Here is a 288358-nt window from a genome sequence, read left to right as displayed (position 1 = left end):
TGAAATGAAAACACACTAGAAGGAATCAATAGCAGAATAACTGAGGCAGAAGAACGGATAAGTGACCTGGAAGACAGAATGGTGGAAATCACTGCCGTGGAACAGAATAAAGAAAAAAAAAAATGAAAAGAAATGAAGACAGCTTAAGAGACTTCTGTGACAACATTGAACACACCAACATTTGCATTATAGTGGTCCCAGGAGGACAGGAGAGAGAGAAAGGACCCCAGAAAATATTTGAAGAGATTATGGTCAAAAGCTTCCCAAACATGGGAAAGGAAATAGCCACCCAAGTCCAGGAAGCACAGAGAGTCCCAGGCAGGATAAACTCAATGAGAAACACGATGTAACACATAACAATCAAATTGACAAAAATTAAAGACAAAGAAAAATTATTAAAAGCAACAAGGGAAAAACGACCAATAACATACAAGGGAATGCCCATAAGGTTAACAGCTGATTTCTCAGCAGGAACTCTACAAGCCAGAAGGGAGTGGCACGATATATTTAAAGTGGTGAAAGGGAAGAACTTACAACCAAGATTACTCTACCCGGCAAGGATCTCATTCAGATTCAACAGAGAAATCAAAAACTTTACAGGTAAGCAAAAGCTAAGAGAATTCAGCACCACGAAACCAGCCCTAAAACAAATGCTAAAGGAACTTATCTAAGTGGAAAACACAGGAGAAGAAAAGGACCTACAGAAACAAACCCAAAAAATTGAGAAAAAGGTACTAGGAACATACATATTGATAATTACCTTAAATGTGAATGGATTAAATGTTCCAACTATAAAATACAGGCTCACTGAATGGATACAAAAACAAGACTCATATATATGCTGTCTAAACTATAACCACTTCAGACCTAGGGACACATACAGACTGAGAGTGAGGAGATGGCAAAAGATATTCTATGCAAATGGAAATCAAAAGAAGCTGGAATAGCAATACTCATATCAGATAAAATAGACTTAAAAATAAAGAATGTAACAAGACACAAGGAAGGACACTACATAAGGATCAAGGGATCAATCCAAGGAGAAGATACAACAATTATAAATATATATGCACCCCACATAGGAACACCTCAGTACATAAGACAAATGCTAACAGCTATAAAAGAGGAAATCGACAGTAACACAATAATAGTGGGGGATTTTAACACCTCACTTACTCCAATGGACAGATCATCCAGACATAAAAGGAATAAGGAAACACAAGCTTTAAATGACACAATAGACCAGATGGATTTAACTGATATTTATAGGACATTCCATCTGAAAACCACAGATTATATTTTCTTCTCAAGTGAATGCAGAACATTCTCCAGGATAGATCACATCTTGGGTCACAGATCACGCCTCAGTAAATTTAAGAGAATTGAAATCATATCAAGCATCTTTTCTGACCACAACACTGTGATATTAGAAATAAATTACAGGGGAAAAAATGTGAAAAACACAAACACATGGAGGCTAAACAACATGTTACTAAATAACCAAGACATCACTGAAGAAATCCAAAACTACCTAGAGACAAATGACAATGAAAACACGACCATCCAAAACCCATGGGATGTAGCAAAAGCAGTTCTAAGAGGGAACTTTATAGCAATACAATCCTACCTCACGAAACAAGAAAAATCTCAAATAAACAGTCTAACCTTACACCTAAAGGAACTAGAGAAAGAAAAACAAACAATACCTAAATTTAGTAGAAGGAAAGAAATCATAAAGATCAGAGAAGAAATAAATGAAATAGAAACAGAGAAAACAATAGGAAATTTCAATAAAACTAAAAGTTGGCTCTTTGAGAAGATAAACAAAATTGACTAACCTTTATACAGACTCATCAAGCAAAAGAGGGAGAGGACTCAAATCAATAAAATTAGAAATGAAAAAGAAGTTACAACAGACACCACAGAAATACAAAGCATCATGAGAGACTACTACAAGCACCTATATTCCAATAAAATGGACAGCTTGGAAGAAATGGTCAAATTCTTAGAAAAGTATAACCTTCCAAGACTGAACAAGGAAGAAATAGAAAATATGAACAGACCAATCAGAAGTCACGGAATTGAAACTGTGATAAAAATCTTCCGACAAACAGAAGTCCAGGACCAGGTGGCTTCACAGGTGAATTCTATAAAATATTTAGAGAAGAGCTCACACTCAAAACTCATTCTGTGAAGCTGCCATCACCCTGACACCAAAACTAGAAAAAAATACTACAAAAACAGAAAATTACAGGCCAATATCACTGATGAATATATGCAAAAGTCCTCAACAAAATACTATCAAACAGAATACAACAACATATTAGAAGGATCCTAAACCATGATCAAGTGGGATTTATCCCAGGGATGCAAGGATTCTTCAATATACGCAAATCAATCAATGTGATACACCATATTAACAAATTGAAGAATAAAAATCATATGATCATCTCAATAGATGCAGAAAAAGCTTTTGACAAAATTCAACACTAATTTATGATAAAAACTCTCTAGAAACTTGGGAAAGAGGGAACCTACCTCAACATAATATAGGTCACATACAACAAAAGCACAGCAAACATCATTCTCAACGGTGAAAAACTGAAAGTATTTCCTCTAAATCAGGAAGAAGACAAGGTTGCCCACTCTAACCACTATTATTCAACATAGTTCTAGAAGTCCTAGCCACAGCAATCAGAGAAGAAAAAGCAATAAAAGTAATACAAATTGGACAAGAAGAAGTAAAACTGTCACAGTTTGCAGATGACATGATACTATACGTAGATAATCCAAAAATGCTACCAGAAAACTACTAGAGCTAATCAAAGAATTTGGTAAAGTTGCAGGATACAAAATTAATGCACAGAAATCTCTCGCATTCCTATACACTAACAATGAAAGATCAGAAAAAGAAATGACGAAAACAATCCCATTCCCCATTGCAACATAAAGAATGAACCACCTAGGAACAAACCTACCTAAGGAGGTAAAAGACCTGTCCTCAGAAAATTATAAGACACTGATTAAAGAAATCAAATATGACACAAACAGATGGAGAGATACACCATGTTCTTGGATTGGAAGAATCAGTACTGTGAAAATGACTATACTACCCAAAGCATTTCACATATTCAATGCAATCCCTATCAAATTACCAATGGCATTTTTTCACAGAACTAGAACAGAAAAATATTAAAATTTGTATAGAGACACAAAAGACCCTGAATAGCCAAAGCAATCTTGAGAAAAAAAAAAGTAGAGCTGGCGGAATCAGGCTCCCTGAATTCGGACTATACTGCAAAGCTACAGTAATCAAGACAATATGGTACTGGCACAAAAACAGAAATATAGATCAATGGAATGGGATAGAAAGCCCAGAGATAAACCCACATGCCTGTGATCAACTAATCTATGAAAATGCAGGCAAAGATAAATAATGGAGAAAAGACTGTCTCTTCAATAAGTGGTGCTGAGAAAGCTGGACAGGTACATTTAAAAGAATGAAATTAGAACACTTCCTAACACCATACACAAAAATAAACTCAAAATGGATTGAAGACCTAAATATAAGACCAGACACTATAACACTCTTAGAGGAAAACATAGGAAGAACATCCTTTGACATAAATCACAGCAAGATCTTTTTTGACCCACTTCCTAGAGAAATGGAGATTAAAAAAAACCAAAACAGTGGTACCTAATGAAACTTAAAAGCCTTTGCACAGCAAAGGAAACCATAAACAAGACGAAAAGACAACCCTCTGAATGGGAGAAAATGTTTGCAAACGAAGCAACTGACAAAGGACTAATCTCCAAAATATACAAGCAGCTCATGCAGCTCAATATCAAAAAAACAAACAACCCAATCCAAAAATGGGAAGATGATCTAAATAGACATTTCTCCAAAGAAGATATACACATTGCCAACAAATGCATGAAAGGATGCTCAGCATCACTAATCATCAGAGAAATGCAAATCAAAGCTACATTGACATATCACCTCACACTGGTCAGAATGCCCATCATCAAAAATTCTACAAACAGTAAATGCTGGAGAAGGTGTGGAGAAAAGGGAACCCTCTTGCACTGTTGGTGGGAATGTAAATTGATACAGCCACTCTGGAGAACAGTATGGAGGTTCCTTAAAAAACTAAAAATAGAACTACCATATGACCCAGCAATCCCACTACTGGGCATATACCCTGAGAAAACCATAATTGAAAAAGAGTCATGTACCACAATGTTCATTGCAGCTCTATTTACAATAGCCAGGACATGGAAGCAACCTAAGTGTCCATCGACAGATGAATGGATAAAGAAGATGTGGCCCATATATACAATGGAATCTTACTCAGACATAAAAAAGCATGAAATAATTCCATTTACAGCAAAATGGATGGATCAATCGGTGATCATACTGGTTAAAGTAAGTCAGACAGAGAAAGACAAATATAATATGATATCTCTTATATGTGGAATCTAAAAGAAGTTTACAAATGAACTTATTTGAAAAACTGAGACAGATTCACAGACTTCAAAAACAAACTTATTGGACTTCCGTGGTGGAGCAGAGTTAAGTATCCACCTGCCAATGCTGGGGACACGGGTTTGAGCCCTGGTCTGGGAAGATCCCTCATGCTGCAGAGCAAAAACCCGTGCGCCATAACTACTGATCCTGCACTCTAGAGCCCTCGAGCCATAGCTACTGAGCCCACATGCCACAACTACTGAAGTCCACACACCTAGAGCCCATGCTCCACAACAAGAGAAGCCACCATAATGAGAAGCATATCCACTGCTATGAACAGTAGCTTCCGCTCACCGCAAATAGAGAAAGCCGGTGCACAGCAATGAAGACCTGACATAGCCAAAAATAAAGAAAGAAAGAAAGAAAAGTTAAAAATTAAAAAAAAAAAAAAAAACTTATGGTTACCAAAGGGTAAAGGTGGGGCGAGGGATAAATTAGGAGTTTGGGATTAAGGTATACACACTAATATGTATAAAATAGATAATCAACAAGGACTTACTGTATAGCACAGGGAACTCTTCTCAATACTGTGTAATATATTGGTGAAGAATCAGAAAAAGAATGTGTATATATATATATATATATATATATATATATATATATATATAAATCAATCACTTTGCTGTACACCTGAAACTAACAGAACATTGTAAATCAATTATACTCCAACATAAAATAAAATTTTTAAAAAAAGAAATAAAAGAAATAATGGCCAAAAAACTTCCCCAATTTGATGAATTACATGAATCTACAAATCCAACAAACTATGTAACTACATTTTGTGTAAACCCAGAGACCCACACTGAGACACATTATAATCAAACTATCTAAATCCAAGGAGAAAGAGAGCATCTTGGAGGCAGCAAGAGAAAAATGACTCATCAGAGAGAAGGTAACTGCAGTAAAATTATTAGCAAATTTCTAAGCAGAAATTTTGGAGGCCAAAAGGTGGTGGAGTATATTTAAACTGCCAAATAAAGAAACCTGTGAACCAGAAATTCTAAGTCTGGCAAAACTGTCCTGCAAAAGTGAAGGAGAAATTACAACATTTGCAGATAGACAAAAGCTGAGGATGTTCATTACTATCAAACCCACCCTACAAGAAATCCTACAGGGAGTTTTTCAGGTTGAAATGAAAGGCTGATAGTAACTCAGAGCCATATGAAGACTTAAAGACCTTCAGCAAAGGTAAACCCACGGGAAAATGTAAAAGCCAGTATTTTTGTAATTTTTATTCGTAACTCCACTTTTTATTTTCTATGGAATTTAAAATATGCAATTTTTGGCATCAATAATATGAGAGGAAAGGTGATGTACAGAGTAATTTTTGTATGCAATTGAACTCACATTGGTTTCAATGTATGATAGATTGTTATAAGATGTTATATGCTGCTTCATGGTAACCACCAAGAAAATACATGTATAGAATATAAACAAAATGAAATAAGGGAACCAAAATGTTTTATTACCAAAAAATCAACTAAATACAAAAGAAGAGAGTGATGGAGGAAGTGAGGGACAGGAAAGCTATAAAACATATGAAAAATAAATAGCAAATGACAGAAATAAGTCATTAGCAATTACTTTAAATGTAGAGAGATTTAACTCTCCAAGGCAGAGATCAGCAGAATAGATCTTTAAAAAACAGGATCTCTGTTTTTCTTGCAGGGAACTCTATGTTCCCTGCAAGAAACTCCCTTTAGGTCTACAGATACACATAGCTTGAAAGTGAAAGAATGGAAAAATATATTCCTGGCAAACAGTAACCAAAGGAGAGCAGATGTGGTATATTTATGTCAGACAACATAAACTTTAAGTCAAAAAAGTTACAAGAGAAAAGGAAGGACCTATATACAGATAACATGGTCAATTTACCAAGAAGTTATAGCAATTATAAACATATAAGAACCAAATATCATTCCCAAAATGTATGAAGCAAATACTGACACAAGTGAAGGTAGAAATAGATGGATCTGCAATAATAGTTGGAAACTTGAATATCTCACTCTCAATAATGTATACAACTAGATTTAAGATCAATAAGGAAATAGAGGACCATAAATCAACTGGAACAGACATATACAGAACATTCCACCCAACAACAGAAGAATACACATTCTTCTCGAGTGCACATGGAACATTCTCTACTATAGACTATATGTTAGGCCATAAAACAAGTCTAATTAAATTTTAAAAGTATGAAATCATACAAACAATCTTTTAAAATCACAGTGGAATGAAGCTAGAGTTAGAAATTTTTATAGAAGTTGGAAAATCCACAGATATGTGGAAATTAAGCAACATTTTCTTAACACACATAAAGATTAAGATTGTAAATTTAATGTTATTATATTTTATTACAATTTTAAATAGTAATTTTTTAAATTGGAGAGGTAGAACATTGAGGGAATTATGCTAAGTGAAATAAGTCAGACAGAGAAAGACAAATACCATATGATCTTATTTATATGTGGAACTTAAAACAACATCAACAAACCAAGCTCATAGATACAGAGAACAGATTGGTGCTTTCCAGAGCTGGGGTGGGTAGGGGGTGGGAGAAATGGTTGAAGGGAGTCAAAAGATACAACTTTCAGTTATAAAATAATTTAAGTCATTGGGATATAATGTACAGTATGGTAACTATGTTTAATAATACTGTATTCCATATTTTAAAGGTGCTAGAAGAGTAGATTCTAAAATTTATCACAAGAAAAAATGTTGTAACTATGTTTGGTGATGGATGTTAACTAGACTTACTGCAGGGATTATTTCACAATATGTACAAATATTAAGTCTTTGTGTTGTATACCTGGAAACTCATATAAAGTTATATATCAATTATACCTCGATTTAAAAATGAAGAGACAGAGAATCACAGCTTACTGGATCAGAAACCTCCATGAGAACCAGTACTGGTGTAGGAAAATCTTAACTGTAATTGACAAAGTCCTGGAGGCTCAGTGTGGACAAGTTTGAGAGCTAAAAACTCCACAATGGCCCGGACATAGAGGGAACTCATACTTTTGTGAGTTTGGGCTCCAGGGGAGCAACCAAGTTCTCACAATGAAGATCAGGGGAAAAAATATCCCTTCTTGCTTCCAGTAGGGAGAGGGTAAAAGTAAGCATTTTGAAATATGCCCAGAGCTTTCCTTAACAAGTTGTACCCTCAAGGTACCAGAGCATAACTAATCGGTGTTTTACCAGACCCTATTCAACCTATGGAGAGGGAAATGCTCTATTCTAACCCTCCCTGGTCTTCCTGTCTCACAGAAAGGGAAAAAAACAAAACAAAACAAAACAAAACTAGAGGCACTTGAGAAGGTCACAGCCCAGGGGCACAGATTCAGTAGAATATTGAGATTGAATCATAGGACCATAGAATTCTTCCCCTCTCCCCACAGTTAACAAATGACATCAATAGATCTCCTCCGTAATAACAGGGGAGTATTACTGTAAAAACTGCATGTCTCAGATATTATTTAAGAAGTCTCTAAGGAAACAAAAAGAGACACAAACAAGGACAGAGGAAATTTAAGCCTCTGATATAGCTACAGGTACAGCAAACAATAAACATAACCTAACATCTAGCCAGATAAACATAAAACCTGACACTAAAGGCCTATTTCCCTCAGCTTTTTTTTTTTACCCAGTACATATTGTCCATATTTCAACAAAAAGTTGCAAGGCATACTAAAAGATCAAAAACACAGTTGGAAGGGACAGAACAAGCATCAAAATCAGACTCAGATACAGCAGAGATGTTAGTATAATCAGACCAGGAATTTAAAACAACTATGATTAATATACCTAGGGCTCTAATGAAAAAGGTGGACAACATACAGGAACAGATGGTAAGGTAAGAAGAGAAATGGAAACTTAAATAAATAATTAAAGTCAAATGTGAGCAATCAATAACACTGTAACAGCAAAGAATGCCTTTCATGGGCTCATCAATAGACTGGAAATAGCTGAGGAAAGAATAAGTGAGCTTGAGAAACAGAGGGATAGAGAAAAGATAAACTATGCTAAAACTAATAAAAAGAAATGTGATGTAGCTATGTTAATTTCAGACAAAATAGACTGCCAAGTAGGGAAAATTATCAAGGATAAAAAAGAATATTAAATAATGATTAAGGGGCAAATTCTCTAAAAACACATAAAAGGTTTTTTTTAATCTGTACATGCCTAATAACAGATACCTCAAATATATGAGGTAAAACTGAATTGCAAGGAGAAATAGATAAATCCACTATTATAGTTGGAGACTTCAATTTTCCACTATGAGTAATTGACAGATCCAGCAGGCAGAAAGTCAGTAAGACATAGTTGAATTGACCAGCATCATCATTAATTGGATCTAATTGACATGTATATAATACTTTACCCAACAACAGCAGAATACACGTTATTCTCAAACTCACACGGAACATTCACCAAGAATTCTGGGCCTTACAGCATACTTTAAGAAATTTAAAAGGATAGAAATCATACAGTGAATGCACTGAGACCACAATGGAATTAGTCTACAAATCAGGAAGAGAAGGACAGTAAGAAAATCCTCAAATACTTGGAGATTAAATAACACGTGTATCAAAGCAGTCTAAATAGAAACTTTAAAATATTTTGAGCTAAATTAAAATGAAAATACAACTTATCAAATTTGTGGGATGCAGCAAAGACAGGACTTAGAGGGATATTTGTACCAGTAAATGCATATATTAAAAAAGAAAGATCTAAAATAAATAATCTAAGCTTTCACCTTAAGAAACCAGAAAAAGAAGAACAAATTAAATCCAAAGTAAGTAGAAGAAAAGAAATTTTAAAATTAGAGCAGAAATCTATGAAACTGAAAACAGGAAATCAATAGAGAAAATCAACAAAACCAAAAGTTGGATCTTTGAAAACATCAATAAAATATATAAAACTCCAGCTAGGTTAACTATGAAAAAAGGAGGTAAGATCCAAATTATTAATACCAATAATGAGCAAAGGGTCATCACAACTGATTTCATGGACATTAATACTATAATAAAGGAATATTATGAAAAACTGTATGCCCACAAATCTGATACCCCAGATGAAACAGACTAATTCTTTGAGAGACATAATCTACCAAAACTCACACAAGAAGAGATAGATAATCTGAATATATATGTATATGTTTATATACATATATATATACATTAGTATGTTATACATATAACATACTTGCACATATACATATATGTATATAATATAAAATACTTTTAAAATATATGTAATTAAATCAATAATCTTCAAAACAGAAAGCATCAGACTCAAATGCTTTCACTGGTAAATGCTACCAAATTTTCAAGAAAAATTTGTAACAATTCTTGACAATGTCATCCAAAAAATAGAAGTGCAGGAAATACTACCTAACTTATTCCATGGAGCCAGGATTACCCTAATATCAAAATCAGACAAAGACACTACAAGAAAGGAAAATTACAGACCAATATTTATCATAATGTAAAAATCCTAAACAAAATATTAGCAAATCAAATCCAACAATGCATAAAAAGAATAATATACCATGACCAAGTGGGATTTATTAAAAGCATGCAAGGCTAGTTCAAAATTAGAAAATCAATTAATGTCCCCTATCATCATATCAATAGGGTAAGGAAGAAAAATCATTTACTATCAATAAATGCATAAAATGCATTTGACAAAATCATTTTAATCTAAAAATAGTGACAGGGATAGAAATAGAAGTGACAGGGATTGAAATAGAAGTAGATTAGAGATAGAGATAGAGATAGAAAGAGATTTATTATAATTGTCTCATGTGATTATGGAGTCTGAGAACCCCCATGACCTGCTGTCTGTGGCCCAGAGACACACAAAAGCCAGTGGTGTGGTTCAATGCCTGAGAACCTGAGAGTCAATGGTGTAGATTCCAATCTGAGTCTGAAGGTCTAAGAACCAGGAGCATGGAGGGCAGGAGAAGATTGATGTCCCAGCCATGCAGTCAGGCAGAGAGGGAGTGAATCTTCCCTTGCACCACCTTTTTGTTATATTAAGGCCCTTAACAGATGGCATGATCCTCACCCACACTGGGGAGGGCAATCCACTACACTCAGTCTACTGATTCAAATGTTAATTTCTTCCAGAAACATCCTCATTGAAGCACACAGAAATAATGTTTAACCAAATATATGGGCATCCCTTGATCCAGTCAAGTTGACACATAAAATTAATTACCACAATACTTAATGGTGAGAAACTAGATGCTTTCCTAGGATTAGGAACAAGGCAAAGATATCTACTCACACAACTTCTGTTCAACATTGTACTGGATGTTCTAGCTAAAGCAATAAGAAAAGAAGTAAAGGTAAATAGATTGGGAAGGAAGAAATAAAAATGTCTTCTTTTATATTACCTGATGGTCTATGTAGAAAATCCTAAAGGAGCAACCAAAAAAACTCTTAGAACTAATAAGAAATCACAGGAAGATTGTAAGAGACAAGGTTGACATACAAATGTCAATTGCTTTCCTATAAACCAGAAGTGAACAATCAGAATTTCAAAATAAAAACACAATGACATTTATATTAGCACAAAAACAACAAAATAATTAAATATAAAATGAATAAAACATACACAAGTTCTATATGAGGAAAACTAAAAAAATCTGATAAAAGCAATCAAATAAGATTCAGTGGAAAGATATTCCATGTACATGGTTATGAAGACTCAATATTGTTAAAATGTTAGTTCTTCCCAACCTGTGATGATAGATTCAACACAATCCAAATCAAAATTCCACCAGGTTATTTTGTGGATATAGGCAAACCAATTTTAATGTATATATGTAGGGACCTCCCTGGTGGCCCAGCGGTTAAGCCTCCACACTCCCAATGCAGGTGGCCTGGGTTCAATCCCTGGTCAGGGAACTAGATCCCACATGCCACAACTAAGAGCCTGCATGCTGCAACTAAAAGATCCCACATGCTGCAACTAAAGATTCCACATGCCACAACTAAAGATTCCACATGCCACAACCAAAGATCCCTCATGCTACAACAAAGATCCTGCATGCTGCAACGAAGATCCCTCATGCTGCAACTAAAAACCTGGCACAGCCAAATAAATAAATAAATAAAGCTTTAAAAATATAAAAAATAAATGAAAAATAAAGTACATATGCAAAAGCAAGACCCAGAATAGCCAATATATTCTTTTTTCCAAATTTTATACATATACTATATATATTATATATTGTTTATATTTAATATACATTATATATACTTATAGATTTTACATTTATGAATTTTATATATATATAGTTGTCAATTTTAATACATTGCTTTTATTTATTTTTTTAACATCTCTATTGGAGTATAATTGTTTTACAATTTTGTGTTAGTTTCTGCTGTATAACAAAGTGAATCAGCTATATGTATACATATATCCCCATGTCCCCTCCCTCTTGCATCTCCCTCCCACCCTCCCTATCCCACCCCTCTAGGTGGTCACAAAGCACCAAGCTGATCTCCCTGTGCAATGCAGCTGCTTCCCACTAGCTATCTATTTTACATTTGGTAGTGTATATATGTCAATGCTACTCTCTCACTTTGTCCCAGCTTACCCTTCCCCCTCCCCGTGTCTTCGAGTCCATTCTCTACATCTGCATCTTTATTCCTGTCCTGCCCCTAGGTTCATCAGAACCATTTATTTTAGATTCCCTATATATGTGTTAGCATACGGTATCTGTTTTTCTCTTTCTGACTTACTTCACTCTGTATGACAGACTCTAAGTCCATCCACCTCACTACAAATAACTCAATTTCGTTTCTTTTTATGGCTGAGTAATATTCCATTGTGTATATGTGCCACATCTTCTTCATCCATTCATCTGTCAATGGACACTTAGGTTGCTTCCATGTCCTGGCTCAGAATAGCCAATATATTCTATTTTTTTCATTTTGCAATATATACATATATCAAATCATTATGTTGTACACCTTAAACATATACAGTGTTATATGTCAGTTATGTCTCAATAAAACTGGTGGGGCAGGTGGGTAGGAAAGGCCACCACTGTGTCCTCTGGACTCACTGGACACACCCTCTGTGTCCGTCTTCAGGCGACGCCGGTGTGAGCAAGAAGGGTGGGAAGAAGAAGGGCTCCTCTTTCCAGACCTGTCCGCTGTGTTCAGGGTTTGTTTTTTGGCAACTTCCACATTCGGTTGTATTTCTGCCCAGTGCAACAGCGTTTGTTAAGGTAAATGTGCTTCTTCTGGTTTGTGTCCCAGGAAAATTTAAACAAATTGATGGCCAATTTAAGGAGCACTCATCCTCACTTTGTGCGATGTCTGATTCCCAATGAGACCAAGACTCCTGGTGAGTAAGAATCCATCAGAACAGGACTCCTTCATGGGGTTACTGGGAGGCCCCCAGAGGACAAGAAACTTGCTCAAGGTCACGTGGATAGTGGGTGACAAAGGCCAGCTGCAAATCCTGGCCTGACTCCAAAGCTGTACGTTTAGAAGAGGGCCAGGCTGGGGTCGGGGAACATCATCACCTCAGGAAAGATCCTGCTGCCCGCAAGGGTGCCCTGTTTCCTTGGAACACCACAGGGGAAGAGGAAGCCCTGCAGGTGTGGGCAGTGCGGGGAAGGGCCCCAAGGGTGGGACCAGCCTCCTCAGATGGGCAGAGCCAGAGGAGGACAGGGTGGCAGAGGTGTCTGTGAGTCTCTCCCCATCTGGGCCCAGTTGCACCTGTAGTTACTTTCCCGCCTCATCCTTGCTTCCTGCACGTGAACTCCATCAGAATCAGTCTGCATGGGCTGGGGGGGTGGCAGGAACATACCTCTGCATGTGACTTCCAAGGAAAGGCTTCCTCAGAAAGCAACTTGTACTCCTGAATTCAAGAGCTACTCTCATTCCTGGGTGCTCGGAGCTGCACTTGAGTGGCTCAGCTGGGCTGGAAAAAGCAGTGACCCCAGATGAGGGGCCGTGGACCTCCTGCAGAAGGTTGCCCCAAAGGTCGGGGCGTCAGGTAGGCAACAGCTCTCCTGCATCCCTTGGATCAGACCCGGCAGAAGCAGCGGGGGACAGGGTCTGGGGCCCTGGCACCAACGCTGTGTTGGCAGGCCAAAGAGGACCGCAAGAACATATTCAGGCTCCAGGACCTGGTGGACAAGCTGCAGGCCAAAGTGAAGGCTTCCAAGAAGCAGGCGGAGGAGGCCATGAGTAGGGGGTCCCAAGGGGGCACCCTGACCCCGAGCAGGAGTCCGTCCCTGTTTCACAGCACTCATGGCAGCTGAGGCCTGAGTTTTCATTTGCAGTCTATAAACACAAGCTCAGGACGCCTGCCCTTTCCCTCCCCAGTCTGCATTATACAAACTTAGCCAATATATTCTTAAAGAGCAAAGTTGAAGGACTGACACTACCTGACTTCAAGACTTAACATAAAGCACTAGTAATCAAGGCAGTGTGGTATTGCTGAAAGAGAAAAACAAATCAGTGGATCAAAACACATCAATGATACAAATTAGCCCAGAAACAGACCTACATACATATAGTCAACTAATACTTGAAAAAGGAGCAAAGGCAATTCAATGGAGAAATGGTAATCATTTTGTTACCAGAACAACTGGACATCCACATGCAAAAAATAAATTTAGACACAGATCTTATACTTTCTCAAAAATTTTTCAAAATAGATCATAGACCTAAATGTAAAAGGCAAAACAATAAAATTCCTATGAGATAAAATAAGAAAAAATATATGTAACCCTGAGTTTGGTGATGACATTTTAGATACAACACCAAAAGCACAATCCATGAAAGCAAAAACTGATAAACTGGATTTCATTAAAATTTAAATATTCTGCTCTATGAAGACACAGTTAAAAGAATGAAAAAATAAAGGACAGACTGGGAGAAAATATTTGCAAAACACGCATTTAATAAAAGACTGTTATCCAAAATATGCAAAGAACTCAAAACTCAGCAATAAGAAAACAAAAAACTCAACTAAAAAATGGGCAGGGCTTCCCTGGTGGCGCAGTGGTTGAGAGTCCGCCTGCCGATGCAGAGGACACGGGTTCGTGCCCCGGTCCAGGAAGATTGCACATGCCATGGAGCGGCTAGGCCTGTGGGCCATGGCCGCTGAGCCTGCACGTCCGGAGCCTGTGCTCCACAACGGGAGAGGCCACAACAGTGAGAGGCCTGCATACCGCAAAAAAAATAAATAAATAAAGGGCAAACATCTGAACAGACACCTCACCAGAGAAGATATACAAATGGCAAATAAGCATGCAAATTAAAACAAGATACAACTACACACCTTTTAGAATGACTAAGATCCCGAGCACAAAAAAACAAATGGTGGCTAAGATGTAGAGCAACAAGAACCTGTATTCATTGCTGGTGTGAATGTAAAATGTTACAGCCACTTTGGAAGACATTTTGGCAGTTTCTTAGAAAGCTATACATACTCTTACCACACTAGCCAGCAATCACACACCTTGGTATTTACCCAAATGAGTTAAAAACTTATGTCCACACAAAAACCTGCACATGAGTGTTTACAGAACCTTCATTCACATAAAATCATATAATCATCTCAGCAGATGCAGAATAAGCATGTGACAAAATTTTATATGCTTCCATGGTAAAAACTCTCAACAAATTAGGTATAAAAGTATGTATCTCAACATAATAAAGGCCATATTATTATTCAGCCATAAAAAGAAGGAAATCCTGACATTTGCAACAACATGAATGAAACTTGAGGGCATTATGCTAAGTGACATAAGTAAAGCAGAGGCAGACAAATACCACATGATTTCACTTATATGTGGAATCTAAAAATTCTGAACTTATAGAAACAGAGAGCAGATTGGTATTTGCCTTGGGTGGGGGGGTATGGGGGAAAATGGGTGAGGTGGTCAAAGGGTACAAACTTAAAGTTATAAACATGAATAAGTTATGGGGATATAATGTACAGCATAGTGAGTACAGTTAACAATATTTTATTGTATATTCAAAAATTGCTAAGAGAAAAATCTTAAAAATTCTCACTACAAAAAAGTAACTCTGTGTGAGGTGATGTATACCTTAACTACCTTACTCTGGTAATCACTTTGCAATATATACATATATCAAATCATTATGTTGTACACCTTAAACTTACACAATGTTATATGTCAATTATATCTCAAAGCCAGAAAAAATTAAATTTAACTTACATAAAATGAAAAATAGAGAGTCCAGAAATAAACCAATGCATATATGGCCAACTAATCTTCCAAACAGGTGCCAAGAATACAAAATGGGAAAAGGACAGTCTCTTCTATCTGGAAATGGTGGTAGAAAAGCTAGATATCCACATGCGAAAGAATGAAATTAGACCTATATCTTATACTATACACAAAAATCAACTCAAAATGGATTAGACACTTAAACATAACACCTAAAACTACAAAACTCCTAGAAGAAAATATAGGGGGAAAGCTCCTTGACATTGGTCTTGACAATGATTTTTATGGATATGACACCAAGAGCATACACAACAAAGCCATAAATAAACAAGTGGAACTACATCAAACTAAAAAATTTTTGCAGAGCAAAAGTAACAATCAACAAAATGAAAAGACAACTTACAGAATGGGAGAAAATATTTGCAAGCCATGTATACAATAAGGGGTTAATATCTGAAATATATAAATAACTCATACAACTCAATAGCAAAAAAAAAAGCTAATTTTAAAATATGGGCAAAAGACCTGAACAGACATTTTTCCATATAAGACATACAAACAGCCAACAGGTATATGAAAAATTACTCAATATTAGTAATCATCAGAGATATACAAATCAAAATCACAAGGAGATACCACCTCCTACCTGTTAGGATGGTTATTATCAAAATGTCAAAAGAACAACAAAAGACCCAGAATTGGCAGGGGCAATCCTGAGGAAAAAGAACAAAGCTAGAGGCATAACCCTTCCAGAATTTGGACTATACTACAAAGCTACAGTAATCAAAAAAGTGTGATATTGGCACAAAAACATATAGATCAATGGAACAGAATAGAAAGCCCAGAAATAAACCCACACACCTACAGTCAACTAATCTATGACAAAGAAGGCAAGAATATACAATGGAGAAAAGAGTCTTTTCAGCAAGTGGTGTTGGGAAAGCTGGACAATTACATGTAAATCAATAAAATTAGAACACTCCCTCACACCATATACAAAAATAAACTCAAAATGGTTTAAAGACCTAAATATAAGACATGACACCATAAAACTCCTAGAAGAGAATTTAGACAAAACATTCTTGGACATAAATCATAGCAATATTTTCTTAGATTAGTCTCCAAAGGCAAAAGAAATAAAAGCAAAAATAAACAAATTGGGCCTAATCAAACTTAAAAGCTTTTGCACAGCAAAGGAAATCATCAACAGAATGAGAAGACAACCTATGGAATGGGAGAAAGTATTTGCAAATGATGTGGCCGACAAGGGGTTAAGATCCAAAATACACAAACAGCTCATACAACTCAATATTGAAAAAACAAAACAACCCAATCAAAAAATGCACGGCAAACCTAAAGAGGCATTTTTCCAAAGAAGGCACACAGATGGCCAACAGGAACATGAAAAGATGCTCAACATCACTAATTATTAGAGAAATGCAAATCAAAACCACAATGATGTATCACCTCACACTGGTCAGAATGGCTATCATCAAAATGTCTACAAATAATAAATGCCAGAAAGGATGTGGAGAAAAGGGACCCCTGGTACACAGTTGGTGGGAATGTAAATTGGTGCAGCCACTATGGAAAATAGTATGGGTGCTCCTTAAAAAACTAAAAACAGAGTTATCATATGATCCAGCAATCCCACTCTTGGGTATATATCTGGAAAAAACAAAAAACCTAATTCGAAAAGATACATGTACCCGAATGTTAATAGCAGCACTATTTACAATAACCAAGACACAGAAACAATTAATGTGCCCATCAACAGACAATTGGCTTGAGAAAATCTGTTTTATATATATGTATAATGGAATATTACTCAGTCATAAAAGGAATGAAATATTGCCATTTTCAGCAACATGGGTGGGCCTAGAGAATACTATACTTAGTTTAGTAAGTCAGACAGAGAAAGATAAATACTATATGATATCATTTATATGTGGAATCTAAAAAATAATACAAATGAATCTATATACAAAACAGAAACAGACTCACAGATATAGAAAACAAACTTGTGGTTACCAAAGGGGAGAGACAAATTAGGAGTATGGGATTAACAGATAGAAACTACTATATATAAAATAGGGCTTCCCTGGTGGTGCAGTGGTTAAGAGTCCGCCTGCCGATGCAGGGGACACGGGTTTGTGCCCAGGTCCGGGAAGATTCCCACATGCCGCGGAGCGGCTGGGCCCGTGAGCCATGGTTGCTGAGCCTGCATGTCCGGAGCCTGTGTTCCGCAACGGGAGAGGCCACAACAGTGAGAGGCCTGCGTACCGCAAAAAAAAAAAAAAAAAAAAAAAGATAAGCAACAAGAATTTACTGTATAGCACAGGGAACTACATTCAATATCATATAATAAGCCATAATGGAATATAATCAGAAAAAATAACTGAATCACTATGCTGTACACCTGAAACTAACACAATATTGCAAATCAACTATACATATATATGTAAATTGAAAAAAATAAAAAAAGATCAGTATTGTTGAGAATGTGAAGAAAAGAAAATCCTTTCTTGTACACTATTGGTGAGAATGTAAACTGGTTCAGCCATTATGGAAAACAGTATGGAGGTTTATCAAAATTTAAAAAATGGAACTATCATATGATCCAGCCATCCCACTTCTGGGTATATAGCCAAAGGAATGAAAATCAATATCTCAAAGAAATATCTGCACTCTCATGTTCATTGCAGCATTATTCACAGTAGCCAAGATATAGAGACAACCGAAGTGTCTGTCAATGGATGAATGGATAAAGAAAATGTGATATGTATGCACACAATGGAATATTATTCAACTTCAAAAAGGAAAAGGAAATCCTGCCATTTGTGACAACACGGATGTAATTTTTCCTCTCTCCCCTCTACATCCTGGGTTATTCCCTCTGTTTATGCCCCCAGGCCTTAATCTCTTGTCCTTTTTATATTAGCTATTCTAACAGTTGTGAGGTGATGTATCTCATTGTGGTTTTGATTTGCATTTCCCTGCTGGTTAAGTGATTTCGAGTACCTTTTCGTATACCTGCTGGCCATTTGTATGTCTTTTGAGAATTGTCTATTCAGGTCCTTACCCCATTTTCTAATCAGGTTATTTGTGGTGTTTCTTTCACTAATGAGTTGTTGAGTTCCTTGTATATTTTGGATATGAAACTCTTATCAGATATATGGCTTGCAAATATTTTCTCCCATTCTGTAGGTAGCAGAGAGTAGAATGGTGGTTGCAGGGCTGAGGGTTGGATGGGAAAATGAGGAGAAGTTAAAGGGTACAAAGGTTCATTTATGAAGGATGAACAAGTTCTGGAGATCTAAGGTACAGTATGGTGACTACAGTTAATAATACTGTATTGCATACTTGAAATTTGCTAAGGTAATTGACTAAGTATTTTTACCACAAAAAAATCGTAACTATATGAGGTGATGGATATGTTAAATAGCTTGACTGTGGTAACCATTCCACAATGTATATTTATATCAGAATATCACATTGTACACCTTAAATATATACAATTTTTATTTGTCAAGTATACCTCAATAAAGCTGGGAAAAAAAGAAAAGAAAAAGAAAGAGTACCAAGATATCCTGTGTACTCTTTACCCAGTTTACTCCAGTGGCTACATCTTGCAAAACTATAGTGCAATATCAAGTCCAGGATATTGACATTGATGCAATCAGATACAGAACATTTCCTTTACCATAGCCACATCCACTTCCCACCTGCCCCCAACCTCCTCCCTAACCCCTGGCAACTACTAATCTGTTCTCCATTTCCATAATTTTGTCATTTCAGAGATGTTTTATAAATGGAATAATACATTGTGTAGCCTTTTAGGACTGGCTTATTTCACTCAACATAATCCTCTGGAGATTCATCCAGGTTGCTGTGCATGTAAATAGCTTCTTTTTATTTCATGGTAGGGACATATCATGGTTTGTCTAGCCATTTACCTTTTGAAGGACATCTGGATTGTTTCCAGTTTGGGGCTATGACATATAAAGCTGCCCTAAACATTCATGCATGGGTTTTTGTGTGAACATAACTTTTCATTTTTCTAAGATAAATTTCCAAGACTATAGTTATGGGGTCGCATGATAGTTACATGTTTAGTTTGTAAGAAATTGTCAACCTGTTTCCCAAAATCACTGCACTATTTTCCATTCCCAACAGCAATGTATGAGTGATCCAATTTCTTCCCATCCTTGCTAGCATTTGGTGTTGTCACAGCTTTTTAAAATATTAGCTATTATGATAGATGTGTAGTAATATCCCATTCCCTTTAATTTGTGGTTCCCAAATGGCTAATGATGTTGAACATCTTTTCATACCATTATTTGCCATTTGTATGTCTTCCTCAGTGAAATATCTCTAGTTGGATTGTTTGGTTTTTTACTATTGAGTTTTGAGAATTCTTTATATAGTCTAGATACTACTCCTTTCTGAGATATTTGGTTTACAGATACTTTTTCACAGCTTGTAGCTTGTCTTATCATGCTCTTCATGGGATCTCTTGCAGAACAAAAGTTTTTAATGTTCATAAGGTCCAGTTTATCATTTTTTTCCCTTTATAGATTGTGCTATTGCTGTCACTGTTTTCAAGTAACATTATCTTTCATTTTCAGAAGTTTGAGTATAATGTGTCTTGGTGTGGATTTCTTTAGTTTTATCCTGTTTGGGATTCACTCAGTTTCTTGAATTTGTAGGTTTATGTTTTTCCAGATTTGGAAAGTTTTCAGCCATTGCTTCTTTGAATACTTTCCAGTCCCACCCTCTTTTTTCTCTCCTGGGACTCTGATGACATGAATATTAGATCTTTTGCAATACTATCATAAGTCCTAAGGCCCTGATCATTTTTTTCCAGTCTAGTTAATCTGTGTTTTATCAAATTGGTTAATTCTATTGTTCTATATTCCAGTTCACTGATTCTTTCCCCTGTCCCTTCTGTTCTGCTGTTGATCCCATCCATTAAGATTTTAATTTTTGTATTTTTGCTTATTGTATTTTTCAGCTCTAAAATTTGGCCTTGGTTCTCCTTTATATCTTCTATTTCTTTCCTAAGACTTTCTATTTTTCATATATTTCAACAGTGTCATTGTTGAAATATTTTTATCATGTCTGCTTTAAAATCTTTGTCAAATAATCCTAATATCTTTGTCATCTCAGTGTTGGCATCTATTAATTGTCTTTTTTCATTTAGTTTGAGATCTTCCTGGTTCTTGGTATTATGAGTTATTTTTATTCAAAATCTGTATATTTGGGTTATTATATTATGAGACTCTGGATATATTTAAACTTATTATTTTAGCTGGGTTCCAGCAAGGGAAGGGGGGTGGTGATAGTTTGTTAATTTCAGGTGTGAGTAGAAGTCCAAGTTTCTGACATGGTCTCTATTGACAGCTATGCAGGTGGGGATGGGAGTTATAGCTCCCCACTAGGCCTTACCTGATACATCCCAGACTGGGAGACACAAGTGTGCCTTATTAATGCATAGCATCTATTAACCATGGCATCTATTAACACCCTATGGGGTGGTAGGGAGGAGAGGGTAGGATGATTCATTAGCACTGGGCTATGGTGGAAGTCCTGATCCTCCACTAGTCCTTTGACACCACCTTAGAGGGGAGGGGAAGAAGTAAAGATACCTGTTACTGCCAGTTGGAAGTGCAAGTCCAGGCTCTCACAGGGCCTACACTGACACTATAGGGGGCAGGCTGTGTTACTGCTTAGCAAGGATGAAAGTCTTGGCTCCTCAATAGTATTCTCCAATACAGACCTTTCAGGGAATAGGAGGGGTGCCGCATTATGGAAGAGCACAGTCATAAGTCCAGACTCTACACATTGTTTCCACTGACACCACAGTGTGGGGGAGGGATATTACTCAATACCACTTGGCTGGAATGAAAGTCCTGGTTCCCTACTTTGCCTTCTCTGACATCACTCTGGCAAAGAAGTTGGGGTACTTCATTACAGCTTGGTGAGGGTGGAAGTCTAGGCTTTCCACTGGTCTTTTCTGGCATTGATTGGAGTGAGGCCACAGTTTTTTTTCAATGGTGTTTGGCTGGAGTAGGGTGGTTATTGTCTAAAAGTTTTTCTGTCTTGCTAGCCTGCCCTTTCCCTGGTCCTTTGGCTAAAGAGTGAAGGCTTTTGTGGGGCTTTTTTTGGGGGGGTGGTTGGGGCCATTGGTATTTCCAGGTTGCTTCTTTAGTTCTAAATGTGGATATATGAGGCAAAGAAACACAGGTAAATCACCACCAGTTTGTGGGGGCAGGAGGAGTTCAACATCTATAGCCACTCTGACTTCTTCTCTCTACCTTTCAGTCTTCTTATGTTTGTTTGATGCATCATGTGTAGGGGCTTTTTGCGTTGTGCTTAGCAGGAGGAATAGGGAAGAGAATGGGCACTCCAACTTCCCAGAAGCAGAAGTCTTTTATATACATTTTTAACTCTGTAAACACTCCTCACATGTATGACTGCCTGCATTTTACCAAATAAAGTAAAAATAAAACCCTCAAGGGCTTCCCTGGTGGCACAGTAGTTGAGAGTCTGCCTGCCGATGCAGGGGACACGGGTTCGTGCCCCAGTCTGGGACGATCCCACATGCCGCGGAGCGGCTAGGCCCATGAGCCATGGCCGCTGAGCCTGTGTGTCCGGAGCCTGTGCTCCACAACGGGAGAGGCCACAACAGTGAGAGGCCCACATACCGCAAAAAACAAAACAAAACAAAACAAAAACAAAAACCCCCTCAAGTTATCACCTCCAACTTGAAATAATTTCACTCACATTTTTGTCATTCCAATCTGTGCTGAAATCTAAGCATTTCTATCACCTCCTAGATCACAAAGCAGTTTACTAATTCCTATGTTCTCACTGTAAGTTGATGAGTGAAATTCTCTCTCTATTCTGTAAATTATGGTTACCGGGACATGTTTGTACCTGTTTCACCTTGAACTTTAGAGCCCTGGAAGTTGGATATCTTCCCTCAGTTCCCACTCTTTCTCTTTCTTCCATGGGTCTCCCTCTGTTAATCGCCCCAGTTCATACTCAAAACCAAAATCTTACCTCCTCTTGAACCACTTCACAACCAAACCACAGTCGGATTCCATAAATGTCACCATAGTTAACATCCTCCAACAACAGCAACTCAGGCTTAACTGGATACCTGCCTGATTCTATCCCTCCCTCTAATCTGTCTGGGCATAAACTAGAACTCATCAATGAACTCATCACTCCTGCACTGTCCTGATCAGGGTAACAGAAAGTCAGAAATAAATTGTATCTAATAAACAGAGGCAGATCAGCTTAAATTAACATTCTATATGTACTTTAGTGAACTGTAACACATCTTTCAGAATACTCTGTGCTCCAGTCCCCTCATATGCCTGGCTATTTCATTAATATAGGCACTACAACTGTGAGGACCACACCTTTCTCCGTGCTATCACTTCCACTTGTAATGAGCTTCCACAGCAGGGCCCACAGAACTCTGCAACAACATGAAACACTCCCTAAAACATTCACTTCATGGTAACTCGTGTTAAATGGCATTATACCAACTAGTGGAATAACAGACTATAAAAATGAATGAGATTATTCCAAAAGAATTTCAAAAAGTGAAGATACCTCATGGGACATTTGGAGCAATGTCAAGCAGAATAACATTTTCATTATGGGGGCCCCAGAAGGAGAAGATAGAGAGAAATGACCAGAAAAATTATTTGAAGAAATAGTGCCTGAAAACATCCCTAACTGGGGGAAGGAAACAGACATCCAAGTCCAGGAACCCCAGAGATTCCAAATAAAATGAACCCAAAGAGATACACATCAAGACATAATTAAAATGGTAAAAGTTAAGGATAAAGAGAGAATCCTAAAAGCAGCAAGAGAAAAACAACTTGTTCCTTACAAGGGAAACCCCATAAGGCTATCAGTAGATTATTGAGTAGAAACTTTATAGGCCAAAAGGGATTGACATGATATATTCAAAGATGAAAGAAAAAGACTTCCAATCAAGAATTCTCTACCAAGCAAGGTTATCATTCAGTATTGAAGGAGAGATCAAGAGTTGCCATATAAGCAAAAGCTAAAGTAGTTCATCATCACTGAAATGGCCCTACAAGAAATATTAAAGAGACTTTTTTAAGCTGAATAGAAATGGTACTAATTAATAAGAAGAAAAATACAAAACTAAAAATCTCACTGGAAAACGTGAACATATAATAAAGGTAGTGGATTGATCACATATAAAGCAAGAATGAAGGTTAGAAGACAAAAGTAGTAAAATTAACTAAAACTATAACAGATTGTGAAGGGATGCATAAAGTAAAAAGATGCATCATCAAAAGTATAAAATGGGGGGAGGGAAGTAAAACAAATACAGCTTTGGAATGTGTTCAAATTTAAGTTGGCACCAACGTAAAACAGGCTATCCCATTCATAATATGTTATATGTGAACCTCATGGTAACAACAAAGAAAAAACTTATACTAAATATACAAAAGAAAATGAAAAAAGAATCTAAACATGACACTAAAGAAAACCACAAAATATAAGAGAAGAGGAAAAAGGGAAAAAGAAAGTAACAGAGAGAAACTTAAAAACAACCAGAAAACAATAAACAAATTGGCAATAAGTACATACTGACCAATAATTACTTTAAATATAAATGGACTAAATTCATCATTCTCCCTTATAGGGTGTAATGGAGTATCATGCACTTGCCTGACATACTCAGTGTATGTCCATGGTGGGAGTAATATCTCATGATTGAGAATTAATGGTCATTCCTAGAGGAAAAAAGGTAGTCCCGGGGACTAAGACATCCAGTCATTTAATATAACAGAGGTGGTGCTTTGCATACTACTCAGGACTGGATCCTGACTTGCTATATTATTTCTGCTTTCACATCTTCACAGGGATTCAGCAGGAAGGAAACAACCTGGCCTGGGGAATAGCAAGGAGAGGCAGCTCATGAACTCAGTAATTCCTGCCATGACCAACCATAACAAGTGACCCTCAAAACTTCTTAAGGTGTTATTCTTAGTCATTGACATTATAGATATGGTAGAACTTGAGGCAGTTTCTTAAGAGTGGATAATAGGTTTTTTTAAATTTTATTTATTTATTTTTATACAGCAGGTTCTTGTTAGTTATCCATTTTATACATATTAGTGTATATATGTCAATCCCAATCTCCCAATTCATCACACCACCACCCCGCCCCCCCCCGACAGTTTCCCCCCTTGGTGTCGATATGTTTGTTCTCTATAACTGTGTCTCTATTTCTTGCTAGCAAACTGGTTCATCTGTACCATTTTTCTAGGTTCCACATATATGCATTAATATACGATATTTGTTTTTCTCTTTCTGACTTACTTCACTCTGTATGACTGTCTCTAGATCCATAGTATTTTTATACGTAAGATTTACATGAATTGTTCTCACAAGGAAAAATAGAAACCAGGTCCACCATTATTCATAGCCTCTCTCACTAAGTGAATTTTACCAACGTATTGTTGAGTACATCTGGTCACCTATATCTCCTTGGTAAAGAAGAAGAAACTGAGTAATGTTATCTTTGCAGTTGATCTATACCATTTTCAGTCCTGGTCAAGTAATCTTCATGACATTAGAGGACAATATTGCCATGTAGACACTAGAGGCACTGTTGCCTCATAAGTATAGGCCTTGGAAGACCAGCCCTAGAGAAAATTTCTGGAACTCTTTTTGTGAGAAGGAATGCAGTGTTCATTTATAATATAAATTAAAGAAATGAGAGAGTATTTTTCCTTCCACTTGTTTTTGTACTAGGTTCCTCTCCACCCTCTTTTTTGCTCTGAATGGAGACCTCACTCCCCAAAATACACGTGTATAGACACACACACACACACACACACACTCTCTCTCTCTCTCTCTCTCTCTCTCTCTCTCTCTCTCTCTCTCTCGCACGTGCACTCTCTTGCTCTCTCTCTTCAGCCAAATTCTGGAGAAACTATTTCTACTGGCATATTGAAAAGCTGATCCCTTTTATCTATTTGCACTAAGCCCTCCCTAGTTCTTTTTACCCTGTTTTGATAACTTCCTCTCTGGTTCCTGCAACTAGCTTCTTCCTCTCAGTACTTCCAAATGTCTCTAACTAAAATATAGATTTAGCATTTCCATGCATAGAGACCTCCAATCATGCAAGATGGGTCATCTCATATATCAGGGGTCAACAAATATTTCCTGTAAAGGGTAAACAGATTTTAGGCTTTGTGAGCTATATGATATCGATTGAAACTACTCAATTTTGCTGTCCCACAAAAGCAGTCATAAACAACACATAAATGAACGGGCATGGCTGTGTCCCAATAAATTTTTATTTACAAAAGCAGGTAACAGCTGTTTTTAACCTGCTGGCTACAGTTTTCTGGACTCACTATTAACATGCATCAGAAATGAAAAAGGAGAAGTTACAGTGGACACCACAGAAATACAAAGGATCATAATAGATTACTGCAAGCAAGTTTATGCCAATAAAATGGATAACCTAAACGAAATGTACAAATTCTTAGAAAGACACAACCTTCCAAGACTGAACTAGAAAGAAACAGAAAATATGAACAGACCAATCACAAGTAATAAAAGTGAAACTGTGATTAAAAATCTTCCAACAAACAAAACTTCAGGACCAGACGGCTTCACAGGTGAATTCTAACAAATATTTAGAGAAGAGTTAACAGCTAACATTCTGAAATTCTTCTAAAAAATTGCAGGGGAAGGAACACTCCTGAGCTCATTCTATGAGACCACCAACATGCTGATACCAAAACCAGACAAAGATATCACAAAAAAGAAAATTACAGGCCAATATCACTGATGAACAAAGATGCAAAAATCCTCAACAAACTACTAGCAAATGGAGCCCAACAACACATTAAAAGGATCATACACCATGAGGAAGTGGGATTTATCCCAGGGGTGCAAGGATTCTTCAATATCTGCAAATCAATCAGTGTGATACACCACATCAATGAATTGAAGAATAAAAACTATATGATCATCTCAATACATGCTGAAAGAGCTTTGGAAAAAATTCAACACCCATTTATGAGGGAACCTACCTCAACTAATAAAGGCCATATAAGATAAGCCCACAGCAAACATCATTCTGAATGGTGAAAAACTGAAAGCATTTCCTCTAAGATCAGGAACAAGACAAGGATGTCCACTCTCGCCATACTTATTCTACATAGTTTTGGAAGTCCTAGACAAGGCTATCAGAGAAGAAAAAGAAATAAAAGGAATCCACATTGGAAAAGAAGAAGTAAAACTGTCACTGTTTGCAGATGACATGATGCTATACATAGAAAATCCTAAAGATCCTACCAGAAAACTACTAGAGCTCATCAATGAATTTGGTAAACTTGCAGGATACAAAATTAATACACAGAAATCTCTTGCATTCCTATACACTTACAATGAAAGATCAGAAAGGGAGATTATGGAAACAATCCCATTTACCATCACATCAAAAAGAATAAAATACCTAGGAATAAACCTACCTAAGGAGACTAAAAACCTGTACTCAGAAAACTTTAAGATACTGATGAAAGAAATAAAAAAGATGACAGAAACAGATGCAGAGATATACCATGTTTTTGGATTGAAAGACTCAATATTGTGAAAATTACTATACTATCCAAAGCAATCTACAGATTCAATGCAATCCCTATCAAATTACCAAGGGCATTTTTCAAAGAATTAGAACAAAAAATTTTACACTTTGTATGGAAACACAAAAGACCCCGAATAGCCAAAGCAATCTTGTGAAAGAAGAGTGGAGCTGGAGGAACAAGGCTCCCTGATTCAGACTATGCTACAAAGCTACAGTAATCAAAACAGTATGGTACTGGCACAAAAACAGAAATATAGATAAATGGAACAGGATAGAAAGTCGAGAGATAAACCCATTAGGTGGCACCTATGGCCACCTAATCTATGAAAAAGGAGGCAAGAATATATAATGGAGAAAAGAGAGTCTCTTCAATAAGTAGTGCTGGGAAAACTGTAAACCTACATGTAAAGGAATGAAATTAGAACTCTCCCTAACACCAAACACAGAAATAAACTCATAATGGATTAAAGCCCTAAATATAAGGCTGGATACTCTAAAACTCTTAGAGGAAAACATAGGCAGAACACTCTCTGATATAAATCAAAACAAGTTCTTTTTTATCCACCTCCTAGAGTAATGAAAATAAAAATGAAAAGGGAACACTCTTGCACTGTTGGTGGGAATATAAATTGATGCAGCCATTATGGAGAACAGTATGGAGGTTCCTTAAAAAACTAAAAATAGAACTACCATATGACCCAGCAATCCCACTACTGGGCATATACCCTGAGAAAAGCCTAATTCAAAAAGAGGCATGTACCACAATATTCATTGCAGCTCTATTTACAATAGCCAGGACATGGAAGCAACCTGTGTCCATCGACAGATGAAAGAATAAAGCAGATGTGAAAAAAAACAAAAACAAACAAACAAACAAAAAAAGAAGATGTGGCACATATATACAATAGAATGTTACTCAGCCATAAAAGGAAACAAAATTGAGTTATTGTAGTAAGGTTGATGGACCTAGAGACTGTCATACAGAGTGAAGTAAGTCAGAAAGAGAAAAACAAATACCATATGTTAACACATATATATGGAATCTAAAAAAAAAAAAAAAGAAAAAAATGGTTCTGTAGAACCTAGGAGCAGGAAAGGAATAAAGATGCAGATGAAGAGAATGGACTTGAGGACATGGGAAGTGGGAAGGGTAAGCTGGGACGAAGTGAGAGAGTGGCATGGACATGTATACACTACCAAATGTAAAATAGATAGCTGTGGGAAGCAGCCACATAGCACAGGGAGATCAGCTTGGTGCTCTGTGACCACCTAGAGGGGTGGGATAAGGAGGTTGGGAGGGAGATGCAAGAGGGAGGAGGTATGGAGATATATGTATATGTATGGCTGATTCACTTTGTTATACAGCAGAAACTAGCACACCATTGTAAAGCAATTATACTCCGATAAATATGTTTAAAAAACCCAAAAATAAATAAATGGGACCTAATTAAACTTAAAAGCTTTTACACAGCAAAGGAAACCATAAAGAAAATGAAAAGACAACCCTCAGAATGGGAGAAAATATTTGCAAATGAAGCAACCGACAAGGGATTAATCTCCAAAATATATAAACAACTCATGCAGCTCAATATCAAAAAAACAAAAGACCCAATAAAAATGGGTGGAAGACCTAAATAGACATTTCTCCAAAGAAGACATACAGATGGCCAACAAACACATGAAAAGATGCTCAATGTCACTAATAATTGGAGAAATGAAAGACGCAGACCTATTAGAGAATGGACTTGAGGACACAGGGAGGGGGAAGGGTAAGCTGGGACAAAGTGAGAGAGTGGTAGTGTATATATGGATATATATACACTACCAAATGTAAAATAGATCGCTAGTGGGCAGCAGTCACATAGCACAGGGAGATCAGCTCGGTGCTTTGTGACCAGCTAGAAGGGTGGGATAGGGAGGGTGGGAGGCAGGCAGATGCAAAAGGGAAGAGATATGGGGATATATGTATATATATGTATATGTATATATATGTATATGTATAACTCATTCACTTTGTTATAAAGCAGAAGCTAACACACCATTGTAAAGCAATTATACTCCAATAAAAATGTTAAAAAAAAACTGCAGTGAGGTATCACCTCACACTGGTCAGAATGGCCGTCATCAAAAAGTGTACGAACAATAAATACTAGAGAGGGTGTGGAGAAAAGGGAACCCTCCTACACTGTTGGTGGGAATGTAAACTGGTACAGCCACTATGGAGAACAGTATGGACCTTCCTTAAAAAACTAAAAACAGAGTTACCATATGACCCAGCAATCCCACTCCTATGCATATATCCAGAGAAAACCATAATTCGAAATGATGCATGCACTCCAGTGTTCACTGCAGCACTATTTACAATAGCTAAGACATGAAAACAACCTAAATGTCCATCAACAGTGGAATGGATAAAGATGTGGTACATATATACAATGGAATATTACTCAGCCCTCAAAAGGAATGAAATAGTGCCATTTGCAGAGACGTGGATGGACCTAGAGAATGTCGTACAGAGTGAAGTAAGTCAGAAAGAGAAAAACAAATATCGTATAATATTGCTTATATGTGGAATCTAGAAAAATTATAGAGATGACCTTATTTGCAAAGCAGAAAGAGTCACAGATGTAAAGAGCAAACTTACAGTTACCAAGAGGGGAAGGGGAGGTGAGATGAATAGGGAGATTGTGACTGACAGATGCACTACTATGTATAAAATAGATAACTAATGAGAACCTACTGTATAGCACAGGGAATTCTATTCAATCCTCTGTGGTGACCTAAATGAGAAGGAACTCTAAAAAGAGTGGACATATGTATATGTATGATTGATTTGCCTTGCTGTACAGCAAGAAACTAACACAACATTGTAAAGCAACTATAATAAATACTAAAAAATGCAAAAATAGAACAAAATAATGCCATTTGCAGCAACACATGAACCTAGGGATTGTCATACTAAGTGAAGTAAGTCAGACAGAGAAAGACAAATATCATATGATATCACTTATATGTGGAATCTAAAAAAATGGCTACAAATTAACTTATCTACACAACAGAAATATAATTATAGATGTAGAAAATAAACTCATGGTCACCAGGGTGTAAGGCGGGGGGAGGGATAAATTGGAAAATCAAGATTGACATATACACAGTACTACATGTAAAATAGATAATTAAAAAGGACCTAGTGTATAGCACAGGGAACTCTACTCAGTACTCTATAATGGCCTATATGGGAAAAGAATCTAAAAAAGAGTATATATATATATATATATATATATATATATATATATATATATAAAACAGATTCACTTTGCTGTACACCTGAACTAACACAACATTGTAAATCAAGTATACCTTAATAAAATTTAAGAAAGGAGAAAAAAAGAAACTGGGTCTTACAGTTAGGCTGTCTAAGTTGTCAATATTGGGTCAATCACTTACTTTCTGTGTGAATTTTACGCAAGTCTGTGCCATAGTTTCTGCATCTCAAAACAAGGAAGGACAATAGTACCATCTCTAAGAGTTTTTGACATGATTAAAAAAACAGTGCATATAAAGCACTTAATATGGGGCCTAGCATATTGTAAGCAGTCAATAACTGTTAAGTATCATTATTATGGGAAACTGGGGACAGAGCCAGCATTCACAGAACTGTTGGTAGTGATGAGTCTGTCAGGTAGTGACTTCATCTACCAAATAGACCTGAAGGCCTGCTGCTATATACATAATTTTATGAAACTGGGCTCTTATCCACAGCAGAGGAAGGAAGGATACTTTCAAATAATGAATTCGGTAACAAAGTGTTTTCTTCTGCCAATCAAATTAGTGGCTAATTCCTTCTGATTTTATCATAATGTCTAATAAATCTAGCCCCTAGCCAAACTTTTTCTGTTCTTATTCTCCTTGTCCCACATTTAGGTATTAATCTCTTACCTAGAGTATCTCCTACTTTCTATCTTACTCCTTTCAATATACCCTCCAGTCTTTTCAGAGTGGTCTTTGTACAAATTAGATCCCAATATACTTTTCACTGCCACACTTAAAAACTTTGATTTCCTCTATTTGATGGATAAATCCCAAATTCCTCTGTTGGGCATTCAGTGTCCTTTACATTCTAGGTCCATTCCACTATATTTTAAGTGAATTAGGTCCATACTTCATTAACTTTGCTATGTTTAGTATTTTTATGTTGAATTTATACTTAGTTTATTATTTTAATGACATCTGTTGTTTTCTAATTATACAAGCAATACATATACATTGCAGACAAGCAGAAATATATAAAAGCATAAAGTTAAAAATAACAATCACCCATAATCCCTACCCCCACCCAGAGATAACCACCATTAGGAGTTTGACACATTTCCACCCAGTATCTACATATTTTTATTTATTTATTTATTTATTTTTTTGTGGTACACGGGTCTCTCCCTGTTTTGGCCTCCCCTGCCGCGGAGCACAGGCTCCGGACACGTAGGCCTAGTGGCCATGGCTCACAAGCCCAGCCGCTGCGCGGCATGTGGGATCCTCGCGGACCGGGGCACAAACCCATGTCCCCTGCATCGGCAGGCGAGCTCTCAACCACTGCGCCACCAGGGAAGCCCTACATATTTTTTTAAATCGAAATTTAATTGACCCACAACACTGTTAGTTCCAGTTGCATAACATAGTGATTTGAAATATAGTGTATATTTCTATACACTATAAAATGATCAGCTTGATAAGTCTAGTTACCATCTGTTACCATACAAAGATATTACAACATAATTGACTATATTCCCCATCATGTACATTTCATCCCTGAGACTCATTTATTTTGTAATTAGAAATTTGTACCTCTTAATCTCCCTCACCTATTACAATCATCCCCCAACATCTCCCCTCTGGCAACCACCTGTTTTTTCTCTATATCTATGACTCTTTTTCACTTGGTTATGTTCGTTCAGTTCTTTTGTTTTTTGGATTCTACATATAAGTGAAATCATATGGTATTGATCTTTCTTTTTCTGACTTAATTCACATAGCATAATACCCTCTAAGTCCAACCCATTGTAGCAAATTGCAAGACTCTTCTCCATGGCTAACTAATATTCCATTGTGTAAATATATACCACATCTTCTTTATCCATTTATCTATTGATGGATACTTAGGTGCTTCCATATCTTGGCTATTATGAATAATGCTACAATGAACATGGGGGAAGTGCACATATCTTTTTGAATTCGTGTTTTTGTTTTCTTTAGAAAAATACCCAGAAGTGGAATTTCTGGAATGTATGGTAGTGCTATTTTTAACTACTCAGGAAACTCCATATTAGCTGCACCAATTTACATTCCCACCAACAGTGCATGAGGGTTCCCTTTTCTCCACATCCTCACCAACACTTGTTATTTGCTGCCTTCTTGATACTAACCATTCTGACAGGTGTGAGGTGATAGTTCATTGTGATTTTGATTTGCATTTCTCTAATAATTAGTGATGTTGAGTATCTTTTCTGTGTCTGTTGGCCATCTATCTGCATGTCTTCTTTGGAAACATGTCTATTCAGGTCCTCTGCCCAGTTTTTAATTGGGTTTTTTTTTTATGTTGAGTTGAATGAGTCTTTTGCATATTTTGGATATTAACCCCCTATCATATATATTGTTTGCAAATATCTTCTACCATTGAGTAAGCCACCTTTCTGTTTTGTTCATAGTTTCCTTCGCTGTGCAAAAATTTTTAGTTTGATGTAATCCCATTTGTTTACTTTTGCTTTTGTTGCCCTTCCTTGAGGAGGCATATCCAAAACAATTGCTAAGGCCAATGTCAAAGAGTGCACTGCCAATGTTTACTTTTAGGAATTTTATGGTTTTAGGGCTTAGATTAAAATCTTTAATCAATTTTCAGTTTATTTTTGTATATGGTGATTCTTTTGCATGTAGCTGTCCAATTTTCCCAACACCATTTATTAAAGAGGCTTTCTTTCCTCCACTGTATATTCTTGTCTCCTTTGTTGTTGACTAATTGCCCAGGTAAGTGTGGGTTCATTTCTGGGCTCTCTATTCTGTTCCACTGATCTGTGTGTCTGTTTTTGTGCCAGTACCATAATGTTTTGATGACTGAAGCTTTGTAGTATAGTTTGAAATCAGGGAGTGTGACACCCTCAAATTTTTTCTTCTTTCTCAAGATTGTTTTGACTATTCAGGGTCTTTTGTGTTTACCTACATATATCTTTCCAGTTGTTGGTGTTATCTTCAATTTCTTTCATCAATGCATATAGTTTTCAGAGTACAGATCTTTTAGTTCCTTGGTTAGATTTATTCCTAGATATTTTATTCCTTTTGATGTAATTGTTAATGGTATTATTTTCTTAATTTCTCTTTCTAATAGTCCATTGCTAGTGTATAGAAACACAACATACATCTGGATATTAACTGTGTATCCTGAAACTTTACTGAATTCATTATGAGTTCTAACAGTTTTTGGTGATGTCTTTAGGATTTTCTATGTATAGTATCATATCATCTGCAAACAGTGACAGTTTTATTTCTTCCTTTCCAATTTGGATTCCTTTTATTTCTTTTTCTTACTTGATTGCTGTGGCTAGGACTTCTAATGCTGTGTTGGATTCAGTAAGTCTGGGGTGAGGGTAGAGAATATACATTCCTAACATGTTCCCAGATCTGGGGCCTGGGGACCACAGTACAAGAAACACCACTCTAGTAATCCTCTGATTTTGTATGGAAGGAGGAGTAGCCAAGATGGCAGAGTAAGATGCTGAGCTCACCTCCTCCCAAGGACAAACCAAAATTACAACGATTTACAGAGAAACTACTGATAAGATCGACCTGAAGACTAGCATAAAAGATCTTCCACAACTAAAAATATAAAGAAGGAACCAAAAGAAGAAGGGTAAGAGAGGAGGCAACATGGCATAGTCAAGACCAACATCCCCAGCTAGATGACCTACAAATGGGAGGATAATCACAATTGCAGTGATTCCCCCCAAGAAATGAGAGGTCTGATCCCCACATTGAGCTCCCCAGCCCAGGGTTCCTGCACTGGGAAGATAAGCCCACAGAATGTCTGGCTTTGAAGGCCAGTGGTGTTTGCATTCCAGAGAGCTGGAGGGCAATAGGAAACAGACTCTGCCCTTAACTATACATTAAAGGTAGTAGGTCAACCATTTATAAAGCTAGTAGGAAGGTTAAAAGATAATAGTAGTAAAATCATCTATATCTACAATAAGTAGTTAAGGGATACACAAAACAAAAAGATGTAAAATATGATGTCAAAAACATTACATGTGGTGGGGGTGGGCAGCAAAAATGCAGGGTTGTTAGAATGTGTTTGAACTTAAAAGATCATCAACTTAAAATATTCATGTATATATAGGTTCCTGTATATAAACACTATGCTAACCACAAACCAAAAATCCATAATAGATATACACACAAAAAAGAGAAAGGAATCCAAACATAGCACTTTAGATAGTCATCAAACCACAAGAGGAGAGGGCAAAAAAAGAAGAAAAGAATAAAAAAGAACTACAAAGACAGCCCCCAAACAATTAACAAAATGGCAACAAGTGCATACCTATCAACAATTGCTTTAAATGTAAATGATTTAAATGCTCAAGTCAAAAGACATAGAGTGGCTGGATGGTTAAAAAAACCAAGACCCATCTATATGCTGCCTACAAGAGGCTCACCTCAGATTTAAAGACACACACAGATTGAAAGTAAGGAGATGGAAAAACGTATTCCATGCAAATAGATACAAAAAGAACACTAGAGTAGCAATATTTATATCAGACAAAATAAACTTTAAAACAAAGACTGTAAGAAGAGTCAAAGAAGGACATTACATAATGATCAAGGGATCAATCCAAGAAGATATAACAATTGTAAATACATAAGCACCCAGCACAGCAGCACCTAAATACATAAAGCAAATATTAACAAACACAAAGGGAGAAATTGACAGCAACACAATAATAGTAGGGGACTTTAACACCCCACTTACATCAATGGATAGATTATCAAGGCAGAAAATCAATAAGGAAACACTGGCCTTAAGTGACACAGTAGGCCAGACAAACTTAGAAGATATATAGAGAACATTCCATTCAAAAGCAGTAGAATACACATTTTTTTCAAATGCACATGGAACATTCTCCAGGATAGATCACATGCTAGGCCACAAAACAAATCTCAATAAAGTTAAGATTGAAACCATATCAAGCATCTTTTCTGACCACAAATTTTCTTGTAGAAATCAACCACAAGAAAAAACTGTAAAAAAACAGAAACATACAGAGGCTAAATAATAGGTTACCAAACCACCAATTGCATCACTTAAGAAATCAAAGAGAAAACTGAAAAATATTTGCAGACAAATGGGAACGAAAACACAATGATCCAAACAGTGGGATTCAACAAAAGTAGTTCTAAGAGGAAAGTTTATAGCAATACAAACCTATCTCAAGAAACAAGAAAAATTTCAAATAAACTACCTAACCATACACTTAAATGAACTATAAAAGGAAGAACAAACAAAGCCCGAAGTTAGTAGAAGGGAAGAAATAATAACAATCAAAATAGAAATAAATTAAATAGAGATTAAAAAATAGTAGAAAAGATCAGTGCAATCAACAGCTGGTTCTCTGAAAAGATAAGCCAAAGTGATAAACCTTTAGTCAGACTCATCAAGAAAAAAAGAGAGAGGGTCCAAATAGATAAAATCAGAAATGAAAAAGAAGTTAAAACTGACACCAAGGAAATACAAAAGATCATAATAAATTACTACAATTATATGCCCATAAATTGGACAACCTAGAAGAAATGGACAAATTCATTGAAATGTGCTATCTCTCAAGACTGAACAGAAAGAAATAGAAAATATGAACAGGCCACTTACCAGTAATGAAATTGAATATAGTATAGTCAATATACAGTACTGTACAAAATACTGTAAAATACAGTGATTAAAAAAACTCCCAATCTCCCAACAAACAACAGTCAAGAACCAGACAGATTCACAGATGAATTCTACCAAACATTTAAAGAACAGTTAACACCTATCCTTCTCAAACTACTCCAAAAAAATTGCAGAGAAAGGAACACTTCCAATCACATTCTAAGAGGCCACCATCACACTGATACCAAAAGAAAAAAAATTTAGTTTATTTAAAAACTTAAAACAAAGCAAAAATGATTTTTGCCATACAGTTCTATGAATTTTAACACAGGTATAAGCACTACCACAATCATAACAAAGAACACGTGCATCACCAAAAAAATTCCTTGTGCTGTCTTTTTCTACTCACACCCTACCACCACCCATTATCCCTGGGAACCACTGATTTGTTCTCTGACACTTTGATTTTGTCTTTTCAAGAACACATAAATAGAACTGTACTCTAAGTGACATTTTGAGACTGGATTTTTTCCACTCAACATAATGATTTTCAAATCATCCAACTTGTTGTGTGTTTTGATAATTCATTCCTGTTTGTTGTTTAGTATATTCCATGGTATGAATATACCACAGTTTAACTACCTGTTGAAGGACAACTGGGTTCTTTTTAGCTATTATGAATAAAACCACGTGATCACTGATGTACAAATTTTTGTGTGAACATAAGTTTACATTTCTCTGGGATAAATGCCCAACAATGTAATTGATGTATCATATGCTAATTACATTTTTAATTTTTAAAGTAACTTCCAATTTGTCAAGGAGAAGGCAGCTGAAGAAGCCAAGAACCAGCTTTAAAAAAAGATACAGCAGATTCAGTCCAAAAAGGAGAATAGTAAGGATGTTGGACTAGGTTCTGACAGTGGCACAGATAAGACTGAAACAAACAAAAAAGATTTATAGCTTTTTTCTTAAGCTGATCTACAGCCCAGGAAACAGAACATTGGACCTCCTTCACTGCCCTCCTGCATAAGCTGACAGCCAAGGCAAAGAAGCCTTGATACCCCAGAAAGTGATTTCACCTTGATTTATTAGTAGTATGTGTGTGTAGGGAGGGTGGCCAGAAAGATTGCAACAAAGAGATATTAGGTTCTTCACATTGTAGGGCTAGGACTACAGAAAAAATAAATAGCTGAAAGTCTTGGAATCAAAGACTTCTCCAAACCACCCAGAATAGGCTATCAAGCTGTTCTACCTGCCTCCATTCCCCAGGACTGGTGGAGCTTCAGGGGAACACAGTTGTGAAACGTGGTCCTAGATAGTGGGTTTTAAGGGCTTATACTACATTTAAATTATTCTATGGCAAGTATTTGAGCCACTTCCAATTATAGAGGTTGGAAAAATAGGGTTTAAGTGGATAAAGTGCCAGAGCAGAGCAGCAGTAGAGTATAATGGCAAAGAGTGTGGGCACTGACAGACAAGGGCTGATATACCTAACCTATTTACAAAGAGATGTTAAGAATTAAGTGAACAAGATCACACATACATACCCTGCCCCCACAAAAAAAACGAAAACTCAATTTAAAAAATGGGGAAAATATAAATAGACAATTCATCAAAAAAGATGTAAAAATGATCCTTAAACATATGGAAAATGTTTAAGCTCACTCAAAATTAGAGAAATATGAAGTGAAAATACAGAGACACTATTTTTCACCTATCAGACTGGCAAAAATATGACAACACATTCTGTTGGTGAGACTATGAGGAAATAGGCACTCCCACACATAGACTGTAGGAAGGCGAACTGCTACAATTCTTCTGGTGATAAATCTAACAAATCTACTTAGTCCTTACTTTACTTTTAAAAAATTTTATTTATTTTTTGGCTGCATTGGGTCTTCATTGCTGTGCATGGGCTTTCTCTAGTTGCGGCGAGTGCGGGCTACTCTTTGTTGTGGTGCGCGGGCTTCTGATTGCGGTGACTTCTCTTGTTGCGGAGCATGGGCTCTAGGCAGGTGGGCTTCAGTAGTTGCAGCATGCAGGCTCAGTAGTTGCGGCATGCAGGCTCTAGAGTGCATGGGCTTCAGTAGTTGTGGTGCATGGGCTCATTGGTTGTGGTGCACAGGCTCAGTAGTTGTGGCGCATGGGCTTAGTTGCTCCACGGTATGTGGGATCTTCCCGGACCAGGGATTGAACCTGTGCCCCCTGCACTGACAGGTGGATTGTTAACCACTGCACCACCAGCGAAGTCCCTATGTCCTTACTTTAAAAAACAGCTTTATTGAGATATAATTCACATACCATACATTTCATCCATTTTAAATGTACAATTTAATGTTTTTTAGAAAATTCACAACATTTTCATCACTCCCCAAAGAAACTCCATACACATTAGCAGTCACTCATTTCTGTAATAACCTATATGGGAAAAGAACTTGAAAAAGAATAGATGCATGTATATGTATAACTGAGTCACTTTGCTGTACACCTGAAACTAATACAACATTGTTAATCAACTATATTTCAATATAAAATAAAAATTTTAAAAATTAAAAAAATTCACAATGGTGTGTAACCATCATCAAAATCAATTTTAGAACATTTTCGTCACCACAAAAATAAACTCCATACACATTAACAGTCACTCATTTCACCTCATGCCCCTCCCTCCAACCCCAGCCCTAGGCAATCACTAATATCTACTTTATGTCTTTAAACAGCAAAGAGGCATATATGAGGATATAAGATTGAACATTCACAGAAATCATGGGGAGAATGCTGGACTTGTCCAGGTAGTGAAATTGAGGATTCAAGATACATTCACCAAATTCCCAAGGAAAAGGAAGCTCTAAGTGACATCTGTGTTAAAAATGAATAACATCCTTGATTTTAGACCAGGTATAGCACTACCATCTCTAGGTCAAACTTGCTCTTAAAATCCTAAAAGAGAAATTCTTGAACTATGTTGAGCTGAGGGTTCCACATAATTCTAGAGAAAATTTCAGAAGTTCTATACTGAGGAGCTCTCCACATAATTGAGAAAGTTCAGCAGTTCCTGGGATTACTGGATATTATTGATAGTTTCTTAACATTCTTTCATAATGACCACTCCATTAATTGACTTGTCCAGTAAAGGAAGTTATACTGAACAGCCACATTTCAGGAGCTGAAAACTACTTCTTCCATAATATTTGCCTAACCACATCCATCCAATTATCCATTTACCTTGGCAAACTCCTACTCTGCCTCTAATTCTCAAAAAACAAACAAACAAACAAAAAACAAAAACTGGTCATGGCTAAAAGCAGCTACCCAAAGTGAGAAAAAGAAGTTGATGATCAAGGCCACCATCAAGACATGGAGAACATTACCTTGAAGGATCTCAAAATTTCGTGGAAGGCTAAGCTAATCATTACAATTCAGGGCAGCAGATGCCAGAAAACCTCAGTCTATGCCAAGTAGGTAGACTTTATTTTACAAATATTTTAACTTTTCCTTTTCCTATGATCCTAGAGTCAAAACAGCACACAAATATCAGAGGGGTGGTAGAGGAATCCTATCCTGAAAGACGATCTGACCTGAGAATATTCTGGTCATCTATATCAGCTGTAACACAGCAGATGGGCACTGTGCAGAAAAGAGTTAATGTACCAGACCTGAGACTGCTATCCTTAGAAGAACCTGCTTATAAGTTTGGCCCTTGGCTGGCATCTGGGAACTTGGCTTTTGGAGTATTTCCAGTCAACAGTTAACTGACTCGGGGGGGTGGGTCACTGTGCCTAGACTCTTTGTGTAAGCAATCTGGTTCCATGATGAACATCTGCCTTCCTTCTGGGAGTCAGGAATTTGGGTATGTGCTAGGAAGAGTGCTTATGTCATTAGTCTCCCCACAGAAATCTTGGGCACTGAGTCTAATGGGCCACCATAGTAGACAACATTTCATTTATTTTGCTGTAGTTCTGTTGCTGGGGAAAGAGTATACTCTGTGTGACCCCTTATGGGTGGAAGAAAGCATAAGGAAGCCTGCAAAGGGATTCCTCCAGACTCCACCTGTGTCTTTTTCCCTTACCATCTGTGTGTCCTTACTGCATCGCTACAATAAATCTTAACCACAAGTAAGACTATATACTGAGTCCTATGACCCTCTCTGGCAAATCATTGAACCTAGTGATAGTTTTGGGAACCTCTGACATAAGATGCTTATTCACCTAGCCACTTACAGATAACCCCAATGGTCAAAGAGTGTTCTATGTCCTGGTGGGAGTAGCCTCTACTTCGGGTATGTAGTTCTTCCACACTACACTGAAGGGACACTACAGCCTATTCAAAATGCTGAACATGGCTAGTAAGTGAAAACTTCATTCACTCATGCAATGAATATTTACTAAGCACCCACCGTATGCCAGGCACTGTGGTCTCAGACTGAAGACGGACCTGGAAGGCCCAAAGTATTACTCTACGCTATCCTGACCACCAAATTCTCCATGAAATAGCATTTTATTGGACTTCAATGTGGATCTTTCTCCTTCTTAACGTATAATTCCATATTGAAAATGGTAGACATCCTCACTAACATGGGATGTTTTATCCCCTTTCCTGGACTCCCATTCACAACTACTACTGTCACATTCTTTATCAAAGAAGTATTCCATCTCCATGAACTTCATAACAATATAAAATTTGCCCAAGACCCTCATTTAATATCCTGATCTGAAAAGCACTGTTCAGAGTCCTCCACGTGCAGATCCACCTCTATATCAGCCAATACCTGTAGAACAACAGGTAAAGCAATAGGCATGCTTTATCCAAGTTCTGGAAGTGCACCTGCACTGATATACCCCCTCAAACAATATGACTATTTCTACTCTACCACACTGACTTTGTTTATAACAATTCATTACACTATTTACCCAAACACTGATCCACAACTGTGGCTTTCACCTCCACAGATTCCCCATACCATTGAGCAAATACCACAACCCTGGCAGTCCCCATGATACCCAGAAGAGGTAAAAACCACTCAAAAAGATCTACAAGACAGTATGCTGAATAGCTCCAGGGGAGATATAAAAGTGTGACATGCTATCTTGCTCTCTTTAAGACACATCAGCATCGCCCAACCCTGCCAATAACATCTGTGGCTATTGAAGACCATGCTAGCCTTTCAATTTCCAATGCTTCCCATACAAATGGTTTCAATATCTTTTCCCCCACTCCCTGCTAGATCCTACCCATAAAAGCCATCCCATGTCTCTCCATATGGAGTCTGGGAAACTCCATATGGGGAGCCAGAATACATGGTAAAACAAGTAATAGACTCCCATTGATACTAATCAGTTCCAATACTTGGTGTAGTTTGATGCATATCAGCTAGAAGAGCATTTCTTATCACCAAAAAACACTCCAGAATATGTCATAATTTTCTTTCAGGAAAATCTAGGAACAGTGTGCCCTGACCCAAGAAAGGGTAGCATCTGTTCTGGCATTGCTCCTTTAATCTAACTGACCCACCAAAGTATCACACCTCAGTCAACTCATAAAACCAAGCTACAAACACTAATAGGCATTCTAGCAATCGTCTCAGACCTCCCTCACTACCTCTCAAAGTACACTTTCATTCTGACATTCATTCTCACTACTCCAATGACACACTTACTCCACTCACTACTGCTATTGATCCTAACTCATTTGCATTTGTTCTTTTTTTTCTTTTTGAGAGAGAGACCATGGTTATAATTCAAGCTTTTCAAATACATTAAACAGAGTTACATATATTTGTTTCTTACATATGTCTTTGTAGCTTTATTTTATATAATTAACATACAACAAGCTTCACATATTTAAAGTGTACACTTTGATAACCTTGATATTTGTATACACCCAGGAAACCATCAACAAAATCAAGGCAGTGAACATAGATGTCACCCAAAAGATCTTCTTGTACACATTTTTAATCCCTCCCATGTGCCCCTCCCAACTCCCAAATCTTGTCTAGAGGCATCCACTGATCTGCTTTCTGTCACTAGATTAGTTGGAATTTTCGACAACATTATTTGCATTTGTTCTTGCTCTCATATTTTAATTTCCTTGGCTCTGGGTGTTTGGTTCTGTGTCTCAGCTTCAAATTCCTGCCTCTAGCACTCTTTAACTTGGAATACCTCCAGTCAATCCCCCCTACTTCTGACTCCTCATCTTTCTACGTTGTTTACAGCTTACCTTGTTCTCTGGTTTGGGCATCCCAAGATGCCTTGGATGAAAACTCCCCTTTCTCATGTTGGGCCCCAGGGTGAGACCCCCCACCTCCACCTTGGCCAATATCCACTTCTTTCCTTACAGAGCCTGGATGAGATTTTGATCCTCTAGTCGATGTCTGTAGTTGGAATCTGGTGTTAGAATCTTATCTTTCTCTTAGACCATGGGATGGCAGACTTTTTCCAAAAAGAGCCAGATAGTAAAAATTTTAGGCTTTGAATGACATATGGTTTCTATCATGACTACTCAACTGTGCTGCTATAGAGCAAAAGCAGCGATAAACTATAAGTAAACAAACGGACATAAATATGTTTTGATAACACTTTATAAAACAGTCTCTGTGACTCTTATCCCTTCATACTGCTCTGGATATGAGCTATCCCTATCATAAGCCCCCTGCCCCAGTCTATTTGATTGATATCTAGACTACCATGTGAGAGGAGGACTTAGACAAAATTCATCATGTCTAAAAATTAAAGTTATCATCTTCCCCCACCAAAGCCACTCTTCTCACCATAGCCCTTACCATGGTGACTTACAACACTGTTCATCTAGCAATGAAGTTAGAAATACGGTTGTTAGCTTTGACTTATCCCACTCCTCACCTGGTCAACAAGTTCTGTTGATTCTTTCCTCAAAACACTCTTACATTTGCCCTATCTTCTTCCTCCCCACTGTCTCTGTCTCCTCTTGATTAGACTATCATAATATCTTCCAGAAAGATCAGATTACTTGCAGTCTTCCAAATATGCTGTGATGTTTCACAAATGCACTACATATTTCTATTTTCCTGGAATCTCCTTCCCTTTAACTCCTACTCCCACCTTTTATCTTCTTGTTCAACTCCTATTCACTATTCAAAACCCATATCAGACCTTCCCTTTCACATTTAATCATTGCCTCTTCAAGGATACTTTGTTTAAATAGTATACCCTTGACATTCTCAAGAGATATGTTCCAACAGCCCAAAATTCATGAATAATGGCAAACTTAGAGCAAGACGGTGGACAACAGCCCAAAATTCATGAATAATGGCAAATTTAGAGTAAGACGGTAGAATAGGAAGACCTCAGCACATACCCCCCCACAGCAACAATAATTTGGCAGCAATCCATGAACAAAAGTGCCTTTGGGAGCGCTTTGGGATCTAGGTAGGAGATTATGAAATCCCAATAGAGCCCAACACCAAGGAGGGTCATTTTGAGAAGGCAGGCATGCACCCAGATAGTGGTGGTAGGCTTACCAACTGTGATCAGGGCTACAGACACAAGAACAGACCTTGTCCCCTGACTCAGCTATAGCCCCACTTGGCCTTGGTCCTGCCATCAGCACCCTCTGCTGAGAGAACCAGAAGCAGACACACCCACCCATGCCTTGAGTGACATACTCACAACTTTGGTCCGACTATAGATCCTGAAGCAGCCCTGTGATTTAGCTCTAGCTCCTCTCAGCCATGGTGAGAGTCGTCCTGTGCATCTAGAGATCTGGCAGGATACATACTTATCCGTACCCCAGAGGCAGGCCTAAAAACTTCCAGTGTTGCTATGGATGATGAAGCAGCCCTGTGACTTGGTTCCAGTCCTTCTCAGACACAGTCTGGAGCTATTCCTGCTCACCCAGTGACCAGCAGGAGTTACACTTGTCCATACACCTGATGACAGGCCCACCATCTGCAGACCCTGAAGTAGAATGTTTTCTCAATGCTAGTCCTACAACCAAGGTTCTGGAGGCAGTGTTATCTATCTGGAAGATAGATAACAGAAATGACCCAATCTGGAAGATAGATAACAGAAATGACCCAATTAGAACAGCAAAAAGAAAAGCAAATTTAAAAAATGGGACATATTAAAGGACCTCTGAGACAACATCAAGTGGTACCAACATTCATATTATATGGGTCACAGAGGGTGGTCATTATATGAAGCACGAAGTGTACCAAAAATGATGAACCCAAGCAGATCCAACATCAAGACATATAATTAAAATGGCAAAAGTTAAAGATAAAAAGAGTATTCTAAAGGCAGCAACAGAAAAAAATGAGTCACATACAGGGGAACCCCCATAAGGTTATCAGTGGATTTTTCTGTAAATCTTTGCAGCACGGAAGGGAGTGGCATGATATATTTAATATATTTAAAGTGCTGAAAGAGAAGAACCTACAACCTAGGATATTCTACCAAGCAAGACTACCACTCAGAATTATAAAAGAGATAAAGAACTTCTCAGACAAGTAAAAACTAAGAGTTCATGGATACTACACTGACCCTAAAAGAAATGTTAAAGAGTTTTCTCTAAGTTGAAAAGAAAAGGGTACAAGGGGCTTCCTTGGTGGTGCAGTGGTTGAGAGTCCGCCTGCTGATGCAGGGGACACGGGTTCGTGCCCCGGTCCGGGAAGATCCCACATGCTGCAGAGCGGCTGGGCCCGTGAGCCATGGCTGCTGAGCCTGTGCATCTGGAGCCTGTGCTCCGCAATGGGAGAGGCCACAACAGTGACAGGCCCACATACTGCAAAAAAAAAAAAAAAAGAAAAGAAAAGAAAAGAAAAGGGTACAAGAAGTAAGAATCTGTAGGAAAGTAAAAATCCTCATAGGAAAGGAAATATATAGTAAAGGCTATGGATCAACCACTTAAATAAGCCAGTAAAAAGATTAAAAGACAAAAAACTTGTAAAATCAACTGTAACTACAATAAACAGTAAAGGGATAAACATGAAGATGTAAAATATGACATCAAAAACACCAAGTGTGGGAGAGGGGAGTAAAAAAATGTAGATCTTTTAGAATGTGTTTGTATAGCCAAATATACAACTCTGTAATAGCTATAAATGGAAAGTAATCTTTAAAAACTATATAACAAATTAATTTTTTTAAAAAAAGAACAGAAGGAATAAAATTAAAAATTGTACAACACGAAGAATATAGCCAATATTTTGAAATGACTGTAAATGAAAAGTAGCCTTTACAATTGTATAAAAAATTTTCTTAAAAAGAATAGAATGTGTCTGAATTTAAATGATGATCAATTTAAAACAAGTAGATATAGTTTTAGGTAAACATATATAAACCCTATGGTAACCACAAATCAAAAACCTAAAATAGATATATAAAATACTAGAAAGAAAGAACACAAGCATACGACTAAAGAAAATCAAAACCACAAAGGAAAAGAAACTCTCTCTCCAAGATTCAATTCAGTACTGGTGTACAGAGGCCAAATTTCAGCTACAAATTTGGGGTCTCACCTGGGATCTGACTCGGAGGCAAGCAACCCCACAAGGTTCCCCTGGCTTGGACACTCTGAGGTCTTCCTCCATGCCAGCTTCCTTCAGGAGAGCAGAGGATTGGAGGATTCCTTAGGAGACCAGATTGCCTGGGACTCCTAAAAGGGCTGAGCCCCAGTCATACCCAGCCCACCATCCTGGCAGTCAAAACTCCAAGGTGGGAGTGGAGGACAGAAGAGGGGCCACCACAACAGCTGCCAAGGCCACCTTTGCCTTAAAAACATTCCTCTCTTCCTCCTGCCTGCACCGACCTGTGCTTCCTCCTATGAGGAATTATTTTGGGGAAGGAGAAAAGTAGCTTCTGGGAGGTCACAGCACATCCTCAAGTGTCTGCTTCTGGAGGTCAGAAGTCTAAAATCAAGGTATGGGCTGGACTGTCTTCCTTCTGGAGTCTTCAGGTGAAGAAAGAAGCCTGACTGGTGTCATACTTGGCAGTCTTCACCATACACCAAGGCAGGGGGAGGAGACAAGATAGTGGAGTAGAAGGACCTGAGCTCACCTCCTCTCACAAAAACAGAAAAATAACAACTAACTGCTGAACAATCATCAACAAAAAAAGACTGGAAACTACTGAAAAAGATATTCTACATCCAAAGACAAAGAAGTTACAATGAGATAGTAGGAGGGGCACTTTTTGTGATATAATCAAATCCCATACCCACTGGGTAGGCAACCCACAAATTGGAAAATAATTATATCACAGAGTTTCTCCCACAGGAGTGAGATCTGCACCCCATGTCAGGCTACCCAGCCTGGGGGTCTGGCATCAGGAGGAGAAGCCCCCAGAGAATATGGCTTTGAAGGCCAGCAGTGCTTGAGTACAGGAGATCCACAGGACTGGGGGAAACAAAGACTTCACTTTTGGAGGGTGCACACAAGGTTTCACATGCACTGGGACCCAGGGCTAAGCAGTGACTCCATAGGAGACTGGGCCAGACCTACCTGTGGGTCTTGGAGGGTCTCCTGGGGAGGCAGGGGTCAGCTGTGGCCCACTGTGGGGGCAAGGAAACTGATGCCAGAGGCCCCAGAGAATACTCACTGGAGTGAGCTCTCCCAGAAGTCACCACTTTGGCACTGAGAGCTGGCCCCACTCAGCAGTGTGCAGCCTCCAATGCTGGGACGCTGCAGGCCCAACAACCAACAGGGTGGGAATACAGCCACACCCACCAGCAGACAGGCTGCCTAAAGTCATCCTGGGCCCACAGCCACCTTTAAACACACACCTTGACACAGCCTGGGTCACAAGAGGGACAAGACCCAGCTCCACCTACCAGTGAGCAGGCACCAGTCCCTCCTAACAGGAAGCCTGCACAAGCCACTGGGCCAACCTCACCCACGAAAGGGAAGACACCAGAAACAAGAAGAACTATAATCTGGCAGCTCGCAGAATGGAGACCACAAACACAGAAAGTCAGAGAAAATGAGATGACAGAGAAATATATTCCAAAAGAAGGAACAAGGTAAAACCACAGAAGAGCAATTAGTTGAAGTGGAGATAGACGAACAGCCTGAAAAAAATTCAGAGTAAAGATAGTGAAGATGATCCAAGGTCTCACAAAAAGAACTGAGGCATAGACCAAGAAGATACAAGAAATGTTTAACAAAGACCTAGAAGAACTAAAGAACAAACAGTGATGAACAACAAAATAACTGAAATGAAAAATACAGTAGAAGGAATCAATAGCAGAATAACCAAGGCAGAAGAATGAATAAGTGAGCTGGAAGAGAGATTGGTAGAAATCACCACCACAGAACAGAGTAAAGAACAAAATGAAAAGAAAGGAGGACAGTTTAAGAGACCCCTGGGATGACATTAAATGCACCAGCATTCACATTATAGGGGTCCCAGAAGGAGAAGAGAGAGAGAAAGGGCGTGAGAAAATATTTGAAGAGATAACACCAAAAAAATTCCCTAACATGGGAAAGGAAACACTCACTCAAACCAGGAAGCACAGAGTCCCATATAGGATAAGCCCTAGGAGGAGCACGCTGAGACACATATTACTCAAATTGACAAAAATTAAAGACAAAGAGAAACTATTAAAAGCAACAAGTGAAAAGCAAAAAATAACATACAAGGGAATCCCCTACGGTTATCAGCGGATTTTTCAGCAGAAACTCTGCAGGCCAGAAGGGAGTGACAGGATATATTTAAAGTGATGAAAAGGAAAAACCTACAACCAAGAATACTCTACCCAGCAAGGTGCTCATTCAGACATGATGGAGAAATCAAAAGCTTTACAGATGAGCAAAAGCTAAGAGAATTCAGCACCACCAAAGCAGCTTTACAACAAATGCTGAAGGAACTTCTCTATGCAGAAAAGAAAAGGCCACAAATAAAAACAAGAAAATTAGTAAGGGGAAAGCTCACCGGTAATGGCAAACATACAGGAATGGTAGGAAATCATCCACACAAATATGTCACACAAATATGACATCAAAACCAGCAATCACGAGGAGAGTACAAATGCAAGATATCGGAAATGCATTTGAAATTAAGAGACCAGCAATTTAAGAAAATCTTGTATAGATATAGACTTCAATATCAAAACCACATGGGAACTGCAAACCAAAAATCTACAATAGATACACACACACATAAAGAAAAAGGAATCCAAACACATCATTAAAGTTAGTCATCAAATCACAAGAGAAGAGTACAAAAGAGGAAGGGAAGAAAAAAGACCTATGGAAAAAAACCCCAAACAATTAACGAAATGGCAATAAGAACATACATATCAATAATTACCTTAAATGTAAATGGATTAAATGCTCCAACTAAAAGACATAGATTGGCTCAATGGATACAAGAACAAGACCCATATATATTCTGTCTACAAGAGACCCACTTCAGATCCAAGGACACATACAGACTGAAAGAGAGGGGATGGAAAAATTTATTCCATGAAAATGGAAATCAAAAGAAAGCTGGAGGAGCAATACTCATATCAGATAAAATAGACTTTAAAAGAAAGACTGTTACAAGAGATAAGGAAGGACACTACACAATGATCAAGGAATCAAGCCAAGAAGAAGATATAAAAATTATAAATATTTATGCAACAAACATAGGAGCACCTCAATACATAAGGCAAATGCTAACAGCCATAAAAGGGGAAATCGACAGTAACACAATAATAGCGGGGGAAATAAACACCCCAGTTACATCAATGGACAGGTCATCCAGATAGAAAATCAATAACGAAACACAGGCCTTAAATGACACATTAGTCCAAATGGACTTAATGGATATTTATAGAACATTCCATCCAAAAGCAGCAGAATACACTTTCTTCTCAAGTGCACATGGAACAATCTCCAGGACAGATCACATGCTGGGATATAAAGCAAGCCTCAGTAAATTTAAGAAAACTGAAATCATATCAAGCTTCCTTTCTGACCACAACACTATGAGATTAGAAATAAACTACAAGAAAAAAAACTGTAAAAAAAACACAAACACGTGGAGACTGAACAATATGATACTAAACAACCAATGGATCACTGAAGAAATCAAAGAAGGCATCAAAAAATGCCTAGAGACAATTGAAAATGAAAACACAATGATCCAAAACCTATGGGATGCAGCAAAAGCAGCTCTAAAAGGGAAGTTTATAGCAATAAAATCTAAACTCAGGAAACAAGAAAAATCACAAATAAACAACCTAGCCCTACACCTAAAGCAATTAGAGAAAGAAGAACAAACAAAACCCAAAGTTAGTAGAAGGAAAGAAATCATAAATATCAGAGCAGAAATAAATAAAATAGAGACGAAGAAAATAATAGCAAAGATCAATGAAACTAAAAGCTGGTTCTTTGAAAAGATAAACAAAATTGATAAACCTTTAGCCAGACTCAACAAGAAAAAAAAAAGGGGGGGCTCAAATCAGTAAAATTAGAAATGAAAAAGGAGAAGTTACAATGGACACCACAGAAATACAAAGGATCATAAGAAACTATTACAAGCAACCATACACCGATAAAATGGACAACTGGGAAGAAATGGTTAAATTCTTAGAAAGGTACAACTCTCCAAGACTGAACCAGGCAAAAATAGAAACTATGAACAGACCAATGACAAGTATTGAAAATGAAACTGTGATTAAAAATTTCCAACAAAAAAAGTCTGGGAACAGATGGCCTCACAGGCAAATTCTACCAAACATTTAGAGAAGAGTTAGCACCCATCCTTCTGAAACTATTCCAAAAAGTTGCAGAGGAAGGAACACTCCAAAATGCATTCTAGGAGACCACCATCACTCTGATACCAAAACCAGACAAAGATACCACAAACAAAGAAAATTACAGACCAATAGTACTGATGAACATAGATGCAAAAATCCTCAACAAAATACTAGCAAACAGAATCCAACAATACATTAAAATGATCATGCACCATGATCAAGTGGGATTATCCCAGGGATGCAAGGATTTTTCAATATCTGTAAATCAATGTGTGATACAACACATTAACAAATTGAAGAATAAAAACTGGATGATAATCTCAGTAGATGTAGAAGAAGCTTTTGACAAAATTCAACACCCATTTATGTTAAAAAATTTCTGGAAAGTGGGCAAAGAGGGAACCTACCTCAATATAATAAAGACCATATATGACAAACCCACAGCTAACATCATACACAATGGTGAAAGCTGAAAGCATTTCCTCTAAGATCAGGAACAAGACAAGGATGTCCACTCTCATCACTTTTATTCAACATAGTTTTGGAAGTCTTACCCACGCCAATCAGAGAAGAAAAAGAAATAAAAGGAAACCAAACCAGAAAAGAAGAAGTAAAACTGTCACTGTTTGGAGATGACATGATACTATACATAGAAAATCCTAAATATGCCACCAGAAAACTACTAGAGCTCATCAATGAATCTGGTAAAGTTGTAGGATACAAAATTAATACACAGAAATGTGTTGCATTTCTATACATTTACAATGAAAGATCAGAAAGAGAAATTAAAGAAAGAATCCCATTTACCATCACATCAAAAAGAATAAAATACCTAGGAATAAACCTACCTAAGGAGTCAAATATCCATACTCTGAAAACTCTAAGACACCGAAGAAAGAAACTGAGGATGACACAAACAGATGGAAAGATCTGCCATGTTTTGGATTGGAAGAATCAATTTTGTCAAAATGAGTATACTACCCAAGGCAATCTACAGATTCAATGCAATCCCTATCAAATTACCAATGTCATTTTTCACAGGACTAGAACAAAATAATTTGAAATTTGTATGGAAACACAGAAGACCCCAAATAGCCAAAGCAATCATGTGAAAGAAAAACGGAGCTGGAGGAATCAGACTTACTGGCTTCAGACTATACTACAAAGCTACATTAATCAAGGCAGTATGGTACTGGCAAATAAAACAGAAATATGGATCAGTGGAATAGGAGAGAAAGCCCCAAAATAAATCCATGCACCTATGGTCAATTAATCTATGAGAAAGGAGGTTAGAATACACAACAGAGAAATGACAGCCTCTTCAATAAGTGGTGTTGGGAAAACTGGACAGCTACATGTAAAAGAATGAAATTAGAACATTCACTAACACCATACACAAAAATAAACTCAAAATGGATTAAAGACCTAAATGGAAGACCGAACACTATAAAACTCCTAGAGGAAAACATAGACAGAACACTCCTTGACATAAATTGCTGCAATATCTTTTTGGTTGCACCTCCTAGTCCCACATGCCGTGGAGCAGCTGGGCCTGTGAGCCATGGCCACTGAGCCTGTGCATCTGGACCCTGTGCTCCACAACGGGAAAGGCCACAACAGTGAGAGGCCCGCATACTGAAAAAAAAAAAAGCCCACAGAATGGAAGAATATATTTGCAAATGAAGCGACTGACAAGGGATTAATCTCCAAAATATGCAAACAGACTATGCAGCTCAATAAGAAAAAACAAACAACACAATCAAAAAATGGGCAGAAGATCTAAATATACATTTCTGTAAAGAAGACATATAAATGGCCGAAAAGCACCTGAAATGATGCTCAACATCGCTAATTATTAGAGAAAAGTAAATCAAAATTACAATGAGGTGTCACCTCACACTGGTCAGAATGGACATCCTCAGAAAGCCTACAAACAATGAATGCTAGGGAGGGTGTGGAGAAAAAGAAACCCTCTTACACTGTTGGCGGGAATGTAAATTGGTACAACCACTATGAAGAACAGTGTGGAGGTTCCTTACAAAGCTAAAAATAGAACTACCATATGATCCAGGAATCCCACTCCTGGGCATATATATGGAGAAAACTAGAAATGAAAATGAACATGCACCCTAATGTCTATAGCAGCACTATTTACAATAGCCAAGACGTGGAAACAACCTAAATGTCCATCGACAGAGGAATGGATAAAGAAGATGTGGTACATATATACAGTGGAATATTATTCAGCCATAAAAACGAATGAAATAATGCCATTTGCAGCAACATGGATGGACCTAGAGACGATCATACTAAGTGAAGTAAGTTAGAGAAAGACAAATATCATATGATATCACTTATATGTAGAATCTAAAAACAATAATAGAAATAATTGACAGATGAATGGATGAAGAAGATGTGGCACATATATACAATGGAATATTACTCAGCCATAAAAAGAAACGAAATTATTTGTAGTGAGGTGGATGGACCTAGAGTCTGTCATACAGAGTGAAGTAAGTCAGAAAGAGAAAAACAAATACCGTATGCTAACATATATATGGAATCTAAAAAAAAATATGGTTCTGATGAACCTAGGGGCAGGACAGGAATAAAGACGCAGACATAGAGAATGGACTTGAGGACACAGGGAGGCAGAAGTGTAAGCTGGCACGAAGTGAGACAGTGGCATTGACATATATACACTACCAAATGTAAAACAGATAGCTAGTGGGAAGCAGCCGCATCACACGGGGAGATCAGCTCGGTGCTCTGTGACTACCTAGAGGGGTGGGATAGGGAGGGTGGGAGGGAGAAAGTTCTAATTTCATTATTTTACATGTATCTGTCCAGTTTTCCCAGCACCACTTATTGAGGAGTCTGTCATTTTTCCACTGTATATTCTTGTCTCCTTTGTTGTAGGTTATTTGTCCATAAGTGTATGGGTTTATTTCTGGGCTCTCTCTTCTGTTACATTGATTCATGTGTTTGTTTTTGTGCCAGTACCATACTGTTTTGATTACTGTAGCTTTGTAGTATAGTTTGAAGTCAGGAAGTCTGATTCCTCTAGTTCTGTTCTTCTTTCCCAAGATTGTTTTGGCTATTTGGGGGTCTTTTGTATTTCCAAACAAACTTTTAAATTATTTGTACTAGTGTTATGAAAAATGCCATTGTATAGGGATTGATAGGGATTGCATTGAATCTGTATTGCTTTGGGTAGTATGGTCATTTTAACAATATTAATTCTTCCAATCCAAGAACACAATATTCTTTCCATCTGTTTTTGTCATCTTTAATTTCTTTCATCAGTGTCTTATAGTTTTCAGAGTATGGACATTTTACCTCCTTAGATAGGTTTATGCCTAGGTACCTTTTTTTTTTTTTGATGTGATGGTAAAAATAGAACTACCATATGACCCAGCAATTCCACTACTGGATACATATCTGAAGAAAACAAAAACACTAATTCAAAAAGATACATGCAACCCAGTGTTCATAACAGCATTATTTACAATTACCAAGATACGTAAGCAACCTAAGTGTCCATACAGAAATGAATGGATAAAGAAGATGTGGTACATATATACAATGGAATTTTACTCAGCCATAAAAAAAAAAAACAAAATAATGCCATTTTCAGCAACATGGATCCACCTAGAGATTGTCATACTGAGTGAAGTAAGTCAAATATCATATGGTATTGCTTATATGTGAATTTTTAAAAAGGGTACAAGTGAACTTATCTACAAAACAGAAATAGATTTACAGATGTAGAAACCAAACTTAAGGTTATCAGGGGGTAAGGTGGAGAGGAATAAATTGGGAGATTGGGATTGACATATACATACTACTGTATGTAAAATAGATAACTAATGAGGACCTACTGTACAGCACAGGAAACACTACTCAATATTCTGTAATGGCCTATATGGGAAAAGAATCTAAAGAAGAGTGGATATATGTATATGTATAACTGATTCACTTTGCTGTACACACGAAACTAACACAACATTGTAAATCAACTATACTCCAATAAATTTTTTTTAAAAGATGTGGTATATGTGTATATGTGGTATATGTGTGTGTGTGTGTGTGTGTGTGTGTGTACACAATGGAATACTGCTCAGCCATAAAAAGAATGGAATTTTGCCATTTGCAACAACATGGATGGACTTGGAGTGTGTTATGCTAAATGAATTATTCCAACAAAGACAAATACTGTATGTTATAACTTGTATGTGTAATCTAAACAATAAGTGAATAAATATAACCAAAAAGAAACCAGCTCACAGGTATAAGGAACAAACTAGCAGTTACCAGAGGGGGAAGGAAGGGGTGGGGCAAGATATACGTAGGGGATTAAGAGGTACAAACTACTACGTATAAAGTAAATAAACTACAAGGATATATTGCATTGCACAGGGAATATAGACAATATTTTATTTAAAAAATTAAAAAATAAATGAACCAAACAGAAATCCTGAATCTGAAGAATACAATGACAAAACCTAGAAAATTCAATACACAGCTTCAACAACAGACTCAATTATGCAGAAGTATTGGGTTGGCCAAAAAGTTCATTAGGGTTTTTCCATAACATCTTATGGAAAAACCCTAACGAACTTTTTGGCCAACGAATAATAACCAGAAAACTTGAAGGCAAGTCATTTGAAATAAGGCAATTAGAGGAAGAATTAGAATAAAGACTGAAAAAGAATAAAAAAATCACACAGGACCTATGTGACACCATCAAGCATGCAAATATATACATTATGGGAGTCAAAGAAGGAGAAGAGAAAGAGAAAGGGATAGAAAGCTTAGTCAAGGAAATAATGGCTGAATATTTCCCAAATCTTGGGATGGATATGGACATCTGGACTCATGAAACCAAATATCCCCAAGCAAGATCAAACAAAAGAAGATTTCCCCAAGTCACATGATAATCAAATTGTAAGAAGTCTAAGACAAAGAGAATTTTGAAGCAGCAAGAGAAATGCAATGTGTGATATACAGGGCAACCCCCCTAAGGCTTTCAGTGGATTTCTCTGCAGAAACCTTGCAGGACAGGAAGGAGTCAGATGATATGTTCAAACTGCTCAAAGAAAAACATGCCAACTAGGAATACTGTTCCAAGAAAAGCTGTCATTCAGAAATGAAGGAAAGATAATTGCATTCCCAGAAAAACTAGAGCTGAGGAAGATAATCACTATTAGATCTGACTCATGAGAAATGCTAAAGGGAGTTCTTCAACTTGGAAGGAAGCTAAGAAACAGCATGAAAACATATGAAAATATAAAACTCAGTGGTAAAGGCAAATATATAGTCAAATTCAGAACACTCTAATACTGTAATGGTGGTATGTAAATCACTGAACTCTAGAATAAAATTTAAAATATAAAAGTATTAAAAATAAATGCAGCTATAATAATTTGTTAATGGATACACAATATAAAAAAGATGTGAAAAGTCATAACAGTAGCATAAAATGTGGGGAAATGTAAAAGTATTTTTTCAAATGACTGAAGTTAAGTTCTTATTAGCTTAAAACAGAATGTTATAATTATGTATTTTGTAAGCTTCACAGTAACCTCACATGCAAAAAAAAAAAACCTCTAGTGCACACACAAATGATAAAGATAAATGAATCAATGCATACCACTGGAATAATTAACAAATCAAAAGGTACATAGCAAGAGAGGAAACAGGAACAAATAAACTAAAGAAATTGTCAGAAAATAATGAACAAATTGGCAACAATAAGTACTTATCTGTCAATAATTACTTTAAAAATAAATGGATTAAGTTCTCTTATCAAAAGTCACAGAGTGGCTGAATGGATTAAAAAAAAAAGATCCAACAATGTGCTGCCTACAAGAGATTCACTTAAGCTTTAAGGACAAGTGAAGGGATAGAAAGATATTCCATGCAAATAGTAATGAAAAGAGAGTAGAAGTGGCTATACTTAAATTAAACAAAATAGACTTTCATTCAAAATCTGCCACAGTAGACAAAAGTCACTATATAACGATAATGTGGTCAATTCATCAAGAGGATATAACACACAGTCAACACTGGAGCACTTAAATATATAAAGGAACTATTAATCGAACTGAATGGAGAAATAGACAGCACTATAATGATAGCAGGGGACTTCAATAATCCACCTTAGGGAACTAGAACAAACTAAGATCAAGTTAGCAGAAGGCAGAAATTAATGAAAATTAGAACAGAAATAAATTAAGTAGAGACTGGAAAGACAATAGAAAAGATCATAGAAACTAAGAGTTGGTTCTTTGAAAAGACAAAGAAAATTGAAAAATTTTAGCTATACTGACTAAGAAAAAAGATAAATAAAATTTTAAGTGAAAGAGAAGACATATTAACCGATACCAAGAAATAAAAAGGATAATAAGAGACTTTAACGAACAATTATATACCAACAAATAGAATGACCTAGAAGAAATGGATAAGTTCCTAGAAATACATAACCTACCAAGACTGAATCATGAAGAAATAGAAAATCTGAACCGACCAATAATAAGAATTTTGAATCAGTAATCAAAAATTTCCCAACAAATAAAAGCCCAGGGCCAGGTGGTTTCACTGGTGAATTCCAACAAACATCTAAAAAAGAATTAATGCTAAACCTTCTCAAACTCGTCCCAAAAAATTAAACAGGAAGAAACACTTCCAACTCATTTTACGAAGCCAGCATTACTCTGAAACCAAAGCCAAACAAGGACGCTAAAATAAGGAAAACCACAGGACCATGTCCCTGATGAACAAAAGTCTTCAACAATATACCAGCAAACCAAATTCAGTAGCACATGAAAAGGATCATATACCATGATCAAATCAGATTTATCCCTGGGATGCAAGAATGGCTCAACATATGCAATTAATAAATGTGACACATCATATTAACAGAATGAAGAATAAAAATCATAAGACCATCTCAATAAAAACAGGAAAAGCATTTGACAAAATTCAACATCCTTTCATGATTAAAAACTCTCAATAAATTAAGTACAGAAAAAATGTCCCTCAACTTAATAAAGGTAATATATGACAAGCCCACACCTAACATCATACTCAGTGGTGAAAATCTGAAAGCTTTTCCTTTAAGATAAGAAACAAGACACGGATGCCCACTCTCACCACTTCTTCTCAACATAGACTGAAGTCCTAGCTAGACAGAGTAGGCAAGAAAAAGAAATAACAGGCATCCAAACCAGAAGGGAAGAAGTAAAATTATCTTTGTTAGCAGATGACATGATCTTATATGTAGAAAACCCTAAAGACTCCACCAAAAGCCTGCCAGATCTAATAAATGAATTTAGTGAAACTGCAGGATACAAACTCAACAAAAATCAGTTACATCTTTATATGGTTATAGCAAACTATCTGAAAGGGAAATTAAGAAAACAATCCCTTTTACAATAGCATGAAAAAGAAAAACTACTTAGAAATAAATTTAACTGAGGAGATGAAAAAATCTGTACACTGAAAACTTTAGGACATTGGTAAAAGAAATTGAAGAAGATACAAATAAATAGAAAGATATCCTATGGTCATGGACTGGAAAAATTAATATTATTAAAATGTCCATACTACGCAAAGTGATCTACAGATTCAATGCAATCTCTGTCAAAATTTGAGTGGTATTTTTCATAAAAATAGAAAAAACTATTGCAAAATATATATGGAATCACAAAAGACTGAATAGCCAAAGCAATCTTGAGCAAGAACAAAACTGGAGGCATCACACTTCCTGATTTTAAATTCTATTACAAAACTATTGTCATCAAAACAGTATGGTACTGGCATAAAAACAGGCACATAGTCCAGTGGAACAGAGTAGAATCTAGAAATAAACCCACACATAGGCAGTCTACTAATTTTTGACAAGAGTGAATACACAATGAATACACAATGGGAAAATGATAGTCTCTTTAATAAATGGTTCTGGGAAATATGGATATCCACATGCAAAAGAATGAAATTGGACACTTGTCTTACATCATACACAAAAATCAACTCAAAATGGATTAAAGACTTAAACGTATAACCTGAAACTGTAAAACTCCTAGAAGAAAATATGGGGAAAACACTCTTTGACATTAGTCTTGGCAATGATTTTCAGGATATGACACCAAAAGCAAATGCAACAAAAGCAAAAAAAACATGTGGAATTACATCAAACTAAAAAGCTTTTGCACAGCACAAATCAACAAAATGAAACAGCAAACCATAGAATGGGAAAAAATATTTGCAAACCATATTTCTGATAAGGGGTTAATCTCCAGAATATATAAGGAACTTATATAATTAATTAAATAGCAAGACAAACCCTGATTTTAAAATGGACAGAGAACCTGAATAGTCATTTTTCCAAGGAAGACATACAGATTGCCAACAGGTATGTGAAAAGGTGCTCAACATCACTAATTATCAGGGAAATGAAAATCAAAACCACAATGATATATCACCTCACACCTGTTAAATGGTTATCATCAAAAAGATGAGATAACACATGTTGGTGAGAGTGTGGAGAGAAAAGGAGCCCTTGTGCATTGTTGGTGGAAATGTAAACTTGTTCATCCACTATGGAGAACAGTATGGAGGTTCCTCAAAAAATTAAACATAGAACAACCATATGTTTCAGCAATCCCACTTCTGGGTATATATCCAAAGGAAATAAAAAAGGTTACTGAGGAAACATGTTCTCCCATGTTTATTGCAGCATTATTCACAATAGCTAATGTACATATAAAATGCTATTCAGCTGTGAGAAAAAAGGAAATTCTGCCATTTGCAACAACATGGATGGATCTTGAGGACATTATGTTAAGTGAGATAAGTCAGACAGAGAAAGACAAATACTGTATGATATCTCTTACATGTGGAATCTAAAAAGAAAAAAAAAACAGATATTGTTACCAGAAGCTGCAGTGGGGGGGGGGGCGGAATAAGAGGGAAGTTATTTAAGTGCACATATTTGCATTATGTGATGCGACGGAGGTGTTAGCTAAGGCTACAATGGCAATCATACTGCCACAATGGCAATCATACTGCCAAGCAATATGTTGTACACATTAAATTTACACAATGTTGTATGTCAAATATACCTCAATAAAAAACAATTGTCGAGGGATTCTCTGGTGGCGCAGTGGTTGAGAATCTGCCTGCCAATGCAGGGGACACGGGTTCAAGCCCTGATCTGGGAAGATCCCACATGCCGCGGAGCAACTAGGCCCGTGAGCCACAACTATTGAGCCTGCGCGTCTGGAGCTTGTGCTCCGCAACAAGAGAGGCTGCGACAGTGAGAGGCCCGCGCACCGTGATGAAGAGTGGCCCCCACTCACCACAACTAGAGAAAGCCCACGCACAGAAACGAAGACCCAACACAGCCAAAAAAAAAAAATTGTCGAAAAATGGTACCTATGTGAGGTGATGGATGTGTTAATTAGCTTGATTGTGGTAATCATTTCACAATGTATATGTATATCAAGTCATCAAATATATATACTTTTATTTGTCAACTATATCTCAGAAAGGTGGAAAAATATCTAAGTATCCATGTCAGAACCTTAGGGTACAAATCATTAATAAGGCTATTAAAATAAATATTGTAACTGAAATGAGTCTGCATTTCATTACAACATTAATTTAGTAATATCAACCATGAATGTAACTTAATCTGAAAGAAACAACAAAGTTCTTATATCAGTTCAGAAATTTACTCCATACATAACCATGAAAAAGAATAGAGAGCAACATGGGTCTCAGCAAAATCACAAATTTCTTCATGTCATAGACCTTTGTAAATCTTTGAACAGTAGCTATCAAATCCATGTCAAAAGTTTACTATACTTCTATCATTGTACTTATGTCATTGAACACCTATTGCTCTGATGAGAACATGAACTTCCTGGAGACAGGCCCCCTCTTTTCATTCTTTTTATACCAAAGTTGACTTAACACAATGCAACCACTCCAAGAACATTTGCTGAATTAAATTGCCTCCTAATTTGTGTCTGTGTTTCCAGGCCATCCTCCTCTACAAAATCCTGCCAGTTCTTTTACAAAAATACAATTCTGATAATGTCACTTTTATTGTCCCCAAATCTTTAGTGGCTGTTCCTAATCTGCTTTACAAGATTATGTCCACATACCCTGGCAGGGCATTCTGTGCCCACAGCCTGTATTCCCAGTCTCATTCCCAGCCTCTCCTCTTCATATACCGACACTCTCCTCAAGCCATGCTAACTGTTCCTTGAACACTTTTAGATTTTCATTACTCTATGCCTTTGCAAATGCTGTTTCCTCTGTCTGAAAGTTCCTTCCACCTCCATCTGCCCAGCAAACTCATTTATTATTAAAGCTCAGCTTAAATATCACTACCTTGTAGCTTTCCCTGACCCCTCACAGAATTAGTATCTCCCCCATTTGCTTTTTTTGTACCAATATGTTTATTTATTCTTAAAATGGACTAAGCTGACTCAGGGGAAAGGGAAGAAGAGAAGGAAGGAGGGAGCGCCCTGCCAATGGACTTACCCAACCAGCGACTGCGGCACTACGTATTAAGCATATTGTTCAAGCAGCAGTCAGAGGATGGGGCTGTATGACCTTTAAGTCATTAGATGCTACGGTTCGCATCTTTCACATTGCGTGTCTGTGTGCTCGTGTGTGTGTGGGGGGGGGGTTGGGAGGGAGGGGACAAAGAGAGAGAAACAGAGACAGAGATCAGAGACGAGATGAGGCTGGACGCAGTGCGGTTAAGAACAGATGGGCGGACCCAAATTTCTTCCGCTTTACAGTTTTGCAGAGGTCCAGCCCTGCATCCAGTGCTGTGGCAAGGGGGTGGGAGAGGAGGAAAGAGGAGGGACTGCACTCCCTCTGAGCGTGTCCAGCCTCGACTGCCTGACGGATCACTTTCCGCACCAACACCGCCAGTTCCTTCTCGCCGTGACTCATGCCTGTTGTGCCAGGCAGGGCGCACTCTGCACTGCAGCCCCACAGGTGGTATCGACTAGGGGAGACTGTTCCCGCCAGGCTAGGCAGTGGAGCGCCGCACAGCGCGCCTTCCCGCCTCTCAACTGCTGCCCCAGCAGTTCCGACCCAGCGCCAGCAGGCCTGCTCGGTCGATCTTCGAGCCGAAGATGCGGCGGGGCTGGAAGATGGCTCTGTCTGGGGGGCTACGGTGCTGCCGCCGTGTACTTTCCTGGGTGCCTGTGCTTGTTATCGTCCTCGTCGTGCTCTGGTCCTACTATGCCTACGTCTTTGAACTCTGCTTGGGTAAGTGGAGCTAGCACCTAAGATGGGGAAAATATGCTCCCCCTATGTTCTTAGCCCTCACACTGCGGTTTTCCTTTAGCTCCCTGGAGAGCTCCTGGTCTCCAACCTCTGGCTTCCCACAGTATTTCTTGCGGCCTGCCGCGAGGGTCCCGCCATGTCACCATCGCTTCCTACCCAAGGTTTCTTACATTATTTCCTGGCCCTACCCACAAGAATTTACTGGCTTTTTCCACTGGGGCCCCCTTTTGTCATACAGGACAACCACTTGTGCCTTGTGCTCTGGTTCTGGGGGCTCCCATCCTACAGAGTTGAGGAAACAACATACCCTGTATACTTAAACTGTCCGCTTACGCTATGAATCCCACCAATTCACCCAACTAGAAGCCCCACATTTTCCCATTCCTTCCTACTAGGAATCCCAAAATATTTCCTGTACTCTTAATAGCTCGCCTTTATCCAACACTAGGATTCCTCCTTTTCCCGTGATCCTCTCAAGCCAGCTGATTCACATTTTTCTGCCACTTGGGACCCCACAGTACACCTTGTTCTATCCCACTGTGGTCTCCCCTTTTCACAAAGTAATAAGCCCTCCATTCCTCTTTCCCTGTGGCTTCAACATTTTCTCATCTTCTCCAGCAGAATACGAGTCCTACAATACATCCTGTCCTGTCTCCTCATGTAAGAGGCCCTGATTTTGTTACACTGGAGCTCCCTGTAGTCTCCTGCCTGGCTGCTTTGAGGTGTTTTCACTCCTTCCCATTTGGGGCCCCACATTATTTTGTGAACCTCATACTAGTCACCCTGCTTTTATCACACTATGGTCCTGCTTTGTCCACTGTCTTCTCACACTAGAGTATCCTCATTACCCTCCCACAAGAGTTCCCACAGTATCCCCCACACCCCTTCCAAGGGTCATTACTTTTCTAATGATGATCTCCCCTTGCTATATTTTTTGAAACCACTCTCTACCTCCTGCAATACGCTTCCACTGTTAGCCACACATTTTGCCATCCTCTTCCTCTGGGTTATTATTATTATCTTCACTTATTTTCCTCTAGGATTGCACTTGTCCCTTGTCTTCTCGAACTAGGGAAACACCATCCTTTCCTACAGGGGTTTCTAGTATTTCCTGCCCCTTCCAATGGGAGCCTCATTTCTTGTTCCCTCTCCTAGACCACCCTTTTATAAATCCAGGGTCTCCTCTTTGTACCCTGTCCTGTAACACCAGGGAGCATTTCATCCCCTCCATATCTATAAAATGGTTCCCACAGTGTATCTTCTGCTTTCAAACTCAGAATTCCACAGTATTTCCGGACACAAATCTCAAGACCCTATCCCACTTGGATTACCCCCAGCCCCCTATCTTTATCACTAATGGCTTTATAGTGTTCTAATCACTATAAATCAATTCACAGTGTAGTCTTCATGGTATATCCTGTCTCCTCAAGAGCCTCTGCTTTTCTCATAGTGAGATCTCCCCTTGCCTCTCACATTGAAGAATCCCTGTCTCTTCTCAAAGGAGATTCCACTAATAGTTATTGTGACTTCAGTGCTAGAATCCCACTTCTAATACCCTTAAAACTGTGTTCTACAATGTTCCCTATTCATTCAGTGTGAGGTCCCAGTATATTTCCAGTCCCCTCACATTAAGACTCCTATTTGTCCTGTTGGACATCACCTCACAGAACACTGGCCTGCACAGTGTTTTCTTAACATTTTACATCAGATTCCATTATTTAAAAACCAGGAGGGTAAGGTAGCCTTGATTTCCAATTCTGGTTCCACCAGTCCATCCTGTCATCTTCACTTGACAATCTTTAACAAATGAGTGGTCTTGGTTTCAGAAAGGTTAGATCAAATTTTCCTAAACTCACATATTTAGTAAATAATATAGAATCGGATATCAAAGCTGCCTGATAACCAAAGCAACACAACCAAAACAACAGATTTGAGTTTCAGTATGACTCAAAAAGTAATATTAAGGACCTCACTTCTTTCTAAAAACAGAACCTGATGTCTTTCTCCCTAATATCAGGTTAGAGCTGAAGTCAAAAATGGTATTTTTGTCTTATAAATCTTAGAGTTTGGATTCTGCCACTTACTAATTAGGATACCTGATGCAACTTACCTAATCTCTCTCAACTTCAGTTGCCTCACATGCACTTTGCTTATATAGTTGTTCATTCATACCACAAATACTTCCTTGTCACCTACTATATGCCATTATAGCATTGTTATGAGATTTAAATAATATGGTGCATGAAAAGCACACATCACAGTTGACAGCACATTGTAAGAGCTCATTAAATAATAACTTGTTATTACTATTATTAATGAGGATATAAGATTCTGCTTGACTCAAGAAAATAAGCTTAGACTTTAAACAGGGAGAAAAGTAACAGGATCCATTTTTTAAGGTACAATTCACATAACATAAAATTAACTATTTTAAAGCATTCAATTTAGTGACAGTACATTCACAATGTTATACAGTCATCACTAATATCTAGTTCCAAAACACTTTCATCACCCCAGAAGAAAACCTCATAGGCATTAGACAGTCACTCCCCATTCGCTCCTTCCCCTAGTCTCTACCAACCACTAATCTGTGTTCTATCTCTATGGATTCTGGATGTTTCACATAAGTGGTATCATACAGTATATCTCCTTTTGTGCCTGGCTTCTTTCAATTGGTGTACTGTTTTTGAGGTTTATTCACATTGTAGTATGTAACAGTACTTCATTTCTTTTTATGGCTGAATAATATCCCATTGTATACCACACTTTATCCATCTTATCCATTCATCCCTTGATGGTTGATGGACATTTGGGTTGTTTCCACTTTTTGTCTATTCTGAATAGTGCTGCTATAAACATTGATGTACAAGTATTTGTTTAAATACTTGTTTTCAACTCTTTTGTGTAAATACCAGGGAGAGGGGTGGTAAAGCTGGGCTGTATGTTAATTCTATGTTTAACTTTTTGAGGAACCTCCAAACTATTTTCTACAATGGCTGCACAATCTACATTTCTATCAGTAATGTTGGAGAGTTCCAATTTCTCCACATTCTCACCAAAACTTGTTATTTTCCTTTTTTTAATTATAGCCATCATAGTGGGTATGATGTGGTATCTCACTGTGATTTTGATTTGCATTGCCCTGTTGACTAGTGATACTGAGCATCTTTTCATGTGTTTGTTGCCCATTTGTATATCTTCTTTAAAGAAATGTCTATTCAAGTCCTTTGCACGTTTTTAATTGGGTTATTTATCTTTTTGTTGTTGAATTATAAGATTTCCTTATGTATTTTGGATACTCAACCCTTGTCAGATAAATAATTCACAGATACTTTCTCCCATTCCGTGAATTGTCTTTTCACTTCCTTGATAGCATCATTTGATACACAAAGTTTTTAATTTTGATAAAGTTCAATTTATCTATATTTTTTACTTGGGGCCTATGCTTTTGGTATCATATCTAAGAACCCATTGCCAAATGCAAGATCATAAAGATTTACCCCTGTGTTTTCTTCTAAGAGTTTTATAGTTTTATCTCTTACATTTAAGTCTTTGATCCATTTTGAGTTCATTTTTGTATATGGTGTGAGGGAGGAGTGCAGGTTCATTCTTTGCATATGGCTATGCAGTTGTGCTAGCATCATTTATAGAAGAGACTATTCTTACCCCATTGAATAGCCTTGACATGATTGTCAAAAACCAATTGACCATAGAGCTCTGGATTTATTTCTGTACTCTTAATTCTGTACCATTGATTCGTTTGTCTGTTCTTCTGCCAGTACCACACTTGTTTTGATTACCATACCTTTGTTTTAAATTTTGAAGTCTAGATGTGTGAATCCTCCAACTTTATTTTTCTTTTATAAGACTGTTTTGGCTAGGGTCTCTTGCAATTCCATATGAGTTTTAGGATCAGCTTTTCCACTTCTGCAAAATGTTCATTGGAATTTTGATAAGGGTTGTACTGAATTGTGTATTGTTTTGAAGAGAATGCCATCTTAAAATCAAGTTTTCCAATCCATGCACATGGGATGTCTCTTCATTTATTTAGGTCTTCAGTCACTTTCAGCACTGTTTTGGAATTTTAAGTGTATAAGTCCTGAGCCTCCTTGGTTAAATTTATTCCCGAGTATTTCTTTTTTGATGCTATTATAAATGGAATAGATTTCTTAATTTCCTTCTCTGATTGTTCACTGCTAGTGTATTTAGAAATAAAACTGATATGGAGTGTTGATCTTGTGTTCTGCAACTTTGCTTGAATTTGTTCATTGGTTCTAAGAGGGTTTTTTGGTGGATTCTTTAGAATTATTTATACATAGAATCATATCATATGCAAATAAAAATAATTTTATTTCCTTTTTCCAATTTGGATGCTTTTTTCTTTTTCTTGCCTAGTTGCACTGGCTAGAACTGTCAGTATAATGTTGAATAGAATTGATGAAAATCAACATTGTGACCTTATTTCTTAGCTGAGGGAGAAGATTTCAACCTTTCACCATTGAGTATACTGTTAGGTGTGGGTTTTCCGTAAATGCCCCTTATCAAGTTGAGGAACTTTTCTTCTATTTCTAGTTTCTTGAGCATCTTTTTTCATGAAAGTGTGTGGAATATTGTCAAATGTTTTTCTAGCATCAATTGAGATGAATGTGTGGATTTTTTTCCTTCATTCTGTTAATGTACTGTATTACATTATTGATTTTCATGTGTTGAATCACCCCTTACATTTCTTGGGTGCATGTCACTTGATCATGATGTGTAATCCTCTAATATGCTGTTGAATTTGGTTTGCTAGTAATTACTTGAGTAGTTTTGCATCTATATTCATAAAATATGTATGTAGTTTTCTTTCCTTGTGATGTCTTTATCTGGCATGGGTGTCAGGACAATGCTGGCCTCATAGAATGAGTTAGGAAGTGTTCTCTTCAATATTTTTTTTAACTTTTTGAAAATAATCTTTAATGAGAAACTTGAGCTTGCTTTCACAAACTTACTTTTTAATATCGGGTTTTATATTTGAAATGGCTGTACATAAATCGTAATCAAGATTTTAATAGTTAGCATTGGAACACATATGTTGTAGCAAATAGCAGAATAATGTCTTTTATTCCTCAGCTGGCAGAAACTTCCCCCTCACCACTAGCCAGAATTTATATAATTTGATCTATTTAAGTTGTTATTTAAGGGTAAGATGATTCTTTACTTAAATCCAGCAGCTTTTTTTTTCTTTCATTGACAAATATAATATCTTATGATAATGTGAATGGATTTAGAATGAAATCAAATTTGATCATATTAGTTTTTTCTAAATAATAATGAAGCTTTTCCTTAAGCCTACACAAATGTTCTGCTATTGGTTTTTAATCATTTTTAAGATTCATGTATTAGTCTTGATTATTATCACCAGTAAATCACATTAACCCCACTTATCCAAAGAACTGCATGAAAACATATAAATGTGGATGGACAAAGTTTATGAATTCTCTTCAATTTTTTGTAAGAGTTTGAAAAGGATTGGTGTTAATTCTTTAAATATTTGGTACAGTTTGCCAGTGAAGCCATCTGGTCTTGGCTTTTTTCTTTGTTGGGAGGTTTTGATTACTGATTCAATCTTTTACTTGTTAAAAATATGCTCAGATTTTCTTTCTTCTTTTGTCAGTTTTGGTAGTTTCTGTGTTTCTAGGAATTTATCCATTTCATCTAGGTTATCCAGTTTGTTAGCATAAAATTGTTCCTACTATTCTATTATAATCCTTTCCATTTATGAATGTTCTCTATTAATATCTCCACTTTCATTTATGATATTAGTAATTTGAGTCTTCCCTTCTTTTTTCTTGTCCATTCTAGTTAAAGATTTGTAAATTTTGTTTTCTTTTCAAGGTCCCAACTTTCAGTTTCCGGAGTTCTGCAAAAGTTGATTCTGACAGTTTCTGCCACTTCATGCATGGCTTTTAGGGAAGGACAAAAGCCTGGAATTCCCTACTCTGCCATTTTTGGTGATTAACAGTATCCATTTTGAGATTAAAATTAAAAGGTCCAGGAAATAATTCTACTGAGAAGCTAGAATTTCTTCAAAGAGAGTCAGAAGAAATGAAAACTGATAAGGCAAAAAACCAGAAGGAACAGTTTCTAGAAACCAAATTTCTATATAAGTAAAAGCTATCCATTTAAGCCTATATGAATCATGGTATTCTTATATCTAAAATAGTTTTATAACTCATCCATATATGAAACAGTCAAAAGCATCACACCTGAGTAGTTAAGTATCATATGAAACATCTAAAATAATTCCAATGATTTTTAAACCTGGCTGATAATTATAATCACCTGCTGAGTTTTTTGTAATACACATTCCTACACCTCCACCCAGAGATGTGTTATATGAAGGGGGCCCTAGAATCTATATTTTTATCAGTTCCCTAGGTGGGTATTAAAATCATCTAGATTTGGGAATGGATGCTGAAAAAGTAAATGAATGGCTAGTATGAGTAACTTTTTCAGAGGAGTAAATGAAGACTGGCATGATTAGTTTGCTTTCAACAAGCAGAACATAATGAGAAATGTATCTAGGTTCTGCATTTCAAATTCTATTCTCTCTCCTAACCTAAAGTATAAGAAACATCTATTGGAAAAAGTGAGTATCAAATATATTCATTTTGACATTGAATACATTATTTTAAAACCATCCTATTTAACTTTGGGATCAATATCATAAATAATTTTAAAAATAAGACTTGTTTTGTCCCAAACTATTGTAAAACCTAACCTCACTGAACAGTTTACCTTTTTCAGAAAAATAATAAATAGCTAATAATAATGAACTACCTATTATGTATCAGGCACCCAAGTACTTTACATGTATTTTATAATTTAGTTCCTATAACAACCTTATAACATAAATTAATTTATCCTCAGTTTACAGATTAAAAAAACTGAGGCACAAAGAGATTAAATAATTAATTACAGAACAAGTAAGTGACAGAGCCAGAATATGAATACATACCATATTCATCAGTGATGATTGCTAAACATCACTGCAATAAACTCCCTTCCCAAATGAGTCATCAATTAAAAGAGAACTTCATGCTGTAACTAAGCACTCATCTCACTAGACTCATATTTTTAGCCTTCCCACTCTCCTTCCACAAGTCCTTTTGAGCTTCACTAATTTGGTAGCCATTAGCCATATGTGGCTAGTAAACACGTGAAATATGGCACCTGAATTGAGACGTGCTGGAAAACTTAAAATATGCACCAGATTTCAAAAATTTAATGCAAAAAAGAAGTATGCAAAATATATAGTTAATAATCTGTGTAGATAACATGTTGAAATGATATTTTTGATATATTGGATTAAATAAAATATATTATTAAAGTTAACTCCACTTTTTTATTATTATTTTTAATTTTAAAAAATGTTCCTACTAGAACATTTAAATTACATGGTTTGTATTATATTTCTCTTGGACAGCACCGTTGTAGACTTTCTTCCATGTCCTTGGACTAACATTGTTGACCATCTGCATATAGTCCCAAATTAGGTTTATTCTACCAATACCCTTCTGTGAATTCTAAAATGTGTCTATTTAAAGGAAGTCATGATATATGCTTTTGTTTGAAACTAGTTGTCTTTGATGAAAAGCCCTTGCATATTTTCTACCCTTCCATACCTTTTCCCCATACTTGGTTGCAAAGAATCAGTAAACAGGTAAAAGAAAAGAGGAGAGAGTAAAAAAAGCTATTTGATGATAACCCCAGTCACTTAACTTGCCGGGTAGTGAGCTAAAATTTGAAGGAACAGAGCAGGTGTGTAATTACACATATCACCACATCACTCTATAATCATGCATGACAAATTACCCATAGTATGACTAAGTGTACATTTCCCCAAGAGATTCATGATAAAGGATTCATTTTGGAAAAGTTTAGTCATTTTCATTTTAAATATGACTGAAGTATCTTAGTCTTTTCCTTTAATAACGCAAAAGGCAATATTAGAAAAATAAAGGAAAGGCAGAACTACCAAGATAAGTGCCACAATGTTTTAGAATAAAGACCACCTTTTTTTTTTCTCAGAAGTATGTAACTTCTAACAGGGAATTTTACAAGAAAATATTTTTCCCTTAGACTTATTGACTCCGTACAGATTTTAGGAGTGAAAAGACTTTAAAAGTCAAGTCCAATACCTAACTAATGTCTAAATGTCCTACAGGACATTTCCAAGTGTTTATAATGGGAAACTTACTCCTTCCCAATGCTGCCAGTCTGGCTGCTCATTGTTATTATCATCATCATCATCTTCTCTTTTATTGAACTGAAATGTGTTGACCTGCAGCTTTTACTCATTGATTCTATTTCTGCCCTCTGTTCTTGGATCATATAAACCAATCCCACTTGCACATGATGGTCCTAAAATTACTTAAAAACAGCTATCCCCCACCTAGAGACTTCACAGGTCCCCACTCATTTTTCTGTATATACATTGTCTCATTCCAATATCTGCAAGGCACCGGATGTTCTCCTTCCCTCACCCACAAATGCTGTAGCAAGTAGCCAATCAAATGAGAGTTAGGATCTCCACATTTTGTTTCGCAGTAATTGTTCATTGATAGAGGTAGAAGGAGATATACCAAACAGCAATTTGTCAGCTACTCTTTATTAATATTGTTCTCCAAGCAACTGTGCTCTCTCTAGTCCCATTTTAAAGAGATGTTATTAACCCAATTCAGGGCCTAGTGGGACTGATGTAGTCACACAACATGTATGTGCAAAATCATGAAGTCCCAGGTTGACCCATCAAGACTTCTTGTTTCCACTTCCATTTGTCAAAGTAGAGGATGTGCTTCTGTCAATCATTCTTAACCAGGATTCTCTAACTGAAAAGAAAAAACAAAGAAATTGGTATCAATCTCCAGGCCAGTGTATTAGAAAAAAGAGGACATCATCTGGTCAGATTTTTAGCACAGACAAAATGGAACAGTTTTAACAAAGTCCATTCAAAAGATCCTTACAAGGAGCATTTTTAAAAGACTCAACAAAAATAGACCTGCAAATAAAGAGGAGAAGTTATGACTAATGAAGAACCTGAGAAAATAACCCCTAGAGTATAGTCTCATTCTCTGTTTGGATTTTTCCCCTTTTCTGATCCTTAAAAGTTTAACAATGTGTATGAAAACCACTTTAATTTAATAGCTTCTCAAGATTGAGATCTATGCCTTATAATTTCACTTTACCTTAGCACCTAGTACAGATGCACACAGATGTTGGTGGTGAGTAAAGACAGGTAGGCCCCATTTTGTACAAATGACGTTCTGAACAGAAGTTACATATATATCACAGTAAGCCAACAAGTAATGATTGGAGAAGGTAGACATAATACATGGAAGAAGTCCTGGAGACTGGAATATAGTCCCAACTCCACCACTAACTTGTTCTGTGACCTTGGGCAAATCATATGATACTACTCTAGTCCATTTTTCCCATCTGTAAATGAGACAGATAAACCAGATAATCGCTAAAGTCCCTTCCAGTTCTAATATTTTATGAAATCTTCATTCAAATATAATAATTAATATTCATTAAGTACTTGCCTTGTGCTAGATACTATGCTAGACAGCATTTACATACATTAACTCATCTAATTCTCAAGTAACCTTGTGAGGTAGGCAATGTTATGGAAGTTAAGGAACTTACCCAGGGTCACAAAATAGTGCAACTGGGCTTCTAACCCAGAAAATCTGACATCAGAGCTGGCATGCAACCTCTACACTATATTGCCTCTAAATATACAAGAGAAACTTGGTTTTTAAAGATGTTCTACAGTGAATACTTTGGGAAAATGAATAGTCATCTCCTAATTTATCATCTTTTAAGTTCTTATTGCCATGTTATATAGCTTGAGTGTTTCCCATTTGTTGGCTTTTTAAAAGTCAGATTATCCTTGTATTTGTTGAATGAGTAGAAATTCTTACGCAAGGTTTAAAATGAAGGAAGGTAGCAAAAGATAGAATTTAATCATCCTTGCCTTCTGTTATGTTAGCAGGCTGGTGGTTTCCTAAAGTATCATTGAATAAATTACTAAAAATGATGCTATGGAAAAATGCATTAGAAAAATAATGTTTCTAAGTATCACTAATCTTGACCTTTCTTTCTCTTTTCACAGTGACTGTTTTGAGCCCAGCAGAAAAAGGTAAGCGGGTATTATAAATTGTTTTGGTCAGGACTGTATCCCTCTTTCTGTCTAAAAGTGAATTACATTAAAGCCTATAAATTGAGCAACTTTCCCAGGAATACACTGAGGTTAGTGGAAAGTTTAGGATAATGGTTTTTAGGAAGCTTACCCAGAGATAGAGCAGAACATATTTTAAGTAGCTCCTCTGGCTGTAGGACAGGAATTTGAAGTTACCAGGATTTATGATAGAAAAGGGCACAGGTAGCCACTCTGTTTGTTTGCCATACTAACCCTAGGCTTTCTCTTGGTTCATCACTATTGTCCTAGGTACCTTGCCTTTCTGCCCAGTTCATTCCCTCTTCAAGGCATGGAGTAAGGGTCCCACAGTGGGGCTTTTAAAGGCTAAGTCCTTCATAGTTCCAATATATTTACTATACTACTCTTCACTCCTCACCCCCATCTTGGCTTGATCTGCAATTTATACTACCATTCTAAACAGACTGAGGCATTCTTCATTAAAAAATGTGTAAGCTAAACATGTGTCTTAACAAACCTTTAGTTTCACATTATTTTATCAGGTATAACCATAAGTATTCATATAGCCACTTTTAATTCTCACTTCATGGGAATTGTTGTAATTCATTAACTACATAACTTTCATATTATGCTGTTTTAAAGCTGAAGTTTGCTATTACTCATTTAACAGAGGTGTTGGCTGTAGAGGCAATAGAGCAGAGTAGTGGGAAGATAGTAGAGCACTGTAGTTAAAAGTATGAGAACTGTCTAAATTCAAATCCTGGCTCCACTACCTCATAGTAAATTATTTGACCTCCTTGTGCTCACTTTATTCATATGTAGAATAGAAATAATAATAATACCTATTTCATAGAGTTATTATGAAAATTTAATGAGGTATGCATGTAAAGCCCTTAGAACAGTGGTGAATAAAGCACATACTGATGACTTAATAAATATTTGCTACTTTTGCTACAGCCTTAGAGCAAGTTTTTTTTTTTTTTTTTTTAGAGCAAGTCTTGAGTTGCCTCTTATTGTTATGGATGGTTCTTAAAGTCAGAGATCATTTTCTGTATACATATATAAATATTTATAAATAAATGTCATTTTCCACAATAACCTTTCAAGATAAGTTGGGTGGGGGCTTAGATGATGCTCCACCATAATAGGAATAATGACAATAATATTGTTATTATTATTGGAAACTACAACTTATTGTGCTAAGTATTGTGTGTGTGTGTGTGTGTGTGTGTGTGTGTGTATAATCTTTCAATATTTACGTCAACACAATGATGTAGACATTCTTATATCCATTTTATTGAGAAGGAAACTGAAGTTTAGAGAGGTTAAGTAACTTATCCCAGGTCATCTAGCTAGTAAATGGTAGGATGCAAACCCAGAACTACCTGACTTCAAAGTCCATGCTGTTAAGCAAACCTATACTTGTTCTTTTTACTTTTTAGTCTACAACTCCCTCATTTCATTTGCTTAGTTGACCTCCTTACTCAGAAAATTGATGCTCAAATGATCATTTTTCTAGTGTCCAAAGTAGTATATTTTCATTTCTTGTGTGTTGTCAATGAACTCAACCACACCAGTGTAGAGTGTCATTTGTAAGCCAAACTCAGTTCAAAGCCTTTCTAATAGCATCAATCCAGTTACCAGAATTTGATCTCTTTAGGAAACTGTTACCACAATGTACAATTTTAAGGTCCCTCTGACTCTAGAATTCTGTAATTCCAAAGCACTTCTCTCCTGATAGCTCTTAAATTTATCATAACACTAAAAAAATAAGATTAGACTTTGCTTCTTTATTCTGAAGTGGGGTATAATGGGGCAAAGCACAGGATTTAGGGACAGAAGATGTGGGTTGGAGTTCCAGCTCTATCATTTACTAGCTCTATGACCTTTGGTAAGTAACTCAACTTCTCTGAACTTCAATTTCTGTAAAATAAGGCTAGTTTAATAACATCTTACAGATTTACTGTAAGCTAGCAGGAGTAAAAGTATATAGGAGTAAAATATGCAGCATTAAATTGCTTTGTAAATGTTAAGTATTAACAATCTCATTGTAACATTTTATGTCAGGATTCTCAAGACAGTAGAATCCATAAACTAAAATTAGATTCAACTGTAGCCAGAAGTTTGAAAGTTAGACTTGAAAAGAGCTTCTGAACACTAGGGCAGGTTACTAGCAGATGCCATGAAAAATATTCAGAAAGTATCAGGCACCCAACTATCTGGCATGAATCAGTGAGCCTTGCCTAGAAGCAGACCAACAGGCCTAATGAGTATCTAACCATGTGAATAACCACAGTTCTAACCATGTGAATCTGTGACTTGTTTCAAATTATACTACACTACTAACTTAGAATACAGTACAACATGACTGCCAGTAGGAACATTATTTGGCATAGCAAAGAAAATATAAGGGACAAAGACATGAAAGCCTCAATTCACGTAACCTTTTATTCATTATTCACAGCTTAGGAAAACCATAGTCAAACATACTGCAAAAGTTTTTCCATTTCTTGTCTGCTTAATGGTTCCTCTACTGGGTTGAAGAGTGTCCCTCCAAAATTCATGTCCACCCAAAACCTGTGAATGTGAATTTATTTAAAAATAGGATCTTTGCAGATGCAATCAAGTTAAGATGAGGTCACATTGGATTAGGGTGGGCCTTATGGCTGGTGTCCTTATAAGAAGAGGGAAATTTGGATACACAGATACACACAGAGAGAAGATAGCCATGTGAAGACAGAAGCAGAGATAAGAGTTTTGTTGCCACAAAGGAATACCAAGGATTGCCAGAAATGGCCAGAAGCTAGGAAGAGACAAGGAAGCATCCTCCCCTGGAGCCTTCAGAGAGGACATGGCCTTGCCTATACTTTAATTTCAGACTTCTTGCCTCCAAAACTGTAAGAGAATAAATTTATGTTGTTTTAAGCCACCCAGTTTGTGATAATTTTTTATGACAGCCCTAGGAAACTAATGCAGTTCCTGATAAATTTCAATCTCTAATGCACTGTTAAGTAGCAAATTAGCAGACTTTGGTGTTAGATGTACCAGGGATCAAATATTGACTTTGCCACTTACTATATATATGACCTTGGGGAACTTAAGCTAAGTTTCACTTTCTTCCTCTGTAAAATTGGAATAACAATACCTACCTTTCATGGTTTAAAGCACTAAATGAAATGATGTATGTAAGTCTCTTGGCATAGTGCATGGCATATGATAAGTACAAAATAAGTAGTAATAGATACTATTGTTATTAACATTGGAAAGGACCTAAAATATCTTTCTTCTAAGAAGGATAACATATTTCAGGACTATAATTCCAACTACTACCCTCGTAAATATATTGTCAAAATCCTTGCACTCATATTTTGTAAGTAGAACAACTGAGACCCAAAGAAGTAAAATATTTTGACCTAGTCATGCTGATTCTAGTGCACAGAAAGGACTAAAGCTCAGATCATCTGAACCACAGTCCAGAATATTATATATTATGTCATCCTTGATTATACAGGACTCAGAAATTCTTTAAGACATGAGTCCATCTGTTCTTCCATAGACCATACTAGAAAACACAATATTTGCTTTCATAAGAGTGTTTTGCATGGATGATCTCATTCAGCATCTTACTGTCTGTATTTTGAAGATCTTGAGTAGAAGGTCTTCCCTCCTCTACTCCTAAAGTGAGGCTATGGGATAAACTAGAGGTTAAGAATTTGGTAGAGTCCAAGGATTGGTAAGGCTAAGGGATGAATTTAGAAATGAGATTAGGCACAATCTGTCAGGCAATCCATATATAATCAAGAGTAATGTATTGACCACAGTTGTTCATCTTCAAAAAGGACCATCAATCATTTTAAGCAAACATTTAACTCATTATCTGAGAATTCATTTGTATTTTGAATGGTTTGCATACTAAATTCTCTAGTTTCCCATTTAAAGTTAAAAATGATTGTAATTATTTACCATTTTAGAAATAGGTGCAATTCCTAAATAATAGAACTGTTATGGGCTGAATTGTGTCCCCTCAAAATTCATATGTTGAAATCCTAACCTCCAGTGACTTAGGATGTGACCATATTTGGAGGTAGGGTCTTTAAAGAGGTAATTAAATGAAAATGAGGTCACTAGGGTGGGCCCTAATCAATATGACTGGTGTCCTTATAAGAAGAGGAGATTAGGAAAAAGACACACACAGAGAGAAGACCATGTGAAGAGACAGGGAGAAGATCACCATCTACAAACCAAGAGGAGAGGCCTCAGAAGAAACAACCTTGTCGACACCTTGATCTTGGACTTCCAACCTCCAAAATTGTGAGAAAGAAAATTTCTGTTGTTTAAGCCACTTAGTCTGTAGTACTTTTCATGGCAGCCCTAGCAAACTAATAAAAGAACTTATTCAGGTTTCCACTTGAAAACTCTGCTTTGTGTCAGTTTTTTTTATTATACTAACCTTAATTTATTGGTGGTATATTAGACACCATCAGGGTGAGAGGGCATTGGGAGGAAAACTTTGGGCCACAATATGATCTTTTATATTCACCTCCATACTGTATAGGGAATCTTCAATTTATTTTGTTGTTGTTGTTCTTATTTTCCTTTTTTTTAAATTACAGTATAGTTGATTTACAATATTATATTAGTGTCAGGTGTACAACAGAGTGATTCAAAATTTTTATAGATTATGCTCAGTTTATAGTTCAGTTATTCTCTGTGCTAGCTATACAATATATCCTTGTTGCTTATTTATTTTATACATAGTAGTTTGTGCCGCTTTATCCTCTACCCCTATCTTGCCCCTTCCCCCTTCCCTCTCCCCACTGGTAACCACTAGATTGTTCTCTATACCTGTGAGTCTGTTTCTTTTTTGCTATATTCACTAGTTTGTTTTATTTTTTAGATTCCACATATAAGTGATAACATACAGTATCTGTTTTTCTCTGTCTGACTTATTTCACTAAGCATAATACCCTCCAGGTCCATCCATGTTGTTTCAAATGGCAAAATTTCATTCTTTTTTATGGCTGAGTAGTATTCCATTGTGTGTGTGTGTGTGTGTGTGTGTGTGTGTGTGTGTATATACCACATCTATATCTGTTTGTCTGTTGATGGATACTTAGGTTGCTTCCATATCTTGACTATTGTAAATAATGCTGCTATGAATATTGGGGTGCCTGTATCTTTTTGAATTAGTGTTTCTGTTTTCTTTGGATATATACCCAGGAGTGGAATTGCCGAATCATATGGTAGTTCTATTTTTAGTTTTCTGAGAAACCTCCATACTGTTTTCCACAGTGGATGCACCAATTTACATTCCCACCAACAGTGTATGAGGGTTCCCTTTTCTCCACATCTTCACCAACATTTGTTATTTGTGTTCGTTTTGATGATAGCCATTCCGACAGTTGTGAGGTGACATTATGGTTTTGATTTGAATTTCTCTGATGATTAACAATGTTGAACATCTTTTCATGTGCCTGTTGGCGTCTGTATGTCTTCTTTAGGAAAATGAATATTCAGGTCTTCTGCCTATTTTTTAATTGTTTGTTTGATATTGAGTTGTATGAGCTGTTTATGTATTTTGGATATTAACCCCTTATCATTTGCAAATATTTTCTCCCATTCAGTAGGCTGTCTTTTCATTTTGTTGATGGTTTCATTTGCTGTGCAAAGCTTATAATTTAAATTAGGTCCCATTTGTTTATTTTTGCTTTTGTTTCCTTTGCCTTAGGAGACAGATCCAAAAAAATATTACTATGATTTATGTCAGAGTGTTCTGCCTACATTCTCTTCTAGGAGTTTTATGGTTGCCAGTCACATTTAGGTGAGTTTATTCACCTAATTCATTTTGAGTTTATTTTTGTATATGGTGTGAGAAAATGTTCTAATTTCATTCTTTCACATGTAGCCGTCCAGCTGTCCTAGGCCCACTTATTGAAGAGACTGTCTTTTCTCCATTTTATATTCTTTTTTTATTGAAATATAGTTGGTTTACAATGTTATGTCAGTTTCAAGTGTACAGCAAAGAGATTCAGTTATACACACACACACACACACACACACACATATATGTATATATACTTTTTTTTACATTCTCTTCCATTATAAGTTATTACAAGATATTTAGTATCGTTCCCTGTGCTATACAGTAGGTCCTTGTTGGTTACCTATTTTATATATAGTAGTGTGTATATTTGAATCCCAAACTCCTAATTTATCCCTTCCACCCTTTCCCCTTTGGTAACCATAAGTTTGTTTTCTATGTCTGTGAGTCTATTTCTGTCTTGTAAATAAGTTCAAGTGTATCAATTTTTGTAGATTCCACATATAAGCAATATCATATGATATTTGTCTGGCTTACTTCACTTAGTATGATAATCTCTAGGTCCATTCATGTTGCTGCAAATGGCATTATTTCATTCTTTTTTATGGCTGAGTATTCCATTGTGTATATATACCACATCTTCTTTATCCATTCATCTGTCGATGGACACTTAGGTTGCTTCCATGTCTTGGCTATTGTAAATAGTGCTGCTATGAATATTGGGGTGCATGTATCTTTTCAAATTAGAGTTTTCTCTGGATATATGCCCAGGAGTGGGATTGCAGGATCATATGGTATCTCTAATTTTAGTTTTTTAAGGAACCTCCATACTGTTCTCCATAGTGGCTGTACCAATTTACATTCCCACCAACAATGCAGGAGGGTTCCTTTTTCTCCACACCCTCTCTAACATTTATTTTTGTAAACTTTTCGATGATGGCCATTCTGACTGGTGTGTGATACCTCATTGTAGTTTTTTTTTTTGTAATTTATTTATTTATTTATGGCTGTGTTGGCTCTTCATTTCTGTGCGAGGCTTTCTCCAGTTGCGGCAAGTGGGGGCCACTCCTCATCGCGGTGCACAGGCCGCTCACTATCGCGGCCTCTCTTGTTGCGGAGCACAGGCTCCAGACGCGCAGGCTCAGTAATTATGGCTCACGGGCCTAGTTGCTCCACGGTATGTGGGATCTTCCCAGACCAGGGCTCGAACCCGTGTCCCCTGCATTGGCAGGCAGATTCTCAACCACTGCGCCACCAGGGAAGCCCTCATTGTAGTTTTGATTTGCATTTCTCTAATTAGTGACGTTGAACATCTTTTCATGTGCCTTTTGGCCATCTATATGACTTCTTTGGAGAAATATCTATTTAGATCTTCTGCCCGTCTTTTGATTTTTTTTTTTTTATATTGAGCTTTATGAGCTGTGTCTATGCTTTGGAGATTAATCTCTTGTTGGTCGCATTATTTGCAAATATCTTCTCCATTCTGTAAGTTAACTTCTTGTTTTGTTTATGGTTTCCTTTGCTGTCCAAAAGCTTTTAAGTTTAATTAGGTCCGTTTATTTTTGATTTTATTTCCATTACTCTAGGAGACGGATCCAAAAAGATATTGCTGCGATTATGTCAGAGAGTGCTTTGCCTTTTTTTTTTTTGCTCTAGGAGTTTTATGGTATCCAGTTTTACATTTAGGTCTTTAATCCATTTTGAGTTTATTTTTGTGTATGCTGTTAGAGAATGTTCTAATTTCATTCTTTTACATATTCTGGCCTCCTTTGTTGTAGATTAATTGACCATAAGTGCATGGGTATAATACACTATTTTATATTTATTATTGTAAAATTACTTTGTAATGAGGATTTGGGAACCAGACAAAAGCTCTCTTTATGGGCTAACCCACTTCTAGAAGAATACTATGTTGATGTTAATATTAGTGTAATTATAATAATTATATATAATTATAATAATTAGTATCAATTTGCTGATTTATATCAATATAATTTTGTTACAAAAATAACGCTTATTGAAAATTCAAACGAAACAAAAATATGTAAGATTAAAAAATAATGTCCTCCTCACACTCTCCCCTCCCCTATCAATGTCTATTCACAGATAACTAGTATATTTGGTTTGATTTGTATTCTTCTAGATCTTTCTCTCTGTATTTACATATAAACATATGATTATGGATTTGTATAATTTGTTTAGGATTGGTTGTTTTTTAATCTGGATGACACTGGGCATATTTTCCTATGATTTACTTTTTTCACTTAATAATATATCATAGATGTCTTTCCATATTAGTATATACAAACATATTTCATTTTTTTAATGACCTCAAATTATTCCATGGTATGGATATATTGATACTATGATTTATTTAACCATTCCTCAATGATGAACTTAGAAAACAAAACTTTATTGTTTTTCTTGATGATAAAGGTAATAGAACCTCATAAAATGCAAACAGTATAGAAGTGGATAAAATAGAAAGTGTAAGTCCTTTGTAGTCACTGCAGAGGTTAAGGATGAAGCAAGATTCAGTGGTGTGTATAGTACACACCGCTTGATAAATGTTTTAAAAAGTGATTTTCCTCCCTTACATTTTGACAAGTCTCTTTTGCTATAGCTACATCTAGACGTACCATTTCAAAGATACGACTCTCCCAAGCTTCAATTTGCTCCTCCCCAGTTGGCTGGGCTGGAACTTCCATGCTCCTGTGCCCTTCCCAATATGTCTCCTGCAGCCCCCACTTGTATCTGGCTACCATTTGGTGCAGGCATGTATGGAGCCAAAATGGTGAGGTCTATGTGTGTGAGGAAAGATCATCCAGAGTTCAGCCAATGCTAGGTTTCAGAGACATGATTTTGCTTCCTACCCTAGCTGTGTACCTGTCAACACTGTTTTCAGTCATACAGCCTATAACTTCTAACACATTTAAATGTGGCTATGAGGAAAATAAGAATATTACACTGGAAGTAAGAATAAATAGCTAACTTTTAGAAAATCTATGATGAAAAGACATCAAAGGAAAAGGCCCATGTAATCTCTTATTTATTTATTTTCTTATTTACTTATTTATTTTCTTTGGGTGTTAAACTAAATATTTTGATTATTATCAGTTAACAGGCGAAGGGACTGGAGGCTAAAGATAACTAAGGTCACTTAACTATTAAAGAGTCATAATAAATACTACTTCAAGTGCACTTAATGTGTGCCAGCTACTGCTCTAATGTGCCTTAGGTATATTGATTCATTTAATTCTCATTTACAGCCCTATAAAGTAAGTATTATCATATGCCCATTTACAGATGAGAAAACTGAGTATAGTGAGTATATTAGTTTGCTAGGGCTGCCATTACTAATTACTATAAGCATAGTGACATAAACCAACAGAAATTTATACTTTCATGGACCTGGAGGGCAAAAGTCTGAAATCAAGGCATCGGCAGGCCATGCTCCCTCCAGAGGCTCAAGAGGAGATTCCGAATCTTATCTTTTCCAGCTTCCAGTGACTGCCTTTGTTCCTTGGCTTGTGGCTGCATCACTTTACCTTGGAAAAGGCCCATTTTAAAATCTCTTTGTTTTTTGTTTTTGTCAGGTTTATTGAGATATGATTTACATACAATAAGAATCACACCTTATTAGTGTACAGGTTGTTGAGTTTTGACAAATGTATACAATGATGTAAACACCACTACCATCAAGATATAGAATATTTACATTACCCTCAAAATATCGCCTTTCCCCAGAGTTCTCTGACTTTCCACCCTGGCAACCAATAATCAGTTTTCTGTCCCTATAGTTTTACCTTTTTCAGAATGTCATATAAATTGAATATTACAATGCATAGCTTTTTGTATCTGGCTTCTTTATTTAGCAGTATGCATTTAAGATTCATCCTTGTCAGTGCATGTATGAGTAGTTTGTTCCTTTTTATTGCTGAGTAGTGTTCTGTATAATAAATGTACTACAGTTTGCTTATTCATTCATCAGCTGATGAGCATTTGGGTTGTTTTCAGTTTTTGGCTATTATAAATAAAATTGATAAGAATATACATGTACAGGCCTTTGTGGAAATGTGTGTTTTTATTTCTTTTGGGTAAATACCTAGGAGTAGGATTGCTGGGTTCTGTGGTAATTTTATGTTTATCTTTATAAGAAACTGCCAAACTGTTTTCCAAAGCAGTCCTACCATTTTATATCTCCATCAGTGATATGAGAAGTCCAGTGGCTCTGTATCTTCACTGTCACTTAGTGTTGTCAGGTTTTTTGTGTATGAAGTGGTATCTCCTATGGTTTTAATTTACCCTCTGTAATGACTAATGATAACCATCTTTTCATGTGCTCGTTTGCCATCTGTATATCTTCTTTTATGAAGTGTCCAAGTCTTCTGCCAAATTTTTTTGAATTGTTTGTCTTATTATTGAGTTGTAAGAGATCTTTAAATGTCTAGATACAAGTCTATGTTTTTAAGAAAATATGATTCCTCTCCATGGGAAAAAAATTAGGATCAACAGGAGGGCATTACCAGGAAGCATATTTCTGTTTAATATGACAAAGATATGTCTAACAATCAGAGTTATCCAGCGATAGAATGGACTGCCCGAGAGTTGATAAGTTTCCCGTGACTTCAGGTGTTCAAATGAAAGTTGGGTGACCAATTGTTAGGGATAATGCAAAGCAGATTTATTCATCATGGAGACTGCTGGACCAAATGACATCCAAGGGCTCTTTCTAATCTAAAATTTTATAATACTAAGATAAATCAAGTCAACATCATATTAATGAGGTAGAGCTCTTATTGGTTGTATAAACAAAAGGAAATAGATTCTGAGGGAACCAAGCTGGGATTTTGACAAACTCTACCACTTCCCCAGCCAGTGAAAAATTGGCTCACAAATCCCTAGCCACCATAAAGACAGTAAAGTGTCTCTGTTCTGCTTCAGTGTCCTCTGTGAATATCCCTGACAACATGGGGGCTTTGGGCTATACTTAATCCATATGATACATACAGAATGATGACATCTCAACTATCCATTTTAAACCAGGAAAGTAGACAAAGATAATTCCCCAATGAATGTTGCTCTGTGTACTTCTTTATCCCCAAGATGAATGAATCAATGAAATGTTAAGTAGATATTATCAAGAAGAGGACTGGAAACAAACCACTTTTCTCTTTTTGAACAAAACCATGGTGTGTCTGTCCCTGAAGTCTGTGTAATTTTTACCACCATATGTCAGAAAACAGATCACTAAGATTTAAGAGGAAGGATGGGAGAGGAAGAAAGCTGATGTTAATTAAGTCCTTAGAGTATGTGAGATACTTCCGTATTTAAGTCAATTAGTTCTCACAACCTGACAAGGTGGTTGTTGTTTGTGTGTGTGTGTGTGTGTGTGTGTGTGTGTGTGTGTATGTATGTGTATATATATATATATATATATATATATATGTATATATATACATATATATATATCCAAAGCGGACCAAAAAGAGAGGCCTCTTCAGCATGGAAAAACAAAAACTGAAAGGGGCTATAATCCAAGATTGTAAACATACGAAGGCTATATATCTTGTTAGCTTTGTGTTGTTTACCAAACTCCAATACACAGGACTAGAAAACTCTTTGAAAGTGAAAAATAGTTTAAGGCAACTAAAATGAAGCCCTGCTTTTGCACAGTGGCTGACAAACTTATGAGACTTACCACCCCCCAGAATTGGTATAGACTGAAGACATAATCAGCTTCATAAAAGTTTATATAAATTGATGAGTGGTAGATATCTGATGGGTAGCTAGGGGAAATTAGTATACTTGGAGACAACCCTAACTTTTGAAGTTGGTATCAATAAGGAAAACCATGCTCTTTCAAAACATGATGCCATGTTTTGGCTCTAGAATTTGATTTCACCATCAGAGAGACTCCTGGGGGTAGCTGGCTAAACCTTAGAAACAACTATTTAGAAAATCTTGTATTCTCCTAGGGGTGACTAAATCATAGAAACAACTCTTGAGCCAATCTTATATTCTTGTGAATTGTCCCTAGCTCCTTGATTACAACCTATGGGCCTCTAACCCCATTGTCTCCAAACATTCCTTCAAATAGCTGAGAGACAAGGTTCAGCTCTTTGTTAGAGCTTTTAAGGCAGTGAAAGTAAAGTAAGGCAGTGAAAGTAAAGTAAAGCAGTGAAGTCAAATATTAGAGTCAAGACCTCTTTACTAGGTATCCCATTCAAAGGGAGAAGTGACTATCTAGTTGACAATTTTCCCCTGATCATAATCTGGGGTTTTCTATATTGAGCCAAAATGGGAATTTTAGTGAGGACTCTTTCAATTGCTAAAGCTACAGCTGATATTTCTATTTGAATTATAGTATGTAATTGAAAGGTGCACCCATCTCCCCATCACCCCCTTCTACCAACTAAAATGCTTTTCAATTGATATAAAAGATATTACAGAAAATAGTGTCTTTAAACTAAACATAGTTTCCAACAATAGCTTTTTAAAGAAAAAAGGTATGCTAGATAATTGCCACAGCAACAGCCTTAGCATTTATGTGTCTGAGTATATATAGTAAAGCATTATTATTTTCCTATTTTCCCCATTTTGGTGCTGATCTTGCTGCATTCAAAACAGTCTATCTGCTGCATTCATTTTTATTCACACAAGAATGTATACGCATGTATACACATGCACACACATACACACAAAATCATTCACTTCTCATTAGTCCCTGGGAGCAATACCTAGAAAGGCATCCTGCTGACCAAAGATGTTGCTAATAACAACTTTATGCTGCTTCCACCATGTGGTTTCGATTCCATAATTTTTATCAAGAAGTTTATGAGTCATTATTTCAGGGAAAAAGCTCAAGTAGTCATTCTCGTTTCAGAAGCTATTCCCACAATGGGATATTGACATTGCAGTATAGTGACAAAATTCAGAACAACTGCATGCTGAGGTGGATTTTTCTTTGACAGTTGGTCATTTCCTTATGGCTGATTTCTCCTTCTCCTGAAAACCTTTGTACATTATGGAAGGAAAAAAAGAACACTTGAAAGGCTTTTGGCTTTCATGTGGTAAACAGCTTCAGCGGCTTCAGATGCCCCATGACTGTGATCACTACCAAATAAGCGAAGGGCTCTACTTTGCCTGTTTGCTTAAAAAAGATGTTTTCCAATTTCATTCCAATGTCAATGAGTAGTGGCAGTTCAGGGATACAGTTCATAAGCTGCTTGATTTCTCTAGTTATCTGAAATCTCACTAGAGCATCACACTTAAAAAGAAAGACTCAGTGTCCTTGCAGTTTATAGGGATGATTATTCTAGGTACAAAATTAGTAATTATAGAGAAATATGTTGCTCATTTTTAAGACAGTAAAAGAATGGACTTCTATACATTTGGGACCATAGCTTAGGAAGACTATATATATATATATGGAGAAACATAAAATTGAGACTCACGAAGCCTATCCATAATAACTCACTGCAGGATGAAATGTGACAGAGATATGGTAATTGCCTGTCAAGGATTTTGGAGAGGAGCTTCCTCCTTGGGATGGTAAGCTGAACAACCCAATAACCTCTAAGGCCCTATTTCTCATGGTTCTTCTGCCTCAGAATTACCTGGGGAAGTTGGCAGACTCTTGGACTCCATCACAGACTACTGATTCAGAATATTTTGGTGTAGAATTTGGGAATCTGCATTCTAATAATCTCCCAAAGTGATTTTGATGCACACTAAAATTTGAGAACCACTCCTCTAGGGAAAAGAGCTCTGGACTGGGGATGAGGAAACCTGGATTCTGGTCCCAGTGTTTCTGTAACTTTGCTGGGTAACCCTGATCAAGTCACTTACCCTCTCTAGGCCTCAGTTACCTGTCTATAAAATGAGGATTTTGAACTAGATGATCTCTATGTTCTCATCCAACTCTAGATTTTTATGAAATCTATAGTATAGTCCCTATTCTGCCAATCTACTGAATGACTTTGACTTAATCATTTGACCTCATGAGTCCTCATTTTCCATCCATCTATAAAGTATTCATAACTTCTATGAAACCATGGAATGCAGAAATGGGAGCCAGCTATTTCTAGTTCTATGATTAAGCCAGGTATAGATTTGTACTATGACCTAGAACAAGTTAAAATCCTACACTTCCCATCTCAATCACTGGAACTAAAGCAAAGTAAATATGCTTAAAATACTACCAAGTGTAAGAGTTTAGTTCTCATCATTCAAGTGATCCAAATTGCTGAACTTTATTGTCTTTGAAGTGCACAGTGAGAACGTAAACATAAAATTATTTTCTCCTAATTTCTTTGCAGCCAAAAGTTCCATACTCCCATTCCATGCTGAAGGAACAGAGGTTACTATATGTCCCATGTAACTTAGATAGTCATGGAATCTTCCCTGTATAAACCTCATAAAATCAAAGAAACAAAAACATAGCAAAGGATAACACAGAAAGAAACAATTTAAAAGTCTTGCCAAAGATAAAAAATTCTAATAACGTTTCACAAGGACTATGCTATGGAAGAAGAGTTACTCTCATTTATTGGTGAGGAGAATGTAAAGTAAATAAAACTTTTAAAATGGCAATTTGGCAGTATCTATCAAAAGGCCTGTGTTTGTATCTAGCAGTCCCACTTCAGGGAATTGATCCTATACATATTTTTAGTACATGTGCCAGTGACATGTATACAAAGCTTTTCATTACAACATTATTTGTATTAGCAAGAGAAGGGGAAAAACTAAGTTTCCATCAGAGACAATTTGGTTAAATAAATTATGGTACCTTCATGCAATGGAATCCCATGCCACTTTTTAAAAGGAGAATGAGGAAGCTCCCCCTCTCCAAGTTATATTACGTGGAATGATCTCCAACTTATAGCAGGTGAAAAAGAAATGGGTTGCAGAACAGTGTGTACAGAATACTGCTATTTGTGTGAAAAAGCACACTGTTTTGGTGCTTTTATATGTATAAAATCTGATAGGATACAGAATAAACTCATGACACTGTGACAATTGTGGCTTCCAGGGAGGGGAACTGGGTGGCTGAGGGACAGCGATGGAAGGGAGACTTTTCACTCTGTACTATTTTGAACCTTGTGAGTGTATTACCTTTCAAAAATACAATGAAAAAAATTTAATATAACAAAAATTCCATATGTGTACTGTGTTTATATACTTATATAAACATATACAAATAGAGGATCTGGAATGATACACATCAAACACAAAATAGGTATTATGCCTTAGGAGGAAGAGGGGGGAGGTTAGATATATGTGTGTGGTCGACATTTACTTTTACTTTCTATTGCTTGAATTTCAAAATGAGATTTCATAATTACTCAAAACAAGCACATTAAAAAGGTCTTATACCACAGGGCTGGGAGCACTGGGCCAGCTTTTTTCGATTCCGTCATAAATATGTGAGAGACTCAGCCTTATTAACTTGGTCTTGAGTCTCATCGTTCCCTTGAGTCTTCCTGATGGATTGAAGTAATCACACCTTACTATGCAAGGACTCACAATGAAACAGTAAAATGACCTTCAGTCTTACAATGACCTCTTTGAAGAATACTGAAATTTCCCATATCAGAAGAGCGATCTAGGAGGCAAAGAATATAAAAACAAAAGTGGTCGGGAGCCACAAATGTCTCAAAGGTACAACTCACATTTCAAAAGTGTGTAGTCTTGGGGACTTCCCTGACGGTCCAGTGGTTAAGACTTTGCTTTCCAATGCAGGCGGTGTGGGTTCGGTCCCTGGACAGGGAGCTAAGATCCCACATGCCTCGGAGCCAAAAAACCATAATATAAAAACAGAAGTAATATTGTAACAAATTCAATAAAGACTTTAAAAATGGTCCACATAAAAAATATTTTTAAAAAAGTGTGTAGTCTTTGGGGCTACTGAAACAAAAACTTGTGATTTAGAGTCAGAAGTCCTGTGTTTAAGACCTGGCTATGTTATATAGTAGCTGTGTGACTTCGGATAATCAACTACCCCTGATAGTTAATCAACTGTCCTTATCCTGTTACCTATCTCACAAACTTGTTGAAAAAATAAAATTGGATAATATTATGAAATCACATTGTAAACTCTATAGCACTGTGCAAATACTATCATTATTATCTTTCAGTACCCACAGTGGCAGAGAGAATGACAATTGGCAACAGTAGCTTCCCCCACATTGTCATAAAGGACATTTCCCCTTTACTCCCAGAATCACATGGCAACTTTTAAAATACGCGACTTCCAGAAAGTCTCTGGTTCCAAATTTGGCATTATAAATTGTTTCTGTCACTGCATGGGAAAAAGGTAAGAATTAACCTTTCATAATAATACTAGAAAATACTTGGTAATAGGAAAACAAAATAGAGATTTGTTGAGATTTACATCTTACTGAACTCTTAGAAATGGATGAAAATATAAACACTGATTTTTTTCTTAAATTTCAGTTACCTACCTCATATTCTACCATGCCATCTTTGTGTTCTTTACCTGGACCTACTGGAAGTCTATTTTTACACTCCCACAACAGCCAAACCAGAAGGTAAGAATACTGGTTACTTCACAAAGGCTAAAAACAGAGGAAAGTAGAAATGTCAATAAGGCAAGAATAGGGCAAAAAGAGGAGCAAATAACCTTCCATTACAAAAGAGAGATTCAGGGTGATCTTTAAAAAGGACTTGTAGTGATAAATGTAAATTAAGAATAAGATAGTCTATTGAAGGAGTTTGTGAAATCACCAGCCATGGATATCTTTAAGACTAGGAAACCACTATCTGTATTGGTGATAGATTGAGAGAAACAAGAAAACACTTGGATTCTGAGGACTCATCTATTTCAATTCTATGAAACTATAATAATTTAGGACTCAGTGAGAATCTAGGAGACAACTAGAAAAAATTACAATAGTTAAATTGATCATTTTCAAATTGTGTTCCCTTGAATGAAAGTGTTTCATGCAATATTTGGGAGGGTGCATAAAAAATTCTAATCATATCAGGCATTTATAATATGTGACTACTGTGAAACAGATTAGTTTCCAAAGTAGGAAAAAAAAAAACAATGGAAGAAGTTTCAACAGCCTCCAAACATTAGGGAAAGTACTGGTTTTAATTTTCCCATTTATGGGATCAAAATAGTACACATACAAAATAAAATTAAACACAGAGAAAGACAAATATCATGTGATATCTCTCATATGTGGATTCTAATTTTAAAAAAGATGCAAATGAACTTATTTACAAAACAGAGACAGACTCACAGATATTGGAAACAAACTTATGGTTACTGAAGGGAAGACATGGTGGAGAGGGATAAATCAGGAGCTTGGGATGAACATACACACACTACTACATATAAGATAACCAACAAGGACCTACTGTATAGCACAGGGAACTCTACTCAATATTCTGTGATAACCTATATGAGAAAAGAAAGAATGAATATAGGTACATGTATAACTGAATCACTTTGCTGTACACCTGAAACTAACACAACATTGTAAATCAATTATACTCAAATAAAATGTTTAAAAAACACAAAGGAAGGTAGTAATGCAAGAATTGAGGAACATGAGATATAGGTTATATAGAAAATGGCAGAAGTTCTTCCTTATGAGTAATTATTTGAAATATAAATGGATTAAACTATCCAATTAAAAGGCAGACGTTGGCATAATGGATAAACATTATCATCTATCTTTATGCTGTCTACAAATGACTCATTTTAGAGCCAAAGACATAAATAGGTTGAAAGTGAAAGGATGGAAAAAGTTATTCCAAGCAAATAGTAATCAAAAGAGAGCAAGGGTAGACATACTAATATCACACAAAGAGGTTTTAAGCCAAAAACAGTTACAAGACACAAAGAAGAAAAAGACCTACTGAATGATGTCAGAAAGATGGCAGAGTAGGAGATACCAGCCTCTATCCCCGCCCCCCCACAAAAAACAACAGACAGCTATACAGAAATGAAAATATCCCTGGGGGGGCTCAAGTATCTAATTAAGAGCCTGCAACAACACAATGGGGAAAAAATGGAGAATAACCACACAGAAAGGATTGCTGGGGAAATCAGCATGGCAGAGACATCTGAAGAGGGCTAAGAACAAAGAAACAGGGCAGAGGCTATCAGTATCAGCCCTGCGGCAGATGCCCATGCAGTCCCCACTGGTCTCCTCTGTGGAGGATCCTCGCAACTTTTGCTTCTGAGGATCTCAACAGCTCCCATGACAGCCATGAATTTCTGTAGCTCTAACAGCAGAGGACTCCATAGTGTTTGTTGGTGTGGACCCCAGCAGCCTGCTCTGTAGAGGATACTGTCAGCTTTTGCCACTGAAGTAACCAACAGCCAACATTGCCACAGACTCCCCAGGGAGTGAGACACTGCTGAGACTTCTCTACAAGAAGAAGCTGCTGTTGTGCTGCCTTAGTACCAGGGCTGCCACCCCCCCCAACACTGTGCTTGCCCTAGACACCAGACCTATGGCCACTCCATGTGTACCTACCACCTGACCCCAGCACCTGCCACCAGACTCCATGCATGCCCATGCTCCAGAAACTGGCTCCATGGCCACTCCACATACACCAATAACTCAGACACCAGAGCCACTGACACTGCAGGGTATCCCATGGCCCAGACACTAGAGACACTATCACTCCATGAGCACATGCTCTGGACCCTGTATCCACAGCCAATCTGCAAGTGCCTGCACCACAGAAACCAGAGCACTGCTGCAGTGGGTGTACCTGCCCTCTAGAACCCAGGTCCATTAGCTGCTTCACAAGTGCTCAAACATGGGACACCCAAGCCACTACTGTAGCAGGCTCATCCATGCACCACGCATGCCTGCTATCCAGACCATAGCTCCATATCTACTCTGCAAGTGCATGCACCTTGCACACCATTACCAACACTGCAGTGAGGTTGCCTGTGCCCCAGGCACTAACACCACCACCTCCCTAGACCCCTGAGCCACTCCAGTGGCTTCACGCATGCCTCCATTCCAGACTCTCTCCATTGCTCCTCCATAGGCACCCATGCATCAAACATCGTAGACACAACCACAGTAAGTGTGTCCACAAACTGGACCCAGGGCCTCGAAGGATCCCCTCAGCCATGACTTCCACCATGCTAGAAAAAGGTATCAGGAGGACCCCAGAAGCTGTTACCACTGAAGACCTCAACAGCCCACACTTCTTCTGCAGACACCCACAGCCTTGGCCACCAACGTCTCCTTCAATCTTTGCTGATGCTGATGACAGCTGACAGAGCTGCACAGAGACTGCACCTTCCCTGGAGTAAGAACTGCTTCATCCCACCCAGCTGTCAGACTTGTACCCACCAATAGATGAAGGGCTTTCCCCACTGAAACCAGTCCATAAATTCTGGAAGAAGTGGTTGCTACATCAAATGTGAACACATCCATGCAATGATACAAGAAATGCAAACACTCAAGGAAAACTAACACCACCAAAGGAGCACAATATCCTGGTAAGCAACTGCAAAGAGATCTATAAAAAAAATCAAAATAATTATTTTAAGGAACTTGGCAGTTTACAAGAGAACACAGATAGACAACGAAATCAGGAACAAAACAAGAAGTTAAACAAATAGAGATAAACCATTAAAAAAAGAACAAAAACAATTCTGGAGCTGAAAAATACAATGAATGAAAGGAAAAATAATATAGAGAGTACCAACAACAGATTTGATGAAGCGGAAGAAAGAGCCTGAAAACTCAAGCATAGGTAATATGAAATTATCCAGTTAGAGGAACAAAAAGAAAAAAGAATGAAAGGGTGAAGACAGTTCATGGGACTTATGAGACACCATCAAGCATAAGAATATATGCATTATGGAGATAAAAGGAGAAGAGAGAAAGGGGCAGAAAGCTTATTTAAATAAATAATGGCTGAAAATTTCAGAAATTTGGGGAGAGATATGGATATCCAGGCACATGAAGCTCAAAAGTCCCCAGTTTCAACCAAAAGAGGACTTTACCAGGACATACTATAATCAAACTTTCAAAAGTCAAAGACAAGGAGTTTTGAAAGCAGAAAAAGAGAAAGAGTGGTCAATCACAAGGGAAACTGCATAAGGCCATCAGTGGATTTCTGAGAAGAAATCTTGCAGGCCAGGACAGAGTGGAATGATATATTAAAAATGCTTGTAGAAAAAACTACAAGCATTTTTACAAAGGTTGTCTTACCCAGCAAAGCCATCCTTCAGAAATGAAGGAGAGTTAGTTTTCCACCAAACAGAACCTGAAGGAGTTCATCCCTAGGAGAAGTGCCTTACAAGAAATGTTGAAGATGAAATGACAAGATGACAATTAGTAATGTGAAAACCTATGAAAGTAAAACAAAAATGCACTGGTAATGGTTAATATATAGAACAATTCAAAATACTGTAATACTGTAATGGTGGTGTGTAAATCACTTTTAACTCTGGTATAAAGATTAAAAAACAAAGTATTAAAAATAACTATGAGTAAAATATTTTTAATGGATACACTATAAAGTGATGTAAATTGAGAAATCAAACGCATAAAATGTTGGGGAGGAAGTAATATGATAGTGTTTATGTATGCAGTGGAAGTTAACTTCTTAACAGCTTCAAATAGAATGTTATAAATATAAGATGTTTTATGTAAGCTCCATGGTAACCCCCCCAAAAATCTCTAGCAGATACACAAAAGATAAAGAAAAGGAAATAAAAGTACACTACTACAGGAAATCAAACCACAAAGGAAAACACTTAGGATGAATAAAGGAACTACAAAACAGCCAGAAAACAATTAACAAACTAGTATAGTGCATCCTTACCTATCAATTATTACTTCTAATGTTAATTGGTTAAATTCTCCAATCAAAAGACATAGAGTAGCTGAATGGATAAAAAAACAGCAAGACACAGTTACATGCCTATAAGAGACTCATTTAAGATTTAAGGATACATATGAGCTTAAAGTGAAGGGATGGAAAAAGATATTCCATGCAAATGGAAGCTCAAAGAGATCAAGGATATCTACAATATATCAGGCAAATAGACTTTAAGTCAACAACCATAAGTGGAGACAAAGTAGATCATTATATAATACTAAAAAGGTAAATTCATCAAGAGGATATGACAGTTGTAAATATATATGCATCTAACATTAAAGCATCTAAATATATCAAGCACATATTAACAACACTGAAGGGAGGAATAGAGAGAATAAAATAATAATAGAGGAGAGGAGCTTCAAGATGGCGGAAGAGTAAGATGTGGAGATTACCTTCCTCCTCACAAATACATCAAAAATATATCTACATGTGGAACAACTCCTACAGATCACCTACTGAACGCTGGCAGAAGAACTCAGACCTCTCAAAAGGCAAGAAACTCCCCATGTACTTGGGTAGGGCAAAAGAAAAAAGAAAAAAAGGAAAAGGGAATCGGGATGGGACCTGAACCAGTAGGAGGGAGCTGTGAAGGAGGAAAGGTTTCCAAACACTAGGAAACCGCTTTGCAGGCGGAGACTGCGGGTGGCGGATGGGGGAAGCTTTGGAGCCACGGAGGAGAGCGCAGCAACAGGGGTGCAGAGGGCAAAGCGGAGAGATTCCCGCACAGAGGATTGGTGCCGACCAGCACTCACCAACCCGAGAGGCTTGTCTGCTCACCCACCAGGGCGAGTGGGGGCTGGGAGCTGAGGCTCGGGCATCGCTCGGATCGCAGGAAGAGGACTGGGGTTGGCTGCGTGAACACAGCCTGAAGGGGGCTACTGTGCCACAGCTAGCCGGGAGGGAGTCTGGGAAAAAGTCTGGACCTGCCTAAGAGACAACAGACTTTTTCTTCCCTCTTTGTTTTGTGGTGCGTGAGGAGAGGGGATTAAGAACACTGCTTAAAGGAGCTCCAGAGATGGGCGCGAGCCACGGCTATCAGTGCGGACCCCAGAGATGGGCATGAGATGCTAAGGCTACTGCTGTAGCCACCAAGAAGCCTGTGTGCAAGCACGGGTCACTATCCACACCTCCCCTCCTGGGAGCCTGTGCAGCCTGCCACTGCCAGGGTCCCGGGATCCAGGGACAACTTCCCAGGGAGAAAACAGGGCACGCCTCAGGCTGATGGAACGTCACGCTGGCCTCTGCTGCCACAGGCTCACCCTGCATACTGTACCCCTCCCTCCCCCTGGCCAGAGTGAGCCAGAGCCCCTGAATCAGCTGCTACTTTAACGCCGTCCTGTGTGAGCGAAGAACAGACGACCTCAGGCAACCTACATGCAGAGGCGGGGCCAAACCCAAAGCTGAACCCTGGGAGCTGTGTGAACAAAGAAGAGAAGGGGAAATTTCTCCAAGCAGCCTCAAGAGCAGTGAATTAAATCTCCACAATCAACTTGATGTACCCTGCGTCTGTGGAATACCTGAATACACAACGAATCATCCCAAATTGAGGAGGTGGACTTTGGGAGCAACGATATATATATATTTTCCCCTTTCTCTCTTTTTGTGAGTGTGTATGTGTATGCTTCTGTGTGTGATTTTCTCTGTATAGCTTTGCTTTTACCATTTGTCCTACGGTTCTGTCGGGCTGTTTTCTTTTCGTTTATTTTTAGTATACATTTTAGCTCTTCTTATCATTGGTGGATTTGTTTTTTGGTTTGGTTGCTCTCTTCTTTCTTTTTTTCATTACTTTTAAAAAATTTTAATAATTATTTTTTATTTTAATAACTTCATTTCATTTTATATTTTTCTCTATTTCTTTCTTTTTTTCTCTCTTTTATTCTGAGCCATGTGGATGACAGGTTCTTGGGGCTCTGGCCAGGAGTCAGGACTGTGCCTCTGAGGTGGGAGTGCCAAGTTCAGGACATTGATCCAGCAGAGACCTCCCAACTCCATGTAATATCAAATGGTGAAAATCTCCCACAGATCTCCATATCAATGCCAAGACCCAGCTGCACTCAATGACCAGCAAGCTACAGTTCTGGACACCCTATGCCAAACAACTAGAAAGACATGAACACAACACCACCCATCAGCTGAGAGGCCACCTAAAATCATAATAAGGTCACAGACACCACAAAACACACCACCAGATGTGGACCTGCTCACAGGAAAGACAAAATCCAGCCTCATCCATCAGAAGACAGGCACTACTCCCCTCCACCAGGAAGCCTACACAACCCACTGAACAAACTGTAGCCACTGGGGGCAGACACCAAAAACAATGGGAACTATGAACCAGCAACCTGCAAAAAGGAGACCCCCAAACACAGTAAGTTAAGCAAAATGATAAGACAGAGAAATACACAGTAGATGAAGGAGCAAGGTAAAATCCCACCAAACCTTCCAAATGAAGAGGAAATAGGCAATCTACCTGAAAATTCAGAATAAAGATAGTAAAGATGATCCAAAATCTTGGTAATAGAATGGAGAAAATACAAGAAACGTTCAACAAGGACATAGAAGAACTAAAGAGCAAACAACAATGATGAACAACACAATAAAAGAAATAAAAAAATCTCTAGAAGGAATCAATAGCAGAATAACTAAGGCAGAAGACGGGATAAGTGATCTGGAAGATAAAATAGTGGAAATAACTACTGCAGAGCAAAATAAAGAAAAAAGAATGAAAAGAATTGAGGACGGTCTCAGAGACCTCTGGGACAACATTAACCACACCTACATTCGAATTATAGGGGTTGCAGAAGAAGAAGAGAAAAAGAAAGGGCCTGAGAAAATATTTGAAGAAATTATAGTTGAAAACTCCCCTAACATGGGAAAGGAAATAGTTAATCAAGTCCAGGAAGCACAGAGAGTCCCATACAGGATAAATCCAAGGAGCAACACGCCAAGGCATATATTAATCAAGCTATCAAAAATTAAATACAAAAATATTTCTTAAAAGCAGCAAGGGAAAAACAACAAATAACACACAAGGGAATCCCCATAAGGTTAACAGCTGATCCTTCAGCCGAAACTCTGCAAGCCAGAAGGGAGTAACAGGACATATTTAAAGTGTTGAAAGGGAAAAACCTACAACCAAGATGATTCTACCCAGCAAGGATCTCAGTCAGATTTGATGGAGAAATTAAAACCTTTACAGACAAGCAAAAGCTAGGAGAATTCAGCACCACCAAACCAGCTTTACAACAAATGCTAAAGCAATTTCTCTAGGCGGGAAACACACGAGAATAAAAATACCTACAATAACAAACTCAGGACAATTAAGAAAATGATAATAGGAACATACATATCGATAATTACCTTAAATGTAAATGGATTAAATGCTCCCACCAAAAGACAAACACTGGCTGAATGGATACAAAAACAAGACCCGTATATGTGCTGTCTACAAGAGACCCACTTCAGACCTAGGGACACATGTGGACTGAAAGTGAGGAGATGGAAAAAGATATTCCATGCAAATGGAAATCAAAAGAAAGCTGGAGTGGTGTTTCTCATATCAGACAAAATAGACTTTAAAACAGACTATCACAGGAGACAAAGAAGGATACTACATAATGATCAAGGGATCGATCCAAGAAGCAGATATAAAAGTTGTAAATATTTATGCACCCAACATAGGAGCACCTCATACATAATAAGAATACTAACAGCAATAAAAGGGGAAATTGACAGTAACACAGTCATAGTAGGGGACTTTAACACCCCACTGTCACCAATGGACAGATCATCCAAAATGAAAATAAATAAGGAAACACAAGCTTTAAATGATACATTAAACAAGATGGACATTATATATATATATATATATATATATATATATAGGACATTCCATCCAAAAGCAACACAATACACTTTCTTCTCAAGTGCTCATGGAACGTTCTCCAGGATAGATCATATCTTGATTCACACATCAAGCCTTGGTATATTTAAGAAAATTGAAACCTTATCAAGTATGTTTTCTGACCACAACGTTTTGAGACTAGATATCAATTACAGGAAAAAGTCTGTAAAAAATACGAACACATGGAGGCTAAATAATACACTACTTAATAACCAAGAGATCACTGAAGAAGTCGAACAGGAAATCAAAAAACACCTAAAAACAAATGACAATGGAAACACGACAACCTAAAATCTATGGGATGCAGCAAAATCTGTTCTAAGAAGGAAGTTTATAGCAATACAATCCTACCTTAAGAAACAAGAAACATCTCAAATAAACAACCTAACCTTACACCTAAAGCAATTAGAGAAAGAAGAACAAAAAAACCCGAAAGTTAGCAGAAGAAAAGAAATCATAAAGGTCAGATGAGAAATAAATGAAAAAGATATGAAGGAAATGATAGCAAAAGTCAATAAAACTAAAAGCTGGTTCTTTGAGAATATAAACAAAAATTTTAAACCATTAATGAGACTCATAAAGAAAAAAAGGGAGAAGACTCAAATCACTTAAATTAGAAATGAAAAAGGAGAAGTAACAACTGACACTGCAGAAATACAAAGGATCATGAGAGATCACTACAAGCAACTCTATGCCAATAAATTGGACAACCTGGAAGAAATGGACAAATTCTTAAAAATGCACAAGCCTCTGAGACTGAACCAGGAAGAAATAGAAAATATGAACAGACCAATCACAAGCACTGAAATTGAAGCTGTGATGAAAAATTTCCAGCAAACAAAAGCCCAGGACCAGATAGCTTCACAGGCGAATTCTATCAAACATTTAGGGAAGAGCTAACACCTCTCTTTCTCAAACTCTTCCAAAATATAGCAAAGGGAGGAACACTCCCAAACTCATTCTACGAAGCCACCATCACCCGGATACCAAAACCAGACAAAGATGTCACAAAGAAGGAAAACTGCAGGCCAATATCACTGATGAACCTAGATGCAAAAATCCTCCACAAAATACTAGCGAACAGAATCCAACAACACATTAAAAGGATCATACACCATGATCAAGTGGGATTTATCCCAGGAATGCAAGGATTCTTCAATATTCACAAATCAGTGATACACCATATTAACAAACTGGAGGAGAAAAACCATATGATCATCTCAGTAGATGCAGAGAAAGCTTTCAACAAAATTCAACTCCCATTTATAATAAAAACCCTCCAGAAAGTAGGCATACAGGGAACTTACCTCGGCATAATAAAGTCCAGATATGACAAACCCACAGCCAACATAGTCCTCAATGGTGAAAAACTGAAAAGCATTTCCACTAAGATCAGGAACAAGACAAGGTTGCCCACTCTCACCAATATTATGGAACATAGTATTGGAAGGTTTAGCCACAGCAAAAAGAAATAAAAGGAATCCAAATTGGAAAAGAAGAAGTAAAGCTGTCACTGTTTGCAGATGCCATGATACTATACATAGAGAATCCTAAAGATGCTACCAGAAAGCTACCAGAGCTAATCAATGAATTTGGTAAAGTAGCAGGATACAAAATTAATGCACAGAAATCTCTGGCATTCATATACACTAATGATGAAAAATCTGAAAGTGAAATTAAGAAAACACTCCCATTTACCATTGCAGCTGGAAGAATAAAATATCTAGGAATAAACCTACCTAAGCAGACAAAAGACCGTATGCAGAAAACTATAAGACACTGATGAAACAAATTAAAGATGATACAAATAGATGGAGAGATATACCATGTTCTTTGATTGGAAGAATCAACATTGTGAAAATGACTATACTGCCCAAAGCAATCTATAGATTCAATGCAATCCCTATCAAACTACGACTGGCATTTTTCACAGAACTAGAACAAACAATTTCACAATTTGTATGGAAACACAAAAGACCCCGAATAGCCAAAGCAATGTTGAGAAAGAAAAATGGAGCTGGAGGAATCAGACTCCATGTCTTCAGAGTATACTCCAAAGCTATAGTAATCAAGAAAGTATGGTACTGGCACAAAAACAGAAATACAGATCAATGGAACAGGATAGCATGCTCAGAGATAAACCCATGCACATATGGTCACCTTATCTTTGATAAAGGAGGCAAGAATATACAGTGGAGAAAAGGCAGCCTCTTCAATAAATGGTGCTGGGAAAACTGGAAATCTACATGTAAAAGAATGAAATCAGAACACTCCCTAACATCATACACAATAATAAGCTCAAAATGTATTAAAGACCTAAATGTAAGGCCAGACACTCTCCAACTCTTAGAGGAAAGCATAGGCAGAACACTCTATGACATAAATCACAGCAAGATCCTTTTTGACCCACCTCCTAGAGAAATGGAAATAAAAACAAAAATAAACAAATGGGACCTAATGAAACTTCAGTGCTTTTGCACAGCAAAGGAAACCATAAACAAGATGAAAAGACAACCCTCAGAATGGGAGAAAATATTTGCAAATGAAGCAACTGACAGAGGATTAATCTCCAAAATTTACAAGCACCTCATACAGCTCAATATCAAAAAAACAAACAACCTAATCCAAAAATGGGCAGAAGACCTAAATAGACATTTCTCCAAAGAAGATATGCCAACTGCCAACAAACACATGAAGGTATTCTCAACACCATTAATCATTAGAGAAATGCAAATCAAAACTACAATGAGATATCATCTCACACTGGTCAGAATGGCCATCATCAAAAAATCTATATGGAGAGGGTGTGGAGAAACGGGAACCCTCTTGCACTGTTGGTGGGAATGTAAATTGATACAGCCACTAAGGAGAAACATATAGAGTTTCCTTAAAAAACTAAAAATAGAACTACCATCCCACCCAGCAATCCCACTACTGGACATATACCCTGAGAAAACCATAATTCAAGAAGAGTCATGGAACACAATATTCATTGCAGCTCTCTTTACAATAGCCAGGACATGGAAGCAACCTAAGTGTCCATTGACAGATGAATGGATAAAGATGATGTAGCACATATATACAATGGAATATTACCCAGCCATAAAGAGAAACGAAATTGAGTTATTTGTAGTGAGATGGACTGACCTAGAGTGTGTTATACAGAGTGAAGTAAGTCAGAATGAGAAAAACACATACCATATGCTAACACATATGTATAGAATCTAAAAAACAAAAAAATGGTCGTGAAGAACCTAGGGGCAAGACGGGAATAAAGACGCAGACCTACTAGAGAATGGACTTGAGGACACGTGGAAGGGGAAGGGGAAGCTGGGACAAAGTGAGAGAGTGGCATGGACATATGTACACTACCAAATGTAAAATAGATAGCTGGTGGGAAGCAGCTGCATAGCACAGGGAGATCGGTTCAGTGCTTTGTGACCACCTAGAGGGGTGAGGTAGGGAGGGTGGGAGGGAGGGAGACGCAAGAGGGAAGAGGTATGGGTATATATGTATATGTATAGCTGATTCACTTTGTTATAAAGCAGAAACTAACACACCATTCTAAAGCAATTAAACTCCAATAAATGACAGGGTGAGAGAGAGTCATGGACATATACACACTAACAAACGTAAGGTAGATAGCTAGTGGGAAGCAGCTGCATGGCCCAGGGATATCGGCTCGGTGCTCTGTGACCGCCTGGAGGGGTGGGATAGGGAGGGTGGGAGGGAGGGAGACGCAAGAGGGAAGAGATATGGGAACATACGTATATGTATAACTGATTCACTTTGTTATAAAGCAGAAACTAACACACCATTGTAAAGCAATTATACCCCAATAAAGATGTTTAAAAAAACTCCAATAAAGATGTTATAAAAATAAAAATATTAATTAAATTAAATAATAATAGAGAACTTCAATATCCCAATTTTATGAATGGATAGATCATCTAGACTGAAAAGTACTAATGAAAAAGCAAATATGAATAATTCAGTAGACCAAATGTACCCAACAGATATACCCAGAACATTCTACACAACAGCAGTAGAATACATATTCTTTTCAAGCACATATGGAACTTTCTCCAGGGTAGAGCATATGTTAGGCCAAAAGAGAAGTCTTAAAATTTAAGAAAGTTGAATTATATCGATGATATTTTCTAATATAATTGTGTGAAAGTAGAAATCAATAACACAGGGAAACTGGAAAACTCACACATATGTGGAAATTAAACAACACCCTCCTGGACAACCTATGGGTCAAGAAGAAATCAAGAGAGAAATCAAAATCAAGAGAGAAATAAAAAAATATGTTGACAAAAATGAAAATGGCGTTACAATATACCAAAACTTATGTGATGCAGCAAAAGCAGTTCTAAGAGGGAAGTTTATAACAATTAATGCCTACATTGAGAAAAAAGAAATATCTCAAATAAACAACCTAAGTTTTCATCTCAGAGAACTAGAAAAAGAAGAAACTAAGCCCTAAATTGATAGAAGGAAGGAAATCACAAATATCAGAGCAGAAAGAAATGAAATAAAAACTAGAAAAACAATAGAAAAGATCAGAGAAACAAAAATCTGGTTTTCTGCAAAGATAAAAAAATTGACAGACCTTTAGCTACACTTCCTAGAAGCAGAAAACAGAGAAGACTCAAATAAATAAACTTTAAAAAGAGATGTGAGTGATGCCACAGAAATACAAAGGATCATAAGAACAATTAATAAATGAACAATTAATAAACAATTAATATGAACAATTAATAAATCAGATAACCTAGAAGAAGTGGATATTCCTAGAAATATACAACCTTCCAAGACTGAAACATGAAGAAATAAAAAATCTGAACAAATCAATAACAAGTAAGGAGTTTGAATCAGTAATAAAAAAAAATCTCCAAACAAATAAAAGTCCAGGGCCAGATGGATTCACTTGTGAATTCTGTCAAACATTTAAAGAAAGATTTATAGCAAACCTTCTCACATTCTTCCAAAAAAATTTAGTATGCTTCAAAACATTTACAGAGACAGCATTACCATAATACCAACGTCAGACAAGGACACTTACAAGGAAAGAAATTAGGCCAGTATCCCCAAACAACATAGATATAAAATCCTTAACAAAATACTATCAAACCAAATTCAACAGCATAATAAAAGGATCATTCACCACAACCAAGTGGGATTTATACCTGGGATAAAAGGATGGTTTGACATACGTAAATCAATAAATGTGATACACCATATATTTAAATTAAAGATTTTAAAAATCATATAATTATCTCAAGAGATACAGAAAAAAACATGACAAATTCCAACATTCTTTCATGATAAAAATTCTCAACAAATTCAGTATAGAACAAATGTACCTCAACATAATAAAGACCATATATGACAAGCCTGTAGCAAATATCATACTCAATGGTGAAAATTTGAAAGATTTTCCTCCAATATCAGGAACAAGACAAGGATGCCCACTCTCACAACTTCCATTCAACATAGTACTGGAAGTCCTAGCTAGAGCAATTAGGCAAGAAAAGGAAATAAAAGGCATAAAAATCAGAAAGGAAGAAGTTAACTTTTCTATTCACAGATGACATAATGTTATATATAGAAAATCCTAAAGACTCCACCAAAACCAATTTAGAATAAATGAATTCTGTAAAGTTGCAGGATTTAAAAAAATCAGTTGTGTTTTTATACCCTAAAAACAAGCTATCCAATAAAGAAATTAAGAAAGCAACCCCATTTACAATAGCATAAACAAAGAATAAAATACTTAAGAATAAATTTAACCAAAGAGGTGAAAGATCTGTACAAGTAAAGCTATAAAACAATGATGAAAGAAATTGAAAAAACAAATAAATCCATATCATTCTTACGGATTGGAAGAATTAATGTTGTTAAAATGTCCATACTATCCAAAGCCATCTATAGATTCAATGCAACCCCCATCAAGATTCCAATGGCATTTTTTACTGAAATAGAAAAAAGAATCCTAACGTTCATTTGTAACCACAGAAGATCCCAAATAGTTAAGGCAATCTTCAGCAAGAAAAAGAAAGCTGGAAGCATCACACTCCCTGATTTCAAATTATACTATAAAGTTATAGTAATCTAAACTGTACGATACTGGCATAAAAACAGACACATAGACCAATGGAACAGAATTAAGAGCCCAGAAATAAACTCATGTATATGGAGTCAACTAACTGTCAACAAAGTTGCCATGAATACACAATGAGAAAATGATAATATCTTTCAATAAACGTTGCTGGAAAAACTGCATATCCACATGCAAAAGAATAAAATTGGACCTTTATCTCAGACCATTCACAAAAATTAATTTAAAATGGATTAATGATTTAAATATAAGACTTGAAAACATACAAATCCTAGAAGGGAAAAGGGAAAAACTCCTGTACAGTGGTCTTGGCATGATTTTTTGGATTTGAGACCAAAGCACATACAAACAAAAGCAAAAACAAACAAGTGGGATTATATCAAGCTAAAATGTTTCTGCACATGAGGAAACAATCAGCACAATAATAAGGCAACCTATGGAATAGGAGAAAATATTTGATTACCATATATCTGAAAATGGGTTATTATCTAAAATATATATGGAACTCTTACAACTCAATAGCAAAAAGCCAAATATACCCATTTAAAAATGGGCAAAGGACCTGAATAGATATTTTTCAAAAGAAGACATACACATGGCTAGCAAGTATATTAAAAAGTGCTCAACCTAACTAATCATCAGGGAAATGCAAACCAAATCTACATGAGGTGTCACCTCACAGCTGTCAGATGGCTATCATGAAAAAGTCAAAACGTAACAAGTGTTGGTGAGGATGTGGAGAAAGTGAACCTTTGTACACTGTTTGTGGGAATGTAAATTGGTATAGCCATTATGGAAAACAGTACAGTGGTTCCTCAAAAATTAGTAATAGAACTACTGTATCATCCAGCAATCCCACTTCTGGGTATATATCCAAAGGAAACAAAATCTGTATCTCAAAGAGATACCTGCATTCCTATATTCATTGCAGCATTCACAGTCATAAATACATGGAGATAACCTATTTGTTTACAAACAGATGGATAAAGAAATTTGGTATATACATATAATAGAATATTATTCAGCTCTTAAAAATAAAGAAATCCTGCCATTTGTAACACCATGACATACCTGGAGGACATTATGCTAAGTGAAATAAACCAGACACAGAAAGACAAATACTGCATGATCTGACTTATATATGGAATGTTTAAAAAAAGTCAGACTCATAGTAACAGAGCAGAATTGTGTAACAGTTATAAACATATATGTACCTAACAAGAGAGCTCCAAAATATAGGGGGAAAAATTGACAGAACTGAAGGAAAAAATATACAGCTCTACAATAATAATTGGAGATTTCAATACCCTATTTTCAGTAATGGATAGAACACCTAGACAGAATATCAATAAGGAAAGTCAGGATTTAACAACACAAAAAACCAATTAGATGTAACACACATGTATGGAACACTCCACCTCAAAATAGAAGAATACACATTCTTCTCATACGCACATGGAACATTCTCCAGTATAGATCATATGGTTGGTAACAAAAGAAGTCTTAATAAATTTAAAAGATTGAAACCACACAAAGAATCTTCTCTGATTTCAATGGAATGAAACTAGAAATCAATAACCAAAGGGAAATTATAAATTCATGAATGTGTGGAATTGAACAACACACTCTTAAACAATCAGTGAATTAAATAAGAATCCACAAAGGAAATTAGAAAATACTGTGAATGAATGAAATTGAAAAATAGCATTCCGAATATTATGGGATGCAAGAAAACAGTGCTCAGGGGAAATTTATAGCTATAAACACCTACAGTATAAAAAGGAGTAATATATTAATTCAGTATTCTTTACACCTTAAAGAAACAGAAAATCAAGAGCAATCTGACCCCAAAGATAGCAGAGGTAAATAATAAGGATTAGAGCAGAGGTAAACTAAATAGGGAATAGAAGACTAGGGATGATTAAGAAAACAAAAGTGGGGCTTTGAAAAGATCTACAAAATTGACAAACCTATAACTACACTTACCAACAGAGAGAGAGAGGGAGACAGAGAGGACACAAATTACTAATATCAGAAATGAAAGTAGGACATTACTATAGACCTTACAGAAACAGAAAGGATTACAAGAAAATACCATGAATAATTGTGTGCCAACAAATTAGATAACCAAGATGAAATGGGCAAATTCCTAGAAACACACTAACTGGTAAAACTGAATCAAGAAGAAATTTTAAAAATGGAATATACCTATAGTAAGTAAAAAGATTGTATTAATCAAAAACCTATCAAGAAATAAAAGCCCAGGACCAGAAAGTTTCACAAGTAAATTCTATCAAACATTTAAAGAAGAATTAGCACCAATCTTTCTCAAATTATTCCAAAAAAAAAGAGAAGAAGATGGAGAAACACTTTTTCTACTCAGTGCATGTAGGCAAGAAAAATAAATAGATAAAAGGCATCCAAATTGGACAGGAAGACATAAAATTATCTCTGTTCACAGATAACATGATCTTACTTATATCCAACCCTAAAGGTTCCACCAAAAATCCTGTTAGAACTAATAAATGATTTCAGCAAAATTGCAGGATGCAAAATTAACACATCAACAGACAGTAATCAGTTGCATCTCTATACACTAGCAATGAGCAATCAGAAAAATTAAGTAAACAGCTACCTTTACAAAGCATGAAAAAGAATGAAATACTTAGGAATAAACTTAACCAAGGAGGTGAAAATCTTGTGTACTGAAAACTAAAAAAAGTTGCTGAATGAAGTTAGATACAAATAAATGGAAAGACATCCCGTGTTCATTAATTGGAACAGTTAATATTGTTAGGGATATCATTACTACCCAAATTAGTCTACAGATTTAGTGCAATCTTTATCAAAATCCCAATGACATTTTTTTCATAAATAGAAAATTCCATCCTAAAATTCATATGGAATCTCAAGAGACTCCAAATAGCCAAAACAATCTTGAAAAAGAACAAAGTTGGAGGTCTCACATTTCCTCATTTCTAAACTTACTACAAAGCTACAGTAATCAAAACAGTGTGGTACAGACATAGAAACTAATTGAATAGAATAAAGAGGCCAAAATAAACCCTCACATATATGGTCAGATGATTTTTGAAAAGTGTACCAAGACCATTCAAAGGGAAAGGAGGGTCTTTTCAACGAATGGTGTTGGGAAAACTAGATACACACATGCAAAATATGAAGTTGGACCCTTACATTATATCATGTACAAAAATCAACTCAAATGGATTAAAGACCTAAACCTAAACCTATAGTTTTTAAAACTAGAAAACACTTAGAAGAAAAACTAGGAATAAATTTCATGACATTGATTTGGCAATAATTTCTTGGATATGACACCAAAAACAGAGTAAACTAAAGTAAAAATAAATTGGATGACATTAATACATTTAAAGTTCTAGGCATCAAAACACAACAGACTGACTGAAAAGGCAACCTATGGAATGGGAGAAAATTTTTACAAATCATATATCTGATAAGGGGTTAATATCCAGAATATAAAAGAACTCTTACAACTATACAACAACAGAAAACAAACCAATCTGATTTCTAAATGGGCAAAGGACTTGAGTAGACATTTTTCCAAATGACCAACAAACACATGAGAAGATGCTCAACATCATTAATCATTGGGGAAATGCATATCAAGACCACAATGAAATACCACTTCACATCCATAAGGAGGGATACTATTTTTTTAAAAAAGCAGAAAATGGCAAGTGTTGGCGAGAATGTGGAGAAACTGGAACACTCGTGAGATGTTGATGGGAGCATAAAATGGTGCAGCCACTATGGAAAATAGTATGGTATCTCCTCAAATAATTAAAAATAGAGTTACCAGGGCTTCCCTGGTGGCAGAGTGGTTGAGAGTCCGCTTGCTGATGCAGGGGACACGGATTCGTGCCCCGGTCCGGGAAGATCCCACATGCTGCGGAGTGGCTAGGCCCGTGAGCCATGGCCGCTGAGCCTGTGCATCCGGAGCCTGTGCTCTGCAGTGGGAGAGACCACAACAGTGAGAGGCCCACGTACCGCAAAAAATAATAATAATAATAAATAAATAAAAATAGAGCTACCATATGATCCAGTAATTCCACTTCTTGTTATGTACCCAAACGAATTGAAAGCATGGTCTCAAGGCAGTATTTGTTCACAGCAGCATTATTCACAATAGCCAAAAGGTGGATGCAAGCCAAATGTCCACTGAAAGATGAATGGATAAACAAAATGTAATATATACAAACAATGGAATATTATTCAACCTTCAAAAGGAAGGATACTGACACATGCCACCACGTTGATGAACTTTGAGGACTTTATGATAAGTGAAATAAGCCAGTCACAAAAAGGCAAATACTGTATGATTCCACTTACATAAGGTACTTAGAGTAGTCAAATTAACAGAGACAGAAAGTAAAATGGTGTCTGCCTGGAGCTGGAGGGAAGAGGTATAGGGAGTTGTTTAATGAGTATAGAATTTCAGTTTGGAAAGATGAAAAAAGGGTTTAGGATGGATGGTGGTGATGGTTGCACAACAATGTGAATGTACTTAATGCCACTGAGCTATACACTTAAAAATAGTTTAAATGGCTGAACTATATGTTGTGTATATTTTATCACAATAAAAAAATGGATCAAACACCAAAATGTAAAACTTAAACCTCTTAAACTCTTAAAAGAAAACCTAGGGGTAAATCTTAATGACCCTGGATTTGGTAATGGATTATTAGATAAGACATTAAAAACAAGAAACAAAAGAAAAACATATAAATTAGACTTTATCAAAATTTAAAACTTTTGTGCATCAAACAACACTATCAAAAAATTTAGAAGACCACTCAAAGAAGGGGGAAAATATTTGCAAATTATATATATGATAAGTATCCAATGCAAATTATATATCTGATAAGTATCCACTTGATATCAAGTATTCAGAATACATAAAAGATTCTTGCAATTCAACAACAAAAAGACAAACAACCAAATTTAAAATGGGCAAATAATTTTATTTTGTATCTATATGAGATAATGGATGTTCACTAAACTTATTGTGGTAATCATTTCCTTATGTATATAATTCAAATCATTATGCTGTACACCTTAAAATTATACTGTGCTGTATGTCAATTATACTTCAATAAAACTGGAAGAAAAAATATTAGGTGAAAAAGTAGTATGGAAAATTAAAGGAATGATTGTATATACAAATGAAAGGAAAGACTATACCAAAATAGTACTGGCTCTTTATGAATAAGATTAGAAGGATTTTTTTCTTAATGTTTTTCTGTAATGTCTATATATTCTACAATGAGCTTGCATTACTTTTATAAAAATAAAACAATAACTCTTGTATACTGATACAATGAAAAATAAAATTTACATTTAGCCATGTGATCCATTTTGAGGTAATTTTTCTAAATTGGGGTATAGCTGTTTTACAATGTTGTGTTAGTTTCTACTGTACAGAAAAGTGCAGTTCCCTGTGCTATACAGCAGGTTCTCATTAGTTATCTATTTTACACACATTAGTGTATATATGTCGATCCCAATCTCCCAGTTCATCCCACCCACCCTTTCCCTGCTTGGTGTCCATACATTTGTTCTCTACATCTGTGTCTCTATTTCTGCCTTGCAAACCAGTTCATCTGTACTATGTTTCTAGATTCCACAGGTATATGTTAATATGCGATATTTGGTTTTCTCTTTCTGATTTACTTCACTCTGTATGACAGTCTCTAGATCCATCCACATCTCTACAAATGACCCAATTTTGTTCCTCTTTATGGCTGAGTAATATTCCATTGAATATATGTACCACTTCTTCTTTACCCATTTCTCTGTTGATGGGCATTTAGGTTGCTTCCATGACTGGCTATTGTTAATAGTGCTGCAATGAACACTGGGGTGCATGTGTCTTTTTGAATTATGGTTTTATCTGGGTTTAAGCCCAGGAGTGGGATTGCTGGGTCATATGGTAGCTCTATTTTTAGTTTTTTAAGGAACCTCTGTACTGTTCCCATAGTGGCTGTATCAATTTACATTCCCACCAACAGTGTAAGAGGGTTCCCTTTTCTCCACACCCTCTCCAGCATTCAGTGTTTATAAATTTTCTGATGATGCCCATTCTAAATGGTGTGAGGTGATGCCTCATTGTAGTTTTGATTTGCATTTCTCTAATAATTAGTGATGTTGAGAAACTTTTCATGTGCCTCTCGGCCATCTGTATGTCTTCTTTGGATAAATGTCTATTTAGGTCTTCCACCCATTTTTGGATTGGGTTGTTTGTTTTTTTGCTATTCAGCTGCATGAGCTGTTTACATATTTTGGAGATTAATCCTTTGTCCATTGATTCATTTGAAATATTTTCTATCATCCTGAGGGTTGTCTTTTCATCTTCCTTGTGGTTTCCTTTGGTGTGCAAAAGCTTTTAAGTCTCATTAGGTCCCATTTTTTAATTTTTGTTTTTATTTCCATTACTCTAGGAGGTGGGTCAAAAAAGATCTTGCTGTGATTTATGTTAAAGAGTCTTCTGCCTTTGTTTTCCTCTAAGAGTTTTATAGTGTCCAGTCATACATTTAGGTCTTTCATCCATTTTGAGTTTATTTTTGTGTATGGTGTTAGGGTGTGTTCTAATTTCTTTCCTTTGTATGTAGCTGTCCAGTTTTCCCAGCACCACTTATTGAAGAGGCTGTCTTTTCTACATTGTATATTCTTACTTTCTTTATCAAAGATAAGGTGACCATAGGTGCGTGGGTTTATCTCTGGGCTTTCTATCCTGTTCCATTGATCTATATTTCTGTTTTTTTGCCAGTGCCATTCTGTCTTCATTACTGTAGCTTTGTAGTATAGTCTGAAGTCAGGGAGCCTGATTCCTCCAGCTCCATTTTTTTGTCTCAAGATTGCTTTGGTTATTTGGGGGCTTTTGTATCTCCATACAAATTTTCAGATTTTTTGTTCTATTTCTGTGGAAAATGACATTGGTAATTTGATAGGGATTGCATTGAATCTGTAGATTGCTTTGGGTAGTTTAGCTATTTTTGCAATATAGATTCTTCCAATTCAAGAACATGGTATGTCTCTCCAACTGTTGGTATCATCTTTGATTTCTTTCATCAGTGTCTTATAGTTTTCTGCATACAGGTCTTTTACCTCCTTAGGCAGGTTTATTCTGAGGTATTTTATTCTTTTTGTTGCAATGGTGAATGAGATTGTTTCCTAAATTTCTCTTTCTCATCTTTTGTTGTTAGTGTATAGGAAGGCAGATTTCTGTGCATTAACTTTATATCCTGCAACTTTACCAAATTCATTGATTAGCTCTAGTAGTTTTCTGGTGGCATCTTTAGGATTTTCTATGTATAGTATCATATCATCGGCAAACAGTGATAGTTTTACTTCTTCTTTTCCAAATTGTATTCTTTTTATTTCTTTTTTGTCTCTGATTTCCATGGCTAGGACTTCCAAACCTATGTTAAATAATATTGGTGAGAGTGGACATCCTTGTCTTGTTCCTGATTTTAGAGGAAATGCTTTCAGTTTTTCACCATTGAGAATGGTGTTTGCTCTGGTCTGTTGTATACGGCTTTTATTATGTTGAGGTAGTTTCCCTCTATGCCAACTTTCTGGAGAGTTTTTATCATAAATGGGTGTTGAATTTTGTCAAAAGCTTTTTCTGCATCTACTGAGATGATCATATGGTTTTTGTTCTTCAATTTGTTAATATGGTGTACCGCATTGACTGATTTGCATATATTAAAGAATGCATATATCCTTGCATCCCTGGGATAAATCCCACTTGATCATGGTGTGTGATCCTTTTGATGTGTTATTGGGTTCCGTTTGCTAGTCTTTTGTTGAGGATTTTTGCATCTATATTCATCAGGGATATTGGTCTGTAATTTTCTCTTTTTTGTAATATCTTTGTGTGGTTTTGGAATAAGGGTGATGGTGGACTCGTAGAATGAGTTTGGGAGTTTTCCATTCTCTGAAATTTTTTGGAAGAGTTTCAGAGGATGGGTGTTAGCTCTTCTCTAAATCTTTGACAGTATTTACCTGGGAAGCTGTGTGGTCTGGACTTCAGTTTGTTGGAAGACCTTTAATCACAGTTTCAATTTCATTACTTGTGATTGGTCTGTTCATATTTTCTATTTCTTCTTGGTTCAGTCTTGGAAGGTAATACCTTTCTAATAATTTGTCCATTTCTTCAAGGTTGTCCATTTCATTGGCATAGAGTTGCTTGTAGTAGTCTCTTATGACGTATTGCATTTCTGTGGTGTCCGTTGTAACTTCTCCTTTTTCATTTCTAATTTTTTTGATTTGAGTCCTCTCCTTCTTTTTCTTGATGGATCTGGTTAAAGGTTTATCAATTTTGTTTATCTTCTCAAACAACCAGCTTTTAGTTTTTATTAATCTTTGCTATTGTTTTGTTTCTATTTCATTTATTTCTGCTCTAATCTTTATGATTTCTTTCCTTCTACTAACATTGGGGTTTTTTTTTTTTTTTTTTTGCTCTTCTTACTCTAGTTCCTTTAGGTGTAAGGTTAGATTCTTTATTTGAGATTTTTCTTGTTTCTTGAGGTAAGATTGTCTTCCAATAAACTTTCCTCTGAGAACTGCTTTTGCTGCATCCCATAGGTTTAGGGTCATTGTGTTTTCATTGTCATTTGTCTCTAGGTATTTTTTGATTTCCTCTCTGCTTTCTTCAGTGATCTCTTGTTTATTTAGTAGCGTATTGTTGAGCCTCCATGTGTTTGTGTTTTTTACAGTTTCTTTCCTGTAATTGATTTCTAATTTCAAAGTGTTGTGGTCGCAGAAGATACTTGGTACAATTTCAATATTCTTAACTTTACCAAGGCTTGATTTGTGACCGAAGATATGATCTATCCTGCAGAATGTTCAATGTGCACTTGAGAAGAAAGTGTAATCTGCTGTTTTCAGATGGCATGTCCTCTTAATATCAATTAAATATATTCGGTCTATTGTGTCATTTAAAGCTTGTGTTTCCTTATTTTTTTTCATTTTGGATGATCTGTCCATTGGTGAAAGTGGGGTGTTAAAGTCCTCTACTATTATTGTGTTACTGTTGATTTCCCCTTTTATGGCTGTTAGTATTTTCCTTATGTATTGAGGTGCTCCTATGTAGGTGCATAAATATTTACAATTGTTATATCTTCTTCTTGGGTTGATCCCTTGATCATTATGTAGTGTCCTTCTTTGTCTCTTGTAATAGTCTTTATTTTAAAGTCTATTTTGCCTGATATGAGAATTGCTACTCCAGCTTTCATTTGATTCCCATTTGCATGGAATATCTTTTTCCATCCCCTCACTTTCAGTCTGTATGTGTCCCTAGGTCTGAAGTGGGTCTCTTGTAGACAGCATAAATATGGGTCTTGTTTTTGTATCCATTCAGCCAGTCCGTGTCTTTTGGTTGGAGCATTACTCCATTCACATATGTGTGTTCCTATTACCATTTTCTTAATAGTTTCGTGTTTGTTTTTGTATGTCCTTTTCTTCTCTTGTGTTTCCAGCTTAGATAAGTTCGTTTAGCATTTGTTTTAAAGCTGGTTTGGTGGTGCTGAATTCTCTTAGCTTTTGCTTGTCTGAATGAGATCTTCCTAGGTAGACTAATCTTGGTTGTAAGTTTTTCTCTTTCATCACTTTAAATATATCATGCCACTCCCTTCTGGCCTGCAGAGTTTCTGCTGAGAACTCAACTGAGAACCTTATGGGGATTCCATTGTATGTTATTTGTTGCTTTTCCCTTGGTGCTTTTAATATTTTTTCTTTGAATTTAATTTTTGTTATTTTGGTTAATATGTGTCTTGGTTTGTTTCTCTTAGGGTTTATCCTGTTTGGGACTCTCTGCACTTCCTGGACTTGGGTGGCTATTTCCTTTCCCATGTTGGGGAACTTTTCGACTATAATCTCTTCAAATATTTTCTCAGACCCTTTCTCTTTCTCTTCTTCTTCTTGGACCTCTATAATTCGAATGTTGGTGTGTTTAATGTTGTCCCAGAGGTCTCTGAGACTGTCCTCAATTCTCTTCCTTCTTTTTTCTTTATTCTGCTCCGTGGCAGTTATTTCCACCATTCTATGTTCCAGCTCACTTATCCATTCTTCTACCTCAGTTATTCTGTTATTGATTCCTTATAGAGTATTTTAAATTTCAGTTATTTTGTTGTTTATTACTGTTTGTTTGCTCTTCAGTTCTTCTAGGTCCTTGTTAAACGTTTTTTTTTTTTTTTTTTTTTTTTTTTTGTGGTACGCGGGCCTCTCACTGTTGTGGCCTCTCCCATTGTGGAGCACAGGCTCCAGACATGCAGGCTCAGCAGCCATGGCTCACGGACCCAGACGCTCTGTGGCATGTGGGATCCTCCTGGACTGGGGCACGAACCCTTGTCCCCTGCATCGGCAGGCAGACTCTCAACCACTGTGCCACCAGGGAAGCCCCGTTAAACGTTTCTTGTATTTTCTCTATTCTATTTCCAAGATTTGGATCATCTTTACTGTGATTACTCTGAATTCCTTTTCAAGTAGACTGCCTATTTCCTCTTCATTTGTTTGGTCTTGTGGGGTTTTACCTTGCTCCTTCATCTGCTGCATATTTCTCTGTCTTCTCGTTTTGTTTAAATTAGTGTGTTTGGGGTCTCCTTGCCGCAGGCTGCAGGGTCATACTTCCTCTTACTTCTGGTGTCTGTCCCCAGTGGGTGAGGTTGGTCCAGTGGCTTGTGTAGGCTTCCTGGTGGGGGGGACTGGTGCCTGTGTTCTGGTGGGTGTGGCTGGATCTTGTCCCTCTGGTGGGCCGAACCATGTCCGTTGGTGTGTTTGGGGTGTCTGTGAACTTCATATCACTTTAGGCATCCTGTCTGCTAATGGGTGGGCTTGTTTTCCTGCCTAGTTAGTTGTTTGGCATGAGGTGTCCAGCATTGGAGCTTGCTGGCTGTTGTGTGGAGCCAGATCTTAGTGTTGAGATGGAGACCTCTGGGAGAGCCCTCACCAATTAATATTCCATAGGGCTGGGAGTTCTCTGGTGGTCCAACATCCTGGACTCAGCTCTCCCACCTCGGAGGCTCAGGCCCAACCCCTGGCCAGAGCACTAAGACCCTGCAAGCCACATAGCATGGAAAAAAAGAAAACGAACAGACAAAACCCCAAGACAAATGGTAAAAGCAAAACTAAACAGATAAAATTACATGAAGAAACACACAAACACATACACTCACAAAAAGACAAATAAAAAAGAGAAAACAAAAAGGCAGAGAGCAACCAAACCAATAAACAAACCTCATAATGAAAACAAACACTAAGAACTAAACTAACAAAAACACAAAATCAAATCAAACACAGAAAGCAAAGTAAAAAAAGGCAAAGAAAGCATAAAACACACAAAAATGATCAAAAGAAAACTAAAAACAAAAGAAAGATGAAAACAAAAGGAAAAATGTACGAAACAACAAAGAAGTAAACATAGAAAAATATAAATTATAGTTTAAAATAAGAGAAAAACAATGCAAAACAAAGAAAAACCAAAACAAGTAAAAACTACAATATAACGAAAAAATACAGTAGAAATAGGAAAAAATAAAATTAAAAATATATTAAAAATAAAAGCATAAAAGAGAATATATAAAGTAAATAAAAATTAAAAGAATAATAAAAAATCAACAAAATTTTTAAAAGTAGCAATAATAATAATATTTTTCTGTGGCTTCAGCTTTCTGTGTCCTTGCCCCCACAGTGAACCATAGCCAGTCCCTGCCTACCCAGGAAGTCCTCCAATACTTCTAGGTAGGTCTCTGGACCTGCTGTGGGCACTGTGGCACCAGCTCAGACTCTTATCTGGCCTTACTCCTGTGTGTACTTGCCTCCAAAGTCCACAGTTGCCCCCAAAGTCCACATGCTCAATTGTGGGAACACTCGTCTATTCAGATATTCCCAGGTGCAGTGTTTACCAAGCTGATTGTGGGTGTTTAATCTGCTACTCCTCTGGGTGCTTGGAGAGATTTCCCTTTCTCTTCTTTGGTCGCATGGCACCTGGGGTTCAGCTTTGGCTTTGGCCCCACCTCTGCGTGTGGGCCACCCTCAGGCGTCTGTTCCCTGCCCAGGCAACAGGGGGCGAAAGCAATGACTAATTAGGGCTCACTTGCTCTCTCAGTTCAGCGAGAGGGATGGATACAGCAGTCACAATTGGAATGTGCTGGGACTGCTTGCAGTGGCAGAGGCAGGCATGAAGCTGCAACAGCCTAGGTGCACCATGCGTTCTCCTGGGGATGTTGGCCCTGGATCACAGGACCCTCAGCAGTGGTGGGCTGCACAGGCTCCCAGGAAGGTGTGGGCATTGACCTGGGTTTGCTCACAGGACCCTTGGTGGCAGTGGCAGCAGCCGTTGCACCCACCTCTCAGGCTCACGCCCACCTCTGGAGCTTGCATAGGTGGTGCCCTGCCATCTGTGAGCACATGGAACAAGAAGCTCATATGGTGGGCCTGCCCCTCTCCTTGCGGACCCCATGACAATGGTCTCTTGCCTCTCTGGCAGGTCCAGACTTTTTCCTGGACTCCCTCCCAGCTAGCTGTGGTATACTAACCCCCTCAAGCTGTCTTTGCACAGCCTGCCCCAGTCCTCTCCCTGGTTTCTGACCTCCAAAGCCTGTGCCTCAGCACCCAGTCCCCACCTGACCCAGCAGGTGATCAGATAAGTGTCTCGGGCCAGTGAGTGCTGGTTGGCACTGATCCTCTGTGCAGGATTCTCTCTGCTTTCCCTCAGCACCCCTGTTGCTCCCCTCTCCTCTGAGGCTCCAAAGTTCCCCCAATTCCCGCCAGTGAGGGGGCTTCCTAGCATTTGGAAACTTTTCCACCTTCACAGCTCCCTCCCAGAGGTGCAGGTCCCATCCCTATTCTTTTGTCTCTGTTTTTTCTTTTTCCTTTTGCCCTACTCAGGTGCATGGGGATTTTCTTGCCTTTTGGGAAGTCTGAGGTCTTCTACCAGTGTTCAGTAGGTGTTCTGTAGGAGTTGTTCCACATATAGATGTATTTTTGATGAATTTGTGGGGACGAAGGTGGTCTCCATTGTCTTACTCCTCCATCTTGAAGATCCTCCATTTTGAGGTAATTTGTGTAAGATGTGAGGTAATATTGAGGGTTTGTTTTTTTAATATTATGTCCAATTGTTATAGTACAGTTTGCTGAAAAGATGATCCTTAATGTTTTCAATACAGACTATCCTTTAAAAAATGGGCAAATGACTTGAATAGATAGTTCACTAAACAATACATATGTGTGTGTGTGTGTGTGTGTGTGTATATATATATATATATATATATGTATGTATATGTATATATAGTAGAGAAATGCAAATTAAGACCACAATGAGATAACATTTCACACCGGATGGCTAAAATATGACTAACTGAACAGATACATGCAAAAGAATGAAATTGAACCACATCGTACACTAAATACTAAAACTAACTCAAAATCTATTAAAGACTTGAATGTTAGACCTAAAACCATGAAACTCTGAGATGAAAACTTAGCTCTGAGATGAAAACATAGCTCCTTGTTATTGGTCTTAGCAACGCTTTTAGGGATCTGACTCCAAAGGCAAGGGCAACAAGAGGAAAAATAAACAAATGGGACTACATCAAACTAAAAAGCTTCTGCACGGCAAAGGAAATTATCAACAAAATGAAAAGCCAACCTATTGAATGGAAGAAGGTATGTTCAAGTCATATACCCAATAAGGGGTTGATATCCAAAATATATAAAGAACTCATACAATTCAATTACAAAAAAAAATCTGATTAAAAATGGGCAGAGTATCTGAATAGACATTTTCCCAAAGATGTACAGATGGCCAACAGGCACTTGAAAAGATGCTCAGCATCACTAATCATCAGGGAAATGAAAATCAAAACCACAGTGAGATATCACCTCATGCCAGTTAGAATGACTGTTATAAAAAAGACAAGAAATAACAAGAGTTGATAAGGATGTGGAGGAAGGGGTACCCTTATTCACTGTTGGTGGGAATGTAAATTGGTGCAACCAGTATGGAAAACAGTATAGAGGTTCCTCAAAAAATTAAAAGTAGAACTACCATATGATCCAGGAATTCCATTTTTGGGTATCTATCCAAAGGAAACAAAAACATGAATTAGAAAAGATATATGCACCCCTATGTTCACTGCAGCATTATTTACAATAGCCAAGATATGGAAGCAACTTAAGTGTCCATCAGTGGATGAATGGATAAAGAAGATATGGTATATATACAATGGAATACTACTCAGTCATTAAAAAGAAAGAAATATTGTCATTTGCAACAACATGGTTGGACCTTGAGGGTATTATGCTAAGTGAAATAAGTCAGAGAAAGACAAATACCACATGATTTCACTTATATGTGAAATTTAAAATACAAAACAAAACTGAACTCAGACTCAGATACAGAGAGCAGATTCCCAGTGGAGGTTGCCAGAGGAAAAGGGGTAAGAGTGGGGGGGGAAATGGGTGACGGGGATCAAGAGGCATAAACTTCCAGTTATAAAATGAATAAGTCATGGGGATGTAATGTATAGTATACGGAATACAGTCAATATTGTGTTAACTTTGTATGGTGACAGATGGTAACTTGACATTGTAGTGATCATTTTGAAATGCATAGAGATGTCAAATCATTATGTTGTACACATGAAACTAATATAATATTGTATGCCAGATACATTTCAATAAAAGAAATCATGGAATCATATACCATACAAAGGTAAATTTTACTGAATGGAAATTTTTTTAACATAAAGGAAAAAATTGTCAGTGATCCTCCAATATTGAATCAAGCCAAATTCCTATTCAGATGAGCTATCTTCCTTTGCCCAGGAAGTAGAAAAAGAAGATTGTAGGTGTGGTAGAGTGATCACATCAATTGTTCCAATTTCTCATGCTTTCTTGTAGTCATGAACTTTGCCATAACCTCTGATGTCCTCCCACTCTCTCTGCATCTAGCCATGTAACTTGCTTTATCCAATGGGATGTTAGTAGATGTGAGATAAGTAGATGCTTGAAAGAGCACTTACATGTTTCCATTTGGATTTCTCCTCTTGCCTTCTATCACCACCTTGACAACATGCCAGTCTAGCCTGATGGGACACAAACATGGGAGCAGAATTGAGTCATCAGGGTCATCCCAACTAAGATGGATCAATAGTCAGACAATTACCAGATACGTGAGTGAGTTTGGGGACCAGAACTGCTTAGTCAATTCAGCCAAAATTGCCAGCACACAGACCCTTGAACCTTGATGCTTATTATTCTAGATTTCAAAGTTGTATGTTATGAAACATTATTGTGACCATAGATAACTGGTACAAAAAGTAAGGAATTATGAACCATAAGAAAAAGGCAAAAACCAAGGAAAATGTTAACTTTGGGGAGGTGGGAAACTGTGGGAGTTGGGCACACTTTCTTGAAGTGCTAGTGTCTTAATTTATTTTTTTAAATAAGGAAGGCTATCTGAATAATGCTATGCAGGAATATGAAAACAAGACTGGAGTAGAGCCAATCTAGAGGTATATCATCTTGTGATCAGTTCATGACTTTCCCTAATAATGAAGGTCTCTTCACATCTTTGAATTTTATTCCATGAAATCAAATATGTACAACCTCAGATGAATGTAATAAAATAATTGTAATAAAAACAAAACAAAGACAAAAAGAAAGAAAGAAAGAAGGAAGGAAGGAAGAAAGAAAGAAAGAAAAAGAAAGAAAGAAAAAGAAAGAAAGAAAGAAAAATGTAAAATAACAAGTGTTAGTGTAAATATGGAGAATTCTGAATCCTCATACATTGCTACTGGGAATTTTAATGGCGTGGCTAGTGTGGAAAACAGGTTTTCATTTCCTCATAAGGTTAAACATAGAATTACCATGTGACCCAGCAGTTCTACTCCTAAGTATATACTCAGGAGAATTGAAAACAGTTGTTCAAACAGTTATTGAACAGTTGTTCAAATAGTTATACACAGCTGTTCACAGATCACTATTCACTGTAACCAAAAGATGGGAAGGAGCCAAATGTCCATTAACAGGGGAATTCATAAACCAAGTGTGGTATGTCCATACAATGGAATATTATTCAGCCATTAAAAAGGAATACATTACTGATACATGATACAACATGGATGAACCTTGAAAACATTATGCTAATTGAAATACAGCAGACACCAAAGGCCACATATTGTTTGATTCCATTCATATGAAAAATCCAGTGAGGCAGAAGGTAGATTAGTGGTTGCCAGGGAATGGGAATGGAGGGAATAGGGAATCACCACTTAATGTATAGAGGGTTTCCTTTTGGAGTGATAAAAATATTCTGGAACTAGATAGTGGTGATGGTTGCAAAACACTGTGAATGTACTAAATGCCACTGACTCGTACACTATAAAATGTACATTTTAAAATGAAATTTTATGTTATGTGAATTTTAGCTCAATAAAATAATTGTCCTTGTCACACTATTTATAAAGCTTGTAGACCAGTAAAAAGGCTGAGTGATTAGGAATTTTGTTGGCCTAAACTGGGTGACATGATGACAGGATTTAGATAATCACTGCAAATGTCTAACATTTAAGACCACGTGTTAATCATTTTTAATGGGTAAAAAGAAAAGGTGAATCTTTTGGACCTATTTGATAGTCATGATATTAATTTATCTAATAACAAATACATCCCAGTCTATCACCAGTTGTCCCACCCAAAGTGCATTTACTGGCTCATTGCATTCTAACCCTCAAAAATGCTTGGTTAGGGCCTTCCCTGGTGGTGCAGTGGTTGAGAGTCCACCTGCCGATGCAGGGGACACGGGTTCGTGCCCCGGTCCGGGAGGATCCCGCATGCCGCGGAGCGGCTGGGCCCGTGAGCCATGGCCGCTGGGCCTGTGCGTCCAGAGCCTGTGCTCCGCAACGGAGAGGCCACAACAGTGAGAGGCCCGCGTACCGGAAAAAAAAAAAAAAAAAAAAAAACTTAAAAAAAAAAAAAAATGCTTGGTTAGTGCCAGAAATAGGGCATCCAGGCATGACATCCTATTCCAAACCAAAGTCTACTGGCTATATAACCACAAGGTTTCATCACATACAAGCAGTAACAACACTGCCTGTGCCTTTCAAGCTGGGGCAGTATACCACAAGAAAGTTATATTCCCAAGACCATCCCCGAACTTAAAGCGCTGCCCCAAGGTGCTACTTTTAATTATCAACATTAAAAAAGAATTGTTTAAAACTTTATACTTTTAAATCAACTATACTTCAATAAGAAGGTTAAAAATAAGTTAAAAAATAAAACTTTATACTTTCCAGTTAGCATAATTGTTCTTCTAAGAAAACAAAAAAAACCCCAGTTGTTTTTATATTAAATTTATATTATTTAGTTACCATTTTATAATATTGACCTATAGACTTCTGGTTCTGAAAATTCTTAGTTGTGTGTGCCTATACAGTTCATCACAGAATCCTTGGCTTCCTGGGCCTCCACGCATTAAATGCCTATAGTGCACCATATTTACTGTAATAGCCAAAAATTCCCCTATACATTTCCACATACCCACAGGAAGTCACTCTAGTTTAGAATGACATGATACCATAAAAATGCACCACCACAGGTATGGTTCTTAAAATAGAGTGTTTGATTTTATACATTTCCAATTTTAAAAGTCAGATACATTTAAATTATCTTAAATATTTTATTAATTTATTTGTTTTACTATTTTACTGATGTACAAATACATACTCTATTCCAAGAACTAAGCTGTAAAGAGTATGGTTTCATGATTTTTTACCTATATTTACACCTATATAATCACCATCCAGGTTAAGATTTTGAACATTTCCAACACCTCAGGAATCTCTTTCATACCCTTTCCCAATCAGCTTCCTATCAGACATAACCACTAGTCTTTCTATCACCATAGATTAGTTTTGCCTATTTTTGAGCCTCACACAAAAAAGGAATCATAGTATGCACTGTTCTGTGTAAGCCTTTCACTCAGTGCAGTGTTTTCCAGATTCATTCATGTTGATGTATGTTTCAGTTATTCATTCCCTTTTACTGCTGTTAGTTATTCTCTTTTATCACAGTTGATTTATCCATTCACCAATTAAAGGACACTTGTGTTGTTACCATTTATTTCTATTATGAATAAAGCTGCTATGAACAATCTTGTACCTGTCTTTTGGCATACACACAAACACACATACATATACACACACACACACACACACATTGCTTCTCCAAGAGTGTCACCTATGAAAAATACTCACAACTTAATAAGAAGCATAGTTTATCATCAACAGGGTCCTGGCAACAAGGTATCACATATCAACATGCAATATCGTATTATGGTATAATGGAGTGGAAATGGCATAAGTCTTGGGGTCAAGTGAACTGGGTTTGGGGCTTAGTTTTGCTGCTTTTATTAGTTGAGTGAGTGTAACCATAGATAAGGTACTTAATCTAAGTTTTATTTTCTTTAGTTATAAAACAATATTACCTATCACATAGAGTTATGAATATTTAGATAAAAGCCAAATAAGATAAATGAGATAATTATCCAGAGAAAGTTATAAACCAAATTGGTACCTGAGCTTCAAGGATAGGTAACAAATATTTTCATCCAAATAGTTATTGTTGTTTTTAATCTTTTCTGTGAATTTTGGAAAGTAAAGTCTTGCCTCTCACTTCTCCTTCCAGTTCCACCTGTCCTATACCGACAAGGAGCGCTATGAAAATGAAGAGAGACCTGAGGTCCAGAAGCAGATGCTTTCTGATATGGCCAAGAAGCTACCAGTTTACACAAGAACTGGGAGTGGAGGTCAGTTCATCCAAAGTCGCTTAGAGAGGCAGATCAACAAGGATCTCAGAAAGACTGAGTCATAAATATCCTCAATCTAGCCCACTTTTTCCTCCTTTCTTCTGAAGAACACTGTGGAGTTTTTTCTCAACATTTTATTATAAAAAAGGTCAAACATTTACCCAAGATGGAATAATTATAAACATCTGTATACCCACCACTGGAGTCACCACTAACATTTTACTATATCTCTTTATCACATATCTGTCCACAAATCCATCCCTCTATCCATCATCCATCAAGATATCTTATTTAAAAAATTTTTTTTTACTGAAGTATAGTTGATGTACAATGTAGTGTTAGTTTCTGGTATACAATAAAGTGATTCAATTAAACATACATAAATGTGTGTGTGTGTATATATATATATATATATATATATATATATGTATATATATACTTTTTATATTCTTTTCCATTATGGTTTATTACAGGATATTGAATATAGTTCTCTGTGGTATGCAGTAGGTCCTTGCTGTTTATTTCATATATACTAGTTTGTATCTGCTAATACCAAATTCCTAATTTATCCCTCCCCACCTCCTTTCCACTTCGGTAATGATAAATTTGTTTTCTATGACTGTGAGTCTGTTTCTGTTTTGTAAATAAGTTAATTTCTAACATTTTTTTAGATTCCACATATAAGTGATATCATATGGTACTTGTCTTTCTCTCTTATTTCATTTAGTATGATCATCTCTAGGTCCATCCATGTTGCTGCAAATGGCATTATTTCATTCTTTTTTATTGCTGAGTAGTACTCCATCATATATATATACCACATCTTCTTTATCTATTCATCTGTTGATCGACATTTAGGTTGCTTCCATGTCCTGGCTATTGTAAATAGTGCTGTAATGAACATGTAGGGTGCATGTATCTTTTCGAAGTATGCTTTTCTCTGGATATACGCCCAGGAATGGGATTGCTGTATCATATGGTAGTTCTATTTTTAGTTTTTTAAGGAACCTCCATACTGTTCATTATAGTGATTGTACCAATTTATATTCCCACCAACAGTGTAGGAGGGTTCCCTTTTCTCCACACCCTCTCCAGCATTTGTTATTTGTAGATTTTTAATGATGGCAAGCCATTTTATTTTTTGATGCATTTCAAAGTAAGTAGCCGATATCAATACACATCCACCTAAATATTTTATTATTCTTTTTTGGGTGAAATTTACATACAAAACATGCACAAATCTTAAGTGTACCATTCAGTATTTTGACAAATGTACACACCTGTGTAACTAAAACCTCTGAAAACATTACCACACCCCAAAAAGTTCTCTCATGCTCCTTCCCAGTCAAGCCCACCACCACAACCAGAGACAACCACTATTCTGATAGTTTTCCACCATAGATTACTTCTACCTGCTCTAGAATTTCGTATAAATGGAATCATACAGTATGTACTGTTGTATCTGGCTTCTTTTATTCAGCATAATGTTCTTGAGACTCATTCACACTCTTGTGTATTTCATTCCTTTTACTGCTGAGTAGTATTTCTTTTTTTTTACATCATTTTTTTCATCTTTATTGGAATATAATTGCTTTACAATGTTGTGTTAGTTTCTGCTGTACAAAAAGGTGAATCAGCTATATGTATACATATATCCCCATATCCCCTCCCTCTTGAGCCTCCCTCCCACCCTCCCTATCCTACCCCTCTAGGTCATCACTGGGCATCGAGCTGATCTCCCTGTGCTATGCAGCAGCTTCCCACTAGCCATCCATTTTACATTTGGTAGTGTATATATGTCAATGCTACTACCTCACTTCATCCCAGCTTCCCCTTCCCCTACTGTGTCAAGTCCATTCTCTATATCTGTGTCTTTATTCCTGCCCTGCCATTAGGTTCATCAGTACCGGTTTTTTAGACTCCATATATATGCGTTAGCATACGGTATTTGTTTTTCTCTTTCTGACTTACTTCACTCTGTATGACGGACTCTAGGTCCATCCACCTCATTACAAAAACAATTTCATCAGTTTCTATGGCTGAGTAATATTCCATTGAATATATGTGCCACAACTTCTTCATCCATTCATCTGTCAATGGACATTTAGGTTGCTTCCGTTTCCTGGCTATTGTAAATAGTGCTGCAATGAACATTGTGGTACATGTATCTTTTACAGTTATCGTTTTCACAGGGTATATGCCCAGTAGTGGGATAGCTGGGTCATATGGTAGTTCTTTTAGTTTTTTAAGAAACCTCCATACTGTTCTCCATAGTGGCTGTATCAATTTACATTCCCACCAACAGTGCAGGAGGGTTCCCTTTTCTCTACACCCTCTCCAGAATTTATTGTTTATAGATTTTTTGATGATAGCCATTCTGACTGGTGTGAGGTGATACCTCATTACAGTTTTGATTTGCATTTCTCTAATGATTAGTGATGCTGAGCATCTTTTTATGTGTTTATTGGCAATCTGTATGTCTTCTTTGGAGAAATGTCTATTTAGGTCTTCTGCCCATTTTTGGTTTGGGTTGTTTGTTTTTTTGATATTGAGCTGCATGAGCTGCTTGTATATTTTGGAGATTAATCCTTTGTCAGTTTCTTTGTAGATATTTTCTCCCATTCTGAGGGTTGTCTTTTCATCTTGTTTATCGTTTCCTTTGCTGTGCAAAAGCTTTGAAGTTTCATTAGGTCCCATTTGTTTATTTTTGTTTTTATTTCCATTACTCTAGGAGGTGGGTCAAAAAGGATCTTGCTATGATATATGTCTTAGAGTGTTCTTCCTATGTTTTCCTCTAATAATTTTATAGCGTCTGGCCTTACATTTAGGTCTTTAATCCATTTTGAGTTTATTTTTGTGTATGGTGTTAGGGAGTGTTCTAATTTCATTCTTTTACATGTAGCTGTCCAGTTTTCCCAGCACCACTTATTGAAGAGGCTGTCTTTTCTACATTGTATATTCTTGCCTCCTTTATCAAAGATAAGGTGACCAGGGCTTCCCTGGTGGCGCAGTGGTTGAGAGTCCACTTGCCGATGCAGGGGACACAGGTTCGTGCCCCGGCGGGAAGATCCCACATGCCACGGAGCGGCTAGGCCCGTGAGCAATGGCCGCTGAGCCTGCGCATCCGGAGCCTGTGCTCCGCAACAGGAGAGGCCACAACAGTGAGAGGCTCACTTACCACAAAAAAAAAGAAAAAAAAAAAAAGATAATGTGACCATATGTGCATGGGTTTATCTCTGGACTTTCTATCCTGTTCCATTGATCTATATTTCTGTTTGTTTGCCAGTACCATTCTGTCTTGATTACTGTAGCTTTGTAGTATTGTCCGAAGTCAGGGAGCCTGACTCCTCCAGCTTCATTTTTCTTTCTGAAGATTGCTTTGTCTGTTTGGGGTCTTTTGTGTTTCCATACAAATTGTAAAATTTTTTGTTCTAGCTCTGTGAAAAATGCCATTGGTAATTTGTAGGGATGGCATTGAATCTGTAGGTTGCTTTGGGTAGTATAGTCATTTTCACAATACTGATTCTTCCAATCCAAGAACATGGTGTATCTCTCCATCTGTCTGTATCATCTTTGATTTCTTTCATCAGTGTCTTATAGTTTTCTGCATGCTAGTCTTTTGCCTCCTTAGGTAGGTTTATTCCTAAGTATTTTGTTCTTTTTTTTGCAGTGGTAAATGGGAGTGTTTCCTTAATTTCTCTTTCTTATTTTTCATTGTTATTGTGTAGGAATGCAAGAAATTTCTGTGCATTAATTTTGTATCCTGCAGCTTTACCAAATTTGATTTACTCTAGTAGTTTTCTGGTGGCATCTTTAGGATTCTCTATGTATAGTATCATGTCATCCATAGACAGTGACAGTTTTACTTCTTTTCCAATTTGTATTCATTTTATTTCTTTTTCTCCTCTGATTGCCATAGCCAAAACTTCCAAAACTATGTTGAATAATGGTGAGAGTGGGCACCCTTGTCTTGTTCCTGATCTTAGAGGAAATACTTTCAGTTTTTCACCATTTTGAATTATGTTGGCTGTGGGTTTGTCATATGTGGCTTTTATTATGTTGAGGTAGGCTCCCTCTCTGCCCACTTTCTGGAGACTTTTTATCATAAATGTGTGTTGAGTTTTGTCAAAAGCTTTTCTGCATCTATTGAGATGATCATATGGTTTTTATCCTGCAGTTTTTTAATATGGTGTATCACATCGATTGATTTGTGTATATTGAAGAATTCTTGCATTCATGGGATAAACCCCGCTTGATCATGGTGTGTGATCCTTTTAATGTGCTGTTGGATTCTGTTTGCTAGTATTTTGTTGAGGATTTTTGCATCTATGTTCATCAATGATATTGGCCTGTATTTTTCTTTTTTTTGTCACATCTTTGTCTGGTTTTGCTATCAGGGTGAGTGATGGGGGCCTCATAAAATGAGTTTGGGAGTGTTCCTCCCTCTGATATATTTTGGAAGAGTTTGAGAAGGATAGATGTTAGCTCTTCTCTAAATGTTTGATAGAATTCTCCTGTGAAGCCAACTGGCCCTGGGCTCTTGTTTTTTGGAAGATTTTTAATCACAGTGTCAATTTCAGTGCTTGTGATTAGTCTGTTTATATTTTCTATTTATTCCTGTTTCGGTCTTGGAAAGTTGTACTTTTCTAAGAATTTGTCCATTTCTTCTAGGTTGTCCATTTTATTGGCATATATTTGCTTGTGGTAGTCTCTCATGAACCTTTGTATTTCTCCAGTGTCAGTGAGTAACTTCTTTTTCATTTCTAATTTTATTGATTTGAGCCCTCTTCCTTTTTTTCTTTGAGTCTCGCTAAAGGTTTATCAATTTTGTTTATCTTTTCAAAGAACCATCTTTTAGTTTGATTGGTCTTTGCTATTGTTTCCTTCATTTCTTTTTCATTTATTTCTGATCTGATCTTTGATTTCTTTCCTTCTGCTAAGTTTAGGTTTTTATTGTTCTTCTTTCTCTAATTGCTTTAGGTGTAAGGTTAGGTTGTTTATTTGAGATTTTTCTAGCTTCTTGAGGTAACATTGTATTTCTATAAACTTCCATCTTAGAACTGCTTTTGCTGCACCCCATAGGTTTTGGGTCCTAGTATTTTCATTGTCATTTCTGAGTAGTATTTCACTGTATGAATATCATACTTTCTTTATCAGTTCACCAGTTGATGCTCAAGTGGGTTGTTTCCAGTGCTCAACTATTATGAGTAAATCTGCTATGAAATTCTTGTACAAGTGATTGTGCAGATATGTCTTCATTTTTCTTCAGTAATACTCACTATGGAGTTTTATTGTTAGTTTTCATATGCATGAGTAGAACAGTACTGGCTGAGCAATTCTCCTCATTTTATTTATTTTTTTAATACATTTATTTATTTATTTTGGGCTTAGTTGGGTCTTTGTTGCTGCGCGTGGCCTTTCTCTAGTTGCAGCGAGTGGGGGCTACTCTTCATTGCAATGCGCGGGCTTCTCATTGCAGTGGCTTCTCTTGTTGCGGAGCTCAGGCTCTAGGTGTGCAGTCTTCAGTAGTTGTGGCTCGTGGGCTCTAGAGCACAGGCTCAGTAGTTGTGGCTCGCAGGCTCTAGAGCACAGGCTCAGTAGTTTTCATGCATGGGCTTAGTTGCCCCTCAGCATGTGGCAGCTTCCCAGACCAGGGCTCAAACCCGTGTCCCCTGCACTGGCAAGCAGATTCTTAACCACCGTGCCACCAGGGAAGCCCTCTCCACCTTTTAAAATTTGAAAACGAATGCTTTTTTGACAAGTAATTCTAATGTTTCTAATAAGGAAGTTTGTGTTTCAAGGCTCTGGGAAGTATACTGTTGGACACTTACGTTCATCTATTTATCATTTATTTATTCAACCAATATTTATTAAGATCCCATATGACAATTGGGGATGTCTTAATATAGTCTGGGTATTAGATGATATTAAAGATTTATTGTTTACTTTGTTAGAGCAATAATGTCATGGTGGTTATGGTTTATTTAAAAGTCTTCATGCATACTGAAGTATATTGAAAAGGAGACAGACAGGAAATTTTCTATATAATTTCAAACAGTAGTAAACAGAATGGTGCGATAGAGCAGAGATTACAAACTACAAGTATATGGGAGGAATTGGACCCAGAGATATATTCTGTTTGACCTCTAATGTGTCTTTTAAAACTTCGCATTTTTACTAATTTTTAACAATTAGAATATTTCTGACTGAAAATCCACAATTTTTGCCTACTCTTGAAAACTCAGACACTGGTAACATTCGATCTGCATTTCCCCATGGCAAAAATTAGCTAGAGCTGAGTAGTAGCCACTCTTTTTAAACACAGCACGAATTCTCAGGTTCTTCACTCACTACTCACTGTTCCCTGGACCCTTGAAGCATTTGTTTGCAGTGCTCATGATATAGAGTAATAGAGAAGGCTTCTCTGAGGCAATGTCATTTGATCTGAGACCTTAATAAGAAAAAGTAGCTTGCAGGAATTCCCTAGTGGTCCAGTGGTTAGGACTCAGTGCTTTCACTACCGGGGCCAGGTTCAATCACTGGTCAGAGAACTAAGATCCCACAATCCATGCAGAGCCACCAAAAAAAAAAAAAAAGTAACTTGCCATGCTAAGGGTTTGGAACTCCATTGAAGGTTTTTAGTGGAGAGTGATATGATCTGATTTAGATTTTAACAAATCACCTGGCTATTCTGTAGAGAATGTATTGTGAGGGGGCAAGAGTGAAAGCAAATAATTAGGCAGCTATTGCAGTCATCTAAGTTAGAGGTGATGGTGGCTTAAACTGGACAGTGGTGTTTGACCGTATCTTTAAAAACATGTTGAAGGAACTAAACATGCATGTCCCTCTCCCCTCCTTGTTACCTCAGTTATACGCATACTTTGGTCACCACCACCACCACATTGCTAGAATGAACACAGAAACTCTGCTGAATTAATAGTTCGTTATGTTGAATCAGTTATGTGTGCTTAAGGTACACTTTAGGTTTAATTATTATATTAGCTCAAATTTTCATAATTTTAGTTGTTACACTTAATAATCACATAAACAGTCATACTCTATCAATGAACACAGAGAAAATTAGAAGGAAAGGAAAATGTCTTTCATGCAAGGAAATAAAGAAGGAAGGAGGTAGAGAGGGAAGGAGAACTGATTTTTTATATCATACTTACAAAGTGAAAAGAATCCTGAACTAAAGGGTCAGAAAAACTGTACTAGTCACAGCCTTGCCACTTGCTTACTGTGTGATTTTGTGTAAGTTACTTGACATGGCTCAGGTCTTTATTTTCTACATCTGTGGAATGGTCAATTGAACTAATTTGTTCTAGAATGTCTCTTCTATTCTTCAAATTCTTATTCTAAGAACTACCTTCTTTACCATGCTTTAGGAGTTTTATCCACCTCATACAATCCAACCTCTGGAGACAGGAGATAAATTATGAATCCTGTTTTCAGATAGGAAAGTTGGAATAAACAGAGGCTAAATGATTTTCCCAAGATAACTCAAGCAATTGACAGTATAGTTTGTTTCATAATACAGAATTTTATGATCAGATATCCAGATATGAAAACTTTTCCCCTTACACTCATCCCCCAAAAGGTGCTTTTAAGATTGATCCAACAGGGAAAAAAATACATACCACAATTCTCTTATGTGATCTGTCTTTTGCTTGGTAACTTGAAATGAGATGAGTTTGAGTGCCTGTAATCAGTGTATAACAAGTCACCCAGATTTGCTAGTAAGATATATGGTGTCATATTGATCCCTAACCAGTGCTAACCACCTTATTTTTCCTATAGCCGTAAGGTTCTGTGACCGGTGCCATTTGATCAAGCCAGATCGCTGCCACCACTGCTCTGTCTGTGCCATGTAAGTGACAGCCATAATTCCCCTGGGCTGAGCTTGGCCACTGATGGTTGCCTTAAAAACCAAGTGACTTATCCTAACATGTTGATCCTAAAGAGCATTTCCTTTCAATCATAATGAGCACATGCCAAATACCCTCACAGGGATGATAATGATTCAAACTATTATAAAGATAGGAAAGAGAAATAAAACTGCATTTTAAAAAATAAACATTTTATTTTAGAACAGTTTTAGATTTATAGAATCATTGTAAAGATAGTTCTTATATGCCCCACACCATTTTCCATGTAATATCTTACATTAATATGGTACATTTCTTACAATTAATGAACCAGCATTGATTTTTTATTTTTAGCCAAAATCCATACTCTATTTAGATTTTCTCAGTTTTTCCCTGAAGTCCTTGTTCTGTTACAGGATCCTATCCAGGATACCGTATTACATTTAGTTGTCATGTCTTCTAGGCTCCTCTTAGCTGTGATAGTTTCTCAGACTTTACTTGTTTGTGATAACCTTGACGGTTTTTAGAATTGTCGGGTATTTTGCAGACTATCCCTCAGGTGGGATTTGTCTGATATTTTTCTCATAATTAGATTTAGATAATGTCTTTTGGGGGAGGAAGACCAGAGAGATTAAGTGCCATTCTCATTATATCATATCAAGGGTACGTACTATAGACATGACTTATCACTGCAATGTTAATCTTAATCATCTGACTGAGGCAGTGTTTGCCAGATTTCTCCACTGTAAAGTTACTCTTCTTCCACCCCCACTCCATACTGTACTCTTTAGAAGGAAATCTCTGTGTACAGCCAACACTAAAGGAATGAGAAGTTATGCTTCCCCCACCCTGCCTTGCAGGCAGAGTATCTACATAAATTATTTGGAATTCCTCTACATGGGAGATTTGTCTCTTTTCCCTCATTTATTTATTAAATCATTTACTTATATCAATATGTGGGCATGGACAATCATTTTACATTTGGGGTTATAAGTCAATACTACTTTATTTTGTTACTCAAATTGCTCCAGCTTTGTAAAATCCCATTTTTATACTAATAAATATAAGCTTCATGTCCTTCTTCTTGAGTGCTTGTTCCATCCATGTTTCTCTTACCCTTGATTCAAGCACAGGCTGCAGTCATGTTTTCTTCTTTACTTTTATTAAACTAAGTAAATAAAATGAGGAGAGGTATCTTGGACCTACCCTCTGTGTCAGTATCCTAGAGTTCCCTTTTAAAAATGCCTTTTAAAGGTTGGAATTTTAGTCATGTAACTTGCTGCCAGCATGATCCTAAAGTTTTGTGATTGGCTCATCCTAGGAACAACTGAGGACAGAATAGTTTTGGAGAAGCTATAGTGGAAATCTAAGAATGAGTGTACTGGGACCATGTAAAAATACTGGTGATACCCTGAGTTCAATTCTGAAGTTTATCACACTGTATTTTCTTCCTTTTGTAGGTGTGTATTAAAAATGGATCATCATTGCCCTTGGTATGTCCTTTTGATTAATTTCTCCCCTCTAATAGGGTCAAAGTTGTTCAATGCCTACTTTCCTAAGCATAGTTGTAAAATGCCTGTTTCCCCTACCATAATTCACTGGGCTTTGTATTTGTGTGGGGAACAGGGAAGGCGTAACATTTTAAAGCAAGAATAAATATACCATCAAAAGTGTGATAGTGAATTCCTGGTGTCACAGAGCTAATGGTCTCTTGTCCATTAGCTATAATAACGAAAAAGAGTACAGATAGTTGTCCCCTTTGACATTACATAATTCAGTTCTTTTTTTAGCTGTCTTGATGTTTGAAAAACTCTAGATTGTTAATTTAAGCAATTCTCCAAATTTTGTATGTCTGACCTAGAGAACCAGTATGAAATCATCTAACTATAAAGAGAACATGCCATAATATACTAAGTATAGCTGTGGAGATTGTAGTAGGTTTTCAGCATCCAAGATCCAGGTTTGCTTGGGTGTGTCAGGAACCAGTCCAGAACTGTTAGGTAGGCCAGCTGTCTCTGTGTCTGTAAATAAAAGGAAAAACAAGTGAGACATGAACTTGTGTTTCCAGTCTGTTCCTATTAAGGCACTTAAATTTCTGTTGAGTTTCTACACAACAGATAATGAAGCAGCAGGGGTAACACAGTTCACTCTGTATCAGTGTGTTCTAAATCAATGGATCCTGATTTCAAATTAGTTTTTCTTTTTTTCCTTTTTTAGGGTTAATAACTGCATTGGATTTTCCAACTATAAATTCTTCCTTCAGTTCTTAGCTTATTCTGTTCTCTATTGCCTGTACATTGCTACAACGGTCTTCAGCTATTTCATCAAATACTGGAGAGTAAGTTAAAAAATCCAGAAGGGTCCCCCCACCAAGAATAAATACACACCTATTCCAATCTGTGACATTGTTCACATTATCTTTTTCTTTTTTACATTTTGAAGTAGCTAATACTGAAGTAATCAGAAGGGAAAGCACAGAAAACAAGTTTCCCACATTAAATATTCTGAGATTTAAGAGGCTGTTATTTAGATGTCAGTTAAAGTTTCTATCATACATGAGAATCTTGTTGGGCCTCCAGGAACCTAATCTCTTGAGACTTACTGATTCTTTACAATGTATTTATCTAATCAAGTTTTAAAAATCTACTTCTTACCAATTTTAGATTTGAAAAATGTTGAAACTAATTCTAAATCCCTAGTTTCCTAAGAAAAAGGCTGACAAAGCACTCCCTCGTTGTCAGAAAATACTTTCTAAATCCCTGTTCAAAGGAAGTTGCAAAATTCCTACTGGACAGAAAGATTCATTAACTCATTCAAAATGAAAAGGGAGAGTCTTATTTGAACTTTGTATGACAAACTCTGGGTAGGGTATAAGGAGAACTGAGTTCTAATACTGGCTCTGCTACCTGCTTCACTGGCTCATTGCCAAGATCAAATGAAACATGTTGAGGGACTTCCCTGGCAGTCCGGTGGTTAAGACTTCACCTTCCAATGCAGGGGGTGTGGGTTCGATCCCTGGTCAGGGAGCTAAGATCCCACATGCCTCACGGCCAAAAATCCAAAGCATAAAACAGAAGCAATACTCTAACAAATTCAATAAATACTTTAAAAATAGTCCACATCAAAAAAAAAAAAGAAAGAAAGAAATGAGGAAATCATAAGATATTATCCAATGTAAGGTTAAAAGAAAAAGATTAACCTTACACTGGATAATACCTTTAAAACAATGAAACAGATGTTGAAAATATTTTACTTTTCAAAACATGATTTCAATCATTATAATGAAATCTTTTTAAAAATCCTACTTTCACCTTTCTTCTACTTGAAGATATCAGTTATATCCCATCTATTTCCAAAAAATTGAAGGCAGATTTTCAGTTTACATATGTATATGGGGTCTGCAGCAGTATAGTGATTTTTTTTTTAATTTCATGCCAATGGACTCCAGAAGATATGTCTTCCCCACATACAACTACAATACAGTTACTAAGACATTATAACCTTACATGATGAGGGATTTCCAAACTGAACCTGAATAGCAAAAAGCAGATGTGGGCAGAGCTACTGGTTATTACTTTAGGAATTGCACAAGAGCCTGTATAACAGGAATATCTCACCTCAGGGGGAGAGGTGAAGCACATAAATCCTGTGAGTAGAATATAGCTTATAATAAACTGGAGAAAAAAAGGAGAAAGGCAAGGCAGTGAGAGCATAAATAGCTGAGAATATTTAAATTATTAATTAGTGCTTTGATCCCTAGTAGTGTAGAAAATATAGTGTAGAATATTATAGAGGTATGGGCTTTGCATTGTCTCTTCGACTTGCTTAATCAATTCCAATATTTAATAACTTTAAGAATCAAGAATTATATAATGCATATCAAAATCTTCAACTCAGGGATATAAAAGTATAAGCAGAAATGAAGTTTTATCATAAATTGTCCCCAAATACAAAATGCTTCATCATCCTGGTGTCTCTTCTTTGGCCCCTTTCCACATCACAGGATCTCTTATCTATTGCCCAGGTTTCCATGACCTTTTTGGCATTCTATTCACACACTAAGCCACTACCATAAAAAAAATCTCCTGCAACCAATTCAGCAGGGAAAGTGTCAGCCTTGGTCTTCACTACAGACTTTACTTGGTCCTTAACAGAGTAGGCTACTGTTTAAAAACTACCCTTTGATAACAGAGTAAACAATGTTGTATTTCAAACATTTTGCCTTTGGCCCTCCTAGTCAGCCAATAATCAAATACCACAATGCCAGCCAGGTGCTGTATGCTTCTTTTACCCTCGAAAGGTAATATCTAGATATGAATTAATCTCCAGAAATGTGCCAGTATTCACAAGCAAGGGGTGAAAATAGCCTTGCCCTTTTCCTATTCCTTCATTTTTTTCTCCACAATAAACTAGCTCATGCCTGACAGATGCCAGGCAAGGAAACCTACCCTGGCTTGCCCTCATAATGAAAAGGGCATTGACAGTTCAGAGAAATGCTTCTTTGCAGTCTCTCCAGCCAGAGAGCACTTTAGTGTGGTTTAAAGATGGCTTTCTCAGTTCAAATTGAGTCTCCCCTAAAATGAAAAGTAAACACTGCCATGTATTTTAAAAGCCATGTATCAAGGAGACTAGCTGTGCTCCTAAGAATAGCAACCTCCATTTGTATGGTACTTTACCATTTTCAAAGCACTTTCATATCTATTATATCATCTTATCCTCACCACAACCTTGTGAACTAGGTAAAGCAGGAATTATTAGACTAATTTAAAGATGATAAAACTGAGGGTCATAGTAGTTAAGTGACTTGCTCAGGATCACCCAGCTTCTAAGTTGCAAAGTGAGAACTTGAACTTGTCTGACTCTTAAGCCCAGTAATCTTAAACACTGTACCATGTCCTACTGCCCATTATGGTCCTACTATAGAGAAGCTCTAGCTCCTTTGAAATAAAGAATTCAGAAGACCATCAGATTGTGGTTCTCCTCTCAATATTAACTTAAAGAGTAGCACTTTGATAGGAAATTGATATTTGACTTATGAAAAAAGTAGTGATATACACCTCCCACACTGGGCCATGAATCTCCTCATAGAGGCTATGAATTCTTTTAGAACTGAGATAATAGGATTAATCTACCAATAACCACTGTTTCTGGTGGTTATTGCTTTGAGTAATTTAACTTGGTTATCTCCTGAGTAGGTAATTTTGAACATAGGGCCATCACCCTCTTCTAACAAAAAAGAAAGTTAAATATTAAGGACTTTATCAAGGGACAACACAGTAGATATGCTTTGGCAGACAGAAGAGAGTTCTATAAGAGCAATTAGGGAAGGGAAAGACTTGCAGCTCAGCCCCTCAGAGTGTGAACTGACTTTATATCAGTCCCTACTGCCCAGCCATTTCCTATTGTCCATTTAAACATGAAAGATAAGAAGTAAAATAAATGTGAGCTTTAAAAGCTTTTAAAAACTTATTAAAAAAGTAGAGATTATGAAAACAAAAACACAGCCAGGCAAAAACCACTACAAAATCTTTCCTATAAATTCAAAACAAAACAAACAAAAACCAATCAAATTCAATTTGGGTGCTTAGGCCAAGATTTTGTAGAGGAATCATTTCAAAAAGGAGCTTCACATAAAAGTTCATGAAGGTCAAAGTCCTTGGTATAGCTATTTCCTGGCGTGCTCTGCCCCCAGGCAAATTTCACCCAGACCACCCCTCAGCTGAAAGCATCTGACTGGTTTACTTCACTTTATCTTCATCCTTCAAACACATACTGTCTGGAAGATTCCCAATATTTCCTTACATCAAAATAAATATAAATCTCCTCTAAGAGACGAAAAAAATCTGTACCATCTGAATTTGCCAAGTGTTTCCAAGCCTTAACGTTCTCCTTCCAAACTGTAGTAGAACTAGATCCTAATGTCAAGGTCCACTTCAACCAAGAATCACCTTTACTACTCAAGAGCATTTGGAAATATTTCAAAGCAATTCATCACACCAAAACAATGATCAACACAGGAAAGGGGGAAATAAAGAAAAGTCTTTCTCCCAACTGCTTACTCCAAAATTGAAAATGTTTTCTAATATTCTCTTCAGAAGACAAAATGTTACATGCTGTGCATGCTATAAAACTTTAGAAAATTCATTCTAGTCTGGGGCTGCTTTAAAAAAACAAAACTGTTGCCATATGGAAAATGAGATGTCCCAGCTAACTATAAAAATCTTTAGCTACCTACTTTTACAATTACCTGTCAAATCTTGCATGATTTTACTGTCTAAACAGCTGTTTCACAGGATGTAATATACCAGCACATTCTACTTCAACTATAAAAAACAACCACACAAAATTTGCAGTAGCTTTAAAATCAAGTCGACTTAGAAGTAGAACATTTTAAAATTCTACCTATGTGTTTTAACTTCCTACATATATCACTATGACATTTTTAGCACACATATATCCAAAGAAACATGACATATAAAGTATTCCAGAATAACCCACCTTGAAACAAGAGGATGAACCATATGACTTCAAGATCACCTCTAGCCAATGACTCAAAATTTACAAACTAAATGGAATACAAGCTTAAGAGGTTGCATACCAGTTATGGCTTCAGTATACTCTTTTAACCTTACCCTTTTCTAATTGGTACATTATATACTCTATTTTACACTGAACTGCACTTAAGCAAAGATCCATTTTAGGCTGTGTAGGCTGATAGCATATCCATAATAAGGTATGGTCATCCACAGAAAGAACTGTTTTGTAAAAATTTTACAAAATCTACTTTTTTAATTACAGCTAGACATTTTATACATATGGAAGAAAGTACTAACCTATACAGAAAAACTAGCCAAACCTTATGACTTTAATCCTTTGTTTCTGTTTGTTTATTATTTCTTTTCTAGGGGGAATTGCCCAGTGTTCGCTCTAAGTTCCATGTCCTTTTTCTCCTCTTTGTGGCCTGCATGTTTTTTGTCAGCCTTGTGATTCTCTTTGGTTACCATTGTTGGCTTGTCAGCAGAAACAAAACCACCTTAGGTAAGACTGGATATTAAGGCTAGGAAAAAAACATATGAATGTATATCCCTGTGACCTATGGATTGTTCCTAAGGAAGAGAGAAACTTCCAATGAAACATTTCACCTGCAGTGACATCTCTTTGCCTCCAAACGGAAACAGATGTAAACATGTTTTACCAAACTGGAGAGCCATAGTGAATGAAGCTTACAGACTAAAGAGAACATTAGTGAATAAAACCTCACACAAAACCAAAAATAACCATTGCTTTTTATAGTTCATTCTGGGTAATAGTTCTCCAGATTTACAGCTTGAAAATTTTGAAAGGGTGTTCACATAAGGAAGTGAAGGAAAGAATCAGTACAGAAGGGAGCATCAGAAGGAGGAAGTCAAGGTCAATAAAGATAGAAAAATCTAATTTATTGAACACTTCTAAAAACAGAGTCCTGAGAAAAAATCCAAACCAACAAATAATTGAATATCTACAGTTATCAAGGAGCTGTGTAGGGACTGTGGGAATGAGATAAACACATTGAACAAGTGAGTCTCTGGAAAATGAGCACAAGAAATGAAAATTTTTCTCTGAAAATTTTTCCACTACTCTATATTCTCGGCTTTTATTTGGAGAATTGCATTTCTGATGGATCCAGTGCAATAATCGTTTTCATGGTGAAACAAATATTTATACTGTACACAAATCAATGCATGAGGGTTAAGGAGAAAGTGTCCAAATACTGAATGTTTAGCTAAGATAAATTTGAGGAAAGTATAGTACAAAAGCCACTATACTTTTGGAATTCATTTGCTAATAATGATAACAGCTAAGAACGTATTTGCACTTATTTTCTAAACCAAATATATATGTAGCACTTAGTTGCTAGGGTAGTAGATTAGCATATTTGGCTTAGAGATCAGCTACAACCTAGAAAAGTACTAAAAGCTTCATGATAACACAATCTGAAAACAAAGAACAAAAGGGAAATGGTCAGATGCAGCCAGAGTCCAACAGTGAAAGTGTTTGCTTAATGGGATAAATGTGTATCTAAAAATAATGTGCACTAACATGGTCCAATTTCTCATAGTCGTTGAGGTGATTATAGTTCACCCATTGACATTTTTTCTGGAGTAAAACTCAATTTCTTACATTGCAGGCTTCAGTGTGAACATGTTCATTTCTGAAATGTTTCAAAACCAAATCAATGTCATTACCATCTCTTTATGCGTCATTACTTTCATCCCAGCTCTAAATATAGAGACCATTTGGCTGTTACTGCCATTTAGATTCAAATAAAGTGCTGTTAGATTTGTTCTTTCACTCCTTACATGCAGTACAAACTACATACTACCCCTATGACTGTTCAATTATTTCTACCATCATGTGTTTCTTCTGCATTTTTTTTAAAAAGAGTGTACCAATTCTTTATGTTTAATAACAAACTTACTTTGTATTAAAGTGATTAAGCTGGTTTTTACCAAGTAATTTAGCAATAACTAAGAATGAGGGGCCTGTGCTACCACAGCAAAAAATATTGTAGAAGCAAGTCACATTCATGGAGAACTGTAAAATTGTAATGGTCCTGATTATTGCTCTCTTCTTCTTTTCTTCAACTTCCCTACCCCACCATAGAGGCCTTCTGTACTCCAGTGTTTACAAGTGGCCCAGAGAAAAATGGGTTCAACCTTGGCTTCATCAAAAATATCCAGCAGGTGTTTGGAGATAACAAGAAGTTCTGGTTAATACCTATTGGGTCCAGGTAGGTAACTATTACCACTGAAAGAAGTTGATGCTGGACCATGCCTTGAAGTAGCAAATTCAATTTTGACTGTATTATGCACTAGATATCTGTCCAATGTAAAACTGTATTTCCCGTGTTTTTCATTACTAGGTTAGTAAAGATAAATCAGGTGGTGAGGGCATGATACAATAAGCATTCTCATGCTTTGTGTGTAGCAGTGTAAACTGGTACCAGTCATTTGTAAATGAATTTGGATTGTAAACAACTCTGTTGTTTTTCTTCTGTATGTATTTGTACATATTTTTAATCACAGTATACATACCACTTTGAACTTTACATTTTTCACTTAAAATATAGTAATCATTTCCCCTTACTGTGACATAGTCTTTATTTTTTAAATTTATTTATTTTTGGCTGCATTGGGTCTTCATTGCTGTGCACAGGCTTTCTCTAGTTGTGGCAAGCAGGGGCTACTCTTCATTGTGGTGGCTTCTTTTGTTGCGGAGCATGGGCTCCAGGCACATGGGCTTCAGTAGTTGTGCATGTGGGCTCAGTAGTTGTGGCTCACGGGTTCTAGAGGTCAGGCTCAGTAGTTGTGGCACACAGGCCTAGCTGCTCTGTGGCATGTGGGATACTCCCAGACCAGGGATTGAGCCCGTGTCCCCTGCATTGGCAGGCAGATTCCCAACCACTGCACTACCAGGGAAGCCCTGTGACATAGTCTTTATAACCATTACTTTTAACTGTATCATATTCCAGCCAGTGGGGAAATATATATTCCCATAGTTTAGTTTGTTTAGTTTGTTTCCGAATTATTGCCTGGAAATAATGCCACAATGAACATTTTTGTGCCTAGTTTATCTCTAGCTTTAGAATAACTCCCAGAAATGGAATTACTGGAACACTGGACATGGAGATTCTTATGTTTTTTGATATATACAAATATATGGACCTTCTATCCTGTTCCATTGATCTATATTTCTATTTCTGTGCTGATACCATACTGTTTTGATGGCTATAGCTTTGTAGTATAGTCTGAAGCCCAGGAGCCTGATTCCTCCAGCTCTATTTTTCTTTCTCAAGATTGCTTTGGCTATTCGGGGTCTTTTGTGTCTCCATACAAATTTTAAGATTTTTTGTTCTAGTTCTGTGAAAAATGCCATTGGTAATTTTATGGGGATTGCATCAAATCTGTAGATTGCCTTGGGTAGTATAGTCATTTTGACAATATTGATTCTTCCAATCCAAGAATATAGTATATCTTTCCATCTGTTTGTGTCATTCTTCGATTTCGTTCAGCAGTGTCTTATAGTTTTCGGAGTACAGGTCTTTTGCCTCCTTAGGTTTATTCCTAGGTATTTTATCCTTTTTGGTGTGATAGTAAATGGGATTGTTTCTTGAATTTCTCTTTATGATCTTTCATTGTTAGTTTATAGAAAAGCAACAGATTTCTGTGTATTAATTTTGTATCCTGCAACTTTACCAAATTCATTGATTAGTTCTAGTAGTTTTCTGGTGCTATCTTTAGTATTTTTTATGTATAGTATCATGTCATCTGCAAACAGTGATAGTTTAACTTCTTCTTTACCAATTTGGATTCCTTTTATTTATTTTCCTTCTCTTATTACTATAGCTAGTACTTCCAAAAGTATGTTGAATAAAAGTGGTGAGAGTGGACATCCTTGTCTTGTTCCTGATCTTGGAGGAAATGCTTTTAGCTTTTCACCGTTGAGTAGGATGTTAGCTGTAGGTTTGTCATATATGGGCTTTACTATGTTGAGGTATCTTCCTTCTATGCCCACTTTCTGGAGAGATTTTATCATAAATAGGTGTTGAATTTTGTCAAAAGCTTTTTCTGCACCTATTGAGATGATCATATGGTTTTTAGTCTTCAATTTGTTGATGTGGTGTATCACACTGATTGATTTGTGGATATTGAAGAATCCTTACATCCCTGAGATAAATCCCACTTGATTATGCTGTATGATCCTTTTAATGTATTGTTGGATTCAGATTGTAAGTGTTTTGTTGAGGATTTTTGCATCTATGTTCATCAGTGATATTGGCCTGTAATTTTCTTTTTTGTGGTATCTTTATCTGGTTTTAGTATCAGGGTAATGGAATTTCCTTAAGAAACTAAGAATAGAGCTGCCATATGATCCTGCAATCCCACTCCTGGGCATATATCCAGAGAAAAACATAGTCTGAAAGGATACATGCACCCCAATATTCACTGCAGCACCGAGACATGGAAGCAACCTAAATGTCTATAGACAGATGAATGGGTAAAGCAGTTGTGGTACATATACACGATGGAATATTACTCAGCCATTAAAAAGAATGAAATAATGCCATTTGCAGCCACATAGATGGACTTAGAGATTGTCATACTAGGTAAAGTAAGTCAGACAGAGAAAGAGAAATATCGTATGATATCAATTATGTGGAATCTAAAAATAATGATACAGATGAACTTATTTACAAAACAGAAACAGACTCACAGACTCAGAGAACAAACTTATGGTTACCAGGAGCAAAGTGGGGGGGGGAGATAGGGAGTTTGGGATTGACAAAAAAATTGTATATCACTATATTGTACATCTGTAACTTATATAATATTGTACATCAACTATACAACAATTAAAAATAAAATAATTTATAAATGAAAAAAACAAATATATGGAGAAGAAAAACAACAGAGGGGAATTATACCCCCAAAATGCTCTAAGTGGTATGGGCAACAGTCTTAGAAATTATTTTTTTTGTCTCCACTTTTCATATTTTAGGATTAAATGTTTATATTACTTTCATGGAGGGAAAAGTTAAAGTTTTAAATTTAAACAAGAACAAAAAGCAAGAACAAACAAAGATTGATTTAGAGATTCTAGGTAATTCTTATAATTGCAACAGGAATGAAGAGAAAGCAATGAAGGAGAGATGAGTTTGTGTCCTCTGAGTGACTTCATGAACCAGATTAAAACTACTATCAACTAAACTAGCTCTAGAGCAAAGCTTATTTATAGGCTTCTTGCAATCCCCTTTAGATCCATTCTTCAGACAGGGATACAGCCATTTGTTCACTTATTTGAGGAAACTTTGCTGGAGTAAGGTGGTAATTAAGAAAGATTTTCTCCTCTTCATTAATTGCCCTAGTAGTTCCTCTGTACCAGTTAGTGTTTACAGGCTCATTTATTTAAAAGCTGTGGTATATCCTATGCCCTGGCTATAAATCACAAGACAAATCTGTGTCAGTGGGTAATGTTGATTAATAACTAATACCAGCAATTATTTGCACCCCACTCACACACATACATACACAAACACACAATATCACTACACCAAAGGGAGGTCTAAAATGAGTCTTCTTTGGAATAAAGAACAAGAGCAAAAATCAAAGCCCACTCATTTATAATCAATATAGTTACATCCTCTGTAGAGAACTGTCAATTCTGGGGTAGGATAATTGCCCCAAGGATCTGCACTCTTAGAAATGCCTCACTTTGGCTCTTTCTCCCAGCTTTTAATAACGTTTCTGCCATACAAGCCAAATAACAGGGCATTCAGCCATTATTATTATCTATCACCAATTCACAGCACCTTATCTCCAGAGAATTCAATGATTCTTTTTTTATTCAAACAGAAAGTCACAAAAATTATAATCATCCTCATCAGTACACTCAGTCCCATGTAATTAATTTTTTTTTCATCTTGATCTTTCGTTAGCACTTTTATGAATTTATCAGTTTTCCATTGGAGTTCTCAAAATGCTTATTCATTCAGTTCAGCAGTATAGTCAGTTACCAGAAACCTGTACTTGTCAGAGTGTTTTCCATGAATTCCTTGAAGATGAAACCCTTTTATAGGAACATTTTTGCAAAAGCATCAGAGTACACCCAGAACTGTCTGTAAATGACAAAAGACTTAAAAATGACCATGGTTAAAGATTTGATGAAAGTTCATAATAATGCAATTGACAAGGAAATTTAGTTATTTCTGAGATATACATTTTAAAGTAATAACTAGAATTATGACTTATTATACCAGAACATATAAGATTTTTAGAAATTTCATGTAATGTCTGAAACATCTATATTAACATATTTCCATACAAATAACCCAAAGAAAATTTAGTATTAGTTGTTTTTTGTTTTTTTTTTATACTGCACGTTCTTATTAGTCATCAATTTTTTTTTTTTCCGGGACGCGGACCTCTCACTGTTGTGGCCTCTCCCGTTGCGGAACACAGGCTCCGGACGTGCAGGCTCAGTGGCCATGGCTCACAGGCCCACCTGCTCCGCCACATGTGGGATCTTGCCAGACCAGGGCATGAACCCGTGTCCCCTGCATCAGCAGGTGGACTCTCAACCACTGCGCCACCAGGGAAGCCCTAGTCATCAATTTTATACACATCAGTGTATACATGTCAATCCCAATCGCCAGCACACCATCATCCCCACCCCACCACAGATTTCGCCCCTTGGTGTCCATACATTTGTTCTCTACATCTGTGTCTCAACTTCTGCCCTGAAAACCAGTTCATCTGCACCATTGTTCTAGGTTCCACATACATGTGTTAATATGCGACATTTGTTTTTCTCTTTCTGACTTACTTCACTCTGTATGACAGTCTATAGATCCATCCACGTCTCAACAAATGACTCAATTCGTTCCTTTTTATGGCTGATTAATATTCCATTGTATATATGTACCACATCTTCTTTATCCATTCGCCTGTCGATAGGCATTTAGCTTGCTTCCATGACCTGGCTATTGTAAATAGTGCTGCAATGAACACTGGGGTGCATGTGTCTTTTTGAATTATGGTTTTCTCTGGGTATATGCCCAGTAGTGGGATTGCTGGATCACATGGTAATTCTATTTTTAGTTTTTTAAGGAACCTCCATACTGTTCTCCATCGTGGCTGTATCAATTTACATTCCCAACAACAGTGCAAGAGGGTCCCCTATTAGCCACACCCTCTCCAGCATTTGTTGTTTGTAGATTTTCTGATGATGCCCATTCTAAATGGTGTGAGGTGATACCTCATTGTACTTTTGATTTGCATTTCTCTAATAATTAGTGATGTTGAGCAGCTTTTCATGTGCTTCTTGGCCATCTGTATGTCTTCTCTGGAGAAATGTCTATTTAGCTCTTCTGCCCTTTTTTTTTTTTTTTTAACATCTTTATTGGAGTATAATTGCTTTACAATGGTATGTTAGTTTCAGCTTCACAACAAAATGAATCAGTTATATATATACATATATTCCCATATCTCTTCCCGCTTGCATCTCCCTCCCTCCCACCCTCCCTATCCCACCCCTCCAGGCGGTCACAAAGCACCGAGCTGATCTCCCTGTGCTATGCGGCTGCTTCCCACTAGCTATCTACCTTACGTTTGGTAGTGTATATATGTCCATGCCTCTTTATCGCTTTGTCACCGTTTACCCTTCTGCCCTTTTTTTGATTGGGTTGCTTGTTTCTTTAATATTGAGCTGCATGAGCTGTTTATATATTTTGGAGATTAATCCTTTGTCCATTGACTCGGTTGCAAATATTTTCTCCCATTCTGAGGGATGTCTTTTCATCTTGTTTATGGTTTCCCTTGCTGTGCAAAAGCTTTGGAGTTTCATTAGGTCCCATTTGTTTATTTTTGTTTTGATTTCCTTTACTCTAGGAGGTGGGTCAAAAAAGATCTTGCTGTGATTTATGTCTTAGAGTGTTTTTCCTATGTTTTCCTCTAAGAGTTTTATAGTGTCCGGTCTTACATTTAGGTCTCGAATCCATTTTGAGTTTATTTTTCTGTATGGTGTTAGGGAGTGTTCTAATTTCTTTCTTTTACATGTAGCTGTCCAGTTTTCCCAGCACCACTTTTTGAAGAGAACATCTTTGTCCATTTTTACCTTTGCCTCCTTTGTCATAGATGAGTTGACCATAGGTGCGTGGGTTTATCTCTGGGCTTTCTATCTTGTTCCATTGATCTGTGTTTCTGTATTCGTGCCAGTACCATATTGTCTTGATTACTGTAGCTTTGTAGTATAGTCTGCAGGGAGGGAGTCTGATTCCTCCAGCTCCATTTTTTTCCCTCAAGACTGCTTTGGCTATTTGGGGTTTTTTGTGTGTCCATACAAATTTTAAGATGATTTGTTTTAGTTCTGTAAAAAATGCCATTGGAGGGCTTCCCTGGTGGCGCAGTGGTTGAGAGTCCACCTGCCAATGCAGGGGACGCGGGTTCGTGCCCCAGTCCGGGAGGATCCCACATGCCGCGGAGCGGCTGGGCCCGTGAGCCGTGGCCGCTGGGCCTGCATGTCCGGAGCCTGTGCTCCGCAATGGGAGAGGCCACAACAGTGAGAGGCCCGCGTACAGAAAAAAAAAAATGCCATTGGTAATTTGATAGTGATTGCATTGAATCTGTAGATTGCTTTGGGTAGTAGAACCATTTTCACAATATAGATTCTTCCAATCCAAGAACATGGTATATTTCTCCATCTGTTGGTATCATCTTTAATTTCTTTCATCAGTGTCTTATAGCTTTCTGCATACACGTCTTTTGTCTCCCTAGGTAGATTTATTCCTAGGTATTTTATTCTTTATGTTGCAATGGTAAATGGCAGTGTTTCCATAATTTCTCTTTCAGATTTTTCATCATTAGTGTATAGGAATGCAGGAGATCTCTGTGCATTAATTTTGTTTCTTGCAACTTTACCAAATTCATTGATTAACTCTAGTAGTTTTCTGGTGGCATTTTTAGGATTCTCTATGTAAAGTATTATGTCATCAGCAAACAGTGACAGTTTTACATCTTCTTTTCCAATTTGTATTCCTTTTATTTCTTTTTCTTCTCTAATTGCCATGGCTAGGACTTCCAAAGCTTGTTGAATAATAGTGGTGAGAGTGGACATCCTTGTCTTGTTCCTGATCTTAGAGGAAATGCTTTCAGTTTTTCACCATTGAGAATGATGTTTCTGTGGGTTTGTCGTATATGGCCTATATTATGTTGAGGTAGGTTCCTTCTGTGCCCACTTTCTGGAGAGTTTTTGTCATAAATTGATGTTGAATTTTGTAAAAAGCTTTTTCTGCAACTATTGAGATGATCATATGTTTTTATTCTTCAGTTTGTTAATATGGCGTATCACGGTGATTGATTTGCGTATATTGAAGAATCCTTGCAACCCTGGAATAAATCCCACTTGATCATGGTGTATGATCCTTTTAATGTGTTGTTGGATTCTGTTTGCTAGTATTTTGTTGAGGATTTTTGCATGTATATTCGTCAGTGATATTGGTCTGTAATTTTCTCTTTTTTTTTGTAGTGTCTTTGTCTGGTTTTGGTATCAGGGTGATGCTGGCCTCATAAAATGAGTTTGGGAGTGTTCCTTCCTCTGCAATATTTTGGAAGAGTTTGAGAAGGATGGGTGTTAGCTCTTCTCTCAATGTTTGATAGAGTTCTCCTCTGAAGCCATCTGGTCCTGGACTTTTGTTTGTTGGAAAATTTTTAATCACAGTTTCAATTTCATTACTTGTGATTTGTCTGTTCATATTTTCTGTTTCTTCCTGGTTCAGTCTTGGAAGGTTATACCTTTCAAATAATTTGTCCATTTCTTCCAGGTTGTCCATCTTATTGGCATAAAGTTGCTTGTAGTAGTCTCGTAGGATGCTTTGTATTTCTGTGGTGTCTGTTTTAACTTTTCCTTTTTCATTTCTAATTTTATTGATTGAGTCCTCTCCCTCTTTTTCTTGATGAGTCTGGCTAATGGTTGATCAATTTTGTTTATCATCTCAAAGAACCAGCTTTTACTTTTATTGATCTTTGCTATCGTTTCTTTCATTTCCTTTTCATTTATTTCTGATCTGATTTTTATGATTTCTTTCCTTCTGCTAACTTTGGGGTTTTTTTGTTCTTCTTTCTCTAATTGCTTTAGGTGCAAGGTTAGGTTGTTTATTCGAGATGTTTCCTGTTTCTTAAGGTGGGCTTGTATTGCTATAAACTTCCCTCTTAGAACTGCTTTTGCTGCATCCCATAGGTTTTGGGTTGTTGTGTCTCCATTGTCATTTGTTTCTAGGTATTTTTTTATTTCCTCTTTGATTTTTTCAGTGATCACTTCGTTATTAAGTAGTGTATTGTTTAGCCTCCATGTGTTTGTATTTTTTACAGATCTTTTCCTGTAATTGATATCTAGTCTCATAGCGTTGTGGTCGGAAAAGATACTTGATACAATTTCAATTTTCGTAAATTTACCTAGGCTTGATTTGTGACCCAAGATATGATCTATCCTGGAGAATGTTCCATGAGCACTTGAGAAAAATGTGTATTCTGTTGTTTTTTGGATGGACTGTCCTATAGATATCAATTAAGTCCATCTTGTTTAATGTATCATTTAAAGCTTGTGTTTCCTTATTGATTTTCATTTTGGATGATCTGTCCATTGGTGAAAGTGGGGTGTTAAAGTCCCCTACTATAAATGTGTTACAGTCAATTTCCCCTTTTATGGCTGTTAGTATTTGCCTTATGTATTGAGGTGCTCCTATGATGGGTGCATAAATATTTACAATTGTTATATCTTCTTCTTGGATCGATCCCTTGATCATTATGTAGTGTCCTTCTTTGTCTCTTCTAATAGTCTTTATTTTAAAGTCTATTTTCTCTGATATAGGAATTGCTACTCCAGCTTTCTTTTGGTTTCCATTTGAATGAAATATCTTTTTCTATCCCCTTACTTTCAGTCTGTATGTGTCTCTAGGTCTGAAGTGGGTCTCTTGTAGACAGCAAATTTATGGGTCTTGTTTTTGTATCCATTCAGCCAATCTGTGTCTTTTGGTGGGAGCATTTAATCCATTTACATTTAAGGTAATTATCGATATGTATGTTCCTATTCCCATTTTCTTAATTGTTTTGGGTTCGTTATTGTAGGTCTTTACCTTCTCTTGTGTTTCTTGCCTGGGAAGTTCCTTTAGCAGTTGTTGTAGAGCTGGTTTGGTGGTGCTGAACTCTCTCAGCTTTTGCTTGTCTGTAAAGGTTTTAATTTCTCCATTAAATCTGAATGAGATATTTTCTGGGTGGAGTAATCTTGGTTGCAGGTTTTTCTCCTTCATCACTTTAAATATGTCCTGCCAGTCCCTTCTGACTTGCAGAGTTTCTGCTGAAAGATCAGCTGTTAGCCGTCTGGGAATTCCCTTGTGTGTTATTTGTTGTTTTTCCCTCGCTGCTTTTAATATATTTTCTTTTTATTTAATTTTTGACAGTTTGATTAATATGTGTCTCGGCATATTTCTCCTTGGATTTATCCTGTATGGGACTCTCTGTGCTTCCTGGATTTGATTAACTATTTCCTTTCCCATATTAGGGAAGTTTTCAACTATAATCTCTTCAAATATTTTCTCAGTCCCTTTCTTTATCTCTTCTTCTTCTGGAACCCCTATAATTCAAATGTTGCTGCGTTTAATGTTGTCCCAGAGGTCTCTGAGACTGTCCTCAGTTCTTTTCATTCTTTTTTCTTTATTCGCTCTGCAGTAGTTATTTCCACTATTTTATCTTCCAGGTCACTTATCCGTTCTTCTGCCTCAGTTATTCTGCTATTAATCCCTTCTAGAGTATTTTTAATTTCATTTATTGTGTTATTCATCGTTGTTTCTTTCATCTTTAATTCTTCTAGGTACTTGTTAAATGTTTCTTGCATTGTGTCTATTCTATTTCCAAGATTTTGGATCATCTTTACTATCATTATTCTGAATTCTTTTTCAGGTAGACTGCCTATTTCCTCTTCATTTGTTAGGTCTGGTGGGTTTTTATCTTGCTCCTTCATCTGCTGTGTGTTTCTCTGTCTTCTCATTTTGATTATCTTACTGTGTTTGGGGTCTCCTTTTTTCAGGCTGTGAGTTCGTAGTTCCCGTTGTTTTTGGTGTCTGTCCCCAGTGGCTAATGTTGCTTCAGTGGGTTGTGTAGGCTTCCTGGTGGAGAGGACTAGTGCCTGTGTTCTGGTGGATGAGGCTGGATCTTGTCTTTCTGGTCGGCAGGTCCACATCTGGTGGTGTGTTTGGGGTGTCTGTGGACTTATTATGATTTTCGGCAGACTCTCTGCTAATGGGTGGGGTTCTGTTCCTCTCTTGCTAGTTGTTTGGCATAGGGTGTCCAGCACTGTAGCTTGCTGGTCGTTGAGTGAAGCTGGGTGCTGGTGTTGAGATGGAGAGCTCTGGGAGGTTTTCGCCATTTGATATTACGTGGAGCTGGGAGGTCTCTTGTGGACCAGTGTCCAGACTCTCTGCTAATGGGTGGGGTTCTGTTCCTCTCTTGCTAGTTGTTTGGCATAGGGTGTCCAGCACTGTAGCTTGCTGGTCGTTGAGTGAAGCTGGGTGCTGGTGTTGAGATGGAGAGCTCTGGGAGGTTTTCGCCATTTGATATTACGTGGAGCTGGGAGGTCTCTTGTGGACCAGTGTCCTGAAGTTGGCTCTCCCACCTCAGAGGCATAGCACTGACTCCTGGCTGCAGCACCAAGAGCCTTTCATCCACACGGCTCAGAATAAAAGGGAGAAAAAGTAGAAAGAAAGAATTAGTAGAAGTAGAAAGAAAGAAAGAAAGAAGGAAATAAAGAAAGAAAGAAAGAAAAGAAAGAAAGAAAGAAAAGAGGCAGGGAGGGAGGGAGGGAGGAAGGAAGGAAATAAGGAGGGAAGGAAGGAAAAAAGGAAATAAAGAAGATAAAGTAAAATAAAGTAAGATAAAATATAATAAAGTTATTAAAATAAAAAATAATTATTAAGAGAAAAATAAAACGGATGGATAGAACCCTCGGAGAAATGGTGGAAGCAAAGCTATACAGACAAAGTCTCACACAGAAGCATACACATACACACTCACAAAAAGAGGAAAAGGGGAAAAATTATAAATCTTGCTCTCAAAGTCCACCTCCTCAGTTTGGGATGATTCCTTGTCTATTCATGTATTCCACAGATGCAGGGTACCTCAAGTTGATTGTGGAGATTTACTCCGCTGCTTCTGAGGCTGCTGGGAGAGACTTCCCTTTCTCTTCTTTGTTCTCACAGCTCCAAGGGGCTCAGCTTTGGATTTGGCCCCGCCTCTGCGTGTAGGTCACCGGAGGGCGTCTCTTCTTCACTCAGAGAGGACGGGGTTAAAGGAGCCGCTGAGTCGGGGGCTCTGGCTCACTCAGGCCGGGGGTAGGGAGGGGTAAAGATGCAGGGCGGGCCTGCGGCGGCAGAGGCCAACATGACATTGCACCAGCCTGAGGTGCGCCGTGCGTTCTCCCGGGGAAGTTGTTCCTGGATCCTGGGACCCTGGCAGTGGCGGGCTGCACAGGCTCCCCGGAAGGGGGGTGTGGATAGTAACCTGTGCTCGCACACAGGCTTCTTCTTGGCGGCAGCAGCAGCCTTAGCGTCTCATGTCTGTCTCTGGGGTCTGCGCTTTTAGCCACAGCTCACGCCCGTCTCTGGAGCTCCTTAAAGCAGCATTCTTAATCCCCTCTCCTCACACACCAGGAAACAAAGGGGGAAGAAAAAGTCTCTTGCCTCTTCAGCAGGTCCAGACTTTTCTCCGGACTCCCTCCCGTCTAGCCATGGCGCACTAGCCCTCTTCAGGCTGTGTTCATGCCGCCAACCCCAGTCCTCTCCCTGCGCTCTGACCGAAGCCTGAGCCTCAGCTCTCAGCCCCGCCCACCCCGGCAGGGGAGCAGACAAGCCTCTCGGGCTGGTGAGTGCCTGTCTGCACCGATCCTCTGTGCAGGAATCTCTCCGCTTTGCCCCCCACAACCCTGTTGCTGTGCTCTCCTCCACGGCTCCGAAGCTTTCCCCTTCCGCCACCTGCAGTCTCCGCCCGTGAAGGGGCTTCCTAGTGTGTGGAAACCTCTCCTCCTTCACAGCTCCCTCCCACTGGTGCAGGTCCCGTCCCTATCCTTTTGTCTCTGTTTATTCTTTTTTCTTTTGCCCTACCCAGATACGTGGGGGGTTTCTTGCCTTTTGGGAGGTCTGAGGCCTTCTGCCAGCGTTCAGTAGGTGTTCTGTAGGATTTGTTCCACGTGTAGATATATTTCTGGTGTATCTGTATCTGTAGGTATTCTTTGATTTCCTCTTTGATTTTTTCAGTGATCTCTCGGTTATTTAGTAACATATTGTTTAGCATCCATGTGTTTGTGTTTTTTACGGTTTTTTTCCCTGTAATTCATTTCTAATGTCATAGCGTTGTGGTGAGAAAAGATGCTTGATATGATTTCAATTTTCTTAAATTTACTGAGGCTTGATTTGTGACCCAAGATGTGATCTATCTGGAGAATGTTCCATGCACACTTGAGAAGAAAGTGTAATCTGCTGTTTTTGGATGGAATGTCCTATAAATATCAAATAAATCTATCTGATCTATTGTGTCATTTAAAGCTTCTGTTTCCTTATTTATTTTCATTTTGGATGATCTGTCCATTGGTGTAAGTGAGGTGTTAAAGTCCCCCACTATTATTGTGTTACTGTTGATTTCCTCTTTTATAGCTGTTAGCAGTTGCCTTATGTATTGAGGTGCTCCTATGTTGGGTGCATGTATATTTATAATTGTTATATCGTCTTCTTGGATTGATCACTTGATCATTATATAGTGTCCTTCCTTGTCTCTTGTAACATTTTTTATTTTAAAGTCTGTTTTATCTGATATGAGTATAGCTACTCCAGCTTTCTTTTGATTTCCATTTTCATGGAATATCTTTTTCCATCTCCTCACTTTCAATCTGTATGTGACCCTAGGTCTGAAGTGGGTCTCTTGTAGACAGCTTATATATGGTTCTTGTTTTTGTATCCATTCATCGAGCCTGTGTCTTTTTGTTGGAGCATTTAATCCATTCACGTTTAAGGTAATTATCGATATGTATGTTCCTGTGACCATTTTCTTAATTGTTTTGGGTTTGTTTTTGTAGGTCCTTTTCTTCTCTTGTGTTTCCCACTTAGAGAAGTTCCTTTAGCATTTGTTGTAGAGCTGGTTTTGTGGTGCTGAATTCTCTCAGCTTATGCTTCTCTGTAAAGCTTTTGATTTCTCCATCGAATGTGAATGAGATCCTTGCTGGGTAGAGTAATCTTAGTTGTAGGTTCTTCCCATTCATCACTTTAAGTATATCATGCCACTCCCTTCTGGCTTGTAGAATTTCTGCTGAGAAATCAGCTGTTAACCTTATGAGAGTTCCCTTGTATGTTATTTGTCATTTTTCCCTTGCTACTTTCCATAATTTTTCTTTGTCTTTAATTTTTGCCAATTTGATTACTATGTGTCTCGGCATGTTTCTCCTTGGGTTTATCCTATATGGGACTCTGGACTTCCTGGACTTGGGTGGCTATTTCCTTTCCCAAGTTAGGGATGTTTTTAAGTATAATCTCTTCAAATATTTTCTCTGTTCCTTTCACTCTCTCTTCTCCTTCTGGGGCCCCTATAATGCAAATGTTGTTGTGTTTGGTGTTGTCCCCGAGGTTTCTTAGGCTGTCTTCATTTCTTTTCATTCTTTTTTCTTTATTCTCTTCCTCAGCAGTGAATTCCACCATTCTGTCTTCCAGGTCCTTTATCCGTTCTTCTGCCTCAGTTATTCTGCTATTGATTCCTTCCAGTGTAGTTTTCATTTCAGTTATTGTATTGTTCATCTCTGTTTGTTTATTCTTTAATTCTTCTAGATCTTTGTTAAACATTTCTTGCATCTTCTTGATCTTTGCCTCCATTCTTTTTCCGAGGTCCTGGATCATCTTCACTATCATTATTCTGAATCATTTTTCTGGAAGGTTGCCTATCTCCACTTCATTTAGTTGTTTTTCTAGGGTTTTTTCTTTTTCCTTCATCTGGTACATAGCCCTCTGTCTTTTCATCTTGTCTATCTTTCTGTGAATGTGGTTTTTGTTCTACAGGCTGCAGGATTGTAGTTCTTCTTCTTCTTCTCTCAGTGATTCTGAATCTGCTCATTTTTCTTTAAAATTTAGAACCAAATCAATAGTATAATGGGATATAAATTGGAATCCTCATCATTAAATTATATTTATGAAGTTTGCTTTATGTGCACTTTGCCATACTGGCCATTGTGGGAAGCAATTAAAGAGTTGCTTAAAAACTAAAAGAGTCAAGACTGATGCAGACAAACAAACAGATATAGAAATTGAGAGCAATAGGGCAACTAAATGATGCTATTGTAAGAGCCTATTCCAGAATGGCTTTAGTCAATAAGCTAAATGGTTTAAGTCTTTCTAAGAACCCCACTCCTATTTCTAATAGGGTTATTACCTTCATAAAATGTCTATGTCAGCTGCAGGATCTCACTGCCTTCATTTCCCCACCAGCCCTGGTGATGGACACTCTTTCCCTATGAGGTGTATGAATGAGTCGCAGAACCCATTGCTAGCAAATGAAGAGCCCTGGGAAGAAAATGAGGATGACAACCGAGGTAAGTAGGGTGAGAAGGAAGTCTTTTCTCCACTCAGCAGGCTAATAAAGACTATGTTAACACAACGAATGTAGTGTAATGAGAAAATAGTGTACAGAAAGATTATATAAGCATGTCAACCTCATAAGTGCCCTTTGGATGGAGAAGGGCAAGTATGGCCAGATTTGTTTAGCAAATGTAGGTGGCTTAGGTAGGATTAGATGACAGCTTGGAAGGTTCCTTATCAGCTTTGTGATACTATAATTTATAACCAGTCAGATAAATCAGGAAACATAATAAACAGTGTTGTGCATGTTTGTAAACAATCCTGCCAGTTGTCACTTGGAGTGCTTTTCTTGAATTGATTCAATCAGTGGGTAACAGCTCACCTTTCTCTACCCTGGTTCATGCACATTGGCTAAATTTTCTTTAAAATCTCATTCCCATTCTGCTTTAGAACGGTCTAGTACATGAAAAAATAAATGATAGTATATAGGGGCAAGGCTACACATCCACATAGTATACTTTTCTAAAAGGCAGCCCTCAAAGGAAAAATAAGGAATTAGAACTTTGCCCTCCACCTTTCTCCCACCAGATTATTGAGTCATCTTGAGATTTTTATGAAGAGCTAAAAGTTAAGTTCTCATGTCCTGTAACCCCATTGCCACCTATTCTTTGTCTCCATCCTTACTTCTGTGCCTCTAACATTTGTTTATGTTGTTAATAGCAGACTGGTCCCAATAATACAGTAGCTGACAGAAATTTTGAGTGAGAACTTGTAGTAGTTATTACAGACTGTACCTGGGATGAATGCAGCTGAATAAGGACATGGAAAGGCATTGAGGTGGGGAGCAGAGGTGGGAAACAAGCCTTTCTAAATGTTTCCCCAGTTAGGTGATCTAGTCCCAGCTTCTCTACCTGGAAGTCCAGTTTTAGAGTAAGGCATTGTTACTACGACTAAGGAAGACAAAACAGTCCAAAATCTATAGTTAGAAAAGGAAGGAGTTCTTACCCAGCCCAAAGAACTTATAACACAAGCAGATCCTTTACCTCACCCTTCTGACTCTTTATTGAAAAACTGATGGTATTTTGACCTACCATCCTTCAGCTATCAGACTTTTACTTACCGTGGTTACAAGTGATAAGAACTTTTATTTTGGTGTTAAGAAATCCAAACTCTAATAGAAATCATAGACTTCTAGGGTCTTAACATGGTTTGAAATATCTCCCCAATGGAAAAAACTATTCATATCTGAGCCTTGTTTTGGCAAGTGGAAAACTTTAATTATAGATGCAGTACCGCATTATAAAGAGGTTATTTTCTTGAAGTAGTTTTCAGTGCCAGACTTTTTAAAAATTAGTCAATCAAAAAATAGGTACACCATTTTATAGTTTACAAAGGACTTTCATATACTGTTTTTCATATCCTTTGTCTCACAGGTGTCAGGTTAAGTAGGCATTATTATTAATACCATTCCCATTTTATAACTGAGGAGACTAAGATTTGGAGATGTGAGATAACTTTTGCAAGATCACATAGCAAGAAAGAGGCAGAACTTGGACTTAAAGTAAGGCATCCTGATTCCAAATACTGGATTCTTTCCAGTATAATGTTGTATCTGTCCTTTGGACAAATACACATGAGACACAGTGCTGTGACTGCATGCCATCTTACTATATAATTCATTCAACTGCTTCTTACATAAATGGTAAGTCCCAGAGTATAAGCCACCTATAGCTTTAGCAAGAACACTGTACCATCCCAAATAAGTGAGGTGTTTTAAAAGTCCATTGAAAGAGATTCACAACCCTCCTTTATCACCCATTACAGTATCTAACAAATTTAAATATTGGAAAACTCTCCTTTTTCTCTAACACACGTTCTCATGCTGTACTATTTGTCTGATTCTGTGTTATCCTCCCTTACCCAAAATTTCTGTGCAAAACTGGTTATATACAAGTAGTCCTTGCACTTTTGACAACTTAGATTCCTGGGAAAGTTACTGTAAGTTAAAATTTCGTGTATTGAACTTAATTTCTTTAAGGAATAATATTAGGGTTTCAGTCCTAGCCCCAAATATAATATTTAGTTTACTATAAATTATGTACTTGTACATTATATAATGCAAAGCATTCTAAAATGTATATAAATTGGTAAAATAGGGAAAAAGTGTAACCTGTTTCAAAAATATGTAATATCATAATCAGGAACTATATACAGTCTTTATCTTCTTTAAAATCCCCACCTTAATTTATTTTTTATTACTTTGCATTTTATTTATTTATTTATCTATTTTAATTTATTTTAATAGTAGTATAGTTGATTTATAATGTTGTGTTATTTTCCAGTGTACAACAAAGTGATTTAGGTATGCATACATATAAATCTATTTTTTTCATTCTTTTTCCTTATAGGTTATTACAAAATATTGAGTATAGCTCCCTGTTCTATACAGTAGGTAGGTCCCTGCCTTATTTTAGTACAGCAACATATGAGGTAAAGGAACACCTTTATGAAGTCAAGAGATTTAAAGAGGCTTCTCTGATGAGATTAATGTACACATACATAGAAAAAATGTGCAAATCAAAAGTGACAGATCGATGTATAATTCTGAGGAGATTTTCTTCGGCTTTTATGACTTTTTATTAACTTTAACAATAGGAAGAATTCATGAATATACAAATCATTAAAAGTTGTAAAACATATATAGAATAAAATCCCTTTTGACTACTGTTGGCAATTCTGACCCTTTCATCACTTATTACCATAATTTTTCTTCATCATTTTTGGTATGTTCTTCTTTTTTTAATTTAATTTTTATTTTATGTTGGAGTATAGTTGATTTACAGTGTTATTTTAGTTTCAGGTATACAGTAAAATGATTCATTTATACATATATATATCCATTCTTTTTCAGATTCTTTTCCTGTATAGGTTATTACAGAATATTGAGTAGACTTCCCTGTGCTGTATACTAGGTCCTCATTGATTATCTATTTTATGTATTGTAGTGGGTATATTTTAATCCCAAACTCCTAATTTATCCCTCCCCCTACCCCAACCTTTCCCCTTTGGTAACCAAAAGTTTGTTTTCGAAGTCTGTGAGTCCGTTTCCATTTTGTAAATAAGTTCATTTGTATCCTTTTTTTAGTTTCCCAAAATAAATGATATCATATGATATTTGTCTTTCTCTGTCTGACTTACTTCACTGAGTATAAGCATCTCTAGGTCCATCAATGTTGCTGTAAACAGCATTATTTCATTCTTTTTTATGGCTGAATAATATTCCACTGTATATATGTACTTCTTTATCCGTTCATCTGTCGATGGACATTTAGGTTGCTTCCATGTCTTGGCTATTGTAAATAGTGTTGCTATGAACATTGGGGTACATATATCTTTTCAAAGTATGCCTCTCTCTGGATATATGCCCTGGAGTGGGATTGCTGGATCATATGGTATTTCTATTTTTAGTTTTCTAAGGAACCTCCATACTGTTCTTTATAGTGGTTGCACCAATTTATATTCCCACCAACAGTGTAGGAGAGTTCCCTTTTCTCCACACCCTCTCCAGCACTTATTGTTTGTAGACTTTTTGAGGATGGCCAGTCTGACCAGTGTGAAGTGAGACCTCAATGTAATTTTGATTTGCATTTCTCTAGTACTTACTAATGTTGAGCATTTTTTCATGTGCTTTTTGGCCACCTGTATGTCTTCGTTGGAGAAATGTCTATTTAGATCTTCTGCCCAGTTTTTAATTGGGTTGTTTGTTTTTTCGATATTGAGCTGCATGTGCTGTTTGTATATTTTGGAGATTAACCCATTGTCAGTCACTTTATTTGCAAATATTTTCTCCCATTCTGTGGGTTCTCTGTTCATTTTGTTTATGGTTTCCTTTGCTTTGCAAAAGCTTTTAAGTTTAATTGCTCCCATTTGTTTATGTTTGTTTTTATTTTAGTAATCTAGGAGGTGGATACAAAAAGATATTACTGAGATTTATGTCAAAGAGTGTTCTGCCTATGTTTTCCTCTAAGAGTTTAATAATATCCAGGCTTACATTTAGGTCTTTAATCCATTTTGAGTTTATTTTTGTGTATGGTGTTAGAGAATGTTCTAACTTCGTTCTTTTACATGTAGCTGTCCAGTTTTCCCAGCACCACTTATTGAAGAGACTTTTTCTCCATTGTATATTCTTGCCTCCTTTGTCATGGATTAATTGACCATAGGTGCTTGGGTTTATTTCTGGGCTTTCTATCCTGTTTCATTGATCTATATTTCTATTTAATGCCAGTACCATACTCTTTTGATGAGTGTAGCTTTGTAGTATAGTCTGAAGTCAAGGAGCCTGATTCCTCCAGGTCTGTTTTTCTTTCTCAAGATTATTTGGCTATTCAGGGTCTTTTGTGTCTCCATACAAATTTTAAAATTACTTGTGCTACTTACGTGAAAAACACCGTTGGTAATTTGACAGAGATTGCATTGAATCTGTAGATTGCCTTGGGTAGTATAGTCATTTTGACAATATTGATTCTTCCAATCCAAGAACATGAAATATCTTTCCATCTGTTTGTGTCTTCTTCGATTTTTTTCATCAGCATCTTAGAGTTTTCAGAGTACAGGTCTTTTGCCTCCTTAGGTAGGTTTATTCCTAGGTATTTTATTCTTTTTGATGTGTTGGTAAATGGGATTGTTTCCTTAATTTCTCTTTCTGATCTTTCAATGTCAGTGTATAGACATGCAACAGATTTCTGTGTATTAATTTTGGATTCTGCAACTTTACCAACTTTATTGATTAGCTCTAGTAGTTTTCTGGTAGTGCATTTAGGATTTTCTATTTACAGTATCATGTCATCTGCAAAGAGTGACAGTTTTACTTCTTCATTTCCAGTTTGGATTCCTTTTATTTCTTTTTCTTCTCTGATTGCCATGGCTAGGACTTCCAATACTATGTTGAATACAAGTGGCAAGGGTGGATATCCTTATCTTGTTTCTGATTTTAGAGGAAATGCTTTCAGCTTTTCACCATTGAGTATGATGTTAGCTGTGGCTTTGTCATGTATGGCCTTTAGTATGTTGAAGTAAGTTCCCTCTATGCCCACTTTCTCGAGAATTTTTATCATAAATGGGTGTTACATTTTGTCAAAAGCTTTTTCTGCATCTATTGAGATGATCATGTGGTTTTTAGTTTTCAACTTGTTGGTGTTGTGTATCACACTGATTGATTTGTGGATACTGAAAAATCCTTGCATCCCTGCAATAAATCCCACTTGATCATGGTGTACGATCCTTTTAATGTGTTGTTGGATTTGGTTTGCTAGTATTTTGTTGAGGATTTTTGCATCTATGTTCATCAGTGATATTGGCCTGTAATTTTCTTTTTTGTGGTTTCTTTGTCTGGTTTCGGTATCAGAGTGATGGTGACCTCATAGAATGCATTTTGGAGTGTTCCTTCATCTGCAGTATTTTGGGAATAGTTTGAGAAGGATAGGTGTTAACTCTTCTCTAAATGTTTGATAGAATTTGCCTGTGTAGCCATCTGGTCCTGGACTTTTGTTTTGTGGAATTTTTTAAATCATAGTTCCCATTTCAGTACTTGTGATTGGTTTGTTCATATTTTCTATTTTTTCTTGGTTCAGTCTTGGAGGGTTGTTCCTTTCTAAGAATTTGTCCATTTCTTCTAGGTTTTCCATTCTATTGGCATAGAGTTGCTTCTAATAGTCTCCTATGATCCTTTGTATTTCTGCAGTGTCAGTGAGTAACTTCTCCTTTTTCATTTCTAATTTTATCGATTTGAGCCCTCTTCTTTTCTTGATGAGTCTGGCTAAAGGTTTATCAATTTTGTTTATCTTTTCAAAGAACCAGCTTTTAGTTTCAGCAATCTTTTCTATTGTTTTCTTCGTCTCTATTTCATTTATTTCTGCTCTGATCTTTATGATTTCTTTCTGTCTACTCACTTTGGGTTTTCTTTGTTCTTCCTTCTCTAGTTACTTTAGGTGTAGCATTAGGTTGTTTATTTGAGATTTGTCTTGTCTCCTGAGGTAAGATTGTATTGCTATAAACTTCCCTCTTAGAACTGATTTTGCTGCATCCCATAGGTTTTGTGGGGTTTTTGTTTGTTTTGTGGTTTTTGTTTGTTTGTTTGTTGGCTGCACCATACGGCATGCAGGATCTTAATTCCATGACCGGGGATCAAACCCATGCCCCCTGCAGTGGAAGCACGGAGTTTTAACCACTTGATCACCAGAGAAGTCCCTGTGTCCCATAGGTTTTGGATCATCATGTTTTCATTTTCATTTGTCTCTAGGTATTTTTTGATTTCCTCTTTGCTTTCTTCAGTGATCCATTGGTTGTTTAGTCTCCACGTGTTTGTGTTTTTTACAGTTTTTTCCTTGTAGTTGATTTCTATTCTCATAAAGTTGTGGTCAGGAAAGATGCCTGGTATGATTTCAATTGTCTTAAATTTACTGATGCTTGCTTTGTGGCCCAGCATGTGATCTATCCTGGAGAATGTTCTATGTGCACTTAAGAATGTGTATTCTGCTGCTTTTGGATGGAATGCTCTTTAAATATCCATTAGGTCCATGTGGTCTAATGTGTCATTTAATGGCTGTGTTTCCTTATTGATTTCCTGTCTGGGTGATCTGTTCATTGATCTAAGTGGGGTGTTAAAGTCCCTCACTATTATTGTGTTACTGTTGGTTTCTCCTTTTATGGCTGCTAGAATTTGCCTTATATATTGAGGTACTCCTATGTTGGGTGAATATATATTTACAATTGCTGCATCTTCTTCTTGGATTGATCACTTGACCATTATGTAGTGTCCTTTTTTGTCTTTTGTAACAGTCCTTATTTTAAAGTCTATTTTGTCTGATATGAGTATCGCTACTCCAGCTTTCTTTTGATTTCCATTTGCATGGAATACCTTTTTCCATCCCCTCTCTTTCAGTCTGTATGTTTCCCTGGACCTGAAATGGATCTCTTTTAGACAGCCTATATACAGGTCTTGCTTTTGTGTCCTTTCAGCCAGTCTCTGTCTTTTGGTTGAAGCATTTAATCCATTTACACTGAAGGTAATTATCGATATGTATATTCTTATTGCCATTTTGTTAATTGTTTTGGATTTGTTTTTGTAGGTCTTTTTCTTCCCTTCGTCTTTTGTTCTCTTGTGATTTGATGACTATCCATCAACTATCCATGAGTATTCCATCAGCCTGGTTTGAGAATCCAGTGGGGAGTTCCAGGTCAGGATCAAGTCCTAGGGTACACAATAATTATGCACAGCCTATTCCAGTTACTCTATACCAATGTATTAACTATGACAAGAATGATATTTTAAAAGAATCCAGGAGAAAAGAACCAAGCTTTCCTTAACTCACCAAAATTTCTTTCTAGCTGTAGCTAATGAGACTGAAAACCAACTCTTTAAATTTGATAATTTTAATATTCCAGGTGAGATATTTTTTTCAAGTTAAAAAATCTTCATATGAAAAACAAAATTTGCTTGAATTTGCTAATACAACTTTCCAGTGTTAATGATAACCAGGGCTTGGAAGAATTAAACTCCTTGTCAAATGCTGGACACTTATCCAGGAAAATATTGACCTCAGACTCTAGCATATTATATGCTTTATATATAGCATAATTTCCTACTCCTTTGGGCAAAACTTTTTTTGTATGAGATCATTAGTAACTGCTCAAGGTAGAAGGTTTCTGATTTATTTATTTTCAGTCTGGTAGTTTCTGCTGCTGTGATAAATAACCCATTACGAAAAAGAACAGAAGAAATAAGCTAGTATAATTTGAGAGCAAATTAAGTGTATGACATTGAATCCATAAGGAACATTATGCATTTTTGTGTCTGAACTCAAGTGTCTTGCATTTATTTGGGAAGATAAGACACATACATGAAAAGTTGTCTTACAAAACACAATACAGGGTATGTTATTGACCAAATAAATAGAACCATAAAATTTGTCCTATAGGAATTCAAAGGAGAAAGTGGTTCTTTTAGGCTGGGCTAGTCAGGAAAGGCTTTATAGAGGAGAGAGAATTTGGGCCTTAAAGATGACATGGGATTTGGATTTGTGGCAAGGAATGAAACAGCAAAAGTTAAAAGGAAAATCACAGGTTATAATGCATGAGACCCCAAGCTAAGTGAGGAGGATATGAAGAAGAAAGTAGCCTAACTCCAACAAAGAGTTTGAATGGTAGTGGATTGAACGGGAACTACTTGAAGTCATAGACCTCATCACCTTCATTTCAGTACTATCTTCAACCCTTGCAAAATAGGGTTGCATATAGATGATGATTGTTAGCTTAATGCCACAGGTGAATTAGTGTTAGATTGAATAGGACCTTAGGTACAAGACTAAGGACTCTTCTGTGGATAATGGGGAACTACTGATGGTTTTTAAGCAGGGGCTTGTTATGAGGATAATGTTGGTTTAGGAAGATGATGAGGTGATACTCTACTAAAGCACACTTCCATTCTATGCCAGAGATTGCTCTAAATGCTGTACCTTCTGAAAGCATTGGTAAGAGACCTTCTCTTCATCAGAACTCAGACTCTCTAAGGATATCCTATATATAAGAACTCTGGTTCTAAGATGAGACCTTACACATCAAGAGCTTTATTGTTTAGAATCATCTCTGGGTGATATTCTGTGCAATCACCTCCCAATCAGAGACAGCCACTGAATCTTGCTTGAAGAGAAAATTACCTTATCACTTAATTCTTTGGGCCTAACCAGGCCTCTATGATTATGCCTGAGGAACTTTAAGATACTACCACAGGACTTAGGCAAGGTCATAAGTTAAATTCATGCTTCCTACCTTAAAGAATATACCCCTTCAAAGGCACCAAAGTGCCCTTACTTATTCCTATGCATAGTGGCAATAGGTAGGGCTAAATTGGAAGAGTCCTTAGTCTCAGTCAATTCTTTTTTTTTTTTTAGGTAAGAATTAGATTTAGATTAGAGAGATACACACTCAATAGACAGAGTGTGGGGAAGGCAAGAAGCACCGAAATATGGGGTGATTAGTTTTTATGGGCTGGGTAATTTCATAGGCTAATAAGTGGGAGGATTATTCCAACTATTTCAGGGAGGGGGTGGGGATTTCCAGGAATTGGGCCACCGCCCACTTTTTGGCCTTTTCAGGTCAGCCTTGGAACTGTCATGGCACCTGTGAGTGTGTCATTTAACACGCTAATGTATTACAGTGAGCATGTAATAAGGCTCAAGGTCTACTGGAAGTTGAACCTTCTACAATCTTGGACCTAGTTGTTTCTAACTAGTTTTTGTTGTGTCCTCAACAGCTATGTCATTCTTTTAAAGGTTGTGCCCTGCCCCCTTCCCTCCTGTTTCATTCCCCCTTCAGAGATTTTACTCCCATATTCTTATGGGAAGCTTAGGGGCAATGGTCTGTCTTCTGTAACTGCTTCAAGGCTGAGCAGATGCCTCGACCCTGCCTGTCAGGGAGTAAAAGTCTCTGGATGCCTGATATAGGGGCCCCAGGGGCCAGATGCCTCCTTGTTTTAAGTTGATATGGGCTGGAATCCTCTCATAGCCATCATCTTGTTGTGGAACTATTGTAACTGCTTCCATAGCCTTCCTATGAATCTTCTTGAAGATGAAGCACTTTTGCAACAGCATCAAAGTACAAAAATAACTATCTATAAATGACAAAAGACTTAAAAGGCATGGTTAAACATCTGATTGCAGTGTAATTGATAAAGAAGCTTGGTTACAATAACCAGAATTATGACTGATTACATTTAATTTAACATACCAAATAATCCTAGTTAAATATTTCTCTCTGAGATGCCTCAGGGGCCTGCTAAAGCATCCCAAAGTTAGCTGGAAGTCAAAAGAACTTTAATTAAAATTTGATGTTTGGGAAGTTTGCCAAAATGTTTCAAAACACTTAGTCAAATAAGATCATAGGTCACTGTGAGATAATACTTATTCTTTTACAAAAGTTACAAGAGATCTCAAAAGCAAATACAGATCACTTAAAGGCAAAGAAACTCACACAATCTGTTATCAAAAGTAACATTCCAAGAATACTTAGAACAAAGGATTAACAGAGAGAGAAACCAATTCCAAGTCTTGCCTCAGCTTACTCCCAACAAAATCCATTTACCCAACTAAATTCAATCCAATCTTAGAAAATTCTCATCATGCACAACTCTTTTCTCAGTGTTCCTTTCCCATTCCTCACACATCTTTTACTGAAAACACACATCTTACTTTCCTTAAAAGTTTTTTTTCACATTGAGTCACTTACTTTCCTTGCTGACAAATTTGCAACAGATATAAGGTCTTATTTGACCTCTAGTAAACCTAGGTACAACAGAAGTACTATACTTAACATTGATGATTCTAAAGACATCAAACCAACAAGCTTAAGCCACCTTTAATACCAGCTATCTGATTAGTACTGAATATTTCTCAGATGACATGAAACAGAAATTCATTCTAGCCAGATTCTTTTACATTTCTGAGTATTTATATAAGTGCTTAATTTCCTTTAAGTCAGTTAAATAGAGCTCTTTTACAAATTAATTTTGGCAATACCATACATCTACAACACACGCATAGATACATATGAACACACAAACAAACACAGAGACCTCATAGTTCTCATTCCAAAATTTCAGCCCTGAATCAGGTAAAACAATGTAAAACCCATCAGTTACAAGAGGTTGGATTCAAATTGGGCTTCTGGCAGATGGAAAAGGCAGATGGAACAAATCAAGGTCACCTGTCTAGATGGCTAAATCCTTTTTAGTAATGTTTATGGAGAAGACACTTAAGATTTTTATTTGTCCTTGATAAGTCAAGTTCCAAATTCTCTAGCCCTTTTCCCAAAATTTGCATTTTAAAAAATGGCAGAGATAAGGGTTTCCCTGAGAAGACCAGATAGAACATTTGCATCTCAAAGGCATGAAAAAGGCAGGCAAATTCCTTCTAGGATGATTTTGTTCCCTTAAGTCCAGACAATTTTTTTTTCTTTCCCTCAAAGAATTGGGTAGCTACCTCAATGTTATCAAAGAACTGGCACACCCATTCACCTATGTTGGAATGTTTTATTTTCCCCCATTTGCCTTAGGGGAGAAGGGTTCCCCCCAAAATCCTATCAGCTATGGTCAGTTTAGTCTGACTGGTGGTCTCCCATTTTGGTTCAGGTATTAATAATCACCAGCTGGATATCTTTGACCAAGTCTGGGACCCTGATATTTCACACTCCAGGGTCTAGTAAGGCTTCTATTTCAGCTCCAGATTTAGTCTGTTCCTTTCCACTTTCTGTTAGAATCATTTGGTGATGAGAGTGGTTCCCTTGCCCCTCAAGAAACAGAGTGGCCCCTAACTTAGTTTATAAGTCTCTTCCCATTAAGGGGATGGGACAATCAGGCACAAACAGAAAGGAATGTAGAAACAGCTGGCATTGATGTTGCACAAAAGGGGTTCCTGGAAAGTGTGCCCCTTCCACTTCCCTGACACCTCACTGCATATTCCTTATGATTGCTAAGGCTTCCAACTCTTTCGGTTAAGATTGAAAAGGTTGCACCAGTATCTATAAGAAATTCTGTCGAGTGGCCTGCCACATCAATGACCCCCTGAGGCTCAACACTAGTTATGAGATGTTATCTCTAGACGTGATGCTGAAATCTCAGCCTCTATACACTGGTGCCAAATGGAATCTCAGAAACAGAGTTTTGGGTGAAGAAGAAGAATAGCTTTATTGCTTTGCCAGGCAAAGGGGGACACAGTAGACTCCTGCCCTTGAAAATTATGTGTCCCAACCTGGGAGGACTTGATGAAGAGTTTTATAGCAATAGTTAAGGGCGAGGTTGCTGACAAGATTAGGGTGTGTACAGAGCCTGTCCTTTAATCTCATCTCAGGTAATCTTGATGGGCTTCTCTGGTTCCTTTAGTCTGGCCTTAATTGGCCTTCTCTGGTATGGAGAATGCTGACATCTTCCATTTATTGGTTTTTAATTCTATAAAAGGGCTTAAAGATATTGTTATGTGTATCCCTTGAGGTGGAACCAGGACCCTGACCCAAGGCTACACTATTGTTTCTTGGCTGTTCCTCCCTTGACTCTGCATCCCTTCCCTTCCCAGATTAGCAACTGTTCATGAATCTTAGGGAAGGTCATGGAGGCTGAACAGAAAGGCTCTCTGTGCCCAGGAGCCCCTACAGGGTCCTGCTCGGTTTCAGGCAGAGCAGCTTTTGGCCTTGGGCCCCTTCAGTCTTCTGATTGCAAAACCATCAATGGCCAAGGGGTCCCCATTGTTGTCTGGCATCTGGGGCATTCCCTTCTCCAATATCCTGGCTGTTTGCAAACGGCACATTGATTTTGATCCTCCTTCCAGTACCCCTTTTTTCTACACAGGGTACACTGGTCCTGTCTGGGTACCCGTGGGACTAATGATCCACCAGGGCCAGATTGGCCCAGGAAAGTTGGCTTCCTCTTTGGTGGTCTCTGAGGGGACAAAGCCACTGCCATCTTTTGAGCCTTTTGCATAATTATCTGGGTGCATTTAACCTTTTCAGCCACATCCCTATTATTGAAAACCAAATAAGCCAATAGGAGCAAATCATTCATTGGAGTCTGAGGACCAGCAGTTGCTTTCTGAATTTTCCGCCTGACATCTGGGGCAGACTGGGCTATGAAATTCATAGCCGAAAGGTCCTGTCCCTTAGGGGAGGAGGGACCCATGTTCATATATTTCCTAAAAACTTCTACTAGTCTCCCTTGGAAGATGGCAGGATTTTCATCCTGTCCCTATTGGACCTCTTTCACCTTTTCATAATTAACAGGTTTTACTGTAAATTTCTTCATACCATCTATCAAACAGACCCCGTCTACCCCTATCAATAGAATTCCATTGTGGGTATACCTCAGGGACAGCATCATTCCCCACCCGGTGTACTGCATGGCCCTGTAGGGTAGGTCAGTTAAAATGTCCTCTGTGTCCTTCCTAGAGTTATCCCTCCAAGCTATGCATGCCTTAAATTCCTTTTGTGTTTTATTGCCTAAATACAAGGCCATGAAAATTTGGACATATGATACCTCATCCCATTTTAAATTTCCTAACTCATATTGTGGCCAAACCTGATTACATAGCCTAATAAGTTTTTTCTCTTTTAATTCCTGTTGTCTGAATCTTTCCCAATCCCGGAGTATATGGTCCAGAGGGGTATCAGTCAGGATTGATGCAGCCTGACCCATTTCAGACCCAAGCCTGAGGTAATGTCTTTAACTCTTGTGGTATCCAAAAGTTCTGCTCTCATGTCAAAATCCACCATGCAATTTGGTCAAGATTGGCACTTATGATTTTAGATGCTACCCCTTCCAAGGTAGTCTCCCAACCAGGTGTTAATGCCTGAAAATTTGCCATAAAGGAATGGTACAGAAGGTGTCCCCCATAGTGTCGATGATGAGCAGGAGTTGGCCTAGCTGTACGTCGGGAATAAAGGATCAGCACTTGTAAGGGTTGGAGGGAGGGGAGAGAAAGAAATAAAAAGAGAGAGGGAGAGAGAGAGAGAGAGAGAGGAAGGAAGGAAGGAAAGAAGAAAGAAGGGAGAGAGGGAAATAAAGGGAACAGGAATAAACATAGAATGTAGGAGAAAAACCTCAGAGTCAAGGAGAAGAGTACAGATTATCGAATCCTGCAGCAACAATTTTGTCCTGGACCTGCGTTAGGCATATGGGGTTGACCGGCCCATCAGAAATGAGTAGACGTTGGTGGAGCACCCTCCCCAGTACACCTGGCTCCTGGCGTCCCACAGGCCCATTTAGGACCAAGACCTGACTCTCAACATTTTCCTACCTTATCACTGTCCCTTCGTGGCTTGCCAGCTGAAACCGCACACTTCAGATTGGGATTTGAACCCACTGACTGGGACTCAAACCCAGCCAAAACCCGGATTGGGACTTGAACCCACTGTCTTTTGAGATCGCACACCTGGCCTCAGGACTTGCTGTAATTCAGGTTCTTTATGTCTCAGCACAGAAGGAATTCAGCGAGAGGCAAAGTGATAGGAAAGAAGTAGATTTATTGAGAGAGATACACACTCCATAGACAGAGTGTGGGCCATCTCAGAAGGCGAGAGGCAGTCTCAGTCAATTCTTTATCAGTGTTCTATATAGGAATTCAAGATACATTGGCCTATACTAACATCTTACCAACCTGATATTCCTATGAGTCATATACTTATGATTACACATTTGGGATGATTAAGTGTGTGGCTCTTTTCCAAAAGGCTGTTTTCTCTCATTCCTACATATAGAAGACAGTACTACTCTGGGGGAGGATGTCTGGCTGGTTGACCAAGAACATATAGGAAAAAGAGAAGGGAAAGGGAGAAACTAACATTTATTAAATTTATTTGGGGAGATAAGACACATGTATGAAAAGTTGATTGACAAAACACAATACAGGATATGATGTTGACCAAATGAGTAGAACTATAAAGTTTGTGCTATAGGAACTTAAAGGAAAGTGATTTCTGTAGGCTGGGCTCATCAGGAAAGGCTTTACAGAGAGGGTAGAATTTGAATGTTAAAGATTAGATAGCATATGGATTGGTGGCAAGGAATGAAGAGGCAGAAGGTACAAGGAAAGTCAAAAAGAATCAGGAGACCTCAAGCTAAGTGATGAAGAAAGTAACCTGGCTCCATAAAAGAGTTTGAATGGTAAGGGACTGGATAGGAACTCCTTGAAGTTAAAGACTTCATAACCTTCATTTCATGTTTTCTGCATCCCTAGCAAAGTAAAGTTACATATAGATGATTGTTTGAATCCAAGGGTACAACTAACATTTGTTGAATGACTATTATATGCCAGGTGATTTACAGGCACTGTCACATTTAAGAGTCATAATCACTTTGTAAGTTGTAAATATTAAATTACCCCCATTTTACAGATGAGTAAACTGAAGCACAGAGAATCCCAAAGTCACACAGCCGGTCAGTGACAGAATCTGGCTCCAAAATCCAAACCCTTAACCACTGTACCACCCAGTGTCTCTCCTTTGATCCTACTTACTTTTCAATTTGTAGACTTTTTTAAGGTCCATTTAAAAGAAAACTTCTCAGTTCCTGTGCCTCTTTCATCAGAAATAGAATGATGGAAAAACATGGATAATACTCTGGCATGGGGATCATTTCCCAGCTCTGCCACTGGGCTCAATGTATGACTTTTGGAAAGTCCCTTCTCTTCTCTGGAGCTCAGTTTCAATTCCATGATCTCTAAGCTATCTTCAGCTTTAAGGTGTGATGTTCTATGATCACATTTGATAATGAGGAGTCAGGAATCAAGCTGAATAATCACAACTTTATATCTTTCACCAAATGGCTCTTTTCCTTTTTTGGAAGATATTGATATATTTTAGCATCCACTGTAAGCTTATATTTATTAATATACTCTCCGTATCCTGGAACCAAATTTCTTTCTTCAACTATCCTCTCTAGGTACACCAGTTGCTCCCTCTTATAACCTCCACCTAGCATTTTGACCACCAAGCTATAAACAACCTATTCTCACACTTGTCATTTGCCTTTACTCAAGAATAAGAATCCTAGGTCTCAACACTGAAAGCATAAAACATAATATACTGAGTTAGGGATGGGCTACTCTTTTGAGCACCTAGGCATTTTTCAAGAGACTTGTTCCTCCTGTTTCTAGATAAGAAGGGAATGGCCATGCCCTCAGCTCCTGGAAAACTTAACTTATGCAGTAATATCATGGATATTCATTTTACTGCTTTACCTGCATTGTCCAACCCTGAGCCCTAAATTGGTTCATGTCCCTGAAATATTCCAGGTCTGCAATCAATCAGTTCAATTCAGAAAGTATTTCCTGAAGGTATGCCTCAGACAAGGCATTGTGGAGGGATATAAAGATAAATAAAACATGGCCTCTGCCCTCAAGGAATTTGCAGTTGTACGGAAGGATAGGAAAAGCACACAAGTCTAACACAAGATTTAATGTGCTCATTGCTATAAAAGTGATGTTAGCAATTACATACCTAGGTAAGCTTAGCCCTGTGCTAAGTACTGTGTGGTACACATGGTAAGTGTGTGATTGTCAGTGATGCTTAAACAATATCGATATCAATATCAGTATATCAATAAAGAAGATAAGTGTATGGGCTATAGTGGTGAAAGTTTTGAGGAAGAAATAGGACTTCAGCTAGATGTTATTAGGATGGGTAACATCTGGGTAGATGCTAGGAAGAAAGAAATGGCATTCTATGTAAGAAGTGTGACTTGAATGTGGTAAGAACACTAAGAAGGCCATCCATTCCTATGTACTGGGTGGGCATTGTGGGTTGTGAGCAGTAATATTAGAGAAGTAAGATGGCCACATGGTAGAGGGTTTTGTAGTTTTACTACAGGAGGGAATAGATATTAATTTTATGATCTTGAGGGATGTTAATATAATGAAAGATAAATTTTAGAAAAGTTACTCAGGTAGTAGCATGCAGGATATATTGAAATGTGCAGAGACAGGAACCAGAAAAAGCAATAAGTAGTTGAGCATGTGTCACAGTGGCTTCCAGAGGGGTGTGACACTAGAAATGGAGAAGGATTAAAGCCAGGAGACATTTTAAATAACTGGAAACAGTCCCAGTGACTAGAGAGATCTGGGAGTCATTCATATAGAGATGGTGTTTAAACCCATGAATGGTGTAGGAGATAATCAAGAGAGAGAATAAAGCTAGGAAAAGGAGATAAAATATAAAATTTGGCATCACCTAAGCAATGTTGACATGCATTCATGTGGACAAGGAAATGAATGGAAAAGAGAAAGTCAGAGGGTAAAAGATAAAACCTAAAGACACTCATAATTCAGGAAAGAGCATTACAAAAATACTGTGAATGAGAGAGTATTGCCCTATTTTACAGGTGAAAAAGTTGAAGCTGGGGAGGTAAAGTCACTTATGTAAGGCAATAAAGCAGTCATAACTCAACCTAGGTTCTTCAAGATTCCACATTATGTCCATTTCCGTATTCTTTCCAATCTCTGAGAACCAATGGCTACAAAGAAGTGTACATATACTGTTATGGTCACTTCTCATAGTATCAAAGGTTTATGTAGGTATATGGGATTTTAAAGGAAGGGAGGAGAGCTAGGAGAATGAGACAGGAAGAGAAACAGAGCTGAGCCAGCATACACTAAGACTAAAATGACATCATTCTTGGTTCAAGTAAACATTTATTGAATAATGGTAAAAATCACTACAGCATAGGCAATAAGAGCAGGTGGGGGTGGTGAAAGCAGTGTAGGTGCAGATGGTAGAAGGAGAAAGTAAATTGTTTTCCTAAGTTCTGCATTTGTCTTCTGTTATGCAGAGCCTGATTTTTTTTAAGTATCTGCATTCTTTCAATTTAGTCCTCACCTGGCGATGACTCTACCTTTGCTATCTTAGCTTAATCTCCTCTGGGAGTGAAACTATGAAGGAAGTTGATAATCGAGTTTTTCAGCTCAAGTTTCAATGTCTGCAAGACTGATTTTAATTTAAATAATTGCTAGGGGGAATTGTTCTGTGCCAAATAGAAGTGTGGATTGCAATGGTAAAGAGTAAAAGAAACCCATTCAGCAGAATACTAAAAGCCAATTTCTGAAAAGGTGCACTATCAAACCATACCTACAAAGTTCTGAAACAGCCAACTGTCAGGAGGAAACAACAAGGCAAATAGTGCGTTGAAGTTCCAGAATTGTCTTTTACACTTATCAATTGCTTTCTTGATAGAAATGTATAGGTAAGATGAGATGTATGCTCAAGCACTTGCTCCCTCTTTTTCTCTTTTGAGGTGTTTGACAAACATAAGTAATTCTCTGTATATCCTTCACTGAAGAGCTGGGCCAATACAACTGCTTTTTGTTCAGACTTAAGGGCAAGAATACCCTGGGCCCAGGATTCCAAAGAAGACAGAATGTTGTGCCCACTATGATTCCAAAGACAGACATTCTAAGAGCCACTTTTTACTTTTCCACTCTTCCTGGGAGAAAGCAAACTTGTCTCTGGAGTGTGCCTGGTTAACTCAGTGGCATGAGAAGTTGCCAGCCTGCTGTGGCAAGGGTAACCCACCCTGGCTGGCCTCTATCTTCTAGCATCCAGACCTCACACTTATGGGAGCACTCCGAACAGCACATCAATTTCATAAAGGAGAATGTACTAAGCAGAAACTATAAGGGACAACCACTGTCAACTTTTTTTTATCTCAAAGTGCCAAGTATATTATTATGCAAGGAATATAAAGAAAGTGATTATCTGTACATTAAGCAAGCTGATTCAGAGTGTACTTTGCTCCTCAAAAGGCTGGGTGTTGAAAACAAGAACATTTGTACCGTAAATGATGTTGCTTGTTGATTCCAAAGCCTCTTATTTTCTGGATACTTCATTCCTTTTTAGAAACACACCAACACCTAAAGTACTATAACAGCTATCTCAATTATGTCCAGTGGAATAACAAGACAGGGTAATTTTGTGAGTAGCAAGACCCAAAACATTCTATTAAAAACAAATGAAGTTGAGCTGTGATCACAGCTATTTAAGTCAAATACCAGCCACTATTATAGATCAGATAATGCTGACAAATAAAATAATCTTAATTCATAGTACAGCAGGCTGACAGCTCTTGAAATGTGAATGCTTGGACTGGTTACAAATGCTTCATTATATAGCACATCAGTCTTTAGATATTTGTGGATGTCCACTGCCTCCAGGGATTGACCGAGAAACAAACATGCCAATAAACGGATACCCACCCATACAAGAGAAAGGGACATTTGTTTATTTCACTTTTCAACCTTACAGATTATCCAGAAGGATCATCATCTCTTGCTGTGGAAACGGAAACGTAGCAGTTTTCACATTTCCTGCATCTCTCAAACAGGTCAGTATTCTGAGGGAGACACATAGAGTACCACCTGGACTGCTAAGAGGCAGTCTTGGGGAGCAGAACTGGAAAAGGAGTAAGTTATCACCCTGGCAAACAAGATGTTGAATTCTTCCCTCTTGTATTATTCACGTAAGCAGAAGTTCTATACATAATTTCCCTGTGTATTGTACTGAAAAAGACTCCCTTACTCCCTGTAAACTCACACTATTCACTTTGGCTAAAAGACCCCAGGGTATCCAGAACAGCCATACGTCTCATTTCGGTTATTTACTTTCATACTATGAATTATAAACCTTGTCCTAGTGAATTTCAGGTCTCTGAAATGAAAAAGATTACAAATAGGTTCTTTTTGCCTGACTCCATTATGTCAGTTAATAACCTACTCTTACCCACTCACAGGCAAAAAGCACCATCCCTACACTCCAACTCTCCCGAAATGCTACTAATTTGTCCATCAGTGGTAGGCAGCCTTACACATGGGATTCTCTTTGGCCTGGTGAAAAGCTAATAAGCCTTCTCTTTGAAACATTGACAGGTAAATAAACCCAATGTAATTCAGTATTAAAAGGAAAACTTTAGTAATAAAAATACCATGGAGCTTGAAGCTCTGATCTGATAAGCCTTCCAATTCTATTCCCATGAAAAAGCTGGCAATTATTCAGAAGCCTATCAATCTATGGGCTCTCAGGTCTTCACTTCTTTACCTTACAGAACCCTGCTGTGCACCAGTATAGGTACTATATAAAACCTTCTATATGACAGTCACTTTGCTATGTACTTTACATATGTTATCTCATTTAATCCTCACATCAACTCTGTCAGGTGAATGTTACTATTCCCATTTTACTTATGAGAAAACTGAAGTCCAGAGAAGTTAAACCACCTATCTAGCTAGTAAGTGGATAACCTAAGATTGCAACACAGATCTGTCTGACCTCAGATCATGCCCTTTCCAATATGGCACTACATTTAAAAACCTGACTTGGGATATTTACTACACCTTCACTTATAATCAAAGGTTTAAAACAGGGAAGAATTGGGCTTCCCTGGTAGTGCAGTGGTTGAGAGTCCGCCTACCGATGCACGGGACACGGGTTCGTGCCCCAGTCCGGGAAGATCCCACATGCATGGAGCGGCTGGGCCCGTGAGCCATGGCCGCTGAGCCTGCGCGTCCAGAGCCTGTGCTCTGCAACGGGAGAGGCCACAACAGTGAGAGGCCCGCGTACCGCAAAAAAAAAAAAAAAAAAAAAAGGGAAGAATTAAATCTGTCTTCTTATCCAAAGCCCTGATAAAATGTGTGACACTTGTATGGTACTAGAACCTAGACTTCAGATATCCATGGTGCTTATCTCTCTCATTTTCTTATTTTAGCATTTTACTATGGGTATTCTTTGACATGCCAACAGAAGTTAAAGGGGAAAAAGTTACCTGGTGAAATAAATTTAGGAAACCCTGTATCAAAATTAGAGAGTTATCTTTAGCATAGGAATTATGCAAATAAGTTTTGTGACTCTCCAAGAGGGGGGTATAGTAGCCCTCTGAACTTATTTGGCTGAACTTATTTTCTTGTGTGCAGATCATGGAACTTTGTCTTTAGTGCAGTACTTCTCAACACTTAAAATATGCTAAGGAATTTTGTGAATCCCCTAAAGTGGAATAAGTTTTTTCCAAACTTATATGACCATGTAACCCTTTTTTTCAGAATATCTTGGGTAAATATTAAGCCATAAAAAAAATATATATATATATATATTAGATTTCATTTTATTTAACATCTTTATTGGAGAATAATTGCTTTACATTGTTGTGTTAGTTTCTGCTGTATAACAAAGTGAATCAGCTATATGTACACATATATCCCCATATCCCCTCCCTCTGGCATCTCCCTCCCACCCACCATATCCCACCCATCTAGGTGGTTACAAAGCACCGAGCTGATCTCCCTCTGTTATGGGGCTGCTTCCCACTACCTATCTATTTTACATTTGGTAGTGTATATATGTCCATGCCACTCTCTCACTTCGTCCCAGCTTACCCTTCCCCCTCCCCGTGTCCTCAAGTCCATTCTCTACGTCTGTGTCTTTATTCCTGTCCTGCTGCTAGGTTCTTCAGAACCTTTTTTTTTTTTTAGATTCCATATATATGTGTTAGCATACGGTATTTGTTTTTCTCTTTCTGACTTACTGCACTCTGTATGACAGACTCTAGGTCCATCCACCTCACTACAAATAACTCAATTTCGTTTCTTTTAATGGCTGAGTAATACTCCATTGTATATATGTGCCACATCTACTTCATCCATTCACCTGTTGATGAACACTTAGGTTGCTTCCATGTCCTGGCTATTGTAAATAGAGCTGCAATGAACATTGTGGTACATGACTCTTTTTGAATTATGGTTTTCTCAGGGTATATGCCCAATCCAAAAATGGGCAGAAGACCTAAATAGACATTTCTCCAAAGAAGATACACAGATTGCCAACAAACACATGAAAGGATGCTCAACATCACTAATCATTAGAGAAATGCAAATCAAAACTACAATGAGGTATCACCTCCCACCAGTTAGAATGGGCATCATCAGAAAATCTACAAACAACAAATGCTTCAGAGGGTGTGGAGAAAAGGGAACCCTCTTGCACTGTTGGTGGGAATGAAAATTGATACGACTCCTGTGGAGAACAGTATCGAGGTTCCTTAAAAAACTAAAAATAGAACTATCATGTGACCCAGCATAAAATATATTTTTGATATGATTTCCTAGGTAAGCAAAATTGCCTTTAAGCAGTGCTTTTCCCAGGGCACTCTGTTCAAATAAATTAGCCGATTAATTTTGTGAGAATAACAGGGTCATGTTCTAATAATAATAGAAAAGTATTTGGGAACACAGGAGGGAAGAATGGGGCAATCATTTCAATGTTTAACAATATGAATAATTTTTAATGTACATAATTACTACAGTAATGTTTGTAAAAGCCCCAAACAGAAAACAACTTGAATGTCTATCAACATGAGAATGGTTGAATAAGTTATGTATGTCTATAGCCTGGCTAAATGGATACAAAAACAAGACCCAAATATATGCTGTATGGGTCTCTAGGTCTGAAGAGACCCACTTCAGACCTAGGGACACATACAGACTGAAAGTGAGGGGCTGGAAACAGATATTCCATGCAAATGCAAATCAAAAGAAAGCTGGGGTAGAGCTTCCATGGTGGCGCAGTGGTTGAGAGTCTGCCTGCCGATGCAGGGGACACGGGTTTATGCCCCGGTTCAGGAAGATCCCACATGCCACAGAGCGGCTAGGCCCGTGAACCATGGCCACTGAGCCTGCACGTCCGGAGCCTGTGCTCTGAAACGGGAGAGGCCACAAGAGTGAGAGGCCCGTGTACCACAAAAAAAAAAAAAAGAAAGCTGGGGTAGCAATTCTCACATCAGACAAAATAGACTTTAAAATAAAGACTATTACAAGAGACAAAGAAGGACACTACATAATGATAAAGGAATCTATCCAAGAAGAAGATATAACAATTATAAATATTTATGCACCCAGCATAGGAGCACCTCAATACATAAGGCAAATGCTAACAACCATAAAAGGGGATCATTGCAACAAAAAGAATAAAATACCTAGGAATAAACCTACCTAAGGAGACAAAAGACCTGCATGCAGAAAACTATAAGACACTGATGGAAGAAATTAAAGATGATACAAACAGATGGAGATTTATACCATGTTCTTGGATTGGCAGAATCAACATTGTGAAAATGACTCTACTACCCAAAGCAATATACAGATTCCGTGCAATCCCTATCAAACTACCAATGGCATTTTTCACAGAACTAGAACAAACAATTTCACAATTTTTATGGAAACACAAAAGACCCCAAAAGGCCAAAGCAATCTTGAGGAAGAAAAACAGAGCTGGAGGAATCAGGGTCCCTGACTTCAGACTATACTACAAAACTACAATAATCAAGACAGTATGCTACTGGCACAAAAACAGAAATATAGATCCATGGAACAGGATAGAAAGCCAAGAGATAAACCCATGCATGTATGGTCACCTTATTTTTGATAAAGGAGGCAAGAATATACAATGTAGAAAAGACAGCCTCTTCAATAAGTGGAGCTGTGAAAACTGGAAATCTACATGTAAAAGAATGAAATTAGAAATCTCCCTAACACCATACACAAAAATAAACTCAAAATGGATTAAAGACCTAAATGGAAGGCCAGACACTATAAAACTCTTAGAGGAAAACATAGGCAGAACACTCTATGACATACATCACAGCAAGATCCTTTTTGACCCACCTTCTAGAGAAATGGAAATAAAAACAAAAATAAACAAATGGGACCTAATGAAACTTAAAAGCTTTTGCACAGCAAAGGAAACCATAAACAAGATGAAAAGGCAAGCCTCAGAATGGGAGAAAATATTTGCACACGAAACAACTGACAAAGGATTAATCTCCAAAATATACAAGCAGCTCATGCAGCTCAATATCAAAAAAAACAAACAACCTAATCCAAAAATAGGCAGAAGACCTAAATAGACATTTCACCAAAGAAGATATACAGATTGCCAACAAACACATGAAAGGATGCTCAACATCAATAATCATTAGAGAAATGCAAATCAAAACTACAATGAGGTATTACCTCACACCAGTAAGAATGGCCATCATCAAAAAATCTACAAACAATAAATGCTAGAGAGGGTGTGGAGAAAAGGGAACTCTCCTATACTGTTGGTGGGAATGTAAGTTGATACAGCCACTGTGGAGAACAGTATGGAGGTTCCTTAAAAAACTAAAAATACAACTACCATATGACCTAGCAATCCCACTACTGGGCATATACCCTGAGAAAACCATAATTCAAAAAGAGTCATGTACCACAATGTTCATTGCAGCACTATTTACCATAGCCAGGACATGGAAGCAACCTAAGTGTCCATCAACAGATGAATGGATAAAGAAGATGTGGCACATATATACAATGGAATATTACTCAGCCATAGAAAGAAACGAAATTGAGTTATTTGTACTGAGGTGGATGGACCTAGAATCTGTCATGCAGAGTGAAGTAAGTCAGAAGGAGAAAAACAAATACCATATGCTAACACATATATATGGAATCTTAAAAAAAAATGGTTCTGAAGAACCTAGCAGCAGGACAGGAATAAAGGTGCAGATGTAGAGAATGGACTTAAGGGCATGGGGAGGGGGAAGGGTAAGCTGGGATGAAGTGAGAGAGTGGCCTGGACATATATACACTACCAAATGTAAAATAGATAGCTAGTGGGAAGCAGCTGCATCATTCGGGGAGATCAGCTCGGTGTTTTGTGACCACCTAGAGAGGTGGGATAGGGAGGATGGGCGGGAGACACAAAATGGAGGGGATATGGGGATATAAGTATACGTATAGCTGATTCACTTTTTTATACAGCAGAAACTAACACAACAGTGTAAAGCAATTATATTCCAGTAAAGATGTTTAAAAAAGATAAAAAGAAGTATGTTTGTCTAAATTATTAGATATTTTTTACATTTTTGTTCTCTTCTGAAATGTTTTTAAACTTATTCAACTTCACTAGTAAGAAATGCAAATTAAAATAATGCTAAATATCAATTTTTGTCCACTAAAGCAGCCAGTTTTTACAATGTTGGCAAGAACACGTTGAAACACGTGCTTTTATATGCTGCTGATATAAGGTTAAAATCTTAGATAATTTTTTGTGGGCAAAATATATAACATATATCAAAACCTTAAATGGCCCATGCAATTTTATCTGATAACTCCATTTTAGGAATGTATTTTAATGAAATAATCAGAGAACTGTATGACTATTCATCATTAATTTATTATAATATCAGAAAATTGGAAATAAAACTAAATATCTAACAATAGAGGAATAGTGAAATATTAAATCATTATGATGAACTATTATGTACTGTTAAAAGTAATTATTTTGAAGAATAATTGATAAGATTATGTGGAAAAGCTATATGATTGCATTTAATTCTAAAATTTTATTAAGATATAATTCATATACCATGTAATTTGATCACTTACAGTATACAATTCAGTTGTTTTTAGGATATTCACAGAGTCATACAACGATCACCACAATCAATTTTAGAACATTTTTATTGCCCCCAAAAGAATCCCCATACTCGTTAACAGTCACTCCCCATTCGTCCACTCCCACCCCTAGGAAACCACTAATCTATTTTCTGTCTCTATAGATTTGCCTATTCTGGACATTGAATATAATCCATGATTCCACTGAAGCATACGATATGTGATCTTTTGAGAGAAAACATTTGTAAATCAAATATTTGTTAGGAGGCTTGTATGCAGAATATATAAAGAACTCTTACAATTCTATAAATGAAAAGATAATACAACTTTTTTAATGAGCAAAGGATTGGAATAGACATTTCTCCATATACAAATGATCAGTAAGCACATGAAGGGGCTTCCCTGGTGGCGCAGTGGTTGAGAGTCCGCCTGCCAATGCAGGGGACATGGGTTCGTGTCCCGGTCCGGGAAGATCCCACATGCTGCGGAGCGGCTGGGCCCGTGAGCCATGGCCGCTGAGCCTGCGCGTCCAGAGCCTGTGCTCCACGATGGGAGAGGCCACAAAAGTGAGAGGCCCGCGTACCGCAAAAAAAAAAAAAAAAAAACACATGAAAAATGCTTAACATCATTAGCTATTAGGGAATACAAATCAAAACCACAAGATACCATTTAATTTCCACTAGGATGGCTATAATCCAGAAGACAGATAACAAGTGTTAGTGAGGATGTAAAGAAATCGGAATCCTCATACATTTCTGGTGGCAGTGTAGAATGGTGCAATCACTTTGGAAACAGTTTGGAAGTCCTTCAATATGTTAAACATAAAATTACCATATGCCCCAGCAATTCCACTCCTTGGTATAACCAAGAGAAATGAAAACATATGTCCAAACAAAAACTACTGCATAAATGTTCACAGAAGCATTATTCATAATAGCCAAAAAGTGGAAACATCACTAATATCCATCTACTGATGAGTAGATAAATAAAATGTGGCATATCCATGCAATGGAATGTCATTTGGCAACCAAAAGAATACATGCTACAACATGGGATGGACCTTGAAAACATTATAAAATTACATTTTTAATTTAATTAAAAACTTTTAAGTATTAAAATGTATCTACATGTGTAGAAAAACACTGAAAGGAATTATACCAAAAATATAAGTAAAAGCAAATTTTTTACATGGGTTACTTCCTTCACTATCAAGCCTTAATACTTCAACCTCTCTCTTGCCAATATTTTTTCTCCCTAACTCCATTGCTTTAGCCAGCAAAAATCCAAATTCCAGATTCAATCCAGCTGTCTGCCTTCTCCATTTCTGTACTCAGCCTGCTGAGAACCACTACAAAAATAACACAACTGATTATAAATACTGTTTGCAGCGATTAGAAATAACACAACTGAGACTACACATTTGTGGCCTCCAACCTTACCTGGCCTGTTAAGTCTTCACTATTTACCAGTAGTTTTTTCCTTTATTAACCACAACTTCATATAGTCTCTCATATCACTCCTATCCCATATCATAATGAAAGTCCTAACACATGAAATAGGGCTAAAAAAGGAGATTAAAGTAACTCTAATTGTAAAAGAAGAAGTAAAATTATCTCTATTTGCAGATGTCATGATTGTCCACATAGATCATCCAAAGAATCTACAAAAACTCCTAGAACTAATGAGTGAGTTTATCAAGTTCACAGAATACAAGATCAATGCACAAACATCTATTATGTTTCTGTACACTAGCAATGCACAACTGGGAAACCAAAATCAAAAACACAATACAATTTACAGTAACTTCAAAAAATTAACTAACTAGATATAAATGTAACAAATCATACACAATATCTGTATGCTGAAACTTGTAAAACACTGATGAAAAAAACCATGGAAGACCTAAATAAACGAGATATATACTATGCTTATGGGTCAGAAGACTCAGTATAAGTAAGATGTCAATACTTCCTAAATTGATAGACAACTTTAATACAATCCTAATTAAAATTTTTTATTTTAATCAAATATTTTGTAGAGATAGACAAGCTTACACTAAAATTTAAATGGAAAAGGGAACTAGAATAGCCAAAACAATTCTGAAAAAAATACATAACTGAAGGACTCAAACTGTCCAATTTTAAGACATACTATAATGCTACTGTAGTCAAGACAGTGTGGTATTAGCCAAAGGACAGACTCATAAGCCAATGGAACAGAATAAAAAATAAAATACAGAAATAGACCCATATAAAGATTCTCAACTGATTTTTACAGAAAGATACAATGGTAATTCAATGGAGAAAATAGTCTTCAACAAATAGTGATAGAATAATTGGACATACCTATACTATTACACCTCACAACATATGCAAAACTTAACTCAAAATGGATCATAGACCTAAATGTAAAATGTAAAACTATAAAAATCTTAGAAGAAAATGTAGGAGAAAATCTTTATCACTTTGAGTTAGGCAAATAGTTCTTAGATATGACATCAAAAGTAATATACATAAAAGAAAAAATTTACAAATTGGACTTCAACAAAATTAAAAATGTATTCTCTGAGAAGAACATTGTTAAGAGAATAAAAAGACAAGCCACTGACTGGGAGAAAATATTTGCAAAACACATATCTGATAAAGGACTTGTATCCAGAAAATGTAAAGTGCTCTAAAATGTCAAAAGTAAGGAAACCAACACAATAAAGTAATGGGCAAAAGTTTTCAATGGACACTTCACCAAAGAAGTGGAAATAAACATAAGAACATGCTTGATGGGGTTGCCAAGATAGCGGAGTAGGAAGACCCTGAACTTATCTACTCCGATAGACACACCAGAATTACAACTACTTACAGAGTAGCTATCTATGAGAAAGACCTGAAACCTAGCAGAAAAGATTTCCTACAACTAAAGACATAAAGAAGGAACCACAATGAGATGGGTAGGAGGGGCAGAGATGCAGTATAGTCAGAATCCACACCCCCAGGTCAGCAACCACAAATGGGAGGAATATCACAGTCCTAGAGATTGTCCCCAAGGAGCAAGGGGTCTGACTCCCATGTCAGGCTCCCCAGCCTGGGCATCCTGCACTGGGAAAACAGGCTCCCAGAACATCTGACATTGAAAACTATCGGGGCTTAGGTTGAGAGAGCTGGAAGGCTGTAAGAAACAGACTCTGCTCTTAAAGGGCACATGCAAAATCCCACATGTTCCAAGTCCCAGGGAAGAGGCAGTAGTTTGAAAGGAGCCTGGGTCAGACCCACTTGTTGATCTTGGAGAGACTCCTGGAGAGACAGGGGGGCAACTGCTACTCACCTGGGGAATGGAGACAGTGGCAGCAGCCATTAGGGACCTCATTCTATCATGATAATACCAGCACTGGCAAGCACCATTTTGGAATCCTCCTACCAGCCTGTTAGCACTGGGGACACAGCCCCATCTACCAGCAGGCTGGCAGCAGCTCCAAACCCGTCAGGGCCACACAGCCAGCCATGTAGGAAGCCTAGCCCACACTTCAGTGGGCCCACAGCTACTGCACAAGGCATGGCCTCACAGCCAACCAGACTGGGATCAAGACCTACCCACCAACACAACCCCAGTAGTTAGCCCTGACACAACAGAATGGCACATGCAGCCCACATGGGGGCACCCCTAGAGCATATAGCACTGGTGACCTGAGGGGAGCATGCTGCTGGGCCCCATAGGACGTCTCCTACATAAAGTCACTTCTCCAAGATCGGGAAACATAACCAACCTACCAAATACATAGAAATAAAAACAGCAATTTAGGCAAAATGAAGTGACAGAGGAATATATTCCAAACAAAGGAACAAGATAAAACCCCAGAAGAAGAACTAAATGAAATGAAATGGAGATAAGCAATCTACATGATAAAGAGTTCAAGGTAATCATAATAAAGATGTTTAACAAACTCAAGAGAAGAAAGGATGAACACAGTGAAAATTTCAACAAAGGGTTAGAAAATGTAAAGAAGAGTCAAATACAGTTGAAGAATACAATAACAGAAATTAAAAAACACTAGAAGGAGTCAACAATGGATTAGATGACACAGAGGAATGGATCAGAGATCTAGATGAAACAGCATAGTGGAAGTCACCCAAGCTGAACAAGAAAAAGAAAAAAAGGGCTTTAAAAAAAATGAGGATCGTATAAGAGACCTCTGAGACAACATCAGCATACTACATTCTCATTATAGGGATCACAGAAAGAGAAGAGATATAGATAAAGGGTTAGAGAACTTATTTGAAGAAATAATAGCTGAAAACTTCCCTAACCTGGGAAAGGAAAAGACATCCAGATTCAGGAAGCACAGAGGGGTCCCAAACAAGATGAACACAAAGAGGTGCACACCAAGACACATTATATCTAAATGGCAAAATTAAAATAAAATGAGAATCTTAAAAGCAGCAACAGAAAAGCAACATGTTATGTACAAGGGCACTCCCATAAAGCTATCATCTGACTTTTCAGCAGAAACTCTGCAGGCCAAAAGGATTGGCACAATATACTGGAAGTGAGGAAAGGAAAAAAGTTACAACCAAAACTACTCTACCCTGCAAAGTTCTCATTCAGATTTGAAGAAGTGATAAAGAGTTTTACAAAGCAAAAGCAAAAAGAGTTCAGCACCACTAAACCAGCTTAACAAGAAATGTTAAAGGCACTTCTCTAAGCAAAAAAGGCCACAACTAGAAATATGAAAATTATGAAAAGAAAAATCTCACTGGTAAAGGCAAACATGCAGTAAAGGTAGTAGAATAACCACTTATAAATCTAGTAGGAAGGTTAAAAGACAAAAGCAGAAAAAGCATCTATATCCACAATAAGTAGTTATGGGATACACAAAACAAAAAGATGTAAAATATGATGCCAAAAACAATAAACACTGGGGATGGGGAGGAGTAGAAATGTAAGATGGTTAGAATGCACTTGAACTTAAGAGATCATCAACTTAAAATAATCACATATATAGAGAGAGGTTGTCATATATGTACCTCATGACAACTACAAACCAAAACCATATAATAGATACATACACAAAAAAGAGAAACACTAAAGGTAGTCATTAAATTATAAGGGAAGACAGCAAATGAAGAAGGGAACAACAACAAAAAGAGCTACAAAACCAACCCCAAAACAGTTCACAAAATGGCAATAAGTAATACCTATCAATAATTACTTTAAATGTAGATGGAGTAAATGCTCCAATCTAAAGACATAGAGTGGCTGAATGGATTAAAAAGCAAGACCCATGGGCTTCCCTGGTGGCGCAGTGGTTGAGAGTCCGCCTGTCGATGCAGGGGACACGGGTTCGTGCCCCGGTCTGGGAGGATCCCACATGCCGCGGAGCAGCTGGGCCCGTGAGCCATGGCCGCTGAGCCTGCATGTCCAGAGCCTGTGCTCCGCAACGGGAGAGGCCACAACAGTGAGAGGCCCGCATACCGCAAAAGAAAAAAGAAAAAAAAAACAAGACCCATACACATGCTCCCTACAAGAGACTCAACTTCAGATCTAAAGCCACACACAAACTGAAAGTAAGGAGATGGAAAAATGTATTCCATGCAAATGGAAGCTAAAAGAAAGCTGGGGTAGCAGTACTTGCATCAGACAAAATAGATTTTAAAACAAAGTGTAAGAGTGTTACAAGAGACAAAAAAGGACATCAACATAGTAGCACCTAAATACATAAAGCAAATATTAACAAACATAAAGGAGAACTTGACAGTAATGCAATAATTGTAGGGAAATTTACCACCCCACTTACATCAATAGACAGATCATCCACACAAAATCAATAAACGAAGGCCTTAAATACGAATATGTTCAATAATATTGTAATAACTTTCTATGGAGACAGATGGTTACTAGACTTATCAGGGTGATAATTTCATAATGTATGCAAATGTCAGATCACCATGTAGTACACTTGAAGCTAACATAATGTTGTACATCAACTATATTTCAATTAAAATAAATTAAAATTGATTGTGAATAGTCTATGAAATTAGTGCCAAAAGTCTTTGTTAAAATATAGTCATTCACATTTGAAAATTGGTAGTATGGCAGTGGAGTTATTTTTAAAACACAGATATCCATGGGACTTCCCTGGTGGTGCAATGGTTAAGAATCGGCCTGTCAATGCAGGGGACATGGGTTTGAGCCCTGGTCCAGGAAGATCCCACATGCCGTGGAGCAACAAAGCCCTTGCACCACAACTACTGAGCCTGTGCTCTAGAGCCTGCGAGCCACAACTACTGAAAGCCCGCACACCTGTGCGCCACAACCACTGAAGTTCGTACATCATAACTACTGAAGCCCACGTGCCTAGAGCCTGTGCTCCACAACAAGAGAAGCCACCGCAATGAGAAGGCCGTGCACCGCAACGAAGAGTAACTCCTGCTCGCTGCAACTAGAGAAAGCCCACACACAGCAACGAACACCCAATGCAGCCAAAAAATAAATTTTTTTAAAACAAAAAAAACTTTAATAAATAAATAAAATATAGATATCCATTGAGGAGGCGGGGGGAAGGAAAGCTGCTCAATATCACTAGCCATTAGGAAAATGCAAATTAAAACACAAGGAGATTCCTTTATACCCATACTGGAATGGGTAATTTTGTTTTTACATAGGGATAATTCCAAGTGCTGATAAGGATGCAGAACAATTGGAATTCTCATACATTTCTTGTGGGGTTGCAAAATAGCTCAGGTACTCTGAAAAACAGTTTGACAGTTCCTTATAAAGTTTCTTACAACGTTAAACATACACTTACCATATATGACCCAGTAATCCTACTCCTGCATATTTCCCCTAGAAAATGAAAACTTGTGTTCACACAAAAATCTGTATATGAATGGTTATAGCAGCTTTATTTATACTAGCCCAAACCTGGAAAACAAAAGAAATGTCCTTCAATGGGTAAAGAGTAAACTACCAAACGTAAAATAGATAGCTAGTGGGAAGCAGCCACATAGCACAGGGAGATCAGCTCGGTGCTTTGTGACCACCTAGAGGGGTGGCATAGGGAGGGTGGGAGGGAGGGAGACGCAAGAGGGAAGAGATATGGGAACATATGTATATGTATAACTGATTCACTTTGTTATAAAGCAGAAACTAACACACCATTGTAAAGCAATTATACTCCAATAAAGATGTAAAAAAAAAGAGTAAACAAAGTATACTACTCAGCAATCTTTTGATTTGATGAACAGTTGATACTTATAGCAACATAGATGAACCTAAAATGCATTATTGTAAGTGAAAAAATCCCAGTTCATAGCACAGGGAATGTCATCAATAATATTGTATTAACCTTTGTATGGTGCATAATCTATAAAAATATCAAATCACTATGTTGTATACCTGAAACTAATATAATATTGTAAGTCAACTATACTTCAATTTAAAAAAACAAAAATATTTTTTAAAGGCTATGTGCTATATGATTCCATTTGTATGAAATTTTGGAAAAGGCAAAAATACATAGAGAGAAAACAGATTGGTGGTTGCCTGGCTTAGGGGGCTGAGGAAGTTCTACATTGTATCTGAGATAGTGGTTACAAGATTCCACCCATGTGTAAAAGCTCGCAGAACTGTAAACCAAACAAGTTAATTTTAATACATTTAAATTATAAATTAAAAAATCCTTCTCTCATGCTTCTCTGGAACTTCCTACACCCTTCTTCCCCCCACCCCTACCATCAGACATCTCCTTCTTAAGATAGTGTCTTCCCAAACTTTGCTAGGTTTTCTCCTGACCATCACATAAATCTACTCATTCCTTAGGGAATCTACCCATTTCTTGGCTAAAGGGCATATGTATGCTGATAACTGCTGGATATGTATCTCCAGCCCAGAACTCTTTACTGAGTTCCAGACCTGAATAACCAAGTGCCTTTCAATTTCACCCACCCCAAAATCCATTTCCTGTTTTGTTCCTTCTCCTTCATCTCCCACTCACATCTAATTTTTCACTGAGGTGTGTTGATTGTACTTCCTAAATATCTCTGGAAGCTGTGTACTTTTTCTAGCCTGATTACCATGACCGCAAACCATGTGTCTGTCATCTGTGTTACTGCAATAGCTTTTTAACTGATTTTCCTGATTCCCGTCTTGCCCCTCTTCCAGTCCATTCTCCATATTGCAGCTAGAATGATGAAAAACTGAAATCTGTGTAGTGGCTCTTTTGTTGGCTTCAGCATAGTCTGAACTCCTTAACATGGCTTACAAGACCTTTTATGATCCAGCCCCTGCTCATCTCTCCAGATTCTTAACTCTGAAGCTTCTTCTCCACCAGTTCTATCCCCACATTCTATACTTGAGCCACACCTCAACTTCTTTCAGCCCCTCAAACATGCCACTGATGCTTCCCATGATTGGGATGCTTCCTCAGCAACCTCCCACCTCCTCCATTCCAGTCTCCTTCAGCTGGCTATATAGTATTTATTCTCTAGGTTTCAGCCTCCACATCATTTACTCGGGTATATCACTGACTGATGTCTTTTGGGTGCCACCATAACATTATGAGAGCCCTTTTATTCTGTGTTGTAATAGCCTACTTACTTTTCTGTCGCCCAAACTAGATTGTAAGCTCCTTGAGAGCAGTCACTATGTCTTGTTCACATTTTAGTGCCAGCTTCTAGCACAATGCCTGGCACATGGTAAGTATTCAATAAATATTTGTCAAATGAATGAATGAGAAGAAGGGGGCGTGGGAAACAGTCTCTGAGATGATAGGTCATTTTTTTCTTTATCCCTTTCTATAGTTTCCAATTATTCTATGATGAACATGAATTGCTTTTATAATAAAAGAATACTTTAAGAAATTCCCTGGAGGTCCAGTGGTTAGGAGTCAACACTTTCACTGCCGTGAGCCCATTTTCAATCCCTGGTCAGGGAACTAAGATCCCGCAAGCCACACGGCATGGCCAAAAGGAAAAGTTAGAAATAATTTTAAAAGTATATTAAACATAAAAGAAAAGAGAAAAACTATGAAGAAAATTTAAATCACCTGTAATCCCACCACCTGAAGATAACTCATGTTAACATTTTGTTATATTCCATCGATATTTTATATGAATATATTTGTTAAACATTGAGACCATATTGTGTTCAGTTTCGAATTCTGCTTTTTTCACTAATGCTGAAAGTAATTTCCCATTACATCAAAGTGCTATTGTTTATTTAACCAATTCTCTGCTGTCCAACATTAAGATTTTATTCAGTTTTTCACTATTATGAGTAAGGTTGCCAATAATATCATTGAACTTAAACATTTTTCCTCATTTATAATCATTTTCCTATGATAGGCTCCTAGAAGCAAAACTACTGGTATGAACTTTTTAAAAGACCATTAATATATATGGCCAAATTGTTTTCCAGAAAGCTTATACTAATAATAGCTGCTTGAGTACCTACTATATCATTTTAGTTAGATTTTGTTATGCCTGTTTTACAGATGAAGAAACTAATTTGTCCAGAATCACAGAGATAGCAAATAGCAAAGTTAGAATTCAAATTCAGAATTGCCCAATTTCAAAGCTTATGTTATTTCTTGTGAATTTCAGAAATAAATATTTTTGCATTATCAAATTATTATGTATATGTACTAGAGGAAATGTGGAAAATAGAAAGTAGAGAAAATGAAAATAAATTACCCATGAATCCACCACTTCCAACAACTTAGTGTATTTCATTGGTCTTTGCTCCAGATAATGATTCTGGGTTAAAAATAAGTATAACATTGTATATATAATTTTGCATCCTGCTTTTTTCACTTAATATTTTTCAATGCTGATGCATACTCTTCAAAAATATATAACAGTTGCATATTATTGTCAATGGACGTTACCATGTGGATATTTACAGTAGTTTAGCTCACTTGTGAATTTCTTTTTTTCATTCCCAGGACCCTCTATCTCCAATGAAGCTTACAGAGTTCAGTGTTGGGAACCATTCTAATCTTCAAAATAAGTCACCATGGCAGATTGGAAGCTTCACAATTTGAAAGCATCCCATCAAATTCTTGCTGTGCAGATAGATGTTTCAGGACTTTACAGGTTATTTAATTTACTAGCTGAACTCATCAATCTGGTAGCAATTAATTCAAGCCAGTCTTCCTCTGCTTCTTTCTTCATTTCCCCTCTCCCCATCTGTGAAAGCCTAAATGTAACATATTTATCTTTCCAGAGGCTCTTTTCATTACTCTTGTCAGGTAAAGGGGAACTCAAAAGACTTCCTTGGAGTCTTTAACTTCCCTAGAAAGACTGTTAATCATATCTATAGAGTCTTTGTTTTATTGAGGGGAATCAGACTAGCTTGCTGCTTGTACACATGTGCATTTATAAGCATGCATATGTGCAGCATATTTACACAAAATTCTTCTGTGGTGTTGTGAAAAATTAGGCTTAAAAAATCTGAAGTTTTTATTCAATCATATTTTTTTAAATAGCAATTTAAATATTTGCTGAGCTGTGAACACCTTCCCTATATCAGGTACCTAAAATTCAAGAGGGAGATTCAACACTGTGATCAAGGTCCTCAAATTGGGAATTGAACAACTATGTAAAACCTGTTCTCTGTCATAGATGTGTGATATTCCTGAAAACACCACAGCTAAGAGAGAAGATCAGATCAGATTTCCATTTTATTTAACATAATGATCGGTGTTTTAAAGACTTTTAATGCCACACTGTGGTAAAATTCTCCAATAACGTTTATTCTTTTCTCTGCTACCTAGCTTTATTTTAGCCTTTATGAATTACTCTTATGATGAAAGAAAAACTATAAGCCTAAGTTATTGACCATTGGCTTTGTTAAGGGGTTTAAGGATGATGTTCAGGTTTAATTACAATACTGTTAATAAGGGTGAAGTTTCACAGTTGAAATTAGCCTAAGGATTAGCACTAAAGGTATTTTTTTTCACAACAGGGATTAATGTACAGATAGTGAAAAACCTAACAGTAATATGCCAACTCTTTCTCTTTTTTCTTTTCTTTGCTTTTTTTTTAGTTCCAGTAGTAGTGCAGCCATTAAGGTAGTTTACATCCATTTCCCAATTTATTTATAATAAGCCTTTATTTTAGTCCTAGTGCCTGAATCAATGAGTATGGACATTAATGCTGCTTCTCTATAATAATAATACCTAAGAGTATTGATGGTTTTCATTTCTCAGTCAGTGTCATAGTGCCCAGCTGCTAACAATAGAAGTCCCAACTCTTACAGAGATCAGTGAGTTAGAGGCATCGTACTGATATCAAGTTATTGAGCTCCTAGAGGGATGTTAGTTTTGCTAAATTATTCCCCCTAAAACCTTTTTGAGTAAAAAAGAATTGCCTGCCACAAACAATTCAGTGTTCAGATTTCAGTAGAGCTGTGAATGTGAGCAATTCAGCTACTTAAAGCAACAAAAGACATGTTCATTTGAATCCTCTAGGTAATTTTGGTCACGGTAAGACTTTCAGCATAAATTAAATGGATTGTGATTGTGGCCAGCATTTCATTTGAGAGGATACTAGACACGACTAAATCTATTAGGGCCAGGGACTGTTTCTCAAACTCAGATGCCAAGAACCAGCCTAGAGGATTATGCACACTGGGTTTCATGAAGAAATCGTGTATGTTCAGATGGGAAGATTTTTTTTCCCCTTCCTCTTTCCCTTTAAAACACTCTCTTGTTTGGGTTTATCTTGAAAGCTTATTTGATCATCCACATGGTCTTATGTTTGACAAGCCTTGCCTTATATTCATATAGAAATGCACCTTTCCTAAAGGTAGGGCTGTTGCTTACTCCACAGCCAGTAGGCCTCAAAGCAATCTTTCCCATCCATCATCTTCTGCCAAGAGTTTAGGCAGAATAGCCGCTAACTATGATTCAAAGTCATGAAGGAATCAAGAACTTATTTAATGAATAGAGTGTATCAGCACTCAGCACTCATAGAAATCAGGTCATAAAAGACAGTGTCAGGGAACCACATAAAAGCACTGGAAGGGTAAAGCTCAGGAAAGCTATAATGCAAAGTTGATTGTTTAATGTCTTACAGACTTACACTGTCTTCAAAAGGCCAAATAAATCAGGGTTTTACCTGGGGGCTTAGGGAAATAAAGAAACCCTATTCCTATCTCTGAACCTTTATTCCAATAGCTTATAGATTCTGATATTATCCCCGTTATAGGTCATTGAGTATTGACTTCTGTACCTAGACACCACCACCACCCCAATTGGTTGACTATTAGGAAGACAGACAGGTTTGTTTGATAATTAGCATACCCTGATCTGGCTCCTTTGCTTGCTTTTCCTTGGGGCCATGTCCAATAACCTCCGTGGGATCTCATTCCCCAATCTTTGGTACCCATCTTCCCCATCTGCAAAACAAAGACACTCATTGTTGGGATCATACAGGTGAAAGGTGCTATGTAACTCCCCAGTGCTCTTATATATCCTTCATTGCAGGAATGGAATGCAAAGTTTAACCAGAACAGTATTTCTAAACAAATCAGTGTGCTCCATTCTTTCTTCCACGCTCTCATTGATGATTTGTTCTTGCAGAACTTACAGTACCTTATTAATGATATTCCATTCATTCCAACAATGTCCTTGGAAAGAGGCGGAATAGAAGTGATTTTCCCCATGGTACAACCTTAAAAATTAAGGACAAAAGAAATGAAGCACCCTCCAAAAGCACATAGCTCTCTGGGACAGAACTCACAGTTGCCATGTCCAGTGCACCGTTAGAGTGACTTGGCTTCCCAGTACTGGGATAACCATGGAGCAGCTTAGAACACTGAGAGCAATTGGGGCAGGACCACATTTCAGAAGAGTCTCACTTTGTCCAAAATCTGAAAGTATGCAATTTATACAATTCTTATTTTTTATGTGATAGAAATGTAATATGTGCCTCTTTCCCCTTCTGGCCCCATGTGACACATATATTTCACACTGTGTGGCATCAGCCAGTGCCATTATGTCCTCTGGCACCCATAGAGCCCACTCTCAGGATTGTCTTTGCCAGAGAAAAGAATGTGCTTCCTCATGTTTATGCCAAGTTGCACAAAGTGTAGACATTGAGATTAATGAATATTTAAGCACAATCCTAGCAGTATAAGAATATTGAATATACATTATTGTAATGTGCATCTGAAATTTAATGTGGCCCAAATTCATAGGAATGTAACAGTCATGCAAAGCCTATCCCTTTCACCTATCATCACACATATATATCTATACATGTGTGCACACACACAGTGCCCCCAAAGCAGGCTGCCTGGTCATCAGGAGCAAATACTTTAAAGGAATGAGTCTCTGTCCTCTTAGAAAAAAGTCCAACAGTCACTGCAAGTGAATATTCCATTCATACATTCTAAAACTTCTGCTCCTAGAGTAGCTAAGGTACTCAGTTGATGCCAAAGACATGTTCTGTGCCTCTATCAGAGTCACAGAAGGCATGTGACAAGATTGTTAGACCTTTCCACAAGTCTCATGTTCTTTGAAAATTCATGAGTTCCATCCAATCAGTAGTAAATAGTTTATGAGGTATGGTACATCTGCATTTCTTTAACCAGAGCTATAATGTACCATATTAAATAGTAGTCTTTTGCATGCAGGTATTATGTAATGTAATAATGAATGGATGGCACCTAATAGCATGCAACCCATGACCGTTTACTTCCCCAAAAGGGCTAGGGCTGTGTCCCACACAGTGTTCAAAACTATTAAATGTATTCTTTGTAGCAGCCTCGTATATGGCCATCAGCAGATTGAGTTAGACATGAATGTAATATATCAGGAAATAGATTCTTAGTAGGGAATGGTGTTAAAGGGGAAAAAAAACAGTAAGATAAGATGCATTTAAGGAATAATGGCTGTCATCCTGCTGGCTAAATCAGCAAAGGGATGCAGCAGGAAAGCTTGTACTGGGTCGTGGTAATATATGAAATGCATTGGAGAGCCAGAAAAAGAAAAGCACTGGAGACCTCAGCAGTTAAGCTCAAGTTGCCAATTTGCTACAAATCCTTTTTTCCACCAATCTGCTCAAAGTAATTGTATATAATATTCTTAAAACCATGTGTCTTGCTACAAAAATACCCACAAATACTGACCAGCTTTATCTTCCTAAGTTCTTTATTAAAAGCATATGCATAAAATTGTCATTTCTTTTCTATATTATGGAGTTGTTAAACAATGTTGGCAAAGGCTAAAATTTCAGACCACCTTGATGGAAGTTTCTATACTTCTCATTTCATGGGTATAATAGTGGAGTTTATTCACTCCCAGGTTGATTTGTATGTGGTATGTAGACTCTTCTGTAACATCTCATCTTCCAAACACCCCCTATTCCTGTGCTCAGTGTTTCTTATGTTTCTACATGGATATTAGTTGGGAAATTAGCAGCAATGGCTTTCTGGTAGAATGCTGACTAGTTTAATGTCACTTAAGTTCAGTCTGCTCAGCCTCACACATCTTTTGCCTTTCCCTCTGTTATTGTGATAAGTAAAAAGAAAGAGAAAACGTATATGTCTAAGGGTGATATGAACTCTGGTTTCCTTTTTCTTACAGTGAAGACTATGTTTATTATTCTCCAGATGCATGTTACCTGAAAAAAAATACAATGATGCTGAGAAAAGATTACAGTGGTCCACTTGCTCCTAAGTTATATCTTACCCTCAGGGAAACATTTGGAGACACCCTTATTCAGTAAGCCTCAGATAAGCTTCCCCTCAATAGATGCTTCATTTGCACAAAAAAAAATCATTTTAAGACAGAATTAGCCAACAAGAAGGCAGAAGTCATTGAAAATGCAGAGCACTGAAAGCTGAAGTTTGAAACAAAATTGTTGACCATGACTAAATAATAATGGAGAATCACTTTGGAAAGGCCCAACCTGTAGAGGTCACACTTAACACAAACCAGAAAGAAGTCTTTTATTCCAGTTAAGCTTATTTTAAAAGTACTTACTTAGACTAGGTAGACCTCAGAACATCTCAGTTGAAAAATCCCATTTCATTTATTCCAATGCATCAGCTACAAACAGCTTTAATTTGCATAACAAACACAATGTAAAAAATTCAAATACCAGAAACAAAGGTAGCTGATGATTCTAGATTTTAAAAATGCATAAAAGAGGAGACCTTTATACAGGAATCTTATTTGAGTAGAGGTTACTAAGGAAATTCAAGACATAGATGTTTAAAAGGAAGCTTTAATTTATAGATATACGTAAAATGGTTCATACAGGAATGTGTAAAGATATAGACATGTATTTTCTTGATGTTATAAACAACAAAATGTACAAATTAATTTTCTCACCAAATGTAGGGACATTGAAAAATTAGTTTCTTTTTGAATGTTAAAATACTCATTCTCACACAGTAGCATGTTTCATTGTTTAGACTTTCACGGGGTGGAAAATTTATGATAGTAAAAAGTACATTTTAAGCAAACTTTTATTAAAAGTATTTGAATATGTTTATGGTTTTAAAAGAAATTTTCCTCATAAACCTTAACTGAAGTATTTATATCAACTTTGCAAATTAGCACAATATTAGACCCAGATCCTGACAATGTTGGTGTTGACAAAAAAAAAAAGAAAAAACCCACAATGTGAGAGCTGTGAGCTCAGTTTTATTTGGGGCTAAGGACTATAGCCCATGAGACAGCCTCTCAGATAGCTCTGAGGAACTACTCTGAAGAGGTTGGGGTTTGGGGGAGGTCAGTATATGTGTGATTTTGGTGAAGGGGGTATATGCAATTAAGCACACATCTCAGTAGAAGGTTGCTGCTAGTCACGGGGAGCAGTTGTCTCCATTAATGATTTTAGTGCTTTTCTAGGTATGAGAAGATGCAAGAATTTGGGTTTATAAAACTTCCTACTGAAAATATCTATCTGAAGGCCTGTTCTGCCAGCTTCTCCCAGAGTGCCTCATTCCTGATCTCCACCTTGAACTCATTTCAGGGTGTGTTAAAGGTCAGTGACTACACTGTCCAGTGACTAGAGCCAGATGGCAAGCAACATTCTTTAGTTGGCATTGGCAAACTCTAAAATAAATATGGCAGTAGTATATAAGAATTTCAAGACAAATAAAATGCAATTCATTGTACAAGGAAAGCAAAAGTTTTGCTATTGGAACATTAAAGATTGTGGGATACCAATTAGTCAGAAATTGTTATTAAGTTATATTTACCAATCCACTGTCATACCAAACATAAATTACCCTGGACAATTAGAAGGCACTTATTAGAGTAATGTAGTTCAGAGGGAACGAGTACAGATGCAAATCTGAAGTGGCTTCTGAATCATAAGCGTGTGTGTGGCAGGGCTACTGGGTACTGAGGGTTGAGGTTTCTGTGAGTTGTAAAAAATTAAGGGGGAATACTGGGGGAAACAAGCCAAGATGGGAAACATTAACATTTTAACCTATTTTCCACTTGATTATGATTTCCCCTAAACTTTGAAGCCTTCTATTTTCTACCTACATATTATCAATCTATTAAAACTGTAATTTTGTTGTGGGTAAAATTAACTTACCTCTTCTATGCCTATACTGATCCAGAGAACTTCAGATTTGCATTTCCATCACTGCCTCTGTCTGATTATTGTAACAAAACTACCTGGAGCTCTATATATAAACATTACTTTTAAATACTTTCACTTATCATGAACTTGGGAAGTTTTCTACTTTTTACTCACAGGTAGTTTTAGACAAGTTCAGTTCAACCAAAGTCATCAGAAACAACTTTGCCCTTATATGACTGTTTTCATAGGGTGTAGACACTACAGTCCTAGTTGATAAATAAAACAATGCATTTTTATGGAGTTTTTCTAGTGCTACCCAATCCAGCTTTAAATCTACTTCTTTATAATAATTCTCACTGCTATGAGCTATTACCTTTGTGAATCCTATTGTCAAGAAAGAAAAGAAGGATAGTAGGAAGAGAGGGAGAGAGGGAAATTGAATTCATTTGAGGTTGCCTTAAACTAGGGACCCTAAATCTTATTTTGGTCATACACTCCTTTGAGAATCTAAAGAAAGCCATGGACACTCTCCATAGAAAAGTACACACACATACGAACACACAGAGAATTTTATAATTTCAGAGGGTTTCCAGATACTCTGAAATATGTTCATATATCCTAGTTAAGAATTCCTACTTTAAATTGTGTCCCATATTTATAGAATCATCAAATCAAATAAGTGAACCTGTATGTGATACTGTGTTGCATTATCAAACTGGGCTACAGGCTACCAATTAATGCAAAGTCTATGGCTGAGTTTATTATATTTTCAGAATTTGCAATTTCCATAATCCTCCCTATTACTCAAGGCTTTGGAGCAGTTGGATGAGCAGCAGAATGGCTGTTGCTAAGGATATCAGAGAGATCGGCTATGTACACAGCAGGTACTATATAAAGTCTTCTCTTCAGACAACAGGGGACCAAATGTTTCTCATCAAATTCAAGGAGTTTTAAGACGACAGCTGTTGGAATATTTAGTTCATGTCAGTGTTATTTTTAGTGACACTGACACTGGTTTTTAAATGTCAGAAATGGGCTTTTAAGGAGAATTTTCTATTATAAGCATTATGCCTTTTTTTTTTTTACTCTCAACCCCCCTGTCATTTATTAGATCTTGCAAATTGCATGCCTAAAGTTTAAATATCTCTTTTAATGTTGTGTGAATTTATGCTACATGGCAGTGGTTCTCAAAGTGGAGACCCTCAAGAACTATCCAAAAGGAACACAGGAAACAATCTCTGAATCTCTGGGCCAGAAACAGTTCATTTTGCCTCCAGCCAGAGTGGAAAAAACTGGTAACTCATGGACCAAGAGCTATAAGTGTTCACAAGGGTATTATGTAGTGAGTAATGGGGAAAATTTTGCCTTGACTAAAGGGTGCTCTGGACCTACTGAGCAAAGCTTAAGAACAAGCCTTATGAAAATCAAATTGTTCATAAGTAACTTCACTGTGTCTCAGAACAAAACTCAAGAATTACAGGACTTCCCTAGTGGTGCAGTGGTTAAGATTCTGGGCCCGGGTTCAATCACTGGTCTGGGAACTAGATTCCACATGCATGTCACAACTAAGGAGATGGTGAGCCAAAACTAAGGAGCCCATGAGCCGCAACTAAGGAGCCCGCCTGCTGTAACTAAGGAGCCCACATGCTGCAACTAAGGAGCTGGTGAGCCACAACTAGGGAGACCTTGAGCTGCAACTAAGGAGCCTGCCTGCCGTAACTAAGAAGCTGGCTAGCTACAACTAAGGAGCCCATGAGCCGCAACTAAGGAGCCTGCCTGCCACAACTAAGACCTGATGCAACCAAATAAATTAATTAATAAATTTTAAAAAAAGAATTAACAGTAATGAAAATATCTAATGAACTTCCCTGGTGGTCCAGTGGTTAAGACTTCACACTTCCAATGCAGGGGACACAGGTTCGGTCCCTGGTCAGGAAACTAAGATCCCACATGCTGCATGGCCAAAAGATTAGAAAAAGAAACAGAAAAGAACATATCTAGCACCCAACATGAAAAAATTCACAGTATCTGGCACTCAGTACATAATTACCAGCCATTCAAATGAGCAGTAAAATAAAACCAATAAAGGAAAGAAAAATTAATGGTAAAAATAGACCCAGAAGTGAGATAATAGAAATTGTAAAAAACAAATGTTAAAACAGTTATTATAATTATATTCCATATGTTCAAAAAGGTAGAAGAAAACATAAGCATGTTAAGAAGAAACATGAAAAATATAAAAATTGAACTTCTATAGTTAAAAAAATGACAAAGATGAAAAATGTGCTGTATGCTATTAACAGATCATTAGAAACAGAAGAAAAATGATTCGTGAACTTGATTGCATAGCAAGTTGTTTAGAAATTATCTAAAATTAAACAGAAGAAAAAAGACTGAAATAAAAAGAACATACAATCGTTGAGCTGTGGGACAACTCCAAGCTGCTTAATATAAAAGTAATTGTTTGTTCTAAGGGGAGGATGCTGAGAAACACTTTGAAGAAATAATGGCCAAAGGAGATAAATTCCAGAATAGTGGTGTGAAAACCTCCACAGACACTTTCCCCATCAAAAATTACTTTTAAAACAGGCATTTTAAGGGCTTCCCTGGTGGCGCAGTGGTTGAGAGTCCGCCTGCCGATGCAGGGGACATGGGTTCGTGCCCCGGTCCGGGAAGATCCCACATGCTGCGGAGCAGCTGGGCCCGTGAGCCATGGCCACTGGGCCTGCGCGTCTGGAGCCTGTGCTCCGCAATGGTGAGAGGCCTGCGAACCACAAAAACAAAAAAAAAAGAAACAGGCATTTTAAGTCTCTGGGAATTCTCCTAAGAGCATATAGCAAATGAAGAAACAGTGATGTAAGAAAATCTACTACATTTCACTACTAACAGCAACTTTATGGCATTTGAAATACAACCTGCTCCCTGCATTTGCCCCCCTCACTGGCTCAGCATGTTGCAAGCTCTACCCCAAGAAGGTGCAGCCTACCTCTCCCTGCAAGTTACCAGTGAAGGCTACAGAATTTGCCCTGGAGTGGCAGACCACCCTCATCCCACCCTCCAGTTCCATGTGGCAGAAGCTCTATCCTAGGCAAGAGTGGTTGATAACTTTGGGACTCTTCATCCACCATCCCACAAATGTGGGACAGAAGTTCCACCCCAGGCAAGGCAGACTGAGAATACCAGTGTCTGATCATCCTCACACAAGCTTGCTCATGCAGCAAGGAGAGGCAGCCAAGGAGAGAGCTCCAGGAAAGGTAAGCCAAGAAGGCCAGAGGTTACTACCCCCAACCAGTGTCCTGCTCATAAATCAGAAGTTTCACTCTGAGAGAAGTGGGCCACTTTTCCTGCCAGCTGTTCTGGGGCAGTGGTGTAGAGATTTTGCCCAAGGATGAGAGGCAGGAAATAAGAACAGATAGCTCAATGCTCTCCCCAAGAGAATAGAATTTATTTGGAATACAATGTAGGGTAATTCAAGCTTAATTGTGCTCTTAAAAGCAATGGAGATTTTAGTAGTAAGCAATGAAGAGGATGCAATAGCTCCATTAGAGAAACGAGATAAGCCATAGACCAGCTAGACGTTTAACAGGGAGAATCATGGAAAGAGACAACTGAAGGGGAGCAGATTTTGCCACTCCAAAATATGACTCTTTGGCATATTGACTATCTTAAGCTGGTTATTAAAAAAGAAAAACAGACATAAGAGAAGCTCTGAAAACTGAGTAGAATGTATCCTTTTGTAAGAAACATTTACATTTATAAGGGAAATCTATTTGTAAGCATGTCTCCCTTTCTGTACCAGGAAGAGAAAGAGGACTCTAAATCTCTAAAAACTCTTATCAGTGGAGAGGCAATGACTTCAATCTGTATAACTACTATGCTTTTCCTGTTAACTTCCCATAAGTGATTCCCCACCCCCAAGATCTTTTGTCTTTAGCTGAAGATAGTACTTAAGGTGACAACTTAACCTATTTCAGAGAGTTACTCAGTTTTCCTGGGTATCTCTCATTTATGCAGGAAGTATACATGTTATTAAACATTTGTTGTTTTTCTCATTAATCTGTTATATCAATTTAATTATTAGACCAGCCAAATAACCTAGAAGGGGGAAAGTAAAAATTTTCCACCCCTACACAGCAAAAAAAGCCCTCCTGTAGTAGGAACAAACTTCAAAAACTGGTTTCAAAGACTACTGCTGCAAAAATGCCCAAAGTCAATTGGATCAGACTGTACAGCAATTTATGACCCAGGTCACTGTTTTAATAAATAGAGCAATCACCCAGCAATTAGTAGATGCAAATGGCTGCATATTATACTAACAGAGGCAGACAGCTTAACATATATAAGGGAAAGACACAGTAATAAAGAGGCCTGCTAAAATTATGTCATCCCATGGGGACTGTATGCATGTCCAAGGCTGCATGCTCTGAAGAGTGACATCAGATACTTCACATTGCAGCAGAGATAGACCTCATTTAAATAGTACAGCTAAGTCTCTAAACCAGAAAACAAGCCAAAAAAAGCCCCAAAGGCAGAGTGATCAGTACCCCTGAGTTACTACAATGTGTTATCAGAAATGTCCAATTTCCAATAACAAATTATGGAACATGCATAGAAAAATGAAAGTATGATCAATACATGGGGAAAAATCAGGTAACACAAACTGCCTTTGAGAGAGACCACATGTTGGACTTAGGCAAAGACTTCAAAGCAGCTATAATAAATATGCTCAAAGAACTAAAGGAAACCATGATCAAAGCAATAAAAGTACAATGATACTTTTTTTTCAAATAGAATCAATAGACAAAAATTTACCAAAAAAAAACAAAACCCAACAATAGGAAATTCTGGAGTTCAAAACTAAAATAATTTAAATGAAAAATTTACTGAGGTGCTCAACAGTAGATTTAAGCTGGAAGATGAAAGAATCAGCAAACTTAAAGACACATGATGGAAATTATGTAATCCAAAGAATAGAGAGGGAAAAGGATGAAGAAAAGTTAGTAGAGTCAAATAAATGTAGGGCATCTTTTAATAAACCAACATATATGTAATGGAAGTACCACAAGGAGAAAAGAGAGGGAAAGGAGCACAAAAAGTATCCAAAGAAATAATGGCTGAAATTTTCCCAAATTTAATGCCAAACATTTAGCTATATATCCAAGAGCTCAACGAACTCAAATAGGACCAATTTAAAGAGAGCCACACCCAGACAGTTTAAAGTAAAAAAATGTTGAAACCCAACAACAAATAGAAAATCTAGAAAACAGCAAGAGAAAAATGACTCATCATGTACAAGACAATCTCAATAAGAGTAACAGTTTATTTCTCACTAGAAACCATGTAGGCCAGAAGATATAAAAGTGGTATATGGGACTTCCCTGGTGGCGCAGAGGTTGGGAGTCCACCTGCCGATGCAGGGGACACGGGTTCGTGTCCCGGTCTGGGAGGATCCCACATGCTACAGAGTGGCTGGGCCCGTGAGCCATGGCTGCTGAGCCTGTGCGTCTGGAGCCTGTGCTCCACAACGGGAGAGGCTGCAATGGTGAGAGGCCCATATACCACCAAAAAAAAAAAAGTGATATATGCAAAAGGCTGAAAGAAAAGAAAACTATCAATGAAGAATTTTACAACCAGCAAAACTATCTTTCACAATTAAAAGAGTTGCATCAACAAAATGGCTGACCAGGCAACTCTAAGCTCCTGTCCTCTCACAGAAATATTTTCTTTTCTTGGCCACACTGCATGGCATGTGGAATCCTAGTTCCCTGACCAGGGATTGAACCTGCACCCCCTGCAGTGGAAGCATGGAGTCTTAACCACTGGACCTCCGGGAAGTCCCTCACAGAAATATTAAAAAATAAAAAATAGCATAAACAACCAACTTTGTCAGAAATCTGGAAAACAGTCAACTATTTACAGCAACCAAGTGAACACTGAATCAGGAAAAAGAAAATTTGAAAATGATAAGAAAACTTTCTGGCATTTTTACCTGCCCTTGCCATACCCACTCCTTGATGCAGTGGCAGTCTTGAAGTGGTGGCAGACCATGTTCCCCCCGGTGAGACTTTGCTCTCTAGTTCCAGTTGGAGCAGAGCAGAACTTACTCTGATGGGGCCTGTGTATGTCTGTTCTAGCCTGTCTGGGAGCAACTTGAAGGACTGATGCAAGACACCAATCTTTAGTTTCCAAACTTGGAACTCAGGATGGAATAGTTGTGGGCATTGCTGGAAAATACTGCAAGGAGCAGTAAAACCCTACAGATGCCTGGGGAAAAAGATATGGCTAAGACAATACACTACTTAAAGTTTGAGAGGAAAAGCTGAGGGAGATTGTTTGGAAAATTAGGAAGCACCCTAAAGCACCCATGGATGCAGGTGAATTTAGATACCCACGTCCATGTCCAGGGCAAGAGAGAAGTTCTCAGCTTTCACCTTGGGCTTATCCTTAGGTTCAGTGCAAGCCTGTTAAAGGAGTGCCCCAGCACAGAGCCGATCTGCAAAAACTGGAAAAGGTGTTTTGTTGGAGAGGTTGATTTTATTTCTCTTTTATGTTTCTTTTGTTATCCCTTGTTTTGTCTTTATCTCCTGGCATTCAAGAAAATCTCTGTCAAAACATAAGCTGAACATGAGCAAAAGGAACAGAGACTTCAGTGACTACAACCAAAAGGAACATGGTGTACACAAAATAATTTGTAAAATTCACTAAACATATAGTTAAAGTAATTTAAAATTAAAATATTACAGTGCAAAATATCCACTTAAAAATAATCAGGGGGGACGAGGGGAAGATGGTGGAAGAGTAAGACATAGAGATCACCTTCCTCCCCACAGATACACCAGAAATACATGTACACATGGAACAACTCCTACAGAACACCTACTGAATGCTGGCAGAAGACCTCAGACCTCCCAAAAGGCAAGAAATTCCTCACATACCAGGGTAGGACAAAAGAAAAAAGAATAAACAGAGACAAAAGGATAGGGATGGGACCTGCACCAGTGGGAGAGAGCTGTGAAGGAGGAAAGGTTTCCACACACTAGGAAGCCCCTTCGCAGGCAGAGACTGCAGGTGGCGGAGGGGGAAAGCTTCAGGGCCGTGGAGGAGAGCACAGCAACAGGGGTGTGGAGGGCAAAGTAGAGAGATTCCCACACAGAGGATCAGTGCTGACCAGCACTCACCAGCCCGAGAGGCTTGTGTGCTCACATGCTGGGGTGGGGTGGGTGGCTGGGAGATGAGGCTTGGGCTTTGGTCAGAGCGCAGGGACAGGACTGGGGTTGGCGGCATGAACACAGCCTGCAGGGGGTTAGTGCACCAGGGCTAGCTGGGAGGGAGTCCGGAGAAAAGTCTGGACTGCTGAAGAGGCAAGAGACTTTTTCTTCCCTCTTTGTTTCCTGGTGCACGAGGAGAGGGGGTTAAGAGTGCTGCTTAAAGGAGCTCCAGAGACGGCTATGAGCCACGGCTAAAAGCGTGGACCCCACAGATGGGCATGAGACGCTAAGTTTGCTGCTGCCGCCACCAAGAAGTCTGTGTGCGAGCACAGGTCACTATCCACACCCCGCTTCCGGGGAGCCTGTGCAGCCCGCCACTGCCAGGGTCTCAGTGGCCAGGGACAACTTACCTGGGAGAACGCACTGCACACCTCAGGCTGGTACAAGATCACATTGGCCTCTGCCGCCACAGGCTCACCCCGCACTCCGTACCCCTCCCTCCCCTCGGCCTGAGTGAGCCAGAGTCCCCGAAGCAGCTGCTCCTTTAACCCCGTCCTGTCTGAGTGAAGAACAGACACCCTCCGGCTACCTACAAGCAGAGGCAGGGCCAAATCCAAACCTGAGCCCCGGAAGCTGTGAGAACAAAGAAGAGAAAGGGAAACATATCCCAGCAGCCTCAGATGCAGTGGATTAAAGCTCCACAATCAACTTGAGGTACCCTGCATCTGCAGAATACATGAATAGACAACGAATCATCCCAAATTGAGGAGGTGGACTTTGAGAGCAAGCTTTACTAGTTTTTCCCCTTTTCCTCTTTTTGTGTGTATGTGTATGCTTCTGTGTGAGATTTTGTCTGTATAGCTTTGCTTCCACCATTTGTCATATCCATCCGTTTTTGTTGTTGTTGTTTGGTTTTTTTTTCTTTTTGAAAAAACATTTTTTTCTTAATAATTATTTTTCATTTTAATTATTTTATTTTATCTTACTCTATTTTATTTTATCTTCTTTCTTTCATTATTTCTTTCCTTCCTGCCCTCGTTCCTTCCTTTCTTCCTTCTTCCCTCCCTCCACCCTCCCTCCTTTCTTTCTTTCTTTCTTTCTTTCATCTTCCTTCCTTATTTCCCTCCTTCCTTCCTTCCCTTCTTTCTTTCTTTACTTCTTTCTTTCTTTTGTTCTTTCTATGTTTTCTCCCTTGTATTCTGAGCCATGTGGATTAAAGGCTCTTGGTGCTGCAGCCAGGAGTCAATGCTGTGCCTCTGAGGTGAGAGAGCCAACTTGAGGACACTGGTCCACAAGAGACCTCTCAGGTCAACATAATATCAAATGGTGAAAATCTCCCAGAGATCTCCATCGCAACACCAGCACCCAGCTTCACTCAACGACCAGCAAGCTACAGTGCTGGAAACCCTATGCCAAACAACTAGCAAGAGAGGAAAAAACCCCACCCATTAGCAGAGAGGCTGCCTAAAATCATAATAAGTCCACAGACACACCAAAACATACAAACAGACGTGGACCTGCCCAACAGAAAGACAAGATCCAGGGCTTCCCTGGTGGCAAAGAGGTTGAGAGTCCACCAGCCAATGCAGGGGACACGAGTTCGTGCCCTGGGCCAGGAAGATACCACATGCGGTGGAGTGGCTGGGCCTGCGAGCCATGGCCGCTGAGCCTGCACATCCAGAGCCTGTGCTCTGCAAACGGAGAGGCCACAACAGTGAGAGGCCCGTGTACCACAAAAAAAAAAAAAAATGGACAAGATCCAGCCTCATCCACCAGAACACAGGCACTAGTCCCCTCCACCAGGAAGCCCACACAACACACTGAAACAGCTTTAGCCACCGGGGACAGACACCAAAAATAACAGGAACTACAAACCTGCAGCCTGCAAAAAGGAGACCCCAAACACATTAAGATAAGCAAAATGAGAAGACAGAAAAACACACAGCAGATTAAGGAGCAAGATAAAAACCCACGAGACCTAACAAATGAAGAGAAAATAGGCAGTCTACCTGAAAAAGAATTCAGAATAATGATAGTAAAGATGATCCAAAGTCTTGGAAATAGAATAGACATAATGCAAGAAACATTTAAGAAGGACCTAGAAGAACTGAAGATGAAAAAAACAATGATGAACAACACAATAAATGAAATTTAAAATATTCTAGATGGGATCAATAGCAGAATAACTGAGGCAGAAGAATGGATAAGTGATCCGGAAGAGAAAATATTGGAAATAAATACTGCAGAGCAGAAGAAACAAAAAAGAATGAAAAGAATTGAGGGCAATCTCATACACCTCTGGGACATTACACGCACCAACATTCGAATTATAGTGGTTCCAGAAGAAGAAGAGAAAAAGAAAGGGACTGAGAAAATATTTGAAGAAATTATAGTTGAAAACTTCCCTAATATGGGAAAGGAAATAGTTAATCAAGTCCAGGAAGCACAGAGTCCCATACAGGATAAATACAAGGAGAAATCCACCAAGATACATATTAATCAAACTGTCAAAAATTAAGCACAAAGAAAACATATTAAAAGCAACAAGGGAAAAACAGCAAATAGCACAAAAGGGAATCCCCATAAGGTAAACAGCTGATCTTTCAGCAGAAACTCTGCAAGACAGAAGGGAATGACAGGACATGTTGAAAGTGATGAAGGAGAAAAACCTACAACCAAGATTACTCTACCCAGCAAGGATCTCATTCAGATTTGATGGAGAAATTAAAACCTTTACAGACAAGCAAAAGCTGAGAGAGTTCAGCACCACCAAACCAGCTTTACAACAAATGCTAAAGGAACTTCTCAAGACAAGAAACACAAAAGAGGGAAAAGACCTACAATAACGAACTCAAAATAAGTAAGAAAATGGGAATAGGAACATACATATTGATAATTACCTTAAATGTAAATGGAATAAATGCTCCCACCAAAAGACACAGATTGGCTGAATGGATACGAAAACAAGACCCATATATATGCTGTCTACAAGACACCCACTTCAGACCTAGAGACACATACAGACTGAAAGTAAGGGGATGGAAAAAGATATTCCATACAAATGGAAACCAAAAGAAAACTGGAGTAGCATTTCTCATATCAGACAAAATAGACTTTAAAATAAAGACTATTAGAAGAGACAAAGACACTACATAATGATCAAGGGATTGATCCAAGAAGAAGATATAACAATTGTAAATATTTATGCACCCATCATAGGAGCACCTCAATACATAAGGCAAATACTAACAGCCATAAAAGGGGAAATCGACAGTAACATATTCATAGTAGGGGACTTTAACACCCCACTTTCACCAATGGACAGATCATCCAAAATGAAAATCAATAAGGAAACACAAGCTTTAAATGATAAACTAAACAAGATGGACTTAATTGATAATTATACGACATTCCATCCAAAAACAACAGAATACACATTTTTCTCAAGTGCTCATGGAACATTCTCCAGCATAGATCATATCCTGGGTCACAAATCTAGCCTTGGTAAATTTAAGAAAATTGAAATTGTATCAAGTATCTTTTCTGACCACGCTATGAGACTAGATATCAATTACAGGAAAAGATCTGTAAAAAATACAAACACATGGAGGGTAAACAATTCACACTTAATAACAAAGAGATCACTGAAGAAATCAAAGAGGAAATCAAAAAATACCTAGAAACAAATGACAATGGAGCCACAATGACCCAAAACCTATGGGATGCAGCAAAAGCAGTTCTAAGAGGGAAGTTTACAGCAATACAATCCTACTTTAATAAACAGGAAACATCTCGAATAAACAACCTAACCTTGCACCTAAAGCAATTAGAGAAAGAAGAACAAAAAAAACCCAAAGTTAGCAGAAGGAAAGAAATCATAAAAATCAGATCAGATATAAATGAGAAAGAAATGAAGGAAATGATAGCAAAGATCAATAAAACGAAAAGCTGGCTCTTTGAGAAGATAAACAAAATTGATAAACCATTAGCCAGACTCATCAGGAAAAAAAGGGAGAAGATTCAAATCCATAGAATTAGAAATGAAAATGGAGAAGTAAGAACTGACACTGCAGAAATACAAAAGATCATGAGAGATTACTACAGGCAACTCTATGGCAATAAAATGGACAACCTGGAAGAAACGGACAAATTCTTAGAAATGCACAACCTGCCAAAACTGTATCAGGAAGAAATAGTAAATATGAACAGACCATCACAAGCACTGAAATTGAAACTTTGATTAAAATCTTCCAAGAAACACAAGCCCAGGACCAGATGGCTTAACAGGCGAATTCTATCAAACATTTAGAGAAGAGCTAACAGCTATCCTTTGCAAATGCTTCCAAAATATAGCAGAGAGTGGAACACTCCCAAACTCACTCTATGAGGCCACCATCACCCTGATACCAAAACCAGGCAAGGATGTCACAAAGAAAGAAAACTACAGGCCAATATCACTGATGAACATAGATGCAAAAATCCTCAACAATATACTAGCAAACAGAATCCAACAGCACATTAAAAGAATCAGACACCATGATCAAGTGGGATTTATTCCAGGAAGGCAAGGATTCTTAAGTATATGCAAATCAGTCAACGTGATACACCATATTAAAAAATTGAAGGAGAAAAACCATATGATCATCTCAATAGATGCAGACAAAACTTTAGACAAAATTCAACACCCATTTATGATAAAAAACCTGCAGAAAGTGGGCATAGAGGGAACTTTCCTCAACATAATAAAGGCCAGATATGACAAACCCACATCCAACATCATCCTCAATGGTGAAAAACTGAAAGCATTTCCACTAAGATTAGGAACAAGATAAGGTTGCCCACTCTCACCACTCTTAATCAACATAGTATTGGAAGTTTTAGCCACAGCAATCAGAGAAGAAAAGGAAATAACAGGAATCCAAATTGGAAAAGACGAAGTAAATCTGTCACTGTTTGCAGATGACATGATACCATACATAGAGAATCCGAAAGATGCTACCAGAAAACTACTAAGAGCTAATCAATGAATTTGGTTAAGTAGCAGGATACAAAATTAATGCACAGACATGTCTGGAATTCCTATACACTAATAATGAAAAATCTGAAATTGAAATCAAGAAAACACTCCCGTTTACCATTGCAACAAAAAGAATAAAATATCTAGGAATAAACCTACTTAAGGAGACAAAAGACATGTATGCAGAAAATTATAAGACACTGATGAAAGTAATTAAAGATGATACAAATAGATGGAGAGATATACCATGTTCTTTGATTGGAAGAATCAACATTATGAAAATGACTGTACTACCCAATGCAATCTAGAGGTTCAATGCAATCCCTATCAAACTACCACTGGTATTTTTCACAGAACTAGAACAAAATATTTCAAAATTTGTATGAAAACACAAAAGACCCTTAATATCCAAAGCAATCATGAGAACGAAAAGCGGAGCTGCAGTAATCAGGCTCCCTGTCTTCAGACTATACTACAAAGCTACAGCAATCAAGACTGTATGGTACTGGCACAAAAACAGAAAGATAGATCAATGGAACAGGATAGAAAGCCCAGATATAAACCCATGCATATATGGTCACCTTATCTTTGATAAAGGAGGCAGGAATGTACAGTGGAGAAAGGACAGCCTCTTCAATAAGTGGTGCTGGGAAAACTGGACAGGTACATGTAAAAGTATGAGATTCGATCACTCCCTAACACTACACACAATAATAAGCTCAAAATGGATTAAGGACGTAAATGTAATGCCAGAAACTATCAAACTCTTAGAGGAAAACATAGGCAGAACACTCTATGTCATAAATCACAGCAAGATCCTTTTTGACCCACCTCCTAGAGAAATGGAAATAAAATCAAAAATAAACAAATGGGACCTAATGAAACTTCAAAGCTTTTGCACAGCAAAGGAAACCATAAACAAGACCAAAAGACAACCCTCAGAATGGGAGAAAATATTTGCAAATGAAGCAACTGACAAAGGATTAATCTCCAAAATTTATAAGCAGCACATGCAGCTCAATAACAAAAAACCAAACAACCCAATCTAAATATGAGCAGAAGACCTAAATAGACATTTCTCCAAAAAAGATATACAGACTGCCAGCAAACACATGAAAGAATGCTCAACATCATTAATAATTAGAGAAATGCAAATCAAAACTACAATGAGATATCATCTCACACCAGTCAGAATGGCCATCATCAAAATATCTAGAAACAATAAATGCTGGAGAGGGTGTGGAGAAAAGGGAACACTCTTGCACTGCTGGTGGGAATGTGAATTGGTACAGCCACTATGGAGAACAGTATGGAGTTTCCTTAAAAAACTACAAATAGAACTACCATATGACCCAGCAATCCCACTACTGGGCATATACCCTGAGAACACCATAATTCAAAAATAGTCCTGTACCAAAATGTTCATTACAGCTCTATTTACAATAGCTAGGAGATGGAAACAACCTATGTGTCCATCATCGGATGAATGGATAAAGAAGATATAGCACATATATATAATGGAATATTAGCCATAAAAAGAAACGAAATTGAGCTATTTGTAATGAGGTGGATGGACCTAGAGTCTGTCATACAGAGTGAAGTAAGTCAGAAAGAGAAAGACAAATACCCTATGCTAACACATATACATGGAATTTAAGGAAAAAATATCATGAAGAACCTAGTGGTAAGACAGGAATAAAGACACAGACCTACTAGAGAATGGACTTGCGGATATGGGGAGGGGGAAGTGTAAGCTGTGATAAAGCGAGAGAGTGGCGTGGACATATATACACTACCAAACGTAAAATAGATAGCTAGTGGGAAGCAGCCACATAGCACAGGGAGATCAGCTCGCTGCTTTGTGACCACCTAGAGAGGTGGGATAGGGAGGGTGGGAGGGAGGGAGATGCAAGAGGGAAGAGATATGGGAACATATGTATATGTATAACTGATTCACTTTGTTATAAAGCAGAAACTAACACACCATTGTAAAGCAATTATACTCCAATAAGGATGTAAAAAAAAAACAAAAAGTAGCACATGTGCCCTGAATATTCATAAAACCGCCTTTTGCCTAATTTACAATTTAACTAAAATAAATATTTTTCTTACTTTAAAAAAAAATCAGGGAATTCCCTGGTAGTCCAGTGGTTAGAACTCCTCACTTCCTCTACAGGGGGCATGTTTTTGATCCCTGTTCTGGGAACTAAGATCCTGCAAGCCACGTTGCATGGCTAAAAAAAAAAAAAATACATCAGCAAAGGAGGAATAAAGGAAGGAGAAAGAATGAGAAACATAGAAAATAATAAGTAAAATGGCATCATAAATGCCACTATTTCGGGACTTCCTTGGTGGTTCAGTGGTTGAGACTTCACCTTCCAATGCAGGGGTGCAGGTTCAGTCCCTTGTCAGGGAGGTGAGATCCCACATGCCTTGTGGCCAAAACACCAAAACATAAAACAAAAACAATATTGTAACAAATTCAGTAAAGACTTTAAAAAGGGTTTATATGAAAAAAAGAAAAATTTTAAAAAATGTAACTATATCAATATTTTTAAAAAGTCACTAAACAGACTACAACAGTCTTCCAAAACAAAAAATAAAACCAGCAAACCCTGGTGTTATGGATTGAATTATGTCCCCTCAAAATCCATAAGTTCAACCCCTAAATCCCATTGTAATGGTATTTGGAGATATGGCCTTTAATGAGGTAATTAACATTAAATGAGGGCATAATAGTGGGGTCCTAATGTATTAGGACTGCTGTCCTTATTGAGAGGAAAAGACACTAGGCATGCATGTACATAGAAGAAATGTCATGTGAGATCACAGTAAGGAGTTTGAAAGCCAGGAAGAGAAGTCTCATCAGAAACCAACCCTGCCAGCACCCTCATCTTGGACTTCTGGCTTCCAGAAATATGAGAAAACAAATTTGATTTTGTTTTATTTTGTTTTGTTAATTTATTTATTTTATTTATTTTTGGCTGTGTTGGGACTTCGTTGCTGCATGCGGTCTTTCTCTAGTTGCGGCAAGCAGGGGCTACTCTTCATTGCAGTGCACAGGCTTCTCATTGCAGTGGCTTCTCTTGTGGAGCACAGGCTCTAGGTGTGCAGGCTTCAGTAGTTGTGGCACACGGGTTCAGTAGTTGTGGCTCATGGGCTCTAGAAAGCAGGCTCACAGGTTTAGTTGTTCCACGGCATGTGGGATCTTCCCGGACCAGGGCTCAAATCCGTGTCCCCTGCATTGGCAGGCAGATTCTTAATCACTGCACCACCAGGGAAGACCCAATTTTGTTGTTTAAACCACTCAGTCTGTGGTATTTTATTATGGTATCCTAAGCAGATTAATATACATGAGAAAGGGAAGAATCTTATTTTCAGACTTGCCACATGATAATATTCAAACGCCCAACTGTTTTAAAAGGGTCTTTTTTAAAAAACAGGAAATTATGGCACAAAGGAAGACATATATTGATAGGAATGGACCCTGAAGAAGCACAGACATTGAACTTACTAGGTAAAGTCTTTAAATCAACTGTCATAAATATGACAAAAGAGTTAAGGAAACCATGGACAGATAAGAAAAGGAAACCAAAAAATTAGGTATAAAAAATGAGAATATCAATAAAAATATAGAAATTATTTAAAAAACCAGAAATTCTGAACCTGAAAGTTAAAATAACTGAAATTAAAATTCGATAGAGGGATTTAACAGGCAATTTAGCAGGCAGAAGAAAGAAATCAGTGAACTTGAAGACAGAACCATTTAAATTAAGTCTGAAGAGCAGAAAAGAATGAAGGAAAGTGAACATAGCTTAACGTATTATGGGAGAGAAGAAGAAGAAGAAAGGAGGAAGAAGAAGAAGGAGGAGGAAGAGAAGGAGAAGAAGGAGAAGAAGAAGAAGAAAGAAGAAGAAGGAGAAGAAGGAGAAGAAGAACGGGGAGGAGGAAGAGGAGAAGAAGAAGAGGAAGAAGAAGAAGAAGGAGGAGGAGGAGGGGAGGGAGGAGGAGGGGAAGGAGAAGAAGAAGAAGTAGAAGAAGAAGGAGGAGGAGGAGGGGAAGGAGGAGGGGGGAGAAGGAGGGGAAGGAGAGAAGAAGGAGGAGGAAGAGGAGAAGAGGAAGGGGAAGGAGAAGGAGGGAGAGGGGGAGGAGAAGGAGAAGAAGAAGAAGGGAAGGAGGAGTAGGGTAGGAGGAAGAGGAGGGGGAAGAGAAGGAAGAGGAGAGAGAAGAGAGAAAGGAACACAAAAATATTTGAAGAAATAATGTCTGAAAAATAACCAAATTTGATGAAAGACATGAACTTACAAATGATTGACAAAAGGTCAATCAACTCCAAGCAGGATAAACTCAAAGAGACACATGCTGAGACACAGTATAAACAAACTGTCAAAAGCCAAAGAAAATGAAAGAATCTTGAGATCAGCAAGAGAGAAGTAATTTGTCACATACATGTGATCCTTGATAAGATTAACAACTGTTCTCATCAAAAGCAATGGAGACAAGAAGGCAGTTGGATGACATATTTAAAGTGCAGAAAGAAAAAACTGTCAACCAAGAATTTTATATCCAGCAAAACAGTCGTTCAAAAATGAGGGAGAGGGTCTTCCCTGGTGGTGCAGTGGTTGGGAGTCCGCCTGCCGATGCAGGGGACGCGGGTTTGTGCCCCGGTCCGGGAGGATCCCAAGTGCCGTGGAGTGGCTGGGCCCATGATCCATGGCCGTTGAGCCTGCGCGTCCGTAACCTGTGCTCTGCAATGGGAGAGGCCACAACAGTGAGAGGCCCGCGTACCGTAAAAAAAAAAAAAAAAGCTATTTGAAGAAATAAAAATCTGTGGTAAAGGTAAATACATGGGAAAACATAAAAGGCAGTACTATTGTATCTTTATGTATGTATATAATTTTAATTTCCTACATGATTTAATAGATGAGTACATAAAAATAATTATAAATCTATGTTATTGGGAACACAGTGTATAAAGATGTAATTTGTGACAACAGTGATGTAGAGAGGGAATGGAGCTATGGAGCTATATAGGAGCATAGTTTTTGTATGCTATTGAAGTTAGGTTGGTATCAATACAAACTAGATGGTTATAAACATCAGACACTAAATAATAGCCCCATTTTAAGCACAATAAAAATAACTAAAGCATATACACAAAAAGAAATGAGAAGGGAATCAAAACGTTCACTACAAAAAATCATCTAACTACAAGAGGGCAGAAATGGAGGAAATGAGGGATTAAAAACACTATAAGATAGAAAACAAATGGCAGAAGAAATTCCATCCTTATCATGAATGTAAATAGATTAAACACTCCAGTCAATATCAGGGATTTGCAGAATGATAAAAAAAGCATAATCCAAGAATATGCTTTCTACAAGAGACTCATTTTAGAACCAAAGATACAAATAGGTTCAAAGTGAATGAATGGAAAAATACATTCCATTCAAATAGTAACCAAAAGAGAGTTAATATCACTATACTAATATTAGACAAAATAAATTTTAAGTCAAAAATTATTACAAGAGAGAAGGCCATTATATATTGATAAGTGTCTATTCATCAAATATATATTTAGCAATTATGAACATATGTGACCCAAACAACAGAAGCACCAAATACATAAAGTATATATTATATATATATATATTCAGTAGTATATATATATATATTCAGTAGTATATATATATATATATATATATATATTCAGTAGTATATATATATATATATATATAGAGAGAGAGAGAGAGAGAGAGAGAGAAGCACTTCATCCAACAACAGAAGAATCTGCATTCTTCTTGAGAACACATGGAACATTCTCCAGGATAAACCATATATTAGGCCACAAAAAAGTTTCATTAATTTAAAAGATTGAAATCAGCAAAACGTCCTCTCAGACCATGATATGGATTGAATTTTGTCTCCCCTGAAATTCATATGTTGAAACCACAATCCCCAATGTAATGATGTTTGGAGATTGGGCCTTTGAGGAGGTAATTAAAGTTAAATTAGGTCATAAGGGTGAGGCCTTAATCTAATAGGACTGGTGTTCTTGTTAGAATAGTGAGTGACACCAGAGATCTATTTCTTCATATGCAAACAGAGGAAAGGCCATGTGAGGACATAGCAAAAAAGCAGCTATCTGCAAGCCAGAAAATAAGGACTCACATAAACTGACACTGTTGGCCCCTTGATCTTGGACATCCAGCCTCCAGAAATATGAGAAAATAAATATCCATTGTTTAAGCTACCCAGTCTGTGGTATTCTGTTATGGTGGCCCAAGCAGACTAATATAGACCATAAGGGAATGAAGCTAGAAATCTAAAACAGGAGGAAAATGGAAAATTCACAAATATGTAAAAATTAAACAGCATACTCAAAGAAGAAATAATGAGAGAAATTAGATAATACTTAGAGATAAAAGAAAAATAAAACACAGACCAAAAGTTACAGGATGCAGCAAAGGCAGTGGTTAGAGGGAAAGTTATAGCTATACATGCTTACATTAAGAAAGAAAGATCTTGAAGCAATAACCTAATTTTATACCTGGAGGAACTAAAAAAAAATAGAGCAAACTCAACACAGAACAGAAGAAAATCATAAAGACTGGAGAAGAGAAAGACAATAGAATCACAGATATCTAAAATTGAGACTTTGAAGACAACAATATTGATAAAACTAGTTAGAATGAGGGAGAAAAAAAGAGAATACACCAACAACTAAAATAAAAAATGAGGAGTGACGTCACCAAGATGGTAACATAGATTATTTGTCACTTTACTCTCTCTCACAAGAAGAACAACTACCAACTATTCATGAATAAGACACCACTGAAATAATCCTAGAACACACGGGTGAGGCCAAAACAGCTCCCTGCACTACAGAGACCAAGACAGACTGCATTAGAAGGGTAAGGGAAGCAGCTATACACAAAACCACATTGCCCATACCCCAAGCCAGTGCAGCACCACATGGAGGGGTCTCCGCTGAGCCTCCAGTTCTTCCAGTGGGAAAAGAGCCCAGGGAGGACAACAAACACCCCCAGCATTGTGGCCCCTATTCTAGTCTTGCCTCATGGGGACTGCAGGGGAGCCTGCAGGGCTCAACCACTGGGAATCTGACTGTTACAAAGAAGGGGGAGGGGCTTACAACAACCAGCACACAGGCATTGGCAAACCGAGTTCATACCAGCAGTGCTTAAGTGGTAATCTCAACCAGTGGCTTTGCTTATCTGCAGAACCAAGATGGTGCACTCAAGGAACTCATTGTGGTGCAGATCTGTCTGACTCAGTTTTTCAAATGAGGAATTTTGCCAGCCCTAGAGGCTGGTTTTCCCACACCCATACCAGGAGCTGAGTCAGCCCCACCCACTGGGGACTGTGTCTTCCAGCCCCTTCTGGCCAGAGGGGCTGGTGAGAGTACCTGGAAGCTGGGTACCAAGAGGTGGGTAGGCAGAACTGATTGTCCTCAGAAGAAAGCCAGTACTGGGTGTGGTGGGTTCCCCTGCTATCCCCAGGCAAGGGGATTAATTCATTAATTAGCCAAGGTTGAAGGTAGCTCTCAGACCCTCCTGACAAGAAAACCTGTTTGGGAAAAATTGGGAGAGGTCTAGAGTAGCTCCTCCCCATCCTGCCCAGGCAGGAGAACTGAGACATGGTCCCACCCACTCTAGAGAGTGTCTCCTAGCTCCATCTTATGAGAAGGAATGGTGAGAATACATGGAATCTGTTTAAGCCAGCAACACTCAAGCCAGGATATGGGCAGGCACAGCCAATAATCTCCAGGGAAAAGCCAGTGGACTTGTTCAGCCAGTGAACTTGGGTCATGGGTTAGCTTAAGGCAAAAAAAGAATTTTACCAGATTTAGAGCTGCTTCTTCCATTGCACCTGGACAGGGAAACTAATTCATAGCCCTAATCAGTACTGAATACAGCTTTCAGTCTGCCTGAACAGGGAACCTATCCAGAGTGCATGTGAGGCTGCATAATCCAACCAATAGCCCTGCTTACAGTGGCACTTGAACAGAGAGCACATCCCTGGTTTTCCCTGTATGCAGAGCAAAACTGGTGGCCATACCTAACGAGGGAATTCAGTGTACACTATTGTCTGATTTGGGTTCCTAGTGAGCCATACAGGCCCTGGATCCCATAATGCTGCCCTGCTAGGGGAGAGAACGTAATTCATAGCCCCATCTACTACTGAATATAGTACCCAGTCCTGACCACCTAGTAAGCCTGATCAGAGAATCTAGGCAACTGAGGAGCTCATCCTCACTGGGGTAGGGAAACAAGCCAGAAGTCCTATCCAGCTGTTCTCAGCCAGTAGCACACATCCTCCCCCTCCCTGACAGGAAAATAAGGAAAAATAAGCTTAACTACAATAACCTGTTATTAGTTACACAATATAGAAATATGGAAATTGTAACAGTAATAAACTAAAATGTGAATGGGAGGAGAAGTAGAAATGCAAAGTTTGGGAATTCTATTGCAGTAAAGTTGTTATCAGCTTAAAATAAGACGTTATAATTTTAAGATATTTTTCATAAGCCTCATGGTAACCACAAGGGAAAAACCTGAAGCAATTGCACAAAAAAATATAATAAAGAAGTCAAAGCACACTGATATCAAAAGACATAAAAACAAAAAAAAGACAGCAGGGTAAGAAACAAGGGACAATGGATCTACAAAAGAGCCAGAAAACAATTAACAAAATGACAGTACTAAGTCCTTATGAATAATTACTTTAAATGTAAATGAATTAAATTCTCCAATCAAATGACACAGAATGGATGAATGGATAAAATATAAGATCTAACAACAGGCTACCTACAAGAGACTCATTTTGGCCTTAAAAACACAAATAGACTGAGAGTAGGGGAATGGAGAAAGATATGTTCAAGCAAATAGTAACAACAACAAGAAAAACTTGGGGTAGCTATAATACATCAGACAAAATACTTTAAATTAAAACTATTAATTAAAAAAGACAAAGAAAGTCATTATATAAACATAAAAGGGTCAATCCATTAAGAAGATATAACAAGTGTAATATCTATGTGCCCAGCATCAGAGCACCTAAACATATTAAGTAAAAACTAACAGAGGTAAAATGAGAAATAAACAGCAATATGAGGAGTTGAGGACTTTGATATCCCACTCTCAACAATGGGTAGATCATCCAGAAAGAGAATTAATAAAGAAACAGTAGATCTGAATGACACTGTAGATCAAATGAACCTAACAGATATACATATATATATATATACATTCTATCCAACAACAGCAGAATACATGTTGTTCTCAAGCACACATGGAACATTTTCTAGGATAGACCACACGTTAGGCCACAAAATAAATCTTAGCAAATTCAAGAAGATTGAAATCATACTAAATACCTTCTCTGACCACAATGGCATGAAACTAGAAATTAATAACAAGAGGAAAACTGGAAAATTCATAAACACCTATAATTTAAGCAAACTCTCCTTAACAACCAATGAATTAAAGAAAACATTAAAGGGGAAATTTAAAAGTTTCTTGGGAAAAAGGAAAATGGAAACACAACATAGCAGAACATATTGAATGCAGGAAAAACAGTTCTAAGAGGTAAGTTTATACCGATTATCAACTAAATTAAGAAGTAAGAAAAATCTCAAATAAACAACCTAGGACCCTACCCCTAGAAAAAGAACAAACAGCTCAAAGTTAGTAGAAGGAAGGAAATAACAAAGATTAGAGCATAAATAATAAAATAGAGACTAAAAAGACAATAGAAAATATCAGTAAAACTAAGAGTTCATTATTTGAAAAGATAAAGAAAATTGGCAAAACTTCAGTGAGGCTCACCAAGAAAAAAATCAGAGGACTCAAATAAATAAAATAAAAAATGAAAGAGAATGTTACAACTGATATCAGAGAAATCAAAGAATCATTACTATGAACAATTATATGTCAACAAATTAGACAATACAGAGGAAATGAATAGATTCCTAGAAACATACAACCTACCAAGACTGAATCATAAAGAAACAGAAAATCTGGACTTCCCTGGTGGCGCAATGGTTAAGAATCTGTCTGCCAATGCAGGGGACATGGGTTAAATCCCTGGTCTGGGACGATCCCACATGCCATGGAGCAACTAAGCCCATGCACCACAACTACTGAGCCTGTGCTCTAGAGCCTGCAAGCCACAACTACTGAACCTGCGTGCCACAACTACTAAAGCCCACGTGCCTAGAGCCCATGCTCCACAACAAGAGAAGCCACCACAATGAGAAGGCTGTGAACCACAACAAAGAGTAGCCCCTGCTCTCCACAGCTAGAGAAAGCCCATGTGCAGCAACGAAGACACAATGCAGCCATAAATAAATAAATAAATAAATTTATTTTTTAAAAAAAAGGAGCAGAAAATCTGAACAGATTGATTACTACTAAGGAGATTGAATCAGTAATCTAAAACATTCCAAGAGGGGCTTCCCTGGTGGCATAATGGTTGAGAATCCACCTGCCAATGCAGGGGACACAGGTTCGATCCTTGCTCTGGGAAGATCTCACATGCCGTGGAGCAACAAAGCCCACACACCACAACTACGGAGCCTGCACTCCAGAGCCTGTGAGCCACAAATACTGAAGTCCGCGTGCCTATAGCCTGTGCTCTGCAACAATAGAAGCCACTGCAGTGAGAAGCCTGTGCACTGAAAAGAAGATCCAATGCAGCCAAAAATAAATAAATAAAGCAAATAAATTAAAAAAAAATTGCAAGAAACAAAAGTCCAGGACCAGACAGCTTCACTGCTAAATTCTACCAAACATTAAGAGTAGAATTACTACCAATCCTTCTCAAACACTTGGAAAAACTGAAGACAAGGGACCTCTTCCAAATTCATTTTATAAGTCCAGGACTACCATAATAAAACCAAGTGACAAAGATACCACAAGAAAAGAAAATTACAAGCCAATATCCCTGATGAACTTAGATGCAAAAATCCTCAATAAAATAGTAGCAAATTGAATCCAACAATACATTAAAAGGATCATACACCATGATGAAGTGGGATTTATTCCAAGGATGCAAGAATGGTTCAGCATTCACAAATCAGTCAATGTGATACACTACATTAACAAAATCAAAGATAAAATCATATGATCATCAAGATTGTTGAAAGATGTCAGAGTAGGAAGACTCTGAGCTCACCTCCTCTCATGGGCACACCAAAATTACAACTGCTTATAGAGCAACTATTGAACAGAAAAACAAGAATCTACCAGAAAAGATCTTCTACAATTAAAAATATAAAAAAGAACCACAAGACAGGTAGGAGGGACAAAGATGCAGTATAGTCAAGACCCACACCTCTGGGTGGGCAAACCACAAACGGGAGGATAATTATAATTGCAGAGGTTCTCCCCACTAAGTGAGGGGAAAAAAGCTCCACATTAGACTTCCCAGCTTAGGGGTCCTGTGCTAGGAAGATGAGCCCCCAGAACATTTGGATTTGAAGGCCAGCACGGCTTTCTTCTGGGAGACTAAGAGGGCTGTGGGAAATAGACTCCACTCTTAAAGGGCACACAAAAATCTCACACACTTGGACCCAGGGCAGAAGCAAGTAATTTGAAAGTAATCTATGTCAGACCCACCTGCTTATCTTGGAGAGACTCCCAGAGAGGCAAGAAGCAACTGCAGCTCACCCTGGGGACACAGACACTGATGGCAGCCATTTTGCAGAGCTCATCCTACCACATGGACACAGGTGCTGGCAAGTGCCATTTTGAAAACCTCCCTCCAGTTATGTGTACAGGGACCCAACCCCACCCTCCAGCTTGTTGGCACCAGTACTGGGATGCCTCAGGTCAAGCAAATAGCTGTGCAGGGACACAGCTCCACCTACCAGCAAGCAGGGTGCCTTAATAACCCCTGAGGATACAGACGCCCTGGATACAGTCCTATCTACCAGAGGACCCAGGACATAGCACCATACACCAGTGCACAGATACTAGAACCAGGACCCCTAGAGACCAGCAGCCAGAGACCACAGGACAAGCTCTACTGACCAGTGGGCAGACACCAGCCACAGGATCTCCTAGAACTTGACCCCACCCACTGGTGAGCCAGCTGTAACCTCAGGACCAGCCTCACCCACCAGTGGGCAGGCACCAGCCCAGCAGCAGGTGGACAAAAGCCCCATGACAACTGCAGCACCACAGCCTGCCATGGCAGGACCCTGCCCAACTACCAGATCCCACCAACCTAAAAACCAGCTTCACCCACAATGATCTCTTAGACACTGGCCATGCACACCAGCCTGGACATAGGCCCCAGGACAACTGCAGCCCTGCAGCCTGCCTTGTCAGAACACAACTAGCACATAACCAGGCTGGAACCAGCCCTGGGAACCTCCAGACCCTGGCCCCACTCAGCAGCAGGCCAGCACCACCTATGGGACATCAAAGAACATGCAGCCAGCCATGTCAAGAAATAGTTCCATACACCAGTGGGCCAACAATAGGTCCAGGAACACTGGCCCCATAACCACACATCCTAGAACCCAGCTCTGCCCACCAGTGAGCCAGCACTAGACCCAGGACTCACTGGGATTCTGCCGTCAGCTGCCTTGTGACTCAGCCTCACCAACCAGCAACCAACAGCCTCTGCACAGATCAGGGTCTGGCAAACAACCAGACTAGGGGCCAACCACACTACCAGACCATGCACAGTAGTCAGCCAGCCAAAACAGAAAGACCCACACAGCCCAATGAGGGGGTACACTAGAGCTTATAGCTTTCGTGACAAGAGGGGAATGAACTACTGGAACACATAGAATGTCTCCTACAAAAGGTAACTTCTCAAGGTCAAGAAATGTAACCAACCTATCATATACATAGAAATAAAAACAGCAAATTAAGAAAAAGGAGACGACAGAGAAACATGTTCCAATTGAAGAAACAAAATAAAACTCTAGAAGAACTAAGTGAAATGGAGCTAGGCAATCAACAAGATAAAGAATTCAAGGTAATAACTGTAAAGATGATCAAAGAACTGTGGAGAACAGAGGAGAAGTATAACAAAGAGCTAGAAAATATAAAGAAGATCCAAAAAGATGTGAAGAACACAATAACTGAAATGAAAAATACAATAGAAGGAATGAACAGTAGATTCAGTGATACAGAAGAACAGATCAGCAAGCCAGAAGACAGAGTAGTGGAAATCACTGAAGCTGAACAAAAAAAGAAAAAAGAGTAAAAGGAAATTAGGAGAGTTTGAGACCTCAGATACAACATCAAACCTACTAATTTTAGCATTCTGGTGTCCCAGAAGAAGACAGAGAGGAAGAGGCAGAGAACATAATTTAAAACATAATAGTGAAAATTTCCCTAGGCTGAAAATGGAAACAGATATCAAGGCCCCAAAAACACAGAAAGTTCCAAATAGGATCAGTCCAATGACGACCACACCAAGACCCACTGTAATTAAAATGGCAAAAATTAAAAATAAAGAGAAAATATTAAAAGCAGCAAAGGAAAATCAACAAGCTGCATACAAGGGAATTCCCATAAAGCTATCAGTTGACTTTTCAGCAGAAACTCTGCAGGCCGGAAAGGAATGGCATGATATATTTAAAGTGATGAAAGAGGAAAACCTACAACCAAGAATACTCTACCTGGCAAGGCTTCCATTCAGATTTAATAAAGAGATCAAAAGTTTTACAGACAAGCAAAAGCTAAAAGAGTTTAGCACCACAAAACCAGCTTTATAAAAAATGTTAATGGGACTTCTCTAAGTGAAAAAGAAAAGGCCACGACAACAAACATGAAGATTATGAGAGAAAAAGCATATTAGTAAAGGCACATATGTAATAAGGCAGTAAATCACACAACTAAAATGGACAACCTAGAAGAAATGGACAAATTACTAGAAATATACAATCTCCCAAGACTGAACCAGGAAGAAATTGAAAATATGATAAGATTGATCACCAGAAATAAAATAGAATCAATAATAATAATTTAAAAAATCTCCCAACAAACAAATGTCCAGGACTTAATGGGTTAACAGGTGAATTCTACTGAACATTTAGAGAAGACTTAACACTTATCTTTTTCAAACTATTCCAAAAAATTTCAGAGGAATTAACCATTCTGAACTCATTGTGTGAGGCTAGCATCACTCTTATACCAAAACCAGACAAAGATACCACAAAAAAAGAAAAGTACAGGCCAATATCATTGATGAACATACATGCAAAAATCCTCAACAAAATATTAGGAAACTGAACCCAAAAATAAAACAAAAGGATCATATACCATGATCAAGTGGGATTTATTGCACAGATGCAAGGATGGATCAATATCCACAAATCAATCAATGTTATACAACGCATTAAAAACTTGAAGAAAAAAATCATGTGATTGGGCTTCCCTGGTGGTGCAGTGGTTGAGAGTCCACCTGCTGATGCAGGGGACATGGGTTCGTGCTCCTGTCCAGGAAGATCCCACATGCTGCAGAGCAGCTAGGCCCGTGAACCATGGCTGCTGACCCTGTGCATCCGGAGCCTGTGCTCCGCAATGGGAGAGGCCACAACAGTGAGAGGCCCACGTATGAAAAAAAAAAAAATCACGTGATCATCTCAATAGGTGCAGAAAAAGCTTTTGACAATTTTCAAATTCCATTTATGATAAAAAAAAAACTCTCCACAAAGTAGGTATAGAGGGAACATATCTCAAATTAATACACGTCATATATGATAAACCCACAGCTAAAATCATACTCAATGATGAACAGGTGATGGCATTTCCTCGAAGATGAGGAACAAGACAATGATGCCCACTCTCACCATTTTTATTCAATACAGTATTGGAAGTCCTAGCCACAGCAATCAGACAAGAAAAAGAAATAAAATGAATCCAAATCGTAAAGAAAGAAGTAAAACTGTCACTGTTTGCAGATGACATGATACTATACATAGAAAATCTTAAAGAAACCACCAAAAACTACTAGAACTCATCAATGAATTTGGTACAGTTTCAAGATACTTAGTATATAGAAATCTGTTGAATTTCTATAAATTAACAACAAACTATCAGAAAAAGAAATTAAAGAAACAATCCGATTTACCATTGCATCAAAAAGAATAAAACACCTAGGAATAAATCTAACTAAGGAAGTAAAAGGGCTGTACTCAGAAAGCTATAAGACACAGATGATAGTAACTGAAGATGAAATGAACAGATGGAAAGGTATACTGTGTTCATGGATTGGAAGTATTAATATTGTTAAAATGACCATAATACCCAAGGCAACCTACAGATTCAATGTAATCCCTATCAAAACACAAATGGCATTTTCCCCAGAACTAGAACAAATACTTTTAAAATTTGTATAGAAACACAAAAGACCCTGAATAGTCAAAACAATCTTGAGAAGGAATAACATTGCTGGAGATATAACCCTCTCAGACTTGAGACTATACTACAAAGCTACAGTAATCACAACCATATGGTACCTACATGAAAAGAGACATATATGTCAATGAAACACAATAGACAGACCAAAAATAAATGCAAACTTTTATGGTCAATTAATCTAACAAAAGAGGCAAGAATATGTAATAGAGAAAAGATAGTCTCTTCAATAAGTGGTGCTAGAAAAACTGGAAACCTTACCTGTAAAAAAAAATGAATTAGAATACTCCATCACAACATATACAAAAATAAACTCAAAATGGGATAAAGACCTAAATGTAAGGCTGGAAACCATAAAACTCCTAGTAAAAAACATATACAAGGGAATCCTCTTAAGGCTATCTGCTGATTTTTCTGCAAAAACTTTGCAGACCAAAAGGGAGTGGCATGATATATTCAAAGTGCTGAAAGCAAAAACTTGCAACCTAGGATACTAGCTAACAAGATTACCATTTAGAATAGAAGGAAAGATAAAGAACTTCTCAGAGAAGCAAAAACTAAAAGAATTCATCAATAATAAACCTACCCTAAAATAAATGTGGAAGGGTCTTCTCCAAATGGAAAAGAAGAATCTATAGAAAATGGAAAATCCCAATAGGAAAGGCAAATGTATATTAAAGATTAAAGATGACTTAAATAAGCCAGCACATAGACTAAAAGACAAAAAAATTGTAAAAGCAACTATAACTACAATAAACTATAAAGGGATAAGCATGAAGATATAAAATATGATACCAAAAATACAAAAAGTGGGGGAGGAGAGTAAAAAATGTAGATATTTTAGTATGTGTTTGAACTTAAATGACTATCAGTTTAAGCTAATTAGATATAATTATGGGTCAACATAGATGAACCCCATGGTAACCACAAGTCAAAAACCTACAACAGAGACACAGAAATCAAAAAGAAATGAATGCACACACACTATTAAAAAAGTCATCAAACTACAATAGGAGAAACAAAAAGAAGAAGAAATGAACAGAGAACTACAAAAACAACTGGAAAAAAAATAATCAAATGGCAATATGTTGAGGTATGTTCCCTCTACACCCACTTTCTGGAGAGTTTTCATCATAAGTGGATTTTGAATTTTACCAAAATCTTTTTCTGCGTCTATTGATAGGATCATCTGGTTTTTATTCTTCAATTTGTTAATGTAGTATATCACTTTGATTGATTGGCATATATTGAAAAATACTTGCATTGCTGGCATAAATCGCACTTGATCATGGTGTATGATTCTTTTAATGTATTATTGATTTGGTTTGCTAGTATTTTGTTGCAGGTTATCAACATCTATTACAAACCCACAGCTAACATCATCAACACTGAAAAGCTGAAAACATTCCCTCTAAGATCAGGAACAAGACAAGGATGCCCACTCTCACCACTTTTATTCAACATAATTTTGGAAGTCCTAGTGCCAGCAATCAGAGAAGAGAAAGAAATAAAAGGAATCCAAAATGGAAAAGAAGAAGTAAAGATAACATGATACTACCATACATAGAAAATCCTAAAGATTCCACAAGAAAACTAGAGCTCATCAATGAATTTGGTAACGTTGCAGGATACAAAATTAATATAAATAAATCTGCCTCATTTCTACACACTAGCAATACAATATAAGAGAAATTAAGGGGAAAAATCCCATTTACTGTTGCATCAAAAAGAATAAAACACCTAGGAATAAACCTACCTAAAGAAGCAAAAGACCTGTACTCCAAAAACTATAAGATGCTGATGAAAGAAATTGAACATGGCACAAACAGATGAAAAGATCTACCATGTTCTTGGATTGGTAGACTCAATGTTGTTAAAATGACCATAATACCTAAGGCAATCTACAGATTCAGTGCAATTCCTATCAAATTACCAATGGCATTTTTCACAGAACTAGAACAAATAATTTTAAAATTTGTATGGAAACACGAAAGACCCTGAATAGCAGAACGAATCTTGAGACAGAAAAACAGAGCTGGAGGAATCATGCTGTCTGACCTCAGACTATACTACAAAGCTACAGTAATCAAAACAGTATGGTACTGGCACAAAAACAGACACATTGATCAATGGAATAGGATAGAAGGCCCAGAAATGAACCCATGCACTTATGAACAATTAATCTATAACAAAGGGGGCAAGAATATACAATGGAGAAAAGACATTCTCTTCAATATGTGGTGCTAAGAAAACTGGACAATTACATGTAAAAGAATGAAGTTAGAACATTCTCTAATATCATACACAAAAATAAACTCAAAATGGATTAAAGACCTAAATGTAAGATCAGATACTATAAAACTCCTAGAGGAAAACAAAAGCAGAATACTCTTTGACATAAAATGACAGCAATAATTTTTTTGGATCCATCTCCTAGAGTATTAAAATTAAAAAAAAATAAACAAATGGGAGCTAATTAAACTTAAAAGCTTTTGCACAGCAGAAGAAATCATAAACAAAATGAAAAGACAACCCATAGAATGGGAGAAAATATTTGTGAATGAAGTGACTGACAAGGGATTAATCTACAAAATATAAAAACAGCTCATGGAGCTCAATATAAAAAAAACCCCAAACAACCATATTACTTCTATGGTCAAAAAAACCACAAACAACCAAATCATAAAATGGGCAGAAGATCTAAATATACATTTCTCCAAAGAAGACATACAGATGGCCAAAAAGCACAGGAAAGGATGCTCAACATCACAAATTATTAAAGAAATGCTAATCAAAACTACAATGAGGTATCACCTCACACTGGTCAGAATGGACATCATCAAAAAGTCTACAAGCAGGGAATTCCCTGGTGGTCCAGTGGTTAGGATGCTGCACTTCCACTGCATGGGGCAGGGGTTCAATCCCTGGTGAAGGAACTAAGATTCCACAAGCTGTGCCGCTTGGCCCCCCCCCAAAAAAATGTCTACAAACAATGAATGCTGGAGAGGGAACCCTCCTACACTGTTGTTGGGAATGTAAATTGGTACAACCACTATGAAGAACAGTATGGAAGTTCCTTAAAAAACTAAAATAGAACTACCATATGATCCAGCAAGCCTACTTCTGGGCATGTATCTGGAGAAAATCATAATTAGAAAGGATACATGCACCCCAATGTTCATTGCAGCACTATTTACAATAGCCAAGACATGGAAGCAACCTAAATGTCCATCGACAGATGAATGGATAAAGAAGATGTGGCACATATATACAATGGAATATTACTCAGCCATAAAAAAGAATGAAATAATGCCATTTGCAGCAACATGAATGGACCTAGAGACAATCGTACTCAGTGAAGTAAGTGAGATATAGAAAGACAAATATCATATGATATTACTTATATGTGGAATCTTAAAAAATTATACAAATTAACTTATTTACAAAACAGAAACAGACTCACAGACTTTGAAAAAAATTTATGGTTATCAAAGGGGAAAGGTGGGGGGTGAATGTAAATTAGGAGTTTGGGATTAACATATACACACTACTCTCCATAAAATACTCAACAAGGACCTACTGTATAGCACAGAGAACTCTACTCAATATTCTATAATAACCTATATGGGAAAAGAACCTGAAAAAGAATGGATATATGTATATTTATAACTGATTTACTTTGCTGTACACCTGAAACTAACACAATATTGTAAATCAACCATACTCCAATATAAAATAAAAGTTAAATTAAAAAAAAACCACAAGGGAAGAAACTTAAAAAAACAGAAAAGAACAAAGTACACACACACAAACACAGGTAACAAAATGGCAGTAAGTACATACCTATCAACAATCAATTTGAATATCAATGGAGTAAATTCTCCATTTGAAAGATATAGGGTAGTTCTATTTTTAGATTTATGAGAAACCTCCATACTCTTTTCCACAGTGGATGCACCAATTTACATTCCCACCAACAATGTACAAGGGTTCCCTTTTCTCCACACCCTTGCCAACATTTCTTATTTGTGTTGTTTTTGATGATAGCCATTCTGACAGGTGTGAAGTGATATCTCATTGTATTTTTTTTTTTTTTTTTTTTTTTTTTTTGGTATGCAGGCCTCTCACTGTTGTGGCCTCTCCCGTTGTGGAGCACAGGCTCCGGATGCGCAGGCTCAGTGGCCATCGCTCATGGGCCCAGCCGCTCCGCGGCATGTGGGATCTTCCTGGACCGGGGCACGAACCCGTGTCCCCTGCATCGGCAGGCGGACTCTCAACCACTGCGCCACCAGGGAAGCCCTCATTGTAGTTTTGATTAGTATTTCCCTGATGATTTGCCATGTTGAACATATTTTCATGTGCCTGTTGAACATCTGTATGTCTTCTTTGGAAAAATGTCTATTCGGGTCTTCTGTCCATTTTTGCTAGGGTTATTTCTTTTTTTGATATTGAGTTGTATGAGCTGTTTATTTATTTTGGATATTAACCTCTTATCTGACATATCACTTGCAAATATTTTCTCCCATTTAGTAGGTTGTCTTTTTGATTTGCTTTATCCAGCCAGAAACAGAAAGATCGCCCTGGAACCTCTGGCCTGGAATATGCATGTCCATGAGTCAAGGTTCTTGGAAAGGAGATGAGGTCAAATACTCTGCACTTTCCTTCCCTTTGTTATTACTTTTATGGTCAAAGTGGGGAGATAAGCACCTTTTTGGTACAGCCAGCTGCTACTTGTTTTTACATGGTAGGTTAGACTTTAGGTTTTACAGTGTTGGGTGTTTTTATTTGGAAAGGCCCCCTTTGCACAGCCTGGCATTCTAGTCTTGGTCAGGTACACTGTCCCCGTGATCTTTCACGGTGCCCTCAGGAAGCCCGAGGACGTTTTGCAAGTTCCCAGAATTTAGGGATTGATTTCCTGACTGTAGTAGAGGCAAAAATTGCTAAGGAACCATCCTTGGTGTGATCCCTCACCGATAGGCAGAGACTGGGGAAAATGAGCTGGGGCTTATGTATACTGTTATTCTTTGAGTGTTTGTAGGAATAAGCTGTGGAGGTTGAAAAGGAAGGAGGAGAGAGGTTGTTTTGTTTTTAAGAGAAAAGAAATGATTTTCTCTTAGATGCATCTCGAGTTGGGGTTTTTGAGCCAACACAGACTGCCAATGCTGTTTTTTTCATTTGGGGAGCAGGGGTTGGACTGAAATCACTTTGGGATTTTTTTTTCTGCAACACTGGTGAATTTTGCCTTTTACAAAATACACTTATGCGGGCTTCCCTGGTGGCGCAGTGGTTGAGAGTCTGCCTGCCAATGCAGGGGACGTGGGTTCGTGCCCTGGTATGGGAAGATCCCACATGCCACGGAGCAGCTAGGCCCGTGAGCCATGGCCACTGAGCCTGCGCGTCCGGAGCCTGTGTTCTGCAATGGGTGAGGCCACAACAGTGAGAGGCCCGCATACCGCAAAAAAAAAAAAAAAAAACCAAAAAAACACTTATGGAGATATGTATATATATATTTTTTAATCCTTTTTATAAGAGACTCTCTTCATTAGGTGTGCACCTCCATCCTAGATCCTGTTAGAGACATTGTTTTGCTGTCAGCTGGGTTAAAGGGCTAACCCTGCATGAGTTTGGTTATAAGAGAGTTTTGAAGTTTAAAAAAAAATGGGCAGAAGGTCTGCATAGGCATTTTCCCCAAGAAGACATGCAAATTGGCAATAGGTACAGGAAAATATGCTCTACATTATTATTCATCACTGAAACACAAATCAAAACCACAATGCAATATCACCTCATTCTATTAGAATGGCTATATCAAAAATATTAACTAAAAATAACAAGTGTTGAAGATGATGTGGAGAAAAGGGAATTCTGCTCATTGAAGGGAATGTAAATTTGTACAGTTACTATGGAAAACTGTATGGATTTTCCTCGAAAAATTAAAAATAGAACTACCATATGATCTAGCGATTTCATTTTGTTTCATATGCAAAGAAAACGAAAACACTACCTTGAAAAGATATATGCACAGATGTTCATTACAGCATTATTTACAGTAGTCAATATATGGAAACAACCTAAGTGTCCATCGAGGGATGAATGCATAAAAATGTTTTGAGATATATATATATATATATATGTATATATATATATACATATGTATATGTTTATATTTATATTATTCAGCCATAAAAATGAGAAAATCCTACCATTTGCAACAACATGAATGGACCTTGAACACATTATGCTGTGTGAAATAAGTCAGGCCAAGAAAGACAAATACTGTATGATTTCACTTATAGGTGGAATCTAAAAAAACAAAACTCCCCAAAACCCCACCCAACTCATAGAAAATGAGATCAGATTTGTAGTCACCAGAGGCGGGGTTGGGGTGAGGGATAGGGAACTGGAGGAAAACAGTCAAAATGTACAAACTTCCTATTTAAGACAAATAAGTACTAGAGATGTAATGTACAGCATGATGACTCTAGTTAACACTGCTGTATGATATATAGGAAAGTTAAGAGAATAGATTCTAAGAGTTTCATCACAAGGAGAATTTTTTTCTTTTCTTTTGTTGTATCTGTATGAGATGACATATGTTCACTAAACCAATTGTGATAATCATTTCACAATATACGTAAATCAAACTATCATGCTGTACACCTTAAACTTATAGAGTGATGCATGTCAATTATTTATCAATAGAATTGGAATAAAATAAAATAAGAAATGAAAGGGAGCCATTACCATCAACCTTACAGAAATTAAAAGGATTATAAGAGACTACTATGAAGAACTGTACACCGACTAATTAGATAACCTAGATGAAATGGACATATTCCTAGAAACACACAAATTATTTACACTGACTCAGAAAGAAACAGAAAACCTGAGCACCTATGACAAGTAAGGAGACTGAATCAAAACCTTCTAACAAAGAAAAGCCCTAGAACAGGTGGTTTCATTGGTGAATTCTACCAAGCATTGAAAGAAGAATTAACACCAATCCTTCTCAAACCCTTCCCAATAATTGAAAAGGAAGGGACAATTCCTATCTCATTCTATGAGGCCAGTATTATTCTGATACCAAAGCCAAATAAAAATATCATAAGGAAAGAAAATTACATACCATTATCCATTATGGTTATAGATGGAAACATCCTTGACAAAATACTGGCAAACTGAATCAAATAGCATATTAAAAGGATTATACACTCTGACCAAGTGGGATTTATTCCAGAAATGCAAGGGTGGTTTAACATGAGAAAATCAATCAATACCTTATATTGATAGAACGAAGGGAAAAAAACACATGATTATCTCAATTAATGCAGAAAGGCATTTGACAAGATCTAACACTTTCATGAAAGAACACTCAGAACATTAGAACAGAAAGGAAATTCCTCAATATTATAAAGGGCACTAATGAAAACCCCAAAAGTAACCTCATATTCAATGGGAAAAGACTGAAAGCCTTCTCCCTAAGATCAGGGATAAGTATTCCCACTTTTGCCACTGTTATTCAACGCTGTATTGTAAATTCTAGCCAGAGCAATTAGACAAAAGAAAGAAATAAAAGGCACCCAAATTGGAAAGTAAAATGTAAAACTACCCTATTTACAGATGATATGATCCTATATAGGGAAAACAACAAGGAATCTGCAAGAAAGCTACTAGAGCTAATAAATGATTTTAACAAAGTTGTAGGGTACAAGAACAATACACACAAATCAGTTTTGTTTCTATAAATCAGCAATTAACAATCTGAGAAAAGAAATAAAGCAATTCCATTTATAATAACATCTGAAAGAATAAAATAACTAGGACTAAATTTAACCAAGGAGATGAAAGTCCTGTACACTGAAAAACTACAAAACAGTGCTGATAGAAATTAAAGAAAACCTAAATAAATGAAGAGACGTCAAGCGTTTATTGACAGAAATACTTAACATTGTCAAGACCTTCATACTACTCAAAACAATCTACAGATTTAATATAATTTCTATCAATATTCCAACAGCCTATTTAGCGGATATGGAAAAGTTGATCCTTAAATTCATATGGAATTGCAAAGGGCTCCAAACAACCAAACAATCTTGAAAAAGAAGAACAAATTAAGAAGACTCACACTTCTTGATATCAAACCTTACTACTAAGTTATAGTAATGAAAACAGTGACAGTGTGCTGCTAGGATAAGGACTGACATATAGACAGTGCAATAGAAATGAGAGGCCAGAAATAAGCTCATATGTCTATGGCTGGTTGATTTTTCATAAGTGTGCTAAGTCCATTCAGTGAGGAAAGAATAACCTCTCAACAGATGGTACTGGGATGACTGGATATCCACATGCAAAAGAATGAAGTTGGACACTTACCTCAAACCATATAAAAAAGTTAACTCAAAATGGATCAAAGACCTAAACATAAAGCTACAACCACAAAATTCTTAAAAGAAAACATAGAGGGAAATATTCATGACCTTGGATTTGGCAATGGATTCTTAGATATGACACCCAAAGTACAAGCAACAATAACCAAAACTACATAAGTTGCATGTCATCAAATTGAAAAGCTTTTGTGCATCAACAGATATTAACAATAAAAGCAAAAATATTATCTACAGAATAGGAGAAAATATTTGCAAATCATATAACTGGTAAGGGCTTAATATTGTTTATATAAGTACTCCCACAACTGAATAGCAAACAAACAACCCAATTTAAAAATGGGCAAAGAACTAGAATAGACATTTCTGCAAAGAAGATATACCAATGGGCAATAAGCACAAGAGAAGATGATCAAAATCCAGTCATCAGGAAAATTCAAATCAAAACTACAATGAGATATCACTTCACACCCATTAGGATGGCTATTATATATATAATTACAAGTGTTAGCGACGATGTAGATAAATTGGAACCCTTGTACATTGCTGTTGAAAATGTAAAATAGTACAGCTGCTGTGAAAAGTTTACCAACTCCACAAAAAACTAAACATAGAATTACCATATGATCCGGCAATTCCACTCCTACATGTATGTCCAAAAAATTGAAAACAGGGACTCAAACAGATACTTGTATGTTAATGCCCACTGCAGCCGTATCACAATAGCCAAAAGGTAGAAGCAAGCCAAGTGTCCATCATCAGATAAATGAATAAACAGATACTGTTATTTACATACAGTGGAATATCATTCAGCCTTAGAGGAATGAAGTTCTGACACATGCTAAAATGTGGATGAACTTTGAAAAATTATGCCAGACACAAAAGGATACATATTGTATGATTTCACTTACATGAAATATCTAGATTAGGCAAATTCATAGAGAGAGAAAGAAGATATAAGGTTACCAGGGTCTGGAGGGAGAGAATGGGGAATTATTGCTTAATGGTTAGAGTTTCTGTTTGGATAACAAAAAATGAAATAGTGGCTTGGTTGTACAACACTGTAAATATAATTAATGCCAGTGAAATGTTCACTTAAAATGATTAAAATGGCAAGTTTTATGTTATATATATTTTACCATGATAAAAAACAGAGAAATAAATACATTCCTAGACAAACAAGAAAGAGAGAATATGTTGCTAGCAGCCCTGCTTAGTAAGAAATGTGAAAGAAAGTTCTTTGGTATGAAAACAAGTGACCTCAGACAGTAATTCAAATCCCCACACACACAGAGTACCAGTAAAGGTAATTATAATTATATGTAATATAAATATACACAATTAAAATTCATAATATAATTATAAATGTATAAATGCATATTTTTTCCTTTCTTAACTGATAAAAGCAATTGTACAAAACAATTTGTATACAATGTACTGTTGGACCTATAACATATAATAATATTATATATTTGGCAATTGAAGCACAAGGGAGGTAGGGGGGAGCAAAGCCATATCAGAGTAAGGAGATGATACAAGATAGTAAGTTGAATCTATACAAAACAATGAGAAAAGAAGAAATGATAAATAGGAAGGTTAATATAACAAACTCTGTGACTATATATTTATTCTTTCTTAGGTTCTTTAAAAGACATCAAATTATACAAAGTAACAATTGTAACAATGAACTGTTGGGTTTGTAACATTTAGATGTAATATATATAACAATAATAGCACAAAGAGGGGGAAGAGGGAATAGAGCTATACAGGAGTAACATTTCTATATGTCATTGGAATTCAGTATGAATCTAAAGTAGATTCTGGTTAAGTTGAGATGTATATGGTAAGCCCTGGAGTCTAAAGTAACCAATAAGAAAATAACACAAAAATATAGTGAACAATAATTAAAGTATAATATTATAAAACTTAATGCAAAAGAAAGTAGGGAAGGGAGAATGGAGGAACAAGAAAGATATAAGACATACAGAAAAGAAAAAGTAAAATGGCAGACATAAACCCAAGTATTGATACATCGATAATAATATTAAATGTGAATGAATTAATCAATACAATTAAAAGGCAGAGATTGTCAGAATGGATAAAATAATATCCAACTACATGCTGTAAACAGGAGAGACAGTTTAGATTCAAAAATAAAAATAGGCTGAAAGTAAAGACATATCATGCAAAGAGCAACCTTAAGAAAACTGAAGTGAGTATACTATTATCAGCCAAAATAGACTTCAAACAAAACATGTTAAGAGAGATGAAGAGGTATACATTTTATAATGATACTCAATGATGAAATTCTGAAATTATCCCCCCCTAAGATCAGGAACAAGACAAAGATGTCTGCTTTCACCACTTTTATTCAACATTATAATGGAAATTCTAGCCACAAGAATTTGGCAAAAAAGAAATAAAAGGCATTCAAATTGAAAAGGAAGAAGTAAAATTATTTCTATATGCATATAACATAATCTTATATATAGAAAATCCTAAAGATTACACACACACAAAAACCTTTTAGTGCTAATAAACAAATTCAGCAAAGTTGCAGGATATAAGATCAACTCAGGGACTTCCCCGGTGGTCCAGTGGTTAAGACTTCGCCTTCCAATGCAGGGGGTGTGGGTTTAATCCCTGGTCAGGGAGCTAAGATCCCACATGCCTCATGGCCAAAACACCAAGACATAAAAACAGAAGCAATATTGTAACAAATTCAATAAAGACTTTAAAAATGGTCCACATCAAAAAACTTTAAAGAAAAAAATAAAGATCAACACAGAAAATCACTACTATACCTATACAGTAGCAATGAACATTCTGAAAGGAAATTAAGAAAACAATTCCATTTACAATGGCATCAAAATGAATAAAATACTTAGGGATAAATTTAACCAAGGAGGTACAAGACTTGTACAATGAAAACTACAAAACATTGTTGAAAGAAATTAAAGACACAAATAAACGGAAAGATCTCATGTTCATGAATTGGAAAACAATATTGTTAAGATGTCAACATTACTCAAAGTGACTTGCAGATTCAATGTAATCCATATCAAAATCCCAGTGGCCCATTTTGCAGAAATGGAAAAGCTTATCTTAAAATTCATAAGGAATTGCAAGGGATTCCAAGTAGCCAAAATAATCCTAAAGAAGAAAAAAGTAGAAGAACTCAAACTTCCTGATATCAAAACTTACTAAAAAACTACAGTAATCAAAACTGACATAAGGGTAGACATATACAACAATGAAACAGAATTGAGAGTCCAAAAGTATACTCTTACATTTATGGTCAATTAATTTTTGACAGGGTACCAAGACAATTCAGTGGGGAATAAATACTTTTTAACAAATGGTGCTGAGATAACTGGATAACTACAAAATGCAAAAGAATAAAGTCAGGAACTTCCCTGGCAGTCCAGTGGTTAAGACTCTGTGCTTCCACTGCAGGGGCTGCAGGTTTGATCCCTGGTTGGGGAACTAAGATCCTGCATGCCACACACAGCTCAGCCAAAAAGAAAAAAAAAGAATAAAGTCGAACTCTTTCCTTACAATATACATGAAAATCAACTGAAAACGGATCACATATTATACGATTACATTTATATCAAAGTTCAGAATAGGCAAATCCGAAAAGACAGGAAGTAGATTAGTGGTTTCCAGGGACTGATGGAGGGAAAATGGAGAGTGACTACTACAGTAAGTCCCCTACATATGAACCTTCAAGTTGCGAACTTTCAAAGATGTGAACGTATGTTTGCATGTCGAATCACGTAATTCACATGTCTGGCATATGTTGTCACATGTGTGTATCTTCTACAAGTGGTTGTGCTTTTGTATACTTTATTGTACAGTACTGTATAGAGGACAGTAGTACAGCATCTTTATTTCAAGCCCAGGATGACGAGAAAAAAAGAGCTACTACCCAGACATCACTGTATCGTTTTTTCAAGAGGGTAGATAGAATTGAATCCAGCAAGGAACCAGAACCTGTGCCATCAACATCAGGTGTGAGTGAAACTGCAGCTTGCCCTTTGTCTCCTATTGCTGAGGATCCTTCAGCTCTACCATCTCCCACCTCCTCTCCCTCCTCCAGTCAGTAACTCTTCTTGCCTGTTCACTCGATGCCTGCCCCTGTATGCCAGCTGTTGTACTGGACTACTGTACTTTTCAAGGTACTGTACTGTAAGATTAAAAATGTTTTATTTTTTTGTGTTTATGTATTATTTGTGTAAAAAGTATTATAAACCTATTACAGTACAGTACTATACAGCCTATTGTGTTAGTTGGGTACCTAAGCTAACTTTGTTGGACTTACAAACAAATTGGACTTATGAAAAATGCTCTTGGAACGGAAATTGTTCGTATGTAGGGGACTTTCTGTAATGAATACAGGGTTTCTTACTGAGTTGATGAAAATGTTCTGGTAGGCTTGTATCCCCACAGGAAATGACCCTACCTTGAGACAAGGAGGGCCCGGGGAGGCCTTTATGGCATACTCAGAGTAAATTGCATCTAGGTGTGACTACTACACATATAACCTTAGTATGGGGGAGCCAACATTTTTGGGTACAAAACATGTATCCTAATCAAACTCAGGCAATTAGTGTGCAATGGCAACAACATGCCTGGTAGATTGGTCCATGAGATAGGAGACATTGGTCATGATATAGAAGAGAGCTGTAGGAGAGATAGGTGCCAGTTTAAGCATCAAAGGGCAAACTCAATTCACTTTTAATGAGTGGCAATCAGAAGAAAAAGTTGTGTTAGTGAGGACAGACCAATTAGAAGGGATTCTCTTTCAGAAGAAAGGAAAAGAATGGGAATCAGCCTGGGAAGATGATGAGGCTTTAGTGAACTAAACCAGGCAGATTCAATGAATAATGCTGGACAATGCTAGGCCTTGATGTTGGGAAAGGGCTTGTACCCTAATCCCCAACAGGGTCTCTTGATTATTTTAAAACAGATTCAGCCTTAAGTAGCAATGGAGCAATGACTCTTCACCTAGGGCACATTTATGAAAACTTTTGGACCTTCAGACGTATGGAAGTTCTCTAGGGGCAAAGAGTAATTTCCATTGATGCAACTCTGCTAGCCCTCATCCCAAGAATGGATCAAAATCAGATATACCCTGTAATGCAGTCAGCAGGAGTAAGAACCATACTGAATTACACTCTTGTCCTTGCCATAGGAAAGAGATGGGCCCTGCTACACAACAGCACATAATGGAAACAGTCTCAGTAAAATCATGTAAACGCCAAAAAGATGACTAGCTTTGTCTCCCTATTAGGGACAAAATCATATGTTGAAGCCTTAACCCCCAGTAACTCTGAGTGTGACTGTACAGGAGACAAGGCCTTTAAGGGGGTGATTAAGTTAAAGTGGGGCCATTAGGGTGGGCCCTTATCTAATATGACTGGTATCCTTATAAGAAGAGGAAATTAGGACACACAAGGGGAGACCAGGGATATGTACACACAGAGGAAAGACCATGTGAGGACAGAGAAGACAGCCATCTGCAAGCTAAGAAGAGAGTCCTCAGAAGACACTAAACCTGCCAACACCTTCATCTTAGACTTCTAGACTCCAAAACTGAGAAAATAAAATTCTGTTGTTTAAGCTACTCAGTCTATGATATTTTGTTATGACAACACTAGCAAATTAATACATGTGACTTAGAACCTGGAAATAACCCAATCCTGGCCAGTTGCGACAATACCCATCCATAATAACACCTTGTAAACGAGCAAAGGTCAGTTATGCTGGGAAGGTATAATAAGTACCTCTCTTGATTCTTACTGGCCTGTGGAATGAAACAAAACTGGACTATAACCATAGTGTGATACAGTTTAATATTGGCATTGCTCCTAAGATTCAATTATCTCATATATATATTGATAAGTGTATGTATTGGGAAACTGAATTAAAGCCTCGCCAGGATGTGAAATCAATGGGAAATGGTTGATGTTAAGAGGAATCTGATGTAGTTAACATCAGTTAATTAATGTGCTAAATAGTTCTACACAAGTTTATCATAAGGTACAAATAACTATAGGCCAAAGACAAATTAATAAAAAAATATGGAGATTTATATAATGGCTTTATAGGATGGACTAGTTGCTTCTTCATGTCTATCCCTATCCTGCACTGGCTCCTCCATGCTGGGCATACTCATGTTAATATATTACTACATCTTTTATATCAATATAAATGCTAAACTAAATGTAGGTACTCAGAAAAATACAATCATTTTCCTGTAAGAGAGCCAAAGGCCAAGAGGGTGAATTTTGCAGAAAGAGTTGACTTAGCAGGTCTAAGTTGCTCAAAATCTGCACATTCCCATTAAGAGTCTGTTTTCATAAATGGCCCTTGTCCAACTACCAGGAATTGAGCTCTTAGAATATTTTAACTCATAAAAGTGTTTTTGCACACTTGGAGGTTTGAAACACAGTCTATCAATATGTTTAGATAGTCTGTAAATAATGTAATTTATGGTGAACACTTGCTTTCCTTAAGGTGGTCTGTTTTGATAACTGTGATCAATCATGCAGGCATTGGGTACCTATGTGACCAAACCTCAATAAAAACTCTGGAATCTTAAGCAAGTGAACTTCTCTGGTAGACTACACTTCACACATGTTACAATCTATAGATAGAGGAATTAAGTGCATCCTGTGCAGTTCTACTGGAAGAGGACTCTTGGAAGCTTGTACCTGATTTCCTCCAGACTTTGCCCCATGTGCCTTTCCCTTTGCTGATTGTGCTTCATATTCTTTTGCTGTAATAAATCATAACCATAATTATAATGAATTCTGAGACCTAATGAGCCCTGAGAGTGGTCTTGAAGATATCTGACAGAGGCACACTAGAAAATATCCAATTAACATAAAAGAAAGCAGTAATGGAGGAACAGAGGAACAAAATAGATATATAAGACATATAGAAAACAAATAGCAAAATGGCAGATGTAAATCCTACTTTATCAGTAATTGCATTAAACATAAATGGAAGAATAACAGCAGACCTATCAATAACATGACAAGAAGGAGAGTGAAGCAACATCTTTATGGTACTGAAAGAGAAAAAACTGCCAAGCTAAAATTCCACACTGGAGAAATATCTTTCAAAAGCAGAGGTGAAATAAACTTTTTCATACACACAAAAGCTGAAAGAATCTCTTACTAGGAGACCTGCACTATAAGAAATGTTAAAGGAAGTCCTTTGGGTAGAAGGAAAATAATATGTGATGGAAACCTGGATCTACACAAAGAAATAGAAAGCACCCAAAATAGATAAATTAAAATGACTTCTTTTTTTTCTTATTTCTTTTTACATCTCTTTAAAAGATAACTCTTGAAAGCAAAATATAATAGCAATGAATTGTGGAGTGTAACACATGTAGAAGTAAAATGTATGACAATAATAGCACAAAGGCTGGGGAGGGGGGAATGGAAGTACAATATATTGTTTAAGTTCTGAAATGTGAAATAGATTGTGATAAGTTAAAGATGTATACTATAAGCCCTAAAGGAACCACTAAAAAACAAAGCATTATATCTAATAAGCCATTAAAAGAGACAAAATGGAATCATAAATATTCAATTAATCCAAAGAAGGTCAAAAAAGAGGAAAAAGCAAATGGGACTAATAGAAGACAAATAGCAAAATGGTAGATTTAAAAACCAAGCATATCAATAATCACATTAAATTAAAATGATCTAAACATCCCAATTAAAAAAGAGACTTGGATGAAAAAGCAAGATCCAACTCTAGGCTGCCTGCAGGAAATCCAGAATAAACATAAAACACAATAGGTTAAAAGTAAAAGGATGAAAAAAACAAATACCATACTAACACTATCAAAAGAAAGCTGGAATGTTTATATTTACAGCAGCCAAAGTAAGATTTCAGAACAAAGAATATTACTAGGGATAAAAGGAGACATTTCATAATGACAAAGTATCAATCCATCAAGAGGACATAGCAATCCTAAAAGTTTATGCACCTAACAACAGAGCTTCAAAATACATGAAGGAAAAACTGATAGAACTGAAAGGAGAAACAGACAAATCCAGAATTTAAGTCAGCGATTTCAACACCCCTCTCAATAATTGATAGAATAAACAGAAAATTTGTAAATAAATCAAAGACCTGAACAACACCATCAATCAACATGAGCTAACTGACATTTATAGAACATTCCACCCAACAACAGTAGTATACACATACTTTTAAAGCACACAGGGAAGATTTACCAAGAGAGACTATATTATGGGCCATAAGACAAATAAATTTAAAATTGAAAAGGATTCAAATTATATGATGTATATTCTCTGAATTAAATTAGGAATCAATACCAAAAAGAAATCTAGAAAATCCAATAAATATTTGAAGATTAAATAGCACACTTCTAAATAGCCCTAGATCAAAGAAGGAATCAAAAGGGAAATGAAAAAAGTATTTTGACCCAAATGAAAATGAAAACACAACATATCAAAATTTGTGGGGTATAACCAAACCAGTATTTATAGGGAAATTTGTATAATTAAATGCTTATATAAGAAATGTCTCAAATCAAGTTGTGGCCACCCAACCAGCAACATCAGTATCACCTAGGAACTTAGATATGCAAGTCCTTGGGACCTACTCCAGACCTACTGAATCAGAAACTCTAGGTGTGAGGCCCAGCCATCTGTGGCCCTCCAGGTGATTCTGATGCACATTCAACTTTTGATAGACACTCATGTATACTGCTTCTTGTTTTTATTGTGTTAGGGTTTCTTTCTTCAATAAGGAATCTACACAGTTTATACTGTTGTGAAGTTCACGTCCTTAAAAACAATCTAGTTTTAAAAAAAAAAATCTAGTTTGGAATAGACTGTTGATTTTGTGTCATTTAGAAAATTTCATGGATTCAAAAGAGTCCTGCAATTGGTTAACCCTACAAATAATGCCTCATTTGCTAAAAAGATTCAAACTTCAAAAGACATAGTTACAACTGCTCTTGAAATCTGCAGAGGGGTAGAGGACAATCACCAGTGGGAAATGTGACCCCACTGAATAATTCCTACTGCTTATAGTAGGAATTCCGTTTATGTGGGAACCAAATGTAGTCAATTCCCAATCATGTTCAGTGATGAAAAGGAACAGAGACACATTAAATTTAAATGGCTGATAATATAAAATTAATTTGCTTGAAATATTTTATACCTATACTCGAATATGAATTTGTCTAATGTTCTGGAAAGTCACTTCAAACAAAATACTGAAACCCTAATATAAGCACTAACTCAGAAGCACTGATTCCTACAGTGGTAGACATCACCTTTCCAAACTAATTCAGTGTATCAACCTGAAGCAGATCTGGTCTCTATCTAAATTTGCTGGCTCACATCTTTCCTGGGACAAGGAGATAAAGATCTTGGTTTTAATGGGCTTCAGTTAGAGCTTCTGCTAATCAGTAGTAAACAAAATCTACACTGTATCAACATACTTAACTGACAAATACAGATGATAATTTCAACAAGAACATGAGAGCAACATTTGCCTTGGAAGAATTGTAATATGGGTAATCTATCAATTAATCTCAGTTTATTATGACAGTCTTCAAAAATAAAGGGAAAAATATAGTGAAGTCCTTCTAGGCTCCAAAGGGAAAATGCAGTCCATTCTACACCAGCTTTCCTTCCTTTCCCGGAATTTTTGCTGACTTCTGTCAGCTTTGATTCTAAGAAATGGGCTTCTGTTCTTTTCTGCTTTTTTTTTTTTTTAAAAAAACAGAAGGCCACAAGAGCTGCCTATGGGGCTATAGGAGTATAATTAATCAAGTAATCAGCCAGCCACCATTGTTAAAATGTTTTAATATCAATGTAAAATGAGATCAGGGTTTTACAAGCAAGTTTCAGAACATGAACATCCTTTCCTAAAATGATTTATCTTCCTTTCAGAAGCCTAAATATGAACACATATAAATCTTAGGGATTTTTTTTAATATCATGGTATTTTTTCCCATTTTAATACATCTAGAATTGACAAACATGCAAAAGAACTAAGTTCCAAATTAAAAGCCTCTAGTAGAAACATCCAAATTAAAAATGAAGCATTTTATTTTTTTATTTTTTTCACGTGGGAGATTTTTTTTTACATCTTTATTAGAGTATAATTGCTTTACAATGGTGTGTTAGTTTCTGCTTTATAACAAAGTGAATCAGTTATACATATACATATGTTCCCATATCTCTTCCCTCTTGCATCTCCCTCCCTCCCACTCCCCCTATCCCACCCCTCCAGGCGGCCACAAAGCACCAAACTGATCTCCCTGTGCTATGCTGCTGCTTCCCACTAGCTATCTACCTTACATTTGGTAGTGTATATATATGTCCATGCCTCTCTCTCGCTTTGTCACAGCTCACCCTTCCCCCGCCCCATATCCTCAAGTCCATTCTCTAGTAGGTCTGTGTCTTTATTCCTGTCTTACCCCTAGGTTCTTCATGATTTTTTTTCTTAAATTCCATATATATGTGTTAGCATACGGTATTTGTCTTTCGCTTTATGACTTACTTCACTCTGTATGACAGACTCTAGGTCCAACCACCTCATTACAAATAGCTCAATTTCGTTTCTTTTTATGGCTGAGTAATATTCCATTGTATATATGTGCCACATCTTCTTTATCCATTCATCTGATGATGGACACTTAGGTTGTTTCCATCTCCGGGCTATTGTAAATAGAGCTGCAATGAACATTTTGGTACATGACTCTTTCTGAATTATGGTTTTCTCAGGGTATGTGCCCAGTAGTGGGATTGCTGGGTCATATGGTAGTTCTATTTGTAGGTTTTTAAGGAACCTCCATACTGTTCTCCACAGTGGCTGTACCAATTCACATTCCCACGAGCAGTGCAAGAGTGTTCCCTTTTCTCCACACCCTCTCCAGCATTTATTGTTTCTAGATTTTTTGATGATGGCCATTCTGACTGGTGTGAGATGATATTTCATTGTAGTTTTGATTTGCATTTCTCTAATGATTAATGATGTTGAGCATTCTTTCATGTGTTTGTTGGCAGTCTGTATATCTTCTTTGGAGAAATGTCTATTTAGTTCTTCTGCCCATTTTTGGATTGGGTTGTTTGTTTTTTTGTTATTGAGATGCATGAGCTGCTTATAAATTTTGAAGATTAATCCTTTGGCAGTTGCTTCATTTGCAAATATTTTCTCCCATTCTGAGGGTTGTCTTTTGGTCTTGTTTAGTTTCCTTTGCTGTGCAAAAGCTTTGAAGTTTCATTACGTCCCATGTGTTTATTTTTGGTTTTATTTCCATTTCTCTAGGAGGTGGGTCAAAAAGGATCTTGCTGTGATTTATGTCATAGAGTGTTCTGCCTATGTTTTCCTCTAAGAGTTTGATAGTTCTGCCAATAAAATGTACAATCTGGAAGAAATGAATAAAGTCTTAGGAATTCACAACCTGCCAAGACTGAATCAGGAAGAAATAGAAAATATGAACAGACAAATCACAAGCACTGAAATTGAAACTGTGATTAAAAATCTTCCAACAAACAAAAGCCCAGGACCAGATGGCTTCACACGCGAATTCTATCAAACATTTAGAGAAAAGCTAACACCTATCCTTCTCAAACTCTTCCAAAATATAGCAGAGGGAGGAACACCCCCAAACTCATTCTACGAGGCCACCATCAGCCTGATACCAAAACCAGTAAAGGATGTCACAAAGAAAGAAAACTACAGGCCAATATCACTGATGAACATAGATGCAAAAATCCTCAACAAAATACTAGCAAATAGAATGCATCAGCACATTAAAAGGATCATACACCATGATCAAGTGGGGTTTATTCCAGGAATGCAAGGATTCTTCAATATACACAAATCAATCAATGTGATAAACCATATTAACAAATTGAAGGAGAAAAACCATATGATCATCTCAATAGATGCAGAGAAAGCTTTTGACAAAATTCAACACCCATTTATGATAAAAACCCTGCAGAAAGTAGGCATAGAGGGAACTTTCCTCAACATAATACAGGCCATATATGACAAGCCCACAGCAAACATCATCCTCAATGGTGAAAAACTGAAAGCATTTCAAGTAAGATCAGGAACAAGACAAGGTTGCCCACTCTCACCACTCTTATTCAACATAGTTTTGGAAGTTTCAGACACAGCAATCAGAGAAGAAAAGCAAATAAAAGGAATCCAAATCGGAAAAGAAGTAAAGCTGTCACTGTTTGCAGATGACATGATACTATACATAGAGGATCCTATATATGCTACCAGAAAACTACTAGAGCTAATCAATGAATCTGGTAAAGTAGCAGGATACAAAATTAATGCACAGAAATCTCTGGCATTCCTATATACTAATGATGAAAAATCTGAAAGTGAAATCAAGAAAACACTCCTATTTACCATTGCAACAAAAATAATAAAATATCTAGGAATAAACCTACCTAAGGAGACAAAAGACCTGTATGCAGAAAATTATAAGACACTGATGAAAGAAATTAAAGATGATACAAACAGATGGAGAGATATACCATGTTCTTGGATTGGACGAATCAACATTCTGAAAATGACTCTACTACACAAAGCAATCTACAGATTCAATGCAATCCCTGTCAAACTACCACTGGCATTTTTCACAGAACTAGAACAAAAAATTTCACAATTTATATGAAAACACAAAAATGAAGCATTTTAATTTACTTATTGGCCATACGCCCAGCAAAAAACCATCCATTCCCCCACACCTCAGAAAAACCAATTCATTTCTAGGTCATTGATGGCATTAACAGTATTTAGCCCTCCCTTGTCAACATCCAGACATCCCTGGTTCAATCTGAGCAATTAGTGTTACATTTCCAGTTGCTGGAATGCCCCACCATCGTCTTCACTGCATTACACTTGACAAGTCACCTACCAACAATGCACATGGTAGGAAGTGAGCCATGAAGAACATAATGGCTTGAACGAAGAGCTAACTGTATACCCTGGATCTGCCAACTGAGTAAGGACACTAATGGAAACGTAAAATTATATGAGGCATTCTTTATTCATCCTCTCCAAGTTACCAGTGTGTATTGTACTAGGAAGTAAAGAGTAGAGGAAGGTGACAACAGACACATATATGAAATCTCCCTAGAACTAAAAGCAAACTAAACAAAATGCAAACTAGAGTGGGCCAATGAACTGACTCCCATTTGGGTTTTACTTGTGGCTGCAAGCAACCTCTAAACTGAGGTTCATAAATTAGGGAACAGTTTAATGCACTGATGGATCAGCAATTTGCATAAGAACATTATTAAAATATTTTTGAAGAGCTGCGTGTGCTTCATTGCTGAATTTGGTGCCAACGGTCAAGAAATAGCTAAATAAAAAAACAAACCTCAAGTATTTCCTTTTAATATACCTATTTCCAAAACTTACAAAGTATCTTTAAAATGATTTTCTATGTCATTCCTCAAGTGAATTAGTCAAACAGGTAGAAACTCATAACTGTAATATTACACAATAGAATAATTTTCCTTCAATAACTTAGTCTGTTCCAAAGTATTTCTGTCCAAAATGTGTAGGTGCAACAGGATGAACTTCAGTAGTTAAAATTGTGATCTCTGGAAACTCTTGAATGATTGATTTGGCACCTTCAAAAAATAAAAGAGAATTGTCATTATGGCAGAATTTTTTGATAACATTACTTGGAATTCAGTAATTTTATAATCAGTCACTAGGTCTAATATTGACAGACCAAGAGCAATGACCTTTGGACACATAGTCAGACTTGGTTAATCTCTTAGTTTATATAATGTCTGTATCTGAAAAATTTTGATAGTAGTCAGACTATGTTTCCACCCACTCACTAATAAATTCTTAGAATCAAATTGTTTTCTATCCAAGATTTGAAAAATATATTCAGTTATAGCAACTTTTCCCCTGAAGAGTCTTTTTTTGTTTTATTTTAAAGGCAGCTGGAATACAGAGAATACAGGCCTTTCTGGAAACAGGATCATACATAAGATGCTGGTTTCTCAACTGGAACACTGTTGAAACAAGTGCAAAGACTTCTTTGTTATGTTAGAGAAAGCTAGCTTTTGAGAAGTTATGACTCTAGCTTGGGTGGGGAGGAGATGGAGGAAGAAAGGAAAGGGACTAGCTAGGATGCCAGTCAAACTAAAAAGCCATAGCAAGGCTGCCACGGAATAAGATTTTTTCATCTATAATGTCAAAGAATTAGTATACTATTCTAATGTATACTATTACAACTAACATGGTTACTTTTCTACTCCCAAAGACAGAAAACCCAATAATTATTTGGTTATCTCAGTGTTTACAATGCCACCTCTGTTATATGGATGGATAACCAAGCAAATTACCCTTTGTCACCATCAACATTTGAACTACAGGTAATTTTTTATTATGAAACAGCAAGATAATCAATGGCATACTAAATGCAGCCATCCCAACTGGTTTCTCTGTAGCCTCTTCAGGGTTGGCTGAGACTTGGAACCTTTGGAAATGAGGAAACGCCCTAACTAGAAGCCACATATTTCTTTCTTTTCGATTATGAAACAAATACAAATTCATTGTAGAACATTTGGAAAATACAAAAAAAAAGCTTAAAAAAGAAAATGAATCACTTAGAATCCCACCACCCTAAGACAACCACTATTAATATTATGTGATTTAAAATGAAAATTGAAATAGTATTGTGCATCTGTCTAGCCTTTCATGCTGAGGAAAGATTTATTAGGTCCCATCTTAATCCAAGTCTGATTTTGGTAGTCATAATAGTCATAATTTGTATTAGTCATCTCTAAACTTGGTGATGACATTTTATACTATTCTAATGCTGTTGTTTATTCTGCTCTTACATTTACCAGATTCTTTGATGTCATTAAATGTTTTTTCAAAAACATGATCTAACAGTTATATAATATTATACTCTTTGAATATACAGTTGACCCTTGAACAACATGGGGGTTAATCCATATATATAACTTATAGTTGACCCTCTGTATCTGCAGTTCCTCTGCATACATGAATTCAACCAACCATGGACTGTGTAGTACTGTAGTTTTCAGTATTGAAAAATATCCACGTATAAGTGGACCAACGCAGTTCAAACCCACGTTGTTCAAGGGTCAACTGTATATTTATTTAACCATTTCCAAGTAAGTCATTTATATACTTTCAAATTTTCTCTTACATGAAATACAGCTTTACAGTGACTATCCTAAATGCTGAATTTCTACATGCCTTTATGATTATTTTCTTAGGATACTTTCACAATCGTCTTAGATTACATGGCAAAAAAAACTAGGGTCGTAAATTAGGCTTACCTCTCTCAGGAAATAGAGGACACAAGTTCTTTCACTGTGCCCTTTGAGCAGAAGTCTAACTTTACAAACTTTTGATCTTTGCTTCACACTGCAAAGCTTACTTCAGTAAGACCACAGGGCTAGCTAGAACCTCGAGTTTCTTGCTGTTTGAGAGCAGTTTTCAGGCTCAGGTCGGGAGGCAGGAGAAATAGTGACCTTTCAGCCATTTGCAAGCTCTACTCAAACAGGGCCACCATGAAAACAACTGCAATCCCCTTCAATGGAATTAGTTCGTACTTCTTCATTTGAATTTGAACAACAGTAGAATGGTGTAAAGTATTACCACTAAGCTTAGAGATGACAAACACAAGTTATAACTACCAAAATTCAATTTGAATTTAATGTGGAAGCAAATGAACTTTTCCTCAGGATAAGAGGCTGGGCAGATGTACACTTAACCACCCCATGACCATCAAGAGCATGAACTCACCATGAGGAGTGGAGAACAGACTGAGTAGGATAATAACACTAGGTTGAACTCCATGTTCTATGAGAACCTTTACAGCTTCAATTACAGTGTTTCCAGTGCCTGAAATAAAATGACAACCAAATGCATTGGCAACTTTAACATTCATCTCAAAATGTCTTTGAGTTTCTTTGAAGTAAAGGCAGTTTAGTAATGTAATACAAGATACTACTAGAGGGCTTCCCTGGTGGCGCAGTGGTTGAGAATCTGCCTGCCAATGCAGGGGACACGGGTTCAAGCCCTGGTCTGGGAAGATTCCACATGCCGCGGAGCAACTGGGCCCATGAGCCACAATTACTGAGCCTGCGCGTCTGGAGCCTGTGCTCCGCAGAGAACAAGAGAGGCAGCGATAGTGAGAGGCCCGCGCACCGCAATGAAGAGTGGCCCCCACTTACCACAACTAGAGAAAGCCCTCGCACAAAAATGAAGACCCAACACAGCCATAAATAAATTAATTAATTAAAAAAAAAGATACTACTAGACACCTTGAGAAAACCATAGTTCAAAAAGAGTCATGGACCACAATGTTCATTGAAGCTGTATTTACAACAGCCAGGACATGGAAGCAACCTAAGTGTCCATCAACAGATGAATGGATAAAGAAGATGTGGCACAACCTAGAGGGGTGGGATAGGGAGGGTGGGAGGGAGGGAGACGCAAGAGGGAAGAGATATGGAAACATGTATATGTATAACTGATTCACTTTGTTATAAAGCAGAAACTAACACACCATTGTAAAGCAATTATACTCCAATAAAGATGTAAAAAATAGATAAATAAATAAAAAATAAAATAAAAATAAAATGATGTGGCACATATATACAATGGAATATTACTCAGCCATAAAAAGAAGCAAAATTGAGTTATATGTAGTGAGGTGGATGGACCTAGAGTCTGTCATACAATGCAGTAAGTCAGAAAGAGAAAAACAAATACCATATGCTAACACATATATATGGAATCTAAAAAAAAAAAAAGGGTTCTGAAGAACCTAGGGGCAGGACAGGAATAAAGATGCAGATGTAGGGAATGGACTTAAGGACACAGGGAGGGGGAAGGGTAAGCTGGGACGAAGTGAGAGAGTGGCATGGACATATATACACTACCAATTGTAAAACAGATAGCCAGTGAGAAGCAGCCGCATAGCACAGAGAGATCAGCTCGGTGCTTTGTGACCACCTAAACGGGTGGGATAGGGAGGGTGGGAGGGAGATGCAAGAGGAAGGAGATATGGGGTATATGTATATGTATAGCTGATTCACTCTGTTATAAAGCAGAAACTAACACACCATTGTAAAGGAATTATACTCCAATAAAGCTGTTAAAAAAAAAGATACTACAAGACAAAGCTTCATTTGAAGGCGCCTGTTTTTTATCAATGATGTTATTTTCAATAACAGACATAACCCATATACTTTTCAGTTTTCAAATGCACAACAAGCCCTAAATTCGTTCAGTATTTGAGATATCAAATATAACACCCACCCACCACCCCTAACCCCAGGATATGAGTAAGCTTCGGAAACAGACTAGAATAGGAAAAAAAAAATTACCTCCAAAGAGGATAAATCCTTGAGAAAATCATTGCTATACTCATTGGGCTAGAGAAGGGACATATTTCAATGTATTTTCTGTGTTCTATATATTTTGCCTCATTAAATCCTTTGCTTCAATGTGTTAATTTTAAGATAGAAGTTTTTGGAGCTAATAAAGTTTGACTAATGTGTATTCTCTTATTACACAATAAAAATTCCCCAGAGAACTGCCCAGGGCAACTCCAAATCAAAACAAAACATTTAGAACAAAACAAAACATTTAGAAATGGCTTTCTAAAGAATGGTTTTTGAGAAAAACAAAAAACACATTTAGAAATGGTTTTCACCTTTATATAAGGGTACCTAGAAGGCAGGCACTAAGTTGAATTTAAACCCTAACCAAAGGTTACAAATTAAACACAAGCCACTCACTGAGAATCGGATACATCAGAAGGACTTTTCTCCTGTAAATGTCTGGGGGGAACTTGGCATAATATACTTTGGCTCTTTGTGTCTCCTCATCACTCTGAATCAGGATCTTTCCAATTCGTATGGATCGACAGCAGTCTCGTAAACCTTGTTCCATTGCCTCACCTTGAAGAAGGAAATAAAAAAGAAGGAAAGAGGGATTAGGAGGAGATACAGTGAAAGTCCAAGAATAGGCCAAAGCAGAGTTTTTGACTGTTATTAATACAATAAATAAAGACATTGTCAAAATGGAAGCAATTCTTCTTAAGCTAACAGCTTTTACTTCGGATATGCTCATATTTTATACTTAGTTCAGGTCAATGAAACTAGGATACGCTAGTTTTATTGCTGGCTTGCAAGTTTTAGAGCTGTCATGCTTCCATGATTACAGTAAATAAAGTGTTTTATTAAGCTGCTCCTTGAACTTTTCTAATATCAGGAACATTTTACTCCTATTATTTTAAAGAAACTGTGTTACTTTCATCTGGCAAAAATATAAAATATTTATGGAAGAATGGGGGCTACAGACCAAAGGCTCTCCATTTAGATTAAGCTGGCGTCAAGAGATATCACTTAGACCCAGCAATGACTTCAATGGCAGAGGCTTCATTGGCAAACAGTGAAAAAGTAATATATGTTCCCTCTCCCCGCTAGAGAACCACAACCAACACCACCACCACACCCTTGGTTTCTGAACACAGAGCTATTTTTGAGTCTGAATTCCTTTAAGGAAGTGTTTGCCAAAGGTCAACCATTTTCATACCATTCATTCAACCATTCATTCATACCATTCAAAGGTCAACCATTTCATACGTCAAGATTTTAGGCCACATCAAAATTCTACTTGTATGGTTATTTACTTAATATTTTTCTTTAAATTAACTGGTTTTTTTACATTTATTTTAAAAGGAAACTTTATATCACTAGTGAAAATATAAAAACAGTTTCTTTCTATTAGGTATGAAAATCAACCAATAGCTATTAAGGTTAAAAACACCCTGTCTATGCATCACCCCCAAGGTCATCCTGTATACGCTAGGGGTGCGAGGACCATGCTGCTGCCTTTAGGGCAGAAGCTGGACTAAAACAGAAGAAATTGTGCCTTAAAAGCCCATCTCCATTGTCTTCACCAGTTTTAAAAGGTTGAACACCATTGTCCTGAAAATCCTATCGTTGCTTAAGAGTTACCTTCTATAAAAAAGGGAGCTTAAAGCTCCTATTTTATTGGAGATATTCAATTGTTCACAAACAGAACTTCATAGCCAGAGAAGAAAAGGGAATGTTTATATGTGAAATAAAAATCCGGGGACTTCCCTGGTGGTCCAGTGGTTAAGACTCCATGCTGCCACTGCACGGGACACAGGTTGGATCCTTAGGGGAACTAAGATCCCACATGCTGCATGGTGTGGCAAAAAAAAAAAAATCTGTTTCCAATGCAAGCAAGTGGGGCTTCTACCATACCTTGGATCCTGTACAAAGAATAATTAAGGAATTAAGTTGCTGAACGGAAATAATCATCCCCATGTAACAGGTATAGGTCCTAATTACAGGCATGTGATTTTGCTGCACAAAGGTTGGTTTAGAAGGATAATCGGTTGGACTCAAACACAAATATTTATAAGACTAGCAATTGGAAATACCTAGAGTTAATCACAGTTAAGTTCTTTTGCCTACATAGTCACATACTCATCAAATATAAAACTAAAAATATTAAACAAGCCATTCAGTCCAGTTCCTGACAGGGTAGGACTGTTCCTCACAAAAGAAATTAAAAAAAACAGAACAAAGATTTTCTCTAGTTGGGTGCTCAGAGTTCTGCAGGCCTGAATTTGTGCTGTATTCCCTCAAAATTCAAGCTGCCCTGTTCTCTCCAAGATAGCATCATTGCATCCTCTTGTTCTCCCACCCTCCTCTGAATCTTTCAAAGCTGGCTTGCCCATGGGGATAGGCCACTAGGGAAGATGCTCTGCAGTTAAAATTAGCCAAACTCGGCGACACATAGGCTATGATTCCAAGGCACCATGAGGATAGACAACACAGGTGGTGAGATTTAAGCTAAGGAAGGCTGCAATTGTGACAGACAAGACCACCTCTCTCCTGGAAAATAGCAACTGCATCTATGCACGCAAAGAGACAAAGTCACACATATGCAAACCTACCGCTTCTCATTATGCTGACCCCACAGTTTCCCTTCTCAAATTTCACTCCTTCATACTTGTACCCTGTTGGGGAATAAAACCGAAGAATTTATCTTTCATCATTGGAGAGACCTACTTATTTAATAAAGTATCTAAGCTTTAAAGCAGATGGGTACAGAGCAACTCTTGTCCAGACATACTGTATAACATCATAGGTTCCCTGTGAAAGTAATAAGAAGAGCCATGATTTTTCGTATTTACTTTTTAATTCTTCATAAAAAACCTGTGGGAATAATTGGGAGAGAGGTAGACTTCATCGACTGGGAACAGGCCTTATGATAGAATGATATTCACATACATGTTCCTCAAACTGAATTCAGACAAGAATTGTACTCCAAGAATGCTAGAAAGCCCATCAATTCAAACTGGGACCCCACTGTGAGCCACAGCAGAGAGCCTCCTCATTCCGGTCCCTTTTTATGAGCCTCCATTCTGCATTAAAAAGCAGAAGAGAAAGGTTGAAGTAATTATCAAGACATGTTCATGCCTTGGTCTCATCCTGAATTTGTATCAATTATGATGCAGCAAATTCAGCCCCCAATTTTCATAAAATCAACCTTTGGATATAACAGCTTCCATTATTTACTAAAGAACCAAATCAGAATTTCAAATCCCTAAAATAGGGATCCTTGGTTTCTTTCTATTAGAGCAGAACAAAGCCCCTTCTCTAATCCTCATCATTTTTAGTTTTTTTTTTTTTTAACTTTTCATCCTTTTACCTGGAGTTTCAATGCCAAACCAGCCCACCCATTTGTTAACACCAGAAGCTTCCCTACAGAGGTGAAGATAAGCTGCCAGCAATTCTTAGCTCTGGTCCCAATGTGCCATCATCAAAGGCAACACCTGCATGCTGAAGAATATTTATTAACCTTTAACTTGAACTGACCAGCAAGCCATTAACAAAAGGTCATCCACATAAATTTCTTTGCTAAATGTCTCCAAGTTTATTAAGTTGTTTAAAAGAACAGCTCCACATAGACTCCTCATTTTGCATACTGATTTACTCAGACTGCTTTTTTTCCATTTTCCCCCAATTCTATCTCAGAATTTTTATGAGGCGAATATGAGAGTAACAGCCCTGGTTACCTGTTGGAGTGGTCACCATGCATTCTTTATATGGTAGCTGATTCAATCCCTCTTCCACAACAAGTCTGATCTAGAGAGTCAAAGGAAGAATAAGTTGAGAACTTGCTAAGAATCTCCTGTTAGCTGTAAGCCTCAGGAGCTGAAAACTAGGCAAAAAGTCAGTAACATACTAGGCAAGGATTTAGCTTATGGAAGTAGGAAGGGGGCCCCTATCATGTGTTAGATACAGAGATAGAAACAAATGCCAGGCTGCTTGCTGCTAGGTATCCAACCTCGGTTAGGCACATGATTGCCACTAAAAGGCTCAAGTATGCTTTCTGATTCTCATTCAGTCAGTCCAGGCTATATTATGAGAAATGCAATACTACAGCAAGTGTCAAGAGTCATGGCAGGAACACTTGGAAGTAATATACTTCTGGCTACTCTAGAAATAGTGCTCACTGGAAACTTCTTTGCCTTGTTTAGTACTCTGAAACTGTCAAGTCAGATACTTTTTAACAAAGGCCCACCATAATGCAAAATAAAGCCTGAATTTCTTAGGAGGAAATAAATGAGTGGATGGGGCTGAACCAATTTACTGAACTTGAAGAAGGATCCAGTCGAATGCATTGGGACTTCCCAGCTGAAAAAAAAAAAAAAGGCTCCTAATGATCTTAATATGTGGTACAGAGGAAAGAATCCATCAGAACTACTAGGAATAGCCTCCAAAAACCACCGGTTATGGTATTTCTATGACTACCCAGAGCCCATTACAAAAAGGCAGTGCTGAGTCTGCAAAGCACATTTTCTCCAATCAATATTACATTACTGATTGAGACTCAGGAACATCAGGGAGAAATGTCAGGCCCCATGCTCTGTTATCACAACAAAACATCCTGCTGCCATTAAAATGATCAATGCTAAATGGGCCAGCACTTTGTCAACCTGCAGCACCAGAGGGTCAAGGAAGCTCATGAATACCGTGTGTGTGTGCATACTCACCTCTAGCCACCACCTTCTGTGGAGGTTAATGTTTCTTACGAGCAAAAAGTACAAGGGAAGAAGAGGATCATTTTCTTTGAAGAGCCTAGTTCTCCTAGTAACACTCCTCTAAAGAGTCTTACCTCCTGCCCATCTCCTGCAACTCTGGGACAGAAACTAGTGTGTCCAAGCCTTACAGGAGAACATAAAACCAGAAGAAGGGTGACTAAAATATAAAGAACTCAAGATCTGAGCGCCAGGAGAGCCAATCCTGACAAATTCAGGATAGAATTAATGTCCACTATAACAGGACCCTTGTGCTAGAAGAGACAGTGTACTAGAAATCCTCAACACTAGAAACCTCAACAGCTCCTGTCCCTACCACAATCACAACTGACCCTCCACACCCCCCACCCCCAATATCAGGACCTTCAAATCCAACTGCAGAGAACAGACAGGTCCTAATTACCATCCCCTGAGGTGAATTATGCCCTGGATCCTTATTATCTCACTTGACTAAGATATAATACTTGCCCTTCCAGGCAAGCATTTTACAATAACCATGAACTTACTTCCTATGTTCTCCAGAAAAATGGAACAAGGAGAGCAAAAGAAAGAGCAATCATTTTCTACCAGTGAACACCAAGACCTCTGTTTTCCCCACAGCAGCCACTGACACAATTGCCTTGAACCTGTCCCTTTGGTTTGATAAAAGCATAAAGACAGAATAACCTATCACTCCAAGAATGTCAACTACATTTATCTTGATGCAGTCCAAGGATTATTACTGGCCCTGGAAGCTCAAATAGAAGTGGCCTTTGAACCAAGAATACTTAAAGTCAAAAATGGAACAGGAGTTGTCTACACTCTTTTGGAATAAAGATTTCCCTAGGGAAAAGGTAAATAAAGAGTTTCGCGCCTCCCCCCACCAACACCATCACATTCCCTTTAATAATATATCTTCTACTATCTGATTATAACTATAAGCTTAATAAGTCACTTTTCTTTCTTTCCCAAACTAAATACTGAGAACAGTATTTAGATTGTAAACCTCACAATATCAGACACCATGCTATATGCTTTACCACTGTATCTCCTCCCCCCACAACACAGTCTAGCACAGTGTCTGACTCACATGAGTTCAATGTATATTTCATGAACAGATGAATACTAATAACCACAGCAGAATATGTGTCAACCTCATTCTAAGCACTGAACAAATTTAGATATAAACACAAGAAGTAAACAGGGCTTACCCAAGACAGCCCAATTTGGCCTGAGAACCTCTCAGATGACACTAACTAAACAGAATTGGGCTTGGTCAATTCTTAACAGCAAGTCCCTGAGCATAGACAGTACAACTTAGTATTTCACGTGTGAGGATACTACAGAAAAGAAGAGGCAAAATAGATATCCAACGCCATGTAAACTACAAGCTAGGTATTAGTTTTTGTGCATTCGATGGATCCCACAAGGGTAACTACTAGGTCTTTTACATCTTTGATTTCCTTTTAATTTACTTCACTTCACTGCCCTAAGAGGAGGCATTTAAGCCTCAGGATCAGGTTACCAAGATCCACTTGAAAGGTAGTAAGTGGTGCCTCAGAACTACAGAGAATTAGTTCATGGACAATGCTTTGAGGTGAATGGGACTGAGGCAGAGCTTTAATGCAACAGTAGAAACAACACTTGCAAAGTCTAGCAAGATGTGGGTTACTTGGTACAATCTCTTTTGACCCCAGAATGCTCTAGAACAAAAAAGCCCCTTGGCCTACTACGATTGTATCACTAGGAACAACAGTGAAATGAAAATGGAAAGCCTCCATCCACCTACCAAACGATCCGCAGAAAACATGAAGTCCCCTCTACTGGCTGTCCTAAAAAAAAAGTACAAGTTTTAGTCTAGATTAGAGCTTTAAAGTGAAATATTACTTAATATATATAGTAACTCTGATATTAAAACGTATTACATGCTAAAAGCTTAAAGGCTTACCTGTAACAGACTATTATTGAGACATGACATTTTTCACTAGGATACAGGAACCTAAATGGAATGACTTGGTAAATATTATTGAAAATGCTCATTTGATATTAACACTAGAGAGAGGAATTGAAAAGATCATGCAGTCTCCCACGGAACTGCCCAAGTATATACTCTTCAATCAGGAGATGAACAAGTTCCCCCTGGAAGATGGCAGCAAGTCCAGAGCTCAAGTTAAGAAAAAAACTTTGCAGTTAGAAAACCAGGTTCTCCCCATTCTCGCGCACCATTCACCTTGATCTAAAACCCTATTACCAACATAAGTAACCCATCTATTGATACTCTGTCTCTAATCCTTTTTGGAATGAGAATGGCACAAACAAGTAAATCCTCTGTTTCTGCCATTGCTTTCAAGAAGACATAACCTAATTTCCAAGACCTTTCTCAAACTATTGATAACTTTTTCCCTTTGCCTGTTTTTCAACCAAATAGTTTATTCCATACATCTTTCTACCTACTTCCTGTACACTTCCTTCTGGCCAGTACTTTCAGATCCTGAGGTACCCAAGTAATAATAATCGAGGGTTGCACCTACCCACAAACTGTTACCCAGCCAAAAGAAGAATGTTTATAAGGCTGACATTTTTTCTGTATGTAAAAACCTAGCATTGTTCCTCCTCTTTCTCTCATGTAAGTTAAACGATCTGACAGACTTACAGTTTATGTACTTAAAAATCCCCATCTGCCTATCCATAGCATACCTAAAATATTCCCCAACACAGCATCGAAATGGCATATGCAAGCATATATTATCTCACTATACGATTAATCATGACTCTTTTTCAAGCTTCATTTACTTTCTCTGACAGGGAAAAGCAATGAAATACCCCTGACACAAATGGCATTAGGTTTCTTAGAGTAACCACAGTTCTATCATTATTACAGATACTAACTCTCTAAAATATGGACTATAATTGAGCAATAGGAAGAATATAGGCCTGTATTCTTTTTTTAATTTTAATTTTTTACATCTTTATTGGAGTATAATTGCTTTACAATGGTGTGTTAGTTTCTGCTTTATAACAAAGTGAATCAGTTATACATATACATATGTTCCCATATCTCTTCCCTCTTGCGTCTCCCTCCCTCCCACCCTCCCTATCCCACCCCTCCAGGTGGTCACAAAGCACTGAGATGATCTCCCTGAGCTATGCGGCTGCTTCCCACTAGCTATCTACCTTACATTGGGTAGTGTATATATGCCCATGCCTCTCTCTCGTTTGTCAAAGCTTAGCCTTCCCCCTCCCCATATCCTCAAGTCCATTCTCTAGTAGGTCTGTGTCTTTATTCCTGTCTTACCCCTAGGTTCTTCATGACATTTTTTTTCTTAAATTCCATATATATGTGTTAGCATATGGTATTTGTCTTTCTCTTTCTGACTTACTTCACTCTGTATGACAGACTCTAGCTCTATCCACCTCATTACAAATAGCTCAATTTCGTTTCTTTTTATGGATGAGTAATATTCCATTGCATATATGTGCCACATCTTCTTTATCCATTCATCCGATGATGGACACTTAGGTTGTTTCCATCTCCGGGCTACTGTAAATAGAGCTGCAATGAACATTTTGGTACATGACTCTTTTTGAATTATGGTTTTCTCAGGGTATATGCCCAGTAGTGGGATTGCTGGGTCATATGGTAGCTCTGTTTGTAGTTTTTCAAGGAACCTCCATACTGTTCTTCATAGTGGCTGTACCAATTCACGTTCGCACCAGCAGCACAAGCGTGTCCACACCCTCTCCAGCATTTATTGTTTCTAGATTTTTTGATGATGGCCATTCTGACTGGTGTGAGATGATATCTCATTGAAGTTTTGATTTGCATTTCTTTAATGATTAATGATGTTGAGCATTCTTTCATGTGTTTGCTGGCAGTCTGTATAATTTTTTTGGAGAAATGTCTATTTAGATCTTCTGCCCATTTTTGGATTGGGTTGTTTGTTTTTTTTGTTATTGAGCTGCATGAGCTGCTTATAAATTATGGAGATTAATCCTTTGTCAGTTGCTTCATTTGCAAATATTTTCTCCCATTCTGAGGCTTGTCTTTTGGTCTTGTTTATGGTTTCCTTTGCTGTGCAAATGCTGTGTAGTTTCATTAGGTCCCATTTGTTTATTTTTGTTTTTATTTCTGTTTCTCTAGGAAGTGAGTCAAAAAGGATCTTGCTGTGATTTATGTCATAGAATGTTCTGCCTATGCTTTCCTCTAAGAGTTTGATAGTTTCTGGCCTTATATTTAGGTCTTTAATCCATTTTGAGCTTATTTTTGTGTATGGTGTTAGGAAGTGATCTAATCTCATACTTTTACAAGTACCTGTCAAGTTTTCCCAGCACCACTTATTGAAGAGGCTGTCCTTTCTCCACTGTATATTCCTGCCTCCTTTATCAAAGATAAGGTGACCATATGTGCCTGGGTTTATCTCTGAGCTTTCTATCCTGTTCCATTGATCTATCTTTTTCATTTTGTGCCAGTACCATACTGTCTTGATTACTGTAGCTTTGTACTATAGTCTGAAATCACGAAGCCTGATTACTCCAGCTCCGTTTTTTGTTCTCAAGATTGCTTTGGCTCTTCAGGATCTTTTCTGTCTCCATACAAATTGTGAAATTTTTTGTTCTAGTTCTGTGAAAAATGCCACTGGTAGTTTGATAGGGATTGCATTGAATCTGTAGATTGCTTTGGGTAGTAGAGTCATTTTCACAATGTTGATTCTTCCAATCCAAGAACATGGTATATCTCTCCATCTATTTGTATCATCTTTAATTTCTTTCATGAGTGTCTTATAATTTTCTGCAAACAGGTCTTTTGTCTCCTTAGGTTGGTTTATTCCTAGATATTTTAATCTTTTTGTTGCAGTGGTAAATGGGAGTGTTTTCTTGATTTCACTTTCAGATTATTCATCATTAGTGTATAGGAATGCCAGAGATTTCTGTGCATTAATTTTGTATCCTGCTACTTTACCAAATTCATTGATTAGCTCTAATAGTTTTCTGGTAGCATCTTTAGGATCCTCTATATATAGTATCATGTCGTCTGCAAACAGTGACAGCTTTACTTCTTCTTTTCCGATTTGGATTCCTTTATTTCCTTTTCTTCTCTGATTGCTGTGGCTAAAACTTCCAAAACTATGTTGAATAAGAGTGGTGAGAGTGGGCAACCTTGTCTTCTTCCTGATCTTAGTGGAAATGCTTTCAGTTTTTCACCATTGAGGATGATGTTGGATGTGGGCTTGTCATATATGGCCTTTATTATGTTGAGGAAAGTTCACTCTACGTCTACTTCCTGCAGGGTTTTTATCATAAATGGGTGTTGAATTCTGTTGAAAGCTTTCTCTGCATCTATTGAGATGATCATATGGTGTTTCTCCTTCAATATGTTAATATGGTATATCACGTTGATTGATTTGCGTATAATGAACAATCCTTGCATTCCTGGAATAAACCCCACTTGATCATGGTGTATGATCCGTTTAATGTGTTGGATTCTGTTTGCTAGTATTTTGTTGAGGATTTTTGCATCTATGTTCATCAGTGATATTGGCCTGTACTTTTCTTTCTTTGTGACATCCTTTACTGGTTTTGGTATCAGGCTGATGGTGGTCTCGTAGAATGAGTTTGGGAGTGTTCCTCCCTCTGCTATATTTTGGAAGAGTTTGAGAAGGACAGGTGTTAGCTCTTCTCTAAATGTTTGATAGAATTCGCCTGTGAAGCCAACTGGCCCTGGGATTTTGTTTATTGGAAGATTTTTAATCACAGTTTCAATTTCAGTGCTTGTGATTTGTCTGTTCATATTTTCTATTTCTTCCTGATTCAGTCTTGGCAGGTTGTGCATTTCTAAGAATTTGACCATTTCTTCCAGTTTGTCCATTTTTTTGGCAGAGGGCTGCTTGTAGTAATCTCTCCTGATCTTTTGTAATTCTGCAGTGTCACTTGTTACTTCTCTTTTTTCATTTCTAATTCTATTGATTTGAGTCTTCTCCTTTTTTTGCTTGATGAGTCTGGCTAATGGTTTATCAATTTTGTTTATCTTCTCAAAGAACCAGCTTTTAGTTTTATTGATCTTTGCTATCGTTTCCTTCATTTCTTTTTCATTTATTTCTGATCTGATCTTTATGATTACTTTCCTTCTGCTAACTTTGGGGTTTTTTTGTTTTTCTTTCTCTAATTGCTTTAGGTACAAGGTTAGGTTGTTTATTTGAGATGTTTCCTGTTTCTTAAGGTAGGACTGTATTGCTATAAACTTCCGTCTTAGAACTGCTTTTGCTGCATCCCATAGGTTTTGGGTCATCATGTCTCCATTGTCATTTGTTTCTACGTATTTTTTGATTTCCTGTTTGATTTCTTCAGTTATCACTTCATTAGTAAGTCATGTATTGTTTAGCCTCCGTGTGTTTGTATTTTTACAGATATTTTCCTGTAATTGATATCTAGTCTCATAGCGCTGTGGTCAGATAAGATACTTGATACAATTTCAATTTTCTTAAATTTACCAAGGCTTGATTTGTGACACAAGATATGATCTATCCTGGAGAATGTTTCATGAGCACTTGAGAAAAATGTGTATTCTGTTGTTTTTGGATGGAATGTCCTATAAATATCAATTAAGTCCATCTTGTTTAATGTAGCATTTAAAGCTTGTGTTTCCTTGTTTTCATTTTGGATGATGTGTCCATTGGTGAAAGTGGGGTGTTAAAGTCCCCTGCTATGAATGTGTTACTGTCGATTTCCCCTTTTATGGCTGTTAGTATTTGCCTTATGTATTGAGGTGCTCCTGTGTTGGCTGCATAAATATTTACAATTGCTATACTTTCTTCTTGGAGCGATCCCTTGATCATTATGTAGTGTCTTTCTTTGTCTCTTCTAATAGTCTTTATTTTAAAGTCTATTTTCTCTGATATGAGAATTGCTACTCCAGCTTTCTTTTGCTTTCCATTTGCATGGAATATCTTTTACCATCCACTTACTATCAGTCTGTATGTGTCTCTAAGTCTGAAGTGGGTCTCTTGCAGACAGCGTATATATGGGTCTCATTTTCGTATCCATTCAGCCAATCTGTGTCTTTTGGTGGGAGCATTTATTCCATTTACATTTAAGGTAATTATCGATATGTATGTTCCTATTCCCATTTTCTTAATTGTTTTGGGTTCGTTGTTGTAGGTCTTTTCCTTCTCTTGTGTTTCTTGCCTAGAGAAGTTCATTTAGCACTTGTAAACCTGGTTTGGTGGTGCTGAATACTCTCAGCTTTTGCTTGTCTGTAAAGGTTTTAATTTCTCCATCAAATCTGAATGAGATCCTTTCTGGGTAGAGTAATCTTGGTTGCAGGTTTTTCTCCTTCATCACTTTAAATATGTCCTGCCAGTCCCTTCTGACTTGCAGAGTTTCTGCTGAAAGATCAGCTGTTAACCTTATGGGGATTCTCTTGTGTGTTATTTGTTGTTTTTCCCTTGCTGCTTTTAATATGTTTTCTTTTTATTTATTTTTTGACAGCTTGATTAATATGTGTCTTGGCGTGTTTCTCCTTGGATTTATCCTGTATGGGACTCTCCGTGTTTCCTGGACTTGATTAACTATTTCCTTTCCCATATTAGGGAAGTTTTCAACTATAATCTCTTCAAATATTTTCTCAGTCCCTTTCTTTTTCTCTTCTTCTTCTGGAACCCCTATAATTCGAATGTTGTTGCGTTTGATGTTGTCCCAGAGGTCGCTGAGACTGTCCTCAGTTCTTTTCATTCTTTTCTCTATATTCTGCTCTACAGTAGTTATTTCCACTATTTTATCTTCCAGGCCACTTACCCATCTTCTGCCTCAGTTATTCTGCTATTGATCCCATCTAGAGTATTTTTAATTTCATTTATTGTGTTGTTCATCATTGTTTGTTTCATCTTTAGTTCTTCTAGGTCCTTGTTAAATGTTTCTTGTATTTTCTGTATTCTATTTCTAAGATTTTGGATCATCTTTACTATCATTATTCTGAATTCTTTTTCAGGTAGACTGCATATTTCCTCTTCATTTGTTAGGTCTGATGCGTTTTTATCTTGCTCCTTCAACTGATGTGTGTTTTTCTGTCCTCTCATTTTGCTTATCTTACTGTGTTTGGGATCTCCTTTTTGCAGGCTGCAGGTTCATAGTTCCCGTTGTTTTTGGTGTCTGTCCCCAGTGGCTAAGGTTGGTTCAGTGGGCTGTGTAGGCTTCCTGGTGGAGGGAACTAGTGTCTGTGTTCTGGTGGATGAGGCTGGATCTTGTCTTTCTGGTGGGCAAGTCCACGTCTGTTGGTGTGTTTCTGGGTGTCTGTCGACTTATTATGATTTTAGGCAGCCTCTCTGCTAATGGGTGGGGTTGTGTTCCTGTCTTGCTAGTTGTTTGGTATAGGGTGTGCAGCACTGTAGCTTGTTGGTCGTTGGGTGAAGCTGGCTGCTAGTGTTGAGATGGAGATTTCTGGGACATTTTCGCCATTTGATATTACGTGGAGCTGGGAGGTCTCTTGTGGACCAGTGTCCTGAAGTTGGCTCTCCCACCTCAGAGGCACAGCACTGACTCCTGGCTGCAGCACCTACAGCCCTTCATCCACACGGCTCAGAATAAAAGGGAGAAGAAGTAGAAAGAAAGAATTAGTAGAAGTAGAAAGAAAGAAAGAAAGAAAGAAAGGAAGAAAGGAGGGAGGGAGGGAGGGAGAGAGGGAAGAAGGAAGGAGGGAAGGAAGGAAAAAAGAAAGAAAGAAGATAAAGTAAGATAAAATAAAAGAAAGTTATTAAAGTAAAAAATAACTATTAAGAAGAAAACATTAAAAAAAAATGGACAGATAGTACCCTACAACAAATGGTGGAAGCAAAGCTATACAGACAAAATCTCACACAGAAGCATACACATACACACTCACAAAAAGAGGAAAAGGGGAAAAAATCATAAATCTTGCTCTCAAAGTCCACCTACTCAATTTGGGGTGATTTGTTGTCTAAAGGAGGGAAGGAAGGAAAGAAAGAAAGAAGATAAAGTAAAATAAAATAAAAATAAAATAAAGTTACTAAAATAAAAAATATTAAGAAAAAAATTTTTAAAGAAGGATGGATAGAACCCTACGACAAATGGTGGAAGCAAAGCTATGCAGACAAAATCTCACACAGAAGGATACACATACACACTCACAAAAAGAGGAAAAGGGGAAAAAAATCATTAATCTTGCTCTCAAAGTCCACCTCCTCAATTTTGGATGATTTGTTGTCTATTCAGGTATTCCACAGATGCAGGGTACATCAAGTTGATTGTGGAGCTTTAATCCGCTGCTTCCGAGGATGCTGGGAGAGCCTTCCCTTTCTCTTCTTTGTTCTCTCAGCTCCCGGGGCTCAGCTTTGGATTTGGCCCCGCCTCTGAGTGTAGGTCGCTGGAGGGCATCTGTTCTTCGCTCAGACAGGACAGGGTTAAAGGAGCAGCTGCTTCAGGGACTCTGGCTCACTCAGGCCGCGGGAGGGAGGGGTACGGAGTGTGGGGTGAACCTGCGGCGGCAGAGGCCGGCGTGATGTTGCACCAGCCTGAGGCGCGCCATGCGTTCTCCCGGGGAAGTTGTACCTGGATCCCAGGACCCTGGCAGTGGCGGGCTGCACAGGCTCCCTGGAAGGGGCGTGTGGATAGTGACCTGTGTTCACACACAGGCTTCTTAGTGGCGGCAGCAACAGCCTTAGCATCTTATGCCCGTCTCTGTGGTCCGTGCTTTTAGCCGCGGCTCACGCCCGTCTCTGGAGCTCCTTTAAGCAGCGCTCTTAATCCCCTCTCCTCCCACACCAGGAAACAAAGAGGGAAGAAAAAGTCTCTTGCCTCTTCAGCAGGTCCAGACTTTTCCCCGGACTCCCTCCCGCCTAGCCGTGGTGCACTAACGCCCTGCAGGCTGTGCTCATGCCGCCAACCCCAGTCCTCTCCCTGCACTCTGACCGAAGCCCGAGCCTCAGCTCCCAGCCCTGCCCACTCCGGCGGGTGAGCAGACAAGCCTCTTGAGCTGGTGTGTGCTGGTCCGCTGATCCTCTGTGCGGGAATCTCTCCACTTTGCCCTCTGCACCCCTGTTGCTGTTCTCTCCTCCGTGGCTCCGAAGCTTTTCCCCCTCCGCCACCCGCAGTCTCTGCCCACGAAGGGGCTTCGTAGTGTGTGGAAACCTTTCCTCCTTCACATCTCCCTCCCAATGGTGCAGGTCCTGTCCCTATCCTTTTGTCTCTGTTTATTCTTTTTTCTTTTGCCCTACCCAGGTATGTGGGGAGTTTCTTGCCTTTTGGGAGGTCTGAGGTCTTCTGCCAGCATTCAGGAGGTGTTCTGTATGAGTTCTTCCACGTGTAGATGTATTTCTGGTGTATCTGTGGGGAGGAAGGTGATCTCGCATCTTACTCTTCTGCCATCTTCCAAAATCCCTAAGTCTGTATTCTTTATATATAAATACTCCCTAAACTCAGAAAACTCTATCCACACACCTACACATAGACAGCCCATTTAAAACAGGCTTTATGTACTGTGGTTTTCAAATGAAACTATACTAATAATATTACACTTTCACCTTTCATTTCTATAATTAACCTTCACAACATGCTTGTCAAAGAAGTAAAAGTCAGCGAACTACCAAGAAAAAAGAAAAAAAGACTGACGCCTACTTCCCCATTTGCTAGACCTACATAAACTTGTCTAAGTAGCCAGAACACAGTTTTTCAATAGGGAAGATAAGTCTGGATTTGTCTTAAAGAAATATTCAATAGTATATCTTGAGAACACATCTGAAATGTTTGTCTTTAATTTTTAAACAGTTACACAAATATATTACATAGAAAAGTTAGGTTAATTGATCAGAGTTGCCCAAATTCATTATTTTACTTTAGAAACAGACATTGTAACATCTTCACACTCTCCTCAAAAGTATCAGCATCATCTGATAACTTCTGGATGATAAGCACTTCTCTACATTCCAAAAAAGGTACACACTATGAGAACCTAACGTGAACTGTTATCTCTGCATAGCTATTTGACTTCCAGTTAAAGTAGTCACTGCTCCAGGTCATCCCACTACAAACAGTAATTACTAACTTATCCCCTGATGTTTTTGACAGGCTTCAGATGGACACTGTTTACTTAAATCAATTTAGAAATTAAAGTACAGTTAGAATACAGTAAGTGGGTTGCATTCCTTAAAAACCCACAGTCACACCGCACGGGTTTGTGACCAGGGGCTGTCGCAGTCCTCATTCTGGGTTATGGTTTTATGTTTAAATTATCCACATCAATCAGCAGCATCATTTGGGATTTCTGAGCAGACACTTCAAGCACAATTTCTGGACTGAAGGGGCGAAAAATGTCTGACAGCAATGCAAGCTTACTCCGTGCTGCCAGAGCAGGCAACTTAGACAAAGTAGTGGAATATCTCAAGGTGGGCATATACATCAATACCTGCAACCAGCCGTGTGGATGAAAGGCTCTTGGTGCTGCAGCCAGGAGTCAGTGCTGTGCCTCTGAGGTGGAAGACCCAACCTCAGGACACTGGTCCACAAGAGACCTCCCAGCTCCACATAATATCAAATGGCGAAAATCTCCCAGAGATGTCCATCTCAACACCAACACCCAGCTTCACTCAACGACCAGCAAGCTACAGTGCTGGACACCCTATGCCAAACAACTAGCAAGAGAGGAACACAACCCCACCCATTAGCAGAGAGGCTACCTAAAATCATAATAAGTCCACAGACACCCCAAAACACACCACCAGACATGGACCTGCCCACCAGAAAGACAAGAACCAGCCTCATCCACCAGAACACAGGCACTACTCCCCTCTACCAGGAAGCCTACACAACCCACTGAACCAACCTAACCCACTGGGGACAGACACCAAAAACAACGGGAATTACGAACCCGCAGCCTGCAAAAAGGAGACCCCCAAAACAGTAAGATAAGCAAAATGAAAAGGCAGAAAAACACACAGCAGATGAAGGAGCAAGATAAAAACCCACCAGACCTAACAAATGAAGAGGAAATGGGCAAGCTACCTGAAAAAGAATTCAGAATAATGATACTAAAGATTATCCAAAATCTTAGAAATAGAATACAGAAAATACAAGAAACATTTAACAAGGACCTAGAAGAATTAAAGATGAAACAAGCAACGAAGAACAACACAATAAATGAAATTAAAAATACTCTAGAAGGGATCAATAGCAGAAAAACTGAGGCAGAAGAACGGATAAGTGACCTGGAAGATAAAATAGTGGAAGTAACTACTGCAGAGCAGAATAAAGAAAAAAGAATGAAAAGAACTGATGACAGTCTCAGAGACCTCTGGGACAACATCAAACGCACCAACATTCGAATTATAGGGGTTCCAGAAGAAGAAGAGAAAAAGAAAGGGACTGAGAAAATATTTGAAGAGATTATAGTTGAAAACTTCCCTAATATGGGAAAGGAAATAGTTAATCAACTCCAGGAAGCACAGAGAGTCCCATACAGGATAAATACAAGAAGAAACACACCAAGACACACATTAATCAAACTGTCAAAAAATAAATAAAAAGAAAACAAATTAAAAGCAGCAAGGGAAAAACAACAAATAACACACAAGAGAATCCCCATAAGGTTAACAGCTGATCTTTCAGCAGAAACTCTGCAAGTCAGAAGGGACTGGCAGGACATATTTAAAGTGATGAAGGAGAAAAACCTGCAACCAAGATTACTCTACCCAGAAAGGATCTCATTCAGATTTGATGGAGAAATTAAAACCTTTACAGACAAGCAAAAGCTGAGAGAGTTCAGCACCACCAAACCAGCTTTATAGCAAAGGTTAAAGGACCTTCTCTAGGCAAGAAACACAAGAGAAGGAAAAGCCTTACAATAACAAACCAAAACACTTAAGAAAATGGGAATAGGAACATACATATCAATAATTACCTTAAATGTAAATGGACTAAATGCTCCCACCAAAAGACACAGACTGGCTGAATGGATACAAAGACAAGACCCATATATATGCTGTCTACAAGAGACCCACTTCAGACCTAGAGACACATACAGACTGAAAGTGAGGGGATGGAAAAATATATTCCATGCAAATGGAAAACAAAAGAAAGCTGTAGTATCAATTCTCATATCAGGAAAAATAGACTTTAAAATAAAGACTATTAGAAGAGACAAAGAAAGACACTACATAATGATCAAGGTATTGATCCAAGAAGAAGATATAACAATTGTAAATATTTATGCACCCAACATAGGAGCACCTCAATACATAAGGCAAATACTAACAGCCATAAAAGGGGAAATCGACAGTAACACAATCATAGTAGAGGACTTTAAAACCTCACTTTCACCAATGAACAGATCATCCAAAATGAAGATAAATAAGGAAACAGAAGCTATAAATGATACACTAAAAAAGATGGACTTAATTGAGATTTATAGAACATTCCATCCAAAAACAACAGAATACACATTTTCTCAAGTGCTCATGAAACATTCTGCAGGATAGATCATATCTTGGGTCACAAATCAAGCCTGGTAAATTTAAGAAAATTAAAATTGTATCAAGTATCTTTTCCGACCACAATGCTAGGAGACTAGATATCAATTACAGAAAAAGATCTGTAAAAAATACAAACACATGGAGGGTAAACAATTCACACTTAATAACAAAGAGATCACTGAAAAAATAAAAGAGGAAATCAAAAAATACCTTGAAACAAATGACAATGAAGACACGACGAACAAAAATCTATGGGATGCAGCAAAAGGAGTTCTAAGAGGAAAGTTTATAGCAATACAATCCTACCTTAAGATACAGGAAACAACTCAAATAAACAAAGTAACCTTGCACCTAAAGCAATAAGACAAAGAAGAACAAAAAAACCCCAAAGTTAGCAGAAGGAATGAAATTATAAAAATCAGATCAGAAATAAATGAAAAATAAATGAAGGAAATGATAGCAAAGATCAATAAAACTAAAAGCTGGTTCTTTGAGAAGGTAAACAAAATTGATAAATCATTAGCCAGACTGATCAAGAATAAAAGGAAGAAGACTCAAATCAATAGAATTGGAAATGAAAAAGGAGAAGTAACAACTGACACTGCACAAATACAAAAGATCATGAGAGATTACCACAGGCAACTCTATGCCAATAAAATGGACAACCTGGAAGAAAAGGACAAATTCTTAGAAATGCATAAAGTTCTGAGACTGAACCAGGAAAATATAGAATATATGAACAGAAAAATCACAAGCACTGAAATTGAAACTGTGATTAAAAATCTTCCAACAAACAAAAGCCCAGGACCAGATGGCTTCACAGGTGAATTCTATCAAACATTTAGAGAAGAGCTAACACCTATCCTTCTCAAACTCTTCCAAAATATAGCAGAGGGAGGAACACTCCCAAACTCATTCTACGAGGCCACCATCACCTTGATACCAAAACTAGACAAGGATGTCACAAAGAAAGAAAACTACAGGCCAATATCACTGATGAACATAGATGCAAATATCCTCAACAAGATACTAGCAAACAGAATCCAACAACACATTAAAAGAATCATACACCATGATCAAGTGGGGTTTATTCCAGGAATGCAAGGATTGTTCAATATACGCAAACCAATCAATGTGATCCACCATATTAACAAATTGAAGGAGAAAAACCACACGATCATCTCAATAGATGCAGAGAAAGCTTTTGACAAAATTCAACAACAATTTATGATAAAAAGTCCTGGAGAAAGTAGGCAGAGAGGGAACGTTCCTCAACATAATAAAGGCCATGTATGACAAACCGGCAGTCAACATCGTCCTCAATGGTGAAAAACTGAAAGCATTTCCACTAAGATCAGGAAGAAGACAAGGTTGCCCACTCTCACCACTCTTATTCAACATAGTTTTGGAAGTTTCAGACACAGCAATCAGAGAAGAAAAGCAAATAAAAGGAATCCAAATTGGAAAAGAAAAAGTAAAGCTGTCACTGTTTGCAGATGACATGATACTATACATAGAGAATCCTAAAGATGCTACCACAAAACTACTAGAGGTAATCAATGACTCTGGTAAAGTAGCAGGATACAAAATTAATGCACAGAAATCTCTGGCATTCCTATACACTAATGATGAAAAATCTGAAAGTGAAATCAAGAAAACACTCCCATGTACCATTGCAACAAAAATAATAAAATATCTAGGAATAAACCTACCTACGGAGACAAAAGACCTGTATGCAAAAAATTATAAGATACTGATGAAAGAAATTAAAGATGATACAAATAGATGGAGAGATATACCATGTTCTTGGATTGGACGAATCAACATTGTGAAAATGACTCTACTACCCAAAGCAATCTATATATTCAATGCAATCCCTATCAAACTACCACTGGTATTTTTCATAGAAATAGAACAAAAAATTTCACAATTTGTATGGAAACAAAAAGACCCCAAATAGCCAGAGCAATCTTGAAAACGAAAAACGGAGCTGGAGGAATCAGGCTGCCTGACTTCAGACTACAGTACAAAGCTACAGTAATCAAGACAGTATGGTACTGGCACAAAAACAGAAACATAGATCAAAGGAAAAGGACAGAAAGCCCAGAGATAAACCCACACACATATGGTCACCTTATCTTTGATAAAGGAGGCAAGAATGTACAGTGGAGAAAGGACAGCCTCTGCAATAAGTGGTGCTGGGAAAAGTGGACAAGTACATGTGAAAGTATGAGATTAGATCTCTCCCAAACACCATATACAAAAATAAGCTCAAAATGGATTAAAGACCTAAATGTAGCACCAGAAACTTTCAAGCTCTTAGAGGAAAACATAGGCAGACCACTCTATGACATAAATTGCAGCAAGATCCTATTTGACCCTCCTCCTAGAGAAATGGAAATAAAAACAAAAATAAACAAATGGGACCTAATGAAACTTCAAAGCTTTTGCAGAGCAAAGGAAACCATAAACACGACCAAAAGACAACCCTGAGAATGGGAGAAAATATTTGCAAATGAAGCAACTGACAAAGGATTAATCTCCAAAATTTATAAGCATCTCCTGCAGCTCAATAACATAAAATCAAAAAACTCAATCCAAACATGGGCAGAAGACCTAAATAGACATTTCTCCATAGAAGATATACAGACTGCCAACAAACACATGAAAGAATGTTCAACATCATTATTCATTAGAGAAATGTAAATCAAAACTACAAGGAGCTATCATCTCACACCAGTCAGAATGGCCATCATCAAAGAATCTAGAAACAATAAATGCTGGAGAGGGTGTGGAGTAAAGGGAACACTCTTGCACTGCTGGTGGGAATGTGAATTGGTACAGCCACTATGGAGAACAGTATGGAGGTTCCTTAAAAAACTACAAATAGAGCTATGATACAACCCAGCAATCCCACTACTGGGCATACACCCTGAGAGAACCATAATTCAAAAATAGTCATGTACCAAAATGTTCATTGCAGCTCTATTTACAATAGCCCGGCGATGGAAACAACCTAAGTGTCCATCATCGGATGAATTTATAAAGAAGACGTGGCACATATATACAATGGAATATTAATCATCCATAAAAAGAAACGAAATTGAGCTATTTGTAATGAGGTGGATAGAGCTACAGTCTGTCAAACAGAGTGAAGTAAGTCAGAAAGAGAAAGACAACTACAGTATGCTAACACATATATATGGAATTTAAGGAAAAAAATGTCATGAAGAACCTAGGGGTATGACAGGAATAAAGACACAGACCTACTAGAGAATGGACTTGAGGATACGGGGAGGGGGAAGGGTAAGCTGTGACAAAGCGAGAGAGAGGCTCTCTCACTATATATATAGTGTATATATATATATACACACTGCCAAACGTAAGGTAGATAGCCAGTGGGAAGCAGCCGTATAGCACAGGGATATCAGCTCAGGGCTTTGTAACCGCCTGGATGGGTGCTATAGGGAGGGTGGAAGGGAGGGAGATGCAAGAGGGAAGAGATATGGGAACATATGTATATGTACAACTGATTCATTTTGTTATAAAGCAGAAACTAACACACAATTGTAAAGTAATTATACTCCAATAAAGATGTAAAAAAAAAGAGGAAGTCGACAGTAACACATTCATAGTAGGGGATTTTTACACCCCACTTTCACCAATGAACAGATCATCCAAAATGAAAATAAGTAAGGAAACACAAGCTTTAAATGATCCACTAAACAAGAAACACTTAATTGATATTTATAGGACATTCCATCCAAAAACAACAGAATACACATTTTTCTCAAGTGCTCATGGAACACTCTCCAGGATAGATCATATCTTGGGTCACAAATCCAGCCTTGGTAAATTTAAGAAACTTGAAATCGTATCAAGTATCTTTTCCGACCACAACGCTATGAGACTAGATATCAATTACAGAAAAAGACCTGTAAAAACTACAAACATATGGAGGCTAAATAATGCACTACTTAATAACGAAGTTATCACTGAAGAAATCAAAGAGGAAATCAAAAAATACCTAGAAACAAATGACAATGGAGACACGATGACCCAAAACCTATGGGATGCAGCAAAAGCAGTTCTAAGAGGGAAGTTTTTACCAATACCATCCTACCTTAAGAAACAGGAAAAATCTCGAATAAACAAGCTAATCTTGCATCTAAAGCAATTAGAGTAAAAAGTACAAAAAAAATCCAAAGTTAGCAGAAGGAAAGAAATCATAAAAATCAGATCAGAAATAAATGAAAAAGAAATGAAGAAAACGACAGCAAAGATCAATAAAACTAAAAGCTGGTTCTTCGGGAAGATAAACAAAATTGATAAACCATTAGCCAGACTCATCAAGAAAAAAAGGGAGAAGACTCAAATCCATAGAATTAGAAATGAAAACGGAGAAGTAAGAACTGACACTGCAGAAATACAAAAGATCATGAGAGATTACTACAGGCAACTCTATGGCAATAAAATGGACAACCTGGAAGAAATGGACAAATTCTTAGAAATGCACAACCTGCCAAAACTGTATCAGGAAGAAATAGTAAATATGAACAGACCATCACAAGCACTGAAATTGAAACTGTGATTTAAAATCTTCCAACAAACAAAAGCCCAGTACCAAATGGCTTCACAGGTGAATTCTATCAAAAATTTAGGGAAGAGCAAACACCTATCCTTCTCAAACTCTTCCAAAATACAGCAGAGGGAGGAACACTCCCAAACTCATTCTACGAGGCCACCATAGCCTGATATCAAAACCAGACAAGGATGTCACAAAGAAAGAAAACAACAGGCCAATATCACTGATGAACATAGATGCAAAAATCCTCAACAAAATGCTGGCAAACAGAACCCAACAGCACATTAAAAGGATCATACACCATGATCGAGTGGGGTTTTTTCCAGGAATGCAAGGTTTCTTCAATATACACAAATCAATCAATGTGATACACCATATTAACAAATTGAAGAAGAAAAACCATATGGTCATATCAAGAGACGCAGAGAAAGCTTTTGACAAAATTCAACACACATTTATGATAAAAACTCTCCAGAAAGTAGGCATAGAGGGAAGTTTCCTCAACATAATAAAGGCCATATATAACAAACACACAGCCAACATCGTCCTCAATGGTGAAAAACTGAAAGCATTTTCACTAAGATCAGGAACAAGACAAGGTTGCCCACTCTCACCACTCTTATTCAACATAGTTTTGGAAGTTTCAGCCACAGCAATCAGAGAAGAAAAGGAAATAAAAGGAATCCAAATCGGAAAAGAAGTAAAGCTGTCACTGTTTGCAGATGACATGATACTATGCCTAGAGAATCCTAAAGATGCTACCACAAAACTACTAGAGCTAATCAATGACTTTTGTAAAGTAGCAGGATACAAAATTAATGCACAGAAATCTCTGGCATTCCTATACACTAATGATGAAAAATCTGAAAGTGAAATCAAGAAAACACTCCCATGTACCATTGCAACAAAAATAATAAAATATCTAGGAATAAACCTACCTAAGGAGACAAAAGACCTGTATGCAGAAAATTATAAGACACTGGTGAAAGAAATTAAAGATGATACAAATAGATGGAGAGATATACCATGTTCTTGGATTGGAAGAATCAACATTGTGAAAATGACTCTACTACCCAAAGCAATCTATATATGCAATGCAATCCCTATCAAACTACCACTGGCATTTTTCACAGAACTAGAACAAAAAAATTTCACAATTTGTATGGAAACAAAAAAGACCCTGAATAGCCAAAGCAATCTTGAGAAAGAAAAGCGGAGCTTGAGGAATCTGGCTCACTGACTTCAGACACTACTACAAAGCTACAGTAATCAAAACAGTATTGTACTGGCACAAAAACAGAAATATAGATCAATGGAAAAGGATAGAGAGCCCAGAGATAAACCCTCGCACAGATGGTCACCTTATCTTTGATAAAGGAGTCAGGAATGTACAGTAGAGAAAGGACAGCCTCTGCAATAAGTGGTGCTTGGAAAACTGGACAGGTACATGTAAATGTATGAGATTAGATCACTCCCTAACAGCATACACAAAAATAAGCTCAAAATGGATTAAAGACCTAAATGTAAGGACAGAAACTATCAAACTCTTAGAGGAAAACATAGGCAGAACACTCTATGACATAAATCACAGCAAGATCCTTTTTTAACCACCTCCTAGAAAATGGAAATAAAAACATAAATAAAGAAACTGGACCTAATGAAACTTCTAAGCTTTTGCACAGGAAAGGGAACCATAAGCAAGACCAAAAGGCAACCCTCTGAATGGGAGAAAATATTTGCAAATGAAGCAACTGACAAAGGATTAATCTCCAAAATTTACAAACAGCTCATGTAGCTCAATAACAGAAAAACAAACAACCCATTCCAAAAATGGGCAGAAGACCTAAATAGCGATTTCTCCAAAGAAGATATACAGATTGCCAAAAAATACATGAAAGAATGCTCAACATCATTAATCATTAGAGAAATGCAAAGCAAAAGTACAACGAGATATCATCTAACACCAGTTAGAATGGCCATCATCAAAGAATCTAGAAACAATAAATGCTGGAGAGGGTGTGGAGAAAAGGGAACACTCTTGCACTGCTGGTGGGAATGTGAATTGGTACAGCCACTATGGAAAACAGTATGGAGGTTCCTTAAAAAACTACAAATAGAACTACCATATGACTCAGCAATCCCACTACTGGGCATATACCCTGAGAAAACCATAATTCTAGTAGAATAATGTACCAAAATGTTCATTGCAGCTCTATTTACAATAGCCCGGAGATGGAAACAACCTACGTGTCCATCATCTGATGAATGGATAAAGAAGATGTGGCACATATATACAATGGAATATTACTCAGCCATAAAAAGAAACGAATTTGAGCTATTTGTAATAAGGTGGATGGACCTAGAGTCTGTCATACAGAGTGAAGTCAGTCAGAAAGAGAAAGACAAATACCGTATGCTAACACATATATATGGAATTTAAGGGAAAAAATGTCATGAAAAACCTAAGGGTAAGACAGGAATAAAGACACAGATCTACTAGAGAATGGACTTGAGGATATGGGGAGGAGGAAATGTAAGCTGTGACAAAGTGAGAGAGTGGCATGGACATATATACACTCCAAACGTAAAATAGATAGCTAGTGGGAAGCAGCCGCGTAGCACAGGGAGATCAGCTCGGTGTTCTGTGACCACCTAGAGGGGTGGGATAGTGAGAGTGGGAGGGAGGGAGATGCAAGAGGGAAGAGATATGGGAACATATGTATATGTATAACTGATTCACTTTGTTATAAAGCAGAAACTAACACACCATTGTAAGGCAATTATACTCCAATAAAGATGTAAAACAAACAAACAAACAAACAACAACAAAAAACCCACAGTGGTCTGCAATATCCACATCTATATCCCTTACACTGTTAACACTAGAGTTTCATAAAACAGATATTTACTTGTTGGATCAATTGAGTTGCACATAATCTTTGGACCCCTACTTTAGGCCCAACACTGGACTAAAGTATGTGTTAATAAAGATGTTTTAATGTAAACCAGACCCCAGGTCTTATTGACTCCATATGCTTTGTTTCAAATCATAACTCTATACACTTTTGTCTCAAAACCACTTTTAAAAAAAATCTATCATACTGGAAACAAAGTTTTGAAAGAGATTTTAATCATCTTGTATCTGATAACTGTCCCAAATAATATCTAATGCAAAATTATCACAAAGCAACACACACACTGACACACATCCCTGGAATATTCTAAAATATATTCAAATATTTAAACAGTGAGATCCAGGTGCTCATAATTCAGAGCATAGAAATCTAACTAATGTTAAGCAGAGTATCTTTTAAATTGTGCAAACCCCATATAGGATTAACAATGCAGACCTAACCATATCTGAGAATATACTTTTCTTGACACTCCCCCCAACAAATGTGTCACACATCTATAGTAACAAAATGAAAGCCAAAGGTAGCCATTTTTTAAAAAAATGATCTTCACACAGAAACAACAAAAGAATGAGAATCATACCAGAAGCCAAACCCTCATTTTAATGTGGATTTGGTAAACCAGACTCTTCCCTACTTAAGACCGTCTATAAAGCACTTTAAAATTTCCAGAGAGGCTATAGCAATTGTATATTTATATATTTTAAGACACGTACATCTCATAGCAAACCCCAACGAAGAGGAAATCAAGAGAAATCTCTGACCTTTCTTCCAAAAGGCTAATAGGTATTTACTTATCATCCATAACATATGGAACTATGAGAGGAATGTCTTTATAATATTAAAAAATTAAGACTTCAAGTAGAGATCCTCTCCCCTCTTCTTACTAGACCTCACTACTACTACTGCTGCTGCTGCTATTACTACTACCACCACCACCATCACCACCACCATCATCACCACCACTAGAGGGATTCTCTAGTGTGTTGGAAGACATCCTCTCCTGGGGCAATTACACTTCAATTTCTACAGCAGAAACTTCCATTTGATCACTATCTGCTACTTCTCTCTATTCAGAATAAACTTGACAACCTCTCCTCTTCTTTTTTAAAGAAAATTCATTTAATAACTGTACACACACACACACACACACCCAAGTGTACAAGATTTATTTAAAAGGCTTTTCTTAAAAGGTCCAAAAGTTACAGCAGGTACGTAATATTATACATATATTACTCCCTTCATTCCCACAGGTCATCATTTATTAAAAGCTTCTTTGGTGCCAAGTATTAAGCACTTTTCGTGCATTACCTGGTCTAATCCTCACATAATCTTAAAAGGTAGATTCTATTCTTACCACCTCTTTAGTGAAGAAAGTAATGAGGCTTATAGAGGTGAAGTATTCCAAGGTTCTTCCCAGACTGAAGCTCTCTTAAGTCCCTGAGTAAAGCCATTATCTATATTTTGCTCTAATAAGGGAACGTTTACTAAAAGGTAGCCAGTTTTTAGGTGTATTTTAATGAGATTTCTCTCCCTGTCAATCAGACTGGCATGTACATACAATGCAAATAATGAAATAAAGAGACTGGCCGGCACATAAAACATCATTAAAATTTTCCTTCTCAAGATAGAGAAGCTGCTATTATAATGTGGCTTGTAAAGAGTATGTAATTAAGGTTAAAACAAGAATACACCCTTTTCAAATGATTAAATTAAAACCTCTGACTCATAACTTAAAAAACAATTTAATTTAAATCCAAGTAGTACTGAATTAGGTGTCATTTTTTTCTCTAAATATTTTTTTATTTCCTCTTTGATTTCTTCAGTGATCTCTTGGTTATTTAGTAACGTATTGTTTAGCCTCCATGTGTTTGTATTCTTCACATTTTTTTCCCTGTAATTTATTTCTAATCTCATAGTGCTGTGGTCAGAAAAGATGCTTGATACGATTTTAATTTTCTTAAATTTACCGAGGCTAGATTTGGGACACAAGATGTGACTTATCCTGGAGAATGTTCCGTGTGCACTTGAGAAGAAAGTGTAATCTGCTGTTTTTGGATGGAATGTCCTATAAATATCAGTTAAATCCATCTGGTCTATTGTGTCATTTAAAGCTTCTGTTTCCTTATTAATTTTCTGTCTGGATGATCTGTCCATTAGTGTAAGTGAAGTGTTAAAAGTCCCCCACTATTATTGTGTCACTGTCGATTTCCTCTTTTATAGCTGTTAGCATTTGCCTTATGTATTGAGGTGCTCCTATGTTGGGTGCATATATATTTATAATTGTTATATATTCTTGGATTGATCTCTTGATCATTATGTAGTGTCCCTTCTTGTCTCTTGTAACATTCTTTATTTTAAAGTCTATTTTATCTGATACAAATATTGCTACTCCAGCTTTCTTTTGATTTCCATTTGCATGGAATATCTTTTTCCATCCCCTCACTTTCAGTCTGTATGTGTCCCTAGGTCTGAAGTGATTCTCTTGTAGACAGCATATATATGGTTTTTTTTTTTTTTTGCTGTATGTGGGCCTCTCACTGTTGTGGCCTCTCCCGTTGCAGAGCACAGGCTCCGGACGCGCAGGCTCAGCAGCCACGGCTCACAGGCCTAGCTGCTCCGCAGCATATGGGATCTTCCCAGACCGGGGCACGAACCCATGACCCCTGCATCGGCAGGCGGACTCTCAACCACTGCACCACCAGGGAAACCCTACATGGGTCTTTTTGTATCCATTCAGCGAGCCTGTGTCTTTTGGTTGGAGCATTTAATCCATTCACATTTAAGGTAATTATTGTTATGTATGGTCCTATAACTATTTTCTTAATTGCTTTGGGTTTGTTTTTGTAGGTCCTTTCCTTCTCTTGTGTTTCCCACTTAGAGATGTTCCTTTAGCATTTGTTGTAGAGCTGATTTGGTGGTGCTGAATTCTCTTAGCTTTTGTTTGTCTGTAAAGCTTTTGATTTCTCCGTTGAATCTTCAGGAGATCCTTGCCAGCTACAGTAATCTTGGTTGTAGGTTCCTCCCTTTCATCAAATATATCATGCCACTCCCTTCTGGACTGTAGAGTTTCTGCTGAGAAATCAGCTGTTAACCTTATGGGAGTTCCCTTGTGTGTTATTTGTTATTTTTCCCTTGTTGCTTTTAATAATTTTTCTTTGTCTTTAATTTTTGTCAATTTGATTACTATGTGTCTTGGCGTGTTTCTCCTTATCCTGCCTGGGACTCTCTGTGCTTCCTGTACTTGGGTGGCTATTTCCTGACCCATTAGGAAAGTTTTTGACTATAATCTCTTCAAATATTTTCTCGGATCCTTTCTCTGTCTCTTCTCCTTCTGGGACCCCAATAATGTGAATGTTGTTGCATTTAATGTTGTCCCAGAGGTCTCTTAGGTTGTCTTTATTTCTTTTCATTCTTTTTTATTTATTGGTTCCATAGCAGTGAATTTCACCATTCTGTCTTCCAGGTCACTTATCCATTCTTCTGCCTCAGTTATTCTGCTATTGATTCCTTCTAGTGTATTTTTCATTTCAGTTATTGTATTGTTCATCTCTGTTTGTTCTTGAATTCTTCTAGGTGTTTGTTCTTGAATTCTTCTAGGTCTTTGTTAAACATTTCTTGCATCTTCTTGATCTTTGCCTCCATTCTTTTTCCAAGGTCCTGGATGATCTTCACTATCATTATTCTGAATTCTTTTTCTGGAAGGTTGCCTATCTCCACTTCATCTAGTTGTCTTTCTGGGGTTTTATCTTGTTCTTTTTATCTCGTTCCTTGTTCCTAAATAGTCCTCTGCCTTTTCATTTTGTCTATCTTTCTGTGAATGTGGTTTTTGTTCCATAGGCTGCAGGACTGTAGTTATTCTTGCTTCTGTTGTCCTAGGTCTCATTTTTGAAAACGAGGATTATACACAAAGATTGTCTTTAGCATTGGGGGTGGGAGAAGTTAAGTCTGGGCATAAAGTTGCCAGATTTAGCAAATAAAAATACAGGACACCCAGTTAAATTTGTATTTCAGAAGTATGTCCCATACAATGTTTAGGATATACTAAGAAAAGTATTCATTGTTTATCTGAACTCAACTTTAACTGGGTGTCCTGTATTTATCTAGCAATCTAAGCTAAGGAGGAAGAACTAAATGGACTCAGTTTTAGCTCTAATATGTTCTTGGTTTTTTTGTTTGTTTGTTTTTTTAAGCAACAGTTTAAAGGGAAGTAAAAAATATAAGCTTTTCTGGCAGGTTTAAACCAAAGGAATGTTTCACTTAGAGTTAATGTTTAGTGGAAGCTCTGAAAACACAAGCACTACTTCCATGGCTACTTTGTTATGTGATCATTAAAATAAAGAAGCTCTAAGCTCAGTCTGTCATTGTATGCAGATGATTTATAAATGATTTTCCTCCTCCTTCCTTCCCCCTCAAAAAAAACAAAATGCAGTGAAGTACTTGCAGCAAACCTAATCTGATGTGAAAACCAAAACAAACAACAAAAAAAAAATGAAAATAGCTTTTACTACCTGCCAGGTGCATGTCATCAGGGCCACAGATCTTTAGCACCTTCTTAAGAATCTCATAAAATAGTGTCATTAATTATTTATTTGCACCTCAAAGCAGAGTTCAATATAAACATTCGAGATCAGGTAGAAAAAGAAGAGAAGCTATCATTTTCCTTTAGAACCCAGGCCTCAGTCATTCAAGTTGATTGATTAATTTTTATAATGATTGGAACATTAATTCCCCTATATGCCAGGTACTGTGCCAGGCCACACTTTCTTTCTGCCTCCCCAGAGTCCAGACTAGCTGGTAAGAGATTACTAGGATATGCCCAATAAATATTATAACAGTCGACTTCCTCACTCCTGGCCTAAAAGCCAGTTAGAAAATTCACATGGAAAACCAAAACCATGTCCGTGATTTATTGATAAATAACTTGTAGGTCATAGTGTTTTCTGTGGTGGACATTTTGGTTTTGTATAAGTTGAAGGGAACAGTTCTGAGATTCCTCCAGTCTCAGGGTGATACCAGGCCAGGTTCTCTAGGCTGGTTCTGTTTAGTTTAGAATCCTTGGCTCAGCCTACACCCTAAATCCAAAACTAGCCAAATCACCACGCAAGGGAGAATGGCCATTCTCCCGCAGGCAGTGGCCCAGCCTGAGCACAGCACAATAACCTGTGGTGTTTGAAAAGCTACAAGTGCTCAGGTTCCACCCAAGACTACTCTACTACTCCACTCTAAGGATGGGTTCCAAAAAAAAAAAAAGACTCCCCAAGCAATTCAAATGTACAGCTTTGGTTAAGAACACTACCTAGCCAAATGACGCAAATCACATCAGGCTGTGCTCATATTAGGGCTGCACAGGATGTTCATCCATCCTGAGGTTAATTGTCTCCCCACCAGGTGACTAAAAAAAAAAAGTCACAAGAATGAATGTGTTCTTTCTTTAGCGCTATTTCATGGACTAAAATACTCTAAGATGGCTCAACTTTCATCCAAGTTGCCTGCTGAGGCCATGGTGAAACCCCTTTGAGGGCAAATATACAGGAAACATTCAATAGCTCATGAAACAGCTTTACTTTAATGTTTCAGAAAACGAAAGAAAACAAAAACTGGGGCTAGGAGATGATCTTTTAAATACACTGCACTGCCTTATATATGAGGTCATGAACTGTGTTCAAGGGAACAGTGCATTAGACTCAGATTTTGCTGGGTTTAGTATATAAAGGAGGCAGAAAGGGAAGGATGTGTGGTTTAAATCCACTGCAACAACAAAAACTGCAAATGAAGCAGTCATTTCTTCCTGAGTTCATGAGTGACCCCTGTGTGACAGAGTAAATTATCTGATCATTTGATGTTTAGACTACTGCATACTCAAATAGAGAAAAAAACATTTCCTTGAAATTCAATAATACCACCAACATTTTATGCTGCAAATACAGCACATTTCAAAAAAATAAGTAAAAAGATATTTTAAATAAGTCCAATGTTCTCAATCTTGCCTGCTTTATGTATTTACAACAACATGCAGTTCTCTGGCTCAACCCCATTTCCCCATGCCAAAGTCAATTCAGAAAGCAATCCCTTCACTAGATAGACACTAAGGACCAGGAACAATAAAAGGAATAACAAGTACTTCAATGGCCTCTATCATCAGACAGTTCCATAGTGCACATATATGATGTCACATCAAAATAGAGAAGAGCATAAGGGTACAAGGAAGACAGACTGATAACTGATGGCACCTTCCATAACTAGACCCCTGTAAATATAGCTCCTCTAACCACGAGCACTCCACACCAGCCCCGGATAAAACAGGTCCTGTTTGTGTGAGGGGATGCCAATTTTTTAAGATAAAGGAACAGAGGCCTCCATTAACAGATTTGATTAACAGAAACAAAACTAAAACTCTGTCTCCACCCTAAATAAGCATCAATTAGTTATTAAAAATTGTAATGAGTTTTTCTATTCTGTATCATAGCAGGATAAAAATAATCTAGGATCTCTCAGTGTTGTTTTTTAAAATAAGAATGTGCATTCTATGTAGTTAAATTCCTTTTACTGTCTCCCAAAAGCTGAAGAAACCAGCACTTACGGATACAATCTGAACCATGCACAAATCTAAACATAAAGGCTTGAAATGCCGTAAATATGCATACTGTTCACAGTTTACAACAAATGTTCATAGACAGTATCTTGTTTTAGCCTCCCAGGAGCTTCATGAGATATTAGGAACATCCTCATTTTACAAATGATAAAGCTGAAGCACAGAGATGCTAAACATCTTGCCTAAGATGATTCTGGATCCTGCTGTCTCCTCCCAAACTCAGAAAAAGAAAAAGAAAAAAAATATTTTGCTTACACCCAGGTTTACTACACCACCCAGGCTTTTCTGAGTAATGCAGTAAAATCAGGTATTAATACTGTCATATATGAATGCTGAATGTCATGCCCTCTCCAAGTTCTATAGCAACTGTTCACTTTTACATGGTCAGGAAGACCCCTTTGTGAAATCTAATGAAAGCAAAGGAATCCCCACCCCATAAAAAAGCACATATGCAAATGTTCATAGTAGCATTATTCATAATAGCCAAAAAATGGAAACCAAACCACCCAAATGTCCATCACCTGATGAATGGATAAACAAAATGTGGTATATCCATACAGAGGAATATCATTCAGCCAAAAAAGAAATGGTGTACTGATACAAGATGGATAAAGCTTGAAAACATTATGCTAAATAAAAGAAACTAGCCACAAAAGACCACATGTCATATGATTCTATTTACATGAAACAACCAGAATAGGCACATCAATAGACACAGAAGGTAGATTAGTGGTTGTCTAGGGCTCTTGGTGGGTTGGAGGGAAGTGGGGAGTGACTGCTCATGGGTGTGGGCTTTCTTGTTGAGCTGATGAAAATGTTCTAAAATTGTGTGGGTGGCTGCAAAGCAATAAACATACTTGAAAACCACTGAATTGTACACTTTAAAAGGTGTATTGTATGGTATGTAAATTATAGCTCAATAAAGATGTTATGGGACTTCCCTTGTGGTGCAGTGATTAAGAATCTGCCTGCCAATGCAGGGGACATGGGTTTGAGCCCTGGCCTGGAAAGATCCCACATGCCCATGGAGCAACTAAGCCCGTGTGCCACAACTACTGAAGCCCGTGCACCTAGAGCCCATGCTCCACAACAGAAGAAGCCACTGCAATGAGAAGCCCGTGCACCACAACGAAGAGTAGCCTCAACTCGCCGCAACTAGAAAAAGCCTGCATGCAGCAACCAAGACCCAATGCAATATTTTTGTATTTATTTACAAAAATAAATAAATTTATTTTAAAAATACTAAAAAATAATGCTATTTAAAAAAATCATTTAAAATGCACATACAAGTAACATTTCCCAGATAATTTCTGAGGGTTTGCTAAAGCCCAGAAGCCCATCTACAGGTACAGCACAAGGTCCAAGACAGCACAGGTCCAAGACACAAAGTCAGTAACTCTTGCTCTATAGAAACAAGAATCATCCTATTTTCTTTGTTTTACAGATTAAGTCTTATTTCAGTTCCCCCCACCACAACTACCAAGCCTGTCTCCTACTTTTTAAGATCACTACTTCATTTATTGGTTCATGTGACCACAGTTTTCAATATTAATTCATTAAAAACCATTAAATACTTTCATAAATATAACTTTAACAGCTACAAAGAACTTTTAGTAATTGAATGACTACTGCTTGCAAGGCATAGTTGGAATTCAAAAATGTAAAAGATACTTCTGCCCTCAAGGAGCTTAAAATCTAACAAGTGCGATAAGAGCGAAACGAACAACAATACACAAAACAGAAGGTGAATCTTGCACTAAAAAGGCCAGGGAAGATCAGTGAGGAAGAATGATTGAAGGAAAGCTTCTTGGCAGAGGTGGACATTTAATGCTGAATGTTGAAGAGTAGGTAGGATTTGAACATGCAGAGGAGTAAAGAGAATTTGAGATGCGAGGAGAAGTGGGGATGTTTCAGAATAGTTCCTAGGGACCACGAAGATGGGCCTTAATGTCAAGCTAAGGATCTTGACTTTATTTGGTAGGCTCAGAGAAGCCAAAGAAGGCTGCTGAGTACGGTAGTTAGCGAATCAAAGCAGTATATTAAGAAGATTAATTGTTCAGTAATGTGTGGGTACACGTAGAAGAGAGAAATGGAGACAAGGAAACAAACTGGGAGTCTATTAAACAGTATGAAGTGAAAGGGCTACGCTCTCTGCCCTGTGTCTGTTCACGTGGTAAACCTACAACCCAGAAATGGTTACTGCCCACGAGAACAGGCACGGGGCAGATCAGCACGTTTACCTGACTGGAATGACTGAGTATTCCGCTCATAAGAGACAAAGAGGAAACAGGAGGTTACCTAAAATGCTTCCAAACTACACAAAGCGATGTTAAACACAGGTACTGGGAAAAAGGGTAGGAGGCCTGAGTCAAGTGACACCGCCCCGCAAAGAAAATGCCCTGCCGAAATCTCCAGACCAGCTTCCCTAGGCCAAGAACCTTCGCCCTTTTACTTCCAATCCCCGCCCAACCCCTGAGAGACCCTCCACCTCCCCTTCCCCTTCCGCTCTGGCTCACTTGTCCCGGATGATGGTCTGCAGCTCCCGGATCTGATCATTCATTGGCAGGAGCTTAAGCTGCGCCCCGATCTGTCGGGAGAGTTCGCAGTCCCCTAGGAGGGAGTCGCTGGCTGGCGCGTCAGAGTTGCCAGTGCCACCGTTGCTCTCTGAGTTGAGGGTGGCGCCGCCGCAGGCCTGTGAGTCCCGCTCAGCCGGTATGCTAGAAGAGCTTACTCTCCCCCTGAGGAGAGTCAGCTTGCCCGCCAAGTCGCTGTTTCCCCCGGCATGGTCCGGGATCAGTTCGCCAGCTTGCTGCGGCTCGGGGTTTTGGGTCGAGGCACAGTTTACTTGCTGGTTGTGACAGGGCATGGAGTCCAGACACCGTAACTCCGTGGCCATACACCAGGCACCAGGCCGTCCCCGACCCCTAAGGATAAAGGAGAGCAGGGAGAACGGACCAAAGCTCCTATGTTCTCCCGGTCGCCCCGCCTCCTCGCAACCTCTAACCGCCGCTGCCCTCTCACCCCTTTGGCCTCCACCGCTTCCCTTTCGCACATTACGTCCCGGCCCCGCCCACACCAGACTTACAGCCCGCCTAGACACTCGATTGGCTTTGCTCCCTGCCACTCTGCAACGAACGGCTTGTTAACCCTTTGCGTTGCCCCAGCTGCGTGGGGATCCCACACCGAACTTGGCAGACAAGGTGAGGCCAGGGATATTTGGTTTCCGGGTCTCCCGGGAGCCTCTAGGGATTCTGCCTGCAGAACTTTGAGTGAGTGAGAGAGCCGGGAGAAAACTAGGGCTGGAGAGTGCTAAAATGATGACACACAAAGACCCATGTTTTCAGACTTTGTGTCTTGGCAGAAAAGTTAAACTTCAGTAACTGCATCTACTGTATGCTTGTCTGTGTAGCCCAAAAAGGAAGTTTAAAAATGCCTAGCAGCATGCTGAAGAGCCTGCCCTCTACTAGACTGTTGTACCAGCTGCAGCTTCCCAAGTGTGCTTGACTACTAGAGCTTTCCTTATCTTTATTGGTTGGACCCTACACTGTACAGTTACCATGAGGATTCTGACAGCATTTCAGATCCACTACCGCTTTGCTTCTTTTAAATACTTGGAAAGACACTTTTTTTGTTTGTTTGTTTTTAACGTGAGGATATAGTATAAAGGCTTGAGCTAAGAATGTCTAGGGCAGTGCTTTTCAACACCTTTGTGTGTTAGAACAATTATAAAGTTTGTTAAAATGCAGGTTGTCGTGGCCTACCTTTGAGATTCTGATTCAGTAGATCTGAGATGGGACCCAAGAATCTTTATTTTTAACACGTAACCCAACAATTCTGATTTTTTTTAAATGGTACTTTTTGAGAACAGTGGCTTACAGGCTCCCTTTTTGAAGAGCTACAAAGTCAGAAACCTGCTAATTCTACTAAAAAATTATTGAGCAGTATTTAACAATTTCCCTCCCGTCTCTGGACTTGACTTTGTCCTTCTATAAATGAGATGCATTAACTATTTGACCCCTAAATGTTCTTCCAATTTTGACATTCTTTAATTCTATTTTGCCTTCCAAAAGCCAATTCTTAAAATTCCTTGTTCCACACCGGAACATAACCAGCATATGCAGAGATTCAAACAAATATGAGTAACGGATAACAGGAATATCGAGGCCTTTGGTGAGACTTGAGCCTTGATCTGGCTCTCTTTTCCATTTTTTCTTTGTTTGTTTGGTTTTTGTTTTGGTATCAGTATTAATGGTATTTTTCTCCCTTTTTTCTCTCCCATATTCTCTGCTTTGTGTCTTACCCTCTAGGTCAGTACACTGTTAGCTGTAATTATAGAGAGTTTAAATTTGATTGGATGATAAAAATTGCAGCCTTAAACTGTAATCCCACTCATTTTTGAAAGCCTGTGCATCTTTTCTCCTAGCACACAATGTGACTCAAAGGATCTCTGGGTTTAAAAGCTGAATCTGATAACATGAAGTGGGCAGGAGCAGTTAAATGGCTACTTTGCCAATGAATACTCTAAGGAAAACAATGAAATACAATATTTTTCATTATCAGTACTTTAAATGCAGTAATGAATTTAAAATGGTATTGTGAGACATCCCAGGACCAAAACTGTACTGAAGTCATTTTTGTCTAGTGTTTCATCAGGCAAATGACCTTGTTCTCAGTGCCACAGAATATGAATTAGAACAGTACAACCACCAGTGTGTCTTGTGTTTTCACTCTTATAAGAAACACCCATGCATATACTTACCTATATTAACCAATAATCATTAGCAAATCTATTTATCTAGTCAATTTAATTATTTAAGATGCTATTGAAGTAAAATTCACTGATGATTAATGATAACACCTTAAATTTGGTGGTTTATAACCTACAAAGACCTTCTATACTTTCTTAAAAAAAAGTTTGAGGATTACCAAGCCCTGTTTATAGATGATAACTATGTAATTCTTTTTCCTAAAGTGACTTCTCCAAGGTCACACATCCAAAATGGAGAAAAGCAGAGACAGAAACCCCAGTCTTTTCACTTTAAATCCAGTCTTTTTTACACGTACCTACAGATTCATGAAATCATTTAGTTAACAAATATTGGTTGAGTCCTTACTATTTGCCAATCATGTTTCTAGGTGCTAGAACAGATACAAAGAAAAATGAATGAAGATCTTAGAATTCTCCATGGTTGTAGAGGGCATGGAGGTCATGGATAATATGGATCTTTGAAAACCAAAGTATAATGTTAGGCAGCATGGAAGCCTACGCTAAAGAACTGACAAATGTGAATATAGCTCTCTTGCTTCCCACTTTTTGAGGGAGGTACAAAGCCAGATAAAGCAAAAGGCTGGAAAATTCTCCTGTAATAATTGAGATGACTATAAACTTCATTTTAGGTTTTGAGTTATAAATTTGAGATGATCCCTAAAAATTATGGGAAGCAGTAAACCAATTGCATGTATCAGTAGATATCCTTCACATGCGTCTACACAGTGCCTTTACAAAACACTTTTATATAGGTTAGCTCATTCGACATTGTGGAGCAGTTGGCCTCAGTATTACAATTCCTGTTTTACAGGTGAGAAAATTGAAACTTAGGAGCCGAATTTATAGTCACATCATAAGTAGTAGAGTTAGGAGAAGGCAGAAGAGTTAATTTATTATTAAATTATTAATACTAAACTCTATTTTCCATGCAGTATGCTTTAGTTATCTCATTTAAGCCTTTCAACAACCTTAGGAGGTAGGCTCTATTTTGTTATCCCCATTTTATAGATAGGAAAATAGATGTAGTGAGATTGGGTATCTTGATAATGTCACACAGGTGATAAGTGCAGGAGCAGCGATTTGAACCTAAGTGTGATCAGGTTAATTTGTTTCTATAACCCAGGTCCTTAGAGTAGCCCAGGTTATATTCCTCTACTGTACACCATACTTTTTGCTTGTACTATATAGTATCTCACCTACAATACCAGATTTAACCTATGAACCCAAAATTGTACTTTATGACTGAGCTGGGGAATTCCGATATAGTTTTCTATTAATGCTTAGCACTCTGATGAACTCCTTGACAATCCCTTCGTGCCATAAACTCCAGCAGTTCTCTAACTGAAGTTGACTTGGTGATGCTTACACCATTGCATTGTAATTTCTTGTGAACAAAAATCTATTAATTAAAAGAATAGCCAATGTTCTGAGAAAATAGTGTGATTCACTTTGCTTTCAAAATGAATAGCTGTATCACCTTTCAGATGTATACCTTACCTTTGTTCTGTGGTTCCCAATGACCTCAAAATGTCTATTTGGATATCTTTTCAGATATATATATCATTTCTTCTTTACCATTTACTCCCCATAGATTCAAAAATTTTTGAATCACTTTTCAAATACATATTTACAGCCTTATGAAGTTAGTTTACTTGTGAATACAAAACCTCTCCTGTAGATCTTAAACAATTCCTGGCAGATGTGTGGGGCAGGACAGGCAGATTTTGTATAAAAGATTATACCATCTTCTATAAAAGAGTTTACCTTGTATAAAAAGTATAAAAGAGAACCTGTAAAAATGATATATTAAGAACTGAGGTGTCTCCCTTTGTGTTTTGTTGATTTTTTGTATTGACATGCTTTGATTCCTTTCTATTCTTTTGTGTAAATTCTAGAGGTATTTTTGTTTTCTGGTTACCTTGGGACTTACATAAGATATCTTATAACAGTCTAACTTAGGTTGTTAACAACTTAAGTTCAATCACATACAAAAACTCTACATTTTAACTTCTCTCCCACTTTAAGTTACTGTTGTCACAATTTACATTCGTTCCTAATATGTATCTTTAAACATATTTTAGTTATAGCTATTTAAAATAATTTTCTCTTTTAACTTTTATATTTGAATTAAAATAGATTTACCTACACCATTACAGTAATAGTGTTCTTTATTTGCCTGAATATTTACCTTTACCAATGAGTTTAATATTTTCTTATGCTATCATGTTACTATCTAGCACCCTTTTGTTTCAACTTGAAGGACATCATTTAGCACTTTTTTTCCTGACGTATAGTTGACTTATAATATTATATTAGTTTCAGGTGTACAGTATAGTGATTTGGTATTTTTATAGGTTATACTCCATATAATGTTACTATAAAATATTGGCTATTTTCCTTGTGCTGTACATTACATCCTTGTGTCTTATTTATTTCATAACTAGTAGTCTGTACCTCTTAATCCCCTTCACCTACCTTGCCCCACCCCCACTACTGTCCCCACAGGTAAGCACTAGTTTGTTCTCTGTATCTGTGAGTCTGTTTTGTTATATTCGTTCATTTGTTTTATTTTTTATCTTCCACATATAATTTGAAAACATACAGTATTTGTTTTTCTCTACCTGACTTATTTCACTAAGCATAATAGCCTCCAGGTCCATCCATGTTGTTGCAAATGGCAAAATTTCATTCTTTTTTATGGCTGAGTAATATTCCAGTGTGTGTGTGTGTGTGTGTGTGTGTGTGTGTGTGTGTGTGTGTATACCCCACATCTTTATATTGCTACATTCATCTGTTGATGGACACTTAGGTTGCTTTTATATCTTGGCTATAGCATTTCTTATAAGGCAGGTATAGTGGGGATGAACTTCCTCAGCTTTTGTTTGGGAAAGTGTTTATCTCTCCTTTATTTTTGAAGGACAGTTTTACTACATATAGTATTCTTGGCAGTTTTTGTCTTTCAGCACTTTGAATAAGTCATCCTACTCGCTTCTGGTCTGCATGGTTTCTGCTGAAAAATCCACTGATAGTCTTATGGAGATTCCGTTGTATGTGGCCAGTCACTTTGCTCTTGATGCTTTCGAATTTCTCTCTTTGTTTTGACTTTTGACAATTTGATTATAAAATGTCTCATTGTGGATTTGGGGGGGATTCATCTTATTTGATGATTTTGGGACTTTTGCATCTGGATATCTGTTTCCTTCTATAGATATGGGGAGTTTTCAGTCACTATTTCTTTGAATAACCTTTCTGGTCCTTTCTCTCTCTCTTCTCCTTTTGGGACTCCCTTAATGTGTATATTGGATGTTGTGATGGTCTCCCATAAGTCCCTTAACGTTTCTTAACTTTTTTTCATTCTTTGTTCTTCTCGTTACTCTGACTGGATTATTTCCAATGACTTGTCTTCAAGTTTACTGATCCTTTCTTTGTTTGATCTAGTTTGCTGTTGAATCCCTATAGTGATTTTTTTCACTTAATTATTGCATTCCTTAGCTCCTTAATTTATATTTGGCTTTAAAAAATATTTTCTATTTCTTTGTTGCAATTCTCGCTTACAATTCTCTTGACCTCAGTGAGCATTTTTGTGACACCTAGTTTGAATTCTCTGTCAGGTAAATCATATAGCTTCCTTTTATTAGGGTTGATTTCTGTAAACTGATCTTGTTCCTTTGCTTGGAACATCTTTGATTGATTTTTCATTTTTATTGATTCTCTATGTTGATATCTTTGTGTTAGACAAAGTAAGCACGTCTCCTGGTCTTCACACTGACTTGTACAGGAGACAACTCTTACCAATCAGCCCAGCCCAAGATTCTGGGGTCCTCTATCAACCATTTCCCTCCCCAAGGAGAAGGAGGCAGCTGTGGTTTTTGTCAGGTCACTTTATGGTGAGCCAGCAGGGTGACCTATGGTGTCTTCCAGCCCAAGCTGCCATTTCCATTCTCCCCCCAGACTGCTTGACTGTGGTGGACCTGGCTGAGACTGGCAGGACAGAGGTCAGTACTCTGGGAGTGAGGTCTTGGAGAAGTTGGGTCATTGTACACAGAGCTTGACTCTTTCCCTCCCCAGGGGGAAGCAGAGAGCTCAACCCTTTTGTCCACATGCTCTGTACTGGGCAGGAGTGGGAACTATGGTGTCTGCAAGCTA

General features: G+C 37.4%; 2 protein-coding genes and 1 long non-coding RNA gene across 5 annotated transcripts; 2 read left to right on the top strand and 1 right to left on the bottom strand.

The window, feature by feature from the left end:
- Window positions 1-60980: 60980 nt before the first annotated feature.
- ZDHHC15 (zinc finger DHHC-type palmitoyltransferase 15) lies at window positions 60981-193557 on the top strand. The gene is made up of 12 exons (XM_033412920.2): window positions 60981-61342; window positions 71520-71546; window positions 87844-87938; window positions 121038-121158; window positions 128959-129028; window positions 130487-130519; window positions 131244-131364; window positions 135932-136064; window positions 137670-137796; window positions 152077-152180; window positions 170998-171076; window positions 187105-193557. The coding sequence occupies exons 1-11, from the start codon at window positions 61207-61209 to the stop codon at window positions 171042-171044; spliced, it is 1014 nt and encodes a 337-aa protein (XP_033268811.1). The 5' UTR covers window positions 60981-61206; the 3' UTR covers window positions 171045-171076; window positions 187105-193557.
- A 12383-nt stretch (window positions 193558-205940) lies between these two features.
- LOC125963134 (uncharacterized) lies at window positions 205941-272059 on the top strand. Its single transcript, XR_007474948.1, has 2 exons — window positions 205941-206596; window positions 271381-272059. It is a non-coding gene; the product is annotated as an uncharacterized LOC125963134 (long non-coding RNA).
- On the bottom strand, window positions 239568-282476 carry UPRT (uracil phosphoribosyltransferase homolog). 3 transcript variants are annotated; one of them, XM_033412922.2, is made up of 8 exons: window positions 281961-282476; window positions 253826-253876; window positions 253667-253709; window positions 250873-250942; window positions 249748-249810; window positions 247553-247714; window positions 245550-245648; window positions 239568-243385 (listed from the first exon to the last, which is right to left on the bottom strand). In XM_033412922.2, exons 1-8 carry the CDS (start codon window positions 282338-282340, stop codon window positions 243279-243281), a joined length of 975 nt encoding a protein of 324 aa, XP_033268813.1. In that variant the 5' UTR covers window positions 282341-282476; the 3' UTR covers window positions 239568-243278. The 3 variants fall into 3 exon arrangements, with proteins under 3 accessions (XP_033268813.1, XP_049561086.1, XP_012393696.1); XM_049705129.1 differs by lacking the exon at window positions 253826-253876 and adding an exon at window positions 262128-262212 and having other exon boundaries at window positions 281961-282097; XM_012538242.3 differs by lacking the exon at window positions 253826-253876 and having other exon boundaries at window positions 281961-282474.
- Between the last annotated feature and the right edge of the window lie 5882 nt (window positions 282477-288358).

This window comes from Orcinus orca, chromosome X (assembly GCF_937001465.1).
Source record: "Orcinus orca chromosome X, mOrcOrc1.1, whole genome shotgun sequence".
Classification (NCBI taxonomy): domain Eukaryota; kingdom Metazoa; phylum Chordata; class Mammalia; order Artiodactyla; family Delphinidae; genus Orcinus; species Orcinus orca.
This window is presented reverse-complemented; position numbering and strand designations above follow the sequence as displayed.

What these genes read in the sequence shown, in the direction of transcription:
- ZDHHC15 (XM_033412920.2), top strand. Translation starts at nt 61,207, where the DNA reads ATGCGGCGGGGCTGGAAGATGGCTCTGTCTGGGGGGCTACGGTGCTGC. An exon ending in CACAAGAACTGGGAGTGGAG is followed by an intron (nt 121,159 to 128,958) that starts GTCAGTTCATCC and finishes TTTTTCCTATAG; the next exon opens with CCGTAAGGTTCTGTGACCGG. An exon ending in ATGGATCATCATTGCCCTTG is followed by an intron (nt 130,520 to 131,243) that starts GTATGTCCTTTT and finishes TTCCTTTTTTAG; the next exon opens with GGTTAATAACTGCATTGGAT.
- UPRT (XM_033412922.2), bottom strand. Translation starts at nt 282,340, where the DNA reads ATGGCCACGGAGTTACGGTGTCTGGACTCCATGCCCTGTCACAACCAG. An exon ending in TCAATAATAGTCTGTTACAG is followed by an intron (nt 253,710 to 253,825) that starts GTAAGCCTTTAA and finishes CTTTTTTTTTAG; the next exon opens with GACAGCCAGTAGAGGGGACT. An exon ending in TGTTTTCTGCGGATCGTTTG is followed by an intron (nt 250,943 to 253,666) that starts GTAGGTGGATGG and finishes TTGACTCTCTAG; the next exon opens with ATCAGACTTGTTGTGGAAGA.